This window comes from Aphelocoma coerulescens, chromosome 3 (genome assembly GCF_041296385.1).
Source record: "Aphelocoma coerulescens isolate FSJ_1873_10779 chromosome 3, UR_Acoe_1.0, whole genome shotgun sequence".
Classification (NCBI taxonomy): domain Eukaryota; kingdom Metazoa; phylum Chordata; class Aves; order Passeriformes; family Corvidae; genus Aphelocoma; species Aphelocoma coerulescens.
Genome location: NC_091016.1, coordinates 2,290,757 through 2,552,822, shown reverse-complemented (window position 1 = coordinate 2,552,822; position 262,066 = coordinate 2,290,757). Strand labels below are relative to the sequence as shown.

Below are 262,066 nucleotides of genomic sequence, written 5' to 3'. Positions count from 1 at the left end.
TGGCAGGCAGGTGGGATGTGTTTAGAGGGATCTGCTGCATTCTTGTCCCCACTGGGCACTGCTCTGGCCTGGAGCGGATGGAGCACTGGGAAATGAGCCTGGGAATACTGAGATGGGCAATGCCAGTGAGGAAGTGCTGCCTTCATTCTGCTCATCGTTTCTTTCAGTATCTTTGTGTCGTTCATCTTGGAAGCTTTCTTTGTGGAATATTCCCTGGAGAAGAGTGAAGTGGAAACTGCCATTAAGCAGAAAATCCAGGAGCTGGGAATGGGAGTTCAAGAGTAAGCCCCCTAATGAATGTGGATGTGGCCAATTTGGCACCAGTGATGAGGGAAAAGCACCCTCTGTGTCGAGGTGTGAGCTGAGATTCCCCTTCCTCGTCACAAAGTTCTGGCTGATCTTCCTTAAAAATGGGGATTCCTCTTCCCTGACATGAAGTTCTGGCTCCTCTGCTGGTTTAAGTGCCAGTAGAAGGCCACTGGTGTTGGCTTTGCTGCCTCCCGTGGCTCTTCCAGCCCAGAGGACAGGAGAGATGCTGGAAAATAACCCCAGGGCTGGTGCTTGTCCTGCCCCACTGGGAACCCATCGCTGCTGGGCTCCCAGGGTAGGGTGTGCCCCCTTCCCAGGTAATTCCTGGCCCTTCCTGTGCAGGGATGAGCTCCGGGATGAGCAGCTCCTTGACAACATGGAGAGTGCGGAGCACGAGCTGGAGGGGGAAGGTGGAACAAAGCCACAGAGCAAAGGGCTGCTGTTCAAAATTGCCTCCAAACGTAAGTGTGACCCTCCAGGGGGTCCAGGCCCAAGGGTCCCAGCTCTTCCTTGGGAGAAGCTCCCGAGTCCTGCTGCTCCCTCGGGGCTATGAAAGCAGCCAAAACCCACCTGGAGCCTTTGGGACAACTGTGGACATTTGATGTTTGCTGTTTGTTTTTACTTCTGTAGCAGCTTCTCCTGTCCCACCTTGGCCCTTGTGTGTCCCTTGTCTTCATTAACCTCCCTCTGGAGACACTGCCCTGGTGGCCGAGGTCCTGCTGTGCCAAGACACCTGTTTTCCTTTCTCCCTCCTCTGTGGGCTTTGCGTTCCTGCTGCCTTGGATCACGGGGTGACTGTATCCTCCTTTGCTCTGGCTCGATGACTGTTCTCCTCCTTCTCTTGGCTTTCTTGCTGTACTGCAGGTATCCATTGTGTGGGAATAGAAGGGTTTAAAATCCCAGATAATGGCCTTATCCTCGAGAAGGGCTCACAGTACTTCAGGCAGGTGGGATGGAACAGCAGGGAATGTGATTTGGGGGATTTTCTTGCCTGTTTTAAAACAGCAACCTTGAAGGTATCCAGAGGAGCAGATCTGGTGCTTACAGGGAATTCTTTTGTCCCACCAGGATACAGGACAGTGGATGCTCTGCTGCAGCGCATGTTCGAGGCAGAGATACCCCTGGAGGAGGAAGGCCCTTCCTTTGAAGAGATCCTAAACTTGTCCCCCACCTCGGCTGTTCCCAGGAGCCCGAGTTCCGAGAGCGCGGCTTGAGGGGGGATCAGGGAATGGAGCTGATTCCCGGCTGTCCAGGTGTTCCCTGGCTGCTCCTACGCGTGGGGCCCGGGTTACACGGTGGGAACAAGCAGCTTTGTCTGTGAAGGAGCTTTATCTCACGTAAAGTCCTGTATAAACGTCTGGAATGCGGGGGGCAGTCGGAGTACCCGGCTGTGCCCGGAGAGGGACGGCGCCTGGGCAGTATGTTCTGGAATAACTCCTTCTTGTAACTGGAATTGTATCGCAGCGCTTTTCTATGCAGCTCTGTGGGCCGGTGTGTGCTGAACGAAGCGACTCTTCAGCGCAATAAATTCAGCAGTTCGGAAAAACCGTGGAATATCTCCGAGTTAATGACGGGACAGGGTTGGGGCTGCTCCCTGATAGCGTGCAAGGCTTGGAGGTGAGCAACGAGGCTGAGGAGAGGAGTGAGGGCTGCTCCTCGCGTGCGTTGCCCAGCGTTCCTCTTTTACTTCCCCATTCCTCATTTTGTGTCCCCTTTTCCCTTGGGGATGCGCCCGGGCCGCATTCCAGCGGCCGCCGTGGGAGCAGCACCTGCGGGCGGTGCGGTGGGCGGGGTTTCCCGCGTGATTGACGGGGTCAGCGGCCAATGGGAGGAAGGGGCGGGCCGAGGGCTGGCCAATAGCAGGCGGCGGGGGCTGCGCGCGGCCAGTTTGAATCGGCGGGAGCGGTTGGGGCGGGCGGGCATGGACGGGCCCGGGCGGTGAGCGGGAGAACGGGATGGGGAGCGGGAGAACGGGATGGGGAGCGGGATAGCGGGATGGGGAGCGGGATAACGGGATGGGGAGCGGCATTGGGGGGTGCCCCGTCCCCCTCAGCTGTGCAGATGCCGCAGCCGCGTGCGGCCGTGGGGGTGGCAGAGCCTCCGCCTGTCCCGGGCGCTTCCCACCGTCTCTGATCCCGGCTTCTTCTCTGCAGGGATTACGAGGCTCAGATCCGGAATTACCGAGGGCCTGACCCGCTGGAGCCGTGGGACAGGTGAGCTCGGCCCTGGCTCCGCGTGTCCCATCCCCGGCCTGGCTGGTGCCCCGTCCCTGCCCCGTCCCTGCCCCGTCCCTGCCCCGTCCCTGCCCCGTCCCTGCCCCGTCCCTGCCCCGTCCCTGCCCCGCTGTTGCCCCGTCCCTGCCCCGCTGTTGCCCCATCCCTGGCTCGGAGCTGACTCCGGAATGTTTTGCAGGTACCTGCAGTGGGCAGAGGAATGTCTCCCGCTCCAAGAGAAGCAGAGCCGCTGGCCCGGGCTCCTGGAGGAGCTGCTGAAGGTGTTCGTGGGCGACAAGAGGTACCACCAGGACCCGCGGTTTGTGAGCTACTGCGTCAAGCTGGTGGGTACAGCTGCGGTTTTTGGGGCATTAAACTGTCCTCAAATACTCATGCTGCAGTTCTGGGACTGCAAGGAGCTTTGGAAGGAGCAGGAGGCCTCAGGAATTCTGATCCTGTGCAGAACAGCTGAGTCTTGCTGGAGCACAGTGTGCTTTTTAAGCTGTGTAGCTTGAGGGATGTGTCTTAGCTGCTCTTATCCTTAGAAAATGATGCTTTCCTATGATGATAACTAAGAAATCCTAATGTTTTTTATTTTGCCTGCAATTCCCTTGGATGTTTTTGGAGGTGCTGATGGCTTTGTGCATTTGTGTTGGGCAGGCAGAGTTCATCTCTTCCCCTTGCCAGTACTTTGAGTACCTGCACGGGCAGGGAATCGGAGCCAAGACCTCGGATTTCTATCTGGCCTGGGCTCAGCTGCTCCTGAGGGAAGGCAACGTGCAGGGAGCAGGAGCTGTTCTCCAGAAAGGGCTCCTCAACCAGGCACAGCCCCGGGAGAACCTGCAGCAGCTCCACTGGTAATGCTGGGGCTTCTTCTACTTTATTCAGTGCTCATGGTGCTTATAATTAACCATGGGTAGCGTGTGGTTAATTGTCTTTTTCCTGTGTGCTTATTTTTGGTAAAGGGAGGTGGAAACTTAACAATGTTTATTTACTGTTCAGTATTTATTGGGTGTTTTGGGATGTATATTAAAAAATACCCCAGAGCGAAGCAAATTCTTGAGCTGAGTCTTGGAGTTTAGCATTTAATTCTGGGAAGTTAAATGGAAAAAACCAAAAGTAAAATGTAATGTACAACATAAAACAAATGCCCAATTCTGTTCTCCTGATGCCTCTTGCAAGCTGTAGTTTTGCAGCTCTGGAGATGTCCATATACAGTAAAAATCATGGTTTTCAGTGTTACATTTCATGGCATGATTGTACAAGGAAATCCAAGGTTGCTGGGAGGTGGGGAGGGGTGAGGGACAGGTGATTTCATGGTAATAACCGAGGGTTTTTTTGCAATTTAGCTCCCTGCAGAGTTATGATCCTCGGAATCCTCCTTTGCAAGGTGAGGATGAAGAGTCCTGTCTGATCTGTAGCTACACTAAATAAATTTTTTACCTCAGTGAGTGAGTTTTGTCACCGAAGAAAACAAATTCCCTGTAGAAACCCCTTCATTTCCCCTCTTTACCGAAAAAAATGCTTGAGGGCAACGTATCCAAAGCAAGTTATTAATTTTCCAGTGCTTCAAATTAATCAAAATTTACAAAGGAGCAAACGATTTTTACTCATTAATGAGTAGGAAATATTTCTATTATGTTTCTTGTGCCAGATGCTGCTGTTGTAAAACCACTTCAGACTTCCCATGCTGCAAATCAAATGGCTCCCCCAAAAGGTGTTTCAAGTCCTAATCCCTGCAAAAATCAGGTAAATAACGAATTATTTGCAAAAGATGTTTCATGGGGAGTTTAGGTTGCTGAGCTTGGCTGAATAAGGATAAAATAGAATGTGTGTATCTGGTGTATCTTAAAACTGACATTGAGATGATATTGCTGCTGTTTTCGTGCTGCAAGCATCACATCTCCATAGGAATGCCTCAGCTGGGAAGCACTGGGGTACGCTCAGTGGCCCGACACATTCCCAGAATTGCAGGAATAATATTAGCAATGGAGTCTGTGCCAGTTGTGCTGCTTGAATTTCATTTTATTTTTTGGTGTTTTATTTCCCTGCTTTAGGGTCTGGATGCTGCTGGTTCCCAGTCCTGTGCTGCTGGAAAAGAAGTGTAAGTGGTTGGGTGGTCCTTTGAAAGTCCCACTGTGGGAAAATGAGCTCTCTCCCAGGCCAAATCCCCCAAGCCTGGCCCTTTCCTCCCTTTCCCTCCCAGGAACTACGTGACCTACATCTCCAAGTCCGAGGTTGTGCCGAAGGCGCCGTCGGGTGCCACGGGGTGGGAGCAGGTCCCGATGTACGACAAGAACCTGCTCCTGTGCGAAGGCTCTGAGCTCTCCTTCGAGGAGCTGAGGGCCAAGAGATACTTCAGGAAATATGAGCTCCTCAGGAGGCAGCAGGAACTGGGTATCCTCCTTTTTCCAGCTCTCCAAAGGGCTGTTTCCTGGCTAAGCTCATCCTTTGGGCTCCTCTATTCAATGCCACATCAGTGGTGCCTCTCCTGAGGCGCCAGGAGGCAGAGTGAGCCATCAGTGTGTTGTACAGACCATGTATATTCATTTCATACCGTTGTTTAATCCTCAGAGGAGGAGAAGAAAGACTCCATGAAGAAAAAGGAGTCGGCAGTCCTGGAGCTCCAAGCCCTGCAGCAGAAGCTGGACCAGCTGACCCAGCTCTCCAGAAGCCTGGAGGAAACGAGACTGGAACCAGCAGCTGAGCCAAATCAGAGGCTGGTGAGTGGGTTCTGGGATGGACAGGAATGCTCTGCCTGGGCGTATTGCACAAAATCCAGCTGTGCTGTAGGAGCCAGTGCTGGTTGTTAACCCAGTCTGGAGGCTGAGGCTGCCATACCAGTGTGGAAACCTGACACAACTTGCAACACGCAGATTTTAAAGGTTTCACCCCAAAGTGTGGCTTTGCTTCTCCACAGTTTAGTTTGAGGTGCAGATGGATGTTCCCTTGTGTTCTGGGCATGTGGAACTGACAGGGAAAATAGGAATGGCTGTACTTGGGGGGGGATTTTGAGGGTTTCTCATCCCTAAAGGTTCTGTTATGTTCTGGCCGTGTGGAACTGGCAGGGAAAACGGGAATGGCTGCATTTGGGGGGAATTTGGGTGTCACAGAACATTTCTCATCCCTAAAAGGTGCCCCCACCTGTGAGGCCCAGCACATCCCACGTGCCAGGAAACTGGATGGCACCTGCTCCAGGGCTGGATGTGCCAAAGTCCCAAGCTCTGGTGCTGGAGCAGCCCCAGTTCCAGGTGCCACTAGCCACCACTCCCACCCCGCAGCCAGCGAAGCCTCTCGGTGACTGCACCCCAGCTGCCTCCCCCTGGGAAGCACCAGAGGAGAAGGACCCAGCTGGAGCTCGGGCAGAGCTTGGAGAGCTCCAGAAGAGTTTGCTGCACCCTCCCTTCAGCGCTGCTCCAGCTCAGGAACGGGCTCATCCCGACCCAGCTCTGCCTCAGAGTACAGGAGAACTGTGAGTGTGAACAGGCTCCTCCTCTGCAATTGTGTCCTCAGGCTCCACACTGGGAGCTGGGAATTAGCTAAAAAGAAGCCTTTCTTCCCCTTCTGGAAAAAAAACCTGACCTGAAACCAGTATTTATTAAGCTTAGATCAAACTTGGTACTCATAGCCATTTTTAATTCCTTTTACCCCGTGGTTTAATTGCAATAAGAGGAAAGTCAGTGCATAATGCCTGGCTGGCCCTGGCATGCCTGGAATAAACCCCAGGAAGAGCTTTGCTCCTGCAGATCCCACTCCAAGGTCTCCAGAGAAAGATTAAAAAGTGCTGGTATTTCTCTCCTGCACTTTTGCTGTGGGACTTGGCCACGAAATTGGGGTGCAAAGGGAGAAACCCAGGCTGGCAAAGCAAGGGTGGCTCAGTGGACTTGGCCAAGGTGGGAACAGTTATTCACCCACATTCTGGAATTCCCTGGGGGCAAACTGTGTCCGAGGAGAGCATTTGATGCATTTTAAGCTTTTTAAAGGACTCTGCTGCATCCCAGGATATTGGCAGCTGCAGGACAAGCTTTCTGGGGTGATCTTTGATAATAGTCTAAAGGACCTCTCACTTCCTTGAAATAGGGATTAAAATGGGATTTAAATAGCTTTTATTCCAAGGTAATGTTGTGACTCTTTCTTCTGAAGGTCCCCTAACAAGGGATCCACTGGATTAACTCCTGCTGTGCATGTGAAGGAAGGTGAGGAACCTTTGGAAGAAGACCGATGCCATCGGCATGCCTGTTCCCAGCTGGGAATCGTTAATTGCATGTGGACACCAGTTCCAACCCTGGAAAAGCTTCCTGACTTCCCAAACTCCATCCCTGCATGTTTGGGCAGGGTCTCTCTATCCATTCCATGGATCCAGTCCCTGTTCCCACGTTCTGAGCAGTTCCTTTTGGAGCTAGTTGGGAATCACTGTTTGTCCTCGCTGGCTTCCTTCTTCACTTTCTGTGTTGGGACAGAGCATTCCTGGGAATTGCAGGTGGATTCCTTGGAGGTCACCCAGCTGTCCCAAGTCCCTCTTGCCCTCCAGGACAGCCTCCCTTGGGAATCTGCCATGCAAACCTCTGAACAAGCCAAAATCTCTCCCCAAATTCTGCGTCGCTGCTGCCCCTCTTGTTTACTTCCCTCACTAACATTTTGCTGGAATGCTCATAAAAAATCCCAGGCTCCTTCAGGAATGATCTTGCCATTGTCTTTTCCAGCCTCCAGAGCTGGGAATTCCTCCTTTGCCTCTGGAAATATTTCCCAAGCCACCCCCAACACCTCACTGGGAGGAGCAGTGGGGACAACAACGCCCTTCAAGGTGCAGCCGTCGCCCACGGTCCACACGAAGGAAGCCTTGGGTAAGGACTGGAATAAAGTTTTCCTTCCCTTGGCGTCAGTGGGGTCTTCCCTGGAAATGGTAATGGAGCCTTTTCTAGCCAAGGGAGCTGTCTAGGGATGGGCATGTGCACCATTCAAAGAGGAAAATAACATAAAATCATTAATTGTCTGTGGGGATATTGTCTGTGTGACCCAAAACCTGACCAGAAATGGATGTTGTAACAACATCCCAGCAGCCACATCCCACCAATTCCTGGATAAATCACTGCCAGGCTTCTTTGGGAGTGAGTGGCTTGTGTCAGGGAATCCTGTTTGGGAGGTGAAGACCTAAACCACACTAATTTGGAAGCTCATAGTCAGCTCTGGTTGATGCTGAGCTGAATAAAAACAAAAAAATAAACCCCAAAAGTTTGTGGCATTCATTAGTCTTCCAAATATCTAAGTTTTAAAAAAATCTAAGAAATTAAAGGAGGATTTGCTCCCTTAGGGAACTTGGAATTTGACCTTGGAGAGCAAATAAAAAGGGCCAAGTGTGTGTTGGCCAAATTGGCCCTTCCTGTGTCTGTTCAGTTGTCTGGGGTGTTTAAATGCAAGAGGGAGGAGCAATTGGTTATTGACCGCAGATAAATTATAAGGATGTTATTATTAATTAGCATTGAAGGCTGTTAGAGTTAATTGGCATTTGATTTGACGACTACACAATGGAAGAACCTCTGAAAATTTCTTTTTCTGGGAGTGTTGTTTATTATTTATTCCTTTATTATTTCTTTCTTTCTTAGGTGTTCTCATGGATATGTTCCAAACACCCTTCTTGCCTGAGCCATCTGCCCTGGAAGACAGCGAGGAACAATTTGAAGCCTTTTGCAAAAGAAGTGGTGTGTGCTCTTTATTTTCTCAGTCCATGGAATTCCATCCTTTATTTCCCATTGTCGCCTCCCACCAGTCCTTGCTGGAAGAGCGATGCCAGTCTGAACCCCAGGAGCTTACAAGAGTGAGATTTCATAACTGGGTTCAGGCTGGAAAAATCTTCTTTCCAAGAGTTCATAGGAAAGGTGATTGGAGTGGGAACTCTGCAGGTGCAGCTGGATGGAGCCCTGAGCATCACGTGCCTGGACAGGGGGGAGAATGTGGCTGTTTAAATAATCTTTATTGGGTGAAGATAACCCCTCTTATCTCTTATTTGCAGAGCCTGGTGGATGTTTGAAAACCAACATTGTTGTCCCTGTCACTCCTGCATTTGCCATCTTTGAGGATGAGGAGGAGAAGGAGAACAGCAGGTAAGGAGGGAAAAAGGAGCAGCTGAGCTCAGCTCCTTAAAAATCACGGAGCAAATTGATCCCTTTCCATGAGACTTTGCTGTGGCTGTGCCAGGATTGGCTCAGATACAACTTGTGGCAGCTGCCTGGAGTGGCAGGAGAAAAGCAGGAGTTGCTACTCTGGGATTGCACAACTTCCCTGTTTGGACAGTGCTTGGAAGCTCCTCATTCTCCAGAGAACTTGGGGATAACTGAGCTGCTGCAGCTTCTCCAAGTCACTGCGAATGGGGCTCTTAAAATAAAAGTAAAAATTCAGGTTAAAACAAACAAACCTCTGTCATGCCTGGCAAAGCTCCTGGGGAAAAGCTGTTCTAAACTTTTGGGGTCATTTTTCAGGATCCCACAGCACAAGAGCAAACCAGAAGAGCCCAGAACTTTTGGAGAACGTCCCTTGACCGACTGTGCAGCAGAAGTGAGTGGTGATCCTGCAGGGATTAGCCTTGGAAGTTGGTTATTCACTTATGAGGGTTGCCAGTGTGGGTGGATTCACCTCTGTTCTATCCCAGTCCCACAGTATCCTTAGGAATGATGCCTAGCTGAAGGCTGGATACCTTTTCCCATTTCCTGCCACCAGGATGAGCTTTTTTGATTGTTGATTGACAGAAAACTGATGGAGAACTCCACCTCTCAAATGTGTGGATTTGGCATCAGTTTGGGGGAGGAAGAGACATTTCATCTTCCAGCAGCCACCTCGCAGCTTCCATAGCCAAGGAGATGGATAAAACTTGGATAGAAATGATCCCTTCCCAGGGATTAGCTTTTCCAGGCTCTCATGGCAATTTTGGGTAGTCTGGTATTTTGCTGTGGCTTTGATTATTACCAACATTTAGACCTAGTCTAAAACTATGGAAACATGGGATTTAGGTTATATTTCAGGATAACTTGGATGGTTTAATTTTAAATCTCGTTTTTTTTGGTTTTTTTTTTCCTTCCTGCCTAGGAAGAAATGGGAACCACGGAATTCCTGCGGGATGATTACACGGTGTGGAATGGCCCCTGCAGAAACAAAGCCCTGGCTCCCAGTCCAGACAACACCAGGGACTTTGCCCGAGCTGCCCGGCTCATGTCCACACCCTTTAATTACCTGGCAGCTCCTTCGAGGCCCCCTTTGGAGGACAGAGGTAAAATAAGGACTATTTTGGGTGGAAAACATTGAATTTGGTGCCTCATGACTCCATTTCTGCCCAAATCCCACCCAAGTGTGGCTCCCACTGCTGTCACTCCTGAGTCCACATTCCCTGTGGAACAGGAGCTCACCAGCTCTCCAAGGATTTTTAACTGGGATAAGAGGAGGTGGTGAGGGACAAGAGGCTTTTTGTGTCCAGCTGCTGCTGTGAACCATTCCAAGGGGTTGGGAATATCCAAACATTTGCTGAATCCCATCTGGGAGCACCTCTATGCTGCTCTGCACATTTTAAGTCTTGGAATCTGCTCCCTGGAGAAATCCAGCTTTTATTTTAACTTGGATGTTTGAAATGAGGCTTTGTTGAGTTCTGGTTTTTGTGGCAGCAGCTTTCAGAGCTGCTGGGTGAGAATACTCAAAATATTCCTGCTTTTGGGGAAATAAACATTGATTTGCTCTTGTTGCTGTTCCCTTCGTTCAGCCTGTGAGGAAAATTTGCCTCAAATGGATTTGGAGTTCTCTGGAGAACTACACAGGCAGCCAAAGGCCAAGAAGTTAAGGTATACTGCTCCCAGTCCAAGTTTTCCAAGGTTTTCCACTGTGTTTGTGTCAGCCTGGCTCTGCCCAACACTCATCCCATCACTCTGGGGGTAAATGGACCTGGGTTTGGTGACCATGCCCCAGAAAGCCTTCCAGGATTTAAGTTTTGCCTCACTGAAATTAAAAACTAACTGGCCAAAAATCCACTGTTTTCTTCTCTTGATGAACTTGGACATGAATGGGTAACACGGCTTGACCAAATCTAGTTTTCCTAAGAAAATTCCATTTTATTCACCTCAGTGTTGGCCATGGTGGCATTTGACACATTTTTGCTCCCCGAAGGTGTTAAACCACCAAGGCAGAAGGTTAATAATATAATCCTATGTTAATATTATTAATAATTAATTGTATTTTGTTTAAATCCATAGGCCTATTCTTGAACACATCCCTGAACAGAGAGAGCTTCATGGAAACCTTCTGAAACAAGGGACTGGAATCCAGGGAATTGCTGCAGCTGCTTCCCAACGACTGCATGAGGAGACAGCTCCAAGCAGAACTGGATATTCCTCCTCCCTTGGAGTGGATAGAACTTCCCAGGAGAGGCTGTGTGGAGCTGGGCAGGACAGGACAGCCCGGACTGGGAGACCTGCAGGTACCCAGCATTCCCTGGTTTTCTTCCCTGGATTCCAAGGGCAGTGCTTTGTGCACTGGAGGGAGCGATTCCATGATTACTGCAAGGAGGTTGCTGCTCACCTGCAAGGATTGTGAGGAGGGATGAGTGTGGGTTGTACCTGGATTGCACATTGCTGTGGATACTCCAGAGTACAGGAATACTTGGAATCCTGACAGGTTCTGGGCTCACTGAGGCTCAAACACTTTGGGAAACTCTGGATTTCTGGGCAGGTGCAAAAGCTGGAGTGTGAAAATCAAGGAATGCTTCACTTATCCCTCCTGGGGTTTTTTTGGTTTATTATTTTCTTTAAGTCAGTGATGCTCATTCAAGCCCAAGCTTGTGTTACTTCCTTGGAATGCCACCCAGAGCTTAAACACTTCCCTTTTTTCCATGAAGTCCTTGTTGAGAACCCTTGGGACACGGAATTGGTTGGCAAGTTCTTGTCGGAGCTTCCGAAACCGCTCCACACCTACGCCAACTACTTTGAGTGGAAATCTCCTCTTCCATCCATCAAACTGAAGGCTGAACTCTCACTGGGTAAGAGCTCCTTCCAACTCTTCATGGAAAGCATTTCTTGAAACTTTTTATGGGAAAACTTCTTGGAAGTATCTGGGAATTCAGCTTCCTTCTGTGTGTATATCCAGATTATCTCAGCCTCAGGTTGGGAATTAGGCCTGGGGTTGGCCTGTTTGTCTTTTGTAGCATGAGCCTGTTGGATGAGGCATTTTTCCCAGTTTTCCCTGTAAACTGGGCCATAGCTCTCCAGCTTTGTGTGGAACAGCAGCGGGCCCGTGTCAACAAAAGCTGTAGGACAGGGATTGCAACATCCCTGTGGGACTTAAACATTAGTGTTTACTTTTCAGGGCATGCCCTTTGGAATTTGACTGCTTCCAGGGGGTCAAGCAAAAATAGAAACACTGGGGTTGAGTGTGTGTCACTTCCAGCACTCCTGCTCTGTCCTGTTCCTAGCAGGAAGAAATTTTTAGGGAAGAACTTGATCTAGGATTAAATAATTCATTTAGGCTGGTGCTCTTCTCTTTTTTCTCCTGTTTTTCCTCTGTGGAGTTGGCAGGCAGGATTTAATGATAATCTTTTAAAGGTTCCAGCTCATTCCACATGGATTGCTTGGTCGGAGAGGGAGCTTTTGCCCAAGTCTATCAAGCTTCCATCCTGGATGCCAGCAACCCTCGGAACAATCAGAAAGTGATATTCAAGGTCAGTGGTGTTGGGCCACAACAGTTCTCCTGGAATAATTCTGGAGTCTGACCTTCCCCCTGGGTGGATTCACACACATCCTTGGCCTTTCCATGTCAGATCTGCCTCTGGCATCTTTTTATGGATCTTTTCTCCAACATTTAGTCCTTCAGGAAAAAATTAAAGCCCTTCTTTAACCTCTGGAGAGAAACTTTTTCAGGACAGAAGGTGATTTATGTTTTCTTTGGAGCATCAGGGATACACAGAGTGTGTGGAATTGTAGCATGGGATTGAAGTCTTGATTTGAGAAGATTAATGATGGAGTTTATCATCCTGAGGTTAATTACTGTGAGGGTGGGGAGGCCCTGGCACAGCTTTCCCAGAGCTGTGGCTGCCCCATCCCTGGAAGTGTCCAAGGCCAGGCTGGACATTGGGGCTTGGAGCAACCTGGGGAAGAGGGAAAGTGTGCCATGGCAGGGGGTGCAAATGGATCATCTTAAGTTCCTTCCCAACCCAAACCATTCTGGGATAAGGGAAGATGCCTGATCTGCCATTAAAAACCAGCAACAAAACCCAACCTGAGAGGAACTCCAGCTTCTAACACTCCCAGATTTTCCCAGGAAATCCCCCTCTTTCTTCCAGGTCCAGAAACCTGCCAACCCTTGGGAGTTCTACATTGCCAGCCAGCTGCTGGAGAGGCTGAGCCCCAGCGTGCGCCACCTCTACATCCACTTCTATTCCGCCCATTTCTTCTCCAACGGCAGCATTTTGGTGGGGGAGCTCCACAACTACGGAACGCTGCTCGTGAGTGCCACCAGCTTCTGCTCTGGAGCATCTCTGCTCTTTGGGAGTGTTTCCTGCACTTGATTTGCCTTCTTTTGGGGATATGTTGTTCTTTAATCCATGCTGTGTGTCTCTGACTTCCAGAATGCCGTCAACATTTACAAGAAGCTCCCGGAGAAGGTGATGCCCCAAGCCCTCGTCATCTACTTTGCTGTCAAAATCCTTCACATGGTGGAGGAGCTGCACAGCTGCAAAATCATCCACGGGGACATCAAACCTGACAACTTCATCCTGGGAGAAAGGCAAGTGTCTCCTGTTGTCACCAGGTGCCACCATATGGGAGCCTGGAGACACTGAGGGGGTTGTTTCTTGTTGTGGTTGAAGGTTCCTGGACAACGACACGTGTGACATTGATGGGCTCTGCCATGGCCTGACCCTCATTGACCTGGGTCAGAGCATCGACATGAAGCTCTTTCCTGAGGGAACAGCCTTCACTGCCAGGTGTGAAACATCTGGGTTCCAGTGTGTGGAAATGCTGACAAACAAACCATGGAACTACCAGGTAAGGGACGGCCTGAAATCTCGGAGCTTCCTGCACACCAAAAAATTGGACTCTACCAGAGTTGTAGCCTCTTGCAGAGCTTCTCCCTCTCCACGGGGTGTTTTCAGCTCCGTTTCAGTGCTCTGGGTGTGTTTTTGACACGGAACTGGTGTGGTTTTGGTTCAGACAGACTACTTTGGGATCGCAGCCACGGTGTACTGCCTGCTCTTCGGGACCTACATGCGCCTCAAGGACGACAATGGGGTCTGGAAGCCTGAGGGAACCTTCAGGAGGTAGGTGTCCAAAATATTCTCCAAACCTTTGCCTAGGTTTCCTAGAAACCCACGTTTAGTACCACATTCGAGGCTGGTTCTGTCACAGCTTTTCTAACTGGGAGTAGAGCAAAAATGAGTATTTTAACAGCTGAATTTAGCACTTCTTGGATGGGTTTTTGTCCTTTTTTGCAGGCTTGCCAATGCTGACCTGTGGAAAGAGTTCTTTGAGAGCTTGCTGAACATTCCCAGCTGCCACAACCTGCCTTCCCTCAGAGTCCTGCGCCAGAAGCTCAAGGATTTATTTTGCAGGTCCTATGCGAAGGAAATCAAGTTCCTTCGGAACAGACTCATCGTGCTGCTCATCGAGCACAAACGCTCCCGGAAATAAGGGTTGAGTTTGCACAGTTTCCACGGACTTGGGGTTTTATGGATTTCGAATCTTTTTGTACTAACTAGGTTTTAAATAATAAATGGGTTTGGGGTTGACTTCAGCAGTGATGGCTTGCATCTTTCTGTGCTTTTTGGGGGGAAAAATACGCTAAAATGAGTTGATAGCTGGTTTGAGAGGCAGTGGGTGTGCTTGGGTTGGGCTCTTCCTGCTCCACCTGTCCTTAGGAATTTCTAGGATGGAGGAAATGGAGGTTTGCAGGTCAGATTTAGGTTGGACGGGACTGAACCCTCCCTTGGCACCTCCAGTTCTGACTTCCCCCCACATCATTACTCGAGCTCAGGGGAAAACCAAAAGACAAATGTCTCTTGTTTGCCTCTACCATGGCAGAAGTTTGGGGAAAAAGTGTTCTTTTAAAAAGAATATTTTAGCAGCACAACCCCTGAGGAAGGAGAGGGCATTAATTTGATTTTTGCATCTCCCCACAGGAGGGAGACAACAGCCTTTGCTATTCTCCCTCCTTCTGCTTCTGTTTCGGGGTGGTTTTCCTATGCTTACATTGTTCAGCTGAAAACCACAGTGAGCCTGGGCACCTGGTACAGCTTGGGATAGTCAGGAAGAGCTGGGATGCTGGGATATGTTGTGGTTCTCCTAGGGTTTGCTGTTCTCCCTCCAGCTGGGGCTCCTCTCCCTGCCCTGATGGCAGAACCTCTTGGATTCCCCTTGGAAGCAGCCTGCTTCCCGTGGCACGTGGAAAAGCCTCAGGCTTTGATCCAAAGCAGCTGGTTCCTGACTCAGCTGGAGCGAGTTGCACCAGGAGGCAGATCAGCTGGAGCAACCTCGGAGCTAGTGGAAACATAAACACTGGATGCTGGGGTGGCTTTTTTTGTTCCCTTTCTCCCCTCAGTTGCATTTTTTTACGAGCTGAGCCGGAGCCAGCTGTTCTCTGGCCAGGCCAAAATCTCTGCCAGGCTCAAGTTTTTAGATCTATGTTATAAATTATATATTTTTAGTTCCTCATATAACGCAGAGGGATATGTGGAGGAGCACTTTTCAGAGCATTATGAGCACGAGGGAGCTTTTAGCTGCAGCTTTGCCCTTAATAAATGCTGTTATTTTACATTAAACACCCTTAAAACAGCCCCCTGCACCAGCCACCTGCTCCTGCCCCCACCCCACCATCATCCCATGGGAAGCAGGGAGGAGAAAGGTTAAAACCCCACCCTGTGCGGGGTAAAAATGGATCAGTGGAGGGACGAGGAGGTGGGGTGGAGGTTCTGCTTTTCTACTTGATTTAAACCAAGCTGTTCAAAAAGCCAAGAGTGAAGCCCAGGGCCCAGCTGGCAGGGTGACATTTCCTCCCCGGCACGCGCCGGCTCCACGCTGCTGAAGATCTCGAGGTATCCCCAGAGTCGCCCTTTACAGATAACTCATCTTGGGGCCTCCACCACCCACACGGAGAGGAGAGATTTCCTGGCGCGTGGGTGGGTGCCTCTGCCTCTTCTTCTGCAGAAAACCCAGGTTTACTCATTTTTCACCCTCTGCCATCCAGCCGGGGCCCCCCTGGGGTCTGGGGCTGTCTCCCAGCTCCTCCATCCCTTGCTGGTGGTGGCCCATCACCACTCAGCCCTGGCCAAGCCCTTTCTGCTGCCATCTCCCCTCAATTCCTGGACAAATTTCTTAATTATGGCTTTAAAGGCATTAAAAAGGATAAAGCGTAAGGTTGTTAAAAGCTGCGGACATCTCAGTAATTAGGCGCACGCTAACGAAGCAGTGAGCCTGGTCCCTGGCCTTGGGGTGAGCCAAAGCGCTGTCAGTCACCCCAATAGGAGCAATAAATAACTTTAAATGCACATTAACAGATCACAAGTTCACTGGTGCCAGCAAGGATCCAGGTGCCACCCCCTGCCCAGCCCAGGGAGCACTCAGGTCACAATGGGACCATTCTTTGTCCCTTGGTCCATCACCGTGTCACCGTCACCGCTGCAGATGTGTGGAGTAGTGACATCCCACAGAGAGGGTTTGGGGGTTTCTTTAACTAAAATACACATTTATTTAACAAAACCCACCTGTTCTTATCTCTATCCAACCTTTGCTGTTCAAGCACCCCCACGCTGATGACAAAGGGTTTGATTTTGGGTTGGTGTTTGAAATCAGGAGCACGGTAAAGGTCAGGCTCCAAGCCTGGCTCAGACAAAGGCTCGTGCTTGAGGCTTGAACCTGATTTTATCTGGCAGCACGAGTGAAGTAACATTTATCACGATGGTTGGAGGAGAAGGAGGAGAGCAAGGTGTCATTTTTTTCCGTTGGTGCTTTGTTCAGTTCAGAATGGGTTTGGTGAGCACCTGCTGGGCGGGGAGGAGGGCTTGGGGGTGGTTTTCCCTGGGGGTTTTCATGGCAGTGTCAGGAGTCCTTTCCCTCCAGCCAGGCCCCATCTCCTTTCCTCCAACCTCCTCTCTGCCCCCTTCCCGGTGGCAGGGACAGCCTGGTGGGATTGGGCTTGGCTCCATGATCTGGGAGGGCTTTTCCACCCTAAGGGATTCTGTGATGGCACAGAGGGAAGGCTGGGTGGGAGATGCCACTGCTGGGATGCTGCACCAGCATGGGATCCCCACCATCCTCCTCCACCCCTCTCCTTTCTCCCTCCTCATTTCCATGTGAGACACAGGAAAGCTCCCTGCACACTGGTCGGTCTGTAGGAGGGCTGGGATGGGGCATTCCCAAACTGCATTCCCAGGGAACTGGGGATGGATGCTGCAGGGCCTGGGGCAGGTTTCAACTCCCCCTCTCTCCATCTGTGCCCACAGTGCCGAAAACAAATGACCTTCAGGATAGACTTCTGTGCAAATTCCTCCGAGATGGCTCACAACAAGAGGAATGAGGATAACGTCAAAAAGGATTTATTCCAGGAGGCTGGAGGCGTGATTCACAGGGGGAAAATGCACTTGGTGCCTGTCCTGGCTCTCCAAAACCTGAAGGCAGGAGGAGAAGGGCCAGCTCAAGGTTGGGTGATGGAAAGGCCAGGCTGTTCCCCATCCCCTTTGTGCTCGCGTGAGCCGCCCACACAGAAACCAAAGCGACCCAGGAGGAGAAAATAGACTCAACATCTGCCAGCTGGCCCTGTGTCCTGGCAGCCCTGGCGCCTCCAGAGTGTCCCCCTCGCTCTGCCCCAGCGCCACAGGATGCTCTGCAGGCCTCAGCTGAGGGGAAAAGCCTCGGGTGGCTCCCAGATCCAAGGGAAGTGTGAGGGAAGCAGGGCCTTGTGAAGCCCCACCAGCTCTGTGCAGTGGGTACCGCTGCCTGAGGGCTGGGAAAGGAGGAACAAGCCTGGTTTTCAGCCCTGCTTCTCCCTCACTTTTCTGGTGTGGAAAGGTGATGGCCAGACCCTTGAGCCTCTCCCTTCTTCTGCTGGCCCCTGCCTTCAAATTTTTCCCTAATGAGTCTTCCTAACAAATTTCCCTAATTATTTTTGCGCACTCAAAACACCTGCAGACCTTTTTCCTTCCCATGCCATTGGAGCGGTGTGAAGGGGGTGGGAACACAGCCAGAGCAGCCAGGGATGCTCCAGCAGCATGTGGGACCACCCATGGCATAGGTGGGGGACACTGGGGTGGGATGTGGGACCTGTGGCCACTGCAGCATCCGCTCCTGCAGCAGCACTCAGCCCCCGTGGTGGATGGGCCAGGTCCTTCCTCTCCTTGGTCCTTCCTCTCCATAGGGCTTCTTCCATCCCACAGTCCTTCCTATCCATGATCTTTCTTCCTTTCCATAGTTCTTCCTCTCCACAGCTGTGTTTCACCATGGGCTGGAGATGCTGCTGCTGCTTGAGGGATGCCCCAGCGCCTGTGTGGGTGCAAGGGGTGCAACAGGAAGGGCTGTGGGGGATTTGTGGGGTGCAGGAGGTGCCCTGGAGCAGGGGTGTGCGTGCACAAGGTGTGTGTAAAGTGTGTGTGAAGAGCAAGCACGTGGGTGTGAGGTGTGTGCGCACATGGGGGTGTAACAAGGCGTGCCTGGGGTGTGTAAGGGGTGTGCAGGTAAGGGGAGCACCCGCAGTACTTTGGGTGTGTGTAGGGGTGTGTGAACCCGGGGGGGTGTGTATTGTGTATGTAAGGTGCGACTGCATGGTGCAGGGAGGGAAGGGTAGAGGTACCAGTACACAGCACTCTGAGGTGTGTTTGTGTCTGGGGGTGTGTGTGTGTGTAAGGCTGCGCCGTGCCCCGGTGTGTGTGTAAGGCTATGAGTGTACGTGTGTGTGTGTAAGGCTGCGCCGTGCCCCGGTGTGTGTGTAAGGCTATGAGTGTACGTCTGTGTGTGTAAGGCTGCGCCGTGCCTCGGTGCCTCCCTGTGCCCGCGCCAGGGCGCTCCCCGCGGGCGGGGCGGGGGCCGGGGCCGGGGCGGAGCGGGGCGGTGCCGTGGCTGGCCCGGGGCGGTGCCGAGGCCGGGGCGGTGCCGTGGCTGGGGCGGTGCCGGGCCGGGGGAGGCCGGGGCGGTGCTGGGGCTGTAAACACGGGGCGGAGCGGGCCGGGGCCGCTCCCGCGCACACCCGAGCGCAGCCGCGGCCGGGGCCGCTTCAGCGGCGGCAGCACCGTGAGCGGGGCCGGGGGCGCGGGGCGGGGGCGCGGGCCGGGCCGGGGCCGGGGCTGGGGCCGGGGCGGGGGTGCGCTCGGGCTCGGCAGAACAATGGGGCGGGGGGCCGGGCCGGCCCCGGCGCGCTCGGCCGCTCACCGCGCTCCGCTCCCCGCAGGCAGCCCCGATGGCCAAGCAGCCCCCCGAGGTGAAGGCGCGACGCGACGGCGAGGGCGGGCGGCTGCCGGCGGCGGAGGGGCCGGGCCCGGGCGCGCAGCTGCGCCCCGGCGCTCCCGCCGCCCTGCCCGGGGCCGGCCCGGTGGCCGCGGCCGCCGCGGCGCGGGGCCCGCCCGCCAGCCCCGGCCCCTTCGCCACCCGCTCGCCGCTCTTCATCTTCGTGCGGAGGTCGCCGCTGCTGCCGCGCTCCTCCAGCGGGTACTTCTCGTTCGACGCCGAGCGGAGCCCCGCGCCCCTGGGCTGCGATAAGGCCACGCAGACCCCCAGCCCGCCGTGCCAGGCGCTCAGCCACTGCCTCAGCGCCATGGGTAAGCTCTGGGGCGCGGCTCCCCATCCTCCTCCTCTTCCTCGCCTCTCCTCCCCGCCGGGTTCGGCTTCCCTCGCCTCCCCCTCCTCACCTGGCTTGGCTGCCCTCGCTCCCCCTCCTCGCTTGGCTCGGCTTTCCTCAGAACCATGGAAAACACGAGTTCTCGTGGGGGCATGTGAAGGTGTGAGAGCAGAGTGCCGGGGGAGATATGTAGAGGGTGAATACACGGTGTAAGGGTAGGTTGAAAGTGCCGGAGCGGTTTTCCCACCCCTCAGCTGGCTTGGCTTTCCTTGCCTTTCCCTCCTCACCTGGCTTGGCTTTCCTCAGAACCGTGGAAAACACGGATTCTCGTGGGGGTGTGTGAAGTGCCGGGGGTTTGTGTGCAGGTATGAATGCAGGAGGGGTGTGTAAAGCTGCGAGCGCACAGTGCTGGGGGATGGTAGGTGCATGAGGGGTCCTGCTCTTTGCCTCGGCGTCCCTTGGAATGCTGGAAAACGAAGGTAGCCATGCGAGGCACCTGCAGCAGCACCTCCCGCATCCCACCCCTGTGGATTTTGGGAGCACCCGAGCCGGCCGTGCCGCAGGCTGGAGGCTCTCCCGGCGCTCTGGGATTTGTGGAAGCTGGCCGGGCCCGCCGAGCAAACAGAGCGCCGGGGAACTCCCGCGCGTCCAGCGCCGGGGTTTTTATTACTATGATGTTTATTCTTTTCCGGGCTCGGTCAGTCGCTGCCAGGGGAGGAGGAGACGGAGTTGTTGAGTCCAGCTTCCTACTCCGGGCTTGCTCGTCCAAGGCTGTTTTGCCAAGCAAGTGGCTCCTGGCTCGTGCGTCGCTGCCGGCTCTCTCATCGCTCAGTGGCGGAGGTGCTGGGGTCATGCATCCCGAAATCCCGCTGGGAAGCGGCCTGCAGGCGGGCGGGGGCGTGTTTACGAGTGGCTTTGCCAGGTGAAGCCTCTCCAGCAGGGAAAACCTGCCCGCGGGAGCTGCCTGCGTGTCCAGCATTCCCCTCTCCTGATGAATTCGCTCTAATTGGAGGAAAGCTTTGAACTTCCACCTTTTAGCTTCCACCAGGGCGTGGTGGGAGCGCGGCATGGGGATAACAAACACCAGCTCCAAGCTTTCTGGGATCTAAACACCGTCTTTTTTGGTTGGTGGTGTTTTTGCTCCCTCCAGGCTCCGGGCTGTGGCTCTGGCTGCGGAGGCCTGGCTGTTACGTGCCCTCAGGAAAGATTTTGTGACATTATTGCAGTAATTACAGCTTAATTCAAGTTTCACAACCTCGCCCTGGCACGGGCAGGCAGGGATGCTCCCGGAATTCCTCGCTGGGAGAGCCGAGACTTCGGTTTCTTTTTTCCATGGAGAGACTGAAGTTTTCCCTGACTTTTTTTTTTTTTTTTTCCAAATTCCTGTGTTCTCATCAGCTGTTTTATTGGTGCCTTTGCTCTGTGAGTGTTGCTAGGGACATCATCCTAAACAACCATAAGCAAATGGAAAATCCTCAGCGCTGTTTAACCAGGATCCCTGGATACTCCCGGATTGATTGAGCTGGGAACATGGAGCTACAGAGCTGTTCTATCCCCATCCAGGCCTGCAGCTCCCAGGCTGTAACTTCCCATGCAGCTCTCCTTGGGAAGTATCCATGACTTTGCCCTGCACACCTCCTCCTCAGTCCCTGTGCCTTGGCAGTGTCCTGCTGGAGGTGTGCCATGAAGTTTTCCACATGGAAGTGGGTCAGTCCCTGGGAAGGAAGCAAAGGGGATATTTTTGTTGTGCTTTTATCCACTGATTTTATCTGTTGTGAGCAGAGGCTGAGGTGGAGAGTTTCTCTCGGAAGCATAAGCAATAATAATAATAATTATTATTATTAAAATAAACAGGTGCTTCCTGCGACCAGGAGCGACGGATGCTCCCGGCCTCTCCCATGAGCAGTGGGGAACTGCTCCAAGGCTGCTGCAGCATGGCAAACTCATGCTCTGCCTCAGAAGTCCTTCTCTAAATCCCATAAAACCTTCCCCAAAGGTTTCCTTGAGGGCAGAAAACGTGGAGGCAGCCCTTGGGAATGCCTTGGGTTGTGTAAGGAAGAGTTGTTGGTGTGGATGTTTTGGGAAGTGATGCTTTGGGCTGTTTTGCCTTCCTGACAGTTGAGGGGGCACACCCAGCTGCCTCCAAAGCCGTTTTTTTTTGGGAAATGAGACAAAAGCAGCAAGGGGATGCTCTGGGATGGGAGGGAGCAAGGGTTGCAGTGCCAGCCTGGCATATCCAGGAAGATGATTTTAGGGATGGGAAGGAGAGGAGCAGGGGTGAGTTGATTTGGTTGTGCTGGAGGAAGAGGCTGATCCTGCTTTTGGGGAAAGAGGTTGGCAGGGATGGGGAATTCCCAGCTGGGGGTGGAAGTCACCCAAGACAAACTCACCCTTTGTGGAGGGGTGTTGGGTGACTCTGTGCCTGGTATTTTGTGTCTCTCCGTGGGAGAGGTTCCTTTCCTTCCGCTGAATTTTCGGTGTGAAGGCATGTGTTTGTTTGCATGTGGATTTTGGGAATGTGTCTGGAGCAGCTGTGCTGTGAATGGGTTTTCCTGGTGCTGGTTTGATCCCCGGTGTGCATTCTCATGGGGAGAGAAGCAGCATGAACCTCCTGTTGCTTGCAAAGGAGATTCTCCCTGTGCAAATAGTTGGATTTAAGGGGAAGACCTTGAGCTGGGAATCTGGTGGTGATATCCTGATGCTCTTGTTTTGGAATCGCTGCTGTTTTCTCCCGGCTCTCCAAGATTTCCTTCAGGGGGATTGGATAACCAACGCAGGAGATGAAGTTGCAATTTGGGGTTGGTTTTTTTGCCCTTCCGAGCCGGAACTGCAGCAATTCCATGCTGGAGCATCCCACGGGCTGGAGCCAGACGCGGCATCCCGGGGGTGCTGGTGGCCCCGGGCTGTCCCCGTGCCCGGTGCAGCCGTGTCACCCACGGTGACGGGCGCCGGCTCGCGCTATGACTGTGTCCCCCCGCCCCCGAAAGCGCCTGTGACTGGTTTGGGGACCAGTTATGACTGGCCCCTTTCGCCGCCGCCGCTCGGCAGCGCCGCAGAAAGTTTTCTGAAAACCTCAGCCCGATTTCGCTCTCAGCCACCGAGCCCAGCCCGAGTCTCTCGGGCGGAGGAGCCCCGTGGGCGCGATGCCGGGGCAGAAGGAAGGATGGAGCAGGGGGAAAGGATGGAGCGGGGGGGAAAAGATGGAGCAGGAGCAGCGCCGCTCCCCCGCGTGGTTCTCCTCACGTCCCCGGCGCTCCTCGCCTCTTCCTGCCCCGGCTCGCCGCGTGTTTTTGTTTCCCTGGCTGGGCCGGCCCCGCTGACGGCGGCGGTGGGATTTGGGAAGGTGGCTCCGCCCCGGCCGAATCCCGTTTGGCTTCCCGGAGGAGCCGGGGCGGAGGGAGGGAGGGAGGGAGGACCGTGAGCGCCGCGCGTGGTTCATTCACCGGCGGGAGGAGAAGCGCTCGGGGCAGGCGGCGGGCGCTGCTCCTGCGCTACTACAGCGTGAAAACAAAACACATCCTCCGGCCAAGCAGCGCTGCCTTGGCTCGGAAATGTATTTTCCAGTCAGGTTGGAGCCAGGCTTTTATTTAATTTCTTCTTCTTCTTTTTTTTTTTTTTTTTTTTTTTTTTTTACTGCCCCACTAAGCCTTTGAATATTTGGAAGATTGGAAGCTATTCCTGTTCCCTTGTGATTCCTCTGAAGCTGTCGTGCCAAAACACTGCTTTGTTTTGTGCAGTAATTTTTTTTTTTTTGGGTTGTGTGGTGTTGTTTTATTTTTATTTTTTTAAATTTATTTTCATTGGGTTTTTGTTTGTTGGTTGGGGTTTTTTTTATATTCCTTAAGGCTGCAATTCCTACTCACATCCTGCACTTCGTGGGAGGGGGATGAGGTGGTGCTGGTACCGTACATGGTCCTGTCTCCTTTTTTATTCCCTGGCTATCTGGAGGAGTTATCACATGTTTAATAACTTTTTAAGATGGAGATGTAAATAATTATGTATCCTGCAGTATAATTAATACATTAACTCCTTCTTTTCTCTTTCAAGCCAGCACTTGGATTTGCTGGAAGTGTGGGTTCTCCACACACAAATCCAGCTGTGGCTTTCTCCTCCCTGTGACAAACCCATTGGTTTTCCTTGTTGGGCACTTGAGGATGATTTGGGGAAGAAATGTTAGAACTGGATGAAAATATCCAGGCAGAGGGATTTTAAGGTTAGGGAAGGAGTTGCTGCTGAAGGAAAGAAAGAAGAGGGGGAAGAGGAGGTTTGGCAAGGGAAGGAAATTGGAGAGTGGCATCTTGGCTTTTATCCCTCTTTAAGAGAGACCAGAGTTTGGAGATGCTCCTGTGGGAAGCCTACAGTAAAAAAAGGAATAAATAAAAGCCTACTAGTAATAATAGTAATATGGAAAGAATGAGGAATAAAAGCCTGTACATTGTATACCATGAGTCCCCCACGTGTGCCACCTGGATTTAAGGGAATTAAAATATAATAGTAATAAAAAATAGGAGTACAGTGGCAAGATGGGTTACTACAGAGTTTTGTGGAGTAAGTTCTCTACAATTTGTTCTTGTTCCTGGGTTTCCAACTCTCCCGTTTCATCCCACGCAGCTTCCCGGTGGCAATCCCACTCTCCGGCCGAAGAGGTGCAGCCGGAAATCTGGATCGCGCAGGAGCTGCGGCGCATCGGGGACGAGTTCAATGCCTCCTATTGTCCACGCAGGGTAACTCTCCCCTCTTCACTTCCCATTTCTCTCAAAGGGAAAGGCTGAATCATCTCTGGAAACTCTCTCTGCGGTGAGCGTTTCGTTCACTCAGACGGAGAAAAGGCTGCGCGGGTGGGCCTAGACCAGGCAAATCAGCGGCGGCGGCGGCCTCAAATCAATGAAAATTAACCTTTAAATCAGTGAAAAATAACCTTGAAATTGGGGCTGGAGCCCTTGGGGCACCAGGTTTGCACGAGGTTTTTGGGGCAGAAGTGTTGGGTTGGGCCTGGACCTGGTGGTGATGAGGAAACTTTTAAAGAAGAGGCAGGGAAAATTTGGGGGTGGTTTTGGGGGATGCAGTGCCTGGCACTGTCGCTTTTAGGGAAGCATTCAGTGGGATTCCTAGCCCAGCTCCCAAATCCCGGCTGCTGCAGAGAAGAGACTCGGTCCCAGAACTTATTTCTCTTGCTAAAACTGTTTTGAAAGAGTTTTTATAAGCCCATGAACTCGCTCACCTTGGGGTGTTGCAGCCCAAGTCGATGCAGTAATGCCAAGGAAAAGCCCAATCCCAAGGCAGCCCAGCCCAGGGGGTGAAGCAAGAGGAGCTTGCGGGTGACTCGGCTGCCGAGTGTTGCTGACGGCTGCGTGTCCCTGCTTGTGGATTCTGCTCCCTCCACTCGGGCTCGTCCGTGGGAAGAGGAGCCAGGAGCAGTGTTGGTGATGGAACACCGGCTGCCGGATCCTTATCCATCCTCTTTGGCTCCCAAATTGCTCCTGCAGTGTTTCCTCACTGCTCCCAGGGTTGGCTTTCCTGCAAAATGGAGGTCAAGCTGCCATGATCCTGCTTCTTCCTCATCATCTCCACCTGCTGCACTCTATCCAAATGCTCTGGCATTCCTGACCTGCAACAAAATGGTGATAAGCTGATATCCTGAATCCAGAATCCAAATGTGCATCTTCTGACCTCCCCCATCCCTTGTGATGCAAAGTGGCTGCTTTTTGGGATGAAAGGACATCGTTCCAATGAAAGGGGGGGATCAGGCTGTCCAGAAAGCTGGAGGCACCTGGTAGCAGCAGGCAGATCCAGAAGAGCTGGAAGAAATGCAGAGTGCCACATCATGAGATATCCTGAGCTGGAAGGGACCCACAAGGATCATCCAAGTCCAACTCCTGACCCTGCACAGCCCCAGCAATCCCACGCCTGAGAGCATTTTCCATACATTCCTTGAGCTCTGGCAGCCTTGGGGCTGTGACCATTCCCTGGGGAGCCTGTTCAGTGCCCGACCACCCTCATCCCTTCTCCCATCTCCTCCCTGCCTCCCAGAGCAGTGCCTTAAATTTGGAGCACTTTGTGAGGAGCAGGAATGTCCTTCTAGCGTTATCCCAGCTCCTTTGGTGCTGGAAATCTCTGGGCACACCATGCAGCTCCCTACAAACCTGAGGTGGATAAGGGGGTGAATTTAATGGGAATAGGGTCATTTCCCAGGCAGCAGCAGGATGAGGTGCAGGGAGCATCCCCCAGGTTTGCACGAGGCTGTTGCCAGCACTGCGGCCGCAATTCCAACCCAGGGCTGGCCCGGGTCGAGGAGCGGAACGCGGAGGACACGTCCTGTCTGCTCAGGTGACACGAGCAGGGGACGTCATGCGTGACCCTAAAAACACTTTGTACCTGGTGCAGTCAGCGTGTGACAAATTCTCCCTCCTTGCAGCCAGATCTGGGGAAATTTCAGAGCTTTTAGGCCATTGTTTAATTGTCATCCCTGAGGCGCTCTGTGGAAAGGTCCCTTTTCCCCCTGGAAGCATTCCGGCTGCTCCAGAGGGGAAGGTGGAAGGACTCGTGCCTGCCGGCCCCGCCTGGCTCTGGGGTTTGCCCTTTCAGCCCGAGGTTAGAAATGGGGAACTGCAGCCCTGCCAGAGCCGCACTTGCCGGGCAGGTCGGGGCTGTCGGACGGGTCCCGGCGCGTTCCCTGGCACGTTCCCAGTCACGTTCCCCAGGGCGTGGCCTCCCCCCGGGACCACTTCTCGGACAAGACACCAGGAAATTGGGCAATTTGCCATCCAGCCACTCCTTGGCCCAACAAGGCTTGTGGGTCCAGGGCTTTTTGTGGAAGAGGGGGCATCCCTTGGCTGCTGTCACAAGCCCCAAGCTCTGCTAGCTGCGAAGTAGAAATCCCAGAATCCCAGAGGTTGGAAAATGCCTCCAAGACCAAGTCCAACCTGTGACCGATCACTGAGTGCCACATCCAGTCATTCCTTGGATACTTCCAGGAATGGGGACTCCACCCCCTCCCTGGGCAGCCCCTTCCAATGTTTAACAACCCTTTCCATGGAGCAATTTCTCCTGATGTCCAACCTTGAATGTCTTGTTTCAACTTCCTAATTATTTTTATACCTCTTTATTCCAGAAAGCCTGATTTTGGCATTTCTCTTCCCTCCTTCTCTAAGCCTCATGATGTTTTTATTTGCTTTTCCCGTGTTCACCACATTGGGGGTCAGGGTGGCAGAGGAGAATCTGCTGCTCTTCTCACTGAGGGATATTTTTAGTTTGTTTGGAATTTTTTCCTCCTGCCCTGTGGTTTTTAACCCCCCTGACTGTCCCAGCAGGGCTGGCTGCCCCTTGTTTTCCAATCTCCTGGCAGCATTGCACAATTCCTGTGCCAAGTGCATGCAACATCCCTGTAGCAGTGCCACTCAATCCCAAAATCCATGCTCAAGGCCAGCATGGATGGGAGAGGGCAGCACCAACCCAGAAAAGACTTGAAACATGAAAGGCTGTGGGTTTTATTCTCAATCTTTGTTAAACACTTCACTTGGTGCCTCTGGAATATTTTCCAGGTGTAGCACGGGATGGGGCTGCATGCTGGGAATTAAAATCACCACTTTGTTTGGTTTTCCTCTTCTTTTTTTTTTTTTTTGTTTTTCTCCCTTCCTTTCAGGGTTTCTTGGATCACCAGGTGGGAAACCCCCAGGTCGTGATCCTGCGCCTGCTGCGTTACATCGTCCGCCTCATCTGGAGGCTCCAGTGAGCGCCGGGCGCATCCCGAGCCACCAGGACTGAATTCCTCGCTGGGAAAGCCCGGGAAGGACGGACACATGGATGGATGTGGGGCTCCCACCCTGCCTCTCCCCCAGGACACGTGGCAGGATGAGGGTGGACATCCCTTTCCGACCGTGGCGTTTTATGGCAGAGTGGTGTTTCCTCGGTGTTTCTCTCCACTCTTTTTATTCATTTTCTAGCCTGTTTTTCCCGGAAGAGTCTCAGAGAAAATGTGGAATAATGTTTTGTCATCGTTCCTGGAATCCTGTGGGATGAGCCCCACAGCAGGAAAGAGGGAAACCTGAGCCAGCTGAAGGGCAGAGCCGCCAGAGTTTGCCTTGCAGAGACTCGGATTCCTCGCCTCTCCCTTTGCCTCCGGGCTGGAAAAAGGGCAGAGGGATTTAATCAGCACTTCTCTTACCTGTAAATACCTAATGCTACCCCAAATCCAACTTCATTTGCATCATGCAAATCAGCCTATTTCCTGCTGACTGATTTTTTTTTTTTTGGGGGGGTTTTGATATCTCTATTTTTTTGATCCACTCTGAATTTCAAGACTTCGCTGTCGAACTCCAGGGTCCAAACCATCACAACCAACCAACCAAACCCCAAACCACCAGGTTGCCTTTTTTTAAAGAAATTCTTTCTATAAAAGTGTGAAAATGCTTCTGTAGTGTCTGATATCAGATGTGGGGGACTGAGTAACCCAGCAATAAACCATTCCGGAGGCAGGGAGCAGCTCCTGGAACGCCGCAGCCGGAGGTGACGGCAGCAGGACCTGCTGTGAGTCGTGGCTGTCAAAAGAGGTTTCCAAGATTGTGTTTTCCTGGGATCCTCTCCGTGTTTGGATGGGGATGAGCACCCGGAGGCAGATGGAAGGATGCCAGCCTGACATGGATCCATCCAGGACATTCTGTGGGGATCTGACAGCTCTGTGTCCTCCCGGAGAACTTCCCAGGTGCTCCATGGCCCAGGGCCTCTCCCCTTTCCCCCGGAGCCGTGGATCCGGGGCTGTTCCCGTTGTCTCCCGGCGGATGTTTCTGGGGATCGGCTGCTCCGGCCATCCCGTATCTATGCACAACCATCCCCCTGCCCTCAGGCTGGTGCAGGTGCTCCCCAAAGCCACGGGCTTGTTTCTCATCTCACCAGCACCATAGGAAAAGAAAAGGAGGAAAACCCCATCCCAAGCCCCCCCTGGTGTGGTTCCTCCCGCTGGGAGAAGCTGCTGAGTGCCATGGATGATAATTAGTGTTAATTAACGATGGACAGACCCCAGTGGGACCTCTCTGCACGGCTGTGCCTGGCGGGTCAGAACGGGGCCTCCCCTCCTGCTCCAGGAGGATCACGGAGGGAGTTTTAACCTCAGTTGCCAATTTTATTCCCTTTTTTCCTTGGAGGTGCACGGTGAGCAGCGGTTGTAGGAGTGGGGAATGTTTTCGGAAGGGCATTTTGGAGCCCTTTGGGGGGAACCTTTGCACTGGTGGAGAGCGAGTGGTTCAAATAATGAGGGGGCTTAGCCAGGGCAGATCCTGCTCCTCATCCCTTGGGATTTGCCTCTGGCTTTGGCTCGCCGTGCTGCCCCAGCCAGCCCTTTTTTACTGTAGGCTGCCCCCAGGGATTTCCCATGGGAGCCTCCATGGAATTCCACTGGTAAAATGAAAATTAAACAGATAAAACTCGGCAGCAGAGCGGGGGAAACGCAGCAAGGGGTTTTTTTTTCTCCCAGTTGAGTTCCATTGTTGCTGAAATGGTGCTTTGGGATCTCCCAACTTTTGGCATCCCGGAATGTGTCCCTTGGAGTACACCAAAGAATCACCAAAGAGCACTTTACCCCATCCTCCCATGGAGACAAAAACCAGATTCATTTTAAGGAAAAAAAATTCAAGGTATTGGCAAAGTCTCCCAGGGCCTTCTCCACAGGAGGAGTTCCCAGCCAAAAGTCATAGGAAAAGGAACCCAAAAAGCAGGATTCCTGTGGAGTTGTGAGGTTTAGTGGGGAAAAGCCCCCAGAAAAGCCTCAGAACAGAAGAATGATATAAAATAGGGATTTATGTTCCTTTTAGCCATGTTGGCTGCCTGCTCTGGGTCATTTTTAAGTGTAGCCTGTGCTCTGTGTTGCACCAAAAGGATGAAGAGTTTTCCTTGGAAACCAGATTGATCCCATTCTCGCTTCTCCTCTTTTCCACCAAACTGTAAATGCCCAAATATTTATTAGAGTAGAGCACCGTATTATTTTCATCATCTGAGCCAAATATCTGTGTGCAATGTATTCCCTCTCCTTTCTCTCCTGTAAGTTTTGTACAGCTTAGAAATACTTTAAAAAAATCCTACAAAAAATTAAAAAAAAAAATCCTGTTTTTTATCCTACACTCTTTTAGAGTTGAATTGGTAAATACTGTAGGTCCTATTTCTGGTTTTGGTTTTTTTCCCCCCCTGTGTAATTAATGCACTCTACTGTTTAATGCTGTAACTTGTAGAAATGTTGTATATTTATTTCCTGCTTATTTAAGTTCCTGTGAAGATTTGGTTTCCTCCCTGCCAGAAGTGTTGGATCCCCTTCCAAAGCCATCGTGGTGTGGATAACGAGATTTTAATCTTCTTTTTGCTCCAAGTGCCTAAGTCCCCATTTCCCATGAGTGATTTAGGCACATCAAAGACTTCAGCATTAGTGAAATTCAGTGGGAATTTGGCTCCTCCACCCCCCGGGATTGCTCCAGCCAGGTTTTCCTGGAGCAGCCATCCCGTGAATCACTAAATCGTGTCGCAGGACCCAGCGTATGTAGCATTTTTGACTGCAATTTCCCTGCCTTCCTTGTGTTTTGCACTGATGAATTTTGGACAGGGTAATTGCCACTTTACTTGTGCAATACTGCTGTAAATAATCGCAAGAGCCTTGTTTTTTTGGGGGTTGTTTTTTGGTTTTGTTAAGAATCTTTTATGTTCTTAATATGAGTTTTATATGAATAAAAACTTTCAACTATTTGTCCTGAGTGCTGGGGGTTTTTTTTTGGGGGGAGGGGAGGGGTTGAGGCTCTCCTGAGAAGAGGATATTTGTTGCTTTATCACCAATTTTCCCCATTTTTCACCCATTCTCCCTCCAGACATGGTGTTTCCCTCTCTATTTTGGTACCCTGCAGCTCCAAAATGCTCCAGGCCACCCAAAATGCAGCTCTTGAATGAATTGGCTTTGTCGGGTGCTGCCTTGAGTGTTCCCAATCCCAAAAGCTGCTCCAGCCGGGAGTTATTTGGGGATTTCTTGGAATTTTTTTGCTTTTCCCCACATTTATGTGGTCGTGGGCTCAAGCCCAGCTGATGGGCACTTTCCATGTTTTCCTTGTCCCCAGCTGGTTTTCACCAATATTGAAGTTTTGGGGTTTATTTTATCATCTGTGCCTTGTTTTATTTCTGTTTTATTATTTAATGCATTGGTGAACATTATTTTGATTTTATTCTGGAGCATCACTACTTTTTCCCTTTTATTATTTCACATGGCAGTTTTTTATTTTATCATTTTAAAGCTGCTCCTAAAAATTCCCATCCCACCTTCCTTCTGCCTTGGCCCTCCATCCCATTTGGCCCTCCAGCCCTTCCTATCCCTCCACTTACTCCTCAGCAGTCACCACCTGAAAGGGATTTAAAAACAAACCCCCAAGTCCTACTTGATAAACAACCTAAAAAAAATTCTGGATTTTTTTTTTCTTTTTTTTGTTCTTGAGTGTGTTTCAAATTACAGAAGTCCTGAAAGGGAAGTTTATTGGTTTCAGGTGCTATTTTGGGGGCTTCTTTAACTCACAAAAAAAGGTCTTATTGCCCAGCCGAGCCTGTGGCAGCTGCTGGCCCCGCTCTCCTGATGCCTCTGAGTCCTGTTGGAATTTGGGAGCCCATGGATGTGTCCAGATGAGTTGTCACACCTGGGACATGACCCTGCTGTGACTCAGGTTGGGAGGAGCTCGTGACCTGCCCAGACTTGGTGACCTTGGAGACACAATGGAAAGGGAAATGCTGCCCCTCCAGCAGGATCTGCCCTCGGCACGTGCCAGGGCTGGGTTGGCCGTGGCCAGCTCCAAGGGGGTCATGGCCACCCTGAAAGTGCTCCTGGCCTAGCTTGGCCATGGCCAGGCTCAGGTTGGCCACAGCCCACGCTGGCCATGGCCAAATCCAAGGTGGTCGCGGTTCAGGTTGGCCAAGGCCAATGTGACTGCGGCCCAAGTTGGCCATGGCCCAGTTCAGGGTGGCCGTGGCCAAGTCCAAGGTGTTCACAGGCACGACAAAGGTGGTTGTGGCCTGCTGGTAATGGCCAAGCCCAAGGTGGTCACAGGTCCACCAAACTCAGGTTGGCCACAGCCCACGATGGCCACGGCCCAGTCCAAGGTGGTCACGGCCCAGGCCCACCAAAGCCACATCATCGGCTCTTCCCCACGAGCCAGGCCCTTTCTGCACACTGAAATTCTAGGAACTCGTAAAAACCCCCATGCAATTCTGTTTTAAGGATGACAAATTGCCTTCATTCCTTGAAAAGGAGCAAACTCCCAGCTTTTCCTCATGGAAAAAGCCACAGCACCCTGTGTCCATCGGAGCTGGACGCGCACGGCTGCCAGGAGCTCACGCTGTTGGGGACACGCAAAACTGGGACATTCCTGCATTCCCACAGCCCTGCCGGCCTCGGGAATGCTGAGCAACCCGAGCTGAGCATGAGATTCCAGTCATCCAGAGCCACAGGAGCGACACCAGGCTCTCCCCACACATAGAAATAAATATATTTATGTTTTTTCCAATGACTCGCCGCTGACCTTTCAAACACCTGTGCAGCCTAAAGCAGCTAAAAATACCCCCCGAGCTTTGCATTTGATTTTCATATTGCAACAAAGCTCACTCTTTCCAGCGGCTTTTCTGCCTTTCTGGCAGGTCCTTGGATGCTCGACCTCTCCCAGGGTCACACCCTGCAGAGATGGAGATGGGAAGCTTTGGATACCTAAAAGCAACAAAGGGATGGTAAAGATGCTCTAGCAGGGTTTTTAGAGGGTGTAAGATAAGCTCAGGGATGGTTGGACCAAGGGGACCTTCCCACTGCCCTTCTTTAAGCATCCCACACCTCTTTTCTGTGGAATTTTGAAAAATTAAGTCCTGCAACCTAAGGAAAGGCAGACAACGGGGTTATCCCTGATGGAGACACCGCTGTTCCAGCAAAAGCAGGTCCTGTGGAGCTCAGGGGGCCTCACACAGCCCTCGTGGGGACACAGGGCCTGTTCTTCCCGGAGTTGATGGATTTCTCCTCGCTGGGTTTGTGACAGGCTCCTCCATCCCTTTTCCCAGGAGGACGCACAGGGAGCCGGCGCTTCCCGGCCTCGCAGGCCGTTAATTAACCCGCGCCTCATCTCGCTGCAATTACGGGCAGAGTGGGCCGAGCCGACAGCTTTTTGACAATGCCACTGTTCTCCCGGCTGGTAATGAATGGAAATAAAGTTGGGAGATGGCACGGTGGCTATTCCCGCAGGATGGGAAGGATGGTGAGCGCCGCAGCTCTGCCTCTCCACATGCTCGCACCACGTGTGACCCCACACTAAAAAAGTCAGGGTTTGCAGAGATCCTGGTGGTTTTCACACAAATAATCCCCCTGGGATTTGAGGGAAGAGCCACGGAACCGCCTCAGCCCACATTCCAACGCCCATCCCTCCCGGAGCCACAGGAGTCCCCCTGTCAGCCGGGGCCAGAGGGGACAGTCACGAGCGCCTGCCATTACCATTCAAATGGCTTATTGGCAGAAATGGGTTTAAAAATAGGGGTTTTATGATAAACAAAGTAACCTCATACAGGAAGTGAGCTGCAATTACTAAAACATGTTGTACAAAGCTGGTAGAGAACAGAGCTGCCCCACAGAACCGAAAAAACAACAACAAAACCCAAGCCCTTCAAGGGGGGAGTCCAACATTTTCTTGGGGATTTTTTTTGTTTTGTTTTTTTTGAAGGAGGGAAAATGGGTGAACTGAGGGGAGAAAGGACTGGAGGGGGAGAGAATTTCTCCCCTCCACGTGGCCCTAAAATAAAGGTGATGCCAAGGCAGCTCCGCGATGTGAACCCCAAGTCTGAGAGCGCCGGGACTTCAGAAAGTGTCGGGTGCTGCTGCTGCAAAGGTTAAGAAGTTTTCCTTCCGAAACCCCGAGTGTGGGCTGTGAAAGAACATGGTACTGAAGAAAAATTTCCCCAGGGCTGCTCTTTGATTATCACCAAAGCCATCGAGTTTCAGTTTGAGTGATTTGTATTTATTTATAAAAACAAAGATGAAATAAGTAGAACGAAAACAAAAACCTCATCCTAATTTCTGAGCTGGAGCCTGATTTATTCGAGCAGAGACGTTCAGGTAGAGCAGGCTGGGTTGAGAAAATGAGCTGAGTTACCCTTGGGCTGCAGGAGCACATTTTTTAAGGTTAAAGAAATACCATAAACGCCCCCAAAAACACATCCGACCACCCTCATCAGTGCCAAAATGCTGATTTATGAGTGCCTGGGCTGGGCAGCAGCTCCAGCCACGGGGTTCAGCCCTGGTTTGGTGCTGGAGCATCTTAATTCGAGTGGGAGAACAAAAGACATTTCTCTTTTCATGTGTTTTCACTTCCATCGTGAGAGAACCGGTTAAAAAAACACACAAAAAAGCCCTTCAGTGGTCTCACAGCCTCCACCGTGTTGTTTTTCTACCTATTTTCTGTTGTTGGCTTTTGTTATCAGTCTCATCTGCAATTTGTGGCCGATTCTGTCATGTTTCAGGCAGACAACGTGTTCCCAAAACTGCTTGCAACCTTTCACGAGGGTACAGCGGCGAGGACAGGCACAGCAGAACCACAGCACAACGAGAAAAAGGGCAGATTTAACCCCAAAATCAGTGTTTGCCCAAATTTGTGTCCCCAAGGCAGGGACAAACCCCGGGGCAGTGCTGGGTGACACCAAACCAGCCCCTGCCCACCCCCTGGAGCACCCCCAGTTTAACAGGAATTGATTCCATCTCCCCCTCGCAGGAGAAGCCAAACTCAGCCCTGCGTGACCCGTTGGATTTTTCTCGATCCCAAGCAGCGTTTCCCAGCGTTTTCCCACCCGTGGGCACAACCCCATCCCAAATATCCCGGCTGAGCCCTGGTTTTGGCAGCGGAGCGTGGATTCAATCAGTGGGGCTGTGAATTACCACCGAAAGCCAAAGCCACCGACCTCGCAGCCCTTCAACATTAATAGCGAAACCAAAAAGCAAATTAATACCGCAGGAGCAGCGGGAATTTGCCAATTTGGTTGAAATTCAAGCAGCGTCACCCCGGCGCACGCCACGCTCGGCGTGGGAGGCGATTCTGGCCAGCAGCAGCGGCTCTGGAGGAGCAGAGGGGTCGGGCGGAGGGGCTGTGGGGGGCTCGGGCTGCGAGGGAGGGCTCGGAGCTGTCCCCCCGGGCTGCGCTCCGCGGCGCCGGAGCAGCGCGGGGCTCTCCCGGGGAGCCGGCGAGGGAAGCGCCGCGCGCGGCCCCGGGGACGCCTGGGCGCGGAGACAACCAATTTGGGGGTTTTTCAGGGCAGGAGGCGGCTCGGCGGGGGCTGCCCGGCCGGGGGAGGACTGAGCCATTGTGAAACCCGGCTCCTTTTCCTGAGGCTGCCGCTGCCGGCGGCGCCCGAGCCCGGCGGCGCCCGGGAAACAGCTCCAACGGTTTCCCGGAGCGGGGGCTCCCCCGGGCCGAGCACCCCCCGGCCCTCGGACACCACAATTTCGGGCTCCCCGGAGCACGGAACAGCAGCCAGCAGCTCCCTCAGGAAGGGCTGCCGTCCCCCCCCGAACGCCTGCGGCCCCAAACCTCCTCCCTCAGGATAACTGGGAAAGGGGGGGGTCCCACGGCCTCGCTGCCCCCATCCCAATGCCCCTCTTTTTCCGCCAGGCACCAATCCACGCGCTTGGTTTGGCCAGGAAAACGCTAAAACACAGAATTTCAAGTCAATGTCTCAGGGCTCTCCCAAAGCTCTCTCCACTTCCTGTGACAAAACAAAACACGCTTCGTTTTAAACTTATTCTTCCTCTATTTAGTGCCGAGAAACGATGACCAAAAGCACCCCCAAAAACCCTCCTGGGATTCTCCTCGCTTTCCCAAGCCATCCACGCCCCGGGCAGAGGATGGAGCTGGGCTGGAACAGCCTCAGCAAGGCATGCAATCTTGAATTTCAAACGATTTCATTTCGAATCTCGAGCTGGGCTGAATTTCCACTTCGCTATTTTCGTGTCACTGCTGCTCGAGTCAAATGCTCCCCCCCCCCCTCCACCTCCACGTCACCGATCTCAAAACCTGAGCCAAAAGGTGGCAAAAGGAGGGGACGGGGATAAGTTTGGGGTTTTGGATCATCCCCTTCCCCGTGCCGGGGTCAAAGGAACTGGGAATATTTGCTGAGGGGTGCAGGGAAGGAAGATCGAGACGAATCCGTTTGCTTTGACTCGTGTGGGAAGAATGGAGCACTGGGAGTCCCCAGAATCCTCAGGCTTTTCTCGCTCCATTCACCACGGCTGAAGAAACCAGAATTCTGGGAATTTCAGGGCTAGGAGTTGGATTTTGATGATCCTTTTGTGTCCATTTCAACTTGGGATATTCTCTGAGTCACATTTCCAGCATTTCTGGGCTGCCCCCCTGCCAACGCTGCTCCCTGAGCATCCCTTGGGCAGCTGGATGGAAAAATAGGGGGGGAAAAGGGAATTTGCAGCTGATCCGATTTTGCTCCATCATAATTTTTTGAGCGGATGCTTGAGAGGGATCACTCTGACCTGAGAGGGAAAGGGTTTTATCCCGGAAAAATGGTAACAGTCCCACCTGGAAAATAGCACAGGATTTCCCCAGGGGTTGGGAATTTGCCTCTGAGAATTAAGATGGAAAAGTCAGTATCAAAAAACCCAGCTGGAAAATCAGACAGGCCTTTCCCAGGGATTGGGATTTGCCCCTAGGAGTTAATCTGGAAAATGCAACACCAAGAAACGCACCTGCCAGGGGGGCAATACCTGTCAAATGCATGCGTGCTTCCATTTATTCCAAATCCTTGCATTTATTCCCACTGCTTCCATTTATTCCCAATCCTTTCCCTTTGTAAAAATAATCCTTTTCCCTCTTTTTTTTTTTTTCTTAAATTAACCCCCCACGGCTTAATTTGTACCTCTAAGGGCATCATTACTATTACACAAATTATATTAATTTCATTATATTTATCACATTACATTAATTACATCTATTGTGTCACATTCTACTGTTAAACTTAATTCAATAAATCTATATTTCTATCACTCAACTTTATTTAATAAACAAATATTTCGATGTTTTCGTCACCATATTCAATAAACACACAAACAGCTTACATATGTGAATATATTTAATAATTTTAATTAAATAGAAATAAATGTCTTTGTATGTAATATGTAAATACATAAAAATACATTTACATATAAATATAAATATATTCACATTAATTTAATTTTCTATACGAGTATACAAATATAGGATTTATTTAAGTACAAAAAGCAGGGCAATGGTGGGAGCTGCTGGATTTTAATTAATTGCACTGATAAATTTTAATTGTTCTGATAGATTTTAACTGCCCCGACAGATTTTAATTAATTGCTCTGCTGGATTTTAATTGCCTTTTCTGACTTAAATTCCTCTCCCCGATTTTAATGCCATGGAAAAGTGTGGAAGAGCCCAGTGAGCCTGGGAAGGGGCACCTTCATGCTGGGATTTGGTCCCAAATATTTGGCAAATATTTCCAAAAGAAAATAAATCCCAAACATCTGGAAAGCCCCAAATCCATAAAAAAGGGACTGGGTGTCCTTGGAATCACACCACCACAGGAATGGGCTCCAGAGGGACCTGGGTTGGACCTGGATGCTGGGATGGACATGGCAAAATCCACCTCCTGCCCCTGTATGGGAATTCCCAGCGGGAGAAAAGAGCAGCTGCCCAAAGGCTCCGGGAGTGGGCACTGGGAGAGGGAGAGGAGCAGCTGGGAGGCACTGAGTGGCAGCACCAGTATGACCAGTAAGACCAGTAACATCAGCACAACCAGAAACAGCAGCACCAGCACCGGTACCACCAGTAACAGCACCAGCACCATCAGTACCAGCACCAGTATCACCAGTAACAGCACCAGTATCACCAGTACCAGCACCAGCACCACCAGTACCAGCACCAGCACCACCAGTACCAGCACCACTATCACCAGTACCAGCAGTACAACTGGAACCAGCAGCACCAGTACCACCACCAGCAGCAGCAAAACCAGTAGCACCCACACAACCAGCAGCAGCATCAGCAGCACCAGTACCACCAGTGCCACCAGCCTCTCCAGCAGCACCAGCCCCACCAGCCCCAGTACCCCCAGTGACACCAGTATCACCAGCGACAGCAGCCCCTGCAGCCGCCCAGCCACTGCTGACTCATTCCTGGCCGGAGCCTCCGGGCTGCTCCGTGGGGGTTTCCCTTCCTCCTCTGCCACAGAGTTACCCAACCCCCCCTGAGGTGGGGCTGCAGTTCCAGGAACTGCTCAGCTCCCAGCGCCCCAGTTCCAGCCGAGGAGCCGAACTGGTGCTGCTGGGAGTGCTGATGGCACCCACAGCCTCGCTCCGGCACAGGGACACGGATCAGGCACCCGGGACCCCCGAGCTGGTCCCCACCCCCGCTCGGCACTTTGCACCCCAAGGACCCCATCCCGAAGCCATTCTGCCTTTCCCACATTTCTCCATCCCGTGGAGACACTCACCGGATCCACGGCTCCTTCCCCACATCCTCTGGAGCATCTGAGATGGGGAGAGGGAACATCCAGGCCTGGGTATGTTTTCATAGGAATGGGTGGAATAATCCCAAAGTGCTGACTGCACTTGTTTCTCACCATTAAGTGGGGACTGAAATAATTGGGAAGGGGACAAGATCCCCCTTTCCAGTCCTAATCCCAGTGGGACAGCCGTGCTCCTGCTGATTCCCTGGGGAAAAATAGGAAAAAGAGGCTTTTTAAAGTTTATCCTCCTTGAAAAACCTCTTCTGCTTCTTCTGTTCCAGAGACAGGGAATCACCTATGGAGGAAGCAGCACTGGGAATGCTGGAAGCAGGAGAAGAGAGGGATTTCTGCCCCTTGGTTCCCAGGTTTGTGCAGGTGGGTTTTGTGCCACAGGGTGGGAATTGTCCATGGCTTTGTGCCCCCTCGGATCCCAGGCAGGATGCTCCACCACAGGGATCCATCGCTGTGCTTCCCACACTTCTCCTTCTACAGGCATTTAATGGCAAGGGGTCAGGATCAACTTCCCTGGGAAACCCCCATCCCACACAGTTTCTGCTGGAATGTCATGAACACTGCGATATTGAGGATTAATGGGAATGCCAGGAGGAACACTGGGATGACAGTGGAAAGCTTGGCTCCAGCATCCTTCCCAGGGCTGCAGGAGTGGTCCAGGCAGAGCAAAGGACAGAAAAAAATCCATCAGCCAGGGAAAACGGTAGGAATTCCATTAAATTCAGTCTCACTTTCCCTCTGCTCAGAGCCCCCCACTTCCTGGGCACAGGCACATCCCCCTGGAGCAAATTCTCCACACAGCAATTCCCAAAGCCACCCATGGATCCCCTGCCGTGGGATCCCTCACGGATCCCAGAGCAGACCAAATCCATCCCACATCCTACCTGGCCTTGTCTCGCCGAGCTCCCAGCTGCAGCTCCCAGCTGCAGCCAGGCACATCCCTCAGCCTGGGATGTGCCGAGGGTTTATACGGCCCTGTCCCCCCTCCCGCTGGGATGTGGGGAAGGAGATTTTCCCATGGCCCAGGGGCTCTCCCACTTCCCCCTTTGGGAATGGATCAGGGAGTTTTTTCTCATCAGAAAGAGCCTTTGCTGGGAAAGGTCTCATTTCCCAGGGCCTGGAGCCAAATCCATGGGGACTACAGCCAAGGGGGCTGGGAAGGGGATGAGATACCCCAGAGCAGGAGGCTCTTTCATCCAGGGAATGCATCCCGAAGCTCTCAGGCACCTGGATACTCTTCCAGCCTAGAAAGCCTCGTTTTCCCCCCATTCCCATCTTAAAGAAGCTGTGACCTCCCAGCAAATCCTGTGGGAAAGGCTCTGGCTCTGTGAGGGATGGAAACCATCCCCATTCCCTGGGGAACAGCTCCAGAGATGCTCACCCCGCTCCAAGCCCCGTCCCTTCCAGCTCAGGGACCTTTTCCCTCTCTCCTGCTGCAGAGGGGTGGCTGTCACCCTGCTGGTGTCCCTGGTCCCGGGTTTTCCCACTCCATTTCTGTTCCCTGTGCTTTTGGAACTTCTGTATTTTGGGAAAACAACGCAGCCTACACCCGGCTTGGGGCAGGGCCGTGCTCCCGGATCCAGCCGGCGTTCGGAGATGACTCAGGGGCACGAGCAGCCCGGAGAGCGGTGACACGGCGGGAAGGGGGAGCCCCAGGAGGGGGTGACACATCAGGAAGGGGGAGCCCCAGAGTTTTCAGTCAGCCTTTTCCAAATCCACGCTAATCCAACTTGGATTTACGACGCCGAAGCGGCGGCGCGGATCCGGAGGGGTTTGGCACTGAGTGCTGCATGGCCATGCCATGGTCTAGCTGAGCATTCCAACCTCAATCCCTGTCTTCAGGACCCACTGGTGCTTTAACCCTTCCAGCGCAGTCACCGCAGCGCCAGGAAAAACCCGGCAGTGCCTGAGGGAGCTGCCATGGAATGAGCAAAGTCCTGGCTCAGCTGAGGGAGGAAAACCACCCAAAAGCAGCCCCTTTTTGTCCTCATCTGTGGCTTTCACCCATTTCCCATCCAGCTGCCTTGGCTGGGGCTCCAGGGACCACAAACCTCCAAATGAACCCAGGAACTGCGGAATTCTGGAGGCAGTGGAGCACCACAGAGGCTACAGAGGCACTAAATGCTCGGATATTCCCCCCAAAAACCTAGGAGATGGATGCTCCTCTTTGCCCAGTGCTTCCCACAGACACCCCTGGAGCTCCTCCCAGCAGAGCACAAGCCGGTGGGAAATGCCCTTCCTGGAAGAAATCCCGCCACGAGCATCCCATGGGAAGGAGGAACGTGAGGAGGAGGGCTGGGAGTGTTTTCCACTGCGGTGAGAAAACACTCAAACCTGCTCCCTTCCCGCCTCCTTTCCCCGATATTGCAACAACACAGGAAAACGTGCTGGCAGCCATCAGCATCTCCCTGGAAAGCGCCAGGTTGCCAGCCCAGCTTCCAAATGCAGCTCTCCAGAAACCCCCGGAGTGGCTGCAAGCTTGAGGGAATGCAAAGAATCCCATTTTCCTTCTAAAAAGTAAGGGGTGGAAAGCACTCCTGCTGGATATTCCCACTGGGATGGAGCTGCTGCAGGATGCAGATCCCAAAGGATGATCTCACACCACCGCCTGCATCCCCTGCGGGGTTCAGCCACATCCCCCATGGCAACGCAACACCTCAAAGGCGCCGGGATCCCTCGGGATGGCCGGAATCCCGCGGGATCCGGGTGACTTGCCCGGCATGCCGGCACCTGCTTTCCCGCAGAGCGAACAAACAAGTTGCTAAGTCACAGCAAAACCATGAAAGCAAAACCACAGAGCCCCAAAGCGCCTCTGAGTCACTCCCCGGCCGCCGCCACGGCCCCACAGGCCTCCCAAAATTCGCCGCCACCTGCAGCTGCTGATCGGCACTCTGAAGGGCCGCTCCAGAGGTGCTGGAAGCGTTTTCCAGCAGGGAAAGCCTCTCTGAGTGGGCACAGGCACGGATGCAGGAGCTGAGGTGACGGCCAAACCAAGCCGGCAGCCCCCGCTCCTTCCCTGTTTTCCCCTCAGCTCACCTGGATGTTTCAGTGCTGTTGTTGGACCGTGGCAGAGCCTCGCTAGAACGGGCATGGAGCCGGGCCGCGGGCAGCGAGCGCTCCCGGGATTAGTCACCGGCACTGCTGACATGAGTCACGGAGGTCTGGCCGCCCTTGAAACCTGGGATTTTCGGGTTCTCGGCTCCGGGGTTGTCCCGGGGACACCTTTCGGTAACCGGTGCCCGGTTCTGAGCAGCGCTCGCCGCCGCCTCCCGCCAGCGCCGCTGCCCGAAACGCCGCCGGGGCTTTGCCGTGGGATTCCGCAGCGGCTGGAAGGGCGGGATCGGTCCCAAAGAACCCTGTCCCGTTGGGGCCAGAGGTGGGAATCGTGATGGAGGCGTGGGATGCAGCCGGGTGACGGCGGGGCCACGCCGGTGGCCCCGGTGGCGATGCCGACAGAGGTCACTGTTGCCGAAAAGTTGCGAGCCCCAGCCAAAAAACCGAAAGGGAACTCGGTGGGGAAGGCGGGGATGGGGCCGGGCTGGATCAGGCAGTGGGACCTTGCCGGGAATGAAGCACCGGGAAGCGCAGCCGGCACCGCGATCCAGGGGACGGGGTGAGCTGGAGAAGCCGCGCTCTGCCCGCAGCCACCGCGGGACGCCCCAGGGGCCGCCCAGCCGGGACTGAAGGAGGATCATGAGGACAATTCCTCCCCGGAGAGTGAATGTGCTGCCGCGGGATGATCCCGAGGGCGAAAGCTGAGCCAGGGCAGGAAAAGCAGGGAGCCCGGGGCTGCTCGACCCCTGGCAGAGCCCCTCAGCTCGGGGACAGCCCATGGGAAGCACGAGCTTCCCCAGGGAACCGCAGTTTGGGATGGCGGGTGGTGGGACAGCGGGAGAGGCAGAGCGGGAACTCGCTGCTGCCTTTCCCAGCCCAAATCCCGAGGGAGAGCACAGAACCAGCGGGGAGGGCGGCACAGAAAAACCCAAAAAAGGTGACTAAGCACTGTGGGGGGAGGGATGACGCCAGCGGAGCCCGGCTTCCGTTCCCAGCTGTGCTGGCTCCTGCCCGCCGTTATCATGGAATCCTGGAATGGTCGCAGTGGGAATGTTCCATAAAGCCAATCCCGTTCCACCCCTTGTCATGGGCAGGGCATTCCCCATTCCCCTAGCCCAGGTTGCTCCAAGTCTACTCCAACCTGACCCCGGGACACTTCCAGGATGGGGAATGGAGTTATCCGGGTGCAGGACCAGGGAGAACCTCCACATCCACCCTCCACATCCCACCTCCCCCTTCTCCGTGCCTGAGCAGCGCTGCTTCCCTCCCTGCGGCTCCCGGAGCATCCCTAAATTCCTGCCAGCTCCACACCGCATCCAGCGCTCCTGCAGCAGATCCCTCCGGGACGAGGCAAAGCGCACACCCCGAGCAGCAGCCAGCGCGAAATCCCAAACATTCCCGCTTGTTCCACGGGTTTTTGCCCCGCGACTCCTGGCAGCGGCCGGAGGGAAGAGCGCCTTACCGTGGGTGGCGGGGCCGGGCCGCCCCCGGGCCGGGGGTTCCCGGCGTTCCCACGTGGAGCCGGGAAGCGCAGCCCCGGGCATCCGTAACGGGCGCGGGCGGCCCGGGCGCGCTGTGCCCCGATCATTGGTCCAGCTCACGGCACCGCTGCTTTCAAATTCTGCTCGAGCTGCGGAAGGAAACAGGAAGCCCCAGAGCTCCTCGCCAGAGCCTCCCGCGCCCACCCCCGCCCACGAGCTCGCCTCCCGGCCCAAACCCGGGAATGGCGCTTCTCCCGCATCCGGCGGAAACCGGGAGCATCCCGACGCCGAGGTGCTCGCAGGGATTTGCTAAAGCTTCTTGGTTTCATCTTACTCGCCATTTTTCATCTCATTCATGGTCAAAGCACCTTCGACTTCCAGCTTGCCCGGCCACCAGGAAGCATCACCCTGGGAATGTGGCACAAACCCCATGGATCCATCGGGACAGCAAGAGGATTTAGGACACCTCCAGGTTTCTCAGCTTTCCGCCCCAAATCCAGCATTTGGATTTTCGGCTCTTTGCCTGACTGAGATAAACCCGGGAGGCTCACTCTGGGGTCGGGGTAGAGTCTTGAGGAGGGAAAAAAAGAACATTTGTCCTTGGAAAAGTTGAGGGGGAATCCCATTCCCCATCCCTGGCAGTGCCCAAGGCCTGGTTGGACGGGGCTTTAAGGAAGGCATCCCTGCCCATGGTCTTTAAGGTCCCTTCCAACCCAAACCATTCCAGAATTCCATGAAAGCCCAGTGTCATTCCCTCTGGGAAATTAGCACTTCATGGTTCCCATTTCCCCAGTTTAGAAGGAAAGAACTTCCCTGAGCTGCACCCACCTCCCAGGGCAACATCCAGGATCGCCCCACGAGATCTCCTGGCTCCTGTGATTTCCCATCTGTTCATGGATTCATTGAATTCACATAAAGAAGGTGCTTGTGGAGTAGGTTTGTTAGATTAATTAAACTAATTAAAATACCCCTAACGAAATCAGAGCAGCTTCTGAACAGCTTAAAAAAAGGGGGTGAGGGTTGGAACTTGTCACGGGCTCTGCCTCCCTCAGGACACCTCAAGCAACTGGAAAACCTCAGTGAATACACAGTACATTTGTTCTTTTTTTATAGGAATTGGGTTTGCATAATTTTTCTGCTTTTGCTCTCTTTTTAATCACTCCTGCTTGTCCTCCTCCCTCCACTTGGCGCTTCACAAAATCCTTGAGGATTTAGGAAAAAACAGGGAGAAATTGGCACAAGTCCCACACAAAATGGTTACATTTGGAACCAGAACAAGCAGAATCCAAGCCTTTGGCTCTGGCTGATAACCCCTTAACTTCTGGCTGCTTTTTTTGGAGTAATTCCACCTGTTTGGTGACAAATTAAGGATCTGGTCTGCCTAGAACCAACAGGGAATGAGCCCTGCTCCAAGTTCATCCACGGGGATACAGGAGGATGAAGTGAGCACAAAGTGTTTAAATCAGGAATTATCCCCATTGTCTGGAAACAAGATCCACCACAAGCAAAGGAGTTCTAAAACCAAGGAAAAGCACCATTCCCAGCCCAAGTCTTCCCCAAATTCCCCACAAAAAGTACACATTTGCAAACAAGCCTTCGTTACAAAAGTAAATTTATTATGACCTCACTTTTATAGCTCTTTTGTTTTTTAATTCCTTGTAACAATTTATAAATAACTCCTGGTTGTGGTTGCCACAGCTGGGGTCAAGTCTGGTGTTTGGGAAGGTACAAAAGAAGGAGATTCTGGGAAGTTTGGTGGGACTAGAGCACCATGGCCTGGGGGTTCCCGAGGAGCAGCGGAGCCAGGCGGAGGAGCGCCCGCACCGGCACGTGCAGCCTCCGCAGCTTCAGCAGCAGCTCCGAGAAGTTCCTGCTCCCTAAAAACATCCAAAGCAAAGGAAAAAGGTGTAAAAATGAGGGAAGATTTGCTCAAAATTAAAGGGAGAAGCTCCAGGGAGCTCTGGAGGTGTCATCCCATGGATCCGTTTGCCGTGCGCTGGTTGGAAAGTGATGTTTTGTACAAGATCCCAAATCTGGGATCCCAAATGCCAGGAAGAAGAGGAACACCCGGAAGAGAGGTGTGTAACAGGCAACTGGAATCTTCCAAGCCCAGACCGAGGAATCTGTGGCTGGCACAGGATTCCTGGGACAGGCCCCAGATCCCTCATGGATGTGGTGACATTCCCACCCCCAGCCCTAAGCAAGGAACAGCTCCCCAAATGAAGGTCGAGCTGCCTTTCTTTTCCCTCAGAAATCTCAGGACTGGTGTATTCCCAGGCTGCTGGAGGGCAAGGAAAAGCTGCCCAGTGAAAGGATGCAGGATTTCCCCAAATCCCAATCCCAGACTCACCTTCCAAGCCTCCAGCTGCCAGCTGCCCTGGCGTGGGCACGGAGTGGTAAATCAGGAAGCACGCCAGCATGCTCAGCTGGGATTCCTCTGGAGCCTGCCCGCTCAGGTAGGAATGCAGGGAAACATCCCCTCCGGCTGCAAGGCACAAGAAACACCCTTGGTGACATTTGGGAAGCAGGATTTGCACAGATAAATCCCACTGAAAGTCTGCATTCCCCACAGAAGGTGGGCTGGGAGGTTGCTCTCCAACCTCTTTCCTTCTGCCATGGCCACCCTGCTGTGGTCACCGCTCACTTTTGCTCCCAGAAAATTCTCCCTGTGCAAGATGAGGGAGGAATTTTCACCTTCCCTGCTAAAAACCTCCCACCATTTCAGGCAAACAATTCTCCAGGGCATGTTCCACACCAGACTGAAAATGAGTTGGTTTGTGCCAATGCCTTCCCTTCCCTCATCAGTTTTCCATAATTTTGAGGCAAAAATCAACCTGGATTATCAAGATGAGAACCAGGTGAGCAACAGGGGATGGAATGAGATGGGCTTTAAGGTCCCTTCCAAAACCATTGCAGGATTCCAACAGTGGATTGGATTGAAATTCCTCCCTACCCTGAAGCCACTGATCCAAGGTGTTATCTATGGTGCACTTCATCACTGGCAGGAATTCCGAGTTCATGAAGAGCCCTCGGGTTGGATTCCTGCTCATCCTCTCCTGGTGGCTCCGGGAGCTGAAGAATTCCAGCACCAGCTTGATCTGCCACAGCTCAAAGGTCTCGGACATCTCCCGCCTTTCCAGCCTCCTCACGGCCTGGCAGCGGGGAGAGCAGGAATTGGAGCAGGAATGAAACATGGAGGAAGTGACTCCTCAAGCCCTGCCCTCCCTCCTCTGAAAAAGCACATGGAATGGCCACTCTTTGCTCCCCAGGAACTGGGAAAAAGTGTTGCTTCCAACAGGAACAGGAGTCTCCTACCTGATCGATGGCAATGTACGTGGGCAGCATCTCTGGATTCTCCTGGGTCACACACTCGTAAAGGATGGAGGAGAAAAGATCCAGGATTTCCTGTTTCTAAGGAAAGACAGGTGTCAGGCACAATTTATTCCAGCTTCCTGCCTCCATTAAAGGTAATCCATGCAGTGGTTTCACAGGAATTTGGGATAACTAATGATACCACTTGACTTCTTCCTTGGGATCATTACACTGGGTTTTATATCCTCCCTTAAATTTTTGAAGAAATAATAAATAATAAATAATAAAATACCTTCCATTACTTCTCCTAAATGGTTCAGGGCTCTCTGGATTTGTTAAACACATTCCTCAAGGAATGGGACAAAAAATCCCAATATCAAAGCAACAGGAACCAGAGGATCACCCTTGTGTTACCCAGCATCCTGCAGGATATTCCCTGTTCCCGCTGCCTGCAGGGCTGAATTCTGCTCTGGGGTTTAACATAGGTTTTCCTTACTTTTTATCCATGGAATAACTGTTGGTGCATGCCAACACTTCCTACCTGGCCCATGTTCACAGTCGGTTTGCAAAAATAATCGGCGAAGGAAAAGAGAGCAGGATCAGAAGTGAAAGCGGAAATTGCTTCCGGCTGGAAAAAAAGGGATTAAAACATATTCCTAAAATGAACTTTTTGGGTTTGAGCACAAAGATAACAACAAGTGATTTCCAAAGTGCCCAGAACAATGAGGGAGAAAACTGGAACCCAGGCCAAAGGTTGGAATCCATGATCTAAAGCTTGGACTCCATGATCTCAAAGTTGGATTTAAAGACCTAAAGGTTGGACTCAATCCAAAGGTTGGACTCCATGATCCCAAAGTTGGATTCAATCATCTAAAAGTTGAATTCAATGATATAAAAGTTGGATTCGATGATCTCAAGGCTGGATTCCATAATCCAAAGGTTGGATTCAATGATCTAAAGGTTTGACTCGATCTCAAGGCTGGACTCCCTGACCCTGGAGGGCTTTTCCAACCTAAATGGTTCCATGACCAAGCACTTCATGGGCAGGACGTGTCCAACACTTGTGTCTGCCCACAGCAAATGCACCTACAGGCAGCTGTCCCGTGCAAGCCACCGGAGTTCCCTCCCTCAGCAGCATTCCCGGCAGGAAGCCATCCCGGGAGCGCTACCTTGAATGCCCGCGCTTCGGAGTTGCGGTGGGTGACGGTCTGTGCCAGGAGGCTGCGCCAGCCCATGGGATCCTCCTTGTAGGAGAGCTGCCCAGCTCGGAGCTTCACGTACAGGATGCCACCCTTGGAAAGGATCGACCTGGAATGGCACGACAGGGTCCATTTACAGAATGGGTTCAAACAGAGGAAATTCAGGTTGGATATTTGGGAGAAATTGTTCCCTGTGAGGGTGGGGAGGCCCTGGCACAGGTTGCCCAGAGAAGCTGCGGCTACCCCTGGATCCCTGGAAGCGTCCAAGGCCAGGTTGGACGGGGCTTGGAGCAACCTGGGACACTGGAAGGTGTCCCTACTCGTGGCAGGGGGTGGAATGGGATGATCCTTAAATCCCTTCCAACCCAAAGCATGCTGTGCTAATGGACTGTGCTTAATTTAATCCTTCCAGTTGACAAGAGGGTGATGGACCAATGACTGGACTCATTATCTTGGGGGTCTTTTCCAGCCTAAATGATTCTGGGATTGATCAATGGCAATTAAATGACCAAAAAGCACCACACTGCTGAGCAAAGACACAGCTGGTTCCTCCCCCCCCTTTAACTGGGGAGTGACAAGATGAAAATGATCCCTCCCCCCACCCCCCAGATCCTGTGTTCCGGTAAAATCTCTGGTTCCCACAGCTGCCCCCCACGTTTCGAGTGTGTCACGAGGGCGGGCGGCACTTTGTGACACGGGGTGACACGAGAAAGCGAGCATTTCACAGGGCAGTAACAGTCCCCAACAGTCTGGGAAACGTGACATCACCACCACTCAAAACCAAACCAAAACCATGAGTTGTAGCTGCTCTCTGGTGCCTCTATCCCACTGCCAATCTCTGTGGGTTTTACTATCCGGTTTTCCCCGGACCCTGTTTTGTTGCATGAATTATTCACCTCAATGGGTGAAACCCAACTCTGCAGTTTCTTTCCTCCCCCCTAAAGTGCTGTCAGATGCACAACAGTGACTTGATGAAACCCAGGTTTCTTTCTGAGCTGTGGGAGGGTTTAAAAAAACCCATGAAATACGATTACTACGAGGTCATGATTCAGTTGAGCATTAAAAAAACACTTACTGGAGATGAGTCGTTCCCTTGCTTAAATCTATTAATAATTCCCAGTACCGTGGGCCCTTCACTCTGATCTGTCAATAGAAACATTTTTATTACTAAATATAACCAGAATCATTGAATTAAGAGGTTTCCACTGTTTTGTTCTGAGCTGTTTTATAGTGTTTCCCACCCAGAAAATTCAGGAGGAGGTGTGTGTGTGTGTGTCTCACGGTGAAATTTCTCAACAATGTTGTCCAGAGTCAGGCTAAAGAATCAAAAATCATCAAATCTCAGCTCTTGAGATCTGTGACCCAAAGTCCAGGTGATTTTCCATTAAAACAGAGATTTCCTTTACCTGCTTCAGCAGGTGGAGCTCTGGGAGAAGCGTGGGTGCCATCAGCTCCTCAGTGGCCTCCCCGTACCACTGCGTGCCCTGCAAAATGCCACGGGAGCCACGGGTTAGGAAAGCTCATTTCCATGGGAAAAGGAAGGAGAAGGGCATCTCGTGGGGAACAACTGCTCTGGCAGCAGGCAGGGAGTTCTGTTCCCAGCTAAACACAGGACTCATGTCAGGAAACATGGATTTCCCAAGCTGTATTTCCCATGGATGGATGGATGGATGGATCAACACCTAACGGTGGGCAAGGCTGACAAGGGAAAGTTTGGGAAGCAAGCTGTAATGGGAACACGGAGAACTCTGTGCCAGAACCACAGAGCCACACCTCTTCTCCCTAGAAATCCCAACAACTCTTTCCTGAGCATCCTCCTTCTCATGTATAAAATAAATCCCACAGAAAGGACTCTTCCCTGAAGGACACCTGATGGAAGCACCAAGGAGAAACGCCAAGTTGCTCATCTCAGAATTAGGAGAAGGCTTGGAAAACACAAATGGCCACCTCTGTGCCTTTGGAAGTTCCTTTTGAGAGGGAAGAGGACTTGGAAGGGAGCCAGGACACCCTTCCTTGCCTGTTTGAAGGCTCAGGTGACTCTCCCTGTCCTCCCTTCTGCTCCCCAGGTGCCACCAAGGTTGAGCCCAACCCTTCACTTATTTGTGCAGAATTCACCTCGTCCCCACCACAACTTGAAACCAAACCCAAGACTGGAGGCCACCCCAACGAAAACTGGGATAAATCCGAGTGTTTGGTCATCCCACAGCGCCTCAGGGCCTCCCAGCCACGTTACCTTGTAGGTGACCTCTATGAGGGCGTAGCAGGGGGTGTTGGAATCCACGTCCACGGGAGTGAGGAGCCTCGGCTCGGCCGCCAGCACGTACAGGTGACGCAGAGCCTGCAGGTGGTACCTGGGGTGGGAACCAGGGGCTCAGCACGGGCTGGGAATGATCCCAGACACCCATTTCCAGCTCCACACCCAAACACAGCTCGTGTAGCCATGGTATTGATTAGTTAACAGAGCAGGGCTTAATGGAGCAGAACCAAAAGTGATTAAGGGTCACAAATGGACAGATCTTCCATGAAAATCTTTCCAGCTGAGCAAACTGGAGCAGCCACATCACAGGAGCACAGCAGAGCTGGTGTTTCCTCACTGGCCCGACCATCAGAGATCCCTACCACTGTCACTTATTTCTTCTGTTTCTCACGCTGTTTTTAATGGAGAACCTCCAAAAACTGATTTTTGGTAAAAATCCATGATTAGTCTTTTGTAAGCAGATGGTTCAGCTGAAGGAAATGGGATCCCCATGAAAGCCTTACCGATTGTCCGTGCTGTGAACAGGGAAGTGAGGGTACAGAGCACAGAGGAGAGCAGCAATGGACGAATTGGAAGTGCTCAGGGAGTATCTGTAGGAAAAAAGCAACATCATCCTTCAGTTTTCCTTCTAAATAACACAGGAGGCCAAAATATTTTGGTGGGATGAGGAAAGGAATTTCCAAAAGAGTACAAAGACAACAAGACCTTCTTTTCCAACAGGAGACACCTTTATGCACCCATGTGGTGTTAAAAAAAGGGGAAATGGAGAAAATCAGGGCTGAGCTCTGCCTTTGGAAAGGGCCAGTTACCTTCCTCCTCCCAGGAAGAGGAGCCCCAAAGCCATGTGGTGAGCCAGGTGGAAGCCGTAGTTCATCTCTCCCCCCGTCTTCTTGTGCATGAATCGGCAAAGCTGGAGCACTTTGAGGTTCCCAGAGCCAGCCATGACCATGGCCAGGGCCAGGAGCAGGACACTCAGGCACGTTTCCAGGTTATAGTGACCTGTCTTCAAGCACAACAGAGAGGTTTCATCACAATTCCATGGCCAACAGCACGTTCCAGGCAGCATGATCCACCACTTTCTACCCCAGAGCTTGAATTCCCCGGAAGGAGGGAGAATCAGCAAAGTCCTACAAATGATTCCCAGCCCTGTCACATCCTATAAATCGTGTGTAATCTAGGAAATTAAAAGGGCTGGGTCTTTTCCCATTGAGGTTTTGCTGAGGGTCACGCAAAGCCATCTTTTTGCTGGAAGAAAACTTGGAAAAACTTACTATGGATGCCGTCGGAGCTGACAAACACTTCAGGAAATCCGTGGCATATTTGTACTGGAAAGAAAAGAAATGCCCAGTGGATGTGGATCCAAAAGGTAAGTGACAGCTCCCTGGGAATTGAAGGGAATAAAATAACCCCCTCTTACCAGGCACTGAAATGCTGCCAGGTTTTCCGACCCAGCAAAGCGAAATCCCAGGGATAAACACGCTCCGGCGATGATGTAGACGTGAGCTTGCCTAAGGAACAACATAAACAGGAAATGACTAAATGTTCCTCTTCTCCTCATCTGAATACACAGCACAAACTCCTTTATCCTTTAAAAACAAAAGGGAAGACTCATCCTTTATAGAAGGATATCCCATGTAACAAAACTCGCCTTTATGGGACAGTGAAATTCCCTAGGAAGAGATTTTTGGGACGTTACTCACGCCAGCGTTTCCAAGCTGAGGTCTTCAGAGGAAGGCAGCTCTGTTGCATGAAGAGAGATAATGTTCTCTCTTACGATCTACAAAAAGCAGGAAAGGAAAAGGAATCCAAGGAAAACTGATGATTAATTGAAACTCTGGCCATCAAGAGTTCATAAGTGATACCAGACAGGTCTAAGACCATCCGCATCCTGGAGTTCTCATAGGTATTGAGCTCATTTGGCCTTAAAAATTCCATACAGTATCTTGGAATATCACTGATCTCACTATTGGGAAGTTATTCCTGGTGCTCAACACCTGGCAAGGCAGGGAAAACAAATCCCTTCCTTTCCCTGACATCATTTTGTGTCTGGAACAATCCCACCCCTCCTCAATCCTCTCCTTTCCAGTCCCCGCTGCTCCTAAAATCCAGGGATCCCATGGAACAGTCAGCCTTGTCAGGTTACTGCTCATTTCCTCGTGCTCCTCACGTGACTACGGAAATAGCCACACAGAGAACAATCCAGGGAGGTGTAAAACTGGGAAGCAAACACACCACACTATAAACAAACACCTACTTGAGGCACGTTGCTGTTGACCCACTTGGAGTTGGGCAGGATGTCATCCCACAAAATCAGGCATCGAGCCAAGGTCTGGAACAAGAGAGAAAGCCAAACCGTGAGGAAGAAAATTTATCTATGGAATTGGGAAAAGCTGTAAAACTGCACATAAATGTGTCTTCCAACTATTTCCCCATAAATTCTATCTCTGTGACAGGAAGGTGACACACCACAAGGAGGAACTGCTGGAAGGGGTGAGTTTGGCTGGGAAGCAAAGGATTCTGGATGATGGGCGTGTTAGGCTGGAATTCCAAAACATCATTTAAATAGACTGAGGAATGAACCCAAGGAAAATCTTACCCTCAGCAACAGGAATTCTGGCTTGACAAAGTCCAGCAAATACATAGTATCCGGTGCTTTGAGCCAGTCAGCAATGGATCTGCAGGGAAAGGCAAAGGAAAAGGGTTTTCCAGGTCACATTCCAGCAATTCCAAACCTCAGCAGAGCCAACACCAGGGCAGTTGAACCCTGCAGGAATTCCCAGGCCAATACCTGTTGTTGGTCTTCAGGTAGATCATGGCAAGTGCAAGGGTGGCACCTGGACATGTCACGTCCACGTTGATGGTGTCTCCTTCCTGGGAAAACACAGGGAACACCTCCCACAGGTTCACTTGGAAGGGAACCTGTCTCCAAAGTCATGGAGACACCTCCCAGGCTTCCAACTTAAATGAGCCAGAGCTGGCACCATGCACGCACCTTGATTTGGTAACTGGGAGATTTGTGCTTCTCCCTGTGCATTCCCGCCTGGAATCTCCTGTGTCCCCCCACCATGTACTGGTAGAGCTGCTCGGGAACGTTGAGGTCCGACATCCCAATCAGGTTACTGCCATGCTAAGGAACAGAAGGAAAGAAAAGCATGGAAGTGCCTTCCTCTAGGAGAAAAACCCACAGGCAGCTGGGAGCCAAGGATGGACCAGCTCTTGGAATGCCATCCCAATGGATAATGAGCCTCCTAACTGCGGCTGACTTACCCCAAGGCACACCATTCCCAAGGCCAGTCCTGATGCCAGGGAGTAGGACTCCCTGTCCGTGCAATATTCCATTTCTGGGCCGGGGGGACGCCCTGGAGAAACCAAAGCAGCAAAATTCACCTTTGGAAATTCCAGCTTATTGCTTAGTTCCTAATGAAAGGAGAAAAAAAATATCTGTCCCTCCTTAGGGAAGTCCTCAGTGGAACGACAAGGAACTGGCAGTTCATCCATCCACTCCCAAATGGCAACTCCCTCCTGAATGTTATGGCTGAAAATGCCAAGTTTAACTGAGGATACTTGAAGATCCTGAACCAACCCAAATGCTGTTGCTAAAAAAGGATTGCACATATCCAGTTTCCAGAAACACAACAATTCCAAGCCTTAAAATTTATCCCATTCCCCATTTAACAGACCACACAGTCTCCAAGTAAAATTCCATACAAACAGGAATAAAAGCTGTTATAAATTAATTCAGAATGAGAGCACAAGTGAGATCATAAATCTGCTGTTCACAATCAGCTCTTAAGGCCTAGTGGTTAAAAACCCTTAGAATTCCAAACAGGGGAATTTAGGACACCAAAGTTCCAGGTGGAAGAAGTAGGGACAGCAATGATGCTGCTACATTTCTTCTCCTAAATCCAGGATTTTCCTTTTTAGGCTGCACAAGCTCCCAGGAGGGACCATGAGGTTTGGAAAATGAGAGGACAACGTTGTGCTGGGAGGTGCCAGCGTTACGACTCCCAAATCCCTGGAGCACATGGCGACCATCCCAGCCCTCACCCCGTTCTTCCAGCGTCGGCACCCACCTATCTCAGCCAGCAGCACCTCGGCAGTGTGCCTGTGGGCAGTGCCCTGGTAGACCAGGCCTATCCCGACCACGGCAGCCACCTGGACGTTGTGGGGGACATCCAGCTCGGTGGAGGTGGGCGGCAGCAGGGCAGGGATGTGGATGCTCAGCAGGCGGGTGATGGCCATGTCCATGGTGCCCAGCTTGGCGGCGGAGACGCCGAGCAGGAGCCCGATACTCGTCATCTCGTGGCCCTGGGCAAGGGGACGAGGAGCAGTGAGGCACATCCAGGAATGGGAAAAGCCCTGTCCCAGTGCTCCAGCCGCCTATGCCAACGAGCCGTGTGCAGGGTGGAAGGATCTGGTGGTAAAACTGCTGGAATGTTTGAGCGGAAATGAAGTCTCCTCATTTCGCAGAATTCCAGAATATTTAGGGTTGGAAGGGACCTCTGGAGATCATCCAGTCCATCCCCACTGCTCACTCAGAGCAGGTGACACAGAAATGTGTCCATGCGGGTTTGGAATTTCTCCAGAGACTCCATGCCCTCCCTCCCTGGGCAGTTGTTCCAATGCTCCACCACTTCCATGGAAAGAAGTCCTTCCTCACGCTGAGGAAGGATCCTTCCAACCCAAACCATGCACCACCCAAACTACAACAAAGCAACTCAGACATTCTCCCACACCACGAAACTTCCATTCCAATGGTTCAAAGAAACCTTTTGGTTTTTTATTCCTTGTTTTGCTTAAAGAATCCAATCCCACCGGGATCTGGCTCTTGGATGTGGCCAGAAGGCCTCACCTTTGTTAGGTAGTCGTGGATGTTGAGGGTGGCCAGCTTGGTGAGGTGCCCGTTGAGGCCCAGCGCCATGAGGAACCCCGCGTATTCATTGGCCAGCTCGGCGATTTTTGGCTTGTTGTAGACGATCCAGGCGGAGTCGATCTGGGAAGCAGGAGCGATCTTCAGGCCGGCGGCCACCCCGTTGTGGAAGCTGGCCCAGCAGGCCATGTTGGGGGGCACGTCGATGTTCCCGCTGTTCAGATCCACGGTGGTGTTCCTGGGAGGAGCACGGCCTGCCATGGGAGAGGGGATAACAGCAGTCAGGAAAAGCCAAGCTCTTCATCCAGTGCCAAGTGAGGGAACAGCCCCGATCCAAGAGTCTTCAGGAATGGCAAGACAGCCCAGTGTTTGATAACACTGGCCCTGACTATTCCAGAAGGATCTCCCACCATTTCAGGTGACATGTTCAAAACCCAAAGGAGCTGCTTCCTCACAAAACCCACACTTGAGCCGTGAAACTCTTGGTGGAGAAGATGCTACAAAAATTACAGCAAGTTCAGGAAAAAATGGGATAACGACTGGAAGAAAGCCCATCCTGCTCTGGGATGGACTGGGGAGGAACCCCTGACCAACGTACCAGTGAGGTTCAGCTTAGGGATGGGCAGCTGCTCCGTTGGCACAGGATGGTAGGAGAATAGGGTGAACATCCCTCGTCCAACTGGGAGAGCCATGGTTCGCTGGCACAGCTGCAGCAACCTGGTGGGGAGGTGAATCCAAAACCACACGGAAAGTTTTCCCAAATACAAACAATCTACAGATAAACAGGCACTGGACGGAACAATTTTTCCCTGATTGTGACTCTTCCCTTCTCCTTTTGAACCAAATCTTTGGTCCTTACAAGGTTCACCTCCAAGATACCTTTCAGTTGTCAGGAACCTGGCACTATTTTCCCCTTAAAGCTGGGTCAATAAATCCATTCCACGGACGCTTCCCGGCCGTGTCGGAAGCGAGGTGAGAGGAGAAAGCCAAGCAAAGGTGGTTGCCCTGTGGGATCCTGCTATGAGTGGTGATAACACCGAGTACAGAGTTGATAAGGTGCTTCCAAGAATGCCGACCACAGTTCTCTACGATTTAGTCTGGAAACACTTTCTAGACTCGTTAGATTACTCAGCTCCCTAGGTCGGACTCAGAGCATTTCGCATGGTAATGGTGTTCTCAATTCTTTTTTTTTCATCTGGCTTTTAAAGAGGAGATTTTTAACCCCCCAAAAAAGTGAATAAAGAATGAGGATGGAGACAATCAAGGCCACTGGGCACAGGAGGTTTGAAAGGAGAGAGGGATGGGACAGTAAATGTGCTTTCTGTGGAATTCCAAGGTCACCTGACTGAAGACCAGCCTATCACAAAGGGTTCTCCAGCTTTAGGCAGGGGATGGATGATTTAGTCTCTACAGAGTAGGTCCTGTTTATAATTCACATTTTTTGGGCAGAAAAAAGAGTTACAAAGTCCCTTCAATCCCAACGGACCTCAGTGTGCTCTTTGGGGCTCACACTAAGTGTCCTTCCCAAGAGCCACCAACTCCAACATAGCAGAGCTTCGATATCCACGGAGCTCCAAAGACTTGGATTATGATTTTTTTTTAAATTACATTCTGAGCCACCAAAACTATTCCCACAACCTTTCAGCTGAATGCAGTACTGGGAAATAGACAGAGCTGGAAATGGAGAGAGTTCCAAGGCCACACTGGATGGGGCTTGGAGCACCTTGGGCTAGCGGAAGGTGTCCACGGCCATGCAGAGGTTGGAATGAGATGGGCTTTAAGGTCCTTCCAACCCATCCCAACCCAACTCAACCCAACCCATCCCAACCCAACTCAACTCAACCGAACTCATCCCAACCCATCCCAACTCAACCCATTCCATGCTTCCATGATTCCTTACCTGTTTTCCTTCTCCTCGATGTACTCGTGGTCACTGGCTTCTGGCATCTGCACCACGTTGACCCGGACAGGCCGGGCACTCTGGAGGAGCCTCCGCACCTCCTGCACCCTCAGGTCCTCGCTCCAGATCAGGGACATCACCTCCTCGTTCATGTCGTTCATGCCATCCTCGTCCTCCTCCGACTCGGCTGCCGACGGAATATCTGAGGACAGCACCGTGCCCACGGACTGCATGGGAAAGGGAGAAGGCAATTCCAGGGGGGAAAACTGTCAGGAAGAAGCAGCATCACATCCTGAACTCACCCAGCACAGAAGGCATGGACACACTGATGGGAGTGTCACAACATTCCCATGCTCCTTACAGGAATTTACAGGCCTGGAGGATTTCCAGGCATGGAAATCAAGTCCTTTTGCACATCCAAATAGGATAAATAACCAAAGACAAGAGGAGATGACACCTCAGATACACTGAGGAGGTGATGTGTGACGTAGCTCTTGTCTTTTCAAAACCTTCCCTTGTTTTGGAGCAGTCATAGGAAAGGGTTTTCCTTTCCCTGCCTACTCCATCAGCCCAGTTTGTGATTATTCCAGTTTGTGATTAGCCCAGTTTGTGACCAGCCCACCCAGAGCTGCTGTTCTGCAGATTCTGCTCCAAACCCTGCGTTATTTTTCAAAGCATCGGTATTTTCACACATCAGTTTGGATTCCCTCCACAACCACCTCGGAAAAGCAAGTTACCCACTAAAACAAACAGCCTGCACAGCAGAAAATCCCCAAATTCCTCGCTATCAGACAACTTGGGGTTCACCACAGCACCAGAGTGGTTTTGGAACTTCCACACATTACCAGAAAAGCACCAAAGCTTAAGAGCGCTCTTGGAAGACCCTTTTTCCATGCAAGATTTATGAAATGCCCTCCTAAAACTCTGCTCTCCTGTTTATCCACAACACACCAGTGATCAGAGGACCCAAAGGGAACAGATCTTCCTGTGGTTCTCTGGGAACATGTGGCCCAGGAAGGAGAGTAAATGAAGAACTGATGAATGAAACCAAATTTCTTCTGGTAAATCCACGCTCAATCTCAACATGCAACTGCACCACCCAGAGCAGCAGCGTCCGTTCTGAAACAGGAAACTCCACCCTGCCCTCCTGAGAAATGACAAACAATTTGGGGTTTGAAGCTCACTTTGACCTTTTAAGGTCACATTGATTCGAGGCATTGTTATAAAGTCAGTGATAAAATCAATTTTATCATCATTTTTGATGATTCGTGAGGGTTTCGGTTGGGCACAGCTTCCACCAGCAGCAAACAAAAAGGATTTTTCATGTGGTGGCACGTGGGGTTTGACCTGGAGTTAATTAACCTTTCTGCTAAATTAACTACAGTTTTGGTATGCAGTTAGTCATAAAGCCTTTGTTATAGAAAAGTGGAATAATTTTAATATCCCTCCAAAGTTGAGACAGGAAAAAAACCCAAGATGTACTTGAGACTCCAAATCCCAATTCCTGACTTTGGAAAAGGCTCCAATCTTCTGCCATGAAGGGGTTTTATGGCAGCCTTAAGAAGATTTTTGGCTTCCAACAAAGGACATTTCATTGAGATGCAATTCCTTGAGATGCTGGTGATTGCCACCATCAGAAGGAAACGTTGGAAGAGGAAAAACACCACACTTGTTTTAAAATCATTTTACCCCAGGATATAAATAATTAAAACCCTTTTTTGGAAAAAAAAAAAAAAAGATAAATATGGCAAGTGTATTTCCAAATCCAGCTCTTCCAGAGGAAAGGGAGATGCCAGCCATTCCAACACAAGGAGCCACTGGCAAATATCCACTTCCTTTTCCTTCTGCCATGGTTTGCTGGCAGAGCCTCTGGAGAAAGTACCAATGGATGGGAGGAGGAGGAATCCAACAGCTCTGGAGGCAAAACTTCTGCCTAAATTTAAAAATTTGATTTCTCTTGAGTTTTCCCACCTATCCATGATCATCCATCCCTGCTGGATGTTGGTTTTCACACCCAAACCTTCGTGCGTGTAAACTCTCCATTTTGTCACCCTCAATTTGGGAATTAAGCCGGAAATTCCCGAGCCGGGCGCTCTGCCTAAACTCTGGGATTGGGAAATCCCTTTGTGGCCATACTCACGGATTTTCCCTTCTGCAGGCTCCCTTCCCAGGCCTGCTTGGACAAATCCTGGCGGCCAATGAGGAGGCAAACGGCTTCCGGCCAGTCCGAGGCCGGCTGCTCCCGGCACTGGTAGATGGCGTCTCGGATGGGAAGGGCCACGCCAAAGGGAAGAGATTCCAGATCCCTCAAGGTGAAACCTTAACATTAAGGAGGGAAAAAAAAACCCAGAAAGTGTTAACAGTGCCAGACAAAGAGTGTTTCCTGTTATCCAAGCACAAGGTTATTTGGGAATGTTGTTGTTCCGCTCTTACCAACACTGGTCATCCAAAGGACCAGTTTTTCAGCCAGGCTGGAAACAGAAGTGCTGGATTTGAAACTGCACCTGGAAAATTAAGGAGGAGCCAATAAAAGCTGATCCAGAAGTCAGCAGAAAGTCACAAATTCAATAAAGCAACACCAAAAGCCTCCATACCGATTGTCATCCTGGTCCATCTGCTGCTTCCGTTGGCCTAAGAAAGACAAGGCTGTGTTAATTCCATGTTTTCCAAGCTCGAGGCACTCCCAGGATGGAGTCAAAACATCCTTACCTGATGTGATCTTGTACAAATAATGGGAGGCTTCGTTCAGCACGGCGCTCTCATCCCCAAGGATATAAAGAGCCACGCTCTGGGGAGGAGAGACACCAAAAAAAGTCATTTTGGGCCTGATATTCCTTTTCTTCCCAGAAAAGCAGGCAGGAAATAACCAGAATACAAGCTCAGCAATGGGGGGGGGGGGGTTTACTGTGAATAAAAGGACACTGAAACAACTGACCAACAACAAACTTGTAGGCTTTACATTTTGGGGGAAAAAAATCCACCCTGCAACAATGAACTGAATTTTCACTAATTTCTCCAGAGGTAAAAAAGTAAGTCTCTTCCCAATGGAAAAAACATGTTCCCAGTTATCCTTCCTGTGCTCCTCACATTCCATTTCCCCTGCAGGGCACACATGCTGTTTATATAGACACCCTTCTCCACTCGGTTTCCTCCACATCTTGGATGTTTTGTGAAGGTTCCAAAAGAAAAGCTGTTTGGTCCAGCCAGAAAAATCCAAGGAATCAGTCACCCTATTTTGATAATTCTGGGAAAAATCCCATCCAAGTAAAATGATTTTGTGGGTTTTATGAAGATCTTTCAGCTCTGAGCTCTGCAGGCAGAGGGAAGAGGAAAATAGAGCCTCTTCTCCCAGTTCTTCTCCTCAGACACCACAGGCTCGACACCTCTGCTCCCAGCTGGAAGGGGTTTTCCATCAATGAGTGAGGAAGTGATGCTGTCCAGGGGATACCATCAGCACTTCCAGCCACTCACAGGACTCAATATTGATGGTGGTGGGGTATGCTCAAGGAGAAACTGGGGAATTCTCACTCCCAAAATACAGATATCTCCAGGTTCCGTTCTTATTTTGCACAAACCCCAGACAAACACAGAAGCAGTGAAGCTGCTCAGCTCCAATACCTCCTTCCCACCTGGGAAATCCACCCAGTAGATTCAACCCTCTGTTATTTCACCTTCCTTTAGGGATGTTTCGCTTCCAGGACATTCAGCAGCTGGAGCAAACCCTGCCCACAGGGCAGCGCTGACAGAACAAGGCCCGGCCCCTGTATTCCCTGTCCCCCAGTACTCACCAGTACCACCAGCTTGCTCCTTTCACAGATCCCTGGTAAGTAGGGATAAGGCTGCACTCCCTCTCCCTTCAGGCAGGAACTCAGCCACTGGAAGATACTTGGAGGCTCAGCAGAAAAAAAGGTGGGACGGAGCATGAAACCTGTTTGGACTTAACATGAACAGCAAAGACCATGAGTTCAGGGAAAAGGCACAAGAATTCCTCACCATTCCCAAAGAAAACCCTCCAGTACTTCCTTTGACAACCAAAATTCCAGCATTTTCCCCAAAATGTTCCAGGTCCCTCCTGTCAGATGGGATTTTGAGACAGGAATGAAAACTCGAGGAATCTATTTAAGGAAGGAAAACTATCTCAAAAGGAACAAGCAGGGATTAATCCTCCAGAAGGAGGGGAATGTTAAAAACAAAGGGAATATCCACATACCATGGAATATCCAAAGGTTTAAACTCACCCTGGTCGATTATGCAGGTCTGCCTGGAGGTTTTGACAAGGGCTGGGTAGTCCCTGTAGTAATAATCTATGTAAGCTTCCAGTTTTAAATCCCTGGAATGACAGAGAGGGGAGTCACAGACTGGGAAAAAAAACATTCCAACTTCCTGGATGCCACCTCCGGGCAGTGGGTGCTACTGGGGAAGAATTTGGAGCCATAGAAAAAAATAGGGAAGGTTTTAAACATTCTTTTTCTTCAAATACAGGGCAAGTTGTCTCCAATTTGGGCAACCCCATCCAAAGGAATGATTTTCCAGTGGGAATACCTGGCCAGCTGAACCAGGAGAACCACGAGGGAGCGGAGCCCTTCTCCCATCAGACTGTTCAGTTTGAGCTCCTCGTAGATGAGGTGGAGAACAAAGAAAATGGCAGGAATGTGGGCGAAAAGGAGCGTGGAGGAATCCAAGCTGAGGCTCTGGGGAAAGTCATCCTTGGAAGCCGAAACTTCCAGAGGGTCCAGGCGCAGAGCTTTGGCAACGGGATGAGACTCGAAATTCCTGTGGTAGTCAGAGCTCAGGAGATATTCCCAGTCCTAGAGCAAAGAAACAGGGAAGAGAGGCAGAGGATCCATGGGGAATGTAACTTCCAGAGAAGTAATTCCAAAGCACCGTTACAGAGGAATCTTTTTCCCTAAAAACCAATCCAAATGTAACTGTTGGATGGAAAATGTGCTGCACAAACCCTGCAAACCACAGGGATTCAATGATTAAGGTGCATCCTTCCCGTAAAAGAATCAAAGCCTTCATTCCTTAATCCATCCTAATTCTCTCTGGAAGTGGGAATCCTGACAAACATCACACGGTGCAGCTTTGGAAAATTTTTCTATCCCAAAGGTTTGTCAGGTGAAATTCCACACTCAAGAGGGTGTTTCCTCTGGTTTGCCTTAAAAAGCCAATCCCAAACAGCTCCTCCTGCCTGTTATTTTTTAGGAAAAAAACATTTTTTTACCTCGTCTGACCCTGTTTCTGATGGTCTTGCCTTCTTTGGAGCAATGACTGGGGAGAGTGACCCTTCAAAATCGAGCTGCAAGAAACAAAAGAAAAAGAAATAAAAATAGAAGAGATAAATAGAAAAAGGAAATCAAATAAAAGCAGCTCGGGAGTGAAATTCCCCAGGCTTCCTGAGTGAATCACAACATTTAAATTCAAACCAAGTAGGACATGATGTGGCTTCAGGTGCTTCTAGATTTGCTGAAAAAAAACCCAGAAATCCAAAATCCTCTTTAAGGAACAACAGTCTGGGTTGTGAGCTGTGTTTAAACTCAGCATCAATTTAATATGGATGAGATGAACCAAATTTAATGCACCGGTGTCAGGCGAGAGCTGGAGCCAAATCTTCATCAATTATTCTTATAATAAATGTCTCTCATGACGAACACAGAGCGAAACAGGCCTGAAAACTGGAAGTAAAGAATGAATTTGCTCACATTCCGTGTCCAGCAGAGCCTCTCGGTGTTGTAACCCATCATGTTCATGAGACAGGTGACAAATAAATTCCACTCTGAGTGGTAGCTGGGCCCTCCCGGGGCGTTGTAGGCATTGTACCACTTCACCAACATCTGCACAGCTGTTTCCTTGGGCAGGATGGCTTTGACCCCCTGCAGGCATCTTTTCACTGTTGGAAAAGAAGGGAATCATCCATCAGCTCTGCTCTCCTGGGATTTGCTCCATCAGTGGTGGAAGTCTCCACAGATTCCTCTCGTTGGACTGCGTTTAACTCTAAATAAAGCCACAAAACTCCGACAGCTCTTCCTTGAGTTGAGCACAAACCCTCTGATTTGGAACAAAAATCAGGAAAAATATTCCTTTTTTTTGCTCATTACTGAAGCCATTCATGTCTGAACTGGCATCACAGCCCTTCCCCAAGCCAAGCAAAAGCCACCTAAAGCTTTGGAATCCTACCTAATTCCGAGGTGGCGATTTCGGGAATACTGATCCGAACCATGGTGTTATTGCTGAGCTCCTGGAAAATCCAACAAAAGTGGAGATAAATCAGGAAATGCATCAAGTGTGGCCAAACCCCTTTTCTATCAACTCAGAACTCCTTAGTGGATGAAGATATTTCCAAATCATGGCTGTTTGCTGCACTAAGATGTGGAATTCAGGAGCCAGCTCTGTGAAACACTGGAAGTCTTGGAATTACCTTGAAATAATCTTTGTTACCAAAAGCATTGCCCCAAGCGACAGGGAAATACCTACTAAAGTTACTCTGTTGTGGACAGGATCCCTCAGAGCTTGGATGAAAGTCCCGAGCTGCTGGAAAGTGCAGTCCTCAACGTAGGGGGAGTCGTGGAGCTTGGAAGAATCCCTTAATTCCGGAACTGGTGACAAAATTACACTCTGAAATGTGGGGAAAAGGACTGGTTAGAGTTCAAATTGCACTGGAATTCAGGATTAAAGTGGATCTGAGCAAAGAACAGCTAAAATTGTTGGGTTTGAAGTACTAACAAGAATCTTGGAAACAACTGTCAATCCTTCCAATCCCTGCCTTGGAAGTTTTATGGCAAACATAAATAAATAAACAGGGCAGCACCACAGAAATCGTCTTTAAACACAATTTATTATGGGGATTTACAGGACAAGAAGGAGAGATTCAACTCCAAAAGATACCTTGGAAGATAAAAAACCACCAATCATTCCAACAAAAGGAATATTTCCTTATTTCTTACCTCTTCCAGGGGCCCCAGGTGCTTGTTCAAAGGCTTGGATGGAGTACTGACGCTGTCCAAGGGAGTGCTTGGCCGAGGCATTTGGTTGGACATTGTCAGGGATGGAGCAGGAAGCCCGGGAATAAAAACCTTCCCCACCTTTTTGGTGGAAAAGGGAAACAAAAAGTTAAGTTTTTCTCTGAAAATAACCCCCCATTAAAGTATTTAATTGTTCCATTAATGCCATGGATGCTTCAGAACTCCCTCTACAGCACTGCACATAAATTAGGGATGGAACAGGCGTTGCTTACCCGAACCACTCCGGAATAAAGCACCAGATTCCCACTGCCTTCCAGAACCAGCAGAGTGTCAATGCCCTGGAACAACCAAGCAGCACATTTAGCTCCCTGTGTTTAACTCAGGAGGCACCAGCTGGATGACAAGGACATTCCACAGGTAACAGTACCTCCACCGGAGCCGCATCCTTTGCTGGAATACTGGTGACAGATCCAAAGATCAGCTGGGATTTATCGTTGCTCTCTTGGAATTTTACACACCTAGGGATTAAAGAGAACAACAGGAAACATAAAGGACTTGTCCTGGGTGTTGTTACAGAAAGAAAACACAAAATCCCAACAGGGCAGTGAATTTTTTTGGTGGGTTTTGTGGTTCCTTCCTCCTTCTTCTCCCTGCTTTACCCAAAAGTTTAATTTTCTAGTTAATTAAAACCTCTGATGTACTTCCTGCTGGGAATTCCTGGAGTGCTCCTCCTGGTTGACCTGTCCCCAGGGTGGGAATGCTCACCTCAGCTGGAGCTGGGATTCCACTAAAAAGCACAGGAATTTCTGCCCACAAAGGTCAGTGGAAATGAACACTTTGGATGCCTGGGAATTCTTCTCTCTGGAAAAGAGACACAAGGACCAGGTTAGAACCTGCTTTGCTTTGGACACTTCATTAAACCATTCAGAAAGCCTGGAATAACACACCAGGGAAAACTGCTCCAAGCGCCCAATTCTCTGGAAGGGAACCAGGCACTTAGGGAGCATCATTTCCCAAAAAAAATCAGGGAGTGCAAGCCCAGGAATCAACTCCAAGGTGGCTCCATTTGCAGAAAAACCACTCAAATAAGCTGGGATTTCACTTTATTTCCCACTTCCCACAATGGAAACTCCTTCCATCCCAGGAAAAGCCCCTGACCTCATGCTGGGGACTGTTTCTGTCCACAGGTGGTCGATGCAGAGCTCGGGAACGATCGGCTCCGTCTCCGGCACGAGGAAGGAGTCGTTGGAAGTGGAACTCGGGGAATGGGTAACGCTGGGTCTCCTCGGGGACTGGGCACTGCTGGAAAAGCTGAACCTCTGCACTCCAGAGAAGGAATGGACTCCCAGGGCTGGGGAATGGGAGCGGCTGCAGGCAGAGACAGGACATGGATGAGATCTTCAAACTCAGGGAAAGACCAGACATTGATACAGCTGAAAAGTGCATCCCCAAAATCAGGGAGAATCCCAAGGAGCTCATCTGCTGACTTTAAAACCCAACCAAACCCACCCTAAACCAGGAACTAGCTCACTGCTGATTTCCTTTAGTTTTCCAGCAGAGGAAAACAATTCTCCAGTTATTTTCCAGGCATCTCTGTCCGAATCCAATAGAAGAGACTTCAGAAGGATTTCAGATGGTCCATTCCATCAAAAATCCCTCCCAACCTCTTCCCTCTAATTTCTTTAGAGAAGCCACCCCAAAACACTCCTGGCACTCAAACATCCAGCAAAAATTCCTTGATCCATGACAGAGCAGCCTCCTTGGTTCTGGCACAGGGATTATCTTCCTGTGCTGGTGGGATAACAGCATAGGAAGGGCATTCCAAGAGGAATTTCAGGTGCTGCTGCAACACAAGAGGCACCTGAGCCTTGGATGGAAAGACAGAGAGCAAAACATGTCCATGGTATCCCAAAGCTCCCACCCTTTGGGATTTGCTGTGAGTGCCCACCTCAAAGCAGCCATGTTGGAGATGGTGGGAGAGCGGGATTGCAGGTTGGGAGAGGAGCCGGATCTGCTCTGGCTGTGGATGGACGAGTAGTTCTGGAAAGGGGAGCCCCCAGGGGAGTCTCCTTTGGAGAGGCTCCGGAGATGAGCAGTCAGGGAGCTGCTCGTGGCCACGTGCTGGGGGGTGCCCCCCTGCTCTGGGAATTTCAGCACCAGGCTCTGCTCCTGGGAGGAAAACCAACGGCATGTGGGCACGGACAGCCAGGGAGCGGCTTTTCCAGCAGCTTTTCCCAGCGGTTACATGTTACAAATTCATGCTCAGCCTATGAGTTATTCCCACCAACCATGCTCGCCCACTCCCACACAAACTGCTCCAAGGCTTTTCACAAAATCACAGGATTTGGTCTGAAAAGACCTTAAAGCCCAGCTAGTCCCACCCCCTGCCATGGGAACACCTTCCCCTATCCCAGGTTGCTCCAAGCCTTCTCCAACGTGGCCTGGAAAACTTCCCCAGGTATGGGGCAGCCACAGCTTCTCTGGGAGAACAGTGCCAGGGCCTCCCCACCCTCACTGCCCAAGCTTTCATGGCACTAAGTTACTTCCCGCTTTTCCTAAACCTTCTGGTCCAACGTATGGAATAACATGTTAGTAACAGAATCCATCACCATCACATGAACTCCCTGCTCCAGCCAAATCCATGGAAAAAATTACTTAAAAACCAAAAGAACCAGCCCCAACAGACAGCTTATAAATGAAACAGATCCCCGCTCCTAACACACGTAAGGGCACGGAAATGCACACGGCTGTTTTCCAGGGGTTTTTATTCCCCAGGGAATGGGTACCTCTGGCTTGACTCTCCTCAGGGCCCAGACTGTGTGTAAGCTCTGCACAGTGTCGTAGGTCATCACAATGGAAGGGTCAGCGCTGAGGAACACGATCCTCAGCGTGTGGTCAGCCACGTACTGCACCCGGGACGATCCAAACACCCCTGGAAAACATGGATTCATTCCCAAGGATCAGCTCCAGAACAATACTAGGAGCATTTCCCATACTCTCTTCCTTCCACAATCTGGGTTTCTCCCCTGAGCAGCTTCCCTGTTCGTGCAGTAGCTCTAACTGCATCCTTGGAAGTGATTCTTCCCAGAATTTTTGATGCAGGGAATGCTCCAGGGACATGCTGGGATTTGCTGCCACCCTGAGGACTCCAGTGACATCCAACCTACCTCCGGACTTCCAGACCAGAGGGGTGATCTCATCCAAGGGGTGCAGCATGCTGAACATCGTCGGCAAAGGCTCCCTAGGGAAAAGCCAGACAAGTCAGAGCCTGGAATGTGACAGCAGGGACATAGATTCCATCTCCAGAAGCTTGTTGGATTGACTGAGTAGACTCAACTTTTCAGGACCTCTGTTCCTAATCCCAGCTCTTCTGAGGACCAGAGAATCCCAAGGGAAAACCCAAAAGAATGGATTAAAGCCGCTCATCAGTGCATTGTCCAACTGCTTCCTTTGGGATCCACAGAGGGCTTCCACAGGGGCTGGGATCCTCACCCAATAGGGGCTGGGATCCTCAGCCAACAGGGAATGGGATCCTGCAGCTGAGAGAAAATGTCTCGATGACAATCCCTCAGTGACTCTCCCAGCTGTTCATCCCAGCCTGGAACCAAATCCCAGGACAAACCTTAATGGAATCAGGCTGGTGACAGCCATACTGTGGCTATTCCCAGACCCTGTTCCCAAGTCCAGCACTCCCAAACAGTTCCTAATGCTCAGCTTTGAGTGTGCTCATTCAGAGTCATTGGGATGGGATACAAAGGCTGGAAGAATCACATCAATAAAATCCCAGACTGGTCGGGGTAGGAAGGGATCTTAAAATGATCCCATTCCACCCCCTGCCATGGGCAGGGACACTTCCACTATCCCAGGTTGCTCCAAGCCCTATCCAAGCTGTCCTGGAACACTTCCAGGGATGGGCAAACCACAACTTCCTCCTTTTCCACCCGATTTCACCTTTTCCTATCACAAACACATGGATCTTTCACCACTGCCCTCCAGCCCCTCTGCTCCTTATTAGATTATCCAACAGGAAACCACCCAAATCCCCCATCCCCTACCTGGGTGGGCTTGGAGGCACCTCGTGGGAAGAACTGCTGCGCTCAAATAACAACCCATATTTGGTTGGCCAGACATTTGCAACCTGTGAAAAAATTACAGATTTATAGGGGGGGAAAAAACCCAACCACGAGCTGTATTGATTATGTTTGAGGGCTTTATAGGAAAATAAGATGTTCAGGCTTTTAATGGAGAGCTGGGGGATGTAAATGTGTACAAAAACATTCCATTTGTGGGCAAAAAGCAAGGCAGGAGTTACCTGGAAAGGCAGAGCAGCGATGTAATCCTTCCCCTCCATGCTGTGCACGTTGATGCAGGAATTCTGCAAAATGCAGATACATTTCTCCACTATTTCCTCACTCCCTGAAACTGGAAAGGGAAAGGAAGGAAAAGAACAATTATACAGTGAAGTTTCTCTGTTTCAGACATCCCTTATACACAAAAAGTAAATTCTGACATATCAAGTCTTGGTCAATGAGCTCCTGGCATGTGTCCAGAGAAGGGAATGGAGCTGGGAAGGGGCTGGAAAACAAGGAATGGCTAAGGAAACTCAGCCTGGAGCAAAGGAGGCTCAGGGGGGACCTTGTGACTCTGCATGACTCCCTGACAGGAGGGGGCAGCCGGGGGGTGTTGGGCTCTGCTCGCAGGGAACAGGGACAGGAGGAGAGGATACAGCCCCGAGTTGCACCAGGGGATGCTCAGGCATCGGGAAAATCCCTTCTCCAAGAGGGTGTCCAGCCCCAACACAGGCACAGGGATATAAAAGCCATGTGGATGTGGCACTTGGGGATGTGGTTTTGTGGTGGCCTCGGTGGTCTCGGAGGATTTTTCCAACCTAAACAATTCCATGATTCCAAGCCAAGGGAGCTGAGCTCTGATCATTTGTCCAGCAGCACAGGAGGCAGGACACTCACCATCAGCTTTTTCTGATTTTTCCTGGGGGATAGTGAAGTCACACCACAAGGCCTGAAACCCAACACAGCGTCATTAATTCTCCAACAAGAGCTGATGCTCCCACACAACACCACCTTCCCATGTTCTCCAAGCTAACCCCATCCCAAAACACTGTCTGGAAAGGGTCTGTGGATCCCCTCAGTGCCCCTTTGTCACATTTCTGTACCTGCAGGACGGGGCTGTCGACAGTGAATGCCTTGTACACAGTGGACGCTTGGCTTCTGCTGCCCTTGCTCCAGATGACCACGTTGCTGGCCACGTACAGCTCCTCGTCGTAGTCCACCTCTTCCCCAACATCACTGATGCCTTTCCTCAGCTGCCAGCTTTCCTGAAAAACAGGGGTTTCTTCAGGAGAAGCCACAAGACCCGCGGGTGTGATGAATTTGGCCTGCTACAAGGTGCCGGCCCAGAGAAGCTGTGGCTGCCCCTGGATCCCTGGCAATGCCCAAGGCCAGGCTGGACATTGGGGCTTGGAGCAGCCTGGGATAGTGGAAGGTGTCCCTGCCCATGGCAAGGACTGGAATGAGATGATCCATAAGATCCCTTCCAACTCAAAACACCCTGGCATTCCACGGTAAAGGACAATCATGATCCATTCAGTTTTATTTCAACAGAAGCCAGGGAGGAAAGGGTAAGGGAGACCCTTTGTAGAGTTCTGAGATTCAGAGGGAACCCCCTTGCTCCCTAAACTCATTCTCAGAGAGGAGTTGGAATATGGCTGGATCCAATCTTAGGCTCAATCTCCATCAGAACAGGGGGTGTTGACCTGGAGAAGAAAAGGCTCCAGGGAGACCTTAGAGCCTGAAGGGGCTCCAGGAGAGCTGGAGAGGGACTTGGACACGAGTCTGGAGTGACAGGACAAGGAGGAACGGCTCCCCACTGCCAGAGGGCAGGGTTGGATGGGATATCGGGAAGGAATTCTTCCCTGTGAGGGTAGGGAGGGCCTGGTACAGGTTGCCCCATTCCTGGAAGTCAAGGCCAGGCCGGAGGAGGCTTGGAGCAACCTGGTCTGGTGGAAGCTGTCCCAGCTCCCGGCGGCGGGCGGGAACCGGATGGGCTTTAAGTTGCCTTCCCTCCCAACCCCCCTGGATTCCCTCGGCTCAGGAAGACTCGTACCCGGTGCCGGTCGTGGATGGTGACCTCTTGGAGGGAGCCCACGAGCCCTGCGGCGCCGTCGGAGGAGCAGAGCTCCGGCGCGGGCTGGAGCCGCCGCAGCTGCAGGCTCAGGGCGCTCGGGTGCCGCCGGCTCTGCTCGCGGCCCCGCGGCGCGAACTCCTGCAGGTCGCCGGCCGCAATCATCGTCGCCCTCTCGTCACAGTGGTCCGACATGGGGCCCCGATATCCACATTATTTCCGCGACGCTCCGGCGGCTCCCGCGGGCACCGGGACGCGCGGGGAGCGGCACCGGCGGCCCCTCACGCGGGCGCGGCCATCTTGGCGCTCCCGCCCTGCCCCGCGCGCGCCGGCGCCGCCATGGCCGCGCCTCCCGGGGGCCCGCGGCGCTCCCGGGGGAGTCCTGCTCTTCCCGGCGTATCCCGGGGGGAATCCAGCGCCTCCCGGCATATCCTGAGAGGAAACTCCCCCCCAAATGCGGTTTTAGTGCCGCAGACACACCGAGCGCTGGCACGGCGGTGCCGGGCGGCAGTGGTTGGTGACTGCTGTCCTCCCGTGGTGACTTCCGTCATGGATCGCCCAGCACACAGCCTGGGGTTGTCCTCGGCTCTCTTTAAACTGACGGAGAGTACGTTTAGATGGGATATTGGGATGGAGTCGTTCCCTGGGAGGGTGGGGAGGCCCTGGCACAGGTTGCCCAGAGGAGCTGTGTCTACCCCATCCCTGGAAGCGTTCCCGGCCAGGTTGGAGCAACCTGGGATAGTGGAAGGTGTCCCTGCCCATGGCAAGGAACTGGATCATGTTTAAGGTCCCTTCCCACCCAAATCTTCCCGGGATTCCATGATAAAGAACAATCAGAATCCACTTAGAGTGATTTTTATGGAAGCCAGGGTAAAAGGATGTAAAAGGGAGGAAAAGGTGACGGAGTCCCTTTTGTGGAGTCATGAGATTCAGAATGAACCCCCCTTGTTTCCTAAACTACTCAGAGAGGAGGTGGGATGTGGATGGATCCAGTCTTAGGCTTGATGTCCACCAGAGCTGGGAGTGTTCACCTGGAGAAGAGAAGCCTATGGGGAGATCTCTTCCAGTGCCTAAAGGAGCTCTGAAATAAATAAAGAAAGAATTCTGTGCTGACACTTTTTTGTTGTTGTTGTGTCTCTGTGAACTGAAACAAGGATGTTTGTCCCAGAAAATCCCTGCCCTACTTCCCCATGGCCCCTTCTCCAGTCACATCTTGTTCTTTTCTGTGGCATTTAGTACCAACAGTCCTTGTCCTTTATTCCCAACAACCCCTGGCTGGCTCCATGTCTGTCTGCATTTGAGACATGGATATTAGGCCGGAGAAGCTGGGGCTGCCCCTGGATCCCTGGCAGTGCCCAAGGCCAGGTTGAATGGGGCTTGGAGCAGCCTGGGATAGTGGAAGATGTCCCTGCCCGTGGCAGGGGGTGGGACTGGGTCATCTTTAAGTTCCCTTCCAACCCAGTCCATTCTGGGATTCTCTGATACGGTGCTTAAGGAACTACTCCATGGGACTGATGGGGCTCCTGCAGCCACCCCTGGGCATGTGTACAACCCTCTTCCCAACATTCCTCATGCTCATGACATGGATTAGCACAAATCTCTGTAAGTCTGGGCTCTGCTGACTTATCCCAGCTAAAATCCTGGCTCCTGGCACACAGGAGGGGCTGTTCTCCTGTCTGGAGTAGAGGAAGTTTTTATCATCCCCTCTCCCTCCTGGATGGGAGTGAAGGTTGGGAAAGACCTTTCAGATCATCAAGTCCAACCATCAACCATCACCACCACCACGTTCACCACTAAACCATGTCCTTGCATTTTTTGAACAATTCCAGGAATGATGACTCCACCACTTCCCTGGGCAGCCTCTTGCAGTGCTTTACAGCCCTTTCTGTTCCCATAAGATGTGTGCCCCATCCAACCTGGCCTTGGACACTTCCAGGGATGAGACATTCACAGACTCTCTGGACAACCTGTGCCAGGGCCTCTGCAGCCTCCCAGGGAGGGATTTCTTCCTGATATCCCATCTAACCCTCCTCTGAAATCTGTATGGAGCACTCTGATGGGAACTGAAAGGGCAAATGATTTGTTTTCAAGTTTCGCAATGATCAAAGAAGAAGGGAGAAGCTGGGGATGAATCGAAAAAACCCTTGAAACTGGGGTTTGGGGTTCTTTGGTTCAAATTGGGACAGAAACACTTCTCAGAAAGGAGAAGCAGGATGGGAAAATCCCAAGTCCAACCTCTGCTTTTGCAAGATGATTTGCAGAGCAGGAGAAATTGTCCTGGGAAGAACCAGCTGAGCCAAGGGACAGGATGTGCCCAGTAAGAGCCACAGTGTGTCCCAGTGCCCAGAGCAGGCAGAGCAAGAAAAAGGCGTTTTAGTGGCGTCACAAAATGTTCTGGTTTTCCCTGAAAATTGTTTGGGAGCTGCATCCTGTGCCTGGGGTTTAGCACTCAGCACAAACGGGCCAGCTGCCCTCAGCGAAGGACGGGTTGCCAAAGGAGTTTGGCATTTGAGAGAACAGGAGTCCCTGCAAATTGAAATAAAAGTAGGCCCAAAGAGGAAGCAGAAATAAAGGAACGATTTAGCAAAATGAAAATAAAACCACAGAAATAGTCAGGGGGAAAAATACCCTCAGCAAATAAAAGCCCACAAGTCTGATTGCCGAATGCCATTTCTGCTAAACAATCCGATTTCCCAAGGGTTGTGTTGACTCTGAGGTCTCCCAAAAGTCTGGCGAGGAAACGGAGTCGATGCTCTGAGGTGAAACTGCAAAAAAGGGTCAGACTCGGGCACCTGCAGTGCTGGGATCCCGCCAAGGGAGAGCTGAGGATCCCTGTGGAGAGGGTTAAAGCTGCGCATCCAGGCAGGGGAAGCTGTGAGGATAAGGATCTCTCCCTCTGGAGCAGGACACAGCAGGAAAACACGGACTGCTGCGGTGATGGATCGGATAACCTTGGATAGCAACTGGTTTAGCTGGTTCAGTGCCGATCCTGCTGCTCAGACAGGCAGCCTTTGTTCCCAGGAAAGGTTCTCCCTCCTTGCCTTGACATCAGTTGCCTTTTTCCCTCTCCTGCTGCCCCAGGAGGTGTTCCTAGGGCCAAATGCCAACTGATTCCTAGCCCCGGGCAGCGGGAACAGGGGCTGCTGTTTGGGGAGATCTGGTGAGGCTGGGGCCAAAAACCACGAGTGGTTTGTGTGGACATCCCCCAGCAACTGTTGGGTTTGGGCTCCGAGGTTGAAAATCCATCATCTTGCTCCAAAAAAGGCCACTCCAGTATTCCATATGCCTTGAGGAGCAGGAAGGAGGATGGCAGCGAGGTATCCAAGAGCCAAAGGAGTCAGACTGGCTCCTGCCAGCTGCTTCCAGGCCTTTCCTATCACAGACCTCACCTGAGAGCTTCTCCTCTGATTTCTCCTCTCTGGCTTTTTCCTCCCTCTCCGTGCTCCAGCCTCTTCCTCACGTCGGGTTGTGCAACAAACCCTCTGGAGCTGGAGCGGAACCCAACCTGCTGCAAAGAAATGACCCAAATCAGGGGATTTTTAGGAGCTGCTGAAATCCTCTTTATGCTCCTGCATGTTCTCGTTGTTTGCTTTTTTAACTCCTCTTTTGCACAAGCTGCTTCTCCTCCCCACCCCGTGTTAGTGGCGCGACTGTATCGTGATGCAAGGGGCCATTCCCACTCTGCAGCCCACAGAGTCCAAAGGCTTTTCCATTGCTTTGTTCCCAAAAATTGCAAAGCCAGCAGCAGCAGCGAGGAATGCAGCCAGATCAAAGTGCACCCGTGCGCCAGAGGCTGACCGCAAACGACAGCCATGGGACAAATGTCTGTCCCTGGTCTCCTCCTGCTCCCTGAGGGACGCTGGATCCACAAGGAATGTGCCCAACATCTGGAGGAAAAGCAGTGCTGCTGGAGCTGCACGGAAGGTGCTCCAACTTCTTGCAGCAGCTTCAGTACATTTTCCTTCTCCCCTTTCCTTGGGGCCTCCAACTCCATGAGCCCTTCCGTGGCTGCTGATGGCTTCAAGATGTGGGAAGCTGGGAGGAAAATTCAATCCCTGTCACCAAGGCCTGGGAATGTGCAGTGAATAAGCAGCTTTGCAAGTCAAAGAAGCCTGGGAGTGATTTGTTGGGTTTTTTTCACTGAGCTTGAGAAGGTTTTTCTTCCCAGTTGGAAAAGGCTTCCAACTGGGTTAGGTGTGGTTCTATTCTTTGGGAAGAGTGCAGCAGGCAGTGACTTGTGTCACAGGTTCAGGGAGCAGCAAGGTTGGTGCAGAGAAACACCAGTGCCTTTCAGCCACTTCAGCAGACTGCTGGCTCCCCAAATCCCAGTCCCTTCCCGTGGTGGGGGAAACACTCATGGCCTCCATACGCCTTGGTCTCAAATGTGTTCATGCAAGGCCAGTGTCTGGGCAGGTTCTAAATATCCAGAAACTCCCTTGTTTCCTTCCCACGGCACAGGAGATGTCCTCGGTTTGCGTTGGGTTAATGGCTAATGTTGGTTTCGCCTGGGTCTTCCTCCTTTCCTTGGTTCTGTCCCTCTCCCCTCTCGTCCCGCTGGTGTGGGCCAGGTGAGAAAGAGCGTTCCTATCCTGGAGAAAAGAAGGTTCAGGGGGGACCTTGTCACTCTCTACAAGTGTCTGAATCATGGAATGGGTTGGGTTAGAAGGACCTTAAAACTCATCCCATTCCCTGCCATGGGCAGGGACACCTTTCACTAGCCCGGGTTGTTCCAAGCCCCATCCAGCCCGGCCTTGGACACTGCCAGGGATGGGACAGAGGAAGTTGCAGCCAGGTGAGAGCCGGTTTCTGCTCCCAGGTAACAAGTGGCAGGACAAGAGGAAGCTGCCTCAAGCTGTGGCAGGAGAGGTTTAGGTTGGACATTGGGAAAATCCCTTCACAGAAAGGACTGTCCAGCCCTGGCACAGCTGCCCAGGGCAGTGATGGATCCCCACCCCGGCGGGGTTTAAAAGCCGCGTGGCACCTGCAGACAGGGCTCAGCGGTGGCCTCGCAGTGCTGGGGCAGCGCTCTCGGCACGGCAGCGCCGGTGCTGCCCTGTCCCTCCCCCGCCGCGGGAGGCGGGCCGGGGCCGGGGCCGGGGCCGGGCCGGGCCGGGGCAGGGCGGGGCGGGGCGCTGGCGGCCCCCGGGGGCGGCGGAGCGGCGGAGCGGTGCCCGTCCCGCTCCGGGGCCGCTGCCAGTCCTGCGCCTGCTGCCCGTGGCGGAGGAGGTGCCGCTGCTAGCCGTGTTCCCGGTGCCGGAGCGGTGCCAGTCCCGGTCCCGGTGCCGGAGCGTGGCGGTGGCGCTGGCGGTGCCATCGCTGGCGGGCGATGGTCGGCGGGCGCTGGGCGCTGCTCTGGGCGCTGCTGGCGGCCCTGCGCCCGCCCCGCGGAGGGGCCGGTGAGTCCGCGGGGCCGCCGAGGGAGCCGGGGACGGCCCTGGCACCGGGGTGGCGGGGCGCGGGGAGCGGGGCTTGTCCGGGGAGCGGGGCTTGTCCGGGGAGCGGGGAGCGGGGCTTGTCCGGGGCGCGGGGAGCGCTTCCTCCGCGGGCGCTGCTCCGGGCCGGGCTGCGGCGTGGGCACCCCGCGCTGAGCGCCCGGCGGGGCCCGGGGGAGAGCTGCGCGGGGAGCTCCCGACGGGTTTCTGGCCGCATCGCAGCCCGGAGGGCGTCTGGCTGTTCGGGACACAGGGTCTGGCTGTCCTGCGACACAGGGTCTGGCTGTTCGGGACACAGGGTCTGGCTGTCCTGCGACACAGGGTCTGGCTGTTCGGGACACATGCTTTGCTGTGCTGGGACATAGGGTTTGGCTGTGCTGGGACACACAGTTTGCCTGTTCTGGGACACAGCTGTTCCGGGGCATGATTTGAATGTCCTGGGACACGCAGTTTGACTATAGCAGGACACAGCTCTGCCTCTGCAGCGTGGTCCTGTCCCAGCACTTCGCTGCCTGATGTGCCTCTGCTTGCCGGGGACACCACCACAAACTGCGGCAGATCGGTCCGGGATTTATCCCATTAGCCATGAGCCAGCTGCGTAGTGATGCTGGGAAAAATCCCCGAGAATCACCACGGTTTGTGGCGCTTTGTACTGCAGGTGGCTTTTCAACTCCATGTGCGGAAAGAAGTCAGGAGATAAAGTAATTTTTGGACTTTCAAAAATCCTGTCATTAGGGCTGCCCGACCTTCGGGAGCTGCTGGGGGACCTCAGGGGTGCTGGGGGGTCTCGGAGTCGGCGTGCAGATGGAATTTAGCAGGGAAGGCAGGAATGTGTTTGCTTTGGGCAGGGAGGAGTTAAAGTCCTGACTGTCACAGCAGGAGCCTGCAGTGAGAGGAACTCTCTGTGGATGTAACCAGGAATCCTGGGCTGGTTTGTACAAAAGGTGTTTGAATGAGGAAAATCTCTTTGGATTCAGGTGTGGCCCTGGGGGAAATTAATTTCTTACAATCATAAAACCATTTGGCTTGGAAAAGATCATCGAATCCAATGTTAACCTGACACTTCTGGGTCCACCACAGTTCCCAGGGGATGGGGAGGTTGGAAACCCCACAGGCAGGGGCTCCTTATTCCTCCTGCTCAAAAAGTGCCTGAGCAGAAGCTGTTGGCAGCAGGTGAATTACTCCCAGCAGTGGGAATTCCAGGGCTAGGGATGCAGCCAGCGTTTTGGCAGACCTGGATGCATCATTACTGCAGTAAAGACCTTGTTGTTTCAGTCGTGGGGTGTGCAGATCCCTGCTTGTTGTTCCTCATCCCTAATGAAGTATCCTGCCCGATTTTCCTGCTGAAATTCCTCTCTCCAGGGAGAAAGGCACACAGGACCTGTGCAGAAAGATCTGCCTCTGTTGGCCCCGGAGTTTTGCTGCAATTCCAGGTGTTCCAGGAGAGCAGCAGTGCCCTTGCAAGTGGTTTGATTTCCACGCCAGCTTTTCCCTGAGGCCTGGCTGTGGTTAGGACGGGAGCTGCTCCGGCACCCACGCAGGCACGCCGGGCTTGCAGCTCCCTGGCTTTAGCCTGGGATTTTAGAGCCAGCCTAATTGCTCTGGACTCAAGCAAGAGCTGTCCTGCCACACAGGACGAGTCCCTTCCAAAGTGCCGTGAGGATATCCCCATCCCAAACTTCAGGGGTACCCAAAGGCAGTGCTGGAGATGAGGAATTCCTGCACTCACATGAGTCAGAGAGGAAAATATTTCATTCCTGGGCCAGCAAACACCTCGTCCCACTTAATTAGTGTGAAAACAAGGCTGAGGTCCTCCTTGCTCTTTGTCTTTAAGCTTGAAGCAGCCCAGGGAAGCAGAAACCATCCCGGGACACGGCACAAATCCATATCCTCCCCGGCCAGGGGTCCGAGCCGGGGGAGCTGCTCCGGCATTTCAAATGGAGCATGAAAACAGCAGCAGGAGCTTGGATTGTGCCAGGCAGGGAGCGGCTCCAGCCTGAGTGACCTCTGGGAAGAGCGGGGCAGGGAAGGGAATTTGGGGTCGCTGCTTGTTTGCATGTGGCAGATCCTCAGGGAGCTGCTGGAGAGCTGGCTGCACATCCATGGCTGTCCCTGCAGTGTTGCAGCAGTCACATGGGCTCTGTTTGTGCTGGGATGGGAGGCTTAGGGAAGCAGGTTGGAAAAGCTGCGGCTCTTTTTGTTTTTTTCTGAAAGGGAAACCCATTGTGCTGCAGGGAGAGGCAGGGAGAGCCTCCCCCTTCCCTCTGCACTGGGAAACCCTGCTGGCTTTCTGTCCTCAAGCAGCATTTCTTGAGGGTTAAAAACAGGGAGAGATTTAGCAAAGGGATCTATCCAGCCTCAAAATCGGGCTGTGTTTCTTGGCTCTGGGAAAAACACACCAGGCTCGTGCCCCAATACTCACAACAGGGATGACGTAGCTTTAAAAACTTGTTGTTTGATGTTTGAGGGCTAAAACCTGCCCAAAAAACAAACTCAGCTGAGCTCGGGTTCAATCAAAACTGTGCTTTCTTTATCTTCTGAACTGTGAGTGGTTGTTTAGCTTTGCTTTCTTGGAAAAGGGAATTAATTTAGTTGAAATTCCTGTCTGGCACAATGTTGAAAGGGAGATTTACCACTTAGCTCGGGGTTGCTGATGGCTGGGAAAGCCTCAGGAAGCTCAGAAACGGTCCAGGAAAACCCACCTCCACGTGGTGGATCCCATAGATCTGATCTCCTCAGAAATCCACGTTTTTTTGGGAGGGAGTTGCTTTGTATGGAGCTGTTCTCTGGGCTGGGTGGGAAGTGCTGGGAGGGAGGAGGAAAATGCCATTTGGTCATTTGGAGGTGGGGCTATGAAGTCCTCAAAAAGAGCTTTCCCTTGGGAAAAAATGTGGGAGAAGACCCTGGGAGAGAAGCACTTAACAGCAGCTGGCTCCTATACACTATCCAAAGGCATTTCTTCATCCATCTGCAGCTCTTTTCCTGGGGAAGGCAGTGGAGTGGAGGCACTTAGCAAAAGTTGACTCAGAGCATGTCCCATTCTCCCTGTCCTGGGAAGGGACAGGCTCCTGGCAGAGCCTAAAATCAGCAAAATTCCAGCCGGGAGCTCTTCCTCTGCCCCAGCTGAAAATGCTTCAGATGAGGCCCCGCAAGGGGTTTGCTGGAGTAAAGTCCCAAATTCCTGCTGCCCAGGGATCCTTTTATATTCCAGTCCCGGGGGTGTAACGCAGCAGGAATAGCTCCTGCCTCTCCCCTGCCCAAAGAAACATGGCTGAGTGTTTTCTTTAGCTTGGGCTGCTCCTGTTTGTTTTAAAAAGGACTTTTTTGGAGGTGCTGCTTGTCCAGAATCCTGGGATGACATTTTGGGGAATGGAAAGGAGCCGCCTTTAATTATTCTCGGAAGCAGTGGGGTTGTTTTGCTGCGAGGTCTCCAAAACTTGCCGGTGGTGGTGGTGACAAACGCCAGGCGTTCCTTGCAGAGGATGCTGAGGGAGAAGGAGGCGTGAGGCTGTACCTGTGGCCACATTCCCGGCGTTCCCAGCGGAGCACCAGGGAGGAGCCCCCAGGCAGCTCCGTGGGACAGCTCAGATTCAGCCCCACGGTGCGACACGTGGTCATCAACGAGCACAAGGACGCCACCTTCAACTGCTCCATCAAAGTGCCTCAGGAGCTGCTCCGGCCCGATGCCCCGGGAATTTCCCTCTGGAAGGACGGGAGGGAGCTGCATGTGCTGAATCGCATCTCCAGCAGCCACTTTGAGATCCCCGATGAGGAGGAGGTGGCCATGACCTCCACCTTCAGGTGAGTGCCGCTGGCCTTCCGGAGCAGGTGGGAATGAGGGATGCCCTGAGGGCTGGTTCCTGGAAAAATGGGAAGCCACAAGCCCTGAGGTGGTGTCCATTGTGTCCGGCAGCATCCTCGGCGCCCAGCGCTCGGATAACGGCTCCTACGTCTGCAAACTCAACGTCTCTGGCGTGGAGGTGGTGTCCAACCCCATCCTGGTGCGGCTGGAAGGTGAGCTGGAGCAGCTGTAGAGTTGTGTCCCGGCTGAGTGACTGGGAGCTGGGAGCCAGAAGTGGGGAATCCTTTGCTTCCCTGGGAACCTCTTGCTTCCCTGTGTCCGTGCAGGTCTCCCGCACTTCATCCATCAGCCCAAGCAGCTGAACGTCACCAGGAACAGCCCCTTCAACCTGACGTGCCAGGCTGTGGGGCCTCCAGAGCCTGTGGAGATCTACTGGTTCCGGAACAATACCCAGCTCAACCAGAAACCCCACATCTCCCCGTCAGTCCTGACCGTGCCAGGTGAGCCGGGAGTGTCCCTGCCACGGAGTCTCTTTGCACGGGACACACTGCTGGGAATGTGCCTTGTGCCATCCCCCTGCTTGGAGCGGCTGTTCCCGTGCCATGCACAGCCCTGGGGCCACTCTGGGGCAGGAAGCCCCATCTGACCCCCTCTGGCTGCTGCCAGAAATCCCTTTCTTGGAAGAGGCAGGATACTCAAGTGACTTTTCCTGAGCAAGCAGCAGATTTTTCTGCCAGCCTCTGGCTGTGCCAGCAGGAGTCCGGCTGCTCTCCTGGGCTGCTGGAATAGTGGTCCCCACTTTGTGCCTCTGGAAGAGATTGGGATGCCCCTGTGCTGTGTGTCTGTGACAGCTGGTGGCACCCAGGGAGAACAACCCCATAAACCCCACTCTGGTTTTGCCGCACTTTGAGGCAGAAGATGGGGGATTTCTTGCTTTGCTGGTGGGGAGGAGGCCAGTGGTTAATTAAGAGCTGGGCTATAATTGCCCGGCCTTGGCATCCAGCGGCGGGTGGCCTTTAAAAGGCAGTGAAAGCCGGAAGAAGTGACTCATTCCTCTTGGATGTCCTCGCATCCGCCTGGCACCCGCGAGGCTGGGTCATTGGAGCAGAGCTGCTCCTGGCCCAGGAGCCCTGGCAGCCCAAGGCACTGCTGCCATGAGCCAACGCTCCCCACGTCCACCTTGGCATGGGACAGGAATCCCGAGCCCGGGGTCGCCTCAGGCGGGCCGGGACAATCCGCCCCAGGGTATTTCCAGTGGTCCCTCTCTGCCATCAGCTGGGGGGTTTGAGCAATCCTTGACCAGCGCTCCATCATCTGACCAGGCCGTGGTGGGGGCCCTTCTGCTTTCTGCCTTCCCCCTTTTGGAGGGAAAGCAACCCCTTCCTCAGGAGCTTGTGCAAGGGCTCCGTAGGGACATCCCGTCCCTGCTGTGCCGGGTCGGACAGCCACGGCACACGCGTGCTCCCAGCGTGGGAATGGGGCAGCTGCCGCCTGGGTCAACCCCGGGCACTGGCAGCAGAAGTGCCACGGAGGGAAGTGAAAAAAAGGCTAAGAAAGGAAACTCTGAGGCTTTGCAGGTGGGGAGCTGGTGGGGTTGGGATGGTTTTGGGATATGCAGGGAACAGGGCTGTGTTTTCCCGGCAGGACTCAGCGAGCCAGCGCTGTTCAGCTGCGAGGCCCACAACAGCAAAGGCCTGACTGCATCCAGCCCAGGCCAGGTCAACATCAAAGGTCAGCTCCCATTCCCTGTTAAACCCCTGTGTCCAAGTCTCCACACTTCCCGGCACTCTTCCTTCATGAGCTGAGGGAGATCCCGGTTTCAATCCTGTAGTTAAAATCCAGTGGGGTCTGGTTGTAGTGTGGTCATCCCAGTTCGGTCATCCCAGCATCGGGGTGGGGGAGGGAGCACCAAAAATGAAATTTGAAAGCAAAACTGTCAGCTTCAAAGTGGGATTCGGGAAGGGCTGCATCGCTCCTTTCCTTCCTTCACAACCAGGGTGGTGCTCCATAGGAATTTTCCATAGGAAACAGTGGAAATTGCTGACATTCCTGATGGGAGCCGCTCTGGCAACGCGAGGAAGGTGTTCCCCAAAATAAGTTGTGGCCTCTAAGCTGCCCAGAGCAGTCACAAATATAGAAATGGCCAAAATAGTCCTGAAAGTGACATTTTTGTGCTTCCCTATCCGGTGGTCTGGCGCACCCGCAGAATTCGGATGTGGGGTCACACACTGAGCCCTGGGAGCTCCAGGGAAAAGCCACCATGCCATGTTTGTGTTTAGGCTGCCCTTGGCTTCTCCCTGCAGGAATTCCATCGGCTCCCGTCAGCGTGCAGGTCCTCAACAGGACAGCCCACGGAATCGGGATATCCTGGGTGCCAGGCTTCGATGCCTTCTCTGCCTTGAACAGCTGCAGTGTCCAGGTAGGCATCCAGAATTCCTGTATCCCTGCAACTCCCCCACACGGATGCTCCGAGGCAAGTGGAAGTCGGTGGTGTTTGCATGAGCTGCACAGATTTCATGGAATCCTGGAATGGTTTGGGTTGGAAGGCCCTTAAAAACCTGGAATGGTTTGGGTTGGAAGGCCCTTAAAATCATCCTGTTCCAACTCCCTTCCAATACCTTCTGCTATCCCTTGGACAGGGATGTCCAGGCCAGGGATGGGGCAGCCACAGCTTCTCTGGGCAACCGTGCCATGGCCTCACAAGGAAGAATTCCTTCCCAATATCCCACCTAACCCTGCCCTCTGGCAGTGGGAAGCCATTCCTGCTGGTCCTGTCACTCCATGCCCTTGTCCCAAGTCCCTCTCCAGCTCTCTTGGAGCCCCTTTCCACTGGGCAACACACTCGGGTTGTGCTGCCTTTTCATGGAGAGATTCCCAGAAATGCTCCAAGTGTCTCCTTGGGAGACCCTGCAAGCCTGGAGGTGCTGCAGCCACACGCTTGTCCTGGTTAAACCCTTCCCAACCAAGCAGCATTCCAAAGCCGGGATTTGGAGGGGCAGGCTCCCCTCAGCTCCCCATTCCTGGACAACTCAGGGAATGCCACCTCCATGGGTGGAGCCTGCAGGCATTTTCCACCTGCTGCACGTGTCTGGCTTTCCCAGTCCAAGCCCTTCTTGCTGTCTGATGGATACAGTTTTTATCCTGCAAAATCTCCACTCCAGCTGGGATAGCACGTGGAGAGAGGCAACCTTTGAAGCCAGGTAAAAGTGAAAGCAATTCCAGGGAAGAAAGGTACCAGGGCTAATATTAGCATCATGTCCTGCTGCTGCCTTCCAGCTGGAGCTTGGGAGGCAGGGTGGAGAGCCAAGGAATTTCCTATGACTTAACATTCCTGGTCTGTCTGTAGGAAGTGGCCTTTGGAAAACAGGAGAGGGATTCTGGCAAAAACACAGCTGTGACTCAGCCCTTTTGCTTCTGTCCCCTTGGATAATCCCCGGCACCCCCTCCCCCACCCCCGAGCCAGTGACTCATTCCCGAGGGCTGCAGCTGGCCCACCTGCCAATTCCAACTGGTGCACTTCACAAACATCCTGATTTCCGTCAAAATCCATGGATTCAATGGATTTTATTCTGAGAAGACAAGTTGAGGATTGGGCTGGATGCTCAGGATGTCTGGTCCCAGAGGTGTCATGTGTATTCCTCTGGTCACTGCTCGCCTCCCTCAGAGCACCTGGGGACAGCTTGGGGATGGAGGTGGCATTCCCTGACTTTCCCAGAACACAGGCAACCCCTCAGCTCCTTCCCATTGTTTCTAAGGAATGGGGAGCTGAGGGGAGCCTGCCCCTCCAAATCCCGACTTTGGGATCACTGTTTGGTTGGGAAGCGTGTGACCGGGACAAGCGTGTGGCTGCATCAACCCCAGGCTTGCAGAGTCTCCCAAAGAGCTACTTGGAATGTTTCTGGGAATCTCTCCATGAAAACCTGAGGCTGAAGGCTGTTCTCTTACATTTTGGCTGGGAAACAGATGCTGAGACCATCCTGGGATACCATGGAGCGGCTCTTTTGATTGAGCACAAGGACAGGTCTCCTGCCATCCCAAAATCATGGATGGAGGCTTTGCAGAGGAGTGCACGACCTTGTGCACGTGGGTTGGGAGGTCCTTGTCCTTGTTCTTCCCTCTTTCCTCCCTCTGTCCCAGTCCAGGTAGTGCTTCTCACAAAATGAGATGTTTCCTGGAAAGCTGCAGTGGCTCTGTGGGCAGCTCCATGGGGGCTCCACATTCAGCAATTTGTCTTTCTGTGAAAAGCAGGACTTGTTTTTGGGATGTTGAATCCATCCACACTACTAAATTTGACAAGGATTGGGATTAGGCCCATGACCTCCCACAGAGATAAATCCTATTTTCCAACGGTGCATTGCACAGAAAAAGGGCTTTATTTTGTTTATCTGGGATGTGCTGCCTGGTTATTTTATTTGGGGCTCCTTTTGCTCCATTGCCACGAGAGACAGCAGATCATCCCTACCTCCTTCCCAACATCCCTGGAATGTTCCCAACTCCACATGTGCTGGAGCCCTTTCCCTGTGCCCCGTGAACGTCCTGCCATGAGCTTTCCCTGCAGGAACTGTTCCCTGCGGAGTTGGGATGGGAGGCAGGGCTCCGGATCCTGTTTTCCAACGTCTCTCCCTGCAGGTTGTTGCTGACTAATCCCTGTTTGTGGACTGATTTTCCAATTCAAGGTCAAGGAAGTTGTTCCAAGAGGCAACGTCTCCCTTCAGCCCTTCCACACCTCGGTGCCTCCCCACGTGTTTCACATCCAGCAGCTGGAGCCCATGGAAGAGTACAACATCCGCGTTTCCTGCGGGAATGAGGTCGGCTGGTCGGCGTTCAGCCCCTGGATAACGGCCAGCACCACTGAGGGAGGTAGGAAATGGGGAGTGAGGACTGGGAAGGGTTTCCCTGCCTCAATGCCTCTGGATGAGATGCTGCTCCGGAGTCCTGGTTGCTCCCAGGGTGGGGAGGGAAAGTTCCCTGTTTTCCGTGGGCTTTCTGCTTGAGCTCCAGCTCGTTTTCCATCAGATTCCCACATTTCTGCACCCCTTCTCCTGGATTCCCTCACCTCCTTTCCCGATGATTCCCGCAGCTCCGACCACGCCGCCGCTGAACGTGACGGTGTCCTTCAATGAATCCAGCTCCTCGCTGGAGATCCGCTGGGGGAAGCCATCCCTGGAGAGGATCCACGGGGAGCTCCAGGGCTACCACATCTGGTACAGGTGGCACAACTCCGAGGGCATGGTGAGTCACCAGGGAATGGGGAAGAATGACTAAATCCTGGAAAAAATCCCGGCAGGGATGTCCGGATGGGTTATGGTGCTTCCATGGATTCTTTTGGAGCTCATTTCTTTGCTGTCTCGGGCTTTCATGTGGGCTTCAAACCACTCCTGGCCTTGCATTCCCTGGATTTTGAGCTGTTCCTTACTCAGCTGGGATTATCCCATGCACAGCATTTCAGAGCTCGAGGAACTCCTTGGCCCAAAGGCCTCTCCGTGACTGCATGAAATCACCTGGCACACCCTGCCTGCCTTTTCTAGGATTTGGGAAGCAGATGCAGGAATTTGCAGCTAGGGCAAGGTTGGCCCGGGCTCTGGGATAAAGATCCCATCCAGAGCCCATGGATAACAGCAGGGATGGATCCAGCTGTGGTTTGGGTTCCGCCGTGCCAGGCTGGCGGAGTGACCCCAGCTGGAAACAGTGACTCATCCCGCTTTTTTTGTAGGATGCTGCATTTTCTGTTCTCCTTTTGCTCCTCCGTATAGATCCCGCCTGAATGAAGCCAGGGAAACAAAATCATGGTCTTGTGACTCGGAAAAAAAGTGCTGACAGGAGCTGTCTCTCTGCAGCAAAAGGCCGAATCCAGGCCTTGCCCTTTAAGCCCTGGGAGATTTGTTGTTGCTGTTTTTGTTGTTGTTGTTTTCTGTCCGTTTTTCCAGCTTATGGAGTGAAATTTTTTCCAGTTCTCAGTTTTTCCATGAGTCTGAGGCACGAGTCTGGAGTTCTGACTACTCGAAAAGCTCCTTCTAAGGTTGGACTCAGGGATCTCAGAGGTCTTTTCCAACCTAAGTGATTCTGTGAGGATGATTCTGTGAAGTAAAGGTCCCTGAGTTGTGGCCCTGCACAGGCTAAATCTGGAGTGCCCAAAAATAACCAGCAGTTTTTGCAGGATAAAGTCAGGAAGAAGCTGGATTTCGGTGTCACAGGGCCACCTGCAGGCCTCTCCACAACCAGAAAATTCCCAAAAGTTGGTTTATTTTCCTCTTTAACCAGCAGTCCTTGTTGGAGCCATGGCTTCTGGCATTGGGACAGGGAGAAATTCCTCAAATACCACAAAACTCCTAAAATCCCATGGATTTGGCAGGTCTGCCCTGCTTTGTGCTCATGGCCTGGGCCTGTCCTCAGATGACACAGCAGAGCCCTCTGGGATAGGGAAGGATCCCAGTTTTAGGCTGGTGGTAGGGAAAGGATCCCATATGGATACAAGGAGGAGGAAGGCAGGAATGTGGGAGCAGAGGTGACAAGAGGTCCCTGCTCCTGTCACTGCCCATAGGCACAGACACATTCCCAGGGTGTTTCACATCCCTTTCCGTAGCTTTTTTGGGACAGGGAGCAGAAACTGGTTCCCTCTGAGAAGCTCTGATTCCCTTTCCTTGTCCACCAATCCCCCTCAGCTCCATTCCCTCTCCTTGCCCTCCGATCCCCTGCAGCTCCTGCTCTTTTGTGGGATGTTCAGGAAGGAGCCAGGCTCTGCTGGGCACAGCAGCCTGCCAGATGTTCTGGCTGCAGCTGCCAGCTGTTTTGCAGCTGGAAATCGGTAGAGAGCAGCAGCAGCACTTTCTCAGCTGGAAACGACCAGGAAAGGATGGAATTTGCAGGGAAAGACTGCAGTGTTTTTACCAAGCCACGCTGCCTCTTGCCATGGCACCAGCCAAGGAAACACGTAAAAAGCTGGGATATAATTAGCTGGGCACAAAAGCCGCAGCAGAAAATACCTGCCCTAGGATCTACTTCCGGAGTGCTTGGACAATCCCACCAGGAACACACGGATCCCTGGGTGCTGGGGCTCACAGGGCTCCGGTGGCCGAAGTGGCCGCAGCGGAGGCCGAGGGTCACAGCCCGTGTGACCAGAGCCTTCCCCTTCCTTGCCAGATCCTTCCCTGCCTCTTTCTGGCCCTGGCTGCTGCTGCTGCGAAGCAGAGAGGGCCAGAAAGGCTGGGACTGAACGGGAAGCGCGGCTCAGCTCCGTTCCCGATCCCATCCGGCCCTCGCACACAGGGCCATTCTTCTCCCTAAATAGCCGGGTGCCGCATTTCCTCCGGCCTGCGAGAGCAAAGCGGCTCCAGGGGTTGCCAAGGGGACGGTTCTCAGTAAGTCCCCAGGTCTCCCTGCCTTCCCCAGCCCAGGATTTTCTTCCCCTTCCTCTCTCCAGCAGAACGTCTCTGCCGAGGCCTGGCAGAACGGCAGCGTGGCCCTGCTGCCCGTGGTGGCCACCAACGCCACCTGCTCCATCCGCGTGGCCGCCGTCACCAAGGGGGGCGTGGGACCCTTCAGCCTTCCCGTGGAGATCTTCATCCCTGCCAGCGGTAAGGAGGAGCAGGGCGGGATGCTGGGAGAAGCGCAGGGTGTGCTTTCCATGAGGCCCTTGGGAATCGCTCCACCCTTCTTGGGATGCTTTCCCTGTCAGCCAGGGATCGGGGAGCTGGTCCTGGTTTGGGAGCAGGAAAGCCTCGCTCCTCATTCCCTCTTTTCCCGTGTAACCCTTTGGGCTCCACTGAAAACCCCTGGGAATTCCTGCCCCAAGCCCCGGGTGCTGCAGGCTGACTCTTTCACCGGCTCCATTAACAGGATATTTTCTTAGGATTAATAACCTCAGCCCCCTCTTCGACTCCAGCCTCCGGGAATGCCGACTCCTTTGTCATAGCCCTGGGATTTATCTGCGGGACAATTGCCGTCGGATTCATCCTCTGCTTGACCGTGGTCATCCAGAAACGATGTGTGGAGACAAAATACGGGTAAGGGGATGGAAAACGGGGCAGCTCCCAGGGGTGGGCGGCCAGCAGCCCATGCTGGATTTGGGAACAAGGATTCTGTCCCCAGGACTGACGTTGTTACCACAAGTGACGTTTGTTATGCCCGTGGTGAGGGACTAAGTGGATTTTTGTTTCCCCTCCCTCTCTTAGCTCAGCAGTTCACCGTTTGCTCACTATTCCTATTTTTAAAGGGAAGTGAACTTGTGCAACTTGGTGGGGGAGGTGTTTCAGCACGGAAATGAGAGAGCAGAGATGTCCCTGGTCACCAGAGGGTGACCTGGACCCAAGAGAGTGGCTGCAGCTGTGGCAGGGGAGGGTTAGGCTGGATTTTGGGAAGAGATTCTTCTCCCAGAGGGAAGTGCCCAGGCTCCCCAGGGAATGGGCACAGCCCCAAGGCTGCCGGAGCTCCAGGAGTGCTTGGACACTGCTCCCAGGGATGCCCAGGGTGGGATTGTTGAGGTGCAGGGCCAGGAGCTGGGCTGGATGATCCCTGTGGGTTCCTTTCAACTCCATGATTCCATGAGTCCATAATATCCCATGGCCTGGAGAAACCCTCCTGCCTCATCCCACGCCGGGTTCAATGGCCCGGCATTGTTTAAAATCACGGACAAAGGGCTGTTTTCTCCTGCAATAACCCAGCACTCCTCACTCCTCCTTGTGACTTCCCAAGTGGCATTTAACTGCTCCCAGTTTGGAGCAAGGATCCCTTTCCTAACTGGTTGTTGTCACTCTTTCCCTGCTCTCCCAGCTCTGGAGCATCCTGCCCCGTATTTTTTTTCCCAAAGCTGGACTCTGCAGGGCTCCAGCAGCATTCCTGCTCCTTGACTAGGAAATGAGTGTCCTGTTTCCTCCCCAAAAGCTCCGTGACTCACTCCTTGCTGGGTCAGCGCTGTTTGCGGAGCTGTTGTTTCGCTCGGACCTTGCAGGCGGTGGTGCTGATCCAGGAAAGAGGAAATGGAATGTACATTTCCCCTTTTCCTCCGGATCCCCCGGGCTCCTGCCCCTGCCACGCTGATTCCTTCATCCAGCTGAAGGGGCCCCAGCAAATGTGTTTGTGTCCCCCCCAGGAATGCTTTCAGCAGGAACCACTCGGAGCTGGCAGTGAGCTACACGGCCAAGAAGTCCTACTGCCGGAGAGCCGTGGAACTGACCCGTAAGGATCCGTTTTTATCCCTCTGGAAGGAGCTGGAGGGGGATATGGCAGCAGGTGGGAGGTGCCTGAGCTCCTGTTCCCCTTTCCTGCAGTGGGAAGCCTGGGGGTCAGCAGGGAGCTCCAGCAGAAGCTGCAGGATGTGGTCGTGGACAGAAACGCCCTGAGCCTGGGGAAGGTCCTGGGAGAGGGTGAGCAAAACTCATCTCATTCCAGCCTCCTGCCACGGGCAGGGAACCTTCCCTGAGCCCAGCTTGTCCTCCTCCTGTCACTTTGTGGCTCCATCTTGGGGCATTCCAGATCTTAGGCATGTGGTGATGTCCTGAAAGGATAAAGGGGTTCCTTCTTTCCCATGGTGCAGGGGAGTTCGGATCCGTGATGGAGGGACGGCTCAGCCAGCCTGAAGGGGCCCCACAGAAGGTGGCTGTGAAGACCATGAAGTGTAAGTTGTCTCCCTGCCCCACAGGACTTGCTGTTTGTCCCACTGGATACCAGCATTCCCAGTACCTCTCTCAGGAACAGCATCCTGGCACCATTTGGGGGTTTTAAAGCTCTTTCTTCCTCTCTGCTTCCCAGTGGATAACTTTTCCCAAAGGGAGATCGAAGAGTTCCTCAGTGAAGCAGCGTGCATGAAGGACTTTGACCATCCCAATGTCATCAAGCTCCTCGGTAGGGGCTGTCCCTTCCCGCCCTGCAGCTGGCATTTGGGTGGGCCCAGATCCCTTTGCCCAGGGCGCTGTGTGATTGTCCGTGTTTCCCAGGGGTGTGCATCGAGCTGAGCTCCCTGCAGGTCCCCAAGCCCATGGTGATCCTGCCGTTCATGAAGTACGGAGACCTGCACAGCTTCCTGCTCCGCTCCCGGCTGGAGATGGCCCCACAGGTAGGGAGCACCGGGAGCAGAGGAGCCAGCTAAGATCAGGGTGGGAAAAGAATCCCCCTGCAGCTCCTGCAGGCTCGTGGCTCAATGAATGGCAGGGTCTGAGGGATGAGAGCTCTGGTGCTGCCATGAGCTCATCCATTGGGATGGCAGCCCGGCGCAGGGAAGCCTTTCGGATCAACGCTGCGTAACCCCACCTTCCCTCCCCAGTTCGTGCCCCTGCAAACCCTGGTGAAGTTCATGGTGGACATCGCCCTGGGCATGGAATACCTGAGCAGCCGCAACTTCCTCCACAGGGATCTGGCAGCTCGGAACTGCATGTGAGTGCTTTCCTCTGCCCATCCCACGGGATGAACACCTTGTGGGTTTACGGCACAGCTCTGCTCCCTTCAATAAAACTTCCCTTGGTTTCGAGACAGAGAGCTCAGCCTGGGCCTTGTGGCTCGGGAGGTGGCCCTGGGGCCGCGCTGATGCCCGTTTTTCCCAGGCTGCGGGATGACATGACGGTGTGCGTGGCGGACTTCGGGCTCTCCAAGAAGATCTACAGCGGCGATTACTATCGGCAGGGCCGCATCGCCAAGATGCCGGTCAAGTGGATCGCCCTCGAGTCCCTGGCTGACCGTGTCTACACCACCAAGAGTGACGTGGTAGGTCCCCGTGCCTGGAGGGACAGTCCCCTGGGCTGAGCCACGCCGTGCTCCCATTGGTGTCATTCCCTGGAAGTGCAGGAGCCTGTCGGAGCCCTTTTGCTGCCGGCACAGTCGGTTCCTTGAGTGGGCTGCTCGCCTCTGCCCTGGTCATTCCCGGTTTTGGGAGCACCACAGCTCTGCCCATTGTCCTTGGGACGCCAGGCAGTGACCTTTCCCCGTGAAAAGGTTCTTTCATTCCTCCTGGAAGTGTCCCCTCAGCCCTGGCCTTTCCCTTTGTGCTGGCAGTGGGCATTCGGCGTCACCATGTGGGAGATCGCCACGCGCGGGATGACGCCGTACCCAGGGGTGCAGAACCACGAGATCTACGAGTACCTCTTCCATGGGCAGCGCCTGAAGAAGCCCGAGGATTGCCTGGATGAGCTGTGAGTGGTGGGATCCCAGCTGGGAAAATGGGTTTTCCCAGGAACAAACCCCTTAATGTTTGCACGACATGCCTAAGGAAGGCCGGATCCTGGAGCAGAGCGTGTGTCAGCATCTGCTGAACTCCAGGCAGAAATCCCAGCAAATATCCTGAGGGGAAGCAATGGGTTTGTAGGGCTGGCAAGGTCACCACGAACAGTCAGTGATGGGACCTTTTAGCATGTTATTTATTTTTGGATTTGTTTCGGCCGAAGGGTCCTGGCTGGTGATGCTCCTCTTCATCCCCCAAAACTCCCTCTAGGGCCCTTCCTCGCCTCAAATCCATAAATCTGGAAAGGTAAAACGTGGAAAACACAAACCTCTGAATTTCTGAGCAGCTCAGCAAAGGCCTTTCTCCCAAGCTTCCTTCCCGAGTTTTTCTCCAGTGCCATTAGAGCTGAAGATGTTCAGCCCCCCATGGCTGAGAGCCTTGAATCCAAACCGGATAAACAGAGCTGTACAACGCTTCCTACAAGGCTCCTCTCTCCACTGCCTGTTCCTGAAGGAAGCAGTGCAGGGACCTCTAAGAATCCAGCCTGCTCCAGGGCAGAGAGGCTGGCAGGGACATGCTGGGAGCTTCCAGGGCTCCCTGACATCCAGCCTAGGAGCAGCCACCTGCCAAGGGAAGGACTGGGCGTCCCAGACACAGAGCTGGCATGTTCCCAGGGAACAGATCCCAGGGCTGTGCTGGAAGAGACTTCTCACTCTTCTAAAGCAGCTTGGGCTGATAAATCCATGTGCTTGGGAAACAGCCCGAGCAGAGGGAGCTGGTTTCACTTTGATTTAATGGGAATTTCAAGGCTTGCCCAGCTTGGAGGGAAACTGGGAATATGCCCCCATACCTCCCATAATCCAGAGAAGTGCAGGCTACCCGGAGAAGCTGTGGCTGCCCCCTCCCTGGAGGCGTTCAAGAACAGCTCAGAGCAAGCTGGGATAGTGGAAGTGCTGCCCCGTGGCAGGGGGTGGGACTGGATGAGCTTTGAGGTCCCTTCCGCCCCAAGCCATGCTGGGATTCTGGGATCCTCTGTTAACCGCACTCCTCTCCCGATTCCCAGGTATGAAATAATGTCTGAGTGCTGGAGAGCTGACCCTGCCACCCGCCCCACCTTCTCCCAGCTCAAGGTCCAGCTGGAGAAGCTGCTGGAAAACCTGCCCAGCGCCAAGGCTTGCAGGGACGTCATCTACATCAACACCGGCCTTCCCGAGCAGAGCCCGGACTCCACACAGGATTCGGGCTTCCCGCAAGCGGACTCGGATTTGGACGCCGGGGAGGCGTCGGAGCCCGGCTCCCCCGGCACGGAGGCGGCGCTGGTGGCCGTGGATGTGCACCCCAGCGAGCCGTGGGCCACCAGGTACGTCGGGGAGGAGCAGCTCGGTGGCCCCGTGGAGGAGCCCTACGTGCCACTGCTTCCCTGCCAGGCCTCGCAGCCAGGGAGCCGATGGAGCCAGGCCGGCACTTTGCCGGTGTCGGAGCGGCCGCGGGCCGGGAGCCGCGGGGAGGACTCGGAAGTGCTGCCGGGAACGGTGTGAGCAGCACCAGGGCAAGGACACAGAGGGAATATTTTAATAAACACTCGTCTCTTTTATTTATCAGCTCCTGCACGGTGTTCCTGGTGGAGGCTGGCTCTGCCCAGGAGCCCTTTCCTGGGCTGAAGTCCCAGGGGTTTGGAATTAACAGTGGAATTATTTTACTGTAATTATTCATCTTCTCCAGAAGGAGCAGAGCGGGGTGGGGCGGATGGCGCTGAGGGGCAGTTGGCCTTGCAGGGCCTGGTGTTTTCCTCCTTCTCCATCATATGTTGAGGTTTTTGGGACGGGCAGCCCCAGGATGATCAGGGCTCCAGCTCTACAGCCTGCTGGGGCATTTCACACCGCAAGAAATCCCCGTGGAAAACAGCAGCGGGAGCCCCAATGGGAACAGCGCGTGCTCCCACATTCCCTTCTCCCTGATGAGTTTCCATCCATCCCATCCCTGTGCTGAGGAGCCGTCGCTCCTGCTGCAGCACCGGGGAAATAGGAGCCTGAGGGGGGTCCCGGCCCCCCCCAGCCGTGGCCTGGCCCTTCCCTGCTGCCCCTTCTCCGTTTGGGGGGAATTCTGCTGCTTCCGGACCTGGGGCCGCTCGGCAGCAACTGGAGCCAGACCCAGCGCCTCTCGCCTCTCCTTGCGGGGGGCTGGGCTGGGAATGGGGGGACCGGGCTGGGAAGGGGGTGCAGGAGCTGGAGAAGGGGGTACCGAGCTGGGGAAGGGGTGCAGGGCGGGGAAAGGGTTTCCCTGCCCGGCGCGGGTGGTCCCGGCCCCGCCGGAGCGGGGGGGCTGTCGAGGGCTCCCGCACGGTGCCCGCTCGTCCTGGCAGCACCAGGAACAGCTTTGCTGGGGGTAAAAGCCACGCACCCGCACCCCGACCGCTGGAGATTGATGCCCGTGGGATGGGTGCCCGCGGGATGGATGCCCGTGGGATGGGTGCCCGCGGGATGGATGCCCGTAGAGCCCGGCCGGTGTCCCGCGGGATGGATGCCCGTAGAGCCCGGCCGGTGTCCCGGGGGAGGGATGGCCGCAGAGCCCCGCCGCTGTCCCGGGGGATGCGCGGGGCCGGCCCGGCGCCGGGGCGGGGAAGCGCCGCGTCCCCTGCACGGGGCAGCGCGGGGGCGGCGCGGGCGGGGCGGGGAGAGCGCGGGGCAGCCGGTCCCGGAGAGCGGCGGGGCCGCACCGCACCATGGCGGGGCCGCGGGGGGCGCGGGGCCGCCTCCCGCCGCCGCTGCTGCTGCTGCTGCCGCTGCTGCTGCCGCTCCCGGCCGCGCCGGCCGCCCAGGTGAGCGGGACCGGGACCCCGGGAGGGCTTGGGGGGGGGGGGGGCACGGGGCTCCTCGCCGCTTCCCGCTCGCTCCCCGCTGCCCGTGCGCCTCGACAGCCCCGCAGCGCTGCCCGCGCTCCTGCCCCGGCAAACAGGTGGGCAAAGCCCCAACCCGCGCTTAAACCGCGCTTGAGCCGCGCTTAAAGCGCGCGCGGCTTCTCTCGGGCTCTTTCTGCCCTTCTTACCCCGCACCTGAAGCTGCCCCCGAGCACTCCGGAAGCAAAGAATCCCCGCTTGGGGCTTTTGGGGTGGATTTTCCAGCTTTGCCGTGGCTCAGCATCCCGCCCGAGCTCGCGCTGGCTCCCGGAGTTAAACCCAGCCCTAACAAAGAGCTGTTTATTAAAGCCAGCGACGCGCCAGCATCTATTTGCTTTTGCCTGCCTTCCTCTGGGCTCGGGGTATCCCAGAGCTGCCAGCACAGCCCGGCTCATCCCCCCCCCGGCAGCCCGGGACCCCCGAAACTGCTCCCGGGAAGCAGAGGACACCGAGCGCGTCGCTCGGGCTGCTGTGTTTGTCCTCCCTCAACCCTCAGCAGCTCTTTGGAAACGGGAATCATTCCTCCGTGCGGTTATGGAAAGGGGGAAGAAACGCCTTGGACCAGGTGGGGCAGAGCCCACCAGCTCCGCTCACTTTCCCGGAATTCCATCGCCCCCAGCCCGGTCCCTGTGTGCTCCCTCCTCACTGCGCTCCCCGGATTTCGGAGCTCTGGAGCTGGCTTTGCTCTTTTTCCTCGGCTTCAAGTCAATTCCACAGGAATCCCATAATAACGGTGCCCGTCTCCGGCATGAGTCAGTCCCGTGGGAGCGATCGGTTTGCAGGCAGGAGTCCCACCAGCGTTCCTGGCCCCGGCAGAGCTCACAAGACAGCTGTTTTCCTCTTCTTTTGTCATGTGGAAGCGGGACAGGGCTGGAGCTCCAGCAGGATGAAACATGAGTTATAGCATCTCTCCCACAAAGCCATCCCAGCCCTGCCTGCAGCGCAGGCCTAGGTGGAAAAAACTCCTGGATCAGGGGAAATGTGGGGGGGGAACACAAAGTCAGGGTGCTCAGGGGGCAGCGGATGCTGCGGATCTCCCGCGCCACGGGCAGCAGGTTGGCTCCTGGGCGGAGTGGCAGCACAGGGAGGTCCCCGTCGCTGTCCCCATCGCCGCCCCCATCCCTGTTCCCGCAGAGCTGCCTCAGCAGGCAGCAGCTCCTGGCTGCCATCCGGCAGATGCAGCAGCTGCTGAAGGGGCAGGAGACGCGCTTCTCCGAGGGGCTGCGCGCCGTGAGGAGCCGCCTCAGCACCATCCACGCCTCCCTGGCCAAGGCCGCGCCAGAGCCGCCCGCCGGTGAGTCCTTGGGACAATATTCCAGGGAAGTAACAGGTCAAGGGTGGCTTGGAAGCATCGGGCCCGCTCCAAACTCATCCCCCTTCCACGGTCTCACAGCCTCCTGTCCTGCCCTCCAAACCCCTGCGGATGGGAGGAAGTTCGGCAGCAAATATTTGGTGGATCACGAGGTTCACTTCGCCTGCGATCCAGGCTTCCAGCTCCTGGGCTCCAGCACACGGATGTGCCAGGCCAACGGCAGCTGGACAGGCCAGGAGCCCCGCTGTGCAGGTACTGCTCATTCCCTGCCCTGGAATGTCCTTTGGAAAAGTGGATTTATTGAAACACGGGGGGATATTGGGGTGCTCCAGGCGGGGAGGGATCGCAGCTGTCCCCCAAAGTTCCAGGGATGCTGCAGCTCCCACGGCTTTGGGATGACCCCGAGTGCCAGCCAGCCAACATCCCAGGGATGCTGCAGCTCCCGTGCGTTGGGATTTCTCAGTCTTAAGGAAAACTGGGAGTTGCAGCTGCAGCAGCTCAGCAGGAGAGATGAGGGGAAACGCTGTCCTGGCTGTGACGTGCCGTAGGGTACCAAAGCATCGCGGCGCGCGTAGCATTCCCGAGGCTTGCTTCCTGAAAGGAGGTAACATGGAACGTGGCTGCTTTTTCCGCAGAGATCAGCCACTGCTCGAGCAGCCCCTGCCAGAACGGCGGGACGTGCCTGGAGGGGCTCAGCCACTTCAAATGCCTCTGTCCCCCGCAGTGGACCGGGACCACCTGCCAGTACCAGGCTCAGACCGGTGTGTGACCCTTACTGGGGGATAAATGGGAATACTTCATCCCCAGCTCATCCCAGCTCCCCATCCCGCCGTTTCCCCACAGCTCCTCCCACGTGGAGCGTGACGGACGACCCGGCGTTCAGCCGGCAGCCCCGCTGTGCCCAGATCGCCCAGACCCAGCAGTGCAGCTGCGATCCCGGCTTCCACATGAGCGGCACGGCTTCCAACGGGATCTGCCAGGGTGAGCCGGGATAGGGAGGGATGCGGGGCTGGCTCGGTGCCTGTTCCCCACACGGAGTCACCGAGTCACATGGGAAGGGACCACAGGGGCTCAGCCCCACCATCCCAGAGCACGCGGCACGGGATTGTGTCCAGCTGGCTCTGGAATACCTCCAGTGAGGGAGACTCAGCCCTCAGGGCCATCGGCCGCTCCTCCGAACTCCCTCAGGGGGCTCCAAACCCTTCACCCCATGGATGGATGAGCTCAAACTGGGCCCAGTGTCGCCCTCTGCGGGACACCGCTGGTGACAGCCCTGCCTGGGATCTGCCATCAGCCCGTTCCCAACCCTCCTCACGGCCCGCTCCTCCAGCCCGCGCTCGCTCCTGGGTTTTCCTTGGAGGCTGGAGTGAGATGCTGGTGAATCCCTCTCTCCGCAGACCTCAACGAGTGCGAGGTGTACCAGCAGGAAGGGGGACCCCGGCTCTGCGCCCACGCCTGCGTCAACATTCCCGGCTCCTTCCGCTGCTCCTGCCCCGCCGGATACGTCCTGCTGGGCGATGGCAAGAGCTGCGAAGGTGAGGGGGCTGGAATCCACTGGTTCCCAAGTGCTTTGTCATTTCCCCTCCTTTTTTCTCCATTTCCAAGGGAGAGTTTGCTGTGGAGGGGAGGGGGATGATGGAGCGATGCTTTGCGGGATGGCAGTGGATGGAGGATGTTTGGATTGGCGGGAGCTCCGGCTGGATGCGGAGCTGGATGGGGAAATGAATCCCAGGATTGTGCTGGGGAAGGGAAAACTCCAGAGTGCTTCAAAAACATCACTAAAAATTAGAAGAAAATGCTGGAAGCATGGCTGCTCCTCTCCCTTCCCTCTCTTCTCCTCCTTCTCCTCTCCCTTTCCATCTCCCTCTTCCCTCTCCTTTCCCTCTCTGGATGATGAAGCGACACTTTGGGTCTGCACCTCCCTGAAGATGACCCTGCTGTGGCTATGGGGATGTTCCTGGAGCAGGGAATTCCCAGGAAGAACCAGAAGTAATGTTAAACCCCCAGAATTCCAGGATCAGCTCCATGAGGGTGGCAACATCTCCCCCAGTCCCAAAGGAATTGGGGTGCAGGTGGAAGGCAGCGGGTGGGGATGGTGGGAGGCCACAACTGCTGGAAGCCTCCTGAAAAACGGGATTTTTTGTGCCCCAAGTGTTGATGGCTGCAGTTCAGGGTGAGAAAAATCCCACTTTCCCCTTTGCTCCCTGATTTTCCTGTGTTCCATGGCATCTCGCTAATGCTCCCAGCAAATCCTCTACATTCCAGCTTCTGCCAGGTGTCCCACGGGGGTTCAGTAAATAAAAAGGGATGGTGTTTCCAAACAACCGAGCAGAAAGTTTGCAAAAGCAGCTGCCTTCCTGCTGGGAAAGGGCTGCTGTTAACCCATGCTGGCCAGGGGCAGAGCTTGGGGAGAGGAGATGGAATTCTGGGATGCTCCCATATTTTTTGGATTGCGTTTGACCCGTTTCAAGGTGGTTTTGCCTATTTTCTGAAGGCAAGCTGAGCTCAGTTGGAGATTTCCAGGCCCTGACTGCACTTCCCTCCCCTGTTTTCCAGATATTGATGAGTGTTCCTTATCCCAGGATAACTGCACGAGCGGGAGCACCTGCATCAACACTGGTGGGGGATTCCAGTGTGTCACGCCCCAGTGTCCCCCAGCCGCCGGCAACGTCTCCTATGTCAAAACCTCCCCCTTGTAAGTGCGGGGCACAAAATCCATGGATCCAACGCCGGCTGGGGGCACAGATGCCGCATTCCCAAAAATCTCCTGTTGCTTTTCCTTTCGCAGCCAGTGCGAGCGCAACCCGTGCCCCATGGAGAGCCGCTCATGCCACCAGGCTCCCAAAACCATTTCCTTCCACTACCTCCCGCTTCCCTCCAAGCTCCAGACTCCGGCGCCGCTGTTCCGCATGGCCACGGCAGCAGCTCCCGGCCGGCCGGGACCCGACAGCCTCCGCTTCGGCATCGCGGGCGGGAACAACCGTGGGCACTTCGTGGTGCAGCGCTCGGACCGGCACACTGGGGAGCTGATCCTGGTGCAGAGCCTGCAGGGGCCCCGCACCATCCACGTGGACGTGGATATGGCCGAGTACCTGGACCGCGTGTTCCAGGCCAAGCACCTGTCCAAAATCACCATCTTCGTCTCGCCCTACGCGTTCTAGGGGTGCCTCCTGCTCCCTGCTCAGCATCCCGCGGCTCCTGGGGAAATCCCAGGCCAGAGCTGCTCCGCAGCCAGCCCGCCTCCCCTCTGTCCCCAGGTTCTTCTTCCCGTGTGGATTTACACCTGCCGAGGTAGATTTACACCCCCCAGTGAGGTGGAACGGCAGCGGGAAGCCCCATGCTCACCCCTAGCTCCAGAGGGATGATGTCCTACCACAGTGGATGGAAACCACAGCCCCGATTTCCCTTGAATTCCCATTTTTCCCTTTTGGAAGCAGTGAAGCCGAGCATGCAGGAGGAGGGAGGCTCATGGCCTTCCCTGCGCTCCTCCCTTGCTTGCCCAGAGTCCTGCTCCCTAAAAACACACTTCCGCTTCCCTTTGGATGCTGAGAATCCCCCGGCAGCCCGTGGGGATTGAAGTCTGGTGCTTTAATTCCTTGGGATTGATCAGGGCTGGAAAACTCCATGAACATCCCCCTGGGTGCCCTCCTTGGCAAGCGGGGCAAAGGAGGAATCCCAGGGCTATCCCTGCTCCTTAAACCTCCCAAATGGGGATCCCCCATGGATCCTCCTCGCAACGGAGCTTCAGCTGCATGTGGAGGTGGGAATATTCCCTGCTCCATCAGTCAGAGCCTCCATCCCGGTGTAGGAATGCTGGGAAGAGCTGGGATTCAGCTTTTCCCAGGGGGATTCACCCTCCTGCTTGTGCATGTTCTGCTGGATTTAGTACAATTAAAGGTTGACATAAAGGATGTCACCGGAGTGAAGCACCTATGTGGGGATGTGGGGAATGCTCATCTGGAGCAGTGCAAGGGGAATTGGGATCTGGCAGGGCAAGAACCTGTTATCCATGGTTCTATTTTCTGCTTTATGTTGTTTGGGAGGGGGCTCATTCCCACTGGAGCATCCTCATCCCTGAGCATTCTCAGCCTGGAGCATCCTTTCCCCCAGGAATCCTCATCCTTGAGCATCCTTTCCCCTGGGAATCCTCACCCCCCTGGCATCCTGCTGAGCTGCACCCACTAAAGCCATTCCCACTCCTTGCCCAAGGGAAAGAGACTTCCCAAGATGGATCTGTCTCCTCTGGGGGATCAAGCCCCTGGATTTTTGGGGGGTATGGGAGCTTGGGAAGGGGTTGGATCTCTCTGGCAGAACAAGAAGGGACATTCAGGGCTGCTGTCGGCGGATGGAGGATGTTTGGATTGGCGGCAGCTCCGGCTGGACACGAAGCCGGGCAGGGAAATGTATCCCAGGGCTGTGCTGGGGGAGGGAAGGGAAAACTCCAGAGTGCTTCAAAAATACCCCTAAAAATTAGAAGAAAATGTTTTTCTGGAAGCATGGCTGCTCCTCTCCTTCTTCTCTCCCTCTCCTCCCTCTCCCTTCTCCCGTTCCTTGGCACTTCCCAGCCTGGCTCCTCCAACAGGCCATGACCCTGTTTTGGGATGATAACAAAATCTGGGAGCCGAAAAGCAGGAATCTGGGAGAGTACAAGCTCCTGACAGGGCAGAATAGTTTCCATCTGCTGCTTTCTCCGGATAACACAGCTGGAGACGGGCGCCTGGACCGCGCTCCGGAGGCTTTTCCTTGCGGCACGATCCCAAACTGACAACACTTTCCTAATTCCCGAGGCCAGGGTGAGCTGGTTTCTCCCTTCCAGCCCTGGAAAAGTTTAAGTTCGGCTCTTTGCCTTTCTCAACCTCTGGCTGCCATTCCACTTGACTAAAGGAGACTTTTTCCCTTCCCAGAGCGGCCACTCCGGCATCTTTCAGACCTCCCGAGGCTGGAATTTGCAGACAGAGGCTCCTCTGGTCTTGAAACACAATTTTTATTTGGGATAATAATCCCAAATGGGTACTTAAAAAATAGATGGAATGCTTCTGCTTCCGTTTGGTGGGCACAGCTGGCCCCAGATGTGCTGTACCAAAATCCCCATTTCTCACCCCTGAATATTTAACCAAAAATTTAGGATTCGTCCTTTTATTCCAGACTTCGAATCCCTTTTTTTCCTTGCCTATGGCCTGGGGAGATGATGCTGAATCCTGTGGGCATCAACTCCAGGGCTCCATCTGTGCTGATGGGGTTAATTAGTCCTAATTAGCCCCAGTGATGCTCCGAAGCTGCCACCACCCTGTCCCTGGAGCTTATTCAGTCCCGGAGCTGTAGGAATGCTGTTTTACCAGCCTTTTCCTTGGATTTACCTCAATTCCCTGAGGGTCTGGACCTTTGGTCCTGCTTGCCCTGCTCAGGTGTGTGAGGCCCAAGGGAGATGGTTCTTCCTTTAAGGATCTGAGGCTCCTCCCACTGGGCATCCCATGGGAATGCATGCGAGTGTTCGGCCTTGTTTTTATAAATTTTATTCTTTCCTTGGATTGCTAGCACTGGAAAAAGCTGAGCCCCGTGTCCTGAAAAGCCCTGTGAGGCAGGGAGGCAGCCTGGAAAAGGAGAAAATGTAACTTTTCCCGGGAACGTTTAATTAAACGTCATTGAAGCGACTCCCGACAGACGCGTCCTCCCTTCGCCCACCACATTTTTATTACATGACTGTCTTTGAACCACTTTATCCCGGTTTTCGTCACGCCCTGACCCCGACAGCGACTCCAGGAACCGCTTTTGTCCCGCCCCGGGGACACAAACTCTCGCTTTAATTACGAGCGTCACTAATTAATGGCGCAAGGGCCGGTTCCCCTCACACACACACACCCGCCGCCAGGGGGCGCTGCCCACAGTGCGTGAGGGGTGGGGGGGCGGCCATGACGCAGTGGCGGGAGGGGGGGCCCGTTCCTGCTCCCGGTGCCCGTCCCGGTTCCCGCCAGGCGGAAGCCGCCGCCCTTTTCCCCCTTTCCCTCCCTTTCCCTCCCTTTTCCCCTCCTTTTCCCCTCCTTTTCCCCCACCATTCCCGGGGGTACGCTGCCGTCACGTGACGGGCGCGGGGCACGTGACGCCGCGCGCCGCGAGGCCCCGCCCCCTCCGCGCGCGCACGGCGGCGGCGGCGGCCGAGAGGAGCGGAGGAGGGCGGGGCCCGCGCGTGACGTCACGGCGAGGTTGGCGGGCGTGGCGAGGAGCCAATGAGCGGGCGAGACGCCGCGGCCGCGGCCAATGGCGGCGAGCGGCGGGCGGGCCCAGGGCCGCGGCGGAGGAGGAGGAGGAGGAGGAGGAGCGCGGCGGGCGGCGGCGGCGGCGTGAGGGGACGCGGCGCCATCGCGGCCCCGGCGGGCGCGGAAGACACTGTGGCGGCGGCGGCGGCGTGTGCGGGCCGCGGGCGCTGAGCGAGCGTGTGCGGGCAAAGCGCCGGGGGCCGCTGCCGCCGCTGCTGCCGCCGCTCTCCTCCTCCTCCTCCTCCTCCCTCAGCCGCCGCCGCCGCCATTTTGTGCGAGTGCCTCGCGCGGGCGCCATGTTTGTAAGGAAGAATTAGGGCCGCCATCTCCGGCCAGCAGCACCTCCCTCCCCCCGTGTGTGTGTCCTCCCGCTCTCCTGTGCCCCGGGGCTGCCGCTCGAGCCGCCGCCGCCGCCACCGCCTCCCCGCATCGCCCGCGCGGGGCGGCCGGGCCCGGGCGCTGAGTGCCCGTTAGTGTCTCACTAAGTAACCGTGAGTGCAAACCTTCATCATCTCTCCTCACTGAGGGGCCCGGCCCTCCTCCTCCTCCTCACCGAGCCGCCCCCAGCGCGGCCGTGCGCGCCGCCGCCGCCGCCGCCTCCTCCCGCCGCTCCGCACCGCGGGCAGCGGCGGGGCCCTGCCTTCCTCCACCTCCCTCCTCCTCCTCCTCCTCACCACACCACAGCCAGGCACAATGGCCTTTGAAAGCCTGTTCTCCAAACCCCCAAACCCAGTTCTTGACCCAAACATGCCCGACTCTGACAGGCAACATGCAGGGGACGAAAGGTCGAGTAACATTCTTCTCTCTCTCCGCTTCTCATAATGGTGGTACTTAGTGGGGTGATGCTGGTAATGATGATGATGATGCTGATGATGATGATGCTCTGTTAATGTGCCTGAGGGGGTTAACGATGTTTTTGGGGGGCAGGTCACCTTCAGGCTGGAGAGGGGTGGTGGTGGTGGGGAATGCAAGGAGGGGAGGGGGGGTGTCACTGCATTAAAAGTGCATTTTTTTAGCAAGGTTTTAATTTTTCCTTTTGGAATGCATGCGTTTTTACATCTTCATTGATTTATTCTGGCTGGGAAGGGGGGCTGTTTGCCATTCTTTCCATAAATTGCACTTTCCAGGGGGTGTCTGTTGAATGTCACCATTGTTCTCTGTCTCAGGCAGGAAAGGGTGCTCTGAGTTGGGCGGGTTTTTTATTTTTGGCTGTTTTTGTTGATACCACAATCTCTCACTAGAGCCATATTTAACGTCATTTTCTTGCCAGATTCCACCTTACACATTTAACTGGATCTTTTTTATGCAGATTAAGGGCTGACTGACGTTATCTTTGCCACCTCTCAATCCCCATGCGCAGAAACCCAGAGTCCTGTTCCTGGTGAAAGGACCTCTGTTCCTCCCTCCCTCCTTCCCTCCCTCCTTTTCTCTCCTGCAGCTGCTGGAAATTCAAATCCTTTCTCCAGGCAGCCCTGGCCTTCCTAACTAGTTCCAAAAATACTGTGCCAGGGTGGCAGTTACCAGTGCTTGAGCCCACATCTACCTTGAGCATTCCTGACACAGCTGCAGGAGTTAAAAACGCCGGGGTTTTGGGATCCCCAGAGCTTGGCCTCCCCCCACACAGCTCCACAACCCTTTGTGGTACTTCAGAGGACCGGAAAACACTGGGGAAAAAAACAAATGAACAGACAAAAAAAAAAAAAAAAAAAAAGGCTTGTGGGTAAATGCAAAACTGTTGCCTCACTGGAGAAAGAGTCCCAAGGTCTGTGGTACAAATTGGGAAGTGGTCCCAAAATGCTCCTGGGATTTAGTGCAAGGGTCAGGGCAGAGCCCAGAGCTGCTGGTTCTTGTTTTCCCCTTTCTGCTTATCCTTGGGAAATGCTCCTGGGATTTAGTGCAAGGGCCAGGGCAGAGCCCAGAGCTGCTGGGGCTTGTTTTCTACTTCCTGCTTGTCCTTGAGAAGTGATCTCTAAAATGGGCCTGGGGTTTAGTGCAAGTTCAAGGCAGGGCCCAGAGCTCCTGGTTCTTGTTTTCCCCTTCCTTCATGTCCTTGGGAAAGGGTGGAAGTTGTGTCATGCTCTGTTTTCCAAGCCGAGTGCACACCAGGAATCTGCTGGGATCTCTGGAGCTGGGGCAGAGCTGTGCCGTGGAGTTCCTGGAATCAGGCTGTGGCTTTTCGATGTTCCAGGGATTGAAAATATCTGGAGTTTTCAAATCCTTGAGGACAAGCCTGAGTGACTCCGGGCTGTGCTGGGAGCAGAGTTTTTCCAGCTTGGAGTTCTCATCCTCTCACCAGCTGTTCCCACCAGTACAACCAGTTGTGACACTGGTAATTGTGACATAGAACCAATAAGTGCCACCTAACAACCTAATTAGTTTTAATTTACAAGTGTTGCTTTATAATGTTTTAATTTATGAGGTGAAGAGCAACAATAAACATAACCTGGGAGATCATAATTTATATTTTTTATAAAAGTTTAGCTTCGTAAAATAAATTATTTCACTTCAAAAAAGGCCCAACTCCCAAGTTTTTGTGTTACATCAGGTTGTGCAAATGTAGGACCAGTAAAACCAGTTCACTGCAGGGAATACCCATACTGGGAACCTCACGATTCCCAATCAATGTGTGCAGCAGGAATTCTGCTAATAGTTTGGTTTGAGCTGATCTGTTGAATTATAAAGAAACTCCTTAGTAGAAAATAATTTAAAAATCCCTGTCTGGCCACACTTAGAATATTCTAAGTTGGAAGGTTGTTTTAATCCTGGTTTATCCAAAGTCTTTGATTTTATTGGTGTTTGTGAGCAGAAGAAAACAGTAAAAAGCCCTCTCTGTTCACACTTTGAATATTCCAAGTTGGAAGGTTGTTTTAATCCAGTTTTCTCAAGCCTGGAATGTTTTTAATTCTTTAATTAGTTAATTCCTGTTGTTGACATTATTTTGGTGGTGAAGGGTCTGAGCCTTCCAACACAGGGGTCCTGAAAAGATTTTTTCCTGCAAGGATTTAGTGAAGATTTCTTGGTTCTGTGTGGGTAAATCCATGGCAGGGTAAGGAAAAAGTTGGAGGCAAATTTATTTACACACAAATCAGTGCCAGATTTCCCAGAAAATAGCTTGAAATTAATTTACTTTCACTTTTTACTGCTCCAAGCCACCCCTCTGCTTTTATTTGATTTTCCCAGTGAAATTCCTCTATTATTTGGAGTTATTTTCCTTATTAATTCCTAATTTCTATAGCAGCACCTTAGTGTCAAAATTTGGGGGAATTTTAGCCCTGAGGGAATTTTAACCTAAAGTAAAATTATTTTTAAGTGAAATGATGGGGAATGAAAATTTAAAGGCTTCAATAATGTTTGAAGGGAAAGATTCCCAGAATATTTCCGAAAATGCATCCTGGGTTTGGATCTCGGACTTAAGGAGCTTCCGTAGTAAATCTTCTTTGGGCATAAGGAATTCTATTTTTAAGGATGACCTGAAACAAGGTCAAGGAGGGGAGCTAAAATCCAGGTTTGAAGGTTAGAAATGAAATTACAATACCAGGATTTGGGGCTTTTGATTTTCCCTTCCCAAATATCTGTGGAACTGCCCAGTGATTTCATCAGGTTGCTTTTCCCTGGAAGACCATTTGGCTTCTGTGCCTTTCCGATCCATTTGGGAGACGCTCTAGGAATGCACTCAGACAGTGGGAATGTTTTCTGGGATTGTTTTCACATATCTATCGGGCTCCAAGTATCTGGAGGTTGTGGAAGAGGGAGGGAGCTCGGGAAAGGGGGAGCTTCTGCTCTCCCTTCCCAGTGCACAGCTCCAGTTTGGAATTTAAATAGGAATAAAAGCAGCTAAACCAGAAGAGAATTCCTGCCTTGGAACTCCTTGAAAAATAACTTATTTTCCAAGAAATGGTGCATTTTTGACCATTATATTTTTGATCCATATTTATCCAGTTGTTGGGTTTTTTCTTCTTTTTCCTTTTCCCCCCCTTTTTTACATTCTTGAAGCTCAGTGCTTGGAAAACTCTGGGATGCTGTGGAAAGAATTTAGGGATTAGAGGACTTCTGTGATCTTCCCTCTGCCATGCAATCCAAGGGGTTGTATTACTGAGATTGGTTTACCTGGAAAGTTATTCCAGTCCTGGATGCATCCCAAAAGTGGGAATCCATGAGTGTAATTCCCAGAGGAACTGGGACGTGGGAACAGCTTTGTTCCCAAGGAGCATTTTCAGTAGGTATTTTATGGAAGAGGATATTTTAATTGATCCTTGAGGGAATGAGTTTAACTGATGGTGTCAAAACATAATTGGCTTTTTGGGATAGCTGCAGGTGTTTCAGGAATATTAGCAGTCCAGATTTTTTGCATTAATGTAATTCCAAGAAATTCCAGGTCCTAGAGCAGTCGTGTCTTCTCCTTGGCATATCCAACTATCCCAAAAATCACAGCTTGGGGTTGCTTTGGACTTCTTAACTGCTTTTTTCCCAGTGACAGGTGAGCTGGATAATAACATGGAATTTTATTGATTTCCTGGTTTTCCTCTTCCAGGGAAGATGGAGAGCTGGAAGATGGGGAAATAGATGATGCAGCCTATGAGGATGTGAAGGAACATGGCTCAAAAGGGGAGGATAAACAGAAAAATGAGAAAGGCCACCGGAAATCCCGGAAAAAACGCAAAAAAGAGAAGGAAAAGAAAAAATCCAAAAGGAGAAGACGGGACAAGCATAAGGTTAGGAAAACCCCCAACATTTTGGAAGTGCTGGTTTGATTCATGGGTGTCCAGGGCAAGAATCCAGGGGACTGGAGAAGGAACTAAAACGGTTTTATTACCATTAAGACTTAAACCTGTCTTAAATGTTCAAAGTTAAGCCCAGCTCATGGAAGCTGAACCAGGGGGATTGAGAGTTTTTAGGATAGGAGGCACAATGTAAATGTATCACTTTTGTGTTCATTGTATTTATGGAAAGAAGATGATTCCCTCAAAATTCCCAGCTTTTTTGTTCTGTTTTCCAGCATAACTCCCCTTCCAGCGATGACAGTTCCGACTACAGCCACGACTCCGACATGGAGCGCACGGAAAGGCCCCACAAGAAAAGCAGCAGCTCTTCCTACAGGGATTATGATTCCTCTTTCAGTCAGGTGGGAATTTTTGAAGCTCATTCCTGAGGTCTTTATTGAGGTGACATTGCAAAAATACAAATATAAGCAGTGTGGTTTTGGAAGTTTGGCTTGATCCCAGTGCCTGTTCTCCCAGATTTCTGGACGCACATCCAGTTCTTATTTCCCTGAGGAGATTCCCAGATGTAAAGCAGGATCTGTGGTAGAAGATAAGCCTGATACCAATTTTTCTTCCATCAGGCAACAGGAATTAAGGAATCTTTATTATTAAGGAATCTTCTTATTGCCTGCACTGGATTTAGGCTGGACTTGGAGGAAAGAACTCTTGAAAAGCCACTTTTCAATATCTAAAGTTGGTTCTGCTTTTTGGGAGCTCAGTTTTCCTGGATTTTCTCAGCCTGTGAACTAAAACTATTAACTTTTCCTGAATAACTGATTTTTCCCTGTATTATTGATGCTTTTTTGGGCAAATCTGGTAATAGTAAAACAGCCCCAAAAATGGATCAGTTTGGAGGGGTGGGGTTTGGAAATCCGGAATTGCTTCCTAATGCAGTGCCTTTCCTTACAGCATGGACATGTGTCAGGGAATTACATGAGTTCCCAGAAAATGCAGCATAAAAAAAATGTCAAAAGTAAGGAATATGACGACTACAGTCATTACAGTGATGAAAACTTTGGGAATTACAATGAGGAGGAAAAGGATGAGGATTTTGCTGACCAGCTCAAACAGTACAGACAAGCTAAAGAGACTTCCAGTGGGGATTTGGGACCTCCATTCCCAAAGGAACCAGTGAAGAAGCAGGGGATGAAAGGGATCCAGAAAGGTAAGGGAAGTTTTGGTGGCATTTTGGGATGAAGACTTGGAGGAGGGAAGCAGCCAGGGATGGTTTTCCTGGAATACTCAGGCTGGTTAGAAATAACACTCCCAACAGCAAAAGGGAGGGATTTAATTCATTCCATTTGTCTCTCTTTGATGCCATGAGAGAATCATATTCCCTTAATTTCTGTGATCCTTTAAAGAGGTCATCCCTGTTTTCCAGGCATTTCCCAACGAGGGAACAACTACAACATTGGAAGAGGGCGTGGAATGCAAAAGAAACTGAAGCGCAAAGATCGCGGGAGGGGCAGAGGTGGCAATAAAGGATCCGATGGCTTCCATGAGGTACCTGCAATTCCAGTCCTTATTCCCAATATCTGGATCAGCAGTGCTCCAAGCAGGAGCTGATAAAATGTGGATTTTTTTTTTTCCCCAGGATGGCAAACCAGTGAAGAAATGGGTTAATATGAGCCAGGAGTTCATCAACCAGCACACAGTGGAGCACAAGGGCAAACAGATCTGTAAATATTTCCTCGAAGGGAGGTGCATTAAGGTAAATTTAATTCTTTTTTTAATTACTTTTTAGCTGATTTAAAGCAAACTTGGGTATTGAAACTCAATATTTTGATTTCTGATGTGCTGTGGATTTCTAGATGGAATTATTTATGAAAAACATCCCCTTCTGTTACACATTCTGAATTAAATTATATTAAAAATCTATATTTTTTTATTAATATATTCAATAAAAACATCCTGAACTTACCCTGAGAATGATAATGTATCAAAGACACCAAATCCCATAAGTCTGGAATCTCTAAATAGGCAACAATTCCTGAATATATTAAATTATTTCCTGCTAGTTTGGGAGCTTTGAAGGAATTGCTTTGTGGTGCTAAACTTTAAACAGTGGGATTGTTAGAAAACAATTAGACCACCGAATGCTTCTCACTTTCATTTGGTTCCTTGGGATTTAGAGGTGGAATTTTCTGTTTCTTTCCCAAATGGTGGAAATAAAAGTGAAAATGATTGGAAATGTTGTGTTTCTTGCTGCCTTTAAATTCCTTTGGCTCAGACGAGTATTTGCTGCCACCTTCAGTTTTAGAAGGGACTGAAAGAGCACTTGCTGTCTTTTCCAGGAAAATCAATCCTACCCAATACCCAATACCCAAAACCCGTATCCAGTAAAATAATCCTAAAGAATAACAGAATATATGAAAATAATTCAGTAAAATGTTATTTCAATGCCTTTTTCATGCAAATCCCCAGGTGGAGGCAGAGAACAGGGATTGTTTTCTGTCACCACTCCACATATTCCTTTGAATTCCAACCCAGGAATTTTCTCTATGTCCAGACCTCCTCTATTCACAGTTTTTATTGCTTATAATGGAATGTAACATTGGTAAAGATGAAAAATTTAAATTCAGCTGAGGAGGATGTTCTTCTACTACAGAATGAAATTACTCAGCATTTCAGATGGATAATGGTTTTTCCTTGGTTTTTTTTTTCAATTTATTTATAGGGAGAACAGTGTAAATTTGATCATGATGCAGAGATTGAAAAGAAAAAGGAAATCTGCAAGTTTTACATCCAGGGTTACTGCACCAAAGGAGAGAACTGCATTTATTTGCACAATATCCTTGAAAAATACTTCTAAATTCCACTGAAATTTTAATTTCTATTATTTTATTTCTATTTCTTTTGGTAGAAATTATTTTTAAAGGTGACTGTTTTCTATGAGACTCTACCACTGACTGTGTAGATTAATTACAAGATTATTCTTTTTCTCAAACACTTCAGAGGAAAAAATAAATATAAAATTACTGATTTGTAACATTTTCAAAAATAAAATCCCTGGAATTTTAGATGCATTTGACCACACTTTTAAACCTCTGATCTGTTCCTCTTTGTCATTATTTTGGTGTTTTCCTCTGGAACTGAGACCTTCCCCTTTTTAATCACAATCGGAAAAATGAAATCCAAATTCCTCAGAAATACAATTTTTAGGAGAATTTTAAACGGAGGTAAGAGGTAAGTTGGTTATTAGTTCCCAAAATTCCTACCATAAAGATGAATTCCTGGTGAAGCACTGAGGGATAGATCCCAGCTGGATTTTATAACCTTCCCAAACTGTTAGGAATCCTTAATTCCTTCCTCACATGAATTCCCCTGCAAGTTCTACCACACAGGAGCAAAGTGTTATCAAGGAGATAAATGCAAATTCTCTCACGCTCCCCTGACTGCGGAAACCAAGGAGCTGCTGGATAAGGTGAGTGATCCGGATACCGGGAATACCGGGATTGCTGCACTCAGAGTGGGGAAGGGATGCAGGAGCATTTTCCGTGTGCTCTGGGAAATCCTGAACTTTGGTTTATGTGAGGTATTTGTGTTGCTCTCCAGCCACTGCCCACCATGCTTTAACAGAAAAGGGGTGTGGATCCCACACTAAAAACATGAGGAATCTTGGAATAACTCCTTCCACTCCTGTTTGAAGGAAGCGGACTGGTGGGAAATTGTTCCTTCCTGAAATAGAGAAGGATTTTTCTGGCTGGGATTTGGTGTCCTGGAAAACAACCCCCAAAAATGGGTTTAGAGTCCTCTGAGCTGGATGTCAATATCCAGCAGTATTGTAGCAGGTATCGGGAAAGTTGTTTATTTAAATAGGGAAATGGTATTTCAGTAAAAGGCACAAGATGAAATCGATCTGGAATACTGGAAAATTGATGGAATGTCTGCCACATGGCTTTGTTCCAGGTTTTGAATAACGAGGAGGAACCCCAAAATGAAGATGAGAAGGAGCTGGAGGAACTCCGGAAGCGGGGCATTGTTCCTCTTCCCAAACCCCCCCCGGGGGTCGGACTCCTGCCAACCCCACCGGAGCAATATCCCTTCTCCGAGTCCGACATGGAAAATTACCAAGATCCTTCAGGAGATTATAAGAAAATCCCATCTCTTTTTGAAATCGTCGTGAAGCCCACTGTGGATTTGGCACACAAAATTGGGAAGAAGTAAGTGTTGGAATTCTGGGGAGAACTCTCCTGGATGTTTATCATTTAATCTTTAATCATTGTCCCTGTCAGGATTCTGGGATAAGTTAAGGATCTGCCAGATCCTTGATACCAGAATTATTTCATGTTTTCCATAGAAAGCAACTTAGGCCTGACCTTCCAGAAGTTGGCTCTTGGTTTGGCATCTCCATCTGCAGATGGAACAGTTCATTCCCTGCTCCAGTCTTTTTGTAGTTGGCTTTTTCTTGGGCAAAACTGATGGAGATGTGCAAATACTGGAAAAAATGTGTTTCTGGCCAAGTTAAGGAATGTGGAATGGATGTAGTTGGAAAATAATGCTTCTTTGGGAATATTATCCAATGTCAGGTCAAAGAAGAGTGGGAGGGGGAGGAGAGGGCCAACTGTTGGTGTTTGTATGTAGGTCCCAAATTTGATTCCTTGATTTTCTTCTGCCTCCAGGCCACCGACCTTCTATAACAGCGCGTCGCCCCCGCGGCCGCCGTTCCAGGGCAACGACCCCCATTCCCAGCACATGTACAATCCAGGCTCAAGTCCAGGGCCAGGTCCCGGCATGTCCCAAGGACACAACGGGCCCCCGATGCACCCCGGTTCTCCTGGGCACCATCCCTGTGGAGGCCCTCCGGGGCCGGGAATGCCGCAGAGCCCCCCCATGCAGGGCGTTCCCCCGGGATACATGGGCCCGCAGAACCAGACTGGAATGCCCATGCAGGGGCAGCAGGGTGGGCCACCCCTCACCCCACCCGGGATGGGAGGATCCTACAATTCCCCCGGAGTGCAGGGACACATGGTGAACATGCCAAGGGACAATCACTGTCCCCCGGGGCCGCAGTACCAGCAGATGCCCGGGGAGTACGAGCCCATGCAGAACCCGGCTGACTTCTACGACAACTATTATTCCCACCAAGCTGTACACAACTTCCAGCCAGCCAATAATTCCGGAGGTAAGGATGCCTGCTGGATGAATTTTGGATAGAAACTTCCTGGAATATCTTCAGCGTTCCGGCTTTTTCAGCTGATGCTGCTCAGTTTTGTTGTATAAGTCATGTTTTGCTCGAGGTTGAGATGGGATATTGGGAAGAAATCCTTCCCTGTGAGGGGGAGGAGGTCCTGGCAGAGTTTTCCCAGAGAAGCTGTGGCTGCCCCATCCCTGGAAGTGTCCAAGGCCAAGGTTGAATGTGGCTTGGAACAACCTGGGATAGTGGAAGGTGTCCCTGCCCATGGCAGGAACTTGGATGGGCTTCAAGCTCCTTTCCAAGCCAACCCATTCCATGATTCCATGTTTATAGCTGTCAGCGTTTCTCTAGGATAACTGCTAACTGGAGTTTTGTCCTGTAGATGGAGCATGGCACGGAGAGTTTACGGATCACCAGGCTCACCTCATGGCTCCGGAGTCGCATCCGGGCGGGAGCGAGTCGGACTGCATGGGTGGCCACATGGGCCACAACCAGGGCATCAACGTGCCCGATTTCCTGCCGGCCATGCAGAAGGCCCTGTACGTGAGGCTCAGCCAGAAGCACCAACGCGATGGAGACTCTGCCAGCAGCCAGGGCCAGAGGGCCATGAGCAAAGATGAAGGTGAGCAGGATTTGGTTGGAATTTTCATCGTGCGTTATGGCCATGGTCAGCAAATCCGCTGACGTTGACTCGCGTCGTGTCACCATTCACTGTTACTGGGAGTGTCCAAGCAGCAGCTCAGTACTGCCACCTCTTCTTGCCAGCTTGTTCTAGGATCTCAGTGTAGGCTCAGTCCATCCTAGCTCCAGTGAATAATTTTTGGATCTAGTTGCACTTTTAAAAGGTTCTGTGGTTGATAGTGACTTCGGAAAATCCCTTGTTGGACCAGAGGGGTTGTTTCTCACAGCCAGGACTGGAAGTGCATCCTAGATCCTGTTGTTTAATTGCACCTCTAGAGCAGTATTTTTCCCTCTCTCGTGTCCTTTAAAATAAAACTCTTGATTTCTTCCCTTCCTGAATCTTGACCTCTCCGGCAAACCTGGGGATTTGGATTAAATAAGGCAGCAAATTCGTAGTTTACCTGGATTAAAGACCACTGCAAGGGGCCATTTTACTTTTCCTTCTCCCATCAAGACTCAGATTTTAGATACTTTTTTTTTACTAATACTGATAAGGATTGTTTGAAAGCAGGTTATTTTCCCAAATTAATATTGATGAGTACGGAGAGACTCCCAAGCTCTGCTGCATTCCATCTCCACTACCTCCAGTTTTTTTTTTGTTCTGGCAGTTCTTTGATTAAATGGATTTTTGTCATTTGAGGTTATGATTTTTATGATTTAATAGCAGATCTTTTCAGTTTGACTTTACTGGGAAGTTCCCTGTTACGGAGTGTTGGATTCTCTAAGGATTATTTGCTGGAATAATCTAAATTTTGTGGCATTTCTTTCATTTTTAGATGACAATGTCAACTGGTATTCCAGTAGTGAGGAGGAAGAGGGGAGCAGTGTTAAATCAATCCTCAAAACCTTAAAGAAACAAAGCGAAAACTTTAGGAATCGGCAACAACATTCCACGGAGCAGCACATGCTTGGCATGCCTACGGATCCGAGGCTGGCCAAAGACAAAGGCGTGGGGCCTCAGGCTGCTGACCCGAGACTCCGGGCCTCTCCCAGGCCCAATCCCAGGAAGCCTTCGGAGTCGGCGTCCCTGGATCCCCGGCTGGCCCGTGATCCCCGGATGCACAAGGTCAGCGAGGGCGGCCATCCCGGCTCCTCCCTGGCCGGGGCCAAGCTGGATTTGCACCACGCCCACGCCGGAGTGAAGGTCAAGCAGAAAGGGCTGGATGACGACGAGGAGGACTCGGAGAGGGAGCTGAGGGAACGAGCGTTCCTCATTCCCTTGGAACCTCTGCCGGGCGTCACGTTACGGGATCCGCGCTCCCAGCTGCGGCAGTTCAGCCACATTAAGATGGATGTGACCCTGATGAAACCCAATTTTGCCAAGCACATCGTGTGGGCCCCTGAGGACTTGCTCCCAATCCCTCTGCCCAAACCCGACCCCGTCTCTTCCATCAATTTACCTCTCCCTCCGCTCATTGCCGACCAGAGACTGAATAAACTGCGGAATTTGAAGAACGATCCGCATCCCAACGCGATGCCAGCCGATCCCCGGCTCGCTGCCAAGGCCAAAAACAGCCTTGCGGGCCGGGGTGGCTACTTGGATCCATCCACAGATTCCCATGCCAGTAGCTCCAGCAAACTGGGGGATCCTCGCTTGCAAAAGAACGTCGATCCCAGACTCCACAGACTGTCGAGTGCAGACACTCACCATGGAGTCGGGAAGGATTCCCACCCTGCCAAGTTTGACCCCCGCCTCGCCAGAGCTGCTGCCAGCTCATCCCAGCCCTCGGAAGCCGCGACTCCGAAATCCGACCCCGATGCTCTGCCTCCGTACGCGCCCAAATTATCGTCCAGCGGCGTTAGGCTGGGAACTCCCGGCTCCATCCTGAGCGGGATCAGTTTGTACGATCCCAGGGATCACAGCTCGTCCTCGGACACGGCTCCGGCCAGTTCGGGAGAGAACGGAGAGAACCAGAAAAAAAGTATTTTGAAAAATTCCAGTAAAAACGAGCCGAGTCTCACGGAAGATGCATCCCAGCAGAAGGCTGCCTCCAACACGGAAAAGCCCACGGAAGGATCAGCGGAAGCTGCTTCAGACAAAGCAAACAGCACCAGTAAATCTCAGGCCAAGCACTCCAGCGCTGCTCCTGCCGTCCATAATCTCCCGATCCAGGCTCTGTCGGGGTTAATCCGGCCGCAGTACAGCGACCCCAGGCAGGTGAGGCAGCCCGGACAGGTATCGCAGGCCCCGGAGAGCGATCCCAACGGGGAGTCAGATGATAAATCCTTAAAAGATGTTTTCAAGACTTTCGATCCAACCGCTTCCCCGTTTTGTTAGCAGATGGCTTTGGAGTCTTTTTACCGTTGTGGATATTGCAGTTCTCTGCTGTTTTGTACCTGGGTTACCTCTTTTGGCTTTATTTATTTTTAAATTATAATTCCCACCACTTTTCAGCTGCTAATCTCCGAACCACACGCAGTTCTCCAGTACGCTCGAGTGTTTGCAAAGCTGTGGTATTTTCTAGAGAATCCTTTTTCTTTCCAATTTCAGGGAGACTAATAATTGACCTGTAGAAAGGAAACCAATCCCCCCGGATCGTGTTAGAGCTGAGAAAAGCACTTTCATTGTAAATAAGTCATGGAAAATCCCCAGAGCTGTATATGTGTGAGCTGCCTCTTTCCCAACCACCACTTAGATCCGATTGCCACATTTGTATAGATCCAAGCAATATTATGTACATGAATTCCCGGGAGAGATGCCATTCCAGGACTGCCAAACCCCCGAACTGATGGAAAACCCCACGGAAATGAATTCAAAGGAAAGCGTCGCTCCTCCTTTTCCAATGAGGTGATGTAAGACACGGACAGTTTTTATTCCTGCAGTCAATATTAGTGTAAAAGAGACTATATCACATATTGAGGATGGAAAATGTCATATCTTTTAAAAGTATTTTATTCTATGCTGTACATAGAAGAAATTGTGAAGTACATAACTAGCAAAAGCAACTGTTCAAAGTGGAGAAAACTACGTTGTCTAATACGAGAAAAAAAAAAGGTTTTTATTTAATTTTTTTCCACACCTACACGATCGGGATTTAGTGCTCCGAGTTCCATTGTGGTGTTCATGTATTTCAACGTATTTTTGTATTCAGCTGCTTAATTTGTATTGCTTTTTTTGTATGGCTGTAACTGCAGTACTTGTATTCATGGTGTCTCGACGACATTTTTAACAAAACAATTAAAAAGGGTACAGTTAATTCCTGGTGACGACTCCGTGTGCGTACGGTGGCAGCTGGGATGAGGGGGACTAAAGCCGGGCTTCTTTGGGATGGTGTGTGGGATTTGAATGTAATCCCCTACCTAGACCTGAGGTTTCTTGGAGAGAGTCGCCATTTTCCATCGCGGAACATCCTGCATGTCTTGAATTCCCAAGGTTTTGTGTGGGAGAGCACAGGTGTCCTCCAAACCTCTTGTCCTGCCTTTGGGGCTGCTTTTTCTCCAGAGGAAACATGGAGAGCTGCCTTTCCCGTGAAAACATACCGGCTGCTCAATCAACCGTCTGCTTCCCACCCCTTTGGAATGTTTCTCTGCTTCAAGTCTCTTCCTTGGTGGGCCTTTTCTTCTTGGTTTCTGTCTCTTGGCCAAGTGATGGTCATGGACCTTTCCCTCTTGTTTGTGGGCCAGGTGATGCTTCCACTGGGGCAGCAGTGTTTATCCCACATTCTGAGGTTTTGCCTTGCGTGGATGAGCCGAGTGAGGGAAGCTGGTGATTCCTGCACGGCAGAGGAGGCATCTCCGAAGGCAATCACGGTTTCAATTTGCCTTCCTGATTTCCCAGAGCATGAATTCTTTTAATTTTATGATTTTTTTTTTTTTTTGAGCAGGAAAAGTAGAGAGCAGATGTGGAACTGGGTTGTTATTTTGAGCTAATCCATTAGTCCTTTATTATTAGTTCATTGTTTCTTTATCTTCTCCCTGCTGTGGCTGGTCAAGGTTTTCCTCAAAAAACCAAGCCAGCAGGGAAAAACAGTGGAAATACAGGACATGGATACAAAGGCCTGCGAGTCCTCACAGCCTGTTGTCTCCATGTGTAATTCCTGCCTTCCTTCCTTCCGTCCTTCATTCCAGCTGCTTGGCTCCTCCATCCACCCCTGCTGCCTGCTTTATCCATTGCAGATTGCTTCCCAGAGTCTCCAGTGTGCCTGCTGCTGCTTTTCCTCGGAACAGAGAGGAGATTCCTTGCTAGCACGCAAGTAATGGAATTCCTGGATGGGGAAGGTGGTAGGGATGCAGGTGGGAACACCAAGGTGGGCTGGAATGGGCTGCAGCCACCATGGCTGCACCATCCACCACGTGGTGTTGGATTGTGTATTCCACAGGGGAGGCTCCTTTCCACCTCTCCTGCAGAATTCCAGCATGGAGCAGCATCAGACAACTCGTGACCCTGAGGCTGGGAAGGATGGATGTGGAGAGCCAGGATACAGGAGCAGCAGTGCTACCAGTCTGGGATACTCTGGAAGCTGTGAGGTGGGTGATCATGGGGATTGAATGTTCACTCTGGATAGGAGAGAATCCTGGGGCTGAGTGGGATTTTGGGAAGAAATCTTCCTTTTGGGAAGGATCAGGGGCAGCAGGTGAGACAAAATGCTCCCCACTACTGTATCCCTGGATATGTGAAGGAGGAAAGGTTGGAAGGCTGCAGAAAGCCTGATTACCTCTGGATCACAGAATCCTGGAATAGTTTGGGTGGGAAGGGACGTTAAACTCATCCCATTCCGTGGGCAGGGACACCTCCCACTGGATCAGGATGCTCCGAGCCCCGTCCATCCCATCTCACCACCTGGGGGTAAAACACTCACCAGAAGATTCCTGGCCTCCCCATGGAGCCTGTTCCAGGATTTTCCTGCCACGATGAAGAACTCCCAGCATGAATCCTTCACACTGCAAAATATTCCTCCTCTGCTTCCAACGCCATCGGGACAATGGCATCCTGTCTGGATTTACAGGTGTTTGTCCATAACTGTGTGTCCTTTCCTAGGATTGGGATGCCTTGGGATATTCCTGCTCCGAGAGGGTTGTTCTTGCACCAGAGACATCAGGGTGGGCTCAGCCTTTGCCCCCCGAGTTTTCCGGAGCCCTAATTCATCCCGGTCGGAATTTAAAGCCTCCTTGGCTCTGTGCTGTGTCAGGTTTTTCCTCCACTGCTGGCAGAAAGCAGCAACTTCTTCTTCTTCAGGGTCAACTGAGGCTTGTCCCAAACCCTGTTGGACAAAGGAATTGCTTTAATACCTCCCTGTGTGTCCTAAATTATGGAAAAGTCTGGATGTGCCGATGTGTGCATGATCCATGCGGCATCGCCACCTCTTAACGCTTCAAAATGCTTCAAATGCTTCAAAATGCTTCAAAAGCTTCTTGCAGGGAGAGGGAAGGAAAGGAGGGCAGTTAGTTGATAAGCAGGGAATTTTCCAAAGGGAAATTTCCAGGTCATAAAGGACTTGGGAATCTAGAGAGTCAAAATTAATTAATTAATTAATCAATCCAGGCTGGCATCAGCAAAGTGAAAAATGGACAAATAGAGGGAGTTTTAAGTTTAATTAAGCACAGGAAGAGCTTTGTCACCCTTGGGGCTGATTGTGGGATTCTAAAAAGCCTTCAAAAAGAGATGCTGATCCCAGGAAAAGCAGTAGGATTATAGAGGAGGATGGGATTCAGGTGGGAATGCTGCCTCAGGGAGAGGCTGGTGGTGGTTGCACTCGTTTTCCAGTTGTTTTCAGGAAAAATCTGCTCCCACAGACTTTACACTCAGATCAGGTGGCTGTTGATGGCAGCTGCATGGGAAACTGGGGAATTTGGCTTTTGGGAATAAAGGGGATAGCATGGACTAATTCCAAATACAGGTGCTCTATGATCCAAAAATTAAGTGGGAAATGGATCAGGTAAAGGTGACTTCAGGGATAGAGTCAATGTCTGGGTGGGCTTTGGAGATGAGACAGAAAGGCACAAAATAAAAACATTCCAGGAGGAATGTTTGCTCCAGCTGGAGTCCCACAGCAGCCAGATCCCAGCTCCCATGGAAAGACCTGGATGAGGAGCTCCCACAGCGTGGAATTGCTGCCATCAGCCTTCACCCTTCCCTGTGAGGGTGGGGAGGCTCTGGCACAGAGAAGCTGTGGCTGCCTGATCCCTGGAAGCGTTCAAAGCCAGGTTGGATGGGGCTTGGAGCAACCCTTCCCACCCAGATAATTCCGGGACTGATTCCACGATGGACTCACTTTGACACACGCCGCCTCGGCCGCCCTCAGGATGTGCTGGACCGCTCGGATGAGGTTCTGCACGTTGCTCAGCAGCAGCTCAGAGGAGGCCTTGCTTTCCCCAGTCACTGCTTTCACCCTTCAAAGACATTCCAAAGGGTTTTATTGGAAGGACATTGGACATCCCAACAGCGCTGTTATTCCAAACCCAGCTTGTCCCCTGTGCCATTGGAACAGCAAAATCCATGGAGGGGAGGGAGGCCCCCAAATTGTTCCTCAACTCTTGGACAGCACCCCCCTCCCCTAGGACCTCTGGTGACCACCACCCACATTCCTTGGAGAAGGGATCCCTCTTGGATGACCTTGGGAGAGGCGATCCCAGCTGCTGGCAGCTCACCTGGCCACGATGCCAAGCTGGCTGCTGACGGATTGGGTGTGCTCGGCAGCGCGGAGCAGCTCCATGGAGCATCTCCGATCCAGGCAGTGCTTGGCGAGGATGTTCCCAAACTTAACAACCACCTGCCCGTCGGAAGCCATCTGCCTGGCACAGGCAACAAACTGCTCCTTGCTCTGGAACAGGATAAAAGTCAGTGGGACTGGGGAGAGAAGGAAAAAAAGTTTTTCCTCCAGGAGGCTCAGATACATCCTGAGGAGAGGACAGGATGCCAAGCTCACATCCAACCAGGAGGAAGGAGTTTGGAGTATTGTGCATAAACAGAATTGGTGCCACTCTTCCAGGAGCTGGGTGACACAGGGATTTGGGATGGAGCTGCCATGATCCTAAGGGAAAACGGAAGGGGTGAAACGCTGCCTACCGCAATGGGGCCCTTCCTCCGCAGGAACTGAGCCATGTGGAGCATCCTCGTGGCCATGTCCTGGGTGACCTGGGACACCTTGCTGGGGCCACCCTGCCACGTGTCACAGTTCCCTCTCTGCTGCTTTGCAGGGGAGATGCTGGAAGGGCCATCCTGGTGCTGTCGGGACAATGACGGAGCACATTCCAAGCCTGGAATGTGTGGACGCAGCGATGCCAAGTGGTCTCCTCCACCTGGGTGTTTCTGAAGGAGATGCGGGTGAGTAAAGTTGGTGGGAGAGCTGCCCACTCCCTGCTGGGTCCACTCCACCTTCCCACCAGCCCTTCTCCCTAAATCCAAAGCCCTTGGAGCCACCTCCAAATGGGAATAGGGTGCCCTGCAAGCTGACGGTTTGCAATTAATTCCCAGCACAATTAGAGCTCTAAAGCACTTTGCTTTAGAGCTGGGTCTGTGCCAAAGCCTTTCCCAGCTCCTGACACCCATGGGAATGGAGTTGCTGGTATTCCCAGAGGGAATGTGTGGAGGTGAGGCAGGGTGCTACAGCCCCCCCGCCGCCGAAATGGCAGATTGGGATGCATGCAGGAGAGCCTTGGTCGATCGGATATCCAGGAATCCAGGGCTGCCAGCAACCTGAGCTGCCCGAGTGGCCCAGGGTCAGCCTGCTGACCTCCAGAGGCCCTGCCAGCATCCCTCACATTCCTGCTCCGTGCTAGGAGCAGCAGGAATGACGGACAGCCCTGACCAGCACCCTGCCAGGGAAAAGAGCTCCCGTACCAGCTCACCCACTTCCCGCACGGCTCCGCTCGCTTCTCCGCTCCTGCATGGATGAATTCCTGCCACCTCAGTGGGCTCTGGGGCTGGGGAGAGCCCGGCTGTGCCGTTGGGTGATCCTGGGAAGTACTCCTGCTGCAGGCATTCTGTGAGGCGCTGCAGGATGTCCCTGTCCATTCCCTGGATAAGCCGGAGCTGCGTGACAAGGTAGTGTGCCTTGGCTGACCAGTACCACATCACCGTGTCCAGCCGGGGATCCCCCGTGTCCCGGCAGGGATTCCCAGTGTCCCGGTGGCTCCAGAAGTGCCGCCGGGCGCTTCCCACCACGTCAGCTGTGAGGAGCAGGAGGTGGTCAGCCATGGACAGCAGGTCGGGCTGTGGTGGAAGTTGAGCCCTGGCCTCTGGAGCATCCTGGAGGGTGTTCCTGACCCACTGGACATCAGCCATGAGCCGAGTGGCCTTTTCCTCAAAGGCCTCTTTGCTCCTCTCCCTTTCCTCTTGGGAGAGGGTGGACAGGGATGCTCCAACCACATCTTGGATGAGCTGCAGCTGTTCCATGTTGACCCTTTCCATGTGGAGTAACAATGCCTTGGCCCTGAGGGCCACGTCCCTGCGCAGGAGCTCGAAGCGGATGGCCAAGCTGGCAGTAGGCAGCGCGGAGAGCAGGAGGGTGTTGGACACATCCAGCAGTGCTTCCATGAGCACCTGGATCTCCTCCCGGAGCGCCAGGATTTCTTTGGCACTGTGGTCTCCAGGGCAGGATAAGTAGGAAAGCCGGGCGGCCTCCTGCAGCCTCAGGGAATTCTCAGCCATGGCAGCCAGAAGGCTCCGTGGGCCAACCTTGTTCCTCACGGCTCTGCTCAGCTCCCTCAGGAACAGGACGTCCCTGCCCACAAACTGATCCACGGCATCCAGCAGGACACACATGCCAACGGCCCACCGGACTCCGTGCAGCTCCAGGGTGGCCTTTTCCATCCCACAGGATTCCCTGAAGGACGCTGCCTGCTCCAGGAACACTTTGGTGTTCAGCTGAGCACAGGAGAACTTGTCTTGGAGCTGCAGAAAGCTCTCCCGGACATCGGAGGGACTGGGATTTTCCTTACTGCAGGCCATGCTTGCAATGTCTCCTGCCAGCTGCACTGCACCTGCTAAACCCAGCATGGTCTCATCCAAAGCCTGCTTCCCACTTGGAAAGTCACCCGACAGGATAAACCCAAGCACTTGCTGGGCCAGACCATTCCAAGAGCCCGCCACGGCTGCCAGGCACTCCCGAGTCTGGCGCATCCTTCCTGAGAGCCTGAGTGCCATTTGGAGAAGGCTGCCTGGAGCCGGGGGCTGCCTGGGGGCCGTTTCCATGGCCAGGCTGACGATCCGTGGGGTCAGTGCTGTGATATCCCGGTGCTGCTCCAGCACCCGGAGCTGGGGGGGCTCGGCCACGGGCAGCGCCTCCCGTGCTGCTTCCACACAGCCATCGGCGAGCTCCAGCAGGACGGAGCAAGCAGCACGGACAGCGTCCGTGTCACCGGCTTGGGATGCTCCCAGGAGAGCTGCGATGACAGGGTGTGGATCCAGGTGTGATGGGTGACTTTGGATGCCTCCTTGGAACGTTGCCTCATCCGTACTGGTTCGTATCCCAGTGTAGGATGGGCTGAGCTCCAGCCCCTTTTCCACCTTGGAGCTCCTCACTTGCTTCCGGAGCGGGCTGAGGATCTCCGGGTGGTTGGACCCATCCAGCCCAGCTTGGACACGGAGAGCGGAGTCCATCAGGGAGCTCGCTGCCTGGGAAAAGGCATCCCGGCTTTGCAGGCAGGAAAACCTTCCTGGAAGGAGGGCTGTGACTGCTCCCAGCTCCAGGATGCACTTGGCCAATCGCTCCACCCACACCAGCAAACCGTTCCTGAAGATGGGATCTGTGGCCCTGTCCACGTGCCGGGTGGTGGCTCCAAGCACCCAGCGTGCCCAGCCTGTGAGGCGAGCAGCATGCCAGGAGAATCCCTCGGGATCCTGGCATTCCAGCGCCGCTGCACACCATTCCCTGTGCTTGACCAGCTCCAGGATGGATAACTCAAGGAATTCCCCCATGCCGATGGTCTCCTCAAAGCAGCGCAGGAGGCGGTCGGTGGCTCTGGCCCAGGCACAGCGCAGGGCCTGGAGTTGCTCCGTGGTATTCCCGCTTGTTTCCGTGAGCAGGGAAGGGAGGCTGGCCAGGAGGCTCCGCAGGTGCTCCACGCCCTCCCAGATTTCCCTGGCAGTTTGGGCCTTGGCGCACCTGGCCAGGACCAGATCGGCCGCTCGGAGCATCTGCTGGGCCTGGGCGAAGAAGGCAGCAATGAGGGGCTGGAGCTTCCTTAAAATCCCTCCTGGTCCTGCTGGAAAACATCCAGAACCAGCAAGGCTAAGGGCACCTTCAACCAGCTGCCTCAGCGGCTCCTTCTCCTGGAAGAATCCATCCAGGATTTGGCACAGCGTGGCCCTGAGCACTGCCCCCTCCAGGTTTTCCAGCTCGGCCCTCAGGCTGTGACATTCCCGCTCCAGTCCGTGTTCTCCCTGAATCGGTCCTGGCTGTTCCTCCCTCCGGCTCATGTGGCTGCAGATGCTCCTCCTCAGCTGCAGCAGGACCCAGCAGCGTTCCACCAGCTCCAGCTGCAGATCCAGCCTGGCTGACTCTGCCAGCAGCATTCCATGGAGGATGACTGCTTCCAGGTGGGAGCTGAACCCGCCCTCGGAGAGGAGCAGGGGGTCGGGGTGGGAGAGGAGAGCCTGGAGCCTGCTCACGTGCCGGGAGAAGATCCCGCTCCTGTCCCGTGGCTCCATGAGCAGGGAGAGGAGCTCCCCGATGGTCCTCTCCGTCAGCTGGAAAACAGAATCTTGGGAGAGGTCAGCTTGGCAATCCCTGGAATGTGTCAGGGTGCTGTGCTTGGCTGTGTGGATGAGGGGGACACATTTGTGGAGCAGCTGCAGGGTCTGCGCCAGTCTCTCCCAGCCAGGACAGTCTCCGAGTTCCTGGAGGCGCTCGGCTGCCAGGCGGCTGAGCAGGAGCACGGCCTCGGAAAAGGCCTGGAATGCCGCCAGCAGCCCTGGAGTGTCCTGGGCATCCCGCAGCACTCTCAGGCATTCCAGGAGCCAGCTGGCAGCCCCAGTTATCCTCCTCATCCCTGCAGCCTCTTCCAGCTGAAGGATCTAACCAGGAAACAAGGCAGAAAAGGTCAGGAATTCCCATTCCCGTTTCATCCCTGGAGGAGGGAGGAGGGGGTGTGGTTTGCTCCATGGAACTGCTGGAGCTTCCCCCCCGCTCGTGTCCCTTCCCAGTGTCCCCCTCACCTTTGCTGTCTCCACCAGGACCCTCCTGGTGGCTGCTGCCAGGTGCTCCCGGTGCCGAGGGCTGTCTGGATGCTCCTGGAGCTGGAATGCTGCCAGCACCACGTCCCTCCCAGCCTGGACCAGGGATTCACCCACGGGACACACCTCCGTGCTCCCTTCTCTGCCGGAATCCTCGGACAGTCTGGAATGGAAGGACTGGGCTCAGCGCTCCTCTCTATTCCCCACTGCCACCTCTCCAGGAGGATGCAGGCTCCCTGCCACCTTTTCCATCTCTTCCCAGCCCCCAGATCCAGCCGGGAGACTCCCAGCCACCTCACCTCCTTGCCAGAGCAGCGAGTTCTTCCATGGCTTTGGCTAATTCTTCCGCCTTTTCCCCCAGATTGGGAAAGGCCGGACAAATCCCATCTTCCCGTTCCAGGGCGAGGAGGAGGTGGCAGAGCTCCACAGCCATGGGGCAGAGAATTCCCTGGATAGCCTTGTTTTCTGTCGGAAGCCCCAGCTCAGAGAGAGAAAAAGGTTCCATGTTGTCCTGCCTGGAAAAGGGGAAAACCCCTGGGGTTAATTGGGATCCAGTGTGGAACAGTTCCCGGTTTTCCCAGCGAGCTTGGATGGGGATGGCAGCTCCCGGCTTGGGAAATGCTCCCGGCTTTAGTTCCTCCCAGCCCTGAAACCGGGTCGCTCACCTGGAATTCCTGGGACACCGCAGCCGGGATTTCCTTTCCCGGGGGATCGCAGGGTGTTCCCGGCACTGCGGAGCCGGCATTCCCTCCCAGGGAGGGATCCGGGACGGCGGAGCCGGGGGGATCGCGGGGTGTCCCTTCCCCGGTTCCCGCCGTTCCCGGGACGCCGTGCGGGACGTTCCTGCGGGAGCGACGCCGGGATGCGCCAGCGTCGCCATGGAGACAGCGGTCGCGGAGCAGTGGCGTCAGCGCCGCGCGCCGGCCGCGGAGCACGCCGGGAGTTGTAGTCCGGCGGGTTGTTCAGGGTTACGGAATTCCCTCGGCCCGGGTGCGCAGGGGAGGGATCAGGCAGGAATATCCCAGTTTTACCCGCACAGGGGCTCCCTCCTTCCAGGGGCGTTTCGGAACAACTCAAATGTGCGCTCAGGTAACGGGGGCAGGACACAGGTGTCCCTTCTTCTGACTGTCCTTAGTGTGGAATATTCCCAGGAAAGTGTAGCCCACCTCCCGGGAGTCTGAGCTTCAGCTCTCCTGCCTTACAGGTGAGGTCACTCCCAGGAAACTCGGGGAGTAACATAAATAACCTTCGGGATAAGGATTGACCTGACCCAGATCCCAGCGGCAGCACTAAGCTGGGATCGCGCTCCCATTCCCTCGCAATCAAGCACAGCCGTCCCTTGGGGAAGCTCCTGAAGGAATCCCCCTTGGGGAATAACCCAAGGGCCGCGGCTGCGCGGGTCGCACCCGCCGGGAGGAGCCGCTCATCCCCGATCCCGCCGGATCCCGCATCCCGCATCCTGCGCGCGCCCCGCCCCGCGCACGCGCCCGCCGCGCTCCCGGTGCCGCGGCGGAGGAGGAGGAGGAAGGAGCGGAGAGGAAGGAGAGACGAGCAGGGAAAGCGCGAGCGATGGACAGCGCCGGGAAGGAGCGGGAGGCCGTGCAGCTCATGGCCGAGGCCGAGAAGCGCGTCAAGGGCTCGCACTCCTTCCTGCGGGGGCTCTTCGGGTGAGCGGCTCCCGCATCACCCTTCCCGCATTCCGCATCCCCCTGCCAACCTCCTGCATCTCTCCCCTTTCCCGGCTCCTGGATCCCCCTCTCCAGCTCCTGCCCGCCGCCTTCCAGCCCCTTCGCACCCCCATTCCCAGCTCCCGCTCCCCTTCAGCTCCTGGATCCCCCCCCCCGAGCCCCTGCCCCCTCCCGTCTCCTACATCCGCCCCTTCCCTATTTCCAGTCCCCCTTCCCCACCTGTTCCCCCTTTTTCCCAGCTCCTGCCCCGCGGTGTGGGTGAGGGTCTCCCTTATCCCTGTCAGGGCGCACGGAGCGCTCCCATCCCGATCCAAACCCCGCTCTCCCCGGAGCAGCCCCTCCTGGCCGCCCATGGCCTCAGGGATGTGCCGAGCGCGCTCGGCCTCTGCGGCTCCCGTCCCTGCGCTCATCCCGGATTTATCCCGGGGGAATCATCTCCCGGCACCGCCGGGATTCGCCCTGGCGGGGATGGGCTCTCCCGAAATCCCAGGGAACACCGGCACCCCGGGGCTGCGGCCGGCGCTATCCCAGAAAATGGCAGAGCTTCCTTTTCCCTGGGCCTGGCTGCTCGAGCCTCGCTGTTCCTGGGGGTGTGTCTGGAAACGGGATGGTTTGGCCACCTCAGTCCTGCTTTTCCTTAGTTTTTTTTAAGGAAAGAGCATTCCCGGAGCGATGCTCCGTGAAGGCCTGGAGGTTTGTATCCATCAGCCGGGAAAAATCGGCTGCGGCCGCCCTAAAACGCACAAGTTTTAAATAGAAATTTCTCCCTGGCCAGATTCCGGCAGATTAATCAGGCAGGGCCTGCTCCAGGGGCGTAATCCGGGCGGCAAATTCCTGAAAATCCTTGGAGGGAACGGGCAGAGATTTCGAGAGGGGAATTTTTAATTTTCAGGGCTAAAAATAGCTGGAGGGAAAAAAAGAGGAAGGAGAGGATGGGGGGGTGACTCGGCTCTTGGCATCGTCCCGGCAAACGGGATGTCCAGGCCTCCCAGTGCCCGCTTCCTGCCTGGGCTCTTCCTGGAATTGCTCCACCACCTTGCACAAGCGCTGTTATTCCTTTAGTTTTAGTTTTTTGGGATGAAAAGGCTGGGACCTGCCCGTTCCAGAGGCCTCTCTGGGTGTAGCATTCCTCGGTGCTGCTGCTGTTGGCTTCGGCTCGTGCCAGAGGCGGCTTCCAAGGGCAAGGAGGGATCCAAAAATCCCGCCTGTGCTTCCAAACCAACCGGGTTCGGCTGCCAGAGGGAGAGAGGGAGGGGAGAAATGCACCAGAATTCCCAAGGGATGGGAAAGAAAATGGAATAATCGCTGCTGTGAGGTGGATTGAAGAGCAGCGTGGATGGGGCGCTTGGGGATATGGATTGTGGGGGAATGTTGGATTCGTGGGCTTGAGGGGTTTCCAGCCTTAGGGATTCTGGGGTTCCTTTTTTTCCATGGGAGCAGAACTCGATCCCACCTGGCTCCTGCCAGGGACTTACGGAGAGCGAGGAGGTCCCCCCGGAGCCTCCTTTTTTCCAGGAGTTCCATGAAAAATCTGCACTCCCTTACCAAAAATGCTGACCTTTGGCATCTCGGAATTCTGGGAGAGCCCCCAACTCCAGCGTTCCCCTTTCAGTGTTCTCACATGGGGGGCGGGATCAGCCTCAGGGATCCTGGAGAGGCCAAGATTCCCAATTCCGATTTCGGCTCGGGAGCCGTGTTCCCGCCCAGCCTCAGGCATTCCTGCTGTATTCCAGGGGCAACACCCGGGTGGAGGAGGCGTGTGAGATGTACACCAGGGCTGCCAACATGTTCAAGATCGCCAAAAACTGGAGTGGTGAGTCCAAATCCTGGGATTTGGGGGTGGCATCACTGATCCCAGGTGATCCCGGAGTGCCCAAACGTCTTCCGGTGAGTTATTCCATGGGGAATGGTCTCTGTGTCCATGCAATTCCTACTTAAATGCTGGGAGAGTGGGCAGAGGGAATGAGCTGCAGGATCTTGGATGAATTCTAAAATGACAGCTGGTGATCCTGCTGGGAAGCCCTCATCCCTGAATCTCCATGAGTCCTGGAAGCGGCACATTCCCGCTCGTTCCCGGGATTTACGGGATCGCTATTCCTTCTTTTCCAGCGGCAGGAAATGCCTTTTGCCAGGCGGCCAAGCTGCACATGCAGCTCCAGAGCAAGCATGACTCTGCCACCAGCTTCGTGGATGCTGGGAATGCCTACAAAAAAGCAGATCCACAAGGTAAGGCAGCGGAATCTGGCAGCGGAATCTGGGATTGTTCCCAGTGGTGAACGCTCAGTGGTGGTGGAGGTGCGTTCCTGCTTTTCCAGGAGATTTGGGATGGTGCAGGAGGGTCAGCACCATCCTTGGTATTTGTTGGGATTGGGGATGCTGTGGAGCGTTGGGAATTCCGGCAGCTTCTGTCCTGGTTTGGCTTGGCTTTAGTGAAGGGCTTCCTGAGGAATGGCTCCAGGCAGTCCCTGGGCTGGATCCCGCTGGGATCCTTGCTGTGTCCCCGAGGCTTTCCCCAGTCCTGGCCTTTGCTGGGATGAGAATCGAGGATCTGGGATTCTTTCAAGCTGGTTGGGATTTTTGGGAAAGCCTCCAATGCCATTTTCCCTAGACAGGTCTGGAAGCGAATCCCCCACCTCCCACCAGCGCTATCCCAGGAGACATGGGAACAAACTCAGGGTGGATAAAACCCAGAATTCCCTGGAAAACAGCAGCGTTGTGGAGTTGATCCCTTGAATTTTGCTGCGCTGGGGGACGCAGAGGCCAAACTCGGGGTTGGGTCATCCCGGTGTTCGCTCCCTTTGGGAATTGCTGGGGGCGCTGGGACCGAGGTCACTGCAGCCACCCTGCGTGAGTCGGTGTTCCCTGGAGCAGCTGCAGGGAACGGGGTTGGGAAGGGGCAGAGGCTGACGCTGTTGTCTCTCACGCACGCTGCAGAGGCCATCAACTGCTTAAACGCAGCCATCGATATCTACACGGACATGGTAAGGCCCCGCTCCCGGGAACCCGCGCGGCCTCCCGGGAACGCCGCGCCTCACCCCGCCTCCCTCCCGTCCCCAGGGCCGCTTCACCATCGCCGCCAAGCACCACATCACCATCGCCGAGATCTACGAGGCCGAGCTGGTGGACATCGAGAAGGTGAGGGGACGCTGGGGACATCATCGCTGCTGACGTCATCTGTGACGCCATTGGAGGCCCCGGCACGGCTTTCCCAGAAAGCCTTGGCTGCCCCGTCCCTGGAAGTGTCCAAGCTGGAGCAGCCTGGGATAGCGGAAGGTGTTCCTCCAATGGAACTGGATCTTCCCTCCCAACCCAAACCATCCTGGGATTTCCTTGCTCTCAGTAATCCCCATCTCCAGGAATTCCCAGTGTAGGTGCAATCCAGCCCTGACTTGGAGTCCGTGCTTTTCCCAGCATGGAGCATTCCCAGCCTTGTGGTGTGTCCCTGTGCCGAACGCTCTGGTGAGAGCCCACCTCAGTGTCCCCATTGGAAGAGCGCTTTGGGAATGTCATGGAGCCGTTTTCTGTCCCTCTTCAGTTCCCACGTCAGCAGTGATTCCCTCATTCCCATTTCCAGGCTCCCTGGGCAGGAATCCCACTGCGGATCTCCTGCTGGAGTTTTGCAGGATAAAAGTGGGTGAGGTTTAGGGATGATTTTCCAGGCAAGGATTCCCTTCCTCGGCTCTGCTCCGTTGGATCCCATTGCTCTCCCCGCATGTCGGTGCTGCTCCCTGGGGTGCTTTATCCCAGGATTTCTGATCCCACGTTTCTGTCCCCAGGCCATCGCGCACTACGAGCAGGCTGCAGATTATTACAAGGGAGAGGAATCCAACAGGCAAGTCCTTGGGATCGGCGGGAAGGGCCGGAGCAGGGATGCATCCCACAACCACCACACTTCTAATTCGGGCTATTTCGAGAGAATTCCTCTAAATCCCAGCTGCGCCTTCCCACTTTTCTCTCGGGGAAGGGGTGCTGGGTGGTGCTGGGGCGCGGGCTGGTGAATTCCCAGGATTCAGGGCCTGATTTTTGGGATGCGGTTGCAGCTCAGCCAACAAGTGTCTGCTGAAGGTGGCGGCGTACGCGGCGCAGCTGGAGCAGTACCAGAAAGCCATCGAGATCTACGAGCAGGTCAGGAGCCAGATCCCATGGGAACAGCCATGGGCATAGGCAAATCCCAAGGAAAAGGATGCGGGGGGGTTGGCAAAACTGCCGGAATCAGGGAGCTGCTTAGGTTGGAAAAGCTCTCTGAGGTCCGAGTCCTGCTGTTCCCCCGGCACAGCCAAGTGTCCCCAAGTGCCACATCTGTGACTTCCGGCGTTTCCAAGAAAAGATTGGGAGAAATCCATCAAAAATTCCCCTTTGGAATGTATTTCCAGCTCCCTTTGGCAGAAAATTCCCTGCTGGATCTATCAGCTCTGCCTTTTGTGGGATATTTACCTGGGAATACTGGCAGTGCTTGCAGGGGGTTCATGCTGGAGCAGCTTTTTCCCAAATGGATTTGTTTTCCCATTTCCTCGTCAATCAGGGATCAGCCCAGTGGCATCTGACTTCCCTTGGGATGAGCTCGAGACCTCCCTGCTTCCCAACAGCCTTTTGGCATTTTTTCCATGCCTTTTATTCCCAGCCCCGTGGCTCAGGGTGGAATTGGAATTGGTTTGATCCAGGCTTTCCTTTCCTGCCCCTTTTTTCCATGTTTTTTTTCTCCAGGTGGGAACAAACACCATGGATAACCCTCTGCTCAAGTACAGCGCCAAGGAATATTTCTTCAAAGCTGCCCTGTGCCACTTCATCGTGGATGAGCTGAATGCCAAGGTCAGTTATCCCAGAATTCCCAAGCCCTCCCCACCAGCCTGCTGGGAGAAGTTCGGTGGGCTCGGAACCATTGTCCCCAAAGTCCCTGATCCCTCCTCAGCAGTGGCTGGAGTTCTTGATGTGCCACCGTCACGTGGTGGATACTTCCCGGAGTTTGAGGATGGGAAGGCAAATCCTGGGAAAAAGCCCGGGAATGGTACGTGAAGGGATCTCTTCTCTCTTCCAGCTTGCGCTGGAGAAATATGAAGAAATGTTCCCGGCGTTCACAGATTCCCGGGAATGCAAGCTATTGAAAGTGAGTAACCAGGGGCTTTCCCACTTTTCCGGGGGTTTTCTCCTTTATCCCAATCTTTTAGAGGACATTGGCCTCACTTTTCCCTGGGTTTGGCCCAGCACCGTGTTTGTGGTGGGTGTTTTGCATGGATCTCTGTTCCCTGGGATGAGATGCTGCAGCAGGCACGTGGAGTAACAGCGCATTCCCTAATTTTTCCCGGTGTTTCCCCAGAAACTGCTGGAAGCCCACGAGGAGCAGAACAGCGAGGCCTACACCGAGGCAGTGAGTACTCACCGATTCCCTTGGGAATGCTGCTTCTGCCCTCTCTTTTTTGGGATAGCTGTGCCCTGTTCAGTATTTGGGAACCTGTGGAGAGGGGCTGGGAACGGAGCTGCTCCAGCAAGGTCCCAGCTTCCTGCTTCAGCATTCCTGGTTTCTCATGGAGAGTTGAAATCCTGCCTGGATCCTTTGGTGTTTGACAGGAGGTTAAAGTGCTCGGGGTGGGTTTGGAGAGACTTTTCCCAGGATCTTGGCCGTGTGTCTTTTCCCTTTTCCCCTCTGCTTTCCCTTGTTTCCCCCCGCCTTCCCCCTTTTCTTTCCCTTTCCCCCTTTCTTCTTTTTTCCATTTTTTTCCTTTCCCTTGTTTTTCCCCCCTTTCCGCTTGGTTTGTTCCCTTTCTCCTCTTCCTCCTTTTCTCTTCTTCCCCTTTTTCCTCTCTTTCCCTTTTTTTTGCCCTTCCTCTTTCTCCTCCTTCCCCTCGTTTCCTTTTTTCTCATTTTCCCTTGTTTCCCCCCACTTTCCCATTATTTTCCCCCCTTCTTTCCCCTTATTTTCCCCCCTCCCTTTTCCCCTTATTTCCCCCCCTTTCCCCTTGTTTTTCCCTCTCCCTTCCCCATTCTTTTCCCCCCTTCTTTCCCCTCGTTTCTCCCCCCTTTCTCTTCACTGTCCTTTGCATTCCCCCCACTTTCCCGCCCCTTTATTCCCAGACATGTGCCGCTCCCATCCCAGCCTCATTCCCTTTCCTGATCCACGTTTTTGCCGGTGCCAGGTGAAGGAATTCGACTCCATCTCGCGGCTGGATCAGTGGCTCACCACGATGCTGCTGCGCATCAAGAAAACCATCCAGGGCGAGGGCGATGGCGACCTCAAGTGACGCCCGCGGGCCCTTCCCGCCTCCAGCCGAGGACTTTTCGGGAATTCCCGACCCAATCCCGGGCATTCCCGACCCAATCCCGCGCTTTCTTTCGTCGCTTCCCACTCCCACGGCTCCCTGTGTTTCTTTAGCTCTGTGGTGATGCTCCGGGCAGATCCGAGGCGGGAGAAGCTCTTGGAGCAGAATTCCTTCTCTTCCTCCTCGGGTTTGGTCCCACTCATCCCGGTGCCTGCACTCACAGCTCCCAGTTTTCCCGCTGTTCCGTTGATTCCAGCATGTAAATATTCCATCCAGGCCGGCACAGTACCAGTAAGCGCTTCCAGCCCGTTGTGTTCCTGTTTTCCCGTTCTCAAGTGTTGGATCCGCTTGGATTCGGGGCTCTGGACGCGGTGCTAGCCAGAGGCTTTGGGAATTGGCAATATCCCGCACACCCCCACCACGCATTCCAGGAGCGCTGGGATTGGGGTCGGCCCTAGGTCCTGGTTGGTTTCCATCTTTCTTGGATTGATTTTCCACTTTAGTTCGTGGTGCATCCCATCCCTCCACTTCCCAAAGAATTCCACCCGAGGAAGGATCTGCTTTTGTACCTGTCCCTCTGCGTGCGCTGGGCATGATCCCTAAATTCTGACTCCTCGGCTGCACACGCATGTTGATCCCACGGGAGCCTTGTGGGAATTAGGGTGCCGGAGGGGGCGCAGTTTGCTTGGGAAGGGTTGAAAAATTCCTGCAGGAATTTATGGATGCGTGGTTAGGGAGAGGATGGAGCTGCCTGGTTTTCCATGGATGTGTCGGAGGCGTCGGGAGCTCGTGCAATTTGTCACTCTTTGGGAAGAGTGATGTCATGACTTAAGGGCTGTTCTGGAGGCTCCAGGCAGCCCCCGCCCCTCTTTCCTCTGGAAAAAGTGAGGTTGGAATGTTGGGCTTTGGATAGAGCTTGGCTTGCTGGGCTCTGAAGTTCTGAGAACCAAAAATCCTGATCCATGCCAAATTCTCCTTGGTTTGGTGTTTTCCCCGCCCTTCCCCATCTTGTACTTCCCACAGGTCCTTGTGTTCATCCCAAACATCCCAAAGAGATGGAAAAGCCCGGGCTTGGGAGGCGGGAGGGATATCCCAGCTCCAGGCTTGGCGGCACACAGAGTTCATCCATTCCCACCCTTCGGAATGGCTTTGTCCGGCGTCCAGCACCGTGGGAGCCGGGATGAGGGGAAGCACAGCGTGGGAGGCTCCACTTTTCCCGGTGTTTCTCGGTTGCGTTCCCGTTCCCTGTGTGGGTGTTGTAGGCCAGGAGGAGCAGGAGGGCTGTTACTCCATCCCTACACCTGGTAGCCGTGTGTGAGTAGCTCCAGCATGTCCTCCGCTGTATCCATGGTGAATTGTGACGGTTCCCAGGTGACAATTCCGCCACTCCCGCTGTATTCCCGCCCCACTTCCATCACCCCCTACTCGGAAAACTTATTTAAGGAAATGGCCTTAGCAGGAATATCGTGTTCGGTGTGACTCTGTTCATGAATAAAGTGAAAATCATGGATGGAAGGAGGGAGCAGTGGTTTTTCTGGAAAACTCACAAGGCTGGAGCATAGTGGGATGATGGAGGCTGGGAGGAGTCGTGATTCCCTGAACTCCTGTTCGGAATCACGGAATGATTTGGGTGGGAAAGGACCTTAAAGCTCACCCCGTTCCAGGGACACCTTCCACTATCCCAGCTTGCTCCAAGCCTCTTGGACACTTCCAGGGATGGAGCAGCCACAGCTGCTCTGGGAAAACTCTCCCAGGGCCTGCCCACCCTGACAGGGAAGAATTCCTTCCCAATATCCCACCAAAATTCCCCCTCTGTCACTGGGAAGCCCTTCCCTCCTTCTTTTCCTGTCACTGCAATTCCTGCTGAAGACTCACTTCCTGCTGGATCCCACTTCCCTGCAGGCCCCTTCTGAGGTTTCCAGGGAATCTTCTCCAGGTGGACCTTCCGAGTCTGTCAGCATCCCAAAGTATCCCACTGGATATGACCAAGTCACTGGGAGGTCTCCATATTCCATATTTTAATAGGAACAGCTCAGACAAGTAACTCACTTCCATATATTCCCAGAGTACAAAACATTCCCTGGCTCCGGACCCAACTGCTCAGCCTTTAAATATATCTACAACCCCTTTCATTCCCTTAGGAATAACTGAGCTCCAGCAGGAATAAATATCTCAAATATATCCTCTTGGAAATGTCCTCCGGTACAAAAGTTCCCTTTTTCCTAGCTTTGAATTCCATGAGAACGCCTCCGCCATCCCTTTATCCCAAAAAATACCTCTGTGGTCTTTATTGCTGGACCTCACCAGGCTGGATTGTGCTTACCTTTCCCAAAGTTCTGCTCCCAGCTTCAGCTGAGGAATCTCGGTGGGAATACTACAGGAACAGGCAAAGAAACAGGGAAAGGAATGGGAAGAGCTGCGGGTTTTGACACTGGGAAACCGATCCCGAGGTCTGGAGCATTGCACCGTAGCAGCGAGTTGCTGTTCCCAAAGAGCAGGAGACAACACTCCGAGGCTCCCTCCCTGCCCAGGGAAAATCCCCCCAAATCCTATTCCACGAAAATGGAGCGGGAAAAGCCTCTGAACTGAGCCTTTTCCCAGACTTTTTTCCAGGAGATGTTTTGGTCTCCTAAGTGCCCAATTCCATGGGAGCTGGAGCAGCTGGAAGGTGAGAAGTGACAGGATCCAAGTGCCAGACTGTTCCAGCTTCCATGGAATTGTAAAACCAAGGAAGCAGCACTTGGCTCCCACCTGCCCCTCTTGCTGCTCAGAGACTCCGAACTCCTGGAATGAAACTCCAAAGCTGCTCCCACTCTTTGGGATCTTTGGCAAAAGCAGAGAGAAACCAGCATTTCCTGAAAAGCAAATTTAGCCAGACTTTTCCTGGATGAAATTCCACTGGGGAAAACGCAGCGAATGTCACGGAGAAACATCGGTTCTCCTGATTGTCCACGTGGCACTGAATTCCCTGGAAAACAAACCTGCACCACCAAGGTCCCTGAGCCACCCCCTGAATTCCCAGGGAATCAACTCCCACAAATTCCCCGGCACGGTGCCACCCTGCCCAACCACAGGAGATGAAGCTGGGGAAGGAATTTCCAGAGGAAAGCTGGAAATCCACTCTTTCCCAGCTTCCCTCAGGCCAAGGACTGTACAAGGGGTGCAGCCTAAGGAGCGGGAGGCAGTCCCCAATTATTCCATGTTCACCAGGGCATGGAGCTGGGGCTGCCCGGAGTCCGTCTGCGTGTGGAGCACGCTGAGCTCTCCCAGCAGGGACTCCTGTGCTCCCGGGGCCTTACAGTCCGTGCCGGAATTCCCGCTTCCCGGGCCGGCTGCCAGGCCCTGGTAGGGGCTGTTCTCTGGGAAGGCCAGCAGCTTTTCCGGGATTTTGGGGGACACCTCGTATTCCTCGTCGGGAAGCTCCGTTTTGTGCCCCTCGTCGTTCTTGGCAGCTCCTTCCACGATGACGAGGAAGGACTTCCAGGGGGTGTTTTTATCATGGATCTGCAAAGGGATAACCAGGGGAGAGAACGTTGGCTACGGGATGACAAGGAAAAGTTTGGGTCAAGCTTCTATTTGACGCTGGTAGGAAAGGTCTTTGTTTTGGAATCATGGGATGGTTTGGGTGGGAAGGGACCTTAAAGGTGATCTGGGTACACCTCCCACTATCCCAGATCGCTCCAAGCCCCGTCCAACCTGGTTTTGAACACTTCCAGGGATGTGGAAGCCACAGGTTTTCTGGGAAAACTGTGCCAGGGCCTCCCCACCCCAACAGGGAAGAATTCCTTCCCAACATCCCAGCTTCCCCCAGAACTGGAAGTCCCACCCACGCTTGACCAGTCAGCCCACGGGCTGTGGCAGCCCCCGGAAGGCGCTCCGGGATCGTACCGAGGTGTGGCGGCGCAGCGTGGATTTGTCGGTGAAGGTCCTGCCGCAGGCGTTGCACATGAAGGGCTTCTCGCCGGTGTGGATGCGGTGGTGCCGCTGCAGCGCGTTCAGCTGCGTGAACTGCTTCCCGCACTGGTCACAGCAGTACGGCCGCTCCCCTGGGAATACGGCACGGGATGCGGGCCGGGCACGGGCTGCTGCGGCTCGGGAACGCCCAGCGAGCCCCGGACGGCAGGGAACGCTCAGGGAAAACATCCCGGTGGTACCAATGTTGTCACATTGCAACCCATCTGGAGGCAGCAGCTTCCTCCCAGCCCCATAAAGCTGTGCTGCCGCTCCACTTTTCCACAGATTTTCCATGGATTTTCCGTGACAGGCTCAAGTCCTGCCCAGAATCCAGGTATTCCTCCTCTTTATTCACCCTTCTCTGAGCAAGAACCCCCACGCCGCTCCCAGCCCTGGGATCGCTCCAAACACCCCACAAACTCCGTGTCTGGAGTTTTCCTCCTTCCCTGGCTAAACCAGAGCTCTCCATCCCCAACGATCCCGGCATCTCCACAGCCTACGGAAGCGTGCCAGGGAACTGCTGTCACGCAGGACTAGTGGGAGGAGGGGAGGACATGACACATCAAGGCGTGCACGCAGGGAAAAACCTGGCTGAGAATTCCTGGCTGGAATATTGCCGTGGTGAGGGGGGTATCCAAGGAAAGGAACAATTCCATCCTACCTGTGTGGACTTTGATGTGCTGGTACAGGGAATTCCGCTGGGCAAAGGTCCGGAAGCAAACCTCACACTTGAAGGGCTTGGATCCCGTGTGGATCCGGTTGTGGTGCTTCAAGTATTCCTTGGAGGCAAAGCTCTTCCCACAGGTTTCACACATGAAAGGCCTTTCCCCTAAAAAAGGGGGAAAAGGAGGATTAAACCAGCAGAGCTTTGGGAATGCTCTTAAATATCCCACAGAAATTCCGGAGCGTGGCCTCACTGTGGGGACATTTAAAGGTCACCCCACTCCAAACCATTCTATGGGCAGGGAAACCTTCCTCTATCCCAGCTTGCTCCAAGCCTGGAACTTGTTCCCAACCTGGCCTGCAACAATTCCAGGGATGGGGCAGCAACAGTTTCTCTGGGGAAACTGTTCCAGGGCCTCACCGCTCTCACAGGGAGGACTTTCTTCCCAAAATCCAATTTAAATCAACCCTCCCTCAGCTTAAAATCACGGGACATCCTTGGGAACGTTTCTCAGGCAAATCCCACCTAAGAGACGACAAGATCTCATTTTATCCATAAAAACATGGACAAAAAGGAGCATTTTCCATTTCCCTGGAATGGCTGGGATTGGTTTCTCCCAGTTTTGCAGCCTCACCTGTGTGGCAGCGCCTGTGGTAGATGAGCATGTGGTTCTGGGTGAAGCGGGCCCCACACTCGTCACACACAAAGGGCTTCTCCCCTGTGTGGATCCTGCAAGGAAAAAGGAATGTTCCAGCTCCAGGATGAACCCTTGCCTCCTTCCCACTGATCCCTACTGCTGGATCAACGCCCACATCCAAGAATGTTACGGTGAAACTGAGTTTTTCAAGGGGGAAAGCAGCCAGATTTAGAAAATTCTCTCCAGGCTGTGGCGCCCAACTCTTTGGGATGTGAGGGAAAGCTCCTCAGGGGGTTGGGATGGCTGCTTTTCCTGGAGAGGCACATCCACGGGGCAAAATAGATCCCAAAGGAGGAGAAATTCCCAGCACACCCAAATTAAGGCAGCATTGAGTTTCCAGTGTCCAAAATTCCTGAAAGAGCTCTGGGAACTTTTCCCTGGTAAAAATGCCCCGAGAAAGAAAAAAAAAAAAGGGATAAAACCAGCCTCAAGTCCTTCCTAGGTGATGTTTGCCCTGATAAAAATGTCTTTTCCATGAAAAAATCAGGCTCAAGCCCTTCAGAAATTATTTTTGCCCTCACAAAAATGTCTCTGGCCCAAGACAGATAAAATAACTGAAAAAATCAGGTTAAACCCCCTCAGAGATGATTCTTGCCCTGATAAAAGTGCCCTCACAAGGATAAAACGGATAAAATCATGTCGAACCACGCAGAGATGATTTAGCTTTGATAAGATGCCTTGAGACAGATATAAGAAGTGATAAAATCAGCTTCAACACCTCAGGGATGATTTTTTTGCCCTGATCAAAATGCCTGCCTTAAGACAGAAAATAACTGATAAAATCAGGGTAAAGTCCCTCAGAAATTATTTTTACCCTGATAAAAACGCCCTGGGACAGATAAAATAACTGATAAAATCAGGTTAATCCCCTCAGAGATCATGTTTGCCCTCATGAAAAAGGGCTCTGCCCTAAGGCAGGTAAAATAAGGGATAAAATCAGGCTAAAACCCCTCAGGGGTGATTCTGCTGTGATAGAAATGCCCTCGGAAAGATAAAGTTGATAAAATCAAGTTCAACCTCTTGGAGATGATTTTTGCCCTCATAGAAATGTCCCGAGGGAGATAAAATAACTGATAAATCAGATTAAATCAGATAAATCAGATTAAAACCCCTCAGAGATGATCCTTGCCCTAAGACAGGTAAAGTAAGGGATAAAATCGGGCTAAAACCCCTCAGAGATGATTTTTGCCCTGATAAAACCACCCTGGGACAGATAAAACCCAGCAGGTGCTGCATCAGCTCCGTGTGGGTGACATCGGTGACGCGCCACCTCCTCCTATTCCCAGATCCATTGTTTTCCCTGCTTCGCCCCCAAATCCGGCGTTTTCCCATTGAAAACCCGCCACATCCTTCCCAAATATTTCCACACTTGTCTTTGTATTGAGTCTAAGGATGTGCTGGAGGAATCCCACCCACATTTCTCTGCAGCACAGTCCTGGCCCACACGGGATATGAGGAGAAAACAGGGATTTGGGAGGCTCTGAGGGCTGAATCCCACATGAGGAGAAAACAGGGATTTGGGAGGCTCTGAGGGCTGCACCCTACATGAGGAGAAAACAGGGATTTCGGAAGCCCTGAGGGCTGAACCCCACATGAGGAGAAAACAGGGATTTGGGAGGCTCTGAGGGCTGAACCCCACATGAGGACAAAATAGGGATTTGGGAGGCGCTGAGGGCTACACCCTACATGAGGAGCAAATTTGGGAAGCCCTGAGGGCTGAACCCCACATGAGGAGAAAACAGGGATTGGGGAGGCGCTGAGGGCTGCACCCCACATGAGGAGGAAAGAGGGATTGGGGAGGCGCTGAGGGCTGAACCCCACATGAGGAGGAAAGAGGGATTGGGGAGGCCCTGAGGGCTGAACCCCACATGACAACAGGGATTTGGGAAGCTCAGGGCCGCGCCCCAAGTCCAGGCAAAGCTGCTCCTACCTCATGTGCGTTTTCAGCGCCGAAGGCTGCGAGAACTTGGCCTCGCACTCGGGGCAGCCGTAGGGCTTGTGGCCCGTGTGCGTCCTCTCGTGGAGCCGCAGCGCCGTCCTGGAGCTGAGGCCTTTCCCGCACTGGTGGCACTGGTGGCGCTCCCCGCCGCCCTCGTGCACCTGCAGGATGTGCCTCTTGACGTCCTTCTTCCTCTTGAAGCGCTTGGCGCAGAGCTCGCAGGGGAAGCGGCGCTCGCTGCTGTGCACGTGCCGCTGGTGGCTGCGCAGGTTGCAGCGGTTGGCGAAGGTCTGCGCGCACGTCTCGCAGCGGAACTCCAGTGCCGAGGCGATGCCGTGGCTCTGCTGGATGTGCTTCAGGAAGCTCTTCTCGTACAGGAATTCCTTCTCGCACGTGCCGCACTTGAAGGCGCCGCCGCGCTTCTTCCTGTCCTCCTCGCCTTTGGGGAGGTTTTCCGCAGAGGAGCCCTCAGGTTTGCCGGAGTTCTCCTCCTGCTCCTGCTCTCCCTCCTCGCCCTCGGGCTGCTTTTCCTCCTCCTGCTCCCGCAGCCTCCGGGTGTACTTTTTCTTCGGGATCTCCACGAACACCTTCCTGCCGGCCAGCCGCCCGCTCGCCCTGCGGATCTTGGCGTAAGGAGCCTTCAGCACTTCCTTCTTCTTGTCCATCTTCTCCTTGGATTTGGCAGCTGGCCCCTCGGGAGATGCTCCGTGGCCTGGCCTGGCCATGGAAGAATCCGGAGGGTCCCGCTCGGCCTCTGCTGCGGGCGCAGCGCTCGGGTGGGCGGCGCTTTCCTCCTCAGAATTCTGCGATTCCGAGAAGTTCTGCAGCTCCAGCAGCACGGATTCCAGCATCTGCTTCTTCAGCTGGAAGCAGGTCTCAGAGAGATCCAGGCACTTGAGCTTCTCGGCGATCTCCAGCATGCGCTGCACCCTGTCCTCCTCCACCTCCACGCGCGCCGTGTACACGAATTCCAGGAAGGAGGCGAAATCCGCCACCTGCACCTCGTTGAGGAACACGTTGCTCCGGGGGCCATCCACGGATTTCTCGTTGAGGAAAACCTCCTTGAAGAACTTGCTGGTGGCGGCCAGCACGGCCTTGTGCGCCGGGAATTCCGCGCGGACGCCCTGGTACTCCACGCTCACCGTGACGTCGCACAGGTGGCCCAGCAGCCGCAGCTGCTGCATCTCGTTCAGCAGGTTGATGGGAGAGGACTTGGATTCCAGCAGAACAGGACTGCTTTCCATCTTTCTTCTCCCTGCTAACGAGAGCCCGCGTCAGCCAGCGGAATTCCGAAGGTTCGCGGCGGCTGGGGTTTGAGTTTCATGGAAACGCCGAGGTTGGAAAGAGCTCCGAGATCATTTCATCCAACCTTGGACCGATCTCTGGCTCCTCAACAAAACCATGGAGCAAATCTGAGCTTAAATCCCAACCCTGGTTTTTCCATGAAACGCTTTGGACTGTCAGAGGCTGGGACAGGGATGGAGCAAACAGAGCTGGATTCAAGTTAAGGCACCTGGAATGAAGGAATGATTGCTGGCCTCACCAGGCAATAAAAGGAAGGCAAGATTAAGCCAAAGTTAACTGCAATCCCAAAAACTCTGCGTGACAATGATTTCCACACAAAATCCCAAGCTCTGACGTGATGGATAATTGTATCCACACACTGGAAACCCCCAAAATGGCGGGAATGCCTCACAATGGACTCGCAGCCCGCACATTTGGAAGGGCCATTTCCAACCTTCCACTGGGCCCTATCTCCCAGGAATGTCTGAAGCTGCTCCAAAGTTTGTAGGAGAACGGAAGTTTTGGGGTGCTTTCCCAAATGTCTGAGCCCAGAACAAGCTGGATTTCTATGGATCTGAAGGTGCTCTGAGGAATCTGTGGGGCTGGACCCTGTTCCTAGTGGAATTTATTTCCATTTGCTGGGAATGAAGTGATGCCTCACCCAGTGCTTTATAAACAATCAGTGCTACCAAAACGCCACTTTTTTACCCCAATAAAAATGATTTTTAACTACTTCTCGTGTCATTTCACAACTGCCCCTCTAACTCCCATCTGAGCACTGATCATTTCCCAGGAATACCTCCTCTTCCAGAGGCAAAACTGGCTGGAAAGAGGCAAAAAGCTCCAGCCCAAAGGGGAACGGGGAGAGGATTCCCAGGTGGCTGCTGCTGAAATCATGGAGAACCACCCCCAGTGCCCACTTCCAATCCCCTTTGGAAAGGACCCTGGATCACACGGGAATGCTGGGGTGGGGAAAAAGAAGGGGCGGGGGAAAGAAGGGGAGGAAAGGGGGGAAACAAGGAGGGGAAGGGGGAGAAAAAAGGGGAGAGGAAAAGAAAGGGGGAGGAAAGAGGAGGGGAAAAAGATAAGAGGGGGGCAATGAAGGGGGAAAGAGGGGAGAAAACGGCGGCGGGCGGGGCCAGCCCGCCATGGCTCCCGCACTCACCGTTCCCGACCCGTTCCCGGTTTGTTCCCAGCCCGTTCCCAGTTCGCTCCCGGTCCGTTCCCGGTCGCGGCTCCCGCTCAGCCCCGGGCGCGGCCGGAAGCGCTGACGCGCCACGACCCCGGCCCGCCCCGGCTGAGGCGGCGGCGCACCGGAAGTGACGCCACGAAGCGCGCCGGGCGTTGCTAGGCAACGCGGCCTACCCCCGCCCCCGGCCTTGGCGTTCCCAAATCCCGGCGTTTTCCCCAGGGAAATCCGGGCGAATGAAGGAGGGGCGGGCTGGGCGGCGCTGACGGTTTTATTAAAGAAGGCATTGGTGATTTACAGCGGCGGCACCGCGCTGTGTTTGTATGAACACACACACACCCCGCCCTGCCCATTCCCAGTGGGATTCTCCCACAGCTTTGGGAAAAATAAACTCCGGACAGATCGAAACATTTCACTGGAATAAATACCCTCATGAGGAATTACCCCTTTGCCACCTGTAATCCAGCTCCCGAGGCACCTGCAGTGACCACTAGGAGTGACTCGCTGCATTCCAAAGGGTAATTCCCACCCTTCTGCCTCAAACCGCCCATTGCTGGGGCTAAAACTGAGCTTATAAATAGAGAAGGGAGGGATCAGCGTCCCCGGTGTCCCCAGCCCCAGGTGCCACGTGTGCTGCTGCTTTAGCACTTTCTGGTTTATAAAGCTTCCCGTGGTCAACCGACCAAACTTCCGGCATGGAATCTCCTCCCAGCTGCGCTTCCGCGAAAGTCTCTATTTTGGACCAATTGTGGTCTTTTTTTGGTGTGAGGTCGATCAAGAAGCTTCTCCAGTGTGCATTCCGGTCGTGGATCTGGGAATAAAAAAAAGGCAGTGAGGCAGGAAAACAATTAGGTCTGATTTTTAACTAGGAAATATTTAACTGAATCCAGAGCTAAATCCAACGATTTTGGGATAACGCCACGATCCTGCGCTCCAAGGCTCAACTCAAACACAAGCAAGGCTCTTCTGCCAACTCAGCGCTGAATTTCTGGCTCTGCTGCCATGGAACGCTTCCAAAATCAGCTGGAATTTCAGCACACAGGCAAAATATGCACTTGGAACTGGAAGGGAACCTCCTGTTCTGTCTTTGCTGTCACTTCCAGGACCTGGAGGTCTCTGGGAAGAGCCGAGCTCAGCATTTTCCAGCGGAATGCTGGGAACGTGTGAATTCCCACTAATGTGCGGCACGAGGTCGGATAAACCCTCGTGTTCTGGGTCGGGAATGAGGGTTAAAGCATCAGAGACTCTGTGGCTAATCCACAAAAAGCATCTCCAATCCCGGGTCCTTCCCCAGCCGCTTTCATGGGATCGTTTAGGACAAGATCTCGGAGACAGAGGGCAGCCGTCAACGACCACCAGGAAGTGCCGTATCCAGTCACTTCCAGGGATGGTGACCCTTTCCCTAGGACTGGAAGATGGCTGGATCGGCAGCCAGCAGTGGGAGCTGCTGCGCCGCCGGAGGGAAATCCCGCAAACCTCAGGAATCGATTTTAAGATGGCAGCTCACGCCCCTGCCCTAAAACTCATCCCTGGCGCAGCCCCTGCTGAGGGCTGGGAGTTCCTGCCCCCAGCACGACACTGGCACCCTGGGCGTGGCACTGAGGACCGGGAAGATCCCGTGGGATGTCCTACCGCCACGTGCCGGCGCAGGGTGGACATGTCGGTGAAGGTCCTGTCGCAGGCCCGGCACTTGTAGGGTTTCTCCCCGGTGTGGATGCGCTGGTGCCGCCGGAGCGCTCCCTGCTGGGTGAAGGCCTTCCCACACTGCTCGCAGAAATAGGGGCGGGTCTCTGGGAATAACAATCCCGGAAAACACGGGGTTAGGAGAAGTTAGGAGACAGCAGCGGGCTCTTCGGCCCCTTCCCTGGAAGTGTCCAAGGTTGGACGGGGCTTGGAGCAACCTGGGACAGTGGAATGAGATGATCCCTAGGGTCCCTTCCAACCCCAACCATTCCCTGATAAGTATTTCCCAAATTTGCCAAGGCTACAGCCATCCTCTATTCCAAATTCCTTCAGCCTCACGAGCCAGGCCTCAGTTTTCTAGGATACCACACAACGTTCCCATGAGCCAGGGTCGGGACGAGCCCTGCTTCCCAATGGAATTCCCAGCCCTGGAGGTGTCCAAGGAAGGCCCAGACACAGCACTCAGTGCTCTGGGCTGGTGACAAGGTGGGGATCGGGCACAGTTTGGACTCGATGGCCTTGGAGCTCTTTTCCAACCTCAGTGATTCTGGGATCCCCCTAGTTCAGTGAGCTGTGGGATAAAACATCCCCGCTCACGCTGGGAAGAACCACAAAGCCACCACTCCTTTTCCCAGCCTTGGAATTACCTGCGTGGACGTTGCTGTGCTGGGCCAGGGAGGCTCTGAGTCCGAAGGTTTTCCCACAGACCTCGCACTTGTAGGGTTTGGCTCCCAGGTGACAGCGCTTGTGGCACTTGAGGTACTCGTTGGTGGCAAAGTGCTTCCCGCACACGTCGCACCGGAACAGGCGCTCTCCTGAGGGAGCAGAAACAGCATGTTGGCAATTCTCTCAGAGGAATTCTGTCCTTCAGAGCCCGCCTGCAAATCACAGAATCCAGGCTGGAAAAGACCTCCGAGGTCATCGAGTACAACCTGTGCCCCATCCCCACCTTGGCCATCAGTGCCACGTCCAGGTGTTCCCTGAGCACATCCAGGGATGGGGACTCCATCCTGTTCCAATGCCTGACAACCCTTCCCATGAAGGAATTCTTCCCGATGTCCTGAACCTCCCCTGGCACCACCTGAGGCCGTTTCCTCACATCCCATCACTTGTTCCTTGGGAGCAGAGCCCAAATTCCCTCTGGCTCCCATCAGGGAATTCTGGAGAGCAACCAAGTCCCTCTGGAGCCTCCTTTTCCCCAGGCTAAAAGTCCTTCCATCCCTACTAACTCCTTCCTGGTTCTTGGATACTCCTCTGTGAGTATCCAAGAGCATTCTTCTCCACATCCCAGCAACTCCTAGCAGTGAAACAGGAGAGGGCTGGGAGAAACCACCCGGAGAACTTCATTTCCCACCTGTGTGTGTCCTCTTGTGGCCGGTGAGTTTTCCTTTGTCGGCAAAGGAAGCGCCGCAGTCCTCACAAACGTAGGGCTTCTCCCCAGTGTGGGACCTGAGGGGCACAGAACACCAACGATCAGTGACTCATTAGGCTCCCATCCCTAAAACACCGCCTTGGAAACTGCCTTTGGGATTTCAGTGCGGCGGGAAAGGGAAGTTCTGCTCCCTTGGGAAACTGAGTGTTTCCAGGTACGGGCGCTACACTCCAGCAGTAAAATTCCCAACCAAAATTTACCTTTTCCTCACTTTCAGGCCCTACAAACTCCACCTTTCTTTGTCCAGGAGTCATAGCTCAGGGCATGGGAAAGGAGGAAGAAGGGAAAATGACGGAAAATGACAGAGAATCAGAAAAATCTGAGCCTGATGATTGGTCTTATTCCAACCCAAACAGGATGACGTCCAAAATATTCCTGATTTTGAGCTGTCAGGACAAAGGATTATCATCAGTCTTGCTCCCAAGAAAGATGGGAAATTCCATGGGATGATTCACCCTCTCCTGGGAGAAGACACATCCACACAGACACCACCAGGGAGCAACTCCTCCCGTCAAGCTCCAGCTGAGCAGTGCGGATTTGGAATTGCACACGGAGATAAAATTCCAGGGCAATTCCTTGCTCCAAGAGCGAGCACGGCTCAGGATCCGCTTCTCCAGGATCCCTGACTCACTTTTCATCACTGAGGGCCATCATGGGATTTCAGAGCCTGTCCCAAATGACGGCTATTCCTTGCAAGTTTGGACAGGGTATCCATGTCGAAATCCCGACCACGGGAAAGGCAACACAGAGCCAAAGCCTTTGCGTAAGGGAATTAATCACAGATCCCACTGAACACAGCGTTCCTGCCCGAGGGGGCGAGGAACGGGAAGGGCTGGAATCTGACCTGGTATGGATCTTGAGCTGGGAAGGCTGAGCAAACCTGGAGCGACACACGCCGCACTCGTAGGGCTTCTCGCCGGTGTGCGTCCGCATGTGGAACACCAGCGCCGTGCGGGAGCTCAGGATCTTCCCACACACGGAGCACAGCGGCCGCTTGGCCCTGCCCTCGTGCTTCCGCACGGAATGCGTCCTCACGTCCCTCTTCCTCTTGAAGGTGGCCTGGCAGAGGCTGCAGGAGAAGCTCCTCTCCTCGCTGTGGACGCAGGCGCGGTGCTCCTTCCAGCTGGCGTAGCTGGCGAAGGCCTTGCTGCACACCTCGCACTGGTACGCCTTGCCGGGCAGGCTCTGGTGCACATCCCGGCAGTGATCCACGTATTTTTTCCGGGAAGCGAACTGCTCCTGGCACTTGTCGCAGCGGATCACGCAGATGGATTTCTTGTTGGCCACGCTTTTATTGGCTTTCTTTAGTTTAAACCCTGGTTCAGGGTCCTTCTCTGCTGAGGCTTCATCCTCCTTTTCCTTCTCCTTGGAACATTCCTCGTTGTCCCTGCTTCCTTCAACTTCCGAGTATCCCGCGTCGTAGTCTCCCTGCTCCTCGCCCTTCACGCTCATTTCACCTTCATCTCCATTCCCTCCTTCATCTTCCTGGGATTCCTGCCTCCATTCCTCCTGCTCCTCGCTCCTGCCTGCTTCGGCAATGGATGAATTCCCGGGATCTTCCTCACACCCTGAGGTTTCTGGTGTCCCATCCCAAGTCTCTCCGTTGGGATCTTGGTCACGGCTTGTGGGGTTTGGGCTGTGTGTGGGTGGAACCACCATCCAATAGACAGGCAGGAGCTTCCTCTCTTGCCCAGACTCATGGATTTTCCTGTTAAAAATGGAGCATAACTTCAGTAAGTTTAATTGAAACTCGTTAATTGTTTGATTGTTTCAATTCGGGCCTCGGGGGAAGAGTCCTTTCCTCTGAATTGTTCCTTGAACCACTTAAGAAATTCCCAGCGTGTCTGGAAAGCCTGGAAATAGGGAGATTTGGGGAAGAGTTGGACTGGGTAATTAAAGACAATTAAAGCGCCTCAGTTCATTAAGGTCTGTATATTGTACCCTGAGCAGGAACGTAGGATGGACTTCTCCTCCCAGGCCACGAAATCATGGATTTAAACCAGAGGAAATAGAGATCAAATGCCTAGATGAACACAAAATTCCTATTTAAAACCCTGAATCTGAGGATTCCAAAGAAATCTGGTTGCACAAGTCCCCCTTAGTCCAATGGGAAACTCCCTAAACTCCCCATCTGAGAGACCTCGATCCAGTCATCCTCACTGCGAGGCTGACAGAAAAATCCCGATTCAACACGCTTCGAGTCAGATCCAAGGAATTCTGGAACTAAGGCAGGGAGGGCTCCAGGAACGCTTTACCCGGGAACTCCGAGGAAGCACATTCCCAGGAACGCCGTACCTGAGGTGGGAGGTGTAGGCAGCCCTGTGGGCAAAGCTGGCGGGGCAGCGCTGGCACTGGAAGGGCCTGTCCCCGGTGTGGCTCCGGATGTGCCCGGCCAGGCCGCACTTGGAGCTGCCGGCCTTGTCACAGTAGGGACACGCCTGGGATTCCCGCTTCCGCTCCTGCCCCCTGCGGAGGGAACGGCCATCCTTGTTCTCCAGGCCGGTGATATCCACACCCAGTCTGCTCGGGGAGGGCACCTTGTTGCAGCAGGGCAGCTTTGCCGGCCTGGATTTTGGGGCTGGAAAAGCCATGGCCTCCTGCTCCAGGCCTCCAGCTTGGCCTCCAATGAGCTCGTAGCCCACCAGCAATTCCTTATGTTTCTGCCGATCCCAAAGTTTCCTCTGCATGGGAATTGCCAGGACCTGGGAAGAGTTCCTGGGGTTCTCCTCTTGCTGGATGCGAGGCCACTGCGATCCCCCATTTCCACCCCTGTGCCCTTTTGGGTGGAGGCTCAAGTCCAAGCCCTTCCTGCCCTCTGCCTTCACCTCCTCACAGATGTCAAGCAAATCCTGGCACTCCAGTCGTTCTGCTATTTCCTTCATCCGCTGGAGTTTTCCCGCCTCGATCTCCACCTCTGCCGTGTACACGAACTCCAGGAAGGAGGTGAACTCCTCGGTGTAGATGTCCTGCAGAGTCACCGTGCACTTCTTGGTGTCCAGCATCTCTTGGTGCAGGAAAAGCCCCTTGAAGTAGTTGCTGGAAGCTGCCAGGACGGCTTTGTGAGCTGGGAATTCCTCCTGAATTCCCAGGTGCTGGGTGAGCACCGTCACGTCGCAGAGGTGCCCGAGCTGGTACAGGGAATGCAGAGCCCTCAGCAGGTTGGGAGCAGCAACCTTGGACTTCATCAGGATTTTCTTCTTCTCCATCCTGCCAGAAGAAACAGAAAAATGTTGGAATGCTTTTTCCCATCTTTCCGTTCAGGCGTGGCAGGGAAAGTCCAGCGGAATTCCGTGCCCTAATTCCCTTGTTCACCCTGCACAGGTGGAACTGTAGAACCACTGAGGCTGGAGAAGACCTCCAGCCTTTGATGGATCACCACCACCTCAACTAGACCATCTCCCAGGAGCAGGAAATTGAGGGACTATGGACAAAGGAGCCCTAAATTCTACTGGGAAAGGACTGCTCGCATCCAGATTCCTACTGTGTAATTCCCACAGCCAGCAGGGATCTCTGCAACGCTCCCAGCTACTCCCATGCAGAGGCACAGCTCATCACCAGCACAATGGAAGCAGCGCAGATGCAGAGGTTGGGCTCCAAGATCCGCAGGAGCTTCCAGCCCATCTGCTGCCTCCCTGTTTTCCAGCAGGACGGCCTGGTTTCTGTGCAGTGCTCAGAGAAATCAATGAGAGCAGCTCGTGCTAATTTCCTGCTGCTCCTCTGCGAGATCCCCAGCTGCGATAAGATCCCGATCCGCGCTCCCACGGGAGCTCCGCTAACACCAGGATCTGACACTGAGCCCGATGGGAGAGATAAGTTCCAAGATCAACTCCGAGTTCAGCTGCCTCTGGATTAAAGCCCCCCCAGCACTGCAGCATCTTCCCACAAACCCATCAACTCCCACCGTTTTTGCCTTCAGAAAACCCCCGAGATTTGTGTTTTCTGTTCCTGTTTGGAAGCTGATCTTTAGTTTCCCAAAGTGCTGCCGAATCCTTAAGTCTCCAAAACACTCACTCCAAGGATTTGAATGAAAACCCTGTTCCCCCTCGCCCAATTTTTTGGGTTTGTTTGCAACTTCTTTCCAGCTTTTTCCCTGGCAATTTGGGAATAAATACTTTCAAAATGTGCACATGTGTGCAAGATTTGCAGAAAGCATAATTAATCCAAGAGATTAATTGCAAAGACACTTTAATTGCATCAGAACTGATGCAAAACTCAAACCATATTTCAATTCAATTACAGAGTTCCTGATAAGGAATTGGAATTGGTGCAACTGGAATTGGTACAACTGGAATTGGTACAACTGGAACTGGTGCAACGCCTTTAAAAAATAAAGCCCAACAGTGGCCTGAATCTCCAAGAAAATATTTGTATCTGTATATTTTAATGCCATTTTTTTTCCATGAAATAATTAGCACAGAAAAGGAAGAGGTTTCTTTAGGATAGGACTAAATATTCCCAAAATAAAATCCTGTTCTCCATAGCAACCCACCCTGCTTTTTGCCAAGGATACACAAGCCTTGGCTACTTGATTTTTCCCTCAGGTCTTTCCAATGAGATCTTAAGTTTCTCTTCAGGGGAGGGAAGAGGAAGTTTTTCCTTCATTTATTTCCCCAGGAAAGATTCCTTTAAACTCTCAGTAGCTGCTTGTGCACGTACAACAAAGGGCTCCAGCAGGGATCAAAATGAGAATCCTTGAAATACTGATGGCATAAACAACCAGAAGGGTCCTAAAAAGGCGGATTGTGATAACAAAAATATCTTTCTAGCAGTGAGACAACACGATAACAGGTAAGAAAGAGCATTAGCAGGACATAAGTAACAGCTGGAGTTCCTCAATTGTGCTAATCCCTGGGAAAATTCCTCGCAGGAATTCCTGCATGATGAAGATCCATCAAATTAGGCAGGTCAGGAATTGGAACAAGTTTCCAGCTTGTTTAGAGATGTCTGGATAAGCTGAGGAATATCCAGAGCATCCCCATTTATCCTCTAGAGAGAAATGCTCCAGGGGAAAAAAAAACCACCTCAATTTATCCTCTAGAGAATTTCAGTTTATTCTCCAGAGAGACTCCATTTATTCTTCAGAGGATCTCCATTTATATTCCGGGGGGGGGGGGGGGGGGGGGATCTCAGTTTATCCTCTGGAGCATCTTCATTTACCTGATAGAAACATTTCTATTTTATCCACCTGAAAATCTCAATTAATGCTCCAGAGCACCCCTATTTATCGTCCAGAATAAATCTCCATGTACCCTCCCCAATCTCCATTTATCCTCCAGAAAAATCTCAATTTATACCCCATGAAAATCTCAATTTATGCTCCAGAGAATTTCCATTCTCCTCCCAGCAAACTGCTGGCCAAATTCCTCCGAAAGTCTTGAAGTTTGGGGTTTTTTTTTAAACACAGAGCACGTGGATTTCTCCCTAACGACGTTACCTTCGGGACACCCCTGGAAAGGCTCCTCCCCCGAGGAATTCCAGGCTGGAGCGGCACCGACGCTCACCATCCTATGGGAATGTCGCCGCGCCGCGCTGCTTCTTGTGCCACCGGCACAGCATCTTCTGGATTTTAAGTGCAGCCACAAGATTTTGATCTGTGCGCAGAAATCTGGGAAGCGCTGCAAGGAAAGCAGAGACAGGGAATGTTTATCCCAGCGCTTGGCACAAGCGGGATCACGTCCCTCAGGGCTCGGGGACACGAGAGGTCACTTGTGCGCTCCCTGAGGCGGCGGCGCCCGGCAATCGCCTCCCGCCGGGCAGCAGCAGCCGGGATCGCTCCCGCCGATCCCGGGGCTGACTCCCGCCGCCCCCGGGGGTGACTCCCGCCGATCCCGGCGGTGATTCCCGGCGCTCCCGGGCTCCATCCCGAGGGTCCCTCCCGGCCCCGGCCCGCCCTTACCGCGCCGCCGCCGCCGCCGCCGGCTCCCGCCCGAAAGCGCCATGGCGGCCGCGGCCTCAGCGCCTCAGCGCCGCCGCCATTTTGAGTGTGGGCAGGGCGTTTCCACAAAACTGGAAAAAAAACGTTTTAAACCCCCAATCCCCACCTGAAATCGACCGAATCCGCAAAAAACCGCTCCCAAAACGACCCATTTTGGAAACAATTTGTTTTGCCGCTGTCAAGAAGCCGGGTTTTATCAGGTTAAATGACCTCGGCGATGCGTTTCCTTGGGTGCTTTAAATATCACCCAGTTTGCTGCGGCAGCTCCTCAGCCTCTCCCAGTGTGGATACCCACTGTGGATACTGGGATATGCACTGTGGATACTGGGAGATCTGTGTCACAGTTAAAATAGGTGTTTATAGAAAGCAGTGTAAAGCTCTGAACTGCAGTGGGGTAGATCTGGGATGAGGAGAAGCACAGGGTCTCCCTGTTTCTTCCCACTGGTGGTCCCATACTCCTGTCATTTATCACATCAAATCATTTTAAAGTGGGCTGCCAAGCACTTCAATATTTTTTCCAAGATAAATTCCTCCTCTGAAGCAATTTTTTTTTCCACTTAAGTGCAGGTTTTAATCTTCACGTTTTAACAGCTGGTAAAAATGTTGGATGACTGTAATACCCTGAGGAAATGTAAAATAAATTCCTTCATAAAAAAATAAATCAGGAAAGGCAGACATCTGTGTTATCCACAGTTTCAATCCTGATTATTTTGTTTGTAGCCAGGGAATGTTTCTATTGTCCACACACAGCTCTTGGAGCGGGAAGAACGAGGAGCAATATGAGTGATCCATATTGAAAATGTCAGGATAATATTCCTGTATCTTCGCACAAGGGAGTGGTGTTTGCTTTTCCTTTATCAGAAAACTGGCGTGCTCGGCTGCTCTCACCCAGAGGAGTTGGGAGCCTCCCAGCCAATTTAGTCTGGATTCCACAAGGATGGAGGGAATTTCTGGATACACCGCTGGGCTGTATCCGTGTGTCCATCCCCGGAGGGATTTTCCCAAGGCTGGATTTCACACTGGCCTCTGCCCCCAGTCTTGTTTCTCAGGAGGTTCTCCGGATGCTCCGGAGATGCTCGGATGCACTTCAGGGGCTCCCTAGAACCCACGGAACTCTCCATGGTTCTCCTGTGGGGAGAGAGAAGGAAGAGCATCGTAGCTGCTCTTTCCCAATCCTAAATTTTGGATTTCAGCAGGAGGCATGAAACATGCGGGAAGCAGCCGTGGAAGATGCCAGTCCCGGGTGTCCCGTGGTGGGTGGAGCATTCCAGGCACTGGGATGGTGAAATAAAACGACCTGTTAAGCCAAAACAACAAAATCCAGGAAAGAATCAACGTCTGGGAACTCAGATTTTATCTGAGCTCTTAGTTTGGATGGGAGTGGAGAAATACCTCGGGCTTTGATCGTGGTGACTAAAGCCGGGAAAGGGGGAAAAACTGGGAGTCAGCTCTGCCACTCACGTTCTGCTCTTGACCCATCGGGCATTCGTGGCTCGAGGTCAGCCAGGACATCTCCAGCAAAGCAAGGGATGGAAATGTCCCCGGATCCCAGGCTCCTTCGCCCTGGAGCACAGCGGGAAGCGGCACCAGGGAGATTTTGGCTCTTCCCAGCAAAGCTGGGGGATATTTTGGAGCTCCCCAAGGAAACATCCTGGTGTGTTTTCCCTGCTGGCTGGATATCCCTTCCTTAGGGCTCCAGCAGAGGATGCTGCAGACTTCGGAAAGAGCAGCCCGGACTGCAGCCCTGCTCGTCCCTTCAGTCCAGAGGAATCCGACCGTGGGTATCGACCACGGATGGCTCTGCAGAGGGAGCTTCCAAAAGCCTTTCCCCGGGAGCCAAGCAAACCTCTGGATCACCCCCAAATCAGGGACAGAGCTCTCAGCATGGGCTAAGAATTCAAATTCCAGAGAAAATCCTGACGGAAAGCACAGCAGCTCCGCGTGTCAGCAGCGAGCACTGTTCAATCTCTCGTCCTGTTCTCCATAAGAAATTCTGGCACGGGATTGCACTACAAATCAAACATCCCACGGATTCCCACCTCGTGTTCAGTCTCGAGGAGCAGGAGTTCTGGGTATCCTGGCAGAACGCTTCCAGGATCCGGGTGCCACTTGAAAACCACGGGAATTGAGGAAAGCCTGAGTGCGTTGTGTCGGGAAAAGGAGATTTTTGAATCCTGAAAAGCAGCAAAGTTTAATTGCCAGCAAGGTTCTGGTGGGAAAAACCTGGACACCAGAGCAAACCAAGAGAGAATAGGAGAAGACCTTTAAGATTGAGTGCAACCATCAAATTCCAAGATCATGGAATGGTTTGTGTTGGAAGGGGCCTCAAAGCCCATCCTGTCCCACCCCCTGCCATGGGCAGGGGCACCTTCCACTATCCCAGATTGCTCCAAGCCCCAGTGTCCAACCGGGCCTTGGACACTTCCAGGGATCCAGGGCCAGCCGCAGCTTCTCTGGGAATTCTATCCCAGAGCCTCCCCATCCTTGCAGGGAAGAATTCCTTCCCAATATCCCATCTGCCCCTGTGTCAGTGGGAAACCATTCCCTGTTGTCCCATCACTCCATCCCATGGAAAAGAGTCTCTTTCCATGTTTTTATAGCTCCTTCAGGTCCTGGAATGCCACAGCTGGGTCATCCCAAAGCTTCTCTTCTCCAGGCTGAACACTTGGGGCTCTGGAAAACTGATGACTTTAATGGATCAAGGTGATAAATAAATGACATAAAATAGAATGAAATCCAAAAATAAATAAACAAATCAATCAATAAAAAGCCCTCTCCCCTGCTCCGTGTTCCCCTGGATTATGGAGCCAGCGTTTGGATACCAGCTCTGTGTTCCCGATGTTTGGACACATCCAGGAGTCACTGGAAGGGCTCCCACCGAGGTCAAGACCCCGTTTTGGGAAGGTCTGGAAGGAGCTCGGAGCCAGCTCAGCACCGCCCTGGCCATGAAGGCGCCCAGGATTCTGGCTCCGGGCTGTGAATTCCGGACGCTCCCTCTCATTTTTCCAGGGAGCTCATTCCTGCATGGCGGCATTGGCGCAGGATGCGTTCCCACAAGTCCAGGGGAAGAGGGAGCTGGGCTGCTTTGGGGTTAACTCCCTGCAATCCCGACCCCGCGCTCCTGACAGGTGACGTGTTAGGGCAATGGAAATCCAGATTGCAGGAGTGTGTCCGTGATGTTTTCCTTCTGGCACGAAACAGATCCTCGGCACAGCTCATTCGCTTGTTTATCTCACATTCTTAAGCTGCTGGCACTTTGCGAACTTCTTCTTCTCCCTAAAATTTTAACCCCTGCTAAACCCTGGAGTTGCCTATGGAGGCAAAGGATTTCCTACTGTATTCCAGGGAATACTGAAGGTCTGGTATGTGTATTTTGTAACTCCTTAACTCTTCCACTCAAGCCCAAATTCCATTGGTTTTCATTGATTTTTAAATGGTTGAGTTTGAAACAGTTGAGTCAAACTGGAGGGGGGGGATCATGGAATATCCTAAAGATCCCGTTTCTCCATCCAGGAGCTGGAAAACAGGTGGATGATGTTTAGTCTCCGGCAAAAGGACAGGATGTGAATGCTTTTCCCGCTTGGAAGGGAGCTGCCTCCTGTTTAGTTACAGTTCAATATAAAACAAATATTCCATCAGCAAAAGGAGGGGGGTGGGGGGGGGAAATCCCCCTTTTTTTTTCCCCCTCCTCCTCCACAGGGTCCCTTCCAGCTCAATATCCCATGCTAGAGCCATATGGAATGCAGAGGATCCCAGGGAATCGATCTGGATTAGCACCTTGCTCCCAGCCAACAGAAATCCAGGAAAACAACCCCCAAAGTTATTCCTAATGGCAAGAAAAGAGGGAATTCTTGCCAGGTTTACCCACCCCCCCTCATGTTCCAAGACTCTGACTAAAAGAGCTGCTGATTTCACGGAGGTGATTCCGGACAAATTCCAGCTGATCCCAGCTGTTCACCAGGGAAAATTACAAGGAAAATAAATCTAAATGCATCGGATTAAGTGATATTTTTCCAACAGCTGGCCGTGTTTTTCCGTTGATCCCCAGAAAGCAGCATTCCCTCGCAGGATCCCCAACTTCTCGTCCTCCTACAGAAGCCTCTTGACCTTCAGCCACCGGAATTACCCCAATTTTTTTTTTTAATGTAAATATCTGTCTTCCCAGCAATAATATTTTTCCCTCTGTGATTATTTTTTCCTTAGTGCCGAGCGCTCACTGTGGTTTGCAAATCCAAATTATTTGGGGAAAAAAATGGGAATTTCGGTTTCCATCTGCAGCCTGAACCCGAGTGTTTTCAGGGACAGTACTCCCGCCTCCAGGTGCTCCTGCAGGAATAAGAAAATGCCCTTTTTAGTCCCAGATTGGATGTGGAATCTTGGCCCAGGAATGGCTAAACGTGGAAGGAGCAGCTGCCTGGAGAAACAAACACCTGGCAAAATATTTTGGGGAATTTTAGGATGAGTCATCCCGGGGCGTGTTGGGTAAGCTCGGCCCCAGCTGCAGCCCGCGAGGTTGCCTTTAGTCCCACAGAATCCTATGGAAGTGCTGAGGTTGGAAAAGGCCTCCGGGATCATTGAGTCCAAGAGGTCACCCAGCCCAGGAGTGCCACGTCCAGGCATTCCTCAGGCACCTCCAGGGATGGGAATTCCAAACCTTCCTGGGCTGTTCCGATGCTGACAACCCATTCCATGAAGAAATTCCCACCTCCTTCATCTCTTATTCCAGGACACCTCCAGGGTTCCAGGACTGCTCCAGGGATGGGAATTCCAAACCTCCCTGGGCAATTCCAAACCCTGACAACCCGTTCCATGAAGAAATTCCCACCTGCCTTCATCCCATTCCATCTTTTCTCCTTTCAGCTCTCCTGCTTGGAGGAGGTCCATGCCAAGATCCATCCCCATCCCCAGGAAGCCAAGAGAACATCGGGAACTCATCCCAAGCTCATTAAAATCCCAATTAATCCCCTTTATCCATCCGTATTCCTTCTCAGCACGGTCATTAGGCACGGAGAAGGAGTGGGCAGGAAGGCTCTGTGCTGGAAGTTCCCAAATTGGTGATTTTTGGACTCTTCCCAGAGTTTTGCTTTTGCCCCAAGCCCTCCTTGCCCTGTGGAAGGGAAAGAATCCATTAATTCCATAATAAAAAGGGAAGGGAAATATTGTTGGGTATGGTGGGGAGGCGCTGGGATGTCCTGGGAAGTGGGAATGGGCAGAGCTGCTCCTTCCTCCGGCTGTAGCCACATCCCAGCTCAGCTCCATCGGGACTGATCACGCTCCCAAATATTACTGATGATCAGTCAGAGCTGTGGGGGATGAAAATCTGCCTGGAATTCCAAGAAAAGCTTAAAACTGCAGAATGAGGCTTGGATGCCCACAGGTCCTGGAGCTGGAACAAGGTCCCTGCGAGCTGAGCAGCGAGGAGCAGGCTGGGAATTTTGTGCCTCTGGAGAACGGGAGCGTGTGGGAAGGAAGCAGAAGGTCAGAATTCCAGAATTCTGAGGACGAGGTGCAGGAGCTGCGGTTGGGAATGGAGCAGAGGAAGAAGACCAAAGCTCATCCCAGCTGGATATCAGTGCTTGGGAATATTCCTGTGCTGCCACACCCAGCAGAGATCCCATCCCAGGGGTTCCCATGCAGGACACTCATGGATTCATCACCTCAGCCCTGAGCAACCCTTAAGGGGCATCCAGGGAGGAAGGACGGCAGATTGCGCACGCTGTGACGGAGCAGGCACATCCCTCCCGAGGATCCCTGTTCCCTGGGTTTTGTCCAGTCCTTTCCAGATGTTCCCTGTGAAATCTTGGCAGGAGCCGGAGTTTGCTGTGACGGAAGGAGGCTGCTCCCTCTAACCCCTTTTCCCAAGAAACTGCTTTTCCAGAGAGTTTTGGGAAAGCTGCACCAAACCTGGGGTGTTTTCCAGGGAAATGAAGCAGCTCCAGAGGGAGGAATTCACAGGAAGCTCAGCCATGGCACGGCACATTCCTTGGGAAAAAGAGGAATTGGAATCCCAGAGCTGCCGGAGCCGAAGGCATCCAGCTTGGATTTCAGTTGGGAAAATCCCAGGAGGATGTGGGGGAATGGGCTCAGCCTTTAGGAACAGGCTCCTGTTTTTTTGCCACGGCTTTTTCCTTCGATCCTGCGTATCCAGTACCTCGTTCCCTGCAAAACCAGGCAGGAGGGAATGTTTACCCAGTGAGGTCAGTGGAAAGCTGCCTCCAGCTGGGAGCAGGCTGTGCAGGTGTCCAAGAATCCAAGGATTGTATCCCTTTGGAAGCACCAGCCCCGCTTGGAGCATCCCTGGCTCCTCCCCACCCTTCTCCCGCCGCTCCTTTCAGGATAACAATGGCAGGATCCAGGTGCTTTTCTGCAGGACTCTTCCCATTTCCATGCTGGCCTTCACCAAATTCCATAGGGATGCTCTGGGAGCAGCCACAGGAGAGCTGGGCCTGCTCCCGGGAAAGGTGAAACCCTTGGAATTACAGCAGGGGAGGGAGCACCTGGAGCGTGATCCCTGATCCTTTTCCAACACGGGAGTTTGGCCATAACTAACCAGTGAAATGCCATCTCGGGATGGAGGACAGGTCCCAATCCATGGTTTTGGTGACTGTTCCCACTTTCCCAGCACTGCATCAAAGCCCCAGAATTCCCTTTGCTCTGGGCATTCCCTTTTCATAGGCAGATCCAGTGCTGGATGCCCACAGCCATGGCACGGAGGAGGATCCTATGGAAACGCTGGAAAAGAGGGAAAACCCCTTTTAAACCCCTAAGGAAGCATTTCTTCCCTGGTTTTGAGGTGGGAAAAAACCCACCTTGGAGCAGAGTGTGGGATCGAGGGAAGATTTTCCCCTGGCTGAGATTCCCGGCCTGGCACTAAGTTAGAATTCTAAGTTAGAATTCCCTTTTCCCTTGCTGAGGCAGGGAAATTGCAGCAGAGGCAATTCCAGCTCTGACACATCCCTTGGCGGCAGCGCCCAGCTCCTGTGGAGCCGTGATAAGGTGGGAAAAGCCTCAGGACACGTTCTCCATCAGGAAAACCCTGCCTGCCTCTTATCTTTATTGCCCACATTCCCAACGATCCCAAGTTTTATTTGCGGAGCTCTCATCCCAAAGGTTGCGAGGAGCTCCGGCGCATCCAAGGGCCGGATGGATCCAAGGGGGGGTTTACCAACAGCACGAGTCCAGCACAAATCACGGTGTTCATCCCCCGGCAGCCGGGAGCAGGGAAGCAGGGCTCGGAGCCTCTGGAAAAGTGCTGATGGCTTCCTGCCTTGCCGGGTCCCTCCCAGCAGGAAGTCGGGCATTGTGCTGGGAGCGCCGAGCTTTCCGGACAAATCCCACCGGGATCCGTGTCCCGCTCTGCCGTCACCTTGGCCATGGAGCGATGCCCTGGCTTCCCAAAGCAGCTCCAGGAGAACCTTGGGATGGGCCTTAAAGCCAGACTTGAGGCAGGGATTTGATCCATAAATTCTGTTAATCCAGCCGTGGTTCTTATGGAGTGAATCCAAAGGGAGCTGCAGGTCCTGCCCCAGGTTGGAATCCAGTCTGGGATTCTGGGAAGACTTGGAGACATTTCCCTGGCCAGAATCCATTCTGGAATTCTGGGGCTCTGAGAAGATTTAGGGACAATTGCCTGGTTGGAATCCAGTCTGGGATTCTGGGAAGACTGAGGGACAATTCCTTGTCCCACTGAGCCCCATCCCAGCTCCAAAGGGATCAGGAGCACGTTTGGGATTGAATCCCAGCCATTTCCCAGCTTCCCAGCTCGGGAACTCCAAATATCCTTTTCCAGGAGCAGGGATTGATTCCTGTATAAATCACCACCATGGAGCAAAGGCCATCCCATTCCAGGAAAACCTGAAATCCTGGGAATGCCCCCAAAAGGGCAGGATTTGCTTCTTCCCAGAGTCCCAGCAAGGAATCAAAACCTTGCTTGACTTTTCCCAGGAATTTTCGAGCTCCTTTTGTTTTCCCCCTTTATTTCTCAAACTTCCCAATTCCCTAGCTTTTTCCAAGCCCTCCATCAGTTTTCCAGTGGAGGTGGTGGGAGAATCCCAGCTCAGCCGGGATTATTCCCCCATCCCGTGAAAAAGTTGGGAAGCAGCTCCGGATCCCCTCCGCAGCCCCTGGCTGTGGAGGCGGCAGCTCCTGCCTTCCTCCCATTGAATTCCTGAACAGCCCCATTTCCTTGGATAAATAGGAGCGGGAAGAGGGAAAAGAGTTAAACTGGACCAATCCAAAGGGAAGAACACTTGGAGCAACATGGAAAAGGAGAGCTTGGAATTGCTCTGGAAATCCCACCAGGCTTGGCTCAGGACTGGGAACCTTTTCCATGGAAAAAAAGGGATTTTTGGTGTTTTTCCCAATCCAAACCATGGAATTGTTGGAATAACAGCTGGGAACAGCACAGGGCTTTCCTTCCCTCCCATTTTCCAAGGGGTTTTAATCCATCTGTTCCACACAAACCATGGGAGTGCAGGTCAAACCTACCTGGGCTTGAAGAGGGTGGAACGGGAACTCTTTGGGAATTCTGTCATTCCAGCAGCCCCCAGAAGGATGTGGGATGCTGCTGATCCTGCCACAGAGGCTCTCCCATGGGAATTCCAGGCTCACGCATCCCAGGGGGGCTCGAAGGATATGGGTACAGAACAGGGATCCCGGCTCGGGATTTCGGGAAGCACCTCGCAGGATTTGGCTTCACACCACTCCAGTTCCTTGTTCCTGGATTCTCCCGAGGATTTGGAAGGGAAGGAGCCAGCCCGGGATTGCTCTCCCGGCAGCCACATCAGTCCCATCCCAGATTTTCCTCTGAAATTCCAACTTTGGAATGTGCCAGCAGCGTTTTTTTACCTTTAGTTGCTTTGGGGCTCTAAGGGCAGGGGTGGGGCACTTTCCTAAGGATTTCTTCACAGCCAAAGGGGTCGGAAAGTTGGGATCTTCAAGGTAAAGCCCAAAGCATCAGCAATTCCAGGGAATATTTCCTTCTTTTGGCCCAGGTGGGAACAGGAATTTTATTCCAGCTTAAATCTGCTGAAGCTGAACCCACAGGGAGAAAGGAAAGGAGGATCCTGGGATTTTTCGGGATTTGGGAAGTGGGTAGGGAATGCCCAGGAATTGCTGGCACTGGGGTCTGCAGCATCCACGGCCTGAATCCCATGGGATGTGAGCTAAAACCAGGGAATTGTTCTTCCAATCCATGTGCTGCACTTGGGATGCAAATTTTGGAGTGGCAACGGAGCTTTCCCACATCCAGGATTTCGGGAATGAGGCCTGGCCCACTTTTTCCTACCTCAAGTGGGACTTCCGGCTGAACCCTGGGCCTTGGAAAACAAATCCATCAAAAAGTGGGAATGGGCTCCCTCTTATCCCTGGCTTTGTGTTTATACTTGGATGTGGGATGAGGTTTCTATGGAGTAATGTTCCCTAAGGGTAATTCCCTGTTTATCCTGGATTCAGCTGGATTTGATGGGAATAAAGCTCCTGCAGCACTTCTCAGCTGGCTCCCCACACATCCCGAATTCCCTGGAAAAACCTGGAGCAGCTCCTTGCAAAAAAAGATGGATGCGTGAACCAATGCCACTTCCCTGCCTGTGGAATTGCTCCCGATCCAAAGCACCCGATTCCCTGCGGAAGCACATCCCAAAAGTGATGGAATTCCAGAAATTCCTTCCGAATTTGCAAAGGAATGGGAAAAAGGGGGAAATACGGAACTGAGAATTCCCAGATGGAAAAGATACCTGGAGTCAGCATCCAATGGGGAAACAAAGGGATCTGGGATAATCCTCCAATCCAGCAGTAAAATTCCCATGGGAACATCCCATTTTTCTCCCCTCCCAGCCACAAACTCCAAGGCCTTCCCAGAATCCATCCCTCCTCCTCCTCTCCAAGGAGGAAGAGCTGCTGGATAGAAGGGAAAGAGCTGGAAAAGGGCCCTGGTGGGCAGGGGGAAGCAGGGATGGGGATGCTCCCAGTGGGAGCAAGCTGGGCTTTGCTGGGATCAGCTCCCACCGGGAATGGCCTCCACGTTTCCATGTGCTTTAAGCCATTTTCCTGCCAAAAGTATTTTGTAAGGAATTTTTGACCTTTTGGCTCCTCTCCCTTCTGAATTTTGGGATCTCTCCTTGGATCTGGGGAGCGGGGCTGGAGCGGCCTCATCCTGGTTGGGGGGGGGGGCTCTGGAGGGCAATATCTATTAATCCCTTTATTTTTTATGGAATTTGTTCCCTGACAGGATCCAGCAAAGGGATCCCACATTCCAAACGGGGTCATCGGGAGGTAGGGGGGGAGACGGGAGCAGGGGGAGAGGGTTCTGGGAAGGTCAGAATCAGGAGAACAACAATCCAAGGCTGGAATGACCTTAGAGCCCATCTCATTCCCACCCCTTTGGAAAACAAGGAATTCCTTATCGGGGTTGGGTTTCCCCCTTTGCGGAGCCGCATCCCGGGTTTTTGGGATCTCTTCCCTTTTCTCCCTCTCTCCAAGCCCATCCCGCGGCGCTGCGATGATCCCGGGAGAGCTGGGAAGGGTCTGGAGGAGCCGCTGATCCCTCTGGAAAATCCCACCCTGCTTTTCCTTCCAGTTGTTGCCGCCCTGCCCGAGCACCACCCGGCGCTTCCCGAGCCTCTGGAATGTTTCCAACCCTGCCTTTCCCTTCCCATTCCAGGGCCGCCTCCTTCCCGGGATTCTGCACATCGGCGGGAAAAGCCATGGGGCGCAGCTGGGCCGGGCCGGCGTGAAAACAGCTGGAAAATGGGAAAACAGGGACCCATCCACCGGGAGGTGCCGGCATTGTGCCAGGGCTGAGTCATTCCCGGCCCTCCCAGCCCCTTCGGCTGGGAATAACATTTGGGAATGGCCGCAAATGCCCGATTGGCTCCGCGCGAGGTGGAGCTGCAGCAGCCGGGGAGAGATCCCACTTTAACCCCGTCCTTGGATTTGCTGCTTGCGGGAATTTGGGAAAGGTTGGAAGTTCGGATCGTGCCACAAACGGAGCAATTCCAACAGGAGGGGGAGGGCAAACCGGCAGGGAATTCTGTGGGATGAGCAAACATTCCAAAGGGAAAAGATTTGTATTCAATACCAGAGCCCAGCGCTTCCCTGCCTCTGCTCCAGGAAAAAACCCCATACACCTTCCTGGATCCGTGTGTGCGGTGTCCGAAACATCCCAAAGGAAAACGGGATTCCCCAGTTCCTCCATCCTGGATCCCGGAGCCTTTTCCAGAGCCGTCTGTCCCCATTCCTGGGATCACGAGGCTGGATCTGGAAGCGCTTCCTTTGGGATTCTCTCTCTGGCACCACACGGGAACAAAAGGATCTCCTTGGATGCCCTGGTCCCGGTTTTAGGTGGAAATAGGGAATTCTGCTCCCCACAGCTCCTGTTTTCCATGGAAAACACTGTGGGAAACAGAGGGGAAAAAAAAGAGCAAGTGCCTCCTCATGGATCCCCTGGAATGCTTCCTTCCCGTGGTAATTCCACGTTTATTCAGGCAGCACCTGCCTATGGATATGGTCCCATTTATTATCATTAGTTATTGATTATCAATTATTAATTATTAATTGTTCCTGAAATATTTGACCTGGAAAACTGATGAGGAATGCGCTAAAAGCGGGAATGCCCATGGAAAATCCCAATTCGTGCCAGAAAAAGGCTCCCAAATATCCTAAAGATGTTCCCTCCCTTTTGCCTCCAGCTCCCCACAAGGAACAGACACCCAAATCCCAGGAAAAACCACACCAGAATTCCCTGTCTTTGTATTTTGGGGCGGGAGTTTTCCCAGTTTTCCTTTCCTTAGGCACTCCCTAAGGAATGGGTTGGACTTCCCTCAGGACCAGAAGGAGCTGCTAAATTCCCTAGCGGCTCTTCCTGGGAATAAGAAGGAATTGTGCAGAGCTGCAGCGTTTCCCCCACTCTGGCTGCTCCAAGCTCCAAATCGCAGCGCAGCCCCTCCAGATGCGTTGGAGAAATCCCGGGATTTCTTTGTGCATGCGCTCTCCAGGTGTCCTGGTGGCATTCCAACATTAATATCTCGAACTCTCCCGCTGGAAGGAAAAGCGGGGAATGTGGGCTGGGATTTAATTCCGTCCTCTCCTTCACCTCCCTCTGTGATTCCAGAGCTCCCCCGGAAATATTCCTTGGAGAATATCCCGGTGGGAGGAGGACTTCATCCACGTGGAAGCGTCTGAATTCCCCGTTTTATCCATCTGGAGGAGAGGTTGTTCCCACCCCACATTCCCACTCCGGACCACCCAGGACAATCCAGGCAGCAATTCCAAAGCTCCGAACACAGGGAAAAATTCAAGACTTATAAAAAATTCCCTCGGATAACCAAGGAAGAGGGAAAAGATCCCTTTGGATGAGGATTTTTCCCAGGATGATTGTCCTGTTCCCACTGGGATCTGAGGAGCTTTTCCTTCTTGGATGGAAGGTTTCCAGAGATGTGATTCCCACTTTTCCTGCTGCTATCCAGCCTAATATTCCAGCCGTGCTCCAGCCCTTCCACTCCAGGAGGAAAGAGTTTGGGAAGAGCGCCCCACTTATATCCCAAAGGAATTTCCAAGCATGGATCTCCTGGGGTCCAGGAGGATTTCTCCTCCCGGCAATCCCAGGGACCGCTTCCAAATGGAAATGGAAATGGGAATGGGAATGGGAATGGGAATGGGAATGGAATGGGAATGGGAATGGGAATGGGAATGGGAATGGAAATATGGAAATGGAAATGGAAATGGAAATGGAAATGGAAATGGAAATGGAAATGGAAATGGAAATGGAGTAGAAATGGAAATGGAAATGGAATAGAAGTGGAATGGAAATTAAAGTGGAAATGGAAATGGAAATGGAAATGGAAATGGAAATGGAAATGGAAGTGAAATGGAAATGGAAATGGAAATGGAAATGGAAATGGAAATGGAAATGGAAATGGAAATAGAATGGAAATGGAATTCCTGGCTTCAAACACACAGTGGGCTGGAAAAACAGGACAAAACTCAGGGGTCATGTCCTGATTTGGCATCCAGTGGAATCCTTGGAGCCGCTCAGAACCCCTGGAGCAGCTCCCTCCCACCTGGCAGAGACCCCACGGAGCTCCTGGAATTTTAGCTTGGACTTTATCCAGAGGGATATGGAATTCCTGGATCTGCTCCAGGTTGTTTGGAACACCCCTGGCTTTAGCCTGGAAGTTGCTCCAATGCTGGAAAAACGTGGACAAGAAAAATGGATATGGGCAAGGAAGGATGGAAAATGCTAGCCTGGAATCTGGACTCCAAGGAATAAAGTCCCTCATTCCATGGGAAGGAGGAAGATGCCTGGAAGGAACGGGATATTTGGGATGGGAACTGCTCCTTGCTCTCCTCTCTTCCGTCCAGGTGGGCGTTTGGCCGCTCCATGAGAGAAAATCATGGAATGGTTTCAGTTGGAAGGGATCTTAACTCCTCATCTCATTCCATGGGCAGGGACACTTCCCACTATCCCGGGGTGCTCCAATCTAGCCTGGGACACTTCCAGGGATGGAGTAGCCAGAGATTCTCTGGGAATCTGTGCCAGGGCCTCCCCGCCCTCCCAGAGCTGGATTTATTCCCAGCATTCCATCCAAACCTGCTCCCTAGCAGCAGGAAGCCATTCCCCTTCTCCTGTCGCTCCATCCCTTGGAAATAATGTCTCCCTATTTTTCTTGACTCCTTCGGCTCCTGGATCATTCCAAAGGTTTTCCAGGCTGAGCTATCCCAATTCTTGGAGTCTTTCCTGGCGGCAGAGCTGCTCCATCCCTTGATTATCCCAGTGCCTCCTCTGGATTTGCTCCAACAGCTCCACGTCCTTCCTGAGCTGGATGCAGAATTCCAGGTGGTGGGATCTCCTGGGAGTAGAGGATCAGGGATGTGAAAACCTAAACAAAGCCATTCCTTTTCCCAGTGCTTGGAATTCTGTTCCCATTAAAACCCCGCAAATTTCTGCTCCCCTACATTGCCCAAATTTCCAAAATTTCGCCTGACAGGAGCTGCCCCATTCCAAGCGTCTTCCCGGAGCTTCCCAGCCCCCGCTCCGTGTCCTTGGGATGTCTCCAGAGGGAGCCGAGTTCCTCCAATTCTTTTCCCGAGCAGGTGTCCCCCGCTCCGGCTCCATTGTCCCGCATCTCAGTCCCGGGATTTGCCGCTGCTGACGTCACACATCCCGCGCCCTTTTCCTTCTTCTTTTTTTTTTTTTTTTTTTTTTTTTTTCTTTCACAACGACATTTTAAAACCAATTCCTTCTTTTTCACCAGTTCCCGATTTAAAAAAAATTGGATTTAATTAATCCTACGGGATATTCCCTTCGGTGGGAATTGCACTCTCCAGGAGATGGTTGGGATTGGATTCTTCTGGAAAACGGGGGGTTCTGGATGTGTTCAGCCTGGGGGGGTTGGGAAAGGAAATCCTTTTAAAGTTCCTATTTTCAATGGGAACAGCCAAGAAAATCGAAGGAGTTTGGAATATTCCATAAAAATCAAAGCAGCACCAAAAATTCCCAGAAATATTCCCACATAAGCTTGGAATGTGCAGATCTCCCTGAAAGGGATGGGAGGGAGGTTTCCTATCTATGAAACTCCTGGAAATAGGAATATTCCAAATTTTTTGGCAGGGAAAAAGAAAACAAAGGCACTGGGAAAAGGTTTCTAACTTTATTTTTGCAAATATTCCATGAATATTCCAAGAAGTTCTTCCCTGGGACAGGATTCCCGACTGGACTTCCTGCACATCCTAATAAAGAACATTGCCACCAATTCCTTAATGATCCTGGAATGACTTTTAATATTTAAATGGTATTTAAATGATATTTAAATATCTGGGGATTTTTCCCAGTTCGGGGAAAAATCAGAGGAGCTGTAGTTATTCATTCCCAGTTTTTCTCCAGGAAAACTTGGTTGGATAGAAAAAAATGCCAGTTTGGGTTGTGGAAAGAAGTTGTCGGTTGGAATTTTGGGGGATCGGCTGGGAAGACAAATCATGATCCATGTTTTTCCTGGCAGCTTTTGTGCTGGGCTCTCTTATTCCAAGTCCAAAAAAATCCCCCCGCTTCTGAAATTCTGGATAAATCCAATCAGAAACAGCATCCAGGCGTTTGGCTTTTTTTTTGGGGGGGTGGGGGGAAGATGTTGTCCCAAAATGCTCCGGGTTTGGAGCACTGGCTGTGGATCCCTGAACCCTGACTCGGATGGGAGATTCCAGAAGATATCCCAGCAGCCAGGGCTTTCCCCGGAATGCTGTGCATGAGCAGGTCTGGGAATAATCCACAGTTCTTATCGGGATTTTTGGCACCGTTTTTATTTAGGAGGGAAGGGAAGGAGGAGATTCCTGGTTTTCATTTCTCTGTTGGATCACAGCCATTCCCTGAGGATTTCCAAATCCATCTAACCCCACAAATCCTGGAATGGGCAGTGGATCCATGGCTGTGCCAAGCAGGAAAAGATTCCCCAGACTCCCAGGGTTAAATCCTGAATTTGCTGCTGCCAGAGGGAAGCTCCAGGAGAAATCCTGGGAATGCAGGGAGGGAGCTGGGATCATCCCGGCATCAAGGCCTGGAGCAACCTGGTCTGGTGGAATCGTCCCTGCCCTGCTCATGGATGAGCTTTTCCAGGCCGAACCTGGATTTCCACGAGGAATCCTCATCCATGGAATGGCAGCGGAGCCCGGCCGAGCTTGGCTCCATCCTGGCATTCCCGGGCCCTTCCCACGGCCCAGCTCCTATTTCAGGGCTCTTCCATCTATTTAAAGAAAGGGGAAAAAATGCGCTGAAATCTTCGCGCTTGCGCAGCCAAATATTCCCTGTTTTTCAGTGGCCGAGATCCACGGATCCCACGGCTTCGGAGCCGGGATGTTTTCCTTCCCCTTTTAGCAACACGTGCCTGAAAGCTCCCGGCCCCTATTAGGGCTTAAAAAGCTCCGCTGCGGCCGGAGGGAATAAATCAAATTCTTGGGAGGGGAAAAAAACAAACAAACAAAAAAAAAGCAGGAGCGGCACCAAAAGAAAGCAGGAACGCGGCGTGTTTTTCCCGAAACTTTGGGATGGGAGCGAGGAGCCGGCGGGAAAGGGAAGCCAGGGAGCCCAACAAGCGGCTCCCCGCTACAGGAAGCCGCGGCCTCCGGTGATAAATAGGGAAAGCCGGGAGCACAGGATGTGTTTCGGGAGAGCTCGGCGGGACGCCGGGATGTGAGCGCCGCCGGTCATTTGTCCACTTGTCCGGCGGCATGGCCACGCTCCGGCCGCTGCTGCTGCTGCTGCCGCTGCTGCTGCCGCTGGCGCGGGGCAGCGGGGACGAGGAGGCGGCGGTGCTGTGCGCCGGCAGCGCCTGCTACACCCTGCACCGGGAAGAGAGCGGCTGGAAAAGCGCCCAGGAGCGCTGCCGCCGGGACGGCGGCAACCTGGCGGCGGTGGGCAGCGCCCTCGAGGCCGAGCGGCTGCGGGAGCTGCTGGCCACGGCCCGCTGGGCCGGCCCGGCCTGGCTCGGGCTCGCCCTGCCCAGGGGTCACTGCGTGCGGCCGCACGAGCCGCTGCGAGGCTTCTCCTGGGTGGCCGGAGGGGAGCCGGGCAACTTCTCGGAGTGGGCGGCGGAGCCGGCGGTCACCTGCGTGAGCTCCCGCTGCGTGGCCCTGCGGCCGCACGGCGCCGGGGGCTGGACGGACCGGCCGTGCCGCAGCCCGCTCCCGGCTTTCCTGTGCAAGTTCAGCTTCCAGGGAATGTGCGGGCCGCTGCCGCTGGCGGGGCGCGCCAGGGTCACCTACAGCACCCCGTTCGGCGTGCGCAGCGCCCACCTGGCCGCCGCGCCCTTCGGCACGCTGGCCGAGGTGCAGTGCGACGGCGGCGACGGAGGCCGGGGCTCGCCCTTCGCCGTCTGCAAGGGGCCGCTGGCCGGGGGCGGCTTCGCCTGGCACCCGCCGGGTCCCCTGTGCCCGGTCTCCTGCGGCCACCGCAACGGCGGCTGCCAGCAGCGCTGCGTCGAGGCGGCCGGCGAGTCCCCGCGCTGCGCCTGCCACCCCGGCTACGCGCTGGCCGCCGACATGGCCTCCTGCGTTCCCGAGGATTCCTGCCACCCCAGTCCCTGCCAAGGATCCTGCCGGACGCTGCCCACTGGCTTCGAGTGCGGCTGCGAGCCTGGGTTCGCCCTGGCACCCGACGGACGCGCCTGCTTGGATGTGGACGAGTGCGAGTCGGGGCCGTGCCAGCACCGGTGCCACAACACTCCCGGCGGCTTCCAGTGCCACTGCCAGCCCGGCTACCGCCCCGCGGGGCCCGCTGGCCGCCAGTGCCACGACGTGGACGAGTGTGCTCAGCCCCACGCGTGCCCGCAGCTCTGCATCAACATTCCCGGCTCCTTCCGCTGCGCCTGCCGGCCCGGCTTCCAGCGGCAGCCGGGAGGCGATTCCTGCCTGGATGTGGACGAGTGCCTGCGGGATCCGTGTCCCGGCGCCTGCCGCAACTTCCCCGGCGGCTACGAGTGCCTGTGCCCGCCTGGCTCCCGCCGGGATGAGGATGGACACGGCTGCAGGCCCGGAGAGGCGACCCCAAGCAGCATCCCGCAGAGCTCCAGCATTATCCCGCAGAGCTCCGGCATCACCCCGCATAGCTCCGGCATCACCCCGCAGACCTCCGGCATCCCGCAGAGCTCCGGCATCCCACGCACCACACGCGTCCCATGGACCACGAGCACCCCGCGGACTCCGGGAATGCCCACGGCGGGATCGGGAGGCGGCTCGGACGAGCACAGCGCAGACGGGCCGCGGCTGCTGCTCTATTACATCGTGGGCAGCCTGGTGGCCATCCTGCTCCTGCTGGCGTTCGCCCTGGCGCTCGTGGCTTGTAGGAGAAGGGCGGCCAGGAGGGAGAAGCCGGCGGCCAAAAGCGCGGCCGATAATTATTGCTGGGTGCCCGAGCAGCCCGAGAGCCGCGGGGAGCGCAGGTAGGAAGGGGTTAAAAATCCCAATAAAACGGTGCCGGGGAATTTTGTGTCCAGAGCGAGCTCCTCCGGCTGTGCCAGTGGGATCTGCGGTCCTGCTGCTCCAAGGGTTAACGAGAGGGGAGAGGGAATGGGGTGGGATTTGCCTCCTCAGCGCTGCTCCAAAAGGCAGATTGGGAATTACTGGGTTGTGCTCCTAAAGGGAAACTCACCTGGAATTCTGCTGTGGCCCCTTGTGCCATGCTCCCCCCCCCATGGCTGCGTTCCAGCCTTGGATTTGCCTCATTCTCCGGGAAGAGGGGTCGAAATTGGGATGGAAAATGGCTTGAAATTGGGATGGAAAAGGGTTTGGAAATTCTCCTGGAAAATGGTTTGAAATTGGGATGAAAAAGGATTTGAAACTCTTCTGGAAAAGGGATTGGAATTCTCCGGGAAAAGGGCTTGGAATTCTCCTGGAAATGGGTTTGGAATTGGGATGTGCCTCAGCAGAGCTCGAGCAGGCCCCTGCAGGCACAACCAGGGTGGGGTTTAAAGGGGTTTTTTGGGGGGGGTTTATAAAAAGTCTGTCCCCTAGACCCCAGGAAAACTGCTCAGCACGGAGCCAAGGAATGGCCAAAAAGTAGGAAAAGCTGTGTTTGGAATAACCACCTCCTCATTTCCAGAGTATCCTGCCCAAATCCACGTCTAAACAGAGAAAACAATGCTCTCCTTCCCACCAGCCGCATGGGAGGCCAGCCTTTTCCTGTTGGATCACGTTTTTTTGGGAAGGATCCTTCCTGGCTCCAGGCTGAGCCTGTTTCCCCCCTTTCCCTGTGTGAGGAATGCGCTGGAATGGGAATATTTGCTGATTATTATTATTCTGGGTCAAACTTGTAACTCCCCAAACACTCCCCAGGTGCTTCCCCAGGTTCCTTGAGCTTCTTCCAGCCTTTTCCAGTGGGAATTCTCCCCGAAATCCTGAGGGGCGCATCCAGCAGCACCTCCTCCGTGCTTTATCCATGAGGATAAACCAGAGGAAGGGCTGGAAAAGAACAGCCACGGGATTTGAAGGCTCCAGCCTCTTCCTGAATTTCTGTTGGAATTACTTTGTCCTCGGAGCCGAGTTACCCCGGGAATGGGAATGGGGCACAAAGGAGTTTGCAGTGGGCAGGGAGCCGCATCCTGTCATTCCATGTGCCAAGGAAAACCCTTTCCTGCTTTTTTCTTGTCTCCCAGCTCCATTGTGAGCAGGGAAATGGAGCCGATGGGAGTGTTTTCCATGTGCTGCCTGTGTTGGGAGAAAGGGGGGAATGCAGCAGCAGGATTCTTGGAAATCCCAAATTCCCAAATCCCGAGGCAGCAAAGCACGGGGAATGCCTGAACTGATTAAGAAAATGAATGGTCCCATCCAGTTATGCCGGCTTGGGATCTGTGGGAAGAGACAGCCTTAGGGGTTTTATGGGATAGAAGGCTACAAAAAAGGGAAAAGGAGGGTGGAATTAGAGCTGGGAAAAACCTGAGGTGTGCGGTTCATTCCCGAAAAAACGATAATCCCCATTTCTGTTCCAACCTCTGCGTATTTCAGCGGGAATGATGGTGGATCCAGCCTAGGGAAGACAGGAATTTGGGCCAAGGTTTAGTTTGGATTCTCCTGAATGGAGTGTTTCCTCCCTGCTGGTGCAATTCCACCTGGATCCAACCTCACGTCTCCCGATTTTCCTGCCACATCCTGATCCGTGGCCTCCTTAGGGAGTTATCTGGGGGCTGGTGAACCCCACAAATCAGAGCGGGATCATTTGGTGCCCTGGCTTCCACAGGAGATGGGATGTTCATCCAGCTCCTTGGAATTTTTTGTCATGGATGAGTGCTTTGTTTTCCCAGAATGAAACTCTTGGATTCACAGGATAAAGTTATCCCAGCGCCGCTTTCCAGACAGAATTCCAAGGAAACCTGAACAAAAACATGTTTGCAGTGGGTTTTAATAAAGATATTCCTAAAAATCCATGGATTGGTGCTCCTAATCCTTGTGTTCCCCACAGCGGTGGGTGGTGATCCCAAATCCTTTCCTGGGGTTTATCCCGTGATCTCAGCCTTTCCTGGGATTTGTGGTGCTGGGCAGGGGCCATTCATTTCATCCCTGCTGAGGCCTGGGGTGGGAGCATTCAGATGGGATCAGTTGGATCCCAAAACCACGTGGAAGGTCCTAAACCCATAAAAAAGGTCCTAAATCCATAAAAAAAGGTCCTAAACCCACAATCAAGGTCCTAACCATGTGAGTAGAGTCCCAAGACCATGACCAAGATCCTAATCCCATGACCAAGTTCCTAAAACCAGGAGGAAAGCCCCAAGCCCACGAGGAAGGATCTCAACCCACGGGCAAGGTCCTAATACCACAAGCAAGTTCCTAAAACTGTGAGGAAGGCCCCAATCCCATCGCCAAGGTCCCAATCCCCCAACCAAAGTCCCAATCCCACAACCAAGGTCCCAATCCTGTTGCCAAGGTTCCCAGTCTCACAACCAAGGTCCCAATCCCACAGCCAACGTCCCAATCCTGTTGCCAAGGTCCCAATCCCACAACCAAGGCTCTAGTCCCATAACCAAGATCCCAAATCCACGAGCAATTCCTTTGATTTCAGCAGTGCTCTGTGCGAGGGCTTTTTTGGGACCAAATAATAGGATTGACCTCTTTTAGATCCTATTATCCCAGGATATTTCACATTATTTTACATTCCACTGCTTTCCATTCCCTCCTGGATAACTGCCAGCATTCCAGCAGAGGAACCTCATCCCAAAACCCTGCAAGGAAGCCAAAAATCCCCCCCTGCTGACACCAAACCCGGGACCCAGGGGTCAGGCCAAGCATTCCGAGTGCCCGCTCCAGCGGGGTGACAGGGACAGCCGGGATGAGTCAGAGCCAAAAGGAAAGGCCTCTCCCGCAGGGAAAACATGATTAATGGGATTTGGGAAGAGGAAAAGCAGCAGGAAGGGCAGTGCTGGCACCCTGAGTCAGCCCTCGGGGCAGTGGGATAAAGGGAATTTTTGAACCGTGATTAATCCCGCTCCTCCCACCCCATCCCGATAATCTTTTAGGGATAAGTGCTGTCAGTGGGGCAAGGCCGGCGGAGCGGGATCATTGTTTGGGAAGGCTCTGTTTTTTCCTGGAAAAAGCCTTGACAAGGAATTTTTTATCTGGGTTTGCAGTTGCTTAAAAAAAAAAAAAAAAAAACCAACAACAACAAAACGGCAGAGCCAGAATTTTATGGGGTTTTTTTTCCCCCCTCTCCACCGCATTCCCTTTTCCTTCTTTCCCTGTGGTTTGCCCGGATGTTTCCCCTCTTTTCTTGGTGGTTTTCTCCGGAAAACAGACGTAGTAAAAGGAGAAGTGGAAGAAGGATTGGCAAACTGAAGTGAAAATTGTGGGAACGACAGGTGTTCCTAAAGCCAGGAAAGGTCGGAGTTATCCAGCTCCCCAGGAGATTCCCAGGAATCATCCTGCTTGGATAAATTCTTTGTTCCAAGCTCCCCCACGGACGCTTTCTCCCTGAGGTTCATCCCTGCTGTTGGAATTAAATCGGGTGGGCATTTCGGTCCCATTTTCGTGGCAGATCCAAAACCTGCAATGGGATTAAATAAGAATTAGTTATTAATTGTTAATAATTAGTATTTATTATTAATTTTATATTCCTCAGCTTCCCTTTCCCCGGCAGCCTCACGGGGTGTACGGGAAGCACCCGGGGTTAGGAGAGGACAGAACAAACCCCAAGGGTTTAATGAAGGTCAACAAAGTTCAAAGAAGTTTCATAAAGTTTAATAAAGGAACTTCCTCGCCGTGATCCCAGGAAATTGGGATTTGCTGCTCATCCCAGAGGCCGAGGCTGTTGGAATTCCGTAAACAAACAGGCTCAAATCCCCTTTTGGTGGAGCGGAGAAGCTCGGGGTTGCATTTTGAGGTTGCTGCTGCCTCCGTTCTGGCAGCACAGAGGGATCTCCCAAGGAGAAATTCGTGGAATGGGATATCCACTGGGAGGTGTCCGTGGAGAAAAGGGAAGATGGGGAAAGGGGTCAAAATAACGCTTAATAACAATAATAATTTTAAAAATGATACCAAGTAGTAGAACTAAATAAATTATAAATTATTATAGGTTAAAAGATAGAATTATATGTTAATTATTTATCCGTGAAATTTCCCCGAATCCTGCCTAAGCCGTTTCCCTTCATCCCGTCCCTCATTCCCTGGGGGTGGATCCCGATCCCACCCGGCTCCGCCCTGCTGTCAGGGACTGTGGAAAGGGAAAAGGTCCCCCCCTGGAGCCTCCTTTTCTCCGGGCTGAGCCCCTTTCCCACCTCCCTCCTGCTGCTCCAGCTCCTTCCCAGAGCCATTCCCATCTCTGGACGCGCTCCAAGCTCTTTTCTTTCCATGCTGGATCCAGAGCCGGACACGGGATTTGAGCCGTGCTCTCCCTCCCCGGTGCCAGCCCTGTGGCAGCAACTGGGTGACATCCCAGTGGGATGCTGATCCCGCCGGGATAACGATTCCCACCCGCGCTGCTCCCACCCCAGGCTCCCTCCCGTGAAATCGCGCTGCTGTTCCCCTCTTTTCCCAAGGCTCACGCCGTTTTTCCCGGCTCCTTGCGCATCCCGCACCCATCCCGCGGGCCGCCCCCGCCGCTCCGGCCCCCCCCGCGCTGCCGGGCGGGCCCCGCCGGGGCGGAGCCGCCGGGAGGATGCGGGAGGGGAGCGGGGCGGGGGCAGCGCCTGGCCGGGATTCACCGCGCTCCCTCCCGGCCCCCGGGCGCTTCCTTCCCCGGCTGGAGCCGCTATAAAGGGCGGCCGGGCCGAGCGGGCCGGGCACAGCTCGGGCGCCGCCGGCCGCCCCCTCCGCGGGCCATGCGGCCGCTGCTGCCGCTGCTGCTGCTGGGCACGGTGGCGCTGGGCCAGCCGCGGGACGTGTCCCCCGCGGGCGCGCAGTGCCTGGAGCACGAGTGTTTCGCCGTGTTCTGGGCGGCCCGGCCCTTCTGGGCCGCCAGCGAGGGCTGCGAGCGGGGCGGGGGGCACCTCATGACCGTGCGCTCCACCGTGGCCGAGGAGGCGATCGCGCTGCTGCTGCAGAACCGCGCGGGGCGGCTCTGGCTCGGGCTGTCGCTGTCGCCGTCCTTGTCCTGCACCGAGCCCAGCCAGCGGCTCCGCGGCTTCCGCTGGGTCACCGGCGACCGCAGCACCGACTACACCAACTGGGCGCCGTCGGGGCGGCGCTGCGGCGAGCGCTGCGTGACCGTGTCCCGGGAGCTGCGCTGGGAGGAGCGGCGCTGCGACGAGGCGGCCGACGGCTTCCTCTGCCAGTACAGCTACGGCGGCAGCTGTCCCCGCCTGGCCGCCCCGCGGGGCGTGCTCGTCACCTACGCCACCCCGTTCGGCGCCCGCGGAGCGGAGTTCCTGGCGCTGCCCCCGCGCAGCGTGGCCTTCATCCCTGAGTTCGGGCTGGAGCTGCGCTGCGACGAGGATGGGGACAGCGCGGGGCCGCGCTGGGACCGCGACACCCCGGGACCGTGGACCTGCGAGGTGGCCGGCGGTGGCTGTGCGGGGACGTGCGGAGAGGAGCTCGGGCGGCCGCGCTGCTCCTGCGCCGAGGGCACGGTGCTGGCCGCGGACGGGCGCGGCTGTCGCTCCCTCTGCGAGGGGTCGCCGTGCCACCATCACTGCGTGGTGGCCGACGGCTCCTTCGTGTGCATGTGCTTCGTGGGCTACCGACTGGCGGCCGACGGCGTCGGCTGCGAGGACATCGACGACTGCGCCAGCGAGCCCAGCCCCTGCGAGCAGCAGTGCGTGAACACCCAGGGCGGCTTCGAGTGCCGCTGTCACAGCGGCTACGAGATGGTGGACGGGCGCTGCCAGCCCCGGCCGCCCTGCCTCGGGGCGCCGTGCAAGCAGCGCTGCGAGGAGCTGCCCCACGGCTACCGCTGCGCTTGCGACCCCGGCTACGCCGTGGACCCGCGGGACGCCACCGCCTGTCGCCTGCACTGCAACGCCACCGAGTGCCGGGCCGTGTGCGACGCCGGCGGCGCCTGCGAGTGTCCCGAGGGCTTCGTGCTGGACGGCGACGAGCTGTGCGTGGACCTGGATGAGTGCGACAGCGGTCACTGCGAGTTCAACTGCACCAACACCCTCGGCAGCTACCTGTGCCACTGTCCCCACGGCCGATACCTCCGCGACAACGAGTGCCTCCCCATCCCGGACGGGGACGGCGACGAAGCGTTCTCGGGCGATTCGGAGCCCGTCCCGCCCACGCCCGTGCCCAGCCGGCCCCCGACCGAGGCCGAGCGGCTGCACCCGGGGCTGCTGGTGGCCATCGCCGCGGGTGCCCTCCTGAGCCTGCTGGCGCTGCTGGCGCTGGGATTGCACCTGGCCAGGAAGCGCTGCCGCTCCCACGGCTCCATGGATTACAAGTACAGCGGCCCCCAGGAGAAGGAGCTGGGGCTTCAGCCGGTCCCCTCCGCACAGAAGCCGTAGGGACGCCGGGAGACGAACTGGGTGACATTTATTCCCCCCCACATCCTCCCCCGCGACCCCCCACTCCCCCGCCCGACCCCCGGCTGGAATTTTTCCATGATAATTCGGGAAAAGCTGCCATCACCCCACTCCCAGAAATACTGGCTGCTTCCCAGCCGCCTCATGGAAGGCTGGCGCGGGAGAGCGGGGAAAGCAGAGCGCTCGGAGGCCGCTCCGCTCCTGCTGCGTTCCTGCTTCCTCGGCGTCCAGCTTTCCTCTTCCCGAGCCGGCGGTCGGGAAAACCGCAAGGAAAAACCCGGGAGGGGCGGCTCCGTGTGGAAGGGACTCTGAAGCCGTGGGATGAGGGCACGGGGTGACCAAGGCGGGGACTTCGGAAGGACACCTCCACCCCAGTGCCCCTCCCCTGGGCTGGACGGTTTTCCCGAGCCGGGAGGCTCCCGCTTTTCTTCGGGATGGGGTTGGTTTGTTTTAAGCTGAGGGGTGATGGAAGAAGGAGCAAAGATGCTGTGGGAAGCACTTGTCACCTGAAGCACCCGGTGACAGCAGGGACCCGGCTCAGTGTCACCAAGGCGGGACTCAAATCCCTGACTCCCATTCCCTCTCGTTACTTTTTTTGCGGGATGTGGAGGTTAAGCAGGGACGCCGAGGCTGCCGGGGTGGGTTTTGTGGGAAAGGTTTGCGCTGCTGCAGAGCCACATCCAGTTTCTTCCCTGATTTTCCGCCGTCGTTGCCTTGAATTGTTGGATTTGGGGGATTTTTGTGACCCCGCCCCCCTCCCGTCCGCAGGGATTTTCCCTCGTCCGGGTCTGACTCTATCCCAAGGCAAAACATTCCCACGGGGCGGCATCCAGCTCGCCGCTCATTCTCAGACACAGACTGGGGGCAATTCTGGAGAAGGATCTGTTTTTCCACCTCCATCATTCCCTGGGGAGCCAAAGGGGGGGTCCTGCTCCGGCTGCCGTTGGAGCGGGAACGTCGGAGCGGGCGCTGACAGCTTCATGCCGGTGAAACATTTGTTGTCCCGGAGCGGCGGAAGTTTTGGAAGTCTGGGATCAGAGCCGGGGGGTTCTGTTCCCCGGCATTCCCCCTTCCCACCCTATAAACTTCCCAGCACGCAGCATCCCCCCCTGGAATGCGAAACCTCGGCTGCAAATTCCCAGGAAAACCAAAATAGAGGCGTTGTAGGAATTGTAGCTTTCCCAAAAGGTCGTTATCCCGAAGGCCCGGTAACCGAGGGTCGTGTCCATGGATGCCTTGGGATGGGTTAAAGGGAAACCGCACGGAATGAGGGCTGTAAATCTGTGCATGTTGGGCTGCAGTGGGAAGGACGGAGCTGTTTTGGTGATCCGTAATTGTCCGGGATTATCCAGAAAGAGATATCAAAATACAGAGGAACAATATCCAAAGGAAGGGAAGGGAAGGGAAGGAAAGGTTAAGGGTTGAGGGTGGGAAGACACTGATGAAAGGCGTCATCCCACCTGCAGGATCTGCTTCCCATGGATCTCTCCTCATTATCCAAACCCTGCCCATTCCTGGCTGGATCCCAGGTTTTGCCACCACACCCCTAAAAACTCCCCCCCCCCCCCCCCCCCCCTTATTTCAGATTCCCACTGCGGAGTTTTATCTTATCACAAATTCCTTACGGTGTCCGAGTCCTGAATTCCCGACGCTCCCCATTTTATCCTTCCCTTCCCTGGCACGTTTGTAAATCTTTATTTATTTATTGGAATTTTACCCCGCGCGACGGGAACTGCCTCGTGGAGATCCTGTGTGGACACCAATAAAGCTTTGACAGCCTGGCTCAGAGGAACTGCTCAGGGAATGTTCTTTCTCCCCTTCCCAAAGATTCCTCCAGAAGTGCAGGAAAACCCCGGAGCATTCAGGGCAGCACTGGGATGAAAACATTCCCAGCTGATCATTTCCCCAGCGGGATTCAAATGGAAGGAATGAGCCATAAGTAATGGACGACACAGATAACATCCCAAGGACAAAGTTAAACCCCAAATAAGCTGAAAGTGGCTCATTCCATGGGACCTCCGTGTGCTGTCCCTCACCCCGGGATGAGGTCCACCAAAATCTGTTTCTCCTGGGGTTTCTTTTGTGGCAATTTGGTCCTGGGGGTGCTAAAATCCTGGGATTTTTTTTTTTTGGGGGGGGGGGGGGCGGGGGTAGAGGTGCATATGATGGGATCTCCTTTTGCTGCAGATGCAGCGGAGCTGATGGGCTTGGGGATTTTTCCCGGTCTCTTGGGAAGGAACGTGAATTTATTATTTGTTAATCGGGAGGGCCGTGCTCTCCAGGATATTTTGGGATCCTCTGCATCTCTGCTGAAGGCTCCTGGGTGCCCGGGATAATGGCAATAACCACACAGTCCATGGAATTCGCTCCATCCCAGGCCAGTCTTATGGCTTTTTATTTCGGAGAGCGGCGCAGCATTCCGGGCCCTCTCCATCCCCTTTCCTCCCAGATTCCGGGGTGCCCTAGAAGGGGGTGGTTTTGGGCAGGAGGGCCCCGGGCGCGCAGCAGGGCTGGGGGCGCAGGGGGTGCTGCTGGCAGGGCAGGGGGGGGCACACGCAGCCCTTGTTGTCGCCGCGGGGCGCGGCGCAGTAATCCAGGGGCTCCTCCTCGTCCTCGCTGTCCCCTCCGTCCCCGTCGCCGTCGCGGCAGCAGCACAGGCCGGAATCCCGGCAGCGGCGCAGCACGCCGTGGAAGGAATTCCGGAAATTCTCGGAGAGCAATCCGTAGAGGATGGGGTTGGCGCAGCTGTTGGAGTAGCTGAGCAGCAGCGAGGCGTTGTGCGCGCTGGCGTCCAGCCGGCCGGGCAGCAGCAGCTCCAGCAGCTGCACCACGTAGAAGGGCAGCCAGCAGACCACGAAGGCGGCCACCACGGTGACCACCAGGCGCGTCAGCTTCCCCTCGGAGCGCCGCCGCTGCCGCCACCCCACGCCCTGCGCCACCACCCGCATCTTGCCCGCCAGCAGCAGGTAGCACAGCGCCATGGCCACCACGGGCAGCACGAAGCCCAGCGCGCTGCTGTACACCACGAAGGCGGCCGCCCACGCCGGGCTGGGCCACAGCAGGTCGCAGGCCACCGCCCGGCCGTCGCCGGTCACCGCCGTGCCGGCGAACACCGGGATGGGCGAGGCCACCAGCAGCGCCAGCAGCCACACGCCGCCGTTGACCAGCTTGGCCACGCGTGGCCGGCGGTAGGAGGCGGCGCGCAGCGGGTGCACCACGGCGATGTAGCGGTCCAGGCTGAGCACCGTGAGGCAGAAGACGCTGCTGAACATGTTGAGGCCGTCCACGCCCAGCACGGTCCGGCAGAGCGCGCGGCCGAAGGGCCAGCGCCGCAGCGCCGCCGCCGTGGCCACGAAGGGCACGCTGAGCATGAAGAGCTCGTCGGCGATGGCCAGGTTGAGCAGGTAGATGTTGGTGGCCGTCTTCATCTTGGCGTAGCGCAGGATGACGAAGATGACCAGCGCGTTGCCCAGCAGCCCCAGCAGGCACACCAGGCCGTAGATGCACTGCAGCACCACCATTCCCGCCATTCCCGCCGTTCCCGCCATTCCCGCCGCGTTCCCGCCGCGCTCCGGAGCCTCTCCCGCCGCCGCCGCCGCGCTGCTGTTGGGGGGCGTCTCAGAGCTGGCCCAGCTGGAGATGCTCCAGAGGGGAATTCTCTGCTCGGCGTCTGTGCTCATGGCGGGAGGGCATCCATGGGCGGGAGAGCACCGGGAATGGGGTCAACCTGCGGGCAGGGCACAGGGATGAGGGCTGCAGGGCACGGAAATCCCGGTGCCCACATTGCCCCTGGATCGGGAATCTCCTTCCGCCACCCCCCGACTCCCTCCATCAATCCCCTCCCCTGCCTGGACGCCTCCACGTCATTCCTCAGGTAGCAGCGTCCCGTTTTTTTTGGGATCTCGGGGGCTGTGGGGTGGGGTGGGAATTAACCCTGCGTGGGGCTCCTCAAACCGGGTGGGATGGCCTGGGAAGCCCAACCCGGCCCGGGGATTAATCCCAACCCGGCCTGGGAGTCAGTCCCAACCCGGCCTGGGAATCAACGCCATCCACCTTAAGGAGCCTCCGCAAATCCCAGGATTTCATTCACCCTGCCAAGGAGAAAGCGAGTCTTTTACCTCTCGGTATTCCAGGGGCGGAAGGAGCCTCACGCCTTCCTGGCGGGGGGAAGCAGCCGCTGTGGGAAGATGCTCCGGTGGGATCCGTTTCCAACGGAAAGTCCTGCTTGACCTGGATCAGATGACCGGGAAGATCCGGACCTTTTAAAGCGAAAGACAGAGCAGGGATGGACGCGCGGGATCTTCCCCCTCTCCCGCATCCCTACGCCGCAGACATCGGCTTTTCACGGAAAAATAAACGCGGCGCAACTTTCTGCTCCAGGATTTCCGCTGGAAAACAGCGCAGTGCCCTCCGCCCTCCTCCCGCCGGGCTGCGCTGTCCTGCGGCTCCCGGCCGGAGCATTCCCGCTCCAGCGGCTCCTTCCCGGCGCTGCGGAGGGCGGGATCCGCAGCCCGATCCTCCCCCGCTCTCCCCCACCCCCCCTTCCCGCATCCCGAATCCCGCATCCCGAATCCCGCACCCCGCCCTCGCATCCCCCCGCGGCTCCGGGGGGAGGCAGGAGATGGAAGAGGAATGGTTGCCTTGGCAACGCATCCCTCATCCCGCATTCCTGCCTCGCATTCCCGCCTTCCCCGCGCGCATTCCCAGCGCTGCAGGGCCCCCGGATCCTTCCCGCTGGATCCCCTTCCCTGCTGCACCGCATCCCGGGATTCCGGGTGCGAGAGGTGAGGGCCAGCCCAGCCTGGCCCCACATCCAAACCCACCGGGAATTCCATCCCAAATCGGAGTCTGCGCTGGAACTGGGGCTGTAAAAACGGAAAAACGGGAGGAAATTCCATCCATTCGGGATTATTTTTAATCAGTTTGTGGCTTTTTTTTTTTTTTTTTTTTTTTGGATGAGAGGGATCCAGGGAATCTTTGTGCCAAGAAATCCCTAGCAGCAGCTCAGCCCAGGTCACGGAATCATAGAATTGTGGAATCATGGAATCGAAGAGTAATAGAGTCATGGACCCATGGAATCACTGAGGTGTGAAAAGCCCTCTAAAATCATGGAATCCAATGTTAATCCAGCACCGATCCACGTCCCTAAGTGCCACGTGGATTTAAATCCCTCCTGGAACAGGGATTCTGCCACTGCCCAGCGAGAGGAATTTTCCTGATATCCAACCCAAACCTCCCCTGAGGCCGTTCGCTCTTATCCCGTCTTTTACTCCCTGGGAGCAGAGCCCCATTCCCGCCTGATTCCTGCCAGGGAGTGGTAGGGAATGAGATCCCCCCAGATTCTCCTTTATTCCAACATTCCCAGCTCCCTCATCCGATTTATGCCAACCATGGCCAGGGAACGGCGGAGCAAACTTGCCCCAGTCATCCCAAAATCACAGCACTTGGAATTTCCGGGAATTTGGAGCCGGCTGAATGAGTCCCTTTGGGGCCTGATTGCCGGGACGGGAAGAGGGATAAATATCCATATGATATTCCTGGGAATGGGCTCAGAAACCCTGGGAAAACAGGTGGATTTTCTCCTCACTGCTTGAATCCCTGACCGTGGTTAATGGTGCAGCTGGCACCGATCCCGCTGGGAATATCTGGGATCCACGGAATGCCGGCACCCCGTCTCCCCAGCCCCAATTCCATGGGGCGTTCCAGCGGGATAAAGGACCCCGGGATCCCGCCGTGCTGACACAGAAATTCCCGGGTGCCAGCCCGGGAGCTCCGGGCGTTCCCGTTGCAGCCAGAGACGGGAAAACATGGCATTAAACAATGGAAGCAGCCACGGATTCCATGAGCCCCCTCCTCCTCCCGGGGCAACAGGAAAGCCTTGAAGGCTCCTTTGCTGTAAAGGAGGAAACTCCTCCATGGGCCTGAGCCGCTCGGGGATCCCAGAATTCCATGGAAAACTCTGGGTCGGGAGCAGCGGGAATAACCTTGGCTCCAGCGGGGCAACTCCAGGTGGTCGGAGCCTCCGATTCGGAAGCTTCGGCTTTCTTCCCTTGCCAGGAGCATCCATAGAATCCTGGGATATCCCCAGTTGGAAGGGACCCACATGGAGCCCAGCTCCTAAAAATCTTGGGGTTCTCCTCAATCCCACCCTCAGGAGCTGCCCCTGATCCCAACCTCGGAGCCTGCTCTGATGCCGAGGGAAAAGCGGGATTCGCTCGGTGCTTCCCAATGAATCTGTGGATCTCGGGATCAGCACTTCGGGGGTTTTAAGATCCGGGTTCTGCAGGAAGCCTCCAAGTCAGGGAATTCCAAGGAAGCCGTCCCGGGATTTAGCGGGATGTGTTTTCCCCGGTGTCCAAGGGAAGAGTTCAGCTCTCCTCATCCTGGAATCCGGTTCACTTTCCTCTTTATTCCCATAATCCCTGTCCAGGGATCCCTGTCCTGCTCCCCCACCGGGGCTGGATCCCGGATCCACGCCAGGGACTTGTGGAAAAAAAGTGGGAAAAGAGGAGAGGAGCCTGTGGATGCTGGGAATTAAGGAAGCCCAAAATGGGGTGGGATTTTCCTGGAGAAATTCCCAGTTAAAGGGTCCCGCTCCCCTTTTCCAGGTGAATCCCGCGTGGAATTCCTTTTCCACCCCTCGGATCTTCCCTGAGCCCCCAACAGCTCGGAATCCATGAACTCCCCACGATCCCAGAGCATTTGGAAGGGATCCTAAAGGACACCGAATTCCAGCCCCACTTCCACGGGCTGCTCCCAGATTTCCCCGCCTCCTCCCCCCTCTCCTTCCCGATTTTACCGAGGAAAGCCCGAAACGTGGAGGTTTGCTGCCCTCTCCTGGGAGCCGCCAAGTCCCGGGATTTGGGATGCTGGGGCTTGTTCAATCCTTACCCTCTGGAATTTTTTGACGCCGATGAAAACCTCCGTGTCATTCCCAGGAGAGACAAGAACTGTGGGAATAGAATCCTTCCCACATTCCAGAAAAGCCAATTTTGGAACCTTTTTTCCCCCTCCCAAAGCCCCAATTTTTTGGGGGGAAGTGTGGGAAAAACCTGGATTGGGAACAGGTTCTTAGCCAAAACCCGACCTTGTTTTTTGGGAAAAGAACTTGAGACTTCCCCTTTTTTTTCCCCTCTTAACTCGGAGGAAAATTTCTTGGAATTTATGCTCCCCCACCCCCCCCCCCAAAAAAAAAAAAAAAAAAAAATCAGGATTTTTGGGGGAAGTAAAAGAATTCCCAAAAAATCCTCTGTAGTTTATAAATACGTTGGACGAATATTTTGGGAGAATCCTGGGATGAATGACAAGGGGGGATTTATCCACGTTGGGAATTTCTAAAGCAAATATCCCCCCCAAAAAATCTGGGAAACCTGGAATTTGTATGGAGTTTGGATGCTGGACATCACTTCCACGGATCCGTGGCTGCTCCTCAGGGTGTTTTCCCGCTGTTTTCCCCCCGGAAAACCTGGATTCCGTGGAAAAGCCTGAGTTTCCCTTTCCCGGTGGGAGAGGAGGCGGCGTTATCCCGGCGGGAAGTGGAGCCGGAGGTCAGGGCCTCATTCCCGCTGCCAGGTGGGAGCTGGGATGTGTTTATCCAGTCTGGGATCCACACTGCAGCTCCTTATTCCCGGCCTGGCGCTTTTCCCGGGAGCTCCTGGGCTCTGGCACTGCCGGCACATTCCAGGCCCTGCTCAATGCTCCAGTGTCCGCTCCTCCGAAAAATTCCCACTGGGATGGGGCAGAGGGACGCTGGGATGGGGGACGACCGTGGCGTCCCAAAGCTCGGGGATCCCGGGATTTTGGGGCGGGATAAGGAGCGGATGCGGCCCCACTTTGGGATGGGGCCGTGGCCAAGGGACGCGGGGAAGCTCCAGTGGCTCTTCTCGATGCTTCCCGTGGGATGGGAGACGTGGCACGGGCGGGACTGGGGATGTGGGATGCTCCAGCTGCATCCCGTCTTTCCCTTCCCAAATCCGCCATTGCCAGGCTTTGCTCCCACAGTGCTGGGCTTCGTCCCCATTCCCAAATCTTGGCAGGATATTCCCAAAAAGTCCCCTGAGGAAGCAGGGAAGGGGTGGAGGCTGCAGGAATCCTCCCAAATCCTGGGAATGGGCAGGAATATTCCCACAGGAATATTCCTTATAGGAAGGTGCTTCCGTGCAAGAGACCTGGATTTATTCTGGCTCCAGCAAGGGGAAGAATTCCCGCAATTCCACAGCATCCCGAACCTGGGAAGCTGAGGATGGAGACAGGAGGAATTCCATGAACTCTCCTTGTCCCCGCTCCAGTCTGATCCCAGCCGCAAGGATCCTCAGCTCCCAGGGAATTTCGGGATGATGAGGCAATTCCCCTCTGGCTCTTTCCCATAAATCTGCTGGAAAAATTCCTCCCGGGTTCGGAGGGATGAGAAATCCTGGTTAATATTGGAATAGGGCCTGGAATTTGCCTAAGTCCTGCTGGAGCCCAAGGTAGCGGATGAGCTTCAATTTCTGACAGGGAAAGGCAGTGGCTGAAGGATCCCTGAGAAGCAAATTCCACGGGAATTTGGGCTGGGAATAAGGTGTGGATCTCCTTGAGGGGTGCTCCGTATCCCAAAACTGATGGGAAGGGAAAGAACTGGGAATACCGGGAACACGGGGAATAAAGGAAAGGATGTGAAATGCCTGGATGCTCCCAAGTTTCTCCCTCTGTGGCCGTGGTGCCTTTGCTGCGGGGAATTGTTGGGAAGAGCAGGACAGAGCCGGGACAGAGGGATGCATTATCCACCTAAATGCAGGCTGGCATCACCGCCCCACTCCCTCATTCCGTAAGAATTTTGGAGCGCCTGATCCGGAGGCTTTGCCGCTTCCTATGGGCTCCTGGAAGTTTTCCCGGCTGCCAGGCCGGAGGCACCGGGAATTTTTATGGAAAGCCGGCTGCTCCTTCCTTTCATTCGGGCACTGATTTCTTTTCCCCCGCTCAAATCGATGGATTCTCTCCTTTTCCAGGCGTTCCCGCAGCCTGGGTCTCTCCCGAGCGGGATGGCGGGCGGGGGGAGGCTTTTCCCGGGAATCCCAGCTGCTCATCCCATGAGAAAACCGCCCCCCACCCCCCCACCCCGCCGCCCCCTCCCCGTGCTTCCCAAATTCCCGCGCCGTGGCCACCTCCAGCCCATCTGCCAACAGCCGGAAAAACCCCTGGAAACCATGGAAAATCCATTCCTTTTCCTGGCGGCAACTGCCAGTTGTCTCTTTCCACGGTTTTCCCGCTTTTCCAGGAGTGATTTCCCTAAATCCAGCTTTTCCTGCTCGGCACCAGCAGGGTGGGAGAGAACTCCATGGCGCACACTGGGCCGGGAGCGGCATTCCCAAGAGAATGTCCCGGCGCTCCCAATCCCTTCCCAGAATCCCAGTGTCCCTCAGGAAGCGCCGTCCTGTGGGATTTCCCGTGGAATTCAGCTCCGGGAATGTTTTCCTCCTGTATCCCTGTGCTCATCCTCTGCCAGAGGGGCAAGAAGGGAGGCAATTCCCAAGTTTTTGATTCCCTGGGATGCGCTTCCTGCAAGCCATGGAGCTGATGCCGGTGGGAAGCGGGAAGGTCAGGGATGGTTCCCATCCCTGTGGAATCCTCCCGCGAGCTGGCTGATCCCACAGAAACACCAGGAATTTGCTGCTGGTTTCAGGAACTGGAGCAGCCAGCGGGACAAGGAGAGAGATAAACCCCAAAGGAAGGCCGGGAATCTCCTGGAGGAGGCCAGAATTCCCTAAAAGAGCAGCGAATCCATCTTTTCCAGGTAGCGGTTGTTCCCTGTGCCCAGAGCAGAGGGAAGGGCAGGATTTCAGGGATCGGATGATCCCGGTTCTTCCAACGGGCCCTGACTTTTCCGGATATCAACTCCACATTCAGGTCCTTGTATCCCACGGCTGGGAATGTGCTGGGAATTGCTGCTGCGGATTCTTACAACAAGGTGGGATCTGCTGTGGAAATCAGGGAATGCTTCCCTAAAAAAAATGTTTGAAAAAGCCTGGAATTTCAGTGGGGTCTGAGTTCGCCCAAACACAGGGAAGAAAGCATGGAAAAGGGAAGGAAAAGGAAGGGAAAAGGGGAGGAAAAAGGGAAGGAAAAGGGAGGAAAAATGGAAGGAAAGAGGAAGGAAAAGGGAAGAAAATCAAGGGAAAAGGGAGGAAAAAGGAGGGAAATTCTCTTTTCCTCCTCTTCCCTTTTATCCATGGGATAAACAAATAGAAACCCGGGAACAGGGAACGGGAAGGATGATGCAAGGAGCGGGATGTGGGACAGGAGCCGTGATACTGCAGGAATTACAATAATGTCATTCCTGTTTGCTCCGGCTCCCGCTTAATCCCCAGGAACTCTGACATTTCCCAAAGAATTCTGCACCGCGGGAAGTTCGGAAAAACGCTGCAACCTGGCAGGAGCCACGGGATATTGGATCCTGCGGGAATAAATGGCAAGCAGGATGTGATCTGTGGCCTGCAGATGGACAGATGGGTGGATGGGAGCCGGATGTGATCCCAAATCCATGCTCGGATTGGCATAAAGGGAATATGGGATCCAGTGGGAGAGTTTGGGGTTGTCCCTGTGCCAGCACCAGCGCTGATCCCAAACCAGCTTTTCCAGGGATCTGTTGGATCGTGTTGGAATGAAGAGCAGGGATGTGAAAGGCAAGGTGAGGGCCAGAGGCTTTCCTCTGGAATTCCGCTGGTTGTGGGGCTCCTTTTCCTCAGGGAATGTGAGCTGGGAAGCGGATCCCGGGGCTGATCCTCACTTTTCCTCAGGGAATGAGTTGGGAAGGGGATCCCAGAGCTGATCCTCACTTTTCCATAGGGAATATGAGTTGGGAAGGGGATCCCGGGGCTGATCCTCACTTTTCCATAGGGAATGAGTTGGGGAGGGGATCCATGGGGTGCTGCTGCTTTCCCTCAGGGAATACGAGCTGGGAAGGGGATCCATGGGGTGCTGCCCACTTCCCTCAGGGAATACGAGCTGGGAAAGGGATCCATGGGGTGCTGCTGCTTTCCCTCAGGGAATACGAGTTGGGGAAGGGAATCCAGGGCCAGATCCAAGGAGGATCCACGCAGGAGCTCATTTGCCGGGATAATTGTGTGTTTTGCCCTTAAGCGTATTGATTTGGGAAAGTTAATCAGGACCATTTGGAAGCGCTTCCATGAAAAAGCGGAAAATCCCATTAAACTGATTAAACCTGAATCCATCTTAAATAACTCCCTGCTCCCTAAAAATGTTGAAACAGGGAATTGTGTTCAAATAAAATTATTTCAGTCAAACACGGCCGCCGGCAGCTCCCGCGGAATTCTGGGATAACGGGAATGCTGGGAAGGGGACGAGGGGCTTTTCCTGTGATAAATCCTTGGGAGGGAAAACTGGGGGCAATGTGCAGAGTGCCGGGAATCTGAGGGAGGCATGGGGCACAACCTTCTCTTTTCCATGGATTTTAAGGAAAAGTTCCTCATGGAAAAGGTTGGAAAACCCTGGCACAGCTGCCCAGGAATCCCAGTTCCTGGAGGGATTTAAAACTTGGGAATGCGGTTTAGTGGCGGGGGAATGGTTGGACTTTTGCAGCCTTAAGAGCTCTGGGATTCCGTGATTTTCCTTGCGCATCCGTCCGTTCCCAAAAACCATCGGGTTCTGTGGCTGGGGAATATTTCTGGATGTTTTAAACTGAAACCTGGGAAGCTCCCGGAAAATGACCCTGGAAAATGAAGGGCCCGGCTTGAGACGGACTTTGGGCTCTGCTCATCCAGGACTTGGAATCCCCAAGGATTTGGGATGGCTGGAATGTGGATTTTCCAACCCACGGGCAGAGCCGCTCTTCCCATGTGGAAGCGCTGCAGGAGGAGACTGGGATCGGATGGGAAAGCCTTGGGATGTGCCTTGGGATTTGCCTTGTCCCGGGAGCCGCGGGGCGGAGCTCCCGGATGACGCCAGCACCTGGAATGGCACCATTCCTTCGGGGAGGAGGGAGGAGATGGGGCCGGTCCCGGCAGGATTCCCCCCGCTGCCACTCCGTGGGATACACCGAGCTCCCAAACTGGCTCTTCCCAAAAAACCCCGCCTGCTCTGGGAACGAGGCAGCTCTGGGAGTTTTGCTGCAATTCCAGCCTGGAGAATCTGGCGGTGGGAGCTGATTGTCAGGAACTGGGAAGGCGTTATCTGCCCGGAGCTCGGGATTATCCCTGATTTCATCACTCAGCCGGGGCGCACCGGGAGATAACCGGGACTGCTCCCAGTTTGTTTCCAAAGGGGTTGATTTCCCCTTTGCAGCTTCCCTGTCTCCTGCTGGATAAATCCCGAGTGGGTGCCAGACTTTTTGCCTTTCCAGGGAGCAATACCCACATCCCTAGGGAATGATGGGAACAAATGATGGGAATGATGCCACCGGCTCCCATCCCGAGCTCCATGCAGGGATTTATCCTGAGGGATTCTGAGCATCCCACTCCAGCCGGCCTGAGGTTTGATTCCCCTTTCCCAAAGTTTTCCAAGTAGGACAGGCTGCGCCACGGCGAGGTCTGACATTCCATAGGGGTGTCTTAGAGCTCGGTGTGGGAAGCGTGTGCCATGCTCCATGCCCGTGGACACGCCCCCGGCATGAACACTCCTTCCCCCAAATCCCCATTTCGGATGTCCAAAGGTTTCCCGTGGGCAAATCCTGTCAGGAAGCTCTTGGAAAACGCCCTCAGACAGAGCAGGGAATTCTGGGGTGTCCCGATTGTGTGGATCAGGATTTCCTGGGAGACCCTGCAGGTGGTGGCACCCGGAAGCGGGAGCGGATTGCAGGGGTTGGATCCTTCGGGATGCACCCAGCAGCAGCGGGATGAGCTGCGGAGGCCTTTCTCTATTCCCACTGCTCCAGCGGACCTTTCATCCAGAGCTTTATCCCATTCGCTGCGAGCAGGGATGGATGAGCATCCCGAATTCCCAGCCCTGACCTCCCTGGAGCTGCCATGCTGCTTTATCTCCGCGTGCTCCTCGCAGCATTCCCGACAAAGGAGGAGCTGTTTGTCACCGCCGTGTTCCCGACTGCGGGAATAAATCCTGGATCCCTCCAGGGAATAAATCCTGGATCCCTCCTTCCTTCCTTCCTTTCTTCCTTCCTTCCCTCCCTTCCCAAGGCCGGGTGCCAGCTGAGCCCCTGCGCCGCTCCTAATCCAACAGCGGGAGCATCCCAGGGTGGGAGCAGCGGGAAGCCGGGATAATGGGGAGCCCATTTGCACCTCCATGGAGCAGCGGGATGCAGGGATGCTTCCTGAATCCACATCCTGGCTTCCCTGCGCTCCCAGGTGCCGGCCCTGGAAGCAGCTGCGCATCCGAGGGCCAGGAAATACCCCGCTCCTCATCCTCTTCCCGCTCCGGGGGCCCTGCATCACAAGGCCCGCGGAATTTCCTTGGAGAGCAGCGCCGTGTTTGCCGGGATCCCCGGGAGCTGATGAGGTGTTAATGGGAGCAGGGATTGGGATTGGCACTCAGGGGGTCACGGCTGCATCCCAATTTCCCAGCCAGCTGGGAAAACCAGTGGGAAACCCCCCCTTCCCCCCCTCCCCCAGGCCTAAAAGGTCAAGGAGTGGAAGTTCGGGATGTGGGGATGCCTCAGGGGGCAGGGATGGACCCTGTGGATTGGGAATGTTATCCTGTGAGGCGGTCTTTTGTCATGGAGGTGGGGGGGGGAAGGGGTGGGAGTGAAAGTTGTGTGCTCCAGTGAAAGTTGGCATGCTCCAATACCTCTGTTGGGAAAATCGGGATGCTCCCTGTGGGAATTGGGATGCTCCCTGTGGAAATTGAGATGTTCCCTGTGGAAGATGGGATGCTCATAGTGGGAATTGGGATGCTCCGTGTGGGAATTGGGATGCTCATGTGGGAACTTGGATGCTCTGGCACCCTCACCCTGAAAGCTGGGATGCACCTGCACCCTCCCAGTGACAGCTGGGATAAATCCCAAAACATAAACCGGATTCCAGGTGCTCCATCGGGTAAATCCCGGTGGATGAGGACACTCCCAGCACACCCCCAGGCGCTATCTCTGGAGATAAGGAGCAGCCCGGCCATTCCCAAGCGGAGCTGGGATTGATGAGCTGTGTCCTCTCCAGAGTGGATTTCATTCCCGTCGGGAGACCTCGGGAAGGTCTGTCTCCTGGGCACAGATTGAATCAGATGGAAAATGGGGCTGGAAAGGTTGGGAATGGAGACAGGGAGGCTGCTCCTGCAGATAAGCGGAGCCCTGGCTGCTTCCCAGTGGGATGAGGGTTGGGTGGGGCTGGAATCACCGCATGGCCCCAGGGAATGGGTTTTCCTTGCTGGGAAGAGAAGGGAAAGCAGGAGCTCCTGCTGGCACTTTGGGATATTCCATGATCATTCAGGACTTTTGGCATGGAGTGAGAGGACAAGGAGGACAAGCTGGAGGAGGGTGGATCCAGGTTGGATATTAGGGGACAAATGCTTCCCTGGGAGGGTGATGAGGCACTGGAACAGCTTTCCCAGAGGAGCTGTGGCTGCCCCATCCCTGGAAGTGTCCAAATCCAAGTTGGAGCAACCTGGGATAGTGGAGGGTGCCCCTGCCCATGGCAGGATGGAATGGGATGGGCTTTGAGCTCCCTTCCAACACAAACCCTTTTGGAATTCCATGAAAAAAATAAAATTAAAGCCTTACAGATATTCCAGGGCATCCTGTCCCACGGCTTTGCTTCCGTAGGACTGGAATCACCCCTGGAGGAACAAATCCACGTGTGTGCCACGTGCCACCATTCTGGACTCCCGAAATCCCTCGGCACACACCTGGCCTGGGAAGGGGGGGGGGGGGGGGGGGCTCAATCCCTGCTCCCAAAAAGCTGGAAATAGCAGCAGCTCTGTTGATTTACAACCGCAGCCCTGACTTCCCTGCTCCGGATCCGAGGGGGTTTCTTTAACAATCCTCCCTTTTTCCCGGTGAGCCGAGGGCACACGGAGTGGCCAGGGCTCCCCTGGATATTCCCGGGGGGCAACGCCAGCTCCTCTTCTCCCGCTTGGAAAAACAACCGCCGGTGCTCTAAGCATAAAAAGCCTTTGTGCGCCGGGCCTGGATCCCTCGGGAACGGCAGCGGGATCGCACCCTGGGAAGGGAAGGGCTGGGAGCCCCAGCCATCCCGCAGGGATTCCAGCCCCGGCAGGAATGTTTGCTGTCACCGCAGCCTGCGGCAGGGAAATATTTTCCAAGGAAAAAAAAGAGGCCTCCCAGTGTATTCCACGCCGCCGGCTTCCAGCGGCCTCTGTAGCCGTCTTGTTCTGCCGCCGCCGGGACGCGGAGCCGGAGGAAGAGAGGAGGGAAAGGTGGGAGAGCTTTAAAAAGCTCTGGTTAAGGTTGTTCCACCCTCTGGAAAAGGGACTGGGAAGCTGCAAAACACCCGGAGGCTGCTTTTGGGGGAGAGGGCCGTTTTCCTTCGGCCTCCGAGTCTCAGCTTTGTATCCCAGGAGGAGCATTTTGGGATGCGAAGGGATAACCTGGCTTTTTCCAGGCGGGGAATGTAGGTCAGAGCCCCGTCTCCTTGGCAAAATCCAGGGAGGATGCTGCTGCTGCAGGTTGGGCTGGAGTCTGTCCCTGCAGCTCTTTACTCTGGCACCAAAACAAAACGCACTCAGAAAACTGGGAAAAATAAGCGCAGCTCGGGAATGCAGCTGATTGGAAGTTTTTCCAGCAGAAAGTGCTGTCCGACCTGCGGAAAAGCGTTCCTGGGGCGGGTGTTGATTTGGGCAGTGGTTCCTTGGAGGGGAAAAAAAAAATCAGAGCGAGGGGGGGAGAAATGTTTGGAGAGAGCCGGAGCTTTTCCATCCCTCTGTGGAACGGCTCTGCCCTGGGAATGCTCGGGATTCAGCAGCCCAAGGGTGCTGGGTTTAGTGGCCCCAAAAGCGTTGGATTTAGGAGGCCAAAGACACTGGCTTTAGTAGCCCCAAAAAAGTTGGAATTAGCAAGCCAAACCCACTGAATTTAGGAGTACAGAACCTCTGGATTTAGCAGTCCAAAGGACTGGATTTAGTAGCCCCAAAAACCTTGAATTCAAGAGGTCAAAGGCATTGGATTTAGCAGCCCAAAACGACTGGGTTTAGTGTCCCCAAAAACTGTGGATTCAGTAGCCAAAGGCACTGGATTTGGCAGTCCAAAACACTGGATTCAGTAGCCCCAAAAATGCAGGATTTAGGAGACCAAAGGCACTGGATTAAGCGGGCCAAAGCCACTGTATTTAACAGCCCAAAATCCCTGGATTTAGGAGCCGAAATCACTGGATTTGGGAGGCAAAGTCACTGGATTTAGGAGCCAAAGGCCTGGGATTCAGCATCCAAAGGCTCGGGATTCAGCAGCCTGCTGCCTGCCTCGTGCCACCAGCACAGGGGATGAGGTCCCAAGGACACGGGAATTCCGAGTTTTACTGGGAAGGGAATCGCTGTGAGCAGGTGCCAGAGGCTCCTTCTCAACCAGAGGTGGGTTTTCCCACCAGAAAATCATTTTTTAGCGGAAACAAAGGATTTCCATTTGTCTGGCAAAATGAAGCCGATCCCACAGTGAAAGCTTCCCCAGATTTTAAAGCCCGAGTTGAAATGGAATTTTTTCCCCGGAAAAGAGTGGAACGGAACGAAAATATCCTTGCAGGTGGCAGCGACCTGCGGGGCGGTGCTGGGGTGGGGCGGCCCCGAAATTCCCACCGTGATCCGGCCACTGCGAGGCTGAGGGCAGCCGGATCCGAGCGTCCTGGTGTCACCGCGGCGCCGCTGCCGATCCCTCATCCAGAGGCACAGAACCGGGATTGTGCTGACCCCGAGCAGATTTATGGGGTGATCCTGGCCTGCTATTAGTGGTCACGGAACCGCAGACTCCCAGACAGGGCCCGATCCCAAGCTCCCGTGGTTTTTTTGGGAGCTGAAATCTCCGCTCCAGCTGGTTTTGCTGCCGGCTCTGCCAGGGACACCTCATTCCCGGGAAAATGGGGTGCCCTGGCAGGGGAGATGGGGGGAGCGGGGGGGGACATGGAATGAGCAGCGCCTGGATTGCCGAGCTCGGAGCTGCTCTGTCGGCTATTTATACCCGGAGCGCGGGAATGGGATAAATGGAGCTATTTTCAAGGTCTTGGCCAGGTCTGACTGGTTTAAACAAGGCCGGGAATGACTCACAGGGCTATAAATGTCCGTCAGAATCCTCGGAAAGGCTGTTGCCCGTGGATCTCCTTGGAAAAGCAGCCTCCCGGAGCGCTGAGAAAGCCGGGAAACGCTCCCATCTCCCTGCTTGGGCACCCATCCCAAATCCCGCCAATCCCAAACACCTGAGACTGGCTGGACAGGGCATGTCTCTGCTTCTAGGGGATGTGTAAGGAATTTGGGAATTTGGCCCTGTCGTCCTGCCCCTTGGATGGTGTGCTGGACCCTCCTCAGGGTCCATTTATCCCCCTCCCTGAGCAGCAAATTCCCGCTGGGAATCGGAGCACCTCAGCCAGGCTGGAAGCTCTCCAGCATCCCGGGGGTTTTGTTAGGAAATAACAGGGAGTTATTAAATCCCAGGGTTTTGGGAGGAGGCTCCCGGTTCCATTTTTTTCCCTGTTTGTTTTCTTCTCGGGAACCCAAGGACGTTTCAGTTTTCAGCAACTGATCATTAAACATCAAAAATATTTCCCAGGATGAACCCAAAACCTGGATATTTCCGTCACGTGAAAACTCCCCTGCCTGCCGGGAGAAAACGTCCACGGCAGGATTTTCCTGGGATGCGAGGAAGACTTTCTTCCCTTTCTTTCTCAATCTGGGCATCTCACCCCTGCTTGTCCTTCTCCCCGTGCCGTGGGAGCCGCGGATGAATCCGTTAACTCCCGGTTTTCCGCGGCCAGCCGGCTTCTCCAGCCGTCATTCCAGATGCCTGCGCATCTTGTTTATCCAGCAAAACGTGCCGCTGGAAAGCCGGGAATGGGCATCACGTGGCCCACAGCAAACAGCCGGCAGATGCCCTCTGTTGATTTTGCTCCGGAGCTTTTCCAGAGGCTCCTCGGCTCTTCCAAGGGGGTTTCTCCCATCCCTGCTGTGATCGCACCCCGCCATCCCAGGATCCCCATCGTGGGCTGGGAGCACCAGGAACGCCGTCCCAGGAAGTTGTTATTCCTGTCGGGATAACTGCCAGAGCTCCATTCCCAATAACGGGGCTTTATTCCCACTGGGTTTTCCCAGGGTTTAAATTTATTCCAGCAGCTCCTTCACTTTGTCGGCACATCAGGTAAATACAGAGCCAGGGGGGCACCTTAAAACAGGGAGCGAAAATTCCAGAAGCAGGGATCTATCCCGAATGTCGGGATCCTCAGGAACCCTTGTGGATGAAGCCATAGAGATCCCGGGATTGATGGATGTCATTCCAGAGTTTAGAGGATGGATGTCCTTGGGACATTAAAGAGACAAAATTTTTGCACACTGCCAGCTTCTCCTTCATTGGCCTTGCTAAGGCCTTGGAAAATATTCCCGGAATTAAGCAGCCCCGTGAAATGTGGAATCCAGTTAGGAGGGACTTGGTCAGAGAGTTCCTCGAATGGTTGGGTCAATATTGGCTGGCAGAACTGTGGGAATTCCCGGCAAAATTCCGGCACCTGTTCCAGCGCTAGAGGTTCCGTGGGTGGGGGAAAAGAGGGAATTTTGGTGGTCCCCATCCAGATCCATCAAGTAGCTTTTCCCAAGGTGTGGAATTTGTGGGAAGTCAGGAGTGGGATCCTGGTGTGTGTTCCCAATTTGGTGACCTGGATGTGGCCTTGGGATGTGCTCTTCCTGAAGAGCTTTGGTGGGAATGCTCAGCTTAATTCCCAGCTTCAGGAATGTGAATCATCCTCATCCTCATCCTCATCCTCATCCTCATCCTCATCCTCATCCTCATCCTCATCTTCCAGCGGTTTGTTCAGCTTGTTGGAAGTTCCTGGTAATGCTCCCAGCTCAGCAGAGCTCTTGACCTTACGAAGATGGATCCTACAGGAAAAATTGGGAATGAACCCAGCGAGAGGCAGCACAGGAGCAATGGGAGATTCCCTGACCGGCTCCACCCTCACCCTTCCCTCTTCCCGCCTCAATCCCATCTCCCACCTCTTCCTGAAGTGCTTCCAGGCATTGATTCATCCATAATTTCCATGTCTTATCAGGGAAAGGCCTCAATAAATCCCGCAAGTCGCCTTTTGTCTCCGACAATCCTTCTGAAGGGCGGCTCTTCAGGAGCCGTCGTCTCCCAATTTCCTGAATTCGAGGGAAAAACCCGATCCCGCCTTCCTTTCGGAGGAGCAGCACAATTGGGAGAGTTCATTATCCTGGATTAATGATGATAATTATCAGGAGAAGGGGGATAATTATCCAGCTTGGAGGGAAGGCTCTGGCGTTGCCGCGAGGGACAGAGGCGGGAAAAGCCCATCCCGACTCTGGCCATCCCTCGGGAAGCGGGAGCCGCCTCCCCAGCCGTGGCTCCCAATGCAAATAAGAGCCGCCGTTTCCAAACTAAATTTAAAATAAATATTAGTAAAATATCAAAGAGAAGAAATCAGGTGGAGATGGCCGGGAACTCGCTCATTCCAACCAGGAACGTTTAACTAAGACGCTGTGGAAAATTTTTCACATTTGGCAGTCCCGGTGTTCCTGAAAATGTTCTTTTGATGGGAAAGATGTCAGTTTTCCTGCTTCTTTTCCTGTGGAGAGGTTAATTTGGTCCGTGTGGAAGGAGAGAAGGGAGCGGGAGGTGGCTGGATGCGGGAGCGGAGCCTCCGGAGTCGATCCCACATCCAGCCGCTTTTCCAGGCCTGCGTTGCTGAATACAAATGTTGGAATTGCTCCGTGTCCTCGTGTTCCCGAGACAAAGGCTTTGTCTGGGAGCAGGAGCGGGATGTGGTGGCTGCGGTTGTCCCCGTGGGCACACGGGATGGGATGGGATGGGATGGGATGGGATGGGATGGGATGGGATGGGATGGGATGGGATGGGATGGGATGGGCATCGCCATTCCCGGCGGGATGTGCTCCCTGGATGGAGCGGGGTGGGGGAATCGTGGGACAGACAAAGGGACAACGGGATTTAAGTGTAGGGGACGGTAGGAATGTCCTCAAGGATCAAAAATCCAAGGAAATCGGGGCAGCCCCCCGTCCACACCTGGATGGAAATCCTCACCTTCGGTGGGGACAAAATTCCATGTCCTGTGGAGCCGAAGCAGGGAAGCGGCACCTGGTGAAGAGGGAAAAGCAGGAAATTGGGACAGGTGGGAGCTGCCAAGCTCGGGATGGTGTCACCTCACGCGGAGGTGCCAGACGCGCTCACGTCTCTCCCAACATCTGCCCCAACATCTGTGGGGCCCGGGCTGGAGGGTGGGAATCGCCCAGGGAAAGGCTCATCCCGGCCTCTCCGGAATCCGTCGGGACAAAGCTCGTGTGCCGAGGGAAAAGGGGATTGAAAGCCGGCGGGATCTCACCCAAAACACATCTGGATCCAGCCGGGAGCGGAGGGAAGGATCCCTGAGCTGATGATCCACACCGTGCCCAGCAGCCACATCCCAAATTTTGCGGAATTCTCCCAGAATTCCCCCTCTCCCTGAGCCTTCGGATGAGCAGAGAGGCTCCTTGGAAACGCAGGAAGCGGGAACCCAGGGTTTGGGGGGCACCAGCAGCACCTCCTCCCAGCGCGGCCACGGGCGGTGCGGGGCTGCAGGCAGGGGGGGCGGGGGGGAGAGCCCCGGAGCGACCCCGCCGGGGGTCCCTGGGTGTCCCCCCCACCCCGGGGTGTCGCTCCCTGTCCCCCGCCCACAGCAGGCGACAGAGGGCGCCCCGCACCCGCGCTGGGGGCGGCCCGGGGCGGCCCCTCCCTCTTTTTGGGGTGTCCCCCCCCTCTTGGGGAGGGGGCATCTCCCCTCGGGGCGCCCCCCAAATCCCCCGAATGCCGGCGGAAAACGCCTGGAAGGGAGGCGGGCTGCGGCTATCGCCGCGGCTATCGCGATAGGAGGAGGCGAACGGGGCTGTTTTCCTTCGGCCACGGATCCTGAGGGATTTCGGAGCCCAGGGGAAGGATCCTGAGGGGGTTTTGGGGTTAAGAACTGTCGGCGATGTGGGGCTGGGGGAGCCCCTGCGGGGAGCGCCAGCTCAATCAATAAATAAGTAATTAAATAAATAGATTAATAAATAAACAATCAAGCAAACAAATCGGGTTTGCGGTCGGGTTGGTGGTTTGTTTTTTTTTCACGACGGTGGCCAGTCCAAGGTGGGAATTCATGGAACACTTCCCGGGAGCGCCGGGGATGCTCCCGGCGGACTGGGAAGGGGCGGTGGGAACGCGGGGAAGCCCCCCGGTCCCTCCCTGTCGCCCTCGGTCCCCCCCCGCCGGCAACACCGCGATGGCGGGGGGGCTTTAGACCCGCGGGGGGGTGATTTTGGCCACCCGTCTGTCCTTCCTTCCTTCTTTCCTTCCTTCCTTCCTCTTTCCCTCTTTTCCTCCTTCCCTGCTTTCCCCCGCTCCCAGGCGCTTTGGCAGCGGCAACGGCGCTGCCCCGACGGAGCGCACCGGGACCCCGCACCGGGATCTGCACCGGGATCCGCACCGGGACCGGCACCGGGACTCGCACCGGGATCCTCACCGGGATCCGTACAGGCACCGGGACTCGCACCGGGATCCTCACCGGATCCGTACCGGGACCGGGACCGGCACCGGGACTCGCACCGGGATCCGCACCGGAATCCGCACCGGGATCCGCACCGGGACCCCGCACCGGGCCGGCCCCCGCGGCCCCGCCGGCGCTGCCCGCCCCTTTCCTTGCTCTCCCCACTCCGCTTAGTCCCGGTTTTCCTGCCGGGAAGAGCCGGGTCCCGGGCTGCCGGGGAGGCAGAGCCCCGGGAGCAAAGGTGCGTGGGGAGGGGGACCGGGGACTTCGGGGGGACCCTCAGCCGCTCCAGAGGGGCTGCTCCCGGCGGGAATGCTGCGGGGGAGCCGCTGCCGTCGGGGCTGCCCGGGGAGCGGGCTGGGAATGGTGTCCCCGGGGAGCGGGATGGGGTGGGAATGGTGTCCCTGGGGAGCGGGATGGGGTGGGAATGGTGTCCCCCCGGGATCGGGATGGGGTGGCAGCGGTGTCCCCCCGGGATCGGGTTGGGGTGGGAATGGTGTCCCCCGGGATCGGGATGGGATGGCAGCGGTGTCCCCCCGGGATCGGGTTGGGGTGGGAATGGTGTCCCCCGGGATCGGGATGGGGTGGCAGCGGTGTCCCCCGGCGCGGGGCGGGGGCGCGCGGAGGTGCGCGGGCCCGCGGAGGAGCCGCTCCCGCCTAGGTGTGAGCTGATTATTCAAATGGGCAGCCGAGGACCTGGGGATTGGAGGCTCGCCCGGCCGCTCCGTGCTATATCACTGGGGCACCCACGTCACTGCAGCACTTGTCCTCCTCTTCCTCCTCCTCCTCTTCTTCCTCCCTCCTCCCTCCTCCTCCTCCTCCTCCGGCTCCTCCATCGCCTCCGGGCGCCTCTCCGCCGCGGAGCGCTGCGAGAACCCACCCAAGGAGCGGCGGCGGAACAAACCCACCCCAGCCCCAGCGCCGCTCCATCCCCCCCTTCCTCCCTCCCTCCTCTTCCTCCTCCTCCAGAGGCTCCGGCGGAGGGGAGGGAGGGTTGGGGACTTTTTTTTTTTTTTCCTTTTTTTTTTTCTCCTTTCCTTTTTTTTTTTTTTTTTTTTTTTTTTGGGTCGCTCTCCGCCGCCGTTTGTTGTGGCTGTTAAATTTTAAACTGCCATGCACTCCACTTCCAGTATGCTGGGAGCCGTGAAAATGGAAGGCCATGAGCACACGGACTGGAGCAACTACTACGGGGAGCCCGAGGTAAGCACGGAGCCGGGGCCCCCCAAAACCCCCCGGTGACCGGGACGGGATTAACTTTGGCACCGGCTCAGGGCTGCGGGCGGGGGTCCCGGGCTGCGGGTGGCGGTGCGGGCGGCTCTTCCCTGTTTTTCCCTCCACCCCTCCAGGTATTTTTGTCTCTCCGGGCAGGGATGTCCCTCTCCCTCTCTCTCTGCCTTTCCCTTTCCCTTTCCCTTCCTGCAACTCCGCTTCCCGGACGGCTCCGCCGCTCCCTCTGCCACCGCGTCTTTTTTAACACAGATCCCAAAATATATTTGGGTTTCATTAAGAAGAAAAACAACCCCCCCGCCCCAGGCCCCCCCCCCCCCCCCCATCGCCCCGCGTCGGGATTTAACCCTTTCCTGCCGTGCCCTCCGCGGAGCCCCGCGGCTGCGGCGCCTCCGGGCTGGGCTGGGCTGGGCTGGCGCCATCCCCGTGCCCTGTGTCGCTTGTCCCCGCAGGGCTACTCCTCGGTGAGCAACATGAACGCGGGGCTGGGCATGAACAGCATGAACACCTACATGACCATGTCGGCCATGAGCAGCACGGCCAACATGACGGCGGCAGCCACCTCCATGAACATGTCCTACGCCAACACGGGCATGAGCCCCTCGCTGACGGGCATGTCCCCGGGCGCTGGGGCCATGCCGGCCATGGGCTCGGCCGGCGTGCCGGCCATGGGCACCCACCTGAGCCCCAGCATGAGCCCCATGGGCGGCCAGGCGGGCTCCATGAACGCCCTGGCGCCCTACTCCAACATGAACTCCATGAGCCCCATCTACGGCCAGTCCAACCTGAACCGCTCGCGCGACCCCAAGACCTACCGGCGCAGCTACACGCACGCCAAGCCGCCCTACTCCTACATCTCGCTCATCACCATGGCCATCCAGCAGTCCCCCAACAAGATGCTGACCCTCAGCGAGATCTACCAGTGGATCATGGACCTGTTCCCCTTCTACCGCCAGAACCAGCAGCGCTGGCAGAACAGCATCCGCCACTCGCTGTCCTTCAACGACTGCTTCCTCAAGGTGCCGCGCTCGCCGGACAAGCCTGGCAAGGGCTCCTTCTGGACGCTGCACCCGGACTCGGGGAACATGTTCGAGAACGGCTGCTACCTGCGCCGCCAGAAGCGCTTCAAGTGCGAGAAGCAGCTGGCGGCCAAGGACGGCGGCGGCGCTGGCGCTGGCGGCGGCGGCAGCAAGAAAGGCCCGGGCCAAGCCCCCAACCAAGCCCTGGGCGAGGGCAGCTCCTCGGGGGGCTCCGACGGCTCCGCGGGCGCCGAGTCCCCGGCCAGCTCCTCGCCGTGCCAGGACCACAAGCGCGCCCTGGCCGACCTGAAAGGGCTGAGCCCCGGCGAGCCTTCGGCCTCGCCGGCCCAGCACCTGCTGGCCCCGCCGCACGCCGGGCTGGCCCACGAGGGCCACCTCAAGCCCGAGCACCACTACGCCTTCAACCACCCGTTCTCCATCAACAACCTGATGTCCTCCTCGGAGCAGCAGCACCACCACCCGCACCACCAGCACCACCACCCGCACAAAATGGACCTGAAGGCCTACGAGCAGGTGATGCACTACTCGGGCTACGCCTCGCCCGTGCCCGCGGGCCTGGCCATGGCGCCCGTCACGAACAAAAGCGCCCTGGAGGCCTCGCCTTTGGCCGGAGAGACTTCCTACTACCAAGGCGTGTATTCCCGGCCCATCATGAACTCCTCCTAAGCGGGAAAGTGCTCCTGGAAAAAGGGGGAAGCCCTTCCCCCCCCCCCCCGCCCCTGGCCCCATGCCCCTCGCAGTGGACTCTGAGCACGGTACATATCCATATATATATATATATCTATTTTTTTTTTCTGTTGGCTCCAGATGTTTGCATCCATTCGGGAATCTGCAGCCCTTCCCAAATCCACCCGGGGGTGGGGGGCTCCGCGTGGGGTGGTTTGGTTCGGCGGGGTGGGCACGGGGGGGTTCTCCGGGGCTTGTTTGGATTTTTTTCGTTGTCGTCGTCCCCACGAGGTCTAAATATATCTATTTTTTTGTGTGCGAGCGAGGGGGGGTGGGGGCCAAAAATAAACCCCCCGCGAGGCAAAAGCAACCCCTCCTTCCTTGTGAATATTCCTAGTTCGGAAACCGAGGACCAAAAGTCTCGTAACGTTGTAAAAAAAAAAAAAAAAAAAAAAAAAAGAATAGGCGGGGGGGAAAAAAAAACAACAACGGGGGAAAAAGAAGGAAAAAAAATAAAAAAATTACGAAAAAATAAATAATAATAATAATAATAATAATTAAAACAAAACAAAAAAAAAAGAGGCAGGATAGATCGTTGTAATTGAAGCAAACGCTTGATGTTCCCGGGAGAGTAAACGACTTGGATGGGATGAATTTCTCGTTTCTGTACGCTTTATTTATGGCTTCGCGCTGTGTATTCCGGTAGCGGGCGGCCGCGGCTGCCGCAGAACTCCATTAAAGTCGTGTTGGCGGTGCTTTTCCCCCGCATCTCTGTTCCGCCGCCGCCCGACGGGACCCCCGCCGCTCCCGGCTGCCATCGCCGCCGGCCCTGCCGGCGTTCCCGGGATCTCCGCGAGCCGGCCGGCCCCGGCTGCGACCTCTCCAAACCCGGCTGGGATCGCTCCGTCCTTTCCAGGATGCCTCCACCCCCGCCGCCGGGATCCCTCCAACCCCGGCTGGAATCTCCGGTGTCTCTGCCGCGATCCCTCCGTCCCTTGCAGGACCCTCTCCATCCCCGCCGGATCCCGCTATTCCCAGCAGAACCCTGCAGTCCCTTCCAGGATTCCTTCATCCCCGCGGGATCCTGCTGCCCCCACCAGGACCCCTCCATCCCTTCCAGGACCCCTCCATCCCCGCAGGATCCCACTGTCCCTTCCAGGATCCCGCTATCCCCGCCGGTACCCCTGAATCCCGGCAGGATCCCGGCCGGGATCCCACAATTCCCACCCATCCCTCTCCAACACCGCGGCCAGGGAAAACCCGCATCCCCCCGCAAGGTGGGAAGCAGGGACCCCTTTCCCAAAGCCCCGCGATCCTGGAAAAACCCTCCCAGCAGCGTTAAGCGGCAGGGATTTCGGGCTGGCGGCGGCAGCGCATCCCTGCCTTTCCCGGGACAGCATCCCGGCTTTCCCGCGGGCGGTGGAAAACGCGCAGAGCTTTTTATTTTCAACGCCTGCCGGGCTCCGCGGTGCCCGGCTCCTCTCCTTCCATTCCCTTTCCCCCCTCTTTCCCAACCACTTGTTGTTTTTCCCACGCGGCGCCGGCCACGCCGCGATGTTGCTTTCCCAACTAAACACCCAAATCCTTCTTAAAAATCCGCATTGTCCGCGGCGAGAGAAAAGGGGAGAAAGGGAACGAGCGGGGAGCGGGGAGAGGGGGGGTGGAGAGGAGAAGGGGAAAAAAAAAAAAAAAAAAAAGAACCTTCCCCAAAAACAAAACGGGGCTGAAACGTGTCGGGATCTCTCCAAGGACACACACGATGGCGAGCGGGGCGTGCAAGGGCTGCCATTAGCACATAAAAGGCTCCCGCGGCCAGCGGGCACGGGCGCGGGGGTGTCGCCGCTCCGGGGACAAGGACACCCCCCCGCCCCCGCTGCCGGCCGCGGGCCCGGCCCCGCTCGGGTCCCGCTCGCATCGCGCTCCCTCAGCGGAGCTTTCGCCTCTTTTCCCTTCCTTTCTCCCCCCTTTTTTCTTCCTTCCCCCCCTTTTCTCTTCTTTTTCCCTCTTTTTTTTTCTCTTCCCGCCCCTTTTTTCTTCCTTCCCCTCCTTTATTTCTTCTCCCCCTTTTCGTTTTTCCCCCCTTTTATTTTCTCTCCCCGTTTTATTTTCTCTCCCCTCTTCCCCCCTTTTTTTCCCCTCGCCCCCTTCATTTCTCTCCAGCTTTACTTTCCCGTTTTTTCTCGCCCCTCTCATTTTTCCTCCCCTCCTTTTCATTCTCCCCCCGTCCCTTTCCTCCTGTATTTTTTCCTCCTCCTTTTACTTTCCCGTCTCCTTTTTATTTCCCTCCTTTCTTTTATTTCCCTCCGCCTTTTAGCCCCCTCTCATGTTCTCCTTTTATTTTTCTCCCCTTTTTAATTCCCCCCTTCACCTTTTCTCCCTCCTTTCATTTCTCTCCCTCCTTTCATTTTTCTCCCTCCTTTCTCCCCTCCTTTTCTTCCCTCTTCCCTCCCCACTTTTATTTCTTCTCGCTCATTTTTTCTCCCTCTTCTTCTCCCCGCTTCCATTTCTCCTCCCTCCTTTCTTCTCCCATTTTCTTTCTTCTCCTCCTTTTTTCCTCCCGCTTTTCTCCCTCCTCTCATTTCTTCTTCCTCTCTTCCTCCCCACTCCCATTTTTTCTCCCTCCTTTCATTTCTTCTCCTCCCTTCTCTTTCTTCTCCCCGTTTTCCCTCCCTCTTTTCCTCCCCTCCTCTTTCATTTCTTCTCCCTCATTTTTTTCCTCCCTCTTTCCTCCCCTTCCATCTCTTCTCCCCTTTCCCTCTCCCTCTTCCCTCCCCACTTTTTCCCCCTTTCCCCCCTTCATTTCCCGTTCCCCTTCACCAGAAACGACCCCGAAAAAAAAGGCAAACAACCCCAAAACGCTCCGGCTGGGCGCTATTCCTTCCCTTTCCCTCCTCCCTTTGGCATTTTCCCCTCTCTCCACGCCGCCCCAACCTCGCAGCGAGCGCATTCTGCTCCTGCCTGCTTAAGCAACCGTGAGCTGTGAATAAACAAAGTCAGTAAACAACAAAAAAAAAAAAAAGAAAAAAAAAAGAAAAAAGCTAAAAAAAAAAAAGGAGCAGGAGCGGCGAGCGCGGAGTGGGGGGGGCGGTGTGGGGGGGTATGGGGTGTGGGGATGGAGCTCCAAATTCCAGGAGGATAAACTTTCCCCACCACGTCAGAGTTCAGCAAATTTACACAGATCTTACATGGCGGCCCCTTTCCTGCCGCCCCCCCCGCGCCGCTGGAAGTGAATTTTCTGGAGCTGATCGATATCGCGGTAAAATATTCATTTTTAACCGCGCGCCCGGCGAAATCTTTGCTTTGTGCTAAAGTCAACACTGGCACAGTTGGAGCTCCAATAAATTCCGGGATGCTCCCGGCTCCCGCACAGCCGGGCCGGCGGCCGGGGCGCAGGTAGGGGACACCCGCCGCTCCTTCTCCTGCTTCTCCTGCCCTTCCCGCTTCATTCCCAGCTTTTCTTCCTCAGCCTTCTCGTCCTCGGCTCGCTCCGGAGCCGCCGGGGCCGAGGGGAGCGGCGCGGAGGCGGCGGGGGGATGGATTCGGGATGGGTTCAGGGATGGATTCAGGAATGGGTTCAGGGATGGATTTGGGGGTGGATTCAGGGATGGATTCAGCCTGAATTCGGGGATCCGCATAGCCCCCGCGTTTTTTGGGATCCCGTCTCCCAGTCCTGGAGCACAGGAGGAGTTTTGGGGCGTGCGAGCCACCTCGAGGCCCCGATTCTGCCCAGTTCAGCCCCAAAAACCGTGGGACACGCACGGGACGTGCGGGCCTGGCTCCCTCCCTCTTCCCGCTGCTTCCCTGAAATTGGGGAGTTCCATTTCAATTTTAGCGGATTTCCCCCTTCCCCCCCTGTTTTTCCTCCCAGCCCTTTGTCCCGGGAGGGAGTCTTTCCCGGGAAGCGCCGCTCCCAGTGCCATTCCCGTGGCTCCCGCTTTCCTGCACCCTGCGTGGGCCAAAACAGACGGGATCCAAACATTCCCGCGGGAGTGTTTGCTGGGAAAACCGGGAATTTCAGCGTGTCCCTGTCCCCGGCCGTGTCCCCTCACCGGGACAGGTGACATCGCTAATGAGCTCCGGCTAATTAACGCTGCCAGCTTCAATTAGCGCTCCGTGCCCCCTGTCCCCCCCGCTCCTGCCCTGCCACTCTCGGCTGCTTTTCCCTCTTTCCTTCCCGAGCATTCCCAGCTCCCCGCAATGGCCGGGATCGCTGTGGCCCCGCTCTGTTTTCCCGTTCATTCCCGTCAAATCCTGGGATAGGGTGGTTTTTTTTGGGGCGCGGTTTGGGAATACCGAGAGGGATCGGGCAGGGCCTGAGCTCCCAAACCGGCCCCGCTCCGGCCGCATCTCTTCCCTCCGTTATCCACAGTTTTCTTTGATTTTTCCCCTGACTTCTCCCTCCAGGAAAAGCGACTTTTCCTTTTTTTTTTTTTTTTTTTTTATAAATTATCCCGGCCCTTCATGACATTCAGGAATGGCTCCAAGGACATCCAAGCACAAAGAGGACGGGGAAGCCCCGGTGGGATCCCAAATTCCCGCCCCCCCCCCTCAAGCCTTTCCCCCCGGGATAACGCTGGAAGTGCCGGCCCTGCCTTCTCTGCCCGCAGCATCCAGCGCATTTCTGGATGATCCCAAGGAAAAAAAAACAGGACAGCTCGGGGCTGGGATGGGACTAATTATTAGTGGGGCTAAAAGGAGCTGGAACACCCAAGTAGGGCTTATCCCGTCTCCCGGGAAACTGATGGAGCCTCCTTTTCCAAGCTGTAATTCTGCTCAGGCTCAAGGCAGTTCCCACTATTTCTCCCAGAAATTGCCCTAATCCTGGATTCTTTTTTGGGGGGGGTGTGTGAAAATCCGCTTCGGTTAATCCCAAAAACCCACAAAAAACAGGTAGGGAAGAGGCTGGAAAAAGGAAGGAGGGGAGGGGGAAAAAAAGGTTGGAAGTTTATTCCAGGGGAATAGGAGAGGAAACATTAAAGGGTGATGGGGAATCCGCCGGCTCCGGATTTCTGGGAATGTTAAGGCCGGGATTGCGGAGCCGCGGGATGCGGGAAGAGCGAAAGGAACTGGCGGGATATTTTTTTTTTCTTTTTTTTTTTTTTTCTTTTTTTTGGTGTTGTTTCCGTATTGATCCCGCTGGAGCCGAGGAAAGGTGGGAAAGGTGGATTTGGGAGCCGTTGGGTTTCTTGGAATAAAAACAAGTAAATTAAATAAAATAAATAGAAAAGCATAAAAATATAAGGGTATAAAAGGGAATAAAAGGGAATAAAAGGGAATAAAAGGGAATAAAAAATTAAAATAAACCAAAATAATAATAATAATAATATAGAAATGGGAAAAAGAAAAATAGAAGGGAAAGGAAAAGAAAAGGAAAGAAAAAGGAAAAGAAAAATAGGGAAAAGGGAATAAGGAAAAGGAAGAGGAAAATAAGGGGGGAAAGGCAAAAAACAAAAGAGAGGAAAGGAAAAGAAAAATTCAAAAATTCAAAAAAGAAAAATCAAAGGGAGCAAAAAAACAAACACGGGGAAAAATTGGGGGAAAGGGGGGAAAAAAGTGGAAAAAATATCCCCGCACTCAGGGGTTTTTTCCTCCCCCAAATATTATGGAAGGAGCACTCCCGTTCCGGGGTGTCCAGAGGCTGTGGAACACTGGGAAAATCCCAGGATCGGCTCCAGACGGCGGGGACAGGGGGATTGTGCCCCCGGCAGGGATAGATCCAAGAGGGAATGGGAGAACGGGAAAAGCTGCCCCGAGCCCTGGACGGGGATTTTTTTGGGAAAAGATGGATGGAGGGATGCAGGGATGGACGGAGGGATTCAGGGATGCAGGGATGCAGGGATGGACGGAGGGATGGACGGAGGGATGGACGGAGGGATGGACGGAGGGATTCAGGGATGCAGGGATGCAGGGATGGAGGCGCCCCGCGGGCTGCTCTGTTTGCAGGGACAGCTGGGAGTGGAATTCCAGGAAAAAGAAAGGAAAAAAATAGGGGGGGAAAAAAGGAAAGGAAAAAGGAAAAGTGTTTAAAACCCGGGAATGAGGCGGAGGCGGCTGAGGGGGCAGCGGGGCAGGAACGGCTCCAGCTGGATTTTCCCCTTCCCCTTCCCCTTCCCCTTCCCCTTCCCCTTCCCCTTCCCCTTCCCCTTCCCCTTCCCCTTCCCCTCCCATCCTTTCCCTTCCATTTTTCCTTTCCCATTTCTTTCCCTTACTTTTCCCTTTCCCTCCTTTCCCCTCTTTTTTCCATTCCCCTTTTCCCTTTCTTTTTTCCTTTCCCATTTCCCCCTTTCCCTCCTTTTCCCCCCTTTTCCCCTTTCATTCCTTCCCGCTTTCCCTCCTTTTCCCACCCCATTCCAGCAGCTCCCCCTCCTCACATACCACCTCATTCCCGCTCCACCCTCTCCCCTTCCCCCGGACCACGGAGCCCCTTTTCCAAGGAAAATGTGGGAAAGGCAGGGATCATCTGGGACGAGGCTGAGCTTTGGGAATTCCCGACACTCCACTGATTCCTGCACCCGGATCCTGGGGAAGGCCGGACAAGGAGCTCTCCCTTGGCAAGGAGCCTTTTTCCACAGGGTTTTCCTCCCACCAGCATTACAAGGAATGCTCCTGATCCCTGTTGGAAAACAGCTGGAGTGGAAAGGTGGAGATCTGCTTCCCGCCGCGCTTCCCAGGGCAGTGCTACTGGGGGATTTGGGAGCCCTTGGAATGCTCTGCTTATCCCTGCTCCTTGCTCCTGCTCTCCCTTCCCTCTCCTTTATTTATTCAGCTAATGGACACGGAGTCGGTGGCAGCGGGAGTTGGGATAAATCGGGATTCATCCATGTCCTCATCCCTATTAAAGGCCAAGATTCCCATCTCCGATTGCCTCTTTGTGTCTGTCCTCAGCAGCGATACCTGGGTCACGCTCCAGTAATTCCCGGCAGGAATGGGGACACGGCCTGGATATGGATCCCGGATGGGATATGGATCCTGCCGGCCTTCATAGAAGCAGCGGGAAAAATAACAGCACCTCAGGAATGCTGAGTTTCCCACAAATTTGGGGGATGCTCCAGGGGGTTTCCCAAGGGTGAGCACAGGGAAGGCTTTGGAGAGGAGGAAAAATTCCGGCAGGAAAAATTCCATAAAATTGGTGTTGATTAAACCCCTTCCAAAGCTTTCCTGAATTGTCCCACCTTGGAGCTCCGGGACCCACAGGGGGAGGAAAACAGGGAAGGGATGGATGAATGAATCCATTTTGGAAGCACCCCTGGGAATGGGTGGGGGCAGGGGGTGCAAATCCAGCAGCCCTGGGCAGGAAAAAGGGACAGAAGGCAGGAATTGCTTCCAAAGGGGCTTTTCCAGGAGCTTCTGTCCCCCTGGCTCTGATCGGAGCCATCATTCCCAAACCCATAAAATCCCTGCAGATGTCGAGGCGATGGCAGAGTCGTTTTTTGGGAGCATCCAGAGGAAATCTCCGGTTTGGGAAGTCACCAGCTCATCGCTGCTTTTCCCTTTGTTTCCTCTCCTTGCCCACCCTCCTCTCCCATAAATTCCCAGTGTGGATTTTTAGGGGCAGAAGGAAAAACACCAGGAAGGGCCTTTTCCATAGGGAAAGGCAAAAATCAGCTGCCTGACTGGGAGAGATTCCCACGTGGAAAGATCCTCCAAGGAATAAATCCAGCGGGAAGCAGGTGCCGGAGCGGGGCTGCTTTTCCCGGCACAAGGACGTGAGGGAAAAGGAGGAGAAGGAGGAGGAGAAGGAATTCATCACTTGGGATGACGGGCACTGCTGAAACGGGATCGGGAATAAAAACCCCGGAATGGGGTGGATCTCCTGAAGTGCCTCTTAACCTTTTCCTTATCCTGCTCCTGACGGGAAAATAAATCCCACCAGGAGTTCTCTTCACAAGGGGAAAAAAGAGAAAGAAGCATTATCCAGCTCTCCGAGGTGTTGGGATTCATGGAAAAGGAGGAAGGGGTGGGAGAAGGGAGAACTGGGCAGGACAGGGAGCTCGCTCCAGGCTCCGGATTATCCCATGGATAGGGCAGGAATTTCAGCTGGTTTTAAGGCAGGAATATTCTTCATCCAGGTGAAATTGGGGAGGTTTGGGATCTGGGGAAGAGCCACCTGGGTGTGCAAGAGGATGATCCCATGGGACCCTCTCCATGTTTGCAGGAATGGGCAAGGAGGCTGCAACAAGGCAAGGTTTGGGAATCAGAAGGCTTTGGATGCCACCAGGTTTGGGATGCGGCAGGGTTTGGAATGGGGCAGGATTTAGGATGTATCATCAGGGTTTAGGGTGTGGAAGGGTTTGGGATGCAGCAGGTTTGGGAAGCGGCAGGATTGGGGATACAGTGAGGTTTGGGATATGGCAGGGATGGGCTTGTGGCAGGGTTTGGGATATTGTAGGTTTGGGATTCAGCAAGATTTGGGATGCAGAAAGCCCTGAGATTCCAAACACCCTGGAATTCAGGGTCTCCCTGTGGGATGCAGGCCCTGTCCTCCTTCTCCCTCTGCTCCACCCCATCCCAGGCTCCACTCCCAGATCCAGAGGGGCCCCGGAGCCGTATCCATGCTCCGGCCGGGAGCCCAGGCAGATCCGGCATATTTTTCCCGGTTACTCATTAACCGCCGTTCCTTTGACAGGATCAATATTCCAAGCAAACACTTGAGCGGCCCCACTCCGCTTCCCTCTCCTTCCCTCGGCAAAATGATTTATTCCCGAAAATGCAGCTGCCTGGAAAAGCGGCTCCGGGGAAAGGGGAGGGGGGTTCAGCGGTGGGATATGCAAAGCACATTTATTCCGGCTTTTATCTCTCCCATTCCATGTTGATCCCATCCATACAGATGGATTTGGGGCAGGTACATAATGAAAAGTCAAGTGGGAAATTTACACAAAGGCGCTCCCGGCTCCCGCTTTTCCAGCGGCGTCGGAATTGCTTTATTCCTTCATTCCTTAAAGCGGGATTGCCACGCTTTCAAAGGGTTTGTGTTGAACACAAATCCGTTTCGTTCCCCGCCTGGAATTTTTTTTTTCCCGGCGTTAATTTCCTCGTTAATTACCGAGGATGTTTGGGTCAAACGCCATCCCGCTCCTTCTCCTGCTGATCCATCTCTGTCTCCTTCCCGGCGTCCCCAAAGTCCTACGGCCAAAACCTCGGGAGCCGTTCCCTAATTCCCCCGTAAGCAGCTTTTCCTTGGACCAGGCGCTTAATGGAGGGCACGGGATGGGAGAGCACAGCTTGGAACAAAAAAAATTCCGGAAAAAACCGGGAGAACCGTTATTAATAAACATCTCCCGGCCATTTGGAGGCTGCTCCAGCTTAAAGCAATTAATTCAGGATCCGGACAGAAACTCTCCAGCTCTTTGACAGCTTGGAGCTGGAATAAAAATGCCAGTTCTCCAGGGAAAAGCCGGGATAGTTGGCTCTTTTCCGGACTGTTTGCTCACAGGCCCAGGGAGCAATCTTCCCGTGGAATGAAATGCAAGGACACAAACAACGTTCCGGGGAGAGAATGGGAGATGGGAATGAACAGTTTGGACTATTTGCTCAGCAGAAGGGCGGCCACAATGCCGGGCCCGTGGATTTTCCATGGATCACCCGGCTCCCCAATCCCTTTTGTTGCGGAGCCCCGGCCTCCGGCCAGATAAGGGCACAGCTGCAGCCCTTCCCTGATTCCCTGATTCCCTTATCCCACCGATCCAGGAAAAGCTGCCTCCGCTGGCATTCCCGAGCCAAGATCCGGGCTCCGGCCCACGGCTTTTCCATGGATCCCCAATCCCTTTTGTTGTGGAGTCCCGTCTCCAGCCAGGTAAGAGCACAGCCCTTCCCTGATTCCATGGATCCAGCAAAAGCTGCCTCCGCTGGCATTCCCAAGCCAAGCTCCTGGCTCTGGGATGAGGCTCCGTGTGCCCCCGGATGGCTCATCCCACACACGTCGGTTGGCATCTTTGGGAATGGCCAGGAAATCCTTTTGGGACAAGGAACAACTCTTGGATAAAGGGAAAAGAAACCTTCTTGGAGAAAGGGAAAACACTCTTGGGTAAGGGGAAGACACTCTTGGATAACAGAAAACCTCTTGGGGCAAGGAAGCCCTTTTGGGCCAGGAATTCTGTCCTCATTCCAAGCAAGCGGCAGGAATGCCACATTCCAAGAGATATTTCCAGCTGCCCAAAAATCCAAGGAATCATGGGATTTTTGTGGGTTTTTTCTCACTTCTCCCACTTTTTCCTGCAGGGTGGTCAGACTGGAAGGCAGGAGGCTCCTGTTGCTCCTGTGCTGCCCAGAGCTCATCCCACATATCCCTGAAATCCCAGAGCACCTGGATATTCCCTACTCCAATGCTGCATCCCCAGCACGGCCCATCCCAAAATCCCTCAGGAAGAGGGCTGGGCTCCTTGATTCTGTGAATTCCCACAGACTATCCCAACTTGGAAGGGATGAGCATCACCAAGCCTATCCCAATTCCCATTACGAAGGCAGATCCAACTGGATTTCCATTCCCATGGTTGGCCCATCCCAAAATCCACCAGGAAAAGGGTTTTATGCCTTTCCCATGGTTGGCCCATCCCAATATCCATCAGGAAAAGGGGTTTATGCCTTTCCCCTGGTTGGGCTCCTTAATTCCATGAATTTCCATGGAATATCCCAAGCTGGAAGGGATGAGGATCACAGAGCCTATCCCAATTCCCATTTTGAAGGCAGATCCAGCTGGAATTCCTTTTCCGGGCTCCAGCAGCTCCAATCTCATCCCGAAAGCGGGATGGGTTAATTAATGAGACGTTAAAGAGGCGGAATGACACTTCCCGGAGCTCATTCCCGAGCCACTCCAGCGGAGACAAAGAGAAGGTGCCAGCGGTGCCGGGTAATTTGCGCGGCGTTCCCGGGGAATAAATTTAGGGAAGCAAATATCGTTATGCGGGATTTAAATTAAAGTTGACACGAATGTAAATACGGCCGAGCAACTCCGTGTTTAAAAACTGGGATGAGGCTCCCTCTTTTTAATCAGCTCCTCTTAACTCCGCTGGCATTTCAAATCCAGCGGTTAAATTGGATACAAAGCCAGGAGAAGGAGCTGCTGGAGGGAGCGGCTCCTTCCCGAGGGATGCGAGGGCTCGAGGGATGGGATAAAGCAGGCAGAGGTGGCCAGGGAGCACCTGGAGATGATCCAGCATTCCCATGTCCCGCTGGAGATTCCTGACTGGCTGTTTCAGCTCCCAAAAGCACTTGGATCCTCTGGAATCCCTTGGCATTTGGTGCTTCCCACCTGTGTCCAGCTCGTCCCAACATCCAAAGCCCAGAGCCACAGCCAATATTCCTGGTCCTGGGTGGTTCCGCCCAACTTCCCACCACGCCGCTTCCAGCCTAAATCACGGAATGATTCTGGTTGGAAGCAACCCCTAAAGGTCCTCTTATTCCAATCCCTATCCAAGATAAATCATGGAACTGGGGAGAAAAATCAAGGAATAAAAGCAGCAAAGCAGAAAGGAAAGAGCCACCTAGAGCATCATCCCACATTCCCATGTCCCATGGAAATTCCCATAGAACTCGGACCCTCTGGAATCCATTGGCACTTGGTGCTTCCCACCTGTGTCCAGCTCGTCCCAAACCCCAGAGCTCCCGGAACTGGAGCCAGCATTCCTGGTCCTGGGGAGTTCTGCCCAGCTTCCCACCACGGCCACTTCCAGCCTAAATCATGGAATGATTTGGGTTGGAAGCCACCCTAAAGCCCCTCTTTCCTCTCACTCCAATCCCTATCAAAGACGAGTCATGGAATTGGGGGAAAAATCAAGGAATAAAAGCAGCAGGGCAGAGAGGAAGGAGCGTTCCCGCCTCATCTACTTCAAAGCCGGCTGATGCCGAGCTCTGGAATAACAATGGGAGCTCTGTAACCTGGCAGGACCCAGAGTCATTCCTGTTCCAGGAACAGTGGATTTGGCACTGGAATTCTGCTGCCTTCCTTTCCAAGGGAATAAAGTGCCCCTGGCAGCGGTGCCAGCACCGGTTCTCTGCCATGAGATAAGGCCTTGGAATGAGGGATCATTCCAGCACCATTCCAGCACCATCCCAGAGTTTTCCAGGTCCAGCTGGGTGGGCTCAGAGCCCCTCGTGCCACCCCTTGCACTTCCAACACCCATGGCTTTTTTGGGAGTGAAATCCCACCTGAGGGGGGATAAAACCCAGACCAAATCCATGCTTCGTCTGTGCTGAGAATGTTGGGCTCCAATCCCAAAATAATTTTGGGAATGGTGGGAATAATAAGAAAAATAGCAACAGTGTCAGCAATAATTTCAATAAAAACTTGCAAAAATATAATAAATCTTTTCCTTGGGATTTCTGGATAGTCTACATGGAATTCCTGGTATCCCGAGTTTCCTGGACAGTTGGAGCTCCCTGGATCCAGCCTGACGGATGCAGAGGGAGTTCCCATGGGGGTCCTGTATGTCCTCCATGCATTCCCTGGAAATGCCATGTGATGGGATTGGTGTTATCCCAGGAAGGTCCCCACCTGGAAAAGATGGTTCCCACAAGGCATCTCCTGCTCCTGGCCTCATCCCAAGCTTCCACAAATCCGCTGGCTGCCCTGGCAGAGGATTTCATATTCCCAATCCCAAATTATGATTTGGGACGTCAAAGAGAGCCATAAATCCCATTAATTATTTCCCTGGATATCCCAGGGATTTTAGGAGCATACAGTTCGGGGAAAAACACTGGGAAAACTCCCTCCAAAATGCAGGGAAAAGCCTGGGCGATGTGATCCCACTTTTCTGGGAAGGAAGGGGTGTCCCAGGAAGGAGTTTTTCCCGGGAGCCACCCCCCAGCACCGGGGCTGTGTCCACAACCCCCCCTTCCTGAGGAGTTAAGGAGCTTCCAGACGCCCATTGTCTTGGAAAATCTGATGGAAAGCAGAGGGCTCCAAGGGCTGGGAGGGGAGGGGCCACCCCAGCCGCCTGGAAATGGGGATGGATGGGGCTCTTGGATAGGTGAGACCTTTGGAGTGGGATAATGGATGGGGGGAACAGCCGAGTGGCCCTGACATCCCGTTCTTTAGTGGCTCGTCTCCGCCGGGAGGCGCCGGGAAGGGATTTGATGGAGAGCAGGGAAGGGATTTGGTGGAGGAGCAGGGAAGAGGATGGAGAGGCGGAGAAGTTGATGGGATCTATCCTGATTTTCTTCCCAGGTACAGCTTCTGCCTGATGGGAAAACAGGGAAGAGGCTGCCTGGGGATGTTGTTGGAGGAGCCAATTTTAATCCCACAGTTTTCCCGGTTTTTAGGGAAAATTGATCCCACAGGCTGGATGGATCCCATGGTCAGCACCTGGGGAGGGCGAAAGTTCCCTGATTTAGAGGCTGGAGCAAATTCCAAATTGCCCAAGTGGGCACTCCTTGGACCCTGTGGAAAACATTTGGAAGGAGAAAACCCGTGCAGAGACACCGCTACGCTCCCAAATTCCTTCTGCTGGGAAGACCGGGAGCTCCTGGCCCAGCAGATCCCGCTGGGCGGGGTGGGTTTGGACACCTTGAGACAGCCAGGAATGTTTTCCACGTCCTGGAGTGCCTTTGGAATCCCAAAATCACCCCTGTGTGAGCTGGACATAAGGAAGAGGGAGGAAGTTGGCTGGAATCGGTCGGATCTGCCACCCCAAATCCTGGCTGCAGTTCCCGGTGACCCGGGAATGGCTCCAGCCAGGTATGCTGGCAATGTTTAACAACCCATCCGTCTTTCCCTGCTCCTGCTCCCAGATCCCTTTGTCTGAGCCACGGGGCCCTCCAGCCTCACCGTTGTCCTGCTTATCTCCGGGATTAATCTCCCAGGAATCCCGGTATTAACGTTAAACTCAGTTTTACCATTCCCAGCCCGCTGGATGGGACCCATCCCATCGCCCTAACCCCAAAATCCTGACTCCCTCCAGCTCATCTTCACAGTCTTTTGTTTGGGGGTGTTCTCCCACATCCCATCAGTTTTGTTGGGATGCTGCATGCCCAGCACCATCTCCCCAGCACAGTGTGGGAGCAGCATGGAATATTCCCAGTGGGAATGGGAAGGGTGAAGGGGCCGAGGCCAGCGTGGCTGGGATGTCGGGAGGGAGCCAGGAGCAGGTGGATGTCGGGAAGGGAGGTCGGGCTCGGAATTCCTGGTGGAGAGCTGTGCACACAGCCCTTATCTCATCTGGCCATGTTTGCCCAGCGGGAGCAGGGAGCCGGCTGATCCCGGGGGAAGGGAGCGCAGCCGGAGTCCCCAGCTCCCGACTTTCCACCGCAGACAGGCTCTGAGCTGTTCTGTTGGATTTGAAACAAAATCTTGGAGTCTCCTGGATGGACGTGCTCTCCATGACTCCAACAATATCCATTGGTCACATCCATAACTCCCAACCACATCCATGCCTTGGTCACATCCATGCCTTGGTCACATCCATGCCTTGGTCATATCCATGGCTTTGGTCACATCCATGCCTTGGTCACATCCATGCTTTTGGTCACAGCCACGCCTTGGTCACAGCCATGCCTTGGTCATATCCATAACTCCAACCACATCCATACCTTGGTCACATCCATGCCTTGGTCACATCCATGGCTTTGGTCACATCCATGTCTTGGTCGATCCATACTTCCCACCAGATCCCAACCTTGGTCCCAAGTGTCACCTCCAGGTGACACCAGCTCCATATCCTCTGAGCCTCTGGAATATCCCCTCTGGAAGGGATCTGCCATGAAAATGTTGGTGCTATACATCAGGATGATCCATGGCTTCCTTGGTTTCCTGGGAGTGAACCCAGCCTGTCCTTGTGGAATCTGGTGGGATGACGGTGAGGGGACACACGGAGGGTGGGATGAGCTCTGGATCTGTGGGATGCAGGGATAGCTGGCACTGGAGTTGCCAGGATGAGAGCAGGAAGGAGCTTTATTTGGGAAAAATCAGGATCTGTGCCACTCACCCTCTGCTCCCTCCTGGTTGGACGGAGAGCCTTGGGAATGTCCAGCTCCTGATTAATAAGGGAAAACAATCCTGGAGCTGCTGGTGGCTCCTTCGGGCCTCCCCTCCATGGGACAAAGGTGTTTATTCCATCCCATTGATAGAGTGGAGATGCCTGGAATGTGCAGGATGGGATGTGCAGCCACAACTGGGCCATCCCAGCCCTCCGGAGCATCCCCTGGAATTCCATATTTCCCCACTAGAGACTCATTATCCTATTAACATCAGAGCGGCTCAGGGTCACTGAGAATGTCACTGGGAAGGGGCTGATCCATGCCCTGGAGCCGAGGGGCTGATCCTGAGGGGGCTTCCCAGGACATTCCTGGCAGGTTGGATGCGATCCAAGGGGCAAACTGAAGATCCTCACCCCCCCTTCCCTGGAATAACCGTCCTGGAATAACCCTGTATTCCAGCAAATATCTGTCTGATTCCAGCTCCAGGAATGAGCCTTTCCAGCCCTCCCAGACGGAGCTGTTATAGGAGTGACCCGCCTTTTCCATGGAAACCTATTTTCCGTGCCCACAGCCCGCTCCCCGGAGCATTCCCTTCCGTGGTCATCCATCCAGGGAGTCCTGACTATCCCGTCAGCGTGGAGCTTGGAAAGAGCCCCTCGGAAAAAGCAGGATTTCCACCCCACAGCTGGAAAAGCGGCCCCTTCCCTTTCCCTGCCTAATTCCGGGCGGAAACCCAGCCTAGGCTGGCAAGGGACAGAGGCTTCCCTGTTTGGATTCGGGATGGGGATTTCTGCGGCTGAAAGTGGCTTTGTGATTTTTCCAGGAACGCTTCCTCCCTGGCTCCGGCGTGGGATGCACACGGCAAGCGGGCTGTGGCGGGGAAGGAGCAGGGAAAATATTTAAACAAGGATTCGGGAAGGAGCTTGGATCGCTCGCTCCGAGAGTTTCTGAGGCCGGTGTTAAAATGTGCTTTTCCCTCGGAGCCTCCGGAGTTTTTTGAGGAGTAGGATTGGAGTTCTGCGGCTGGAAAAGGCTGTAATTAATCACTCGTGTTCCCAGTGTGGATGTGCTTCCAGCAGGTCCTGTTTATTTATCCCATTTATCCCATTTATCTTCTCCCCGCTGGATCAAAGAGCCTTTTAGCACCCTGGAGTTTTCCCCCTGGGAAGCTGATCCCACATTTATTTATCCATGATCCCGGGCAGCCCCTGCTTCCAGGTTCCATGTGTGAAATTCGTGGATATCCCGCAGGGCAGAGGCACATCCAGCTCCCAGCTAAAGCCTCTGGAAAGCAAGGAAAATCTTCCCTCTCGGAATTCAGTCTGGGAAGCTGCACCCCTCACCTGGAAGGAGGGTGCAGCCAGGTGGGAATCTGGATATTCCCTCGGGAAACAAGTGATAGGATAAGAGGGAATGGCCTCAGGGGACATTCAGTTGGATATCAGGAATTTCTTTATGGAAAAGCTTGGAGTGAGACATTGGAGGAGTCGCCATTCCTGGAGGTGTCCAAGGAACAGCTGGAATTGTCACTCCATGCTCAGATAAAGTGAGAAAGGGACAAAGGTTGGATTTGATGATCTCCGAGGTCTTTTCCAGCCAGAATATTCCAGTAATTCCATGATTCCATAAGGACTGAGCAAAGCAAGGGCTTCACACCTCATCCTGCTGGAGGCTGTGGGGAGAAATCCAGAGGCTCCTTCCCACCTCCACAGTGCTGGGATTTGGCCAAAAGGAGGGAAAAATCCTGCTTCCCACCTTCCTGGTGGCTAATCCCAGAGACCCTCACCCTCCAAAGGGCTCTGGCCTCCTTTCCCAGCTGGAATCCTCAGGGAGCTGGGATCTGCTCCGAGGTGGGAGGGAGTAGCAGTGGGCTCCTGAATTTGGGCTCTGCTTCCCAAATCCTGGCTCCTTAGTCCACGTCTTTCCCTGGCTGCTTTTCTGAGGTTTCAAGGAGTCAATAATCCCAAGGGATTGGAGCTGGAGGTGTGGGAGCCGTGGATCCCCGAGCATTCTAGCCGTGACGTGAGCACAGAGGCATTTCCAAGGCCTGGAGAGCCCTTGGAAGTCTGGCCTGGGGCTGGATCTGCGTTCTCCAAGGGCTGGAATCCCGGCTCTCCGGCTCTGGAGTGGTTTAAGTGGAATTCTTGGTCGGAGTTGCAAAAGAGCGGAGCCTCCCTGGGTGTTCCGACAGGCAAAGGGATCAAAGCTCTGCCTGGCCTTCGAACTCCAATGTTTCCCTGGATTTTAGGAGTTCTGCCCCAGAGTTGCTCCCAGTTCAGGGTCTGATCCCTGAATTCCACACAAACCGGGATATTCCAGCCTGAGGTTGCTGGGGAGATGCTGCTGCTCCAGGGATTGCTTGGAACTTGTCCAGGCACGTCCCAGTTGAGCAGGGAGCCACTGGGAGAGAATTCCAGGTTTCCCGGTTCCTGCGGTGACCTTGGGAGCTTTATCTCCGTGAGTCACCGGGAGCAAACCCCAGACATTGAAGGGAGTTTCCTCTCGGATCTGAAAAATTGGGAGCTGGACCCACGTTCCCTTGTGGCTTTGGGGTGTGCCAGGATCAGGAGGGATCCAGGGGCAGAATTCCCTGGGCAAAAGTGACCTCAAAACTCTTCCAGAGGAATCTCTGGAGAACTTTCCAAGAGTTCCCCCTCAGGCATTCCAGAGGGAGCAGTGTCAATCCATGGAGCCGCTGAGTTTTTCCATCCAGCTCCCAGAGGTAGCAACAGGGGGGCCAAAGAAAATGGAGGAATTGTTGAATTCCTCCTTAAATGTGGGAGGCACTTTCCACCTGTGCTGGGAGTTGGGATGGAAGTTCTCCAGCTGGGAATATGGGGGGAATTCAGCTGGATTTCCATTCCTAGGTGGAATAAAAATGGGGAACAGAGTACTGGGAAACCCTGGGAATCCCTTGAATCATCAGGAAGGCATTGGAAGCTCTCCAACTGGGAATACTGTGGGATCCAGCTGGATTTCTATCCCTGGATGCTGTAAATGTGGGAACAGAGCCTTGGGAAGCCCCTGGCGCAGCTCCCCCTCCATCCCTGTCCCGGCAGCTCCGTGGAGGAGCTGTCAGGGTTTGACGGAGTCAAGGAAAAGTTCAGGAACCTTGGAGTTTGACTGTGCCTCGGAGCTCTGGGAGCACAAATCACATTCCCAGCAGTTTTATGGGAAGCCTCCTGGCCTCTGGGGGGGCTCCTGCTCCAAAATTATTTTATTCAAGAATTCCAAGGAAGTGGAGCCATTGTGGACTTTTCCTTCCCTGTGCCCTTCCTTCCCACAGCCCCTGGAAAAACAGGACCTTCCTTTGGGGGAATTCTGCTCCAAGCTGGTGGAAAACTGATTTTATTGGAGAATTTCAAGGAAACAAAGCCATTTTGGAGCATTCCATCCCGGTGACCCTGGAACAACCAGGCAACAATTCGGGAAAAGGGGAGGTGGAAAGTTGGGAAGGGACGGTGATACAGGAGGGGAGTGGTAGCAGCCACATTCCTGTCTTGGCACCCCCCAATTCCTAGGAATCCAAAAGCTCAGGGGGATAATATCCCAAAGGATTTTTATCCCAAAAAAGAACGAAGTTGGGGCAGAGAGTTGGATGTGCCAACCGGGAAAAACTCATGGATGGGCACAGGGGTGCGCAGATCCCCCCGGGAAGCGAATCCCAAGGGAAAGGCCAGCTCCAGGCAGGCTCCTCAGTACCTGGCTCCAGGCGCCGCTGGAAAATCTGGGATATCAAAGGCCTGGCAGCCTCGCGAACGGGACAAAGGCTGGCGCATTAATGATTAACTCCGCTAAAAGCTGCGGCTTTTTCATTCCCAAGGCGCCGGGAAGCTCCGGGCCCATGTGACAATCCCGGGCATTTTGTGGCAGATTGGGAAAAGCTCGTGAGCAAACACAGGTGCTCCGGAGTCAGGGACAACCACAAACAGCCGCAGCTATTCCGGCCCAAATTAACTCCTGTGTTTGCCTCCCGGTTTTCCTGCCGGGAGATTTTCCCGGGGTATTTTTTTGGGGGGGGATTTTTTTTTTTTTTGGTTTTTTGATGCTGTCAGTGTGCAGGGAGAGGGAAGAAAAGGGTTGAAAAAAAAGAGTTGGAAAAAAGGGAAAACTGCCCCCAAAGGTTCCTCACGTGGAAAAAGCTGAGGGAAGTTGTTAGACAGGAAAATAAAAGACGCTCCCGGGTTTTTTAGGGAATTATTGGGAGATCCCGAGCGAACGCCCGCGGGGTGTTGTGGGATAAGCCTGGAGCAGCGGGAGGGGAGGGAAAAACGGGAATTCGGGGATGTGACCCCCCCCAGAATCCGGGTGTGCCCTCGCCGTGGCTCAGCCCGAAGGTCCCTCTAGTGGCTTTCTTTGCTTCCATGAGGAATTGCCGGGATTTTATTCCCTGTTCCAAGATTGATCCCGGCTCTCCACCATAGCGGCGAGTGGCGATAAAGCCCCAGCGAGCAAACAGCAGGAAAATCGGGATCAAGTCCCAAAAAAACAAAATATGGGATGGGAGAAACGGTGCAAAAATCCCAGGAGCAGCCTTGGGAATGAAGAGCAGGGCTGGGATGGGGAACAGGAATGCTTCCTCTTCTCCCGGCTGGAAGGAGGAGGGAAGCATCCCGCTTTTCCAAAGGAGGGATTTGCTGCCTTGGGCTGGAATAACTCCGTGGATGCTGCAGGAAGGGCTTGACTCCGGCAGCTTTATACCTGTGGATAAAATGTGGATTTGCACCCCCAAAAATGGGGATAACTCCCCCAAAGGGAGGAGGATTCCCATCAGCACCATCCAAGGGGTTTTTTTGGGATGGGGCTGAGTCTTTGGTGCATGCAGGGTGGGGTTTTGGGATAAGGGATGGAGGGATGGGATACAGGGAATGGCTTCCCAGTGCCAGGGATAGATGGGATGTCGGGAAGGAATTCCTCCCTGTGAGGGCGGGCAAGCACCGGAACAGTTTTCCCAGGAAATCTGTGGCAGCCCCATCCCTGGAAACATTCACATCCACATCGGACAGGGCTTGGAGCAACCTGGGACAGAGGAAGGTGAATGATCCAGAAGCTCCCTTCCATCCCAATCCGTGTGGGAATTCTGTGATCCATTGCCTCGGCCACAGAAGCACAAAGTGGATTTCAGGAAATATCACTCCAATCCAGCCGCTGGATCATCCGGAAAATCCAGGAAAAACAACCGACCTGCCCTGCTGGGTGGAGCAAGAGGAGAGTCGGGACAGGGAGCGGAATTCCACGAGGAGATTTGGGAAGCAGCATCCAGGTTTATCCCAAGGACAACGGCTGCAGAGGGGGACATTAAAAGGGGCCATTAAATTCCATGTGTTCTGTGGGATTATCCTGGAAGTGATCCCGATTTCTTTTGCCAAATTGAGCTCTGGCCAATTCCTCTCCCAGGCGATGATGGATAAATATCATTAAATCGGGAAAGATGGAAGCGAGTGATGCCCTTGGATCGGCAGGAACGAACTCCCGGGAAGGGAAGGACAAAACCGGGAAACTGGGATGCAGATCGTCCAAATGAGGCGGATTAAACACAAGGGGAAAGGGGAGGGAGGCTGGGAAAAGCAGGAAAACTGTCAGGACGTCTTTGGAACTTTGTTTTCCAGCGAAAAAAATGGGGAAAAAAATCACAGGAATGGGTTGGGAAAACTTTTCGGGGGGTTTCTTGAAGAGGGAAATATTCCTCAGTTTGGGAATGCTGTTTCCAATGGATCTCTGCATTTTAGGGATTGCAGGTTTTTGGGATTGAGGCCAGAATTCCTGGGAATGAATTTAAGTCTCCCAACAAGGGGGGAAATCCCAAGCACTTCCAGTTATCCCATGTGGATTCCCATCCTGGAATGTCCCTCTGTTTCTGTCTTTGGGAAAGCCAAGTCCCTGGATTCATCTGGAATATGTGGAATTTAACCCTTCCTTTGCCTCCTCTCCAAATAAAGGATTTTAGCCTCCGATTTTTCCCCTAGTTCCAAAGTTTTTCCCAGATAAATTCTCAGAACCTTTTGGCTGGGAAGAGACCTCAGGGGTGATTCCATTCCCACTCCCTGCTGTGGATTGGGACAACTTCTGCCATTCCCAAGCCCCATCCAACCTGGATTCATTCACTCCTTTGGGCTGAATATGTCCTGCTTTTGGTTTCCAGGGAGGGAAAAGATGGAAAACTGGGATCTGGGATGTGCTGGGCTGCTCTAGGACAGGGACATCCCTTGGAATTGGGAGAGATGGAGCAGATCCAGCTTTTCCTGCTTGGAATTATTCCCTCTCCTTTCCTGAATTTCTGGTCATTCCAGACCCTCCAAGAGGGTTTTCCTTGGACACCAAGGGAGCTTCATCCCAGCATCCATACGGAAATTCCAGGGGTTTTGTGGGTTTGATCCCATTTCTCCTGTGGGATAGGGATGACTCCTTGGCAAAGCTGGATTCCCAACCCCAGTGTGGAGAAGCGGAGGGTTTGGGCTGTATCCAGGTGTATTTTCCCCGCAAAAAAAAAAGACAGGAAGAAGGGGAAAAAAAGGGAAGGGATCCCGTTGGAATCAGAATGAAGATTAATTAGGGAGAAAGCAAATGAAGGGATGGAAGGAATTCCTTTATTCCGCAGATCCCGACTGGGTGTGTGATCAGTGACCTGGAATATGCTCAAATCCAGGATGAATTAAAGCTGGATGGAATTCCCGCCCCACACCCCCCTCCCGCCTTTTGGGCAGCAGAGGGAGCAGCCAATTCCCAGCTTTCTCTGCTTCCTGCTTTTCTGGGAAGTCAACAGCTTTGGAGAGGCTTGGAATTGAGGAACACGCGCTGGTTTAACTTAGGTCACTTGGGGAAAATTGGGATAAAAGTGGGATTTGGGAAGGGGTCCATCCTTTGCCTTCTTCCAAGGCTTTTCCAGGTGGAAGAGCCAAAAATATCCTGAATATCTCCCAGAGCCCACAAAGGGATCCCAAACCTGGAGAGATCTGGTGCTCCCCCATTCCCAATGGATTTGCACCATGGAAAGCCCCAAATCCCGCTGGCTGCACCTCTGAAATGGCTCTGGAAAGGCTGGGAATTCTTATCAGCTCCAGGTTTTCTCCTCCTGGGGGTTCATCCATCCCCGGCTCCCTTTCCCCTTTATCTCCAAATTCCCTTTGTCCACCTGGATTTGCCCCTGGATTGTCCATTGTCTTCCAAGGAATTCAAGGAAACGTCCTTTCAGATAAAAACAGAGAATTAGCACCTTGGGATTCATTGTGGGAGGCAGAATTCCTGCTAGGAAGAAAAGCTGGAGGTGACTTCCAAGGAAATTTGCATTTGGAGACGTCAACATTTGGGCAGCAAATTTCCTTGGACTAGGGAGTTTGGATGTGGAAAAGCTGAGGCATTTTAACGGGAGAAAAGTTGGAAAAAACTCCCCCAAAACGTAAAAATCCCACATTTTCTTGGATTCCCAGCAAGGTGGGGAGAGGGAATACTCAGTTTTCCTTTTCCCTTCCAGGATTTTCCCTGGCAGCAGGAAGCGATTCCTGCAAATGTCCAGGAAGGGCCATGGATCTTCATTCCCAGGCTCATTTCCATGAGATAAATGTCACCATAAAAAACCGGGATCTCGGGAGAAGGCGGAAAACATATGGAGCTGTGCCAAGAGGGATCATTAATGTCCCACTTCCCAGCTGGAGTCCATAAAGGCTCCATTTCCTGGGATAATCGAGCTCCAAGGGAAGGCTCCATGGGGGAGCCATAAAGCCTTGGAATTGCACGTGGACACTGTGGAAGGCCGGGAGCAGCACAGGGCTCTGCTCATCCCAGGAACGCTTCCCAGAAAACCTGGGAGCAGCCAGTGTTGGAGGCACGGAAAGGGCTCTGGGAGGGAGCAGGGAGGTTTTTCCTGTTATCCTGGGAATGCTGGGATGGGTGGCATGGAGAGGAAGGGCTGGAATTCCATTGGGAAACACTTCTGGATCCAGTTTTTAATTCCACCTCTCCCTTCCCGAATTCCCGGTGACTCTGGAGGGTTTTCCTTGGGACCCTCCCATGGTGGGCACTGAGGCAGCTGGATCCTGGCTCCAGCTGTATCCAGGGGGAAATTCCAGGGGTTTTGTGGGTTTGACCCCATTTTTTTCTGTGGGCCAAGGTGACTCCTGGCAAAGCAGAAGGTTTGGGATGTATCCTGGGGTATTTCTCCCCAAAAAAAAGGACAGGAAGGGGGAAAAATAAGGAAGTCCAGCCTGTAAGGTGGGATGCACATGGAATATCAACCTCATCCCACTTCCCAGTCCTTCCTATTCCCACTTCCACCCCCTCACATTCCCACTTCCAATCCTTCATATTCCCATTCCCATCCCCTCACATCCCCATATCCCACCCCTCACATTCCCACTTCCACCCCCTCACATTCCCATGCCCATCCTCTCATATTCCCACTTCCCAGCCCTCTCCTGGCCGCTCCCAACCTTCCATCCCAGGGTTTTCCGTGCCGCCTGTTCCCTTTTTCCTGCCTTGTTTGCTTTTCCCACCGCCGGCCTCTCTCCCTTCCCACCCCGGCATTTATTGGATTTCTCCCGCTTTTCTTCTTTCTCCCTTTCCATCGCCCTTTTCCAAGCAGGAAAAAAACTCCCCAGAGTTGCGGGGGCCTGGATGAACTTTTGACCCTCCTGGGTTTGGATTTTGGAAGGAATTTCAGCTGGGGTTGTGTCCCTGCTCCAACACCTGGATCCCAAATTTCCTCCTCCCAGGTTATTGGGGCTCCAGCGGGAAGAGAGCAAGGAATCTGCGTGGAGATTCCTGGGAATGATGAAGTTCTGGGAGTCTGGAAGTGAAGGAAAAGCAAAATGGAGCAGGTGGGGCTGTCGGGGAATATTGGGAATGCTCCTGGTTTTTCGATTTATTTCAAAACATCATTCCCAATATCCCAGTTTTTCCAGATGCCACAATGTTTCATCCAGGGAATATTTTAAAAATCCCAAATCCAAAAAAATTAATTTAAAAGTTCCGCCCAAATTAACTCCCAATTAAACAAAGAATCCCCCATTTCAAGTTCTCCTAGGAAAAAAATACCCCAACGTTCCCAAATCCTTCCAGGCACTGGGTTTGACTCCAAAAAATGAGGAGGGGCCAAGATTTTAAAGGCACCCAGAGTTTTTGTAGGATCTGGGAATTCTCCCTGGATCCTGGCCAGCTCGGCAGGGAAATATCCCTGAAAACTGCCTCCCACAAATCCCTGGAAATTCCGTTCCCAAGTATTTAGGCCCAGCTGGAAATATCCAAGCAGAGCCCTGGTTTTGTGGGATGGGTTTCGGGAAGCAAACAGCAGTTCTGGGTCATTCCCAAGGATTTTTGGAGGGAGATTTTGGGAAGACGAGTTGCCAGGGGCTTGTTTCTGCAGGAAAAAATTTGGGAGGTGGCTCCATGGGATTTTCTGGTCCTCCCCTGTCCCAGAAAAGGGGGGAAACAGTGGGAAAAGTGGAAATATTATCTTTTTATCCTGCAATAGGAACAAATCCAGGAACTTTTGGGACATGGTGCTGTTCTCCCAGATTTTCCCAGTCCTGGCTCACACCTGCTGCCATTCCCACCTCCCCAAGGGTGTTTTTCCCACTAAACAAACAGCTGGATTTAACCCCGGAATGGTTTTTTGGGGGGATATCGAACCCTCTGGATATTCCCACCCCGCCACCATTCCCGTTCCCCCCAAGCCCTTCAGGGAGGCCTCGGAAAAGGGGGAATGAAATTCCATCCATTGAGCCAATCCCGCTGCTGCTGACACCCTCCGGATCCGCATCCCGCTCCGTAAAGGACTTTCTATCCACAGCAACCGGGGAGCAGGAATGTTGTCCATGGTTTATGGCGGCTCCTGGGATAGGGAGCAGCTGCCCCCAGCCAGCTTGATTGGAAAAGAGGGAATGAGCCATAAATTAGGGAAAGTGGGAAGGAAAAAACCAGGACCCTCTGGGACTCTCGTGGCCATAGGGTCAGAATCAAAGGAAGCCTTGATTTGATCCCATAATTTCTGCCGGCTCCCGGTGTTTTTTATGGGAGCAAGGACAAGGCCGGGCGAATTCCAGCAGCCGTAATTCCCAGAGAAATACTGTACTTACATCAGGAAAAAGCTGGATAAGCTCCCGAGGTGCTCCAGGTTCTCCCACTGCTGGAAAACGTGGATTTGGGAGTTTGGGGGTATCGGGTGCCTGTGGTTTTGTGGGAACAGGGAATTAAGGTGTGTTTTCCACTGGTTCCAGGGATGCCAGGGAGATGCTCCCAGCTCTTGGAATGTTCCTACAGGGAATGAGTGCCCAGAGCCGGGAAGGAAGAGCCTCGGGAGTGTGGAAAATCCCAACAATCTTGGATTCCCGAAGGCAACACCAGCCACGCTTCTCCTGAGGAGCTCCAAACAAAATTCCAGTGGATAGACATTAAAGGGAGGATGGTGCTGATGGAGATTCCCGGGATTTGTGGTGCTGGTGGACATTCCCAGTGCTAGGAATGCTGTTTTAGGGATAATTCTCCTCCTCCCACCTTGATCCAGGTGTCCATGGGGAGTTATCCCAGAATCCCACATCATCCCGCTCCCAACATTTCTGGGATACCTCAGCTTGGGATGTGGTTTTCCATGGTTTAGGGGCTGGATTCTCTCGCATCCAGAGGGAGATCCAACCTCTCCTTCCCCTCATCTCCCTCAAGCACCTTAAGGAACTTATTCCTTAAGGGACATGATCCCGGGAAATCTCCCTTTATATTGGATAACGAGCCTGGCATTTCGGGAACGGGAAGAACACCGCTGCCGTGGAAACGCCAGGAAAACATCAGGAAAAGCCCCATCCCTAAGGAACATCCTAATTGTCCTTGCTCCCAGGCAGTCGATAGCATCCAGCGGCTGATCCCGAGTTTCTGGGAGCACTTGGAATGCGCTGTTTTCCCCGGGATCAAGGAATTAAGGTTGGGGTTATTTGTATTGATTCCGGAGCCTCTGGCTCTGTCAGTCACGCTCGGATTTGTGGAGCACAAATTCCTCCTTTAAATGTCACCGCTCCTCATTCCCGCTTCCATCAATAATTCCGGAGCTGGGGGTTGTTTATTAACCCCCGGCGTTCCCTTCCCACCTCACTTCTCCTTCCCAGGTGGAAAAAAGGGGGAATTGGAGATCATTCCAGGGAGGAAAACCCTCTGGTCAATTTTTTGGGCCCTCTAGCAGTTAGTGGGAATTTGGGATGGAATTTTGGGATGGGGTGTCCTCCTGGTAATGTTTGGTTAATAGGATTTGGGGATGAGGTTTCCTCCTGGTGATATTTGGATAATGGGACCCAGGATGGAATTTTGGGATGGGATGGAATTTTGGGCTGTGGTTTCCTCATGGCAGTGTTTGGATGGAATTTTGGGATGAGGATTCTTCCCAGCAATCTTTGGTTAATGGGACTTTGGGATGGCATTTTGGGATGCCATTTCCTTCTGGCAATGTTCAGATGGAATTTTGGGCTGCGGTTTCCTCATGGCAATGTTTGGTTAATGAGAATTTGGGATGGGATGCAATTTTGGGATGTGGTTTCCTCATGTTAGTGTTAGGTTAATGGGAATTTGGGATGGAATTCTGGGCTGCGGTTTCCTCCCGGTAATATTTGGATAATGAGATTGCAGAGGAAAATTCCAGCCGAGACAGCTTCACCAGGAGCCTGCCCTGCCTGGGGATTCCCTGGAAAAGTGGGAACGGTGGGGCTGCTACGTCATGCTGGGGCTGCCTCCCAAGATTCGGGATAAGGGCAGTATTTATGGAAGTTCTTTGGGATCCCTGGGCAAACAGCAAACATTCCCGGAGTCCTGGGCGGGCGCTTCCTTAAGCTCCGGCTCTGTTTGGCCACGGGCCGTTTGTAAACTTGCTGATGATATCAGGGAGCCATTTCCCAAACAAAGTCCCGCTCCCGCCACCTCGAAATTCGGGAATATTGACACTGTGCCGGCCGCACGCTCCACAAACATTCCCGCCAAGGCCGCAGCCAAATCCAGCGGCGTTGTTTGGAAAACCTTTCCCACTCATCAGCCTCCCCTCGCACGCTGGCACTGCTCAATTACCATCGCTTCCAGAGCCTTAGGAAAACACCCCGTGTCCATGTAAATAGAGAGATCCGAAAACTCCCCGGAATGTTGGCTTTTCCAGACTGGAGGTGATGTTTTCCTTCGCTCCAATTTGTTCGGGAAACTAATCAGGCTGGGATAAAGCCGTCAGCAAATATGGCCGAGATTGACAGGCACATGTCAGAGTTTACACAGCCCGGCCGAGTGTGCAGATCCGGCGGGATCGTGCGCCGGGAATGCTGGGCCGCGCACCGGGAGCCTCCGGAGCAGCTCACGCGGCCTGGAATGCGGAGGCTTCCCGGGGAGGGGGGAAAGCTGGGGATGAGGATGCTCTGCTGTATCCCGGATTTTACTGAGGGATCAGGGACTGGGATGTTTCAGCCCTGCAATGCTCCTGGACTGGGATGCTCCAGCTCTGGGATGTGCCAGCCCTGGGATGCTCCTGGATGTGGATGTTCCAGCCCTGGGATGCTCCAGCTCTGGGATGTTCCAGCCCTGGAATGCTCCTGCACTTGGATGCTCCAGCCCTGGGATTCTCACCACAGCCTGGAATGCAGCGGCTTCCCAGGAAAAGGGGAAAAAGCAGAGTTATTCTAGTGCAAACAGCAGGGATTGGCTTGGGATTGGGATGTTCTGCTGACTCCACTGAGGGATCAGGGACTGCGATGCTCCTGGACTGGGATGCTCCTGCACTCCGATGTTCCAGCCCTGGGATGCTCCTGGATTTGGATGTTCCAGCCCTGGGATGCTCCTGGATGTGGATGTTCCAGCCCTGGGAACATCCCACAGCCTCCCCACAGCCTGGAACGTGGAGGCTTCCCCAGGGAGTGGGGTGAAAGGAATTATTCCGGTTATCCCAGTCTTGGCTAAGTGCGGATGGGATGGGGATGCTCTGCTGCATCCCTGGCTCTCCTGAGGGATCAGGGACCTGGCACTGGGATGCTCCCACTGGGAAGCTCAATCCCTGGGATGCTCCAGCCCCCACCTGAACTTTCCCTCCCCATCCCAGTTAGAGGAGATTCCTTTTCCAGGAGGGAAGTGAAGCTCTTTTCTCCCGGATTTTTCCCTGTGGGAGCGGGCACGGAGCTGCTCCAGGAACGCCTCCAGGAAAAGTGCTTGGCAAGAAAAACTCGGGAAAAGCTTCCAGGCAAAGCTTAGGAAAAGGTTTTGCCACAAAATTCATTGTCCCGCTGGAGCGAGGTCCAAAGGCCAGATTCTCTTTGGATTTCCATTGCTCAATCCCACTTCCGTTGACTCCCGCTCCAGAGCTGGAGCCCACCCTGCTGGCACTTGGATCCCAAAATCCTGACTCCTGGAGGAGCAAATAAATCCCTGACGTTTCACTCCATCATATCCCAAAATAAAGGATTTAATGGACTTCCCAAGCTCCCCTTAATCGAGTGCAGTATCCCGGAGCCTGGATACTCCTGGATATTTGCCTGGAGTGCACGGAGAGGGAGCCAATTTGGAATGTGTGCCGGGGGCAGCTGGAAAAAACCCCGGGCTAGGAGCCCACGGCTCAAATCCTCGTTTTTCAGCCTTTCAGGATCTTGGGATCGGAGCCGCTGCTGTGATGCCCATTCCAGCCCTTTGGATATGGGATTTGTTGTTGCTGTGGGAATTCCTGATGGCAAAGTGAGGATTTCTTGGAGCAGAGGGTGGGAATGCCACTCCCAGCTCAGGGATGTGGAGCTTCTCTCTGGTGCTTTTCCCAGGTGGTTTTTATTTTTGGGATACCACTGCTCCAGAGTGCTGAGCTGGAAGTTTGGGATCCTGGCTGATCCTAAAAGCCATGGATAGGTTTTCCCATCCGGCTTTGCCTCTGGATTTCTGAGCTAAAATCCTCTGGTATAGACACGGAGACATAAAGAGATATTAAAGGAAAATTCCTGCCTTTCCCTATCCCACTGCTCCCACAGGCTGCTCCAACCTTTCCAAAGGGGGAAAGCAGTCTCTGGAAGGACTTCTAAGGGAATGAATGGGAAAATCCAGGGATTGCAGGTCCATATGTGCCATATGTGGTTATGCAGACTTGTTTGGAATCACATTGGGAATCAGGGCAGCACTTCTGGGAATGGTGCAGGCCCAGCGGGAAGGGGGGAGGCCTGGAAGGGATAGAGGAGTCCTGGAGGGAATGGTGGAATTCTGGAAGGGCTAGAGGGGTCCTAGTGGGAATAGAGGGATCCTGGTGGGAATGGTGGGGTCCTGGAAGGGATGGAAGGACGCTGGAGGGAATGGTGAGAGTCTGGCAGGAATAACGGGGTCTCAGCAGAGATGGGAATGTTCCAGTGGGAATAGAGGGATCCTGACAGAGACACTGGGATCCCAGGGAGGTGACGGAGATCCCCGCCGGAGCTGGAGGCTGCAGCCAAGGGCACCTTGTCCAAGGGGAAAAACAGCCTCTGGATAAATTCAGCGGGTCCGGGCATTCAGGAGCCGCGTTTGGGATCACGGCGCCATCAATCACTGCCGGCTGCTCCCGGCTGCTCCCGGCTTTGTCCCGGCCCCGCTCCCGCCGGGATTCAATCAGTCACGGTCAGGGGGTGCCATTCTCGTCCCGCCATTCCCGATTGTTCCCAAAGCAAACAGCGCCGGGATGGGCTCTGTGATCCTGCCGTGCCCTCGGCCGGGACACAAAGGCAAGCGCTCCCCGCCCGCCCTTTGGAGCCTGTTTGCCGACTCCGGGGTGCAAAAATCCCGGGATTTTTCACCCCCGCGCAGCGCCCGTCAGTTTTCGTTTGAAGCCATCGATCCCTGGAATGCCGCGAACCCGCGTCCGCATGGAATAGGATAATGACGGGCAGAGCGGCAATTAGCCGGGAATAACCGCGCCGCCGCCGCGGGGTCATTTACAGCCCGGGAAAACTGTCGCTCCCGGCTGGAACGGCCTCGGGAGCCATCTGGCCACCGGGCGAGCCGCGGCGGCGAGGGCTGGGCAGCGATTTCCTGCCGGGAAGCTTTCCCGGGAATGCCGCTGGGCTCGCTAATTGCCTGGCACCTGCCCGGCTGCGCCCCCCGCGCCGCTGTCACCTCGCCCATGGTGGCAGCGCCACCCAGGAGCTTCCGAGGGGTTGTAACCCCGGAGGAGCCGCAACTCCGGCCCCTCGCCATTCCCAGGGGTCCCGCGGGGCGGGAAATACCGAATTTACGGAGCAGTCGTTGTGCAAAGTCCGGGTCGATGTGAGAGCTAAAGCCCGGTCTAAAGCAGTCAGGATTAAAGTCTTTCCTGAGGTTTCGGGCTACGATCTCTCGGGAATCTTCCCCCTCCCCCGGTTTTCCAGCCCTCGGGCTTGGCTTGCTGGAAGGATAAATGGATTTCCAGGCTTGGGAAACACGGCACGGGAATTTGGTTGGCCTGAGGTGTTTAAACAAATTCCAAGCTCCTGCGTTATCACGGAACGGCTGGGCTCGGGAGATCATCCATCTCCACCCCCTGCCATAAATCCAGGTTGCTCCAAGCCTCGTCCAGCCTGGAGCAATTCCAGGGACGGGGCAGCCACAGCTTCTCTGGGAAAACTCTGTCGGGGCTTCCCCACCATCCCAGGGAAGGATTCCTTTCCTGATATCTCATCTGATTTTCCCTTTTCTCTGTTTGAACCATTGCTCCTTATCCCTATCACTCCAGTTCCTGACGGAGGATCCCTCTCCGACCCCGGAGATCCCGGAAACTGTGGTGTGAGGGAGGAAAATTCCCTAGGGCGGGATGAGGATGGAGAGGAGCTGCCTCCTGTGTGGAGGCAGGGAGGAGTTGGTGATGAACCTAGAATCCCAGGATTTTATAAGCTGGGGAAAACCTCCAAGGCCGTTGGATGAAGCCCTGCCAACCCCAGGATTCCTGAAGGAAAACCACCACCTGACACGGCAACAAAAGGAAGAGCGGGAGCCATCCCCACCATCCCATTGATATTCCTGCCTTGCCCCGCTCCTCTTCCAAACCCAAAAAAGAGGGAGCGGCGGCGGCGGCGATCCCGAAATGCCAGATGCTTCCCGGGTGTCACTCAGGGATGTCCTTTTCCATAGTGGGATTCTCCCGGCCCCTTGACAGCTTGATTTAGGGCCGCCCTCGCCTGGGGGGTTGACATGACAACTGTGGGATGTGTCGTAAATATCCCAGGAGAGGCCTGGAATTGTGGGGTGGGATTGTGCGGGGGGCATTGTCCGGCATGCGGCTGAGCCGGCGGCGGCGGTTTTGTTTGGGAAAGAAAGCGGGAAGAGTGAAAGGGAAGGGGAATAATAATGGGAAAAAAAAGAGGGAGCTCCATTGGGAGTCGATTTGGGCTTTGGTTGTGGGGCTTGTTGGACCACACGGCATCTCCCGGTGATCCCGAATCCCATTGATGGCAATTAGGCTGGAGAGGGACTTTTGACAAGGGCAGGGAGTGACGGGATAAGCGGGAACGGCTTCCCGCTGCCACAGGGATGTTGGGAAGGGATCCTTCCCTGGGAGGCTGGGGGGGGGGGGGGGGGGGGTAGGGGAGGGGGGCGAGTTCTCCCAGAAAAGCTGTGGCTGCCACATCCCTGGAAGTTTTAAATCCAGGTTAGACAGGGCTTGGAGCAAGCTGGGATAAGCGGGGGGTGTCCCTCGGAACGAAACTTGGATGAGCTCAATTCCAAGCCAAACAATTCCAGGATTTTTTTAAAGCCCGATTTTCCAAAGAGATGATGTTTGAGCAGGGAATTGTACGGGAACAGCAGAATTCCAGGATTCCCCTGGCCTTCCCTGCTCCGGCGTAAAACACAGCAATCCAGGCTCGGAAAACACCTCAGCCCTGACGCAATTCCAAGGCCTTTTCCCAGCTGGAACTTAGAAAGCAGCACACACAGGTTGAGGTTGGTTTCAAATTGAAATGAGACATTCCTGAAACAAAGGAAAACTTTCCTCTCCTCTCCCTCTTTTATTCCCGCTTTTATACCCAGCAAGACAAATGACAGGGAAAAGCTCCTTCCCACTTTTTTCCTTTTCTTTTTTTTTTTTTTTCTTTTCCCCTTTTGTAATTTGGGGGGAAAAAAAAGAGCCCGACTTGAAAGGAAGATGAGCCCGAGCAGCAGCGAGGGAACAAAACCCGGCAGCAGCTCCGTGGCCGGGGATTTCCAAATCCTGGAATGCACCAGGGTTGCGAGGGAACAACGTCTGCCATTCCCAAAGCTTCCCGAGGTGGAGGAGCTGTGGAAACAGGGGGGGAGCGGGGGGGGAGGGAAACAAGGAACGATGGCAGTAAAATATGGAATATTACAGGGAAAAAGGCACTTCAGGGTCAGTCCCAAGAAGGCTGATCCCGGGAGATGAGTGGAATTCCCATCCCGAGGAGAGCTCGGATAGGGCCTGGAGCAACCTGGGGATAGTGGGAAGTGGCCCTGGCTGTGGTGGGGAAAAACTGGATGAGCTTTGGAGTCACCTCAGCACTGGGCTGGGTGCTGGATCCAGGAGAAATCCCACTTGGAAGGTTTGGCGTTATCCAGGGCACACCCACGGCCTGGAATGGGGTCGGGAAGCACAAATGCACCCCCAGTCCTTCCATCCCTTCCCGGATCCGGGGGGCAACATCCGGATGAGTTCTGGTTGCCCGTTCAGGGTGTGCTTGCTGTTTGTCCTTGTGGAAAAGTGGGATAACCAGGAGGTTTCCAGCAGGAGATGGACCTCCAGGGTTCAGGGATATGGCATTTCCACCCTCCCTTCAATATCACTCTGGGCTGGGATGTACTTCGTGGAGGAAGCCACGGGGAGAGGGAATCCCTTCCCAAAAATCTGGCCGGACGCACCACCAGGTTGGGGGGATGAATCTCATCCCGTGGGAGAAGGGGATGGGATCGTAGGGAATGCCCTGGACCATCCTTGTCGTCCCCACCTCCATCACATTCCCTGATGCCAGGAATCCACTCCCCGTGGGAATGCCAGGGTGGCTGGGATGGCTCTGCCATTGTGTCACCTCTGCTCCCGGGAATCTCATCCCTGCTCCAGCTCCTCCCGGGAGCTCCAGGCAGTGCTCCAAGAGCACTTCGGGAATTTCAGAACCCCCAAGGTAAATAAAAAAGGCCCTTTTCTTTTTCTTTTTGGGAAGAATCCAGACTCACCAAACCAGTCCGGGGGTTTTTCCCTTTGAGGTTTGACTCCAGGGATTTGATCCCAGGGTGGGGGGAAAGGAGGATGAGGCAGGAGGGGAAAAAAAGGGGAACGAGGCAGGACGGGAAAAGGTGACTTTAATTGTCACCTGTGGGTCACGCTCCGGAGGGGGCTGATCCCTGCTTTTCCCTGGAAAAACACCTCCTTTCCCTCTCTGCTCCAATCCAAAAATCCAAGACTCAGCCTCAATTTGGGAATTGGCGCTCTGGCTCCCAAATTATCCCACAAAAGCAGCTCCAGCCCCAAAAATCCGAGTACAACAACACCGGGAAGCTCCAAGCTAAATCCAAATCCCGCCCCCCCTCTTCCCCCCCAGGGATCCATCCCGCTCGATCCTTCCCGGCTGGAGCAACAAACCACGGGGGTATTCCCAGAATGTCCAAAGGTTTGGGATACAGGTGGCAACATCTGCAGCTGGCCCGGGCGGGCGGGGAGAGGCCGCTGTGAATTATTTAACAGCGGTGCCATGACCTCCATTAACAATGGGAGATGCTTCCCGACCTGCGGGAAGCGCCCTGGGAAGCAGCTGGATCCAAATCAATCTACCGGGAGCCGGCCTTGAATTTATTATGGAAGCGGGCTAGGAGGCAGCGAGAGACGGCGGGATTTTCCCGGGAATTCGTGGCTTCAAATCAGCTGCGAAATCACCGATTATCCCCGCTGGTTTTATTTTGGGGGGCGGGGGGGGAGGTTGATTTGGGGGGGAGTTTTTTGGTGGTTGTTGTTTTGGTTTTTTTTTTTTAATTTTCCCCTCTCCAACACTCCAAGGCTTTTCCAAGCGCAACTTCCTAATCCCCCCCCCCCGAAGTCGCCACTAGACTTCTCGCCTCCATGGCAACCCCAAAGCATCCATGCAAGTGATTGGGCTCCAATGAATTTTAGATAAGGCGGGCTGGCAGGGAATTGATGGGATTTTAATGCAGAAGGAAGCGCGGGGAGGGAGGGGCGGCGGGTTCATATTTGAATAAAGCAAACACGGCGCACAAAGGGCTGACAGCTGTAAATGACATTGTCAGCAGCGAAATTATCAGCCAGTTTACAATCTGTTTGCTCGCCGTGAACAAACACCATGTGTGTGGCATCCCGGCGCTCCAAGGAATGGCAGGGATACTTCCCGGCGGCCGAGGGAGCCGCTGGAAAAGGAAAATTGGGGTTGGGGTTTCCCCCCTATCCCCCACTTTTTTTTTTTTTTTTTTTTTTTTTTTTTTTTTTTTTAATTTAAACTGATTTATTTTGAGGGGTTTTTGCTCTTTTTTTTTTTTTTTTTTTCCTTTTTGCTGCGGGTTCCGTGGGTTTTTTGGAGCGTTCCTGGCTCCACCATTCCCGGCTCCAAACCGCCCGTTTCCCAGGAAAAGCTGCATCCCAACCTCTCCCCGCGTCTTTCCTCCCTTCCTTTCTTTGCCCAGCAGATCCCGGCCTTGATCCCCGGGAATTTCAGCCCTGAATGCCCGGGAATCTCATCCCTGGTCCCGGGAAGCCCAGAGCTCCCGGGAATCTCAGCCCTGAACTCCCGGGAATCTCAGCTCTGTTCCCGGGAATATCGGCCCCTGCTCCCGGGAATATCGGCCCGGGATGTGCTGGACCTGGGCTTCCCCTCTTGGCTCTGCCGTGCCCCAAATGTTTGTGAGCACCCCAAAAATCCCGGTTTTCCTTTGGGATCAGGCTGGAAAAGCGGTGCTCCTTCCCGTCTGGATGCATGAGTTTTAAGGACCCAAAAAAAAAAAAAAAGAATCCCATTTTCCTTGGAATCAGGCTGGAAAAGCAGCGTCCTTCCCCCCTGGATGTGTGGATCTAAGGGACAAAAAGCCCTCCTGTTTTCCTTTGGGATCAGGCTGGAAAAGCGGTGTCCCTTCACCTCTGGACGTGCGAGTCTAAGGGACCAAAAGAATCCCCGTTTTTTTTGGAATCAGGCTGGAAAAGCAGTGCCCCTCCTCCTCCGGAGGCACAAGTGCAACGAGTTGTGGGGTCTCAGCCCAGCTCGATCCGTAAATCCCACAGCAGTTTGTGTTCTTTCTTTGATCCACGAATCCCACCATCATTTATGTTCCCTCAGGCTCTGGTGCTGGGCAGCTTCCCTGGTTTGGGGATTTTTCGGGAAGATTCCCATCATTCTCTGCATCTGGGGACCTTGGCAGAAATTCTTGCCCACAAGGCTCTTTATTCCTGGGGGATTCCTGGGAATGAACCTCCTACAGCCCAACATTCATCCCAAACCTGGGAATGCACCTTGTCCTGCCAGATTTATCCCATCCCGACCTGATCCTTCCATCCCATCCCGATCTTTTCATCCTGACCTGATCTTTCCATCCCAAACTTGTGAACCCACCTTGTCCTGCCCATTTTATCCCATCCCAGCCTGATCTTTCCATCCCAAATCTGGGAATCCATCTTGTCCTGCCAGTTTTATCCCATCTCATTCTGATCTTTGCATCCCAAATCTAGGAATCCACCTTGCCCTTCTGGATTTATCCCATCCCAACCTGATCTTTCCATCCCATTCTGCTATTTCCATCCCAAACTGGGAATCCTCCTTGCCCTGCTGGATTTATCCCATCTCATCCTGATCTTTCCATCCCAAATCCGGGAATCCAGCTTGCCCTGAAGGTTTTATCCCATCCCATCCCATCCCATCCCATCGCATCCCATCCCATCCCATCCCATCCTGAGCTTTCCAGCTGGAAGAGGTCGTCAATCAATTCCCCTTCTTTCATGCAAATACAAGGAGGGGAAAAAATGGGAAAAGCAGGATTTATTTGCTCAGCAGGAAATATGACTGAGAGGTGAGCACGGCCTGCTTGGAGCAGATAAAGGCGCTGGAAAAACACCGGGAGCACCCGGAGCCGGCGTTCCGGGCAGCCGAGCATCCAAGGCCGGGGCGTTGGGATGCAAAGTTGATCCAATTACGGATGAGGCTCGTTCCGTCGTGTCCCTCTTCCCATTTGAATCCAAATCGCTGCTCCCTGCTCCCTGGCCTGGCGGTGGGAAGAGGGGGCCGAGCCCCCAAAGCTGTTTGATTTGGAGCCGGGAATGTTTGCCCAAGAGCGGGAATGCAAATGCGATTCCCGCCGCCGGATAAATTTCCATATCAGCTCCGGCTCACATGGAGAGAGTAAACATTCTGTTTATCTCGAGTGTCACTTGATGATTCCCGGAGAATATCAACCTGACCTTGTGCAGACATTGGAAAAGCGGGAATGAAATATGGAGGTGGCCACATACAATTGACTCCGGCAGGAGGCGTCGGAAAAGCCGGCGTAATTCAGGGAGCGGGGTGAGACAGCGGGGTCGCCGCAGGAAAATTGGGATAAAATTGGCCCCAAGGAACGGCTCCGCCCTTTGGAGCCGGCTCCCTAAATCACAGCTCCGCGTTCCAGGGAGAAGCCAAACTCTGGGCGGGAAGGGCAAATTTAAGTGGGAAAATGAGGGTCGAACACAACACAATGTTTGGATACCCTGGGACCTTTTAAGCTCTGGGACGGAGTTTTTCCCCTTTCCTGAAGTTTATTCCTGCTCTTTAATCGCTGGCACCCGGGAAGAATGGAACTGGGGGTTGTACAGGGAATTTCTGCACTGCTGCTCCCCTGGGGATTGGGATTTTGGGGAAGCAATATGGAGCTTTAACAGCGAAAAGTGTCGTGGTTAATGGGGAAAGTCAGTGCTTCATGGGGGAAATTCCATGGATATTGGGGAAAATTCCATGGATAATGGGGAGATTTCTGTGGATAATGGCAGAAAACTCAATGGATAATGGGGGAAAATTCAGCTGTTAAAGAGGGAAGCTCCAGTGGATAATGGTGGAAAACTCCATGGATAATGGGGGAAATTCAACGCATAATGGAGGAAAATGGAATGGATACCGGGGAAAACTTGATTAGCGAGGGAAGATGGAGTGGATAATGGGGAAAACTTGGTTAGCGAGGGAAGATGGAGTGGATAATGGGAATTCTTCCCCTGCCCACAAATCCTCCCAGGCTCTTTCAACCACACTGAGTGTTTTTATTCCCTGCTCCATCCAAAGGGAAAAGAAGTTTGGAAAAGAAGGAGGATTTCTTCCCTGATGCTGCTTGAAGGAATTACTTTGGGTATTTAACAAGGAAAGGAGTCAGGACTTCCCAAAAAAATAAGGAATGATGGGATCTGACATCTCAAAGCACAGGGAAGCCAAGCTTATTTTCCCAGGTAACTAAATCCATGGGGAACCCCGGTGATCCCGGAAAATCCGAGTTTCCTGCGTGGCACGGGACCGACAGGACACGAGCAGGGGGATTCAGGGTGGGTGCCCACCCTGGATATGGGAAAAGCTGGAAGGATCCCGGGATGGAGCATTCCCGGCTCTGATCCCATGGGTTCGGCACAGACAAAGGCTGGAGAGGGAACAAAAGGCGGAGGGAAATAAAGGAATTCACAGCACCTGTTTGGGATCAATTCCTGCCTTATCCACATCCCAGACCTGTTGGGGAAGGTTTTGCCATTACAGTTTCCCAGGATTTGTATTCCTTTTTAATCCATCAGCATCAATTATTGAGGGAATGCTGCACATCTCAAAATCTTGGTGGGGATGGCTCCAATCCCCCTCAGGTGCCAGAACTGGGGTGAGTTTGGGAAGAGAGACCAAAACCAGCCTGTCCCGAAAAAAATCCAGGGAAAATAAACCAAAGTGGATAAAAAGGGCTCCTGCCCAGCCTTGATCTGTTCCCACCTTTTCCAGGGAATATTTGCACTTCTAAAAGGCAGGACAAGGCCAGAGAATCAGGGATTTGGGCTGATCCCAGGAATTCCCTGCTGCTGCTTTGTCTCAGGGCAGCCACGGAAAAGGGGGACTTCTCCTGGTGGGAAGGGAGGGATGGATCCTCCTTCACCGAGGGAATCGTTCTCCTGGCTGGAAAAATTCCCCTCCTATCCCTTGGGATGCTGCATTTAAATTAGAAATTCCAGAGAGGAATAAAAAAGTTCCTGGGAGAAACACCCAGAATTCCCAGCTCCTCTGCTGGCCACGTTTTCCCGGAATTTTGAATCCCGAAGGAGATTATTCCCCTATGGTTTCCCTGGTTTTTTGGAACCAAGGGGGTTCCTGATGCCAAAATTCCCATGAATCGGAGTGGGGATGATCCCTATGGATCAACAGCATCCAGGATGGTCCAAACCTTCTTCAATCCTCTTGTTCTCAGGAGGTTTTCCCAAAGTTTGAGGAAAAACTCGGCTCTGTGGAGGCCACCCTGGAGCAACCTCTGTGTCATTCCACCCGGGAACCCAGTTCCCAGTTCTTCCCTTGGCTATGGAACTGGCAGAATCCCACCAATCCTGCCAGTCTCCCAAAGCCATCCCATACCTGGAAAAAGAAGGAATGTGGCCGCTCCCGGCTGGCAGCATTGGAAGCGTTGACCTTTTTCCCTCATGGAATCTGCGGAGTTGCTGGCACCACCTCAATTCCTGCTCCCTAATGAAGGAATTTTCCTCTTTTTCAGGGAATTCTGATCGAGCCAGAATCCAGCGCAGGAGGATGGTGCCATCTAAAGGAACCGGAGCACACGGAGAGCAGCATCTGTGGATTCATTCCCTCTGCTTCCCGAAGGAATTTCGGATGGCTGTGGGGTGGTTTCACACTTAGGGATAATGAGGGCCCTCATTTCAATGGAATTTGCTTATTCCCGACAAAGCTGACATCAGGGGAAGTTTCCCACCTCACTCCTTTTTTCCGGTGTGGAAAATCCAAGGGGATGTTGGATGTCCAGGATCCCCAGTGCAAGGAAAGCAGGGCCATTACCCAAATCCAAACTGTGTGATCCCACAGGATTTAAGATCAGGTTTTGGGAATGCAATACCCAAAGTGGACAAGCTGCATCCCGCCCCAGGAGCTGCACTGGAGCATCGGGAATAATCACTGGCAACCAGAACCATAAACTCCAGCGCTGAATTCCAAAAAGTCCACTTGGCACACGCAGCCAACAAGCCCAAACCAATCCCAGCATTCCAGTTCCACCTCTTTTTTGGACTGGCCACACGCCATGAAAGGAACAGCCAGGATTTATGGAGTTGCCACAGAATTCCAACAAGGTGGGACTTCCTGCCAAATTCCAGCTGCGGGAATTCCTTTGTTAGGGCAAAGAATGAGTTTTTCCCGTCTTTTCTCTGTTCCAAGCTCTCTTCCCAGGTTGCTGAACTCCGAAGGGATCAGACCACCCGGGACGAGGACGTCACGTCCGTGTCATTAATCACCGGAGTTACCTTTCCACCCAGAGCGTTCCCTTTGTCGGAGCCTCGCCGGGGGATCCTGGAAAAACAAAGGGACACCACCCCGCAGGGCTGAGTCAACACCGCATTCACCTCCTTAATCCACAGCCCAGGCTTAGCTAAGCCCGGCTCTAAACCTCCACCGAGAGCTCCAAAGCACGAGCCGGCCTATCCTGCTGCGGATAATTGGCATTTTATATGGGATGATGACAGAATCCATTGAAAAAGTTTTCCTGGGAGTCCCAAAGCCACGGCTGCGCATTCCGATCTCCGGTGGCAATCGGGAAGACGCGCCGGGACACGCTGTCCCATTAAAGTTTGGCTGTGGAGCAACAGGAGATGAAAGACCTGGAATCCATCGTTGTCAGCCATCCAAAGCACACAGGATACGGATCGGGAAAACAGGTCCTGACAGGATGATCCTATTTTTAGGCAGCTGCTGGAGGACAAAGATGTGGAGTCAAGAGCCAGAGGGTCTGGAATATCAGGGATATATCCATCCATCCATCCATCCATCCATCCATCCATCCATCCATCCATCCATCCATCCGAGGAACTCATGCCAGTCTCCTTGGGAATGGGATTCCCTGTTTTCCAGATCCAGCACTTCTTAGGTTCCACTGGATCCACCGTGGAATCCTGGATTGGTTTGGATTGGAAGGGAGCTTAAAGCTCATCCCATTCCAAACCCTCTTGCCATGGACACCTTCCACTATCCCAGGTTGCTCCAAATCCTATCCAACCTGGCCTTGGGCACTTCCAGGGATCGGGCAGCCACAGCTTCTCTGGGAATTCCATTGCAGTGCCTCCCCATCCTTGCAGGGAAGAATTCCTTCCATAATTCCAATCTTGAAGCTTCCAGCTCCAATCCAATCTTCCACACAGCCAGGTCCTCTGTTCTCCGGAATGCCGGAGCCTCTGCAGCAGCATTCCCAGCATTTTTGCCTGGAAGTGTCAGTTGGGGATCCTCGGCATAGTCCCACCTACCCGAGCCTATTTGCAAAGTAAATTTACTCGGGATTTCCGATCCCTTGGAAAGTTTTTCCTCCTCTATTGATTTAAAATTACCGGAGTTGACATTAGGAACAGCTCAAACAATTAAAGGGAGAAGATAAATAACTGCATCCAGGTTCATTTTCCAAAATGCAAACACACGGCTCTCCTTGCTCCATGATCCCGCAACGAAGTGCCGTGGAATTGGCCGACGCGTTTCCAACGGATAAAACAGGATTTTGGCCAAAAAAAATCCAGATTTGCACTCAAAAAATCCAGGTTTTCCCCCCAAAAATCCAGATTTGCACCCAAAAAATCCAGATTTTCCCTCCTTGTGCGAGCAGCTCTGGGTGTTTTGAGGGACACCTCCCTGATGGAATTCCAAGAGTTGGAATTTGATTGGGAAAGGACGCAATCCACGCCGTGCTTCCCGTCACCGAATGTACCCCAGGGAATGCACTCGCTCCCCAAGATGCGATTATAAAAATTGGCTTTGGGATAATCCCATTAGGATTTAAAAAAAGGAGGGAATAACTGCAGGGTTGTGTTGTCAGGTGGTGCCAGAGGGCTCAGGAAGAGTGAGTTTGGGAATAACCAAGGGATATCCTGAAGGAAGAACAGAGAAAATTAACTGGAAGTTGATGATGATGATGACACCACAATTTCATGGAGAAATGGGAAAAGAGGGACATGGAAAAACAATAACAAATAATGCCCAGCTAGGAAAAGGGAGGTGGGAAGATCAGGATTCTGGGAAGCAGGACTTGGAGCCAGGATCCTCTGGAAGCGGGACAAAGCCGAGGAGAGCCGGTCGTGTGCCGCAAATCCCAGTGCTAAAAAGCCAGGAGCACTTGGAATTAATTGGGGTGTAAGTTATGGATGAAGCCCATCCTCAGGAACTCCGGGCTGGGTGCACAAAGATCCACAGGTTCTCAGGGATAATCCCACAAAACCTCATCCTGCGGCTCTTTGAAGGCACCTCCGGTGCTCAGCGATCCAAGAGGAGAGCGGCGTCTCCCGGTGGGCCGAACGTTCCAAAGGGAGCTCCGGCCTCATCCCATTCCTCCATTGGCTTCCCAAGCTGGATCCGAAAGCGGACGGACTTGGCGGAATCCGATGGACGTCACCCCGTTCCCAATAATTCACCTGCCGGCATCCCAGCCCACAGGTGGAAAGCTTGGACTCTGCCCAGGGACTGGGAAGCAGAGCGGGAAAATTGCAGGGAAATATTATTATTATTATTATTATTATTATTATTATTATTATTATTATTATTATTATTCAGGTTACTGACAGAAAACATCATTAATAAGATTTAATAATAATAGTAATGTTAATAATAAGAAGAATTGTTATTATAATAATCTCCTTATTATAATTTTTCTTGTTTTAATGATATTAATATTTTATTGATATTCGTATTATTAATTATATACACATTATTAGTGATCTTCATATTATCAACATTATTAATTCAATTTTTTTTTTCTGCCTGCAACCTGAGCAGAAACATTGCAGGGAAATGCTGGATTATTATTATTATTACTATTATTATTATTATTATCATTACCATTATCGTTGTCATTATTATTTGTCATCATCATCATTTTTAGCCCTATTATTGTTTTAATGATATTCATATTATTAATGATATTCATAATATCAACATTATTCATTCACTTTTTTTTCTGCCTGCAACCTGAGCTGAAAAGTCACAGGGAAACTCATTAATTAATTAATTTTATTTATTTATTTATTTATTTTTCAGCCTGCAATCTGAAACTTTATTATTATCATTATTGTCATTATGTCTATTTTGTTATTATTATTATTATTGTTATTATTGTTATTGTTATTGTTGTTTCTTCTTTTTTCTGCCTGCAACCTGAGCTGAAACATTGCAGGGAAACGTTTGATAAGCTGTTATTACTATTATTATTATTATTAATATGATTAATATTATTATTATTATTGTTTAAACTATATTAATGCTTGAATAATATATTAGCTAATTGAGAAGCTGTTATTATTATTAAAAGTAATGATATTAATCTTATTATAATTATTATTATTGTTTTAACCATATTAATGTTTTAATAATATTGCTATTTGAATGATACTCATATTATTAATGATATTCGTGTTATCAGCATCGTTAGTTCAAACTTTTCCTGCCTGCAACCCGAGCTGAAAAGTCACAAACTTATTAAGTAATTAATTAATTTTATTTATTTATTTATTTCTCAGCATGCAACCTGAAACTTTATTATTATTATCATCATCATCATTATATATTTTGTTTTAATTAATCATTATTATTTATTACTATTATTCTTATAATAATTCTAAACTTTATTATAAATTGTCGTAATTATTATCAATAATTCTTAATAATAATTCTTAATAATAATTATTAGTATCTTAATAATTATTACTATTTATAGTCTCTTCTTCTTGCAATCTGAGCTGAAACATTGCAGGGAAACATTCGATAAGACAGTAATAATAATAATAATAATAATAATAATAGATAATAACTTAGTAGTCACTGCTAATAATTATTATTAATAATAATAATAACTGCTATTGATAGTTTTATTATTATTATTAATATTTTTCCGCCTGCAGCCTGGGCTGAAATATTGCAGGGAATTTATTATTATTATTATTATTATTATTATAAGGAAAGGAAAGGAAAGGAAAGGAAAGGAAAGGAAAGGAAAGGAAAGGAAAGGAAAGGAAAGGAAAGGAAAGGAAAGGAAAGGAAAGGAAAGGAAAGGAAAGGAAAGGAAAGGAAAGGAAAGGAAAGGAAAGGAAAGGAAAGGAAAGGAAAGGAAAGGAAAGGAGGAAACCCTTTGGAATTGTGCCTTTAGACAAAGCTTGGTGTGCCTGGGAATCCCCCGGGCTGGGAGGCACTTCCATACACCAGGAATTGGAATTGCCACCCTGGGCCATGGGCGTGGAGAGTGGAAGTGCCGGCCCTGGCTGTGCCTTCCCCAGTCTCCAACTGGGAGAACCATGGGGGCCATCCCAGGAAAACCTTGGCACAGGTGAGATGGATTCCAAAATTCCCTGGAAGCAGGCGGGATTCACCCCGGAGATCCCGCTGGGAGCGGCTCATTCTGCCAGGAATGCTCCCACCCCCTCCAGATGAGAGGGAATCCTTGGAGAGCAGAGCGGGGTCCTCACCTTTCCCTGTCCTTTCGGTTTCCTGGGACAAGCCAGGAATCTCTCCGGCCAAGTGCTCTCTGTGTTTGCTGAGCCATTATCCATCCCTTCCCGGCTCCCGAGGAGCTCCCAGGGAATCCAATCACAGCATTCCAGAGGCTTTCAGCCTCTCCTCTGGGCAAACACGGCCATCCCAGCCCACTTCAGGATTCCTCCTTTTCGCTGGAGTTCAATATTTGTGGAGCCTCTTGGGAAAACACCGGGGCACGGCTGGGCTTGCACAGGGAAAAGCATTGGAAAAGAGGGGTGCTGGGAAGGGGTTCCCTCATCCCAGCCAGTGGGATTGGTCATGGAAAAGGCAAATCCAGTGGAAACCATTCTCCTTGGAGCTGACTCCATGATGCTTCCCGTTGGAGATGTCCTATAAAATCCTGGAATGGTTTGGGTTGGAAGGACCTTAAGTCCCATCTCATTCCAACCCTTTTCCATGGACACTTCCATGGGACACTTTCCAGGGACACTTCCATTAATCCAGGTTGCCCCAAGCCCCATCCAGGGATTATCCAATGGTCCCATAATTCCTGGCACATCCTTGGAAAATGGAACCTTATCCATGATCAGACTTGGCTGGTTCCAAACCAACCAAACTTCCTGGGGGATTCCATCAAGGAATCACCAGGTGCCGAAAGATCCCCTTGGAAATCCCTTGGACACCTCCAAAACTCTGAGCCCCACGAGGGGCTGGAGTGGGAGAGGGTTGGGAAGGGAAGCCTGGAATTCCAGCCGGATTTCATGGAACGCGCATTTCATGGATCCAGCATATTCCCTCTTGGCTCCATCCCCAGCGAATCCCAGGGAAGAGGCACCCCCGGGATATTGGGGCAACATCCCCCATCCCAAATAAAACCAGCCTGTGTTAGAATTCCCGCTTTATACAGCCCTGGGGATCGTGATCCTGGTGCCATGAATTCCCTGGAAAGGTGTCAGTGGAGTTGGATCCGGTGGCAGCACTGTCTCCAGGGAGAAGTGACCTGGAATAATCCAAAGAAAGAAATCCAAAAGTGGATGTTTCAACCACAAAAAAAAAAAAAAAAACAAAAAACAAAACAAAACAAAAAAAAAACCAAAACAAACCTCTTTGGGATTGGGAATGTTTCCCTGAGTCAGGGAATGACAGGAGGGCACAATTCCACTATTCTGGAAAACCACAAATCCTTGGAATTCTAACAATGGCTGAAGCAGGTTGAGGGGAATTTTTTTCCCTTGGCTTGGCCACAGCCAAAACCAAACCTCCAAAGGAAAGTGGGATGGACAAAGGAAGCTGGAATTCCACCCCAAAAATAATGGAATGCTGCTGGATGGATGGGGATCCCCACTACTTCCTTAGGATCTGATATTCCATGTTCCTCTCCCAGTAAAAGTGATAAAAAAAGAGGAATGGAGGCTCTTTCTTTATGAAGGTCCTGGTCACTATTCCCAAACTTTTCCCTCTGCTCCCTCTTCCCTGTGCACATTATGGGATGATCCGTAAATTTGGGAGCCACTGGAGCAGCAGAGGAGTTCCTGGAGAGCGACAGGGTGGGAACTCGGGAATGCTGCTCCTCGTCTCCGTCTTTTCCCTTCCCCGTGGGGAAAACTGGAGCAGATTTTAAGGTGTGGCTCAGCAAAATACTGGAATTTTTCCCATTCCCACTTGGAGACACCCAGGATTTCAGTGGATTTCCTTTTCTCTCCATGGATTTTATTTGTTTAAAGTGCTGAGTTTTAACTAAATTAACTCTTAATTTAAAAATTAATTAACTCTTGATGACCGAGTTATCACTAAATTAAGGGAAAACTCCATGGATTTTCCCTGCTGAGAGTTTTCCCGGTTGGAAAACCCTTGGAAAGGGGAGAAATCCCAGCCCGGCATGAAAGAAATCGCATTTCTCTCCCGTTTTTAATGGATTTAATATTCCTCGGATCCAGCGAGGTCTTTTCCTCAGCCTTCTTTAAATTCCAACCCTTTCCCAGCCCGTGTCGAGAGTATCCAAAGGTTTGCCAGATGCTCCCTCCAGTGGGCGAAGGATCGCAGAGCAGGAATGCTCCGGTTTTCCAGAGGAGCTGGGAGCACTTTGGGATTGACATCCAAAGGTTCCGACTGCTTTTCCACGACAGAATTCCTTTTTTTTTTAGGATCTCTCACCCATCCATCCCTACGGAAAGTGTGGCTGCCCCATCCCTGGAATGTCCAAGGCCAGGTTGGGTGGGCTCGGAGAAATCTGGGGTAGGGGAAGGTGTTGGGGTTGGAATAAGATTCCCTTTAAGATCCCTTCCAACCCAATCCATCCTGGAATTCTGCCACCCCCTCCAAGCCTTAACTGGGAATTTCACTTCCTAAAGAATCCACCCCAAACCAACTCTTCCTCGCAGAGCCTATATTCCACGAAAAATCCTGGATTTGCCACCTTGGAACGGCCACAACCCTCCTTGTTGCTCATAAATCCCAACACCGGCGGCTGCCAGTGGGAATGTTTGGTTAATGAACAATGGGAAAGGCATTGTTTGGGATTTGGGAAGCGAAGCGGGAAGAATGGCCACGGTCAGCAGCATTCCAGGATTCCGGAGGAACACCGGGAGAGCACCGTGACCCATCCAAAGGCAGCCTTCCCGGTAAAGTGCCACTGTGCTTGGAATGCCCTCCTGATTCGGGATTTATGGAGTGCTCCAGGCTCGGAATTGGCCTTGCAGGGGGGGTCACGGTGCCTGAGGAGGTTGGATCTATCCCAAATCCATGGATCCTGAGAAAGGGGGGCATTTCTTGGACACGGCGAGCCCGAGGTGTGCGTGGGGAATGTCATCCATGTGTTTATTTATCCACGGATTTATCCCGTCTCCCTCTAACCCTCAGCATTCCGTGCAGCCGCTATCCCGCTTTCCCTAAAAGAGCCAATTCTTCCCAGCTTGGAGCGCCTCAGGAAGAGGCTGTTTTCCCGGGAATGCCGTGTCCATGTGCGGGATGGCAGCGCCAGACGGGTTTAATTTGGGATCACGGCCTCTGTCATTCCTGCTGGCATCGCATTCCCGGGAACAATGGAGCTCCCTCTGCTCCAACAAGCACCTCCAGCAGGAGCGCAATCCACGCTTTTTCCCCATTCCCGCCCCCCGCCTTCCCCCCCTTCCCAAGAAAACGCCGTTTTCCCATTAAGCCTGCAAGCAATTATCTGGGATTAGCAGCAGATCAAAAGGGATTACTTCCAGGATTGTTTTCCAAGCCCTCAGGGAAGGCGGGATGCTGATACCGAGCGTGCCGGGATGCGGCGGGGGTGGGTGGCGGGGGGGCGCCCGGATCGATCCCAAGGATTTCCAGGAGCCTCTGTCCCGACTTTTGTCCGCTTCCATGGTGATTTTGGGGCAGATCCACAATTTTCCCCCCACTGGGAAGGGGCATCGCTCCTGCTCCAAGCATTCCAGCGGGAAAACACTGCCTCCGTTTCCCCACTGGACGGGGGGAATGGAATTCCCTGGGAAAACTCTTCGGAACATCCACCACGGATTCCTTAAAAACCGAGTGTTGTGCCTCCTTAAGGGGCAGGAAAAGAGGGAGTCTTTGGAAAAGAGGGCCAGAGGTGCTCCCGACATCCGCACGTCTCCATCCCGGTGTCCCAAAGCAATTCCTGAAACAACAGCCTGGGAAGTGGTCAAAAAACCACACCTGGATGTAAGGAGATTCCGAGGATGATTCCCGGGATCTCACGGCCCCGTCCGCACTGATCCCACTCCCTTCTCCCGCAGGATTTAGTGGGATGGGGATTGTGGTTAAACCAGGAGCATCCCGGTGCCTGCGGAACTCCATGGATTTAAGATCCAAAGGCTCCGTCAAGGGTGGGAATCATTTGGATGGAGCGGGATAAGGAGGCAGCTCCACTCGGATCATCTGGGAAGGGAAGGGAATGGAGCTGGGAAGGAGCTGGAATACCAGGAGAGAGCTGGGAAAGGGGCTCAGCCTGCAGAGAAGGAGACTCCAGAGGGACATTCCCACTTCCCACACCTCCCTGCCAGGAGGGAGCAGCCAGGTGGGACCGGGATCTGCTCCCAGGGAGTAAGGGATGGGATGGGAGGGACCGGCTTCAAACTGGGCCAGGATTGGACATCGGGAGGAATTTCCCCACGGAAAGGGAGGTCAGGCGTTGAAATGGGATGGATCCCCATCCCTGGAGGTGTCCAGGGAATTCCTGGATGTGGTACTCAGAGCTCTGTTGGGGATCGGACACGGCTTGGATTCGATCCTGGATTTTTTTCCAAAATAATTCCGTGATTTCCTTCCCTTACTGTTTCTCCCTACCTCATTCCCTATCCCACCCCAACTGACGATCCCTAATTTTCCTTCTTTTCCCCCAAACCAACCCTTCCTCGGCCAGGTATCCAAAGCCAGCGGAATTTTCCTTTGGAAAAAAAAAAAAAAAGAAAAAAAGGCAATTTCCATCAGCGCCGTCGCCGCTAATGGCTCCTGATCGCATCGAATTCCCACAGCAAATTCCCGCTAATCCCGTTTGTCTGGGCTGCGCTGCCTGAGGGAAATAACATCCATCCGTCCCCTTTTCCCGCTTGTTTGCCAGGACTCCTCCAATAAATTTTAATCCCACCATTTATCTTTGTCAACGGAGAACAAGGAATCATTTGCGGGAGAGCAAACGGAGCAGCGGGAGCCTGGAATTATTAGCCAGCGGAAAGCAGGTGTTCCCCGATCCCGCCGTAATTTCCTGGCAAAAACTGGGATCGTTCTCCTGCTGCATCCCAGCGCCGGCGACGGGAGCGCAGGGAAATTCCAGGGGTTTGGATTTAACCGCGCCAGGGGCGAGGTGGGAATAATCCCATACGGTTATTTGGTTTTTGTTTAGTTTTTTTGTTTTGTTTTGTGGAATATTTTGGGTTCCTTTTTTCCCGGCCGTTTTTCTGGGGACGGGTGCCTGGGATTCTTCTTGGAGTGATGGATCCTGTGTGGATCCACGCAGTTTCCAGCCAGAATCCAGGGAACGAACACCCCTTCCCTGCTTCTTCCCTGTATTCCCACCGCTCCTCCCGATCCCGCCCATTCCCGGTGTTTTGGGGACAAACTGGAACTGGAATCCCGCTGGAATCCCCCTGGTCAACTTCCAGCCCCTTCCCTGTATTCCCACCGCTCCTCATTCCCGTGTTTGGGAGCTCTGCCTGGTTTTCCCCCATTCCCGCTGTTTTCCCGATGCCTTTGGAGACGCATTCCTGCACTTTTTGGGAAGGGCCATCAGCAGCCACCTCTAATTGGGGCTCCGGAGCCGCTCCTGCTATTTTTTTTTTTTTTTTTTTTTTTGAGGAATTTTTGGAAGCCTGGCTTAAATGGGGCTTTAAATGGGGCGTCTTAATGAGCCTCATTACAGCAGATCCCGGGATTTAATTATCCCGGGAAGGGAAATTCCCGCGGCCGCAGCCACCCCCGTGTCACCCCTCGTGTCACCCGCGCCCCATAAAGCATTGGAATGAGGCGCATTCCACTCAGGAATTCGCTTTCCCTCAGCGCTGTCACCGGGAGCGGAGGGTGCCGGGAGTTATGGGGTGCGGGGGACACGCGTCCCTGTCCCAAATAAATCCCGGAAAACCCCGGGATTTTAATAAAGGCCGCTTTATGGAGCGGCAGAATCCAGCGGCGCCTTGGAATAACCGAGTGCCGCTGCCTTGGGATCAGGGGGAGCCTCCCGGGAAAACCCCAGCGCTCCCCACTCTGATCCTTTCCACCTTATTCCCATCCAAAAAATCATGCAAACGGCGCCTGTCGTGCCCAGCGCCACGGAATTCCGGGCTCCTAAAACAACAAAGGGAAGCGATTCCTAAAGGAAAAGTGTATCCCAAATCTTTATTCTCATTTTTGGGCCTTTTTTTCCCTCCAGCTGTTTTCTCCCACATCCCGGGAGTTCGGGAAGGGCGGGAAGCAGATCCAGGGATTCGTGGCTGAGGGGACAGGGATGGGTGGCGCGAGGGACATTCCAAGGTTTCTCAGGAAAACCGGGAGATCCTTCGGCTTCCCGAGCTCCTCCCGAGCCCAGACTCAGTGGGAAACCGGGATTTAGGAGGAGGAAGCGGGATAGAGGGAGGCCATGGACTGCGATCCGCTCCCTCGGCGGCTTTGGGCGATGTTTTTTTGGGGGAATTTCAACATCTGGGATGAGCAAACTCATCCGCAACTCCCTCTGGAAGTGCTCTCTCGCTAAAAGTCACTAGATGGCGGCCTAAGGCATCCTTTGCCTTTGGAAAAGCCGTGGAAGTCGGGAATGCCGCTGCTGCCCCCCCCCCCCCCCCCCCCGCTCTCCCGCCTTTCCCGGATTTTTGAAATCCTGAATTTCTGGCAGACCGACGGCTCGGGGTGGAGGGCGCCTCTGGATCTGCTTCATCCCAGGATTTGTGCCCGGGAATAAAGGTGGGCAGCGGCCACAAATCCCAGGAAGGATGAGGTTTTCCAAGGGGAAAAAAGGTGGCTGAGGGCGGGAAAGGGACTGGTCCTGCCGGTGAGGTAAAAAATGCTGGAATTCCCGGATTTGGGCCAGGTCGTGGAAGTCCGTGGCCACTCTGATGGGAATTCCTGGTCTTCCCTTTACTCCTCGTCCACTTTCTGTGGGTCTTTTCCTGGGCTTTTTCATGGAATTCTCTGAATGTCGGGTTTTAGTTTAGTTTAAAAAAAAAAAATGGGGGGGAATTTTTCCTTCAGGGGAGGATGTTTCCCAGGAACACGGAATTCCTCGAGGGCTTTCATCCCATCGAACACAGATTTTCCCAAAATTATCCCTTTTATCCCTGCAAAGGACAAAAAAGCTGGACATGGAGAAGCCTTTCCCAGCTTTCCCATCGCTCCAGTATTCCCAAAGGAAGAGCCCTGGAGTCCTATCATTCCATAACCTTTTGCTTATCCCTAATCCCTCTGCTCCAGGCTGGGCTTTCCCCTGTTGCTCCATTTGAAATTCCGGATTTATCCAGTGAGGAAAACTCATGGAGCTGATCCGTGGAGCTGCCGAAGTTCTGGAGCTCCAGCGCCACTGGATCATCCCTGAATTCCCTCTGTTAACTCCTGCTGGATATCGAGTTCTTCTCCTGCTATTCCCAAGGCAAAAGGGAAACATTCCATGGGATGCAGGAGGTGCTGCCCATCCCGGGATTTGCCTGGAATGGGATGAACTCAGGGAGCGCATCCTTCCCGGGCTGGAAAAATATCCCCCGGCATTCCCATTCCTGCAGGCAGGGAAAGGAATCCACGAACACCTCCCCGATATTTCACCTGGCTCCCAGCAGATCGGTTTTATGGGAATGGCGACTCCGGGAACAGGGATTTTGTGGAGGTTTGATTCCCTCCAGATGTTCCCAGTGCCTTTGTGGATGTCAGGCAGGATCCTCCCACTCCCTGGAATGGGATTCGGGAAGGGCAGAGCCTTCTAGGCCTGGAATATCCATTCCCTGAGGAGAAAATTCCTTCATGGCCTGGAATATCCATTCCCTGAGGAGAATATTCCTGCTAGGATTGGAACATCCCTTTCCTGAGAGGAATTTTCCTTCCCAGCCTGGAACATCATTTCCCTGAGGAGAATATTCTTTCCCAGCCTGGAATAGCCTTTTCCTACGGGATTTCAGGTGGTTCCAAAACTTCCTTTGGACACCCAGCTCACAGATGTCAGGGTGATGAACTCCAAACTCCCGAATCCATAGGGAAGTGCGCTCCCAATCCTATTCCTGGCACAACCCCATAAAGCTGTGTCCTATCCATGACCAAAGAGAGGCTGGAAATGAAAAAATCCCCCCAAAAAGAGTCCGGGATGTGCCAGAACTTTCCCTTTTTATTAAAATCCGGAGGGCGGCTGAGGAGGGACCCACCTGGATTTGATTTCTCGTCATAAAAATTCCAATAATTCCCCCCAAAACAATTCCCGAGCGCTGGTTCCAATCTCCTGACCCTAAAGATGGATTTTAAAGGCACTTGTAAAAGGTGGAATATTCCAATAATTCCGGCGCAAAATTCCAAGGTCATCTTCACCTTTTATTGACAGGAAAAGGGGAATGTGGAGAGGACTCTATTTCTATTTTTCCATCCTTTATTTTTTTCTCAGGATGCAGCAGGTCTGGATAAAGGATTTGTCAAGGAGAAGGGAAAAGGGAGAGAGGCCCGGGACTTGGAATCGCTGAGGGAGAGGGATCCCAAGGTTTGGAGTCACTGGGAAAAATGGGCAGGGAGAGGGGAAAAAATAAGGAAAATCAGGAAATAGTTGGAATTTTAAGGGTTTGCCCTTAAAAGCCCTTAAAAACCAGGAGGATAAAATATTAATTTAATAAAATAATTAATAAGGGATTTGACTTACAATTGCTTTAAAACATGGGAAAATGGAATAAAATAAGGAAAATTAATTACAAATAATTATCTAGGAGGTTAATCTTTAAATTCCTTTAAAACGTGGGAAAAGGGAACAACATAAGGAAGTATTAGTTAAAAAGGAATTAATAAGGAATTTGATTTTAAAGGATATTGATGATTTTAAATTGGAGTAAATCAAAATTAAAATAAAATTAACTTTGAATTTAATTTGAAATAATTTTAAATTAACTTCAAATTAACTTCAGATAAAATTTAAATATAAATTAAACATACATTAATAGGAAATAATTTTAAATAAAATTGACATTAAATTGAAATTAAATTTGAAATTCATTTAAATTAGATTTCATTAAATTTAAGCTGAAATAAAATTAAATTTAAATTACATTTAAAATAAATGTTGTTTAATTTAACTTAATTTTAATTATATTTAAATATGAATTAGGCATATTTTATTAAATTGTTGGATATTAATTATGTTTTAATAAACTCTATTATTTTTATAAAATAAATTAAGTGGTAAATTCAATCATGGTTAATTAAGTAAATTAAATTTATTTAATTTATTTAAATATTTAATTGTTTTAATTAATTAATTCAATTAGTCAGAGAAAAAAGCCCCAATTTAATTTAGACCAAGAGCCGTATTATTAATTTATTCCTAATTTTTAAATTATTTCCTATTTTGCCCACATTATTAAAATTTGCATCCAGGTAGGAGCTAAAATTCCCTTTCTGGGACTGCTGGGATAAATCCCAGTGGGTATTTCAGAGCTCCCCACCCTCAATGATTATTTATTAATTTTCAATATTTTATTAATTTAATAATTTTTAAATAATTTTTTATTTTAAAGCCTTGTTTTTAATAATTTTGGGATCTGGGAATGGCTCCTTTCACTTCCATGGAACCTCCTCCCCCCCAAGGAATGAGGAAAGCTGGAATTCCCTCCAAATCTGCGAATTTCCTGGCGACATTTTAAACCATTTATAAATCTCCTGGATTTTAGGAAATTGGGATTAATTTTATGTCAGCCTTGCAGGAACGGGAAACCCGATGGGAAAAGAAATGGAGGGAAGGGGTCTTGTGGGATTTGCATGGAATAACAGCTGGAAAATCCGAGTTAAGGACTGCCAGAGCTTTCCATTCCTATAATTCCCCAACCACCAGCTGGGAATTCCTTGGGATTTGTGTTATCCATCAGGACAACCTAAAGTTCCAATGCCACCTGGTGCTTCCAGGTTGTTCCCAGCTAAAACTCCATCTTTCCAGGAACTCTTAATCCTAAAGAGATTTCCCCCCTCTTTCTCCTTTTCCCGCCTTTTCCCTCCTCCATTTTCCTGGATTTCCCTGTCTCTTCCACACCAAAGAAGCAGAGGGACTGAAAATCCCCCTGGATTGGGATTTTTACCTATGGCAGCCTCACATCCAGCTCCAAATCCCCCGGGAATGGGAAAGACTGGGAAGAGACAGAAGTCCCTCCAAAGGCGTTTGGCCACCCAACTGCCCGGGAGAATTCCCATTCCCAGCTGTCCCGCTGAGGGAAACAGCGAGGTGTTCTTTTAGGGCGGATGCTCAGGAACGAAATGCAGCCACGCGAGGCCAACGTTGTGTCTGAGGAGCCTTTATTGGGAACAGAAGGGAAAAGGAAAACGAGTTGCCCAGAGGAAAGAGGGCTGGCAAAGAAGGAAAATGGGAAAGGGATGGTGGGAGAAGAGAGAGGAGAGCGCCCAATGCACAGCTCTCTGAGGCAAAGCCCGCGGTGCCCGGCGCTCTCCGCAGGCCAGGGAAACACCAGGACCGCAGGAACCTTCTGGGACCGTCTCGCTGAGCAGCGTTTGGTGTCCCCCGCTTGAGGAAACACCAAAGACATCTTCAGCTCCGGCGGAATTCCCTTCCCAGCCGCGGAGCTGTCAAAGGCAGCGCCTCAGCGGTCAATGGCGGCGCGCCGCAGCTCCCGGGGCACGTGGCGGCCAGCGGCGCGCCCCGATGGCGTCATCTGCCAGCGCCGCCGCTCCCCCAGGACCCGGACACGCGAGAGAGCCCGCAGCAGCAAGGCCGAGCCCTGCCGCGGCGCTGCGTGATGACGCCATCGGGCAGCGCCGCCGCCCTCGCAGAACCCGGAAGAGAGAGAGAGCGGCAGCCGCAAGAACGACCCCTGCCGCGGCTCTGCGCCATGACGTCATCGCGCAGCGCCGCCGCTCCGGCAGACCCCGGAAGAGGGACAGCCCGCAGCAGCGCCAAGCCCGCCGAGCCAAGCGGCGGCGCTGCGCGATGACGCCATCGGGGCGCGCCGCCGGCCACCACGCCGCGCAGCGCTGCCGCCATTGTGCTCCTCTCCGCCCTCGACCTCTGCCCGCAGGTCCGCGGTCCGGGCGGCCGAGCCCCGGTCTGTGTCGCCTTGAGCGGCGTGCCGGTGCTCCCCAGGCGCCTCCAACCCTGGCACGGAGCGCCTGGCGCTCTGAAGCTGTGCCGGAAGGCGAGACGGCGGGAAGGACGGGCCTCCGCGCCGCCCTGCCGCCAAAGCACAAGCACGCCTTTGGGCTCGTGTTTCCGCACTAAGCAGCGCCCGAGAAACACAGCCGAGGTGCCGCTTTGCGGCAGGGCCACACCTCCTCACACATTCTGTCTTGGCACACTGCCACAGAAGGGGCGGAACAGCTTCCCCGAGCAGGGTCACACCCTAGAAGTCCCCAAAAGCTCTCCCCGGGAGGACACAGCTCACAGCACTTCCCAGCGAGGGCCGCGCCCCGTAAAAATCCTCCCGAAATGCCCCAGAGCATTCCTTGAGAGGACACAGCTTGAATCACCGCGGCAGGTAGACGCAAAGGGCTACAGATACGGGGGCAGAATGCTTCCCAGGGAAGTCCTGAGCTGCCCCAGAGAGCCGCTGCTGGCCAAGCCTCAGGGGCAACAGCGCAGTCCTTAAAAAAGCAGCGCCATCTCCAAAAGCAGCCAGCCCAAAAGCCAGTCCCCAAAAAAGCCAAAGGCACAGGACCCAAAAGCCCCTCCGCCCCCAAAAAGCCGCCTCTCCGAAAAGCCTGAAGCCAAAAAGCCCCCCAAAAAGCAAAGGGAGTCCCCAAAGCCAAAGCGCGCCGCCGTCTTGGGGTGCTCTGGAGATGCCCAGTCCTCCTCCCAGGCCGGAAAACATTCCCAGGGAATTCCCACTTCTGGGGGGAAATCCTGTTTTTCCCAGGATGGGGAAAGTTATCCCAAAAAAATGCTTTGTGCCGTCGGTTCTCTCCCATCAGGAGAAGGAAATGTGGGACTATTTTTTCCCTTGGGATGAGATGGAACTTCCCTACAGGAGCAGTGAAATCACTGGATACTTTAAAATATTAAATCCGGCTGGAACACTTGGCTTTAATATCCTAATTCTGTTATTCCTGGATATTGAGGAAATCCAGATGGATTGGAGGGATGCTGCTCCCACGGCAGCAAAGCCGCATCCCAGAGGGTGCCGCAGCCTCTGGCACCCGTTGTTCCCTAAAATAATTCCTAATGTGGAATTCCCAGCCTTGGGAAGGTGCACTTTGCTCCAAGGGCTGGGCTGAAACTTGGGATTCGTTGGTTCAAATCCTGCAGATTTTATTGCTGGGAGCAACAATCAGAAATGCTCCCAGTTTTCCGGTGGCACGAGGAAATCTGGGAGGCTCCAAGCACCTGTTCTGGGCACCTTGATCCCATTTGCCAGGGAAAAGCGGGAGTGGGGTTTGACTCCGGAAGCATCTGGCTGCATCCCTTTGCATATCCCAGGGATCCACCAGGAAAGCCCCCTTTGGGTAAGGGAGGGGTCGGGGTGGGATGGGCAGGGCTGGGGCTGTTCCGAGCTCATTCCCAAGTGTCCCGGGGGGTTGGAATGGGATGATCCCTTCCAAGGGCAATCCTTCTGGATGAATCCTGAAGGAAAAGTGGGAAGGCTGGATAATGAAGACCTCTCCAGGCATCTGGCTCCCATTTGGAAGCAGCGCTGGGGATTCCAGGTCCAGCGGGATGTGCCGGAGTCTCTGTGCATCCATCTGTTTTCACACGGCCGGGAATGCTGGAAGCCTCCAACCCTGGAGGATCGTAAATCCCGGCTCTGCTTTTCCCGGCCCTCCGCAAACAATCCCGAAATTCAGCCCTGTCCAAATCCCGCACAAAGGCCGGCTCATTCCCGGGATTTATGGCCTCCCGGGAAGCGCTGGGTGATTAAGGCTTGGCCACCAACACGGAGCAAACAGTAGGAACTCCAACAGCTCCAGCTGGGAATGTGGGCCGGGATTTACCAAACAAATCCGGGAGAAATCCATCTCTGTTTGGAAAAGCGGGAGATATATGGCATGCCTGGGTGACTGATCCGGCTCGGGAACGTTTGGGAGGGTTGGAATTCCGAGTCGGATCCGAGCCGGGTGTAGCCAAGGCAAATATACAACTCCAGGCAAGGAGCTTTTCCAAGGGTAACAACAACATTCCTGGGCAAGTGAGGTCATCCCGAATTTTCTAGGTTGGAATTAAAAAAGCTGAGGGAAAAAAAATCCAGTTTTTTTCCCCTGCTGGAAAAATACAGCAGGGGAAAAAAGTTGGATAAAAGATGTTGGAAGTGACGGACAAAAACCCGGGAGATTGGGAGGGAGGAGAAGGTGCTGGTGGTTTGTTTCCAGGGATTAAAATTGGATATTTGGGAATTTTTTTGGCTGAGTCCCGTGTTTTCTTGACTTAATTAATCTGTCCCACTCACCAGCATCCCAGTTCTTCCCAAAAACCCTGTTGGAGATGGAAAAGCAAAGGGAGGGAAGGGAAAGTCCACTTGGATGGATCCAGGCTGGGTCCACCTTTCCCTCGGGATGAGCAGGGAAGCGGTGCTCCAGGATGGTGGGATCACGGGATTTCTGGGATTGAACAGCGCTGGAAAGGGGCATTCCGATGGATCCCAGCATGGAAGGAAGGAATGATGGGAAGGGGGATCCCGGGAAAGTGCCTGGACATGGCTGAGGTGCACCAGGAACATCCTGGACCTATCCTTAGGGAATCCCTTATTCCACGGCTCTGCCTGCCAGGAGTGCAGAAGAACCACGGAATGCTTGGAATTCCGTGATCCTTAAGGTCCCTCCCAACCCAAATCGCTCCAGTTTCTCACAATCAGTTAAAAATCCAGATTTTTCTCTTTGATTCCCATGTTTCCCTGGAATAATCCTGCATTGGGAAGGCACCGGAGCTCCATGGGTCTGGAATTCCCTTTTCCCAGGGAACAGAACCCCCATGGCTCCCGTAAAATTCCCGGCAGCCGCGTTTACGAGGTGCGAAGCCGTAAAGCAGCTCCTGAATTTTCCACACCTTCCTCCTCCTGCTCCGGAGGCCGATGCAGCACTGGGAACTTTTTCCTCCCAGTCCTCAGCATTTATTTCCCGGTGTTCCAACATGGGGAGCTGATTCCCAGCACAGGAATCCTAAGGACCATCCCGTGAGGGTGGGCAGGGACACCTCCCATGATCCCAGGTTGCTCTAAGCCCCGTCCAGGGATGGGAATTCCAGGGATGGGAAAAGGCTTGGATGGCAAAGTCATCCCAAAAAAATCTTTGTGCCATCGTTTTTCTCCCGTCGGGAGAGGGAAAATGTGGGATTATTTTTCCCATGGGATGAGATGAAGCTTCCCAAGAGGAGCAGTGCAATCCCTGGATGGTTGAGGCTTTCCAGGAAGGAATATTTGCCTCAGGAATGCTCCCGGGAGCAGGGAAAAGCGAGACTGGGAAGAGAGACAAATGAAATTAGCTGGAATTCCTGGCAGGAGGGGGAATAGGGAAGCACTGATGGAGATCCAGGATCCTGCTGTAATTCTATCCACAAAGTGATCGGGAAAAAAAGGATAAGCAGCATCCGGATGGAAAGCGCAGCTCTGCCTGGCTTGGAATTCCGGCTCCGATGCTTCCAGACCCCACGGACCTCTCTGGGCTGCAGCTCCCGGGATTAGGAGCTCCCAATCCCAGTTATTTCCAGCCAGCCCTGTATCCAAAGGCAAGGGTCCCATGCCTGGCACTAATCTGGGGATTCGGGAATCCTTGGAAGTTTGTGGGAGCCACGTGGAATCCAAGCTGCTGCAAATCATTCCCACTAGCACCGGCAGCTCCAGGTTTTTCCTGGGAATTCCTGGCTTGAGTGGCACCAAACCCATCCCGATCTAAATTTAGGGAATTTTGAGTATCCCGCTTATACTTTTCCTTATTTTTTTCCACCTCCAGTTCAAGCTGGTGGGAATTACATTGGACAAAGTTCTGGCGGCCACATTCCCATTTTCCATGGAGGAGTTGGGTGGGAATCCAAGAATTCCAAGCCCCAAAATTCCCCTTAAAGCAGGTGTGGATTTTTTTGTGACCTTCCCACTAATCCTTTGAGGATTAGGTGAAGGAAATAAGCAAGGAATTCTTGGAATGGTGAATCCCTTGTCTGAGAAATCTCAGGGCAACTTCGCTTCCATGTTTTAGGTGATTTTGGGTTTTTTTTCCTGGGAATGATGGACTTTTGAGGTTGTGTTACCGCAGTACAGTGGGAATGGTTTCCCAAGCCGGGATCCCACGGGATTCTCAGCTCCTCATCTGGAAGGAAGGAAAAGCGTGGAATGGCTTCCCTTGGAGTGTTTTCCTTCCATCCAGGAGCAGATCCATAAGGTCTCTCTGCTTCCAGGGAAAAAGTGGCAGGATGAGAGGAAAACGCTTCAGGCCTGTGCCAGGGGGGGGTTGGGTTGGATTCAGGAGGAATTTTTTCATGGAAAGGGTGGTAAAGCATTGGAATGGGATGGCTCCCCTTCCCTGGAGGTGTCCAGGGGGTGTCTGGATGTGGGAATTGGGCAGAAGGTTTGGCTATGATCCCAGAGGTCTTTTCCCACCTGAACAGTTCCCTAATTCTGGGACTGTCCCTCCCTGTCCAAGGAATTCCGTGGGTGCCCGTGCCCCCTGCCCACCCAGCCAATTAATTCCCAACTCCAGTGGGAGAAAACCAATGGAAAATGCTCCTGGAGCTCATTCTGAGATCTATTTCTAAAATTCCCTGGTGTTTTTTTTACCTTCCCGACGCCCAACCACAGCCAAAAAAACTCAGGAGTCACTGGCCCTGTTCAGCTGGAGAAGTCCAAACGAGCTCCAGGTTTTCCAGGCAGTTCATTCCTCATTTTCCGTGGCTCGGGTTGTTTATGTTCCCTCCGCTTCCATGAAAACGACGTCTTCATTAAAGCTGAAAAATGGACTTTGGGATTGATGGGAAGCGCTGATTTCCCTCGGCCACCGGCAGGAATCGGAGTTCTAGGGAACTCATTCCCGGCTGATGGATGGCCTTGGAATGTTATTTATTTCTCTCCGGGTTTTTCAGTCAGTTGGATTAAAAAAAAAAAAAAAAAAAAAAAAAAAAAAAAAAAAAGCAGGAAAAAAGCCAAGGAAAAGCCCAGCCAAGCGTTGGGATTGCAGTGAAATAAAATCCCAGGAATCATTTTAACCCTGGAGCTGAGGGATAGAAAAAACACTGGAATGGGTTTGGAGTCCTTGTCCCTGGAGGTGTCCGAGGATTTGGAGGGGGAATTCTGGGAATAACCAAGTGGTCTCTGCTTGAGCATCCGAAGGAGCCCCAAAATCCTGGATCCGGGTGTCGGTCCCCCTTCCACCCCAGATGTAGGATATCCCAGTGTTGGGATTCCAGCTGTCCCAGATGTCCCCATTCCATCCCCTTGGAGCACTGGGATTTAAGGATCAGGCTCCCAGAATTTGGGATTTATAAGGAAAGAAATTCCCCAGCTCCCAAGTGCCTCTGCTTTCATGCCCACTCCGGATTTGCCACTCTGGATTTGCCATTCCCAGTGCCTCTGGAGTGCTCCCCCTGTCCCAAGTGGAGACCAGAGGAAAGTGTGGAAAATTGGGAAAATGCAGAACACATCCCGAAGGAAGCCGTGGCAGCTTTTCCTTCCCCTCACCCAATCTTCCCGAAATCCTGGGTAATGATTTCCAGTTTGGATGCCCCCGATGGCAGTGGGAATTCCACTGCTACCGCTGGAATCGAGGGAAAACGGGGTGGGAAAAGGAGGAATGCTGCAGTTAATGCAGAACAATTCCAGTTTTATTCCACATTTCCCCAAGCCGAACTTTTCCCTTTTATCTGGAGGAAAAGGAATTCCTTCCCTTTTCGCTCGGCTACAACAGATTTATCCCAAGCTCCTCCAGTTTTCCGGGATCCTGGAGTCTGGAAAAGGGGGGGAATGGGGTTTGTTTTGGGCTGGAATGACAACTCCAAACTGGGATTTGATGGGATTTTCCCCCTTTTCCAGGCATCCACCACCTCCCTAAATTCCCCCCGCCCTTGGGATTCCAATCTGTATTCCAAGGCTGTTTGATCCCCTTCTGGAATTGTTGGATCTCACTAAAAAAAGCTGCATTTTTCCTTGCTTTCAGGTGTTATGACCATATTTATGCAGGTGTAAATATTCCCCTTTCCTGAAAAAACTGCGCTCAGAATGGTTTGGTTTTTCCCAACTGGGAATAATCAGGGATACGGGACAGGGAATGGGTGCCACATCCATTGGCTGGGGACAGGAATATCCATTGGAAAACTGAGTGTTAAATTCCCTTTTCCCAAGCTTTGATGTCCGGGTGTGTTTAATCCAGAGAGTTAAAATCACCTGGGATCAGAGGAGAATCCAGGTTGTCCCATTTCCCTGTTTCCTTGGTGTGGCTTTGGTTCCATGGGATTTTTGGGATTTGAGATTCTGCCACGCTACAGGAAATGGGATGGGGGCTGCATCCATCCTAGTTTTGTTTGGGAAGGGCTTTTCCCGGCCTTGCAGCAAAATCTGGGATTGCGCTGCCACCCTGGGCCAGGGATCCAAGGGGGGTTATTCCCAGGTCTTTTCCTTTGCCTGGCAGCAATGCCTGGAAGCTCTGCCACGGCACATCGGGCTCTGTTTTTCATTCTGGGTGCCTTGGCTAGAAAAATAAGGAGAAGGAGGGGGAATCCAAATCCAAACAAGCTAGCAGCTGGAATTTTGTCTGGAGCGAAGCAGGGAAAACTGATTTATATTGGCTCCAGGAACAGCTTCAAGCTCCTGGCACTGCGGTGAGGGCTCGGGGTTTTTCCTGCCTTTGGAATTCTCAGGTGCCAGACTCCGGAGGGTGGCTGTGCCCGGCTTTTCCCTGATTTACGGCTCCTCCTGGATCTCCCGGAGCTGGAATGGGTCCTGGCAGGGTGTAAATCAATCCCAATCTCCTCAGTCCCAGCATTCCCGGGGTTGTGTCCCTGCCGAGCCCTTGGCTTTCCTCCTTCTTCCGAGCTTCACAAAGTCTGGTGGGAAGCCGGAATGTTCAGCCACTCCAGAAATGCTCCCGACGGGCAAAGCGCTCCTTAACTCCATAAAGGATGGAAAAAGCTGGATTAGGGATGAAAATTTGGGAGGGAGGAGGGCGGATCCTTCTGGATTCAGGGATTCGGGATTTTTTAGAGCATTCCCACTAAAAACCACTCCCGAATCCAAGCTCTGCCTCCCTTCTTCCAAGTCAATGGAATTTTTCCTTGTTGAATCCCTATCCTTCCTCCAGTGGAAGTTGGAATCCAGGCTGTCCCTCCTGCCTGCTGGAAAATCACACAAATCCCAGAAAAGGGATTTTCCGGTGCTTGGGAATTTTTGTGGAAAGGGCAGAGGGCAGCCGGTGTTCGGGGATTTAAGGATGATTCCTTGGGATCATCTTTCCCGGTATTCCCGACTGGTGATTCCTGGAGATTCCTGGAAACGTTGGAAATGCCATTGTTGGGAATGGAGGAGAGAGCCACCATGGGCAGCAGGGGTGGGAATGGTGATGCCGAATCCCTCTGGAATGCTGTGTGCCCCTGGAGGCTGTTGTTTTACCCCAGGACTGATGGAGAAGTTGGGGAAAATCTTGGGATCATGGAATGGTTTGGGTTGGAAGGAATCTTAAAGCTCATCCCATTCTATGGGCAGGGACACCTTCCTCCATTCCAGGTTGTTCCAACCTGGTCTGGAACATTCCAGGGATGGGCCATCCATGCATCCTTTGGTCCTTCCTGAACCCCAGGATAGGCTGGATTAAAACCCAGATTTTGGGAATGTTTGGGGTTTTTTAAGGAATTTAAAGACAAAATAATCCCAGTGCCTTGAAAAGGAAAAAGGTTTGGGATGCCTCAGCTACAAAACTTGGGATTTGGGAAAAAATCCTGCGTGGGTTTTTTTGGATTTTCCTGGAATTTTTTATGACTGAAAAGGGAATTGCTCGAAGGACAACGAGGATAAAACATCTGGATGGAAATAAATTGGATTTTTCCTCGAAAATTGAATTTGTACTGGAGAATGGGCTGTACTTGGCCTCAGGCCGTGCTGAGGTCAAGGGACACCGTTCCAGATGGATCCCTTTAAATGAAAACACGGGAAAAATGGGGAGCAGAGCCCAGAATTCCCTGAGATCTTTGAGAGCAGATAAAAATTCCCAAGGAACAGCTCAAAGAACGCCTCATCCTAAGCTTATTTCGGTCCTATTCCCAAATTCTTCCGTGTCACCGTTGTTTTCCTGGGATGTTCCTTCTGGCAGTTTCTCCAGCCCCTCCCTAACGTGTGATCTCGAATGTGTCGGCTCCCGCTCTGGGATTTCATTGGAATTGAGTGCTGCATTAATCCATTGGCTGGAGTTCATCCTTTTCCTTGTAAATCTGTCCTCTCCCGCCTCTGGCATGCGGAGCCCAATATTCCGAGGGAAAATGGAGCCTTTGATCTTTCCTTGTCAGAGAGGTTTCTCAGGATTCCAGGCAGGTGCCTTTGCCTGGCTGCTGTCCATAAAACTTTGGGAGCACCAATGGATGGATCAAGGAGGAGGAGAAGGGCTGAGGTTTTCCGTAGCCGGAATTAAATATTAACTCGTTCCAATAAATTGGATAGGGGGAAGGAATTCTTCCCTGTCAGGGTGGAGAGGCCCTGGAAAAGCTGTGGATGCCCCATCCCTGGAAGTGCCCAATTCCAGGTGGGACAAGGCTTGGAAAAACCTGGGGTGGTGGAATGTACCCCCGTCCATGGCAGGGCTGGGAATGAGAGGACCTTTAAGGTCCCTTCTGAGTTTTCCCTCCGGCGTTCCGCTTCCCAGACTCCGGCTGGTGTTTGCCGCCTCTCCAAGGGTTCTTTCCGTGGAGCTGGAAAGACAGACCCTGATCCAACGGCGTGGGATGGAAGCAGGGGAGCACAGCTGTGGAATGCCAGTGCCAAAGGATGCCGGAGCTTTTCCCTGGCTCCAAGGGATGATGGATATCCATCCCGAGAATATCCACATGCCAAGGGATTTGTGTTTGTCTGGGAAGCAGGTGTTGTTTAGAGGGAAGGTGGGAGTGCAGAGCCAAGGAATATCTCATTCCCGCATTCCTTCCGTCCTATTTTCTTGGGAAGCACGGGATGTGTCCCAGTGCCTGTTTCAAAGGCTCACATTCCATCGGGAGCTGCAGGTGGAGGAGCCTGGAAGGCTGACAGGCATGGATCAGGTGCTCCTGAGTCACCCGGGAGCTGGGCATTGGTCCCTGTTTGCTGGGTCCATCCATGAGGTTCCACAGAGCAGGGATACAGGGAGTTGTCGCGGTGCTCCATGGGGATGTCTGCAGCATCCCTGACTCTTGGAATGCTCTTCCAGGAATATTGGGATTACCCAGACCAGTGCAAACACCGATCCTACAAATCCACCCCCTTCCTGTGCTGGAGTGCTCCTGGGAATGTCCCAGTCCCAGCTTTGGCCACTTTAGCAAATTCCTTGGGTGGGTTTTGGATTAAATCCCTGGATTTTGGGTCACGTCCCTGGATTTTGGGCCATGTTTTTGCACACAACCAGTTTGAACAGCATCAAACCCCCGGGATGTGGCGCTGGAGGGAAAAACTTGGAGACCCCGAATAAAAGATGGGAAGAGGAGTGAGAAGGGTCCAGGATTTGCTATTTTTAGTGTTGTGCTTGCCTGGATTCCAAGCTTGCCTTGTGTTTTCCTTGGATGCAGCCGATGCTTTTGGAACTCCTGGGGCTGCCAGGGCTAAACCAACAATCCTTAACCCCAAACGGAGCCAGCCAGGAATTCTGTGGGATGAGGGAGTGGGGCCTGGAGCTCTTCCCGGATTTTCCGGCAGCTGGGATGTGCCTGGGTTTGCTGAGCAGATTCCCATGACATGAGGTGGGAGAATCTTGGAATCACATTCCCAAGTGCCATATCCAGGGCTGGACAATTTTTTTGAGGAATTTTTCCCAATATCCAACCTGAAGCTTCCCTGGGGCAACTTGAGACCATTTCCTCCCATCCCGTTATTCCCTGGGAGCAGATTCCGATCCCACCTGGCTGCACCTGGATTGTGGGAAGTGGGAATGTCCCTCTGGAGCCTCCTTTTCTCCAGGCTGAGCGTTCCCAGCTCCCTCCTGGTGCTCCAGCCCCTTCCCAGCTCCTTTCCTTTCCCAGGACACACTCCAGCCCCTCCACATCCTTTGTTTAGTGAGGAAAAACAAGGACAGACCTGGGTTGCTCCTCCCCATCCTCACGTTTTGGGATGAATCCCTGTTTTCCTCCATTTCAACACAACTGATCTGGACCTGGTCCCAAAAGTACAGAACCCTCCCAAACCTGACAGGAATGCAGGGGAGGAACCGGGAAATCCACGGCTTTTCTCCGGTGTTCTTGTTAGGAATCATGGACTACAGGACTGGAAAACCTCAGTTTGTGATTTTTTTGGTGGCTCTGGAAGTTTGGAAAAATTTCAGGAATGCTGAAGGGTCCAGATTTGGTCCTTGGAGCTAGAGGCAGTAAGAGGAGATGGAGAAAAATCTTCCCTTTTCCCAAGAATTGCTTTTGGAGGAGCAAATCCCAAGCCCAAGGAACAAATCCACTGGGCTTATCCCAAATTTTATCCTAAACTCTATTTCCTGGCCTAAAAGTCCCTAAATTTTTCCACTCTGGCAGAGTGTCAGAGATGCTCCCGTTTATCCTTTGCTGCCCTGTTTTGCTTCCCAAG

General features: G+C 53.4%; 13 protein-coding genes and 1 long non-coding RNA gene across 28 annotated transcripts in view; 9 read left to right on the top strand and 5 right to left on the bottom strand.

Moving 5' to 3' along the window:
• Positions 1-14,282, top strand: part of BUB1 (BUB1 mitotic checkpoint serine/threonine kinase) — a 14,291-nt gene extending 9 nt beyond the window's left edge. Inside the window, exons 1-28 of one of the 7 annotated variants that reach the window (XM_069008788.1) lie at positions 1-10; positions 168-281; positions 652-770; positions 1,378-1,926; positions 2,463-2,522; positions 2,722-2,866; positions 3,183-3,379; positions 3,872-3,912; positions 4,177-4,271; positions 4,580-4,626; positions 4,729-4,919; positions 5,097-5,245; positions 5,657-5,994; positions 6,666-6,718; positions 7,226-7,366; positions 8,126-8,221; positions 8,533-8,623; positions 8,999-9,074; positions 9,603-9,783; positions 10,267-10,345; positions 10,754-10,977; positions 11,395-11,535; positions 12,098-12,213; positions 12,835-12,996; positions 13,120-13,277; positions 13,360-13,537; positions 13,703-13,809; positions 13,984-14,282. The exon at positions 1-10 is cut by the window's left edge and continues 9 nt beyond it. In XM_069008788.1, coding sequence (XP_068864889.1) covers positions 1,877-1,926; positions 2,463-2,522; positions 2,722-2,866; positions 3,183-3,379; positions 3,872-3,912; positions 4,177-4,271; positions 4,580-4,626; positions 4,729-4,919; positions 5,097-5,245; positions 5,657-5,994; positions 6,666-6,718; positions 7,226-7,366; positions 8,126-8,221; positions 8,533-8,623; positions 8,999-9,074; positions 9,603-9,783; positions 10,267-10,345; positions 10,754-10,977; positions 11,395-11,535; positions 12,098-12,213; positions 12,835-12,996; positions 13,120-13,277; positions 13,360-13,537; positions 13,703-13,809; positions 13,984-14,179 — 3,312 coding nt within the window. In that variant the 5' untranslated portion in view covers positions 1-10; positions 168-281; positions 652-770; positions 1,378-1,876 and the 3' untranslated portion in view covers positions 14,180-14,282. Of the gene's footprint in view, positions 11-97; positions 282-651; positions 771-1,003; positions 1,174-1,377; positions 1,927-2,197; positions 2,248-2,457; positions 2,523-2,721; positions 2,867-3,182; positions 3,380-3,871; positions 3,913-4,176; positions 4,272-4,579; positions 4,627-4,728; positions 4,920-5,096; positions 5,246-5,656; positions 5,995-6,665; positions 6,719-7,225; positions 7,367-8,125; positions 8,222-8,532; positions 8,624-8,998; positions 9,075-9,602; positions 9,784-10,266; positions 10,346-10,753; positions 10,978-11,394; positions 11,536-12,097; positions 12,214-12,834; positions 12,997-13,119; positions 13,278-13,359; positions 13,538-13,702; positions 13,810-13,983 lie in introns of those variants that run through there. The other 6 variants (XM_069008787.1, XM_069008793.1, XM_069008789.1 and 3 more) reach the window with 6 other exon arrangements.
• Positions 14,283-18,701: 4,419 nt separating this feature from the next.
• BCL2L11 (BCL2 like 11) lies at positions 18,702-30,035 on the top strand. Its single transcript, XM_069008786.1, has 4 exons — positions 18,702-18,766; positions 18,924-19,290; positions 23,922-24,034; positions 26,953-30,035. The coding sequence occupies exons 2-4, from the start codon at positions 18,933-18,935 to the stop codon at positions 27,040-27,042; spliced, it is 561 nt and encodes a 186-aa protein (XP_068864887.1). The 5' UTR covers positions 18,702-18,766; positions 18,924-18,932; the 3' UTR covers positions 27,043-30,035.
• LOC138107515 (uncharacterized) lies at positions 24,081-42,505 on the bottom strand. Of its 2 annotated transcripts, none has more exons than XR_011149566.1 (3): positions 42,352-42,505; positions 37,809-38,028; positions 24,081-25,108 (listed from the first exon to the last, which is right to left on the bottom strand). It is a non-coding gene; the product is annotated as an uncharacterized lncRNA (long non-coding RNA). The 2 variants fall into 2 exon arrangements; XR_011149565.1 differs by lacking the exon at positions 42,352-42,505 and adding an exon at positions 38,720-38,769.
• Positions 42,506-43,965: 1,460 nt separating this feature from the next.
• On the bottom strand, positions 43,966-69,309 carry ANAPC1 (anaphase promoting complex subunit 1). Its single transcript, XM_069008785.1, has 47 exons — positions 68,994-69,309; positions 68,044-68,205; positions 67,838-67,889; positions 67,183-67,292; positions 66,926-67,008; positions 66,038-66,111; positions 65,657-65,802; positions 64,819-65,039; positions 64,029-64,238; positions 63,636-63,731; positions 63,298-63,388; positions 63,143-63,208; positions 62,853-62,990; positions 62,383-62,523; positions 62,086-62,146; positions 61,611-61,798; positions 61,133-61,207; positions 60,451-60,716; positions 60,147-60,238; positions 59,697-59,845; positions 58,618-58,696; positions 58,503-58,539; positions 58,342-58,412; positions 58,049-58,227; positions 55,909-56,135; positions 54,607-54,725; positions 53,991-54,262; positions 53,212-53,446; positions 52,406-52,497; positions 52,131-52,265; positions 51,927-52,009; positions 51,735-51,813; positions 51,393-51,467; positions 50,839-50,915; positions 50,556-50,646; positions 50,410-50,463; positions 49,948-50,141; positions 49,642-49,728; positions 49,115-49,232; positions 48,288-48,365; positions 47,957-48,024; positions 46,852-46,990; positions 46,224-46,310; positions 45,686-45,781; positions 45,324-45,522; positions 44,721-44,855; positions 43,966-44,247 (listed from the first exon to the last, which is right to left on the bottom strand). The coding sequence occupies exons 1-47, from the start codon at positions 69,204-69,206 to the stop codon at positions 44,132-44,134; spliced, it is 5,856 nt and encodes a 1,951-aa protein (XP_068864886.1). The 5' UTR covers positions 69,207-69,309; the 3' UTR covers positions 43,966-44,131.
• A 4,945-nt stretch (positions 69,310-74,254) lies between these two features.
• On the top strand, positions 74,255-90,988 carry MERTK (MER proto-oncogene, tyrosine kinase). Of its 3 annotated transcripts, none has more exons than XM_069008782.1 (19): positions 74,255-74,407; positions 77,923-78,244; positions 78,357-78,457; positions 78,572-78,745; positions 79,890-79,976; positions 80,549-80,664; positions 82,922-83,105; positions 83,326-83,477; positions 85,669-85,819; positions 86,095-86,248; positions 87,334-87,419; positions 87,512-87,607; positions 87,778-87,858; positions 87,993-88,085; positions 88,178-88,296; positions 88,504-88,613; positions 88,781-88,940; positions 89,229-89,365; positions 90,458-90,988. In XM_069008782.1, the coding sequence occupies exons 1-19, from the start codon at positions 74,338-74,340 to the stop codon at positions 90,930-90,932; spliced, it is 2,868 nt and encodes a 955-aa protein (XP_068864883.1). In that variant the 5' UTR covers positions 74,255-74,337; the 3' UTR covers positions 90,933-90,988. The 3 variants fall into 3 exon arrangements, with proteins under 3 accessions (XP_068864883.1, XP_068864884.1, XP_068864882.1); XM_069008783.1 differs by having other exon boundaries at positions 85,666-85,819; positions 86,128-86,248; XM_069008781.1 differs by having other exon boundaries at positions 85,666-85,819.
• Positions 90,989-92,134: 1,146 nt separating this feature from the next.
• Positions 92,135-97,506, top strand: FBLN7 (fibulin 7). Of its 2 annotated transcripts, XM_069008430.1 has the most exons (8): positions 92,135-92,212; positions 93,425-93,584; positions 93,684-93,854; positions 94,238-94,363; positions 94,446-94,583; positions 95,000-95,137; positions 96,159-96,297; positions 96,391-97,506. In XM_069008430.1, exons 2-8 carry the CDS (start codon positions 93,467-93,469, stop codon positions 96,761-96,763), a joined length of 1,203 nt encoding a protein of 400 aa, XP_068864531.1. In that variant the 5' UTR covers positions 92,135-92,212; positions 93,425-93,466; the 3' UTR covers positions 96,764-97,506. The 2 variants fall into 2 exon arrangements, with proteins under 2 accessions (XP_068864531.1, XP_068864530.1); XM_069008429.1 differs by lacking the exon at positions 92,135-92,212 and having other exon boundaries at positions 93,257-93,584.
• A 2,403-nt stretch (positions 97,507-99,909) lies between these two features.
• ZC3H6 (zinc finger CCCH-type containing 6) lies at positions 99,910-113,631 on the top strand. Its single transcript, XM_069008780.1, has 12 exons — positions 99,910-100,641; positions 104,388-104,568; positions 104,853-104,978; positions 105,526-105,781; positions 105,998-106,119; positions 106,211-106,327; positions 107,294-107,407; positions 107,933-108,040; positions 108,526-108,779; positions 109,239-109,741; positions 110,136-110,375; positions 111,211-113,631. Exons 1-12 carry the CDS (start codon positions 100,550-100,552, stop codon positions 112,710-112,712), a joined length of 3,615 nt encoding a protein of 1,204 aa, XP_068864881.1. The 5' UTR covers positions 99,910-100,549; the 3' UTR covers positions 112,713-113,631.
• An 8,807-nt stretch (positions 113,632-122,438) lies between these two features.
• LOC138107510 (beta-soluble NSF attachment protein) lies at positions 122,439-131,002 on the top strand. 2 transcript variants are annotated; one of them, XM_069008778.1, is made up of 11 exons: positions 122,439-123,217; positions 124,972-125,051; positions 125,348-125,464; positions 126,173-126,219; positions 126,296-126,373; positions 127,015-127,070; positions 127,279-127,363; positions 127,943-128,047; positions 128,274-128,342; positions 128,553-128,603; positions 129,370-131,002. In XM_069008778.1, exons 1-11 carry the CDS (start codon positions 123,120-123,122, stop codon positions 129,472-129,474), a joined length of 891 nt encoding a protein of 296 aa, XP_068864879.1. In that variant the 5' UTR covers positions 122,439-123,119; the 3' UTR covers positions 129,475-131,002. The 2 variants fall into 2 exon arrangements, with proteins under 2 accessions (XP_068864879.1, XP_068864880.1); XM_069008779.1 differs by lacking the exons at positions 122,439-123,217; positions 124,972-125,051; positions 126,173-126,219 and having other exon boundaries at positions 125,405-125,464.
• Positions 131,003-131,190: 188 nt separating this feature from the next.
• On the bottom strand, positions 131,191-139,322 carry LOC138107509 (GDNF-inducible zinc finger protein 1-like). Of its 2 annotated transcripts, none has more exons than XM_069008777.1 (6): positions 139,196-139,322; positions 136,738-138,004; positions 134,745-134,839; positions 134,108-134,275; positions 133,381-133,538; positions 131,191-132,996 (listed from the first exon to the last, which is right to left on the bottom strand). In XM_069008777.1, the coding sequence occupies exons 2-6, from the start codon at positions 137,988-137,990 to the stop codon at positions 132,685-132,687; spliced, it is 1,986 nt and encodes a 661-aa protein (XP_068864878.1). In that variant the 5' UTR covers positions 137,991-138,004; positions 139,196-139,322; the 3' UTR covers positions 131,191-132,684. The 2 variants fall into 2 exon arrangements, with proteins under 2 accessions (XP_068864878.1, XP_068864877.1); XM_069008776.1 differs by having other exon boundaries at positions 136,738-138,001.
• Positions 139,323-139,480: 158 nt separating this feature from the next.
• LOC138107508 (GDNF-inducible zinc finger protein 1-like) lies at positions 139,481-148,308 on the bottom strand. 3 transcript variants are annotated; one of them, XM_069008773.1, is made up of 8 exons: positions 148,231-148,308; positions 147,769-147,949; positions 144,630-145,541; positions 143,179-144,042; positions 142,257-142,351; positions 141,550-141,717; positions 140,852-141,009; positions 139,481-140,030 (listed from the first exon to the last, which is right to left on the bottom strand). In XM_069008773.1, exons 3-8 carry the CDS (start codon positions 145,538-145,540, stop codon positions 139,791-139,793), a joined length of 2,436 nt encoding a protein of 811 aa, XP_068864874.1. In that variant the 5' UTR covers position 145,541; positions 147,769-147,949; positions 148,231-148,308; the 3' UTR covers positions 139,481-139,790. The 3 variants fall into 3 exon arrangements, with proteins under 3 accessions (XP_068864874.1, XP_068864873.1, XP_068864875.1); XM_069008772.1 differs by lacking the exon at positions 148,231-148,308 and having other exon boundaries at positions 147,769-148,194; XM_069008774.1 differs by lacking the exon at positions 148,231-148,308 and having other exon boundaries at positions 143,215-144,042; positions 147,769-148,194.
• Positions 148,309-164,263: 15,955 nt separating this feature from the next.
• On the top strand, positions 164,264-168,173 carry CD93 (CD93 molecule). The gene has a single exon (XM_069008771.1). The coding sequence runs from the start codon at positions 164,485-164,487 to the stop codon at positions 166,195-166,197; it is 1,713 nt and encodes a 570-aa protein (XP_068864872.1). The 5' UTR covers positions 164,264-164,484; the 3' UTR covers positions 166,198-168,173.
• A 2,623-nt stretch (positions 168,174-170,796) lies between these two features.
• Positions 170,797-174,482, top strand: THBD (thrombomodulin). The gene has a single exon (XM_069008770.1). It carries the CDS (start codon positions 171,057-171,059, stop codon positions 172,674-172,676), a length of 1,620 nt encoding a protein of 539 aa, XP_068864871.1. The 5' UTR covers positions 170,797-171,056; the 3' UTR covers positions 172,677-174,482.
• Positions 174,483-175,156: 674 nt separating this feature from the next.
• Positions 175,157-177,010, bottom strand: SSTR4 (somatostatin receptor 4). The gene is made up of 2 exons (XM_069008428.1): positions 176,813-177,010; positions 175,157-176,421 (listed from the first exon to the last, which is right to left on the bottom strand). Exon 2 carries the CDS (start codon positions 176,372-176,374, stop codon positions 175,157-175,159), a length of 1,218 nt encoding a protein of 405 aa, XP_068864529.1. The 5' UTR covers positions 176,375-176,421; positions 176,813-177,010.
• Positions 177,011-195,427: 18,417 nt separating this feature from the next.
• On the top strand, positions 195,428-197,411 carry FOXA2 (forkhead box A2). Its single transcript, XM_069008427.1, has 2 exons — positions 195,428-195,514; positions 195,994-197,411. Exons 1-2 carry the CDS (start codon positions 195,428-195,430, stop codon positions 197,245-197,247), a joined length of 1,341 nt encoding a protein of 446 aa, XP_068864528.1. The 3' UTR covers positions 197,248-197,411.
• The last annotated feature ends 64,655 nt before the right edge of the window (positions 197,412-262,066 follow it).

Bases quoted from the DNA above. Each gene is read 5' to 3' on its own strand.
- BCL2L11 (XM_069008786.1), top strand. From the start codon at position 18,933: ATGGCCAAGCAGCCCCCCGAGGTGAAGGCGCGACGCGACGGCGAGGGC. The intron at 19,291-23,921 runs GTAAGCTCTGGG...CATCCCACGCAG, and splicing joins CCACTGCCTCAGCGCCATGG to CTTCCCGGTGGCAATCCCAC. The intron at 24,035-26,952 runs GTAACTCTCCCC...CCTTCCTTTCAG, and splicing joins CCTCCTATTGTCCACGCAGG to GGTTTCTTGGATCACCAGGT.
- ANAPC1 (XM_069008785.1), bottom strand. From the start codon at position 69,206: ATGTCGGACCACTGTGACGAGAGGGCGACGATGATTGCGGCCGGCGAC. The intron at 59,846-60,146 runs GTGAGTTTAAAC...GTTCATGTTAAG, and splicing joins GACCTGCATAATCGACCAGG to TCCAAACAGGTTTCATGCTC. The intron at 52,266-52,405 runs GTAAGTCAGCCG...TCTGTTCCTTAG, and splicing joins TGGGAATGGTGTGCCTTGGG to CATGGCAGTAACCTGATTGG.
- MERTK (XM_069008781.1), top strand. From the start codon at position 74,338: ATGGTCGGCGGGCGCTGGGCGCTGCTCTGGGCGCTGCTGGCGGCCCTG. The intron at 78,458-78,571 runs GTGAGCTGGAGC...GTGTCCGTGCAG, and splicing joins CATCCTGGTGCGGCTGGAAG to GTCTCCCGCACTTCATCCAT. The intron at 89,366-90,457 runs GTGAGTGGTGGG...CCCGATTCCCAG, and splicing joins GAGGATTGCCTGGATGAGCT to GTATGAAATAATGTCTGAGT.
- FBLN7 (XM_069008429.1), top strand. From the start codon at position 93,314: ATGCTGCGGATCTCCCGCGCCACGGGCAGCAGGTTGGCTCCTGGGCGG. The intron at 93,855-94,237 runs GTACTGCTCATT...CTTTTTCCGCAG, and splicing joins CCAGGAGCCCCGCTGTGCAG to AGATCAGCCACTGCTCGAGC. The intron at 95,138-96,158 runs GTGAGGGGGCTG...CCTGTTTTCCAG, and splicing joins CGATGGCAAGAGCTGCGAAG to ATATTGATGAGTGTTCCTTA.
- ZC3H6 (XM_069008780.1), top strand. From the start codon at position 100,550: ATGGCCTTTGAAAGCCTGTTCTCCAAACCCCCAAACCCAGTTCTTGAC. The intron at 104,569-104,852 runs GTTAGGAAAACC...TCTGTTTTCCAG, and splicing joins GAAGACGGGACAAGCATAAG to CATAACTCCCCTTCCAGCGA. The intron at 110,376-111,210 runs GTGAGCAGGATT...TTTCATTTTTAG, and splicing joins GGCCATGAGCAAAGATGAAG to ATGACAATGTCAACTGGTAT.
- LOC138107510 (XM_069008778.1), top strand. From the start codon at position 123,120: ATGGACAGCGCCGGGAAGGAGCGGGAGGCCGTGCAGCTCATGGCCGAG. The intron at 127,071-127,278 runs GCAAGTCCTTGG...ATGCGGTTGCAG, and splicing joins AAGGGAGAGGAATCCAACAG to CTCAGCCAACAAGTGTCTGC. The intron at 127,364-127,942 runs GTCAGGAGCCAG...TTTTTTCTCCAG, and splicing joins CCATCGAGATCTACGAGCAG to GTGGGAACAAACACCATGGA.
- LOC138107509 (XM_069008777.1), bottom strand. From the start codon at position 137,990: ATGGAAAGCAGTCCTGTTCTGCTGGAATCCAAGTCCTCTCCCATCAAC. The intron at 134,276-134,744 runs GTGAGGCTGCAA...CCCCTTTTTTAG, and splicing joins CCACAGGCGCTGCCACACAG to GGGAAAGGCCTTTCATGTGT. The intron at 132,997-133,380 runs GTACGATCCCGG...ATCCCTTTGCAG, and splicing joins CGCTGCGCCGCCACACCTCG to ATCCATGATAAAAACACCCC.
- LOC138107508 (XM_069008773.1), bottom strand. From the start codon at position 145,540: ATGGAGAAGAAGAAAATCCTGATGAAGTCCAAGGTTGCTGCTCCCAAC. The intron at 144,043-144,629 runs GTACGGCGTTCC...CATTTTTAACAG, and splicing joins GCCTACACCTCCCACCTCAG to GAAAATCCATGAGTCTGGGC. The intron at 142,352-143,178 runs GTCAGATTCCAG...TGTGCCCCTCAG, and splicing joins CAGCTCAAGATCCATACCAG to GTCCCACACTGGGGAGAAGC.
- CD93 (XM_069008771.1), top strand. From the start codon at position 164,485: ATGGCCACGCTCCGGCCGCTGCTGCTGCTGCTGCCGCTGCTGCTGCCG.
- THBD (XM_069008770.1), top strand. From the start codon at position 171,057: ATGCGGCCGCTGCTGCCGCTGCTGCTGCTGGGCACGGTGGCGCTGGGC.
- SSTR4 (XM_069008428.1), bottom strand. From the start codon at position 176,374: ATGAGCACAGACGCCGAGCAGAGAATTCCCCTCTGGAGCATCTCCAGC.
- FOXA2 (XM_069008427.1), top strand. From the start codon at position 195,428: ATGCACTCCACTTCCAGTATGCTGGGAGCCGTGAAAATGGAAGGCCAT. The intron at 195,515-195,993 runs GTAAGCACGGAG...TTGTCCCCGCAG, and splicing joins ACTACTACGGGGAGCCCGAG to GGCTACTCCTCGGTGAGCAA.